At 47.4% G+C, this 276,509-nt stretch overlaps 31 protein-coding genes, 1 long non-coding RNA gene and 3 pseudogenes across 42 annotated transcripts in view; 16 read left to right on the forward strand and 19 right to left on the reverse strand.

The window, feature by feature from the left end:
* Window positions 1–4,513, reverse strand: part of LOC112893065 (ribokinase) — a 6,482-nt gene extending 1,969 nt beyond the window's left edge. The window contains exons 1-3 of the mRNA XM_025960221.1: window positions 3,967–4,513; window positions 2,915–3,567; window positions 128–313 (exon numbers count right to left, since the gene is read on the reverse strand). Coding sequence (XP_025816006.1) covers window positions 128–313; window positions 2,915–3,526 — 798 coding nt within the window. The 5' untranslated portion in view covers window positions 3,527–3,567; window positions 3,967–4,513. The remainder of the gene's footprint in view (window positions 1–127; window positions 314–2,914; window positions 3,568–3,966) is intronic.
* Window positions 4,514–16,202: 11,689 nt separating this feature from the next.
* Window positions 16,203–18,071, reverse strand: LOC112891733. Its single transcript, XR_003228604.1, has 3 exons — window positions 17,791–18,071; window positions 16,649–16,733; window positions 16,203–16,462 (listed from the first exon to the last, which is right to left on the reverse strand). It is a non-coding gene; the product is annotated as an uncharacterized LOC112891733 (long non-coding RNA).
* Window positions 18,072–19,194: 1,123 nt separating this feature from the next.
* LOC112893480 (CTD small phosphatase-like protein 2-B) lies at window positions 19,195–24,750 on the forward strand. 3 transcript variants are annotated; one of them, XM_025960842.1, is made up of 8 exons: window positions 19,230–19,350; window positions 20,343–20,434; window positions 20,820–21,023; window positions 21,273–21,373; window positions 22,052–22,157; window positions 23,229–23,684; window positions 23,773–24,110; window positions 24,334–24,618. In XM_025960842.1, exons 3-8 carry the CDS (start codon window positions 20,867–20,869, stop codon window positions 24,508–24,510), a joined length of 1,335 nt encoding a protein of 444 aa, XP_025816627.1. In that variant the 5' UTR covers window positions 19,230–19,350; window positions 20,343–20,434; window positions 20,820–20,866; the 3' UTR covers window positions 24,511–24,618. The 3 variants fall into 3 exon arrangements, with proteins under 3 accessions (XP_025816629.1, XP_025816627.1, XP_025816628.1); XM_025960843.1 differs by having other exon boundaries at window positions 19,332–19,350; window positions 20,346–20,434; XM_025960844.1 differs by lacking the exon at window positions 20,343–20,434 and having other exon boundaries at window positions 19,195–19,350; window positions 24,334–24,750.
* Window positions 24,751–25,963: 1,213 nt separating this feature from the next.
* On the reverse strand, window positions 25,964–31,830 carry LOC112892177 (mitogen-activated protein kinase 8). Its single transcript, XM_025959293.1, has 10 exons — window positions 31,406–31,830; window positions 29,604–30,012; window positions 29,030–29,157; window positions 28,889–28,948; window positions 28,226–28,375; window positions 27,992–28,147; window positions 27,654–27,865; window positions 27,436–27,540; window positions 27,089–27,159; window positions 25,964–26,999 (listed from the first exon to the last, which is right to left on the reverse strand). The coding sequence occupies exons 1-10, from the start codon at window positions 31,454–31,456 to the stop codon at window positions 26,566–26,568; spliced, it is 1,776 nt and encodes a 591-aa protein (XP_025815078.1). The 5' UTR covers window positions 31,457–31,830; the 3' UTR covers window positions 25,964–26,565.
* An 8,589-nt stretch (window positions 31,831–40,419) lies between these two features.
* On the reverse strand, window positions 40,420–42,532 carry LOC112893752 (eukaryotic translation initiation factor 3 subunit D-like). Its single transcript, XM_025961220.1, has one exon. It carries the CDS (start codon window positions 42,438–42,440, stop codon window positions 40,689–40,691), a length of 1,752 nt encoding a protein of 583 aa, XP_025817005.1. The 5' UTR covers window positions 42,441–42,532; the 3' UTR covers window positions 40,420–40,688.
* Window positions 42,533–45,318: 2,786 nt separating this feature from the next.
* LOC112893753 (cold-regulated 413 inner membrane protein 1, chloroplastic-like) lies at window positions 45,319–46,755 on the reverse strand. Its single transcript, XM_025961221.1, has 5 exons — window positions 46,606–46,755; window positions 46,423–46,518; window positions 46,298–46,362; window positions 46,073–46,142; window positions 45,319–45,836 (listed from the first exon to the last, which is right to left on the reverse strand). Exons 1-5 carry the CDS (start codon window positions 46,734–46,736, stop codon window positions 45,674–45,676), a joined length of 525 nt encoding a protein of 174 aa, XP_025817006.1. The 5' UTR covers window positions 46,737–46,755; the 3' UTR covers window positions 45,319–45,673.
* A 4,731-nt stretch (window positions 46,756–51,486) lies between these two features.
* Window positions 51,487–55,002, forward strand: LOC112895837 (probable receptor-like protein kinase At2g42960). The gene is made up of 8 exons (XM_025963833.1): window positions 51,487–51,820; window positions 52,219–52,973; window positions 53,046–53,150; window positions 53,456–53,575; window positions 53,677–53,847; window positions 53,950–54,079; window positions 54,160–54,369; window positions 54,496–55,002. The coding sequence occupies exons 2-8, from the start codon at window positions 52,324–52,326 to the stop codon at window positions 54,577–54,579; spliced, it is 1,470 nt and encodes a 489-aa protein (XP_025819618.1). The 5' UTR covers window positions 51,487–51,820; window positions 52,219–52,323; the 3' UTR covers window positions 54,580–55,002.
* A 1,138-nt stretch (window positions 55,003–56,140) lies between these two features.
* LOC112895836 lies at window positions 56,141–61,229 on the reverse strand. 2 transcript variants are annotated; one of them, XM_025963831.1, is made up of 8 exons: window positions 60,819–61,229; window positions 59,575–60,277; window positions 58,556–58,744; window positions 58,398–58,489; window positions 58,193–58,252; window positions 57,995–58,064; window positions 56,914–57,117; window positions 56,141–56,807 (listed from the first exon to the last, which is right to left on the reverse strand). In XM_025963831.1, the coding sequence occupies exons 2-8, from the start codon at window positions 60,253–60,255 to the stop codon at window positions 56,427–56,429; spliced, it is 1,677 nt and encodes a 558-aa protein (XP_025819616.1). In that variant the 5' UTR covers window positions 60,256–60,277; window positions 60,819–61,229; the 3' UTR covers window positions 56,141–56,426. The 2 variants fall into 2 exon arrangements, with proteins under 2 accessions (XP_025819616.1, XP_025819617.1); XM_025963832.1 differs by lacking the exon at window positions 60,819–61,229 and adding an exon at window positions 60,620–60,809 and having other exon boundaries at window positions 56,427–56,807.
* Window positions 61,230–61,381: 152 nt separating this feature from the next.
* LOC112895838 (carboxyl-terminal-processing peptidase 1, chloroplastic) lies at window positions 61,382–66,914 on the reverse strand. Of its 3 annotated transcripts, none has more exons than XM_025963835.1 (13): window positions 66,461–66,911; window positions 66,175–66,294; window positions 65,584–65,721; window positions 64,782–64,886; window positions 64,515–64,683; window positions 63,977–64,053; window positions 63,532–63,576; window positions 63,045–63,128; window positions 62,569–62,607; window positions 62,426–62,488; window positions 62,180–62,309; window positions 62,009–62,096; window positions 61,382–61,730 (listed from the first exon to the last, which is right to left on the reverse strand). In XM_025963835.1, exons 1-12 carry the CDS (start codon window positions 66,800–66,802, stop codon window positions 62,041–62,043), a joined length of 1,368 nt encoding a protein of 455 aa, XP_025819620.1. In that variant the 5' UTR covers window positions 66,803–66,911; the 3' UTR covers window positions 61,382–61,730; window positions 62,009–62,040. The 3 variants fall into 3 exon arrangements, with proteins under 3 accessions (XP_025819620.1, XP_025819621.1, XP_025819622.1); XM_025963836.1 differs by having other exon boundaries at window positions 61,392–61,730; window positions 66,175–66,291; window positions 66,461–66,914; XM_025963837.1 differs by lacking the exon at window positions 66,175–66,294 and having other exon boundaries at window positions 61,392–61,730; window positions 66,461–66,914.
* A 1,881-nt stretch (window positions 66,915–68,795) lies between these two features.
* On the forward strand, window positions 68,796–76,774 carry LOC112892136. Its single transcript, XM_025959225.1, has 10 exons — window positions 68,796–69,266; window positions 71,049–71,092; window positions 72,007–72,127; window positions 72,214–72,292; window positions 72,386–73,020; window positions 73,679–73,964; window positions 74,039–74,309; window positions 74,789–74,926; window positions 75,537–76,019; window positions 76,173–76,774. The coding sequence occupies exons 1-10, from the start codon at window positions 69,083–69,085 to the stop codon at window positions 76,446–76,448; spliced, it is 2,517 nt and encodes an 838-aa protein (XP_025815010.1). The 5' UTR covers window positions 68,796–69,082; the 3' UTR covers window positions 76,449–76,774.
* Window positions 76,775–77,005: 231 nt separating this feature from the next.
* Window positions 77,006–80,560, reverse strand: LOC112892137 (pterin-4-alpha-carbinolamine dehydratase 2, mitochondrial). The gene is made up of 7 exons (XM_025959226.1): window positions 80,383–80,560; window positions 80,227–80,288; window positions 79,470–79,555; window positions 78,972–79,057; window positions 78,762–78,885; window positions 78,217–78,285; window positions 77,006–77,478 (listed from the first exon to the last, which is right to left on the reverse strand). The coding sequence occupies exons 1-7, from the start codon at window positions 80,440–80,442 to the stop codon at window positions 77,384–77,386; spliced, it is 582 nt and encodes a 193-aa protein (XP_025815011.1). The 5' UTR covers window positions 80,443–80,560; the 3' UTR covers window positions 77,006–77,383.
* A 607-nt stretch (window positions 80,561–81,167) lies between these two features.
* On the forward strand, window positions 81,168–86,335 carry LOC112894517 (aspartic proteinase oryzasin-1-like). 3 transcript variants are annotated; one of them, XM_025962260.1, is made up of 15 exons: window positions 81,168–81,338; window positions 81,455–81,540; window positions 81,675–82,054; window positions 82,153–82,213; window positions 83,040–83,134; window positions 83,234–83,346; window positions 83,605–83,773; window positions 83,914–83,953; window positions 84,044–84,108; window positions 84,405–84,518; window positions 84,688–84,752; window positions 84,987–85,146; window positions 85,234–85,353; window positions 85,719–85,807; window positions 86,058–86,335. In XM_025962260.1, exons 3-15 carry the CDS (start codon window positions 81,689–81,691, stop codon window positions 86,140–86,142), a joined length of 1,542 nt encoding a protein of 513 aa, XP_025818045.1. In that variant the 5' UTR covers window positions 81,168–81,338; window positions 81,455–81,540; window positions 81,675–81,688; the 3' UTR covers window positions 86,143–86,335. The 3 variants fall into 3 exon arrangements, with proteins under 3 accessions (XP_025818045.1, XP_025818047.1, XP_025818048.1); XM_025962262.1 differs by lacking the exon at window positions 81,455–81,540 and adding an exon at window positions 81,541–81,617; XM_025962263.1 differs by lacking the exon at window positions 81,455–81,540.
* Window positions 86,336–86,703: 368 nt separating this feature from the next.
* LOC112894518 (mannan endo-1,4-beta-mannosidase 1-like) lies at window positions 86,704–89,578 on the reverse strand. Its single transcript, XM_025962264.1, has 3 exons — window positions 89,118–89,578; window positions 88,791–88,985; window positions 86,704–87,783 (listed from the first exon to the last, which is right to left on the reverse strand). The coding sequence occupies exons 1-3, from the start codon at window positions 89,439–89,441 to the stop codon at window positions 87,040–87,042; spliced, it is 1,263 nt and encodes a 420-aa protein (XP_025818049.1). The 5' UTR covers window positions 89,442–89,578; the 3' UTR covers window positions 86,704–87,039.
* Window positions 89,579–99,081: 9,503 nt separating this feature from the next.
* Window positions 99,082–99,461, forward strand: LOC112894938 (protein RADIALIS-like 3). The gene has a single exon (XM_025962788.1). The coding sequence runs from the start codon at window positions 99,195–99,197 to the stop codon at window positions 99,459–99,461; it is 267 nt and encodes an 88-aa protein (XP_025818573.1). The 5' UTR covers window positions 99,082–99,194.
* Window positions 99,462–108,062: 8,601 nt separating this feature from the next.
* On the reverse strand, window positions 108,063–109,175 carry LOC112892441 (GATA transcription factor 15-like). Its single transcript, XM_025959605.1, has 2 exons — window positions 108,780–109,175; window positions 108,063–108,668 (listed from the first exon to the last, which is right to left on the reverse strand). The coding sequence occupies exons 1-2, from the start codon at window positions 109,173–109,175 to the stop codon at window positions 108,372–108,374; spliced, it is 693 nt and encodes a 230-aa protein (XP_025815390.1). The 3' UTR covers window positions 108,063–108,371.
* A 3,392-nt stretch (window positions 109,176–112,567) lies between these two features.
* On the forward strand, window positions 112,568–115,309 carry LOC112891807 (1,4-dihydroxy-2-naphthoyl-CoA synthase, peroxisomal). The gene is made up of 9 exons (XM_025958773.1): window positions 112,568–112,929; window positions 113,111–113,233; window positions 113,316–113,417; window positions 113,812–113,850; window positions 113,931–114,029; window positions 114,261–114,308; window positions 114,517–114,612; window positions 114,698–114,820; window positions 114,961–115,309. Exons 1-9 carry the CDS (start codon window positions 112,663–112,665, stop codon window positions 115,075–115,077), a joined length of 1,014 nt encoding a protein of 337 aa, XP_025814558.1. The 5' UTR covers window positions 112,568–112,662; the 3' UTR covers window positions 115,078–115,309.
* Window positions 115,310–115,739: 430 nt separating this feature from the next.
* LOC112891808 (iron-sulfur cluster assembly protein 1-like) lies at window positions 115,740–119,024 on the forward strand. The gene is made up of 3 exons (XM_025958774.1): window positions 115,740–116,168; window positions 117,693–117,747; window positions 118,495–119,024. Exons 1-3 carry the CDS (start codon window positions 115,847–115,849, stop codon window positions 118,652–118,654), a joined length of 537 nt encoding a protein of 178 aa, XP_025814559.1. The 5' UTR covers window positions 115,740–115,846; the 3' UTR covers window positions 118,655–119,024.
* Window positions 119,025–119,242: 218 nt separating this feature from the next.
* LOC112891809 (50S ribosomal protein L12, chloroplastic-like) lies at window positions 119,243–121,729 on the reverse strand. Its single transcript, XM_025958775.1, has 2 exons — window positions 121,075–121,729; window positions 119,243–119,542 (listed from the first exon to the last, which is right to left on the reverse strand). Exon 1 carries the CDS (start codon window positions 121,630–121,632, stop codon window positions 121,081–121,083), a length of 552 nt encoding a protein of 183 aa, XP_025814560.1. The 5' UTR covers window positions 121,633–121,729; the 3' UTR covers window positions 119,243–119,542; window positions 121,075–121,080.
* Window positions 121,730–123,138: 1,409 nt separating this feature from the next.
* LOC112892442 lies at window positions 123,139–124,753 on the reverse strand (annotated as a pseudogene).
* A 15,170-nt stretch (window positions 124,754–139,923) lies between these two features.
* On the forward strand, window positions 139,924–141,627 carry LOC112895198. Its single transcript, XM_025963118.1, has one exon. The coding sequence runs from the start codon at window positions 140,337–140,339 to the stop codon at window positions 141,063–141,065; it is 729 nt and encodes a 242-aa protein (XP_025818903.1). The 5' UTR covers window positions 139,924–140,336; the 3' UTR covers window positions 141,066–141,627.
* A 2,686-nt stretch (window positions 141,628–144,313) lies between these two features.
* Window positions 144,314–145,567, forward strand: LOC112893917. Its single transcript, XM_025961445.1, has one exon. The coding sequence runs from the start codon at window positions 144,465–144,467 to the stop codon at window positions 145,269–145,271; it is 807 nt and encodes a 268-aa protein (XP_025817230.1). The 5' UTR covers window positions 144,314–144,464; the 3' UTR covers window positions 145,272–145,567.
* Window positions 145,568–147,974: 2,407 nt separating this feature from the next.
* On the reverse strand, window positions 147,975–152,526 carry LOC112893754 (AMSH-like ubiquitin thioesterase 2). 2 transcript variants are annotated; one of them, XM_025961222.1, is made up of 9 exons: window positions 152,220–152,526; window positions 151,702–151,743; window positions 151,340–151,619; window positions 151,137–151,226; window positions 150,990–151,052; window positions 150,806–150,880; window positions 149,854–149,916; window positions 148,784–148,836; window positions 147,975–148,628 (listed from the first exon to the last, which is right to left on the reverse strand). In XM_025961222.1, exons 2-9 carry the CDS (start codon window positions 151,713–151,715, stop codon window positions 148,445–148,447), a joined length of 822 nt encoding a protein of 273 aa, XP_025817007.1. In that variant the 5' UTR covers window positions 151,716–151,743; window positions 152,220–152,526; the 3' UTR covers window positions 147,975–148,444. The 2 variants fall into 2 exon arrangements, with proteins under 2 accessions (XP_025817007.1, XP_025817008.1); XM_025961223.1 differs by having other exon boundaries at window positions 151,340–151,616; window positions 152,220–152,525.
* Window positions 152,527–153,426: 900 nt separating this feature from the next.
* LOC112894097 (putative exosome complex component rrp40) lies at window positions 153,427–157,659 on the reverse strand. The gene is made up of 10 exons (XM_025961700.1): window positions 157,505–157,659; window positions 157,337–157,411; window positions 157,133–157,219; window positions 156,334–156,390; window positions 155,743–155,835; window positions 155,085–155,157; window positions 154,796–154,871; window positions 154,626–154,716; window positions 154,402–154,523; window positions 153,427–153,803 (listed from the first exon to the last, which is right to left on the reverse strand). Exons 1-9 carry the CDS (start codon window positions 157,550–157,552, stop codon window positions 154,404–154,406), a joined length of 720 nt encoding a protein of 239 aa, XP_025817485.1. The 5' UTR covers window positions 157,553–157,659; the 3' UTR covers window positions 153,427–153,803; window positions 154,402–154,403.
* A 2,633-nt stretch (window positions 157,660–160,292) lies between these two features.
* Window positions 160,293–162,828, reverse strand: LOC112891767 (CASP-like protein 4A3). The gene is made up of 3 exons (XM_025958718.1): window positions 161,867–162,828; window positions 161,649–161,784; window positions 160,293–160,819 (listed from the first exon to the last, which is right to left on the reverse strand). The coding sequence occupies exons 1-3, from the start codon at window positions 162,724–162,726 to the stop codon at window positions 160,628–160,630; spliced, it is 1,188 nt and encodes a 395-aa protein (XP_025814503.1). The 5' UTR covers window positions 162,727–162,828; the 3' UTR covers window positions 160,293–160,627.
* An 862-nt stretch (window positions 162,829–163,690) lies between these two features.
* LOC112895827 lies at window positions 163,691–165,628 on the reverse strand. Its single transcript, XM_025963821.1, has 4 exons — window positions 165,107–165,628; window positions 164,923–165,004; window positions 164,159–164,373; window positions 163,691–163,916 (listed from the first exon to the last, which is right to left on the reverse strand). Exons 1-4 carry the CDS (start codon window positions 165,571–165,573, stop codon window positions 163,796–163,798), a joined length of 885 nt encoding a protein of 294 aa, XP_025819606.1. The 5' UTR covers window positions 165,574–165,628; the 3' UTR covers window positions 163,691–163,795.
* A 1,676-nt stretch (window positions 165,629–167,304) lies between these two features.
* LOC112895828 (Werner Syndrome-like exonuclease) lies at window positions 167,305–168,389 on the forward strand. The gene has a single exon (XM_025963822.1). It carries the CDS (start codon window positions 167,509–167,511, stop codon window positions 168,109–168,111), a length of 603 nt encoding a protein of 200 aa, XP_025819607.1. The 5' UTR covers window positions 167,305–167,508; the 3' UTR covers window positions 168,112–168,389.
* Window positions 168,390–170,005: 1,616 nt separating this feature from the next.
* LOC112894383 (Werner Syndrome-like exonuclease) lies at window positions 170,006–171,124 on the forward strand. The gene has a single exon (XM_025962074.1). It carries the CDS (start codon window positions 170,095–170,097, stop codon window positions 170,785–170,787), a length of 693 nt encoding a protein of 230 aa, XP_025817859.1. The 5' UTR covers window positions 170,006–170,094; the 3' UTR covers window positions 170,788–171,124.
* A 716-nt stretch (window positions 171,125–171,840) lies between these two features.
* LOC112894200 lies at window positions 171,841–173,815 on the forward strand. Its single transcript, XM_025961831.1, has one exon. It carries the CDS (start codon window positions 172,471–172,473, stop codon window positions 173,641–173,643), a length of 1,173 nt encoding a protein of 390 aa, XP_025817616.1. The 5' UTR covers window positions 171,841–172,470; the 3' UTR covers window positions 173,644–173,815.
* A 743-nt stretch (window positions 173,816–174,558) lies between these two features.
* Window positions 174,559–175,521, forward strand: LOC112895568 (Werner Syndrome-like exonuclease). The gene has a single exon (XM_025963533.1). The coding sequence runs from the start codon at window positions 174,717–174,719 to the stop codon at window positions 175,344–175,346; it is 630 nt and encodes a 209-aa protein (XP_025819318.1). The 5' UTR covers window positions 174,559–174,716; the 3' UTR covers window positions 175,347–175,521.
* A 689-nt stretch (window positions 175,522–176,210) lies between these two features.
* On the forward strand, window positions 176,211–176,858 carry LOC112892443 (exonuclease 3'-5' domain-containing protein 2-like). Its single transcript, XM_025959606.1, has one exon. The coding sequence runs from the start codon at window positions 176,211–176,213 to the stop codon at window positions 176,856–176,858; it is 648 nt and encodes a 215-aa protein (XP_025815391.1).
* Window positions 176,859–178,625: 1,767 nt separating this feature from the next.
* Window positions 178,626–179,309, forward strand: LOC112892444 (annotated as a pseudogene).
* A 1,760-nt stretch (window positions 179,310–181,069) lies between these two features.
* Window positions 181,070–182,139, reverse strand: LOC112891763 (annotated as a pseudogene).
* A 31,918-nt stretch (window positions 182,140–214,057) lies between these two features.
* LOC112895124 (plastidial pyruvate kinase 2) lies at window positions 214,058–220,474 on the forward strand. Its single transcript, XM_025963004.1, has 12 exons — window positions 214,058–214,374; window positions 215,127–215,414; window positions 215,638–215,803; window positions 216,421–216,555; window positions 216,636–216,746; window positions 216,829–216,917; window positions 217,135–217,197; window positions 217,465–217,640; window positions 218,281–218,383; window positions 218,454–218,602; window positions 219,505–219,613; window positions 219,984–220,474. The coding sequence occupies exons 1-12, from the start codon at window positions 214,123–214,125 to the stop codon at window positions 220,089–220,091; spliced, it is 1,749 nt and encodes a 582-aa protein (XP_025818789.1). The 5' UTR covers window positions 214,058–214,122; the 3' UTR covers window positions 220,092–220,474.
* A 3,227-nt stretch (window positions 220,475–223,701) lies between these two features.
* Window positions 223,702–225,762, reverse strand: LOC112896037 (acidic endochitinase-like). Its single transcript, XM_025964071.1, has one exon. The coding sequence runs from the start codon at window positions 224,975–224,977 to the stop codon at window positions 224,006–224,008; it is 972 nt and encodes a 323-aa protein (XP_025819856.1). The 5' UTR covers window positions 224,978–225,762; the 3' UTR covers window positions 223,702–224,005.
* Window positions 225,763–236,931: 11,169 nt separating this feature from the next.
* Window positions 236,932–240,413, reverse strand: LOC112894477 (F-box/kelch-repeat protein At3g61590-like). Of its 3 annotated transcripts, none has more exons than XM_025962202.1 (3): window positions 240,250–240,413; window positions 238,176–239,348; window positions 236,932–237,406 (listed from the first exon to the last, which is right to left on the reverse strand). In XM_025962202.1, the coding sequence occupies exons 2-3, from the start codon at window positions 239,322–239,324 to the stop codon at window positions 237,329–237,331; spliced, it is 1,227 nt and encodes a 408-aa protein (XP_025817987.1). In that variant the 5' UTR covers window positions 239,325–239,348; window positions 240,250–240,413; the 3' UTR covers window positions 236,932–237,328. The 3 variants fall into 3 exon arrangements, with proteins under 3 accessions (XP_025817987.1, XP_025817988.1, XP_025817989.1); XM_025962203.1 differs by lacking the exon at window positions 240,250–240,413 and adding an exon at window positions 240,007–240,187; XM_025962204.1 differs by lacking the exon at window positions 236,932–237,406 and having other exon boundaries at window positions 238,013–239,348.
* Between the last annotated feature and the right edge of the window lie 36,096 nt (window positions 240,414–276,509).

The raw sequence follows: 276,509 nt of genomic DNA on the forward strand, positions 1-276,509 counted from the left end.
AATAATATCCAAATGCAGAGTCATTGTTAACCCAAAGCAACACAGAAGACGTTAAACTATAAGCTAAAGTAACACATGGAAGAAATACTGAGAAACATATAAAGGAAATCCAATTCAGACAACTCACCATTTTATGGCATTCTCCTGCAGCCTGGCTAATCTGCTCAAACGTCTCAGTAGGCATCCCAGTCAAACGTGCTAGCTCTGTTTCGTTTGGACTAAAAATATCCACTAGACTGAGTAGATCTTGAGGTACAGGAGCATCCATTCCACCAGCGTCCATGATAACAGGCACGCCTGCACTTTTTGCAGCCTGCGAAAAGTTTGATATATTAGTAATGGATTCCTCAACACTTAGAATGCATAAAAGCAGAAGGTCTATACATGTCAAAGTTAGGAAAGTGTTTGAATTTCTTACGTCAGACACATAAGCTTATAAATGTACAATAGGATGAAACTGATAAAATTTTGATTTATTCTGACAATTAGGAATGGAATTTTGTTTTCTCTTGGTCACCGATCTCATTTTATTGAACTGGTCTCCAGATTTCAAATCAAAGGAATGGTGGGATAGAAATGAACTAACTAATTGACCCAGAACTACCCATTGGCTACCCACTTCCATCACTAATTGTGAGTGTCTGAAATTACAGAGGGATGCCAAAACAACATTCATACAGCAGATGATGGATCCAAATGGAGTCTCCATAATACTAATCTTCCTGAAGTCAAAACTGATGTGCATGATGCAGTGTATGAGATTGGCCTGATTGTGCATATATATGCATGAAAGCATGCATTACATACTCCAAGAAACGAAAAATGAAGATACCCTCCCTTCCGAACCGTTGGGTCTCTATTCTTGCTGTTGGTCAGACAAAACACATCAATGGATCCATTGAGCACTTGAATAATTGGCATTGGTACATTCTAGTCACGGGAAGCCCATTAAACACTAATAACAGTAAAATACAAAGAAATTTGTTTCATGAAACAACCGACATACCTGGAGTCTGAAAGTTTGGAATTAGAGTTTGTTTAATGAAGGTGTTGTTGTTAGCGCAAGAGGCATTGTTTTCTTCTGATTTTCATGGGGGAGCAGACGTTGAACAACAACTCATTTGTTTTCAAGAACCAAAAGGAGACAAATCTCATTTATCACAATAATTAGAATTGCACTATAAAAAAAGTTAACTCTTTAGTTGCACAGGTAGCTCTCAGGCCTATTACTCCAGGCAGACTCTTCTCAAACACTACATTGATATAGCTATGTTGCCTCAGACTCTGTTTGACTCCCGTCTGAAGCAGGTAAAGTAGCTCTTTCCATTCTTGCCTAGAGACTTAGATTTTCACAGTTGCTGTGTCTAGGCTGCAAAGATTTTCTCATAAAACATTACTCACAAGGAATTACTGGATTGTATACAGCAATGTTTAGACATAGTTGAGCTAGATGCAACTGGGTTGTAGTTTTCAAATAGGAAGCGGAGGTCCACTTGGCTTGCTGAGGTTGGCAAGGTAACTACAAATTTCTGCTCTGGTGGTTAGCAAGGTGAGAAAAAAAGGTTGAGGCCGCCCATGACACCATACACTTCAAAGATCAGCCGATTTGACTTGGCGCAACTTATGTAACTAATCAAAGACCACACATGCTATCGATATTGTACCTGGGGAGTACCAAATGAACCCACAGGTTCACCCGAATACAGCTTGAATATGCCCCTATATTCCATACATTGAACTATATATAACCCTATATTTCACAGTACATATAGCTAAAGTGCTCTAAAACCATGTCTATCATTAGAACAATATGCTAATCGATATGAGGTCGTTCTGTCATTCCTTTCACTCAAAAAGTAAACATATGATTGTCGATCATTAAGTGCAAACTCAACCAACTGGATAACAGCACCGCGAGCACCTTATGAAATACTCCCTCCATTTTAAATATATGATGTTTAGGACAAGCTAATTAGTTGAAAAATGTGAAGTACTAAAGGAGATCACCTTAAAGTTACTATATCCTCAATCAAAGAGAGATGCAACAACATATTTGGCTGCACCAAATACATGCGCAAAAAGGAGTTTCTTTTATCCAATTATCCCAAAAATGTTGCCAAAATAGTAATTAACTAGATGGCCTTAGCAAATTTCCTTATATATTGACTAAAGAACATCTAATTATACTAAAAGAACCACTAAATTATCTCCCCAAATTTCCACAAAACTAAAGCCAAAAGCAATCAGTCTGATACGCAAAGCACTAGTGTGTGTTTGGTTCAGGCCTTCAGGAGATGAGGTGGATGGAAGGGGACACCAAGCTAAGTATGAACAAATGGTTCAAAACCATTACTGTTTCAATCAGGGGCAAAGCTAGAGAAAATATGAGGGGGGTGCACCACGTTGCTCTACGCTTGCTTGGGAATGCATGGCTTCTAATTTGGAGGGTGCATAAGTGGTGAAAATTTGATTGTATAAATAGTTTTAGTTTTTCCGTGGGTGCCTGGGCACCCAGTGCTCTCTACATAGATTCGCCCCTGGTTTCAATCTAAAGCAATGCAAACCATCAAAAATACAGTTTGTGCAATGCCCTGTACTAAATAGAGTTTTAAGATATAAAAAAGAGCCTTCTATCTCACTGCTGTTGCCCAAAGAATTACAAAGTAGATGCCATTACCAAATTTACTTCTCTTGACTAAACATCACTAGTTATACTACCCCTAAACAAAATCACCAGTTAAACTAGAAGAACCTACTCATCCAGTATATCTCCCCAAATTTCACTCAAGTATCAAAACATTCTTCACTCTCGAACATAATGCACCAAGCTAAAGTGTTCAGCATTACCAAAGCCCATCTAATGCAATGAAAATTCGTGTACCAAACAAATCTGAGAGATAACTAAAGCAATCACCCTGGCAGCCTGCGTGTTGACCCAATCGGGTATCTCCCTCTGCAGCAGCAGCACCCCGGCCTTTTGGATCAATTCCAGGTCCTCCGCGCCGATCCCAGTGGCCCAGCCCTGCATGTTGGCTCCGCCGACGATGATGATGGAGTTCTGGCCGTCGGGCATGAGCATGACGACGGCGTGCCCCGAGGGCGCGTCGGGGGCGCGCGCGACGCGGTCGGTGCGGACGCCGCCGGCGTCGGCCAGCGCGCCCTCGAGGAGCCGCCCGTTGGCGTCGTCCCCCACGCGCGCCACCAGGTAGGTGGGGCCCAGCGCGAGCCGCCCGCCGCAGGCCGCCTGGTTGGCGCCCTTCCCGCCCGCGAGGCTGCGCCCCGCGCGGGCCGCCACGGTCTCGCCGACGAGAGGGAGGCGGTCGACCTCGACGTAGATGTCGGCGTTGGCGGAGCCGACGACGACGATGGGGGCCGGCGGCGCATTGGCGGCAGCGGCGGCGTAGAGGGAGGCCGGGGCGCGCTTCGAGGAGAAGGGCAGGTGGGCGGGTCTGGGGTTGGAGCCCGAGAAGAAGGCGGTGGCCGGCGTTGGGCCGGCGGGAGGGAAGCGCACGCGTGCCTGAGCCATGGGGTGAGGTTGTGTGCGAGTACAGAAAACGATGGAGTCAACTGTCAAGTAAAGGTCAGCCGATAACGATGCTGACTAGGCAGACAACTTTGGGATCAGAGGGGAGGGTACAGGGTACCAGACTATCTCCAACAATACCCAACCATCTCTATCTATATTTCTATTTTTACTTTTAAAGCAAACAATAATTACTTGATCAGCCCGTCAATTGAAGTTCTAATAAGAACTAGAGTGACTGTTTATTGAGAAGGTGATCATATATTGAGTTAAGAGTTCAAAACTGTTTAAAATTAGCGGTTGTCGAGTAAAAAAGAATTATAAAGTATATGATTTATAATATATATATATTTATACGCTAATCAATATATTTATATAATTTTCTGTAACGACGCGCAGATATATATTAGTTAGTATATAAAAAACCAATTTTTGAAACAAACCTGAAGATTCGGACTCCAACAGTTACCTAACCTAGCTTCCAATTTGCCGCACGCCCAAAATCAGCAGCATCTGGAGCCAAATTTCCGCCGCAGCCGCGAGCTCCCAAGCCTTCCGTGTGCGCTGGTGGCCCGACGCCTTCACCGCTTCACCTAATATGTTTCCTCTAGCAGCCGCACCGCGCAATGCACACCGTCTTCCGGTGCGCCCCCCTGCACGGGCCCTGCTCCGCTGCGCGTGACGTCCCACTCCTGCGATGACGCGCGCTAGGCCGCGCTCGTGGCACACGTCTCCAGGCCGTCCCGGTTCCCGGCTCACTTCCATGAATGGAGAAGAACTTGCGCCACATCGAGGGAGGAAGAGCAGGGGATAAAGAACTCGCCGAGAAGAGGGAGCAGCAAGGAAGAGAGAGCTCGTGGCGTGGAGAGGGAGCACGGCAAAAGGAGCAGCCGGGAAGAGAGCTCGTGGAGAGAGAGCCTTGGATAGGGAGAGGAAGGGCCATCTGGTGAGGAGGGATGGAGGACGAATGGATGGGAACAAATGGATAAGAACAAGACTGGACCTTGTACCCATGGCGTTAGATAGTCAGTCTACCAACTGACGGGTAGGACCTATGTGGATTGATCCTCTGCTCACGGTGGCAACGGCAGCGGCCTTCACTTCATGGCTAGCGTAGTTGGAATGACCAGGCATATTTCAAATTTTTTGGGAACTAAATATAGGACCACTGTTGGAGGTAGTGATGTTTTTCGAGCCTAATTTTTTTTTGCAAAGCTTCCAATCCGGGATTATTTGTAATCGATATATTAGATACTTTTGGAGATGCTCTACCAGGCCGATTATAATCAAAATCCCAAGCTGTGTAATACTTTTATTTTAAAAATATATTTTTTTCAAAATTGAAAGTAGTGTTGACCAGTTGGTTCCATTTGAATACGGTGATTGAACCGAATCATTATGTATGTATATTAGCATGCTAACAAATATATCCGTGCGTTGCTAGAAAAAAATCATATTAATCTAATATTTCTGTATATCCCAATCTATTGTCAACCAATTTCTACATATTTATACAACTAATTTCATATGAGAAAATGAGAACTGATGCAATCTGAATAAGCAGATGGTTCAGGGAGAAAATCTTAAACTTAAAACGTGAAAATGAACTTGTCATTATTTACTAATGTAATCATTATTAACTTAAACTTAAAGATTTTCATTTACTTGAAGAACTTGCACGATAGAACCAAAAAGAACAAATTTACCACATATCACCTCCTCTAGTAAGGAAAAAGCATCGAGCACAATGAACTTGTCATTATATAGAAAACGCGTTGCTGACTGAATCTAACTCATAAATTATTGATATGCAAATAGTATGTATAGCTCACCTATAGGAAGCATGTTGCTTTCTGAAGAAACAATACAGGAACCCATGTTGCTGGCTACTTGTAGCAGTTGATCTCTCCTTCAAGTACAAGCAAGAAACACAAATGTTATTATATTTGATATCATGGATCTCATATTATTTCAATTAAAGTTAGATGTTGCTTCGTGTAAAAACTGAATGTTGTTGAATGCCCTCACCTCTCACATCTGAAAGCAGTTTTGGATTACGGCAAAATCAAGCAATAACCATTTAGCCCACATTTATCTATCTATCTATACTATAAAAATTAAAAACTTTTAAAAACACCTTCTACCCAGATTAGATTTATTGGACCCCTCGCGTTGGATCCACAGTGCAGAATTAAAAGGTGGGACATAGCTTCGGCAGACCGAAAAATTGATCGAAGCAAAATGATTCCGCCAATCGATGGTGTTTTCTTTCACCAGACGGATAGCTAGCCCCCGTATCGTACTCGCCTGGAATCACCTCCCCTCCCTCCGCGGCATCACTGCCAATCACGCTCATCTTATCTAGCGAAACTGCCTTCCGTCCCTATCCATTTTTCCGGCCGCCCGAGATCACACACGCCGCTTGCCCATCCACGCGCCCTTCGTGCCCTGCCTCCCAAGGTTCCTAAGAGTCCGTTTAGATCCTAGGTATTAAATTTTAATCCTCTCTTTTAACACCGATTAGATGGACTAAATAAGAACTAATTGTCAAGATGAATCTATTGGTACTAATTAGCTCATGGTTAGCACATATTTATCGTAGCATAATATTGCTAAATTATGATCTAATTAGACTTAATGGATTATCTTATAAATTAGTCTCCATTTATGCAATTAGTTTTATAATTAATATATATTTAAATATTCGATGCGACGGGACCGTCGATCCAAACATACCTTAATTCGCTCTAACCCCCAAATTCCTTCTCCATCCATCTCGCCGCCTCCGCATTGGTGGCAACCTAGGGAAGCAGACACAGTTGTGTGCGGCGGCGCATCACCTTGGTGCCTCCCTCCTCCATCTGCGTCACCCCCTCCATCTGATGGGAGAAGTATCAGATGCTAGTTTCTGTGTGTCTCTTGGTTGGTTATTGCATAAAAAAAATATCGAGAACCTGATTAACTTTATGTTAGTTTCTATTAGTACACCTATAAAGCTACTGATTGTAGCACCCTAAAAAAATCTATAAAAACTCTTTTGTTTCATCCGGCCCATCTCATCTCTCTCTCTTTTCCTCTCTCTCTCTCCCGGTCGGCCCAGCCCAACTCTCTTTCCTTCTCTCCCTCTCTCTCTTTTCCTCCCTTTCCCAGCTCGGCCGACACCACAGCTCAGCCCAGCTCGCTGGATCCGGCCCAATCCACCTCCCTCCTCTCTCAACGGCCACTGATAGGTGGGTCCCACCTGTTAGCCCCGTCTTCCACCTCCAGGCGGTTCCTCTCCCCACCGCAGCGCACGCCGCCGGTTGTTCCCCTCCCTCACGCCCGCTCGCCTCCCTCCCCTCCGCGCCGCCTTCAATGCCTTGAATGGCCGCCAGCACACCCTCTCCTTCCCTCCTCCCTCAGTCGCTAACACAAGCCGCCTTAATGGCCTTCTTTGATGGCCGCCGCCGAGCTCCGTCCCCTCCTCTGTCGCCTTTTCCTCTCTCTTCCTCAGCCTATATAAGGCACACCGAGCTCCGCCATCCACCCTGCCTCTCCTCCCAGCCCGTGCCTCGCTCTCCCTGCTCGCTCCCGCCGCCGCAGTCCTGAGCTCTCGAGCTCACGGTGGATCCGCCGCTCCGCCTCCTCTCCTCGACGTCCATGCGCCGCCGGAGCTTCGCGTCCTGGTGAGCCACCTTGCCACCCCTTTTCTCCCTCTCCTTCACCCTCTCGCGCCCAGAATTGCTCGCCGGAGCAAGCTCCTCCGCCCCGAGCTGCGCTCCGCTGTCGACCGCCCTCTCTGGCCGCCGCATTGACCCCTCCATCACGCTCCCCATCACCTCCCCTCCCTCCCAGGCCTAGCTGCACTCAAAACCGAGCACCAGAGCGCTGTTTCGACCAACTCCGGCGACCCGCCGCTGCTCGCCGCCAGACCCCTGTGTTTTAGGTTTAATTAGGTTCTAGCCCTTGGTTTCTTTCAGTCTAGCCCCTGGAAGTTCAAATCTCTTGCAAATAAGTCCCTCGAACCATGTTATAGTCATCTTCTTCGTTTCAACTCTGTTTTCATCGATACTTGCGCACATGCGATCATTGAAATATGCTCTATAGCTTCATCACCTTATCTTTTTCTGTTTGTACTGTTTGTTGTATTGTTTCTTATTTGTTGTATGTTTTGCTTCTGTGATCGTATAGACGATGCGCCGTACGAAAAAGTTCAAGAGCAACAGTTCGAGGAAGAGATAGCAGTTTGACAAGGAAGACAAGTGGCCTTCTCCCCCTGCATATTCTGTTTTTGTTCCAATAATAGCATGATAAATTCACTTTATTGTTGTATTGCATAAATTGATGTGACACCTACTAAGGACTTACCTAGTCTTTTATCCCCAAGTCTTTGAATCACCGGGTTTAATCTTTCTTGTTGGGTAGAATTGCTTAGTTGCTTAACTTTGGGAATGGTGTTGTCATAATCTTTTGAGAATGTTAATCATGGCTTTATTTTATTGTTATACCTGGATAATTTGTAAGATCACTTTATTTAAATGGAACATGGAGAACCATCCAAGAAAACAGTACAACCACAATTGTCACATGGCTCTGACCTTAGTTGATCAATTAAGCATGTGGTTAACTGATGGCCTTACTAAAAGGGCAAGGAGGGGGTCGGTGTTGGGGTATAGCTCGGTCCTCCCGGGATAGCAGCCTTTGCTAAGGTGCTGACCATTAAGGAGGATTATGGACCACACCAGTACTGAAACTCTAGCGGGCTATTAGTTTTTCTATGTGTCTTTGTAAAGGCTTCGAAGTGGATCCCTGTCACTTACCTCGGAAGTATTTAAGAGGCTAGCTACCTCGGGCATCAAGGGAGACATGATTTGCTGTGAAAGTGTACAACCTCTGCAGAGTAAAAACTGATATATCAGCCGTGCTCGCGGTTATGAGCGGTTTGGACCCTCACATGATAATTTAACTTAAAGAATAATTTAATCTGTGGTTCTTTGATTTTGTTATAATGTTGGTTCCTTTATGTTTAATTAGGTTGGTATAAACTTATACCTAGTTAATAGGTGCTTGCTAATAAAATATGATCAACTAAAAATGCTAACCTCATATGATTCTTGGTGGCCATGCATCTTTCCCCCACTTGTTGAGTACCAACCATAAGAGTACTCATCCTTGCCTCCTCTACTGTTGAGAAGAGAATGTGAAAGTGGAGCACTTCAGTGACTTCGTGGAGTTCTAGGCTTGCGTTCACCAATCAAGTACCTGTGGAAGAAGCCATTGTTGCCGAGTTTGTTTAGGCTATCGGTGGAACGTTTAAGTATCTTCGTGTCTATTTATCGGAGTGTAATAAAGTTATTTACTCTCTTGTTTATGTTTTGAACATTATCTTTTGATATATTCACTTATGACGTCTATCATATGTGTGTAACTTGATCCTGGCGCACATATGCTATGCATTCGGTTTTACTTTCAAAATCGGGTGTGACACTGATTTAGTATTCTAGAATGTCGATGGTTTCTATGAGGAGCAGCCTATGATGGTGGGACAAGATAATATGTTAAGCTAGATTGCCTGCCAACCTACTTGGACACCGGCTCCGATGTCAAGAAGTGAACCCAACTGATCAAAATGAAGTTTGTTAACCGGTAAGAACCATCATCTGCAATTGTATTAATTTTTGTTACTGCCTTTATATTCAGACTTAAATATGTTTTACTCTAGCTTTGCACTGGGTTGTCACTTGCTGAAATATATGTGTTATCGATTAGGGACGTAGGTTAATCTCAGGTTTGTCATTCATACAAGTAGAAGGTGCTAAGAATAGAGAGGATGTTCCTTACGTGGTTGGTTCAAGTAGTCAATCTATATGTCAATCAAAGTAGTTGATTTGATCAGTGATGCTTTTACCTGTGCAGTTCTGATAGAAAATTCTAGCTTTTGTCAAACATTTTGTAATAGTAAGGCTGATTCATAGTATTATTTTTGTTGTTAGATACCTGCAAGGCGATAGGCTAACTAAACCCGGTTATCGCCAGAGCTTAGTTATATGTCGACACTGCATTACCTATAAGGGTGTATTTTATACGTTGCTTTGCTTTTTGTAGTTTATTAATTAGTATTCTTCCCATTTTTCACACATCATCTATTTTCAGGGGACTTATTTTTTGACTGGGTTTATTTCTCTTGATCTTGGAAAGCTCACATATTTGACTATCTTGTAAGTATAATTATGTCCCATCATTTGTCATGTATGATATGATGCTTACTGGGATGCTAATTCAGATGTTGATTCATAGCCTATCCGTGAGGACATAAGTTCATATATAAATCTGATTTAATCGCAAGTTTCATTGTTCTCTTTTGTAGCAACAATCTTCAAGAGTCTGACTTATGTATGAGGAGTTTGCTGATTTCTATTTTTATCTGTCTTAATTCACATAGAGTTTTTAGTGTCTGTATTAACTCTTCTTTCTTTTCATGCTCCAGTGACCCTTCAATACTATCAAGTTTCCTGATTGGATATATCATTAGTGCTTTATTGTTTTCTTTAAATGAAGCCTGATGAAAGGCTCAGAGTTTTAACTGTTATTTCCGCTGACTGAAAAAAACTGTTGATGCTTAAGCATGCTACATGACACTCCTTCGCCTAGGCCCTAATGGTCCGGATATCACACATACATAGTATTGCTCATCACGTCGTTTCCTCTCCCTGATTTTGATTTTCCTCCGGATAATTAGGGCATGTGGTTCTAATTAGAGAAACATTTCATTTTTACTATTGGGATTTCTGTTTTAGGCTGCATTACTAGTCGTTGCTTGAGAGTCAAGGATGTATACACTCCCAAGTTGTTTGAGATTATGGGCCTCGACTGTTATGGTTAGACTTTGGTATTGTCTACTATTTCTTTTCTTACAATACTACTCTTTTGTTGCATTGCTTAGTTCCTACAACTCCAGTGTTGTTTTGGTGCATATGGTTAGACGCTGGTGCCTGTTTTGGTGCATATCCTGCTCGAAAAACTGAATGGCTTCAGAAGTCTAGGCAACAATGAAATGCCTACTTTGTACATCATCCTCGGAATGTCGATAGTTGCCATAGGTTTACGTAAGAACCTTTCGAAAGAGAACATTGCCAGCAGACATGCATCTCATGTAACTGAATTCAAAGGACGAAGAGAGGAATAAGGAGCGTGTCTCTCTCAAGCTTGTCGAGTTATACCTGGCACCATCATGGAGGCATAATTCAAGTTTCTGATATATGATCAGTCCTATGGAAAACACTAGGACAGTTCATGGTTATACTTGAGATAAACTTGTAACCTGTTTGTATGTTTTTTTAACCTCTGTGATTTGTACTTGTTACTCAAATGCTCTCTTGTTAGGTTGCTAGCTATAACTTACAATTTTTAATGCATGCTATTTTTCTATGGAAACATTTGTATTTTCATTTAGCATATCTTGAGTGTGTGCTCGTCTCATGTTTATTTGAATCTAAAGTTATTGATTTTTGTATATTTTAAGAGTACAAAAAGGATTGGTCCATTACATCAAAGTTTTAATCATTATCATATCAACATGTAGCACCACGCGGCATGTTACTAGTGGAGAAAAAAAATATATGATCAGTTCAAAGCTGCGTAGAGCACCGTAGAATAAAGAACCAGATGAAACACATGTGAAGTACATTCATGCCATTGTTAAATGATAACGTAGGGCACATATAACAAATACTGGTTATGCCACACGGATACAGCATATTGTTCAATTTGATTTCAAAGCTGCAGGTTAAATGGACAAAAATTAAAAGAAAAAAAATTCGATTTATACCTTCAAACTATCATAAAAATCTGATTTTTAACCTTTAACTATAAAACTGGATAACAAGGACCATCCAACTGTTAAAAAGGACAAGTTTGGCCCTTTAGATGGTTTCAAAGGTGGCTTTTACTTTTTAAAAAAATTTAAAAAAATTCTAGTTAGATCTAAAAAATTACAACTAATTTATTTTAAATCAGAAAAATATGAAACTAGTACCAAAATTTTTCTCAAAATATATAACTTATCTGTTGTTTCTCTATTTGAATCTTATTTATTTAAAAATAATAGACATAACTATAAGCAAATAAATATTAGGAATATGAAAAAATTGGAGCCGAATAATCGACAAGGAGAGTGCCGATAGACAGGTTGCACCTTTGAAACCATCTAAAGGACCAAATTTGTTCGGTTTTGACAGTTGGATGGCCTCCATTACCCAATTATATAGCTGAAGGTTGAAAATCGGACTTTTGTAATAGTTCAAGGTGTAAACTGAACTTTTTTTTTCTACTATTACAGATTCATATAGTTTTTTCTACTATTACAGATTCATATAGAATATACTCGAACTGCAAGATAAGGATTAGGCATATAAGACATTTAAGTTAATAAACTTCAGCTTCATCTAGCATCCTTAGGCCAAAAATAGCACTGATGTCATCAGGCTTCCAGTTAGCACGGTTACCTTGGCAAGCACAGTACCTCAATGTCTTCTTCACCCGTCTTGATAATCGCAAGAATCCTTATTTCGCACAAACCTGCACAAGGTTATTTGGTTAGCTCATCTGGCAGAGAGAAACAATCCAACACATGGTGCGCATCCTGTGCACGGGCATCTTATTAGAAAGAGAAGAAAAGGCAAGGAAGGAACAGACAATTAATCAAATCAACCCAATAGGCAGAGAATATGCTCATAAACAAAACAATTAGATGGATCATTATCAGAGCAGGAACTTGAGCTGTAGACCTTGTAGTGGAGGCGAGGCCGTTCCTATGCAGGCACTTGGTGATAGTGGATCGGCACAGGGCCCTCAAGGAGAGCGGCGGCATGGCGGCGTCCGCTTGCAGCACGGGAGCCACGAAGTCCCAGCGCTTTCTGAGACGGCATCAGGGGGCCGTGGCCCGTGGCGAGGCGGCTGCGTGGAGCAGCAGGCCGCCACTCCTGTCCCCCGTTCACAGTTCGCCGCTACTGTCTTCCGGGCCCTCTGCGCCTCCTTGGGCTCAGTACTTGCATGCATGCGCTCTCGCGCTCCGGTGCCTGCAAGTGTCTCCACGGACGCCTCCCGAGTCCCGACCACTCCGCGGCGGCGAGGCATCTCTCTTCCCCTGCCTCGGCGACGCTCCGTGATCTCGTGCCTCCGCATAGTGTATCTGCTGCGCTTTCCACTGCAGCCCGCCCAACCGATTGTCGACGGAGGTCGAGGCGGTACAGAGTTTGCATGGAACCAGGAGGGATAAAGAGGGGGGAGCTCGTGTTCGTGGCGGACTTTTCTTTTTTTCCTAAGACATCGTCGCGGAACGGACTCTTGCCGCTGCGCGCGGAACGGACTCTTGCCGCTGCGCGACGGAGCGGAGCGGGACACGGTTTGAAGCCCCCAGAAGCAGCCGGACTAAACAAAAATTAGGATGGAAATTTTAGATCATCCTCTGTGTCGTTGTTTTACCGTCAAATTCACCGAAAAATATACCTCCGAGGGACTAAGTTGTAGATAGAATATTGCCGAGATTAGAAACTCGAAGGTGCAAACAACATAAGATTTAGATACGTTCAGACCATGATATGTGCAATACCGTACGTCCTGCAATGTGCATAATACCGTACGTTCTCTACGGTGATTTGTATTGCTTTGGGTGTAGATTGATTTGCAGGTGGTTCCTATCTACCCTTATATAATCTCGGGGACAGTTACATAAAATTCTAGACTGATGCTAGCTTATAAATCCTAATCCTACCTAAGTACTACTCGGACAGTTTCCTTCTGTACCGACTAGTCTTACTCGTATTCAAGTACTTATAGACATATCTTATCTCTTATTCTAGAATATTATGTAGTATGTGCGAATACTGTGGTCTTAGATCTGACAACACGAGCGATGTAGATAGCTGAGGGAAGGAAATAAAATTTACTTTACATTCTCTGCTAAAGGAAGGCGGTGGGATCTATATGCTGAGTCAGATGGCGACATTGTCTGCCCTTGGAGGTGACCTTATATGCTTTAAAAAATAGATAAAGATAAAGATAAAATAAAAATTGATTGATACCACAAATCACAAAATGTACAACAACAAAACAGAATCGATACACGCTGCACATTGCAGCCCAACAAATCGGGATCACAAATACTCTGAATCTCGATCTTATTCAGAGAGCAATCTTCAGTTCTGCACTGCTGCAGTGCTTCTGAATCTGCTTGTGTTAACGAGCAGTGCGGAGTCCGGAAACCTCACGCGTCCAAGTATTCTGGAGATTGCAGCTGGACGGCTGGTGCTCGTGGCCTCCAAGCCCGTCCTCATGACCTGCTCTTTACCCGCAACCGCAACCAACAGGAGCTTTTGGAGAGCCAATGCCCCGCCCTCACCGACTGGTATTGTGGAAAAACAGATATCGGGTATTTCTCAAGGCACCCTGACTATTAGTCAGCATTTCACAGAAAAGGTGTGCAATTATTAACGGAATGTGTTAGATTAACTGTGGTGTCAAAGTAGTTTTTATGACAATTCAAGGTGTGGAATTATTAACGGAGTATGTAAATACCTTTCCGCATTCTCGTGTTAAGATTTGTCGTGGCTCCTCCGGAACGACACCCACAGGTGTGGTGCCGCCGCCACACCTCCCGCCGCCCGGTCTCTTCCTCCTCCATGCCGAGGTCATGCCACCAGTTTCGTTTAACTGCAGGATTTGATCGCTCGGACTCGAAACAAATTTTGCTTCGATCTTACTACAAGTCCAATGATTTTGTGATTGTAAAAGTTGATCGAAGAAATTTCCCTAACCTTTCTAGATCCAACTCCAGATTCCTTTCGTAACCAATTCATCTCTCCAAAGGAAGATCATCTGGGTGACCTCGAAAGCATGGATCTCGTGGAGGCGGGGGGGCAGAAGCGGCGAAGGACCGTCACCAGCTGCCACTGCAGATTGGTCGATACGGAGGAAAACATGGCAGATGCTGTTGAGGAGGGGGATCGATGCAAGGATGGAAATCTTGGCAAGCCTAAGGACGACCTGGAACCTATGGTGCCTGTGACCGACGACGCTGCTGACTATGATGACGAGGAGACAGAAGGCGAGTATGCTGTTTATTGTATCCGTGCGGCGTCTGTGACACGTGAACCTGGCTTGCAAGATGAGATCGACTGGGCAGTAACGCAATATAAACGCAGTAAGTCTCACTGTATCATGCTACATTGCCTTGCATTTGTGGGTCAGGCATCCTACATATTGATAGTAGCTATATCTGTAGTTCTTTCCGAACCTAACTAGCTAGTCCATCACTATCAAATCAGTGTAACAGGAGCGGAAATTTAAGGGGAGGACAGAAACGACTAATACTTTTTGTGTGACATAGCTTCCGGCCATGCTCATTAGCAGTCTCGCATTTTCGATCACAATGTTTGTAAGATAATCACTTGCTGACCCCCCATTTTTGCTGCTTTTCATCTAAATTCTATGGAACTACTTACCATCGAACTTAAGAACATTTCACATATTTTGAGGAGGGAGAAGGTCACATACGGGCATTCTTGTTCAGCTGGTTTCTGTGAAGATCATTGAAGGCGCTGGAAAATATCTGTTTGGTAATGTACTGGCTGTGAATTATCGGAAAGAATTTATATCTTTTTACAGCAGAGAGACTAACGATTGTGAGATTCTTGATGAAAAGGTAACTAGACTTTACCAGCTTTATCAACTTTGCCTATGGGTGTCTCAAGGCACAAGGAGTGGCATAGGCGCATAGCCAGCTTTTGGTCGGATCCGGGGCAAACTTGGCTAACTATTCTTCAACTAGTTGGTTATCTTAAACCACTTCTGATCGGTTTTGGAGTTGGGGATTACTTTCTGATGCTGCACGTTTGCTATATATGATTTTCTTCTTCTATTCTTCTTATAAGCTGCTAAGCTGCTCTTAGAAAATTGGAGTTCCTAGAAATAAAATATGAAATCAAAATTACGTGGCAAAAATAAAGAGGGAAAGTCCCTAAAGTTCATACGTGAGATGCACAAGTGTGCTAGTAAACCTACTGCTTTGCCGATGTTTTGAGTCTGCTGTGTCTCGTTGCCTGTGCTGTGGCCTAACCAGCCAGCCAGCCACGAGCTCCATTACCGGACCTGCTCTGCTGTTCCTGCTGGCTCACACGGCCTTATCGACACTATCTCGCGCAACACGCTGTTGTGCTAGTTTTAGCCACTTTGGCCATTGTGGCGCCGCACCTCTTTGTTGTCTGGTTAATTGGGTCAGACAGAGCTCCCAGCAGGCTGCGGGCCCTTGTTTAGCTAGGCAATTGGGCTTGAAAGAGGCTGGGGGAGACATGAAGCTTTTGTAGGGCTGTACCTGGGGCAGCTGCTCCAGCATGCCCGTGCGATGGCCCCGCTGTTGGGTGCGCGCTCAATGTGTGCAGCGGAGTAGAAAGATTGATCTAAATCCAATGCTACAAGATATTTTCTAAGTTCAACTGCACATTATTTGAATATTTGTTTTAGTTTGCTTGTGAATTAACCATTTCCCCCTTTATGCTGGCCTTCAGGCAATTCTTAGTTTGTCCAGCCCACACCGCGTCTTCCAGATCCTTGATGAACTAGACATATATTTAGATCTCAGCAGCAAAGATTCAGAAGACTCAGAAGAGAAAGAAATTGGCAGAGGTGTTATCTCCTGGCAGGGTTATGAACCAAGACCTGGTATATTCACTGATCTGGTTCATGGAAGAGATGGTGTAACTAAGGTTACAAATGCAGTATAATCAATAATGCTGTCGAGGCTGTAGTTGGAATTCGCATCACTGGTAGGTCAATTAAGAATCTTCGTGCAAAAATAGCTGCTATCAGTGAAATGTTTGAAAAGGTAGTCCTTTTTGATGGCACATTGGGTGGGTGATGCATTTCTTGAAGAGGAATCTCTTCCTTTGAGGAATCCTGTATTGGCTGTGTCGAAGGAAGAGGGTCAGAAGCTTGAGATTATGGTGTTACTGGGTGATGAAAAGACTGGCAAGATCATCCACAATGCTACATTCATTCCAAAGTTAAGGTCTTGTGATACGACAGGTGACATAGGAAGCAAGTACGGTACGTTGCGGATGAATGTTGAATGGTCAGCGGTGCCGTACTCACCCGAAGGATATCTGAAGAAACTGCAAGATGCCAAGCCACCATGCTTGGAGTAGGCACTGTGAAGTCGGGAAGCATGCTTTTTCATCTTTTTTAAGGGAGAGAATTATGTCATGAATTGTAGTGAGCATGCTTGTGTGGACTTGTAATATGAAGATATAAAAAAACTCTGAAATGTCATGTTCAGTTCAGCTGATGTGTAGGTTACGGACACAGGTCTGCACACGTTTGGCCACTTATTGACAGAAGTTCTTACGATTATAGTGGTATCAAAGTGAATCTACTGACATGTGACGGATCAGATGTAAATATCTTTCTGCATGCTCGTGTTTAAAGATCTCAAATATTATCAGGAAATTTTAAAACGGCTATTTTTCACCACATTTAAGAAGATCAGAAAATTTTAAAAAACTTGATTCAAAAGCTAGTATGTTTGGGTTAGCTAGAGATTTTAAAAGACATATCCACAATCTCTAGTTGATATAACCATGGCATAAATCTAGCGGTGGTGTGCTTACAGTTACAGGAGTAAGATGTGTGTACACAGTGGCCCAGCTAGGATTTTTATATGAGTATGCCAAAACAAAACATTCATATGCAAACCGGTAAAATTTATTTAGCAATTCGGTAAAGTTTCATAAAAATCCAACAATTAATAAGTCTTAAATTACAATCCAGATAATTTAAAACAACACACTAATAGTTTGGAATATAAACGACACAAGCTTAAATAATAAATAGGATTACAACACTATTCTTTAGGCCTCAGCTTTCTAGTGGCCATGGAAGTCTTGACTACATCATCTTCATCCATATTTTTCAAAATATAAACGTGACAAGGTAATCATCCAAGAGACAGTCACTCATCTTATTTCCCCGCTTCGTTTTGACAAAATCCACACTAGAAAATGCTCTCTCAACACTTACTGTCGCCACGGTAGAAGCAATACCATTTTGAGAAGCAAGTAAACCAAATCATAAACTTTATGCCTATTTATTTCCACTAGCTTAATTAAGAGGTCAACAAGGTTTTCTAGACCACTAACAACAACTAGCAGTGAAGAAAAGCTAGGGTTAGAGATTTGGGGAAAACTTGTTAAGACTAAGAGGAAGAGGAGAGAATGGAGGGGAAAATGAGCTCTCACCAAAAAATGCTGCAGCGCTGGCCGCTGGGGCGTCTGGGCGGAGCTAGGTTCGGTCCGGCCATGGGCCGTGGCTGGCTGGGCGCCTAGACAGTGCCTTGGTGGGAGGCGGCCAGGCGGGCAGGCCGGCTAGGGCCGGCCGCTGGGGATGGGGCGCGTCGGGGGAAAGGGGCAAAGGGAAGAGCGCCGCCGCCAGCCGTTGGGGACAAGCGCTCGCGCCTCGCGGGCAGGGGAGTGATGGAACTGCCAGGGGAGCGGACGGGAGAGGAAGTGAGTGTTTTTTACATAACAACTATAATGCTTGTTAGGCTAGGCCTAGGGTATGCCTGGCCATACCCGTGCAGCCTTCTAGTTTCGTCCACGTGTATACACGTACTCTGGGTGAGCTTGCATCTATCAATATAAATGTATACCGCAATAGTATATTTAAAAAGTAATATACGACTTCGATTCTAAGACTTTACTAATGACTTCTTGTGGATCCAATATTTTAGGACGTAAAAAATCTAGTCTAGTTGGTGAGTGCAATGTCATGAACAATTAATCGCCTATAGTTGGTGTATTGGTTACTGCATTATCTCACGCTTTTGAACGTTAGGGTGTGGTTAACCGTTAACACCTCATGTAGGTTGGGTTTTTGTGCGCGAGAATTTCGTAAGGTTGCCACGTGATGCTCCTCCATTTGTAAAAGATTTAACGTTACAGTGGTCGAAATCTGAACCAGGATGATTTGCAACGAATCTGTCTAACCGTTTCTAACCATACAACTGATAATTTACCGGACACTTCAAAACTCGCAAAGAAAACAGCATTCCAAACGGCGGCGCCCGTGCGAAGGCGAGCTCACGAGGCACACCGCCTGTTTCCTCGCCGGCCAGGCGCCGTGCGGAGCGAGACGACCCAACCGATGACTCAGACCCGGGTCACCTGAGCATCAACGGCTCGGAGGCCCGCCGCCCACCCGCGGCCCCCCGATCTGGCCCGTCCACGTACGCCCCAGCATTGACATGACCTCCCGTCACCAACCCCGACACGCAACCTTCCCTTCGCCCGTCCTCCCCAATGACATGTCGGCCCTGACAGCCCCTCCTCCTAGTCCTAGCGGCACGCGAGTCCCCTCACCGCCGTGATCCCTCGCGCACGCGGCTGGGCGCAGCCCGTGTCACTGACCGTCTGGCCTTACCCGCGGCGGGTCCCGTCACTCAGTCAGCGTAAACAAAAATCGCGAGGTGCACAGGACGGGTAGCGAAGTGTGGCACGTACGCAGGCCATCGACTCGCGGCGCTCGGCACGGCGCCGTGTTATGACAATGGCGTGTGGGTCCTCGACCCGCGTCAGGTCCAGCGGTCAGTGATGATTTAGGGGGCGGGTCGGGGAAACGAAATTTAGGAGGCTACCAAACTCGAGACCGGCCCCTCATAATACTCTTCCCCTCTCGCGATTTGGGTACTCCCCTCTCGCCTCCGCGCACAGGTTTCCTCCCCCTCTCCTCTCTCCTCCTCCTCCGCTCCAGGGAGAGAGAGAGAGAGAGAGATACCTGCTGCGACCTCGAGTATCATTTCGGTAAGCTTCGAGTCCCCCGTGCGTGGAATTTGATCCGTTGATTTGGTCCTGGTAGATGGGGGGAGCTGTAGCAACCGGTAGCTGTGTTCGATTCGTCGAATTTCGGTTTGGGGTTCAGCATGCCGCAGGGTAGTCTGGAGGCTTTAGGGTTTTGATCTACGATGGCGCGACGTCGTGGGGATTCGCTTCTCCTGATTCAGGGGTTTGGGTTTTCGTGAATTTGAAGTTGGGGGGGATGGCGGTTCAGTTGGGATATGCGGTTTTTGGTGCTTCGGTGGCTCGTTGGATTCAGAGGCTTGAGATCCTTGCTTGCTCTCATCCGTGGGTCTGATTTTGGGGTGGTTTTGTTTTCTTCGCTCGGAGAACTTGGGTTGCTTTGGTTTCTCTTGTTCCTTTGTTTTCGGTGGAACCATGCTTTGTTCGGCGAAGGAGCGGGCAATTTCGAGCTAATTCCCTCAGTTGACTCAAAAACTTGTGGGTTTCTAGGGCGCGGAGGCGATCTGGGTGTTTATGTGAGTAACTTTAGGGGGTTCTTTCTGAAATTTCATGATATTAGTTAAGGAGATGGTCTTTTGGGTAGTAAGTTGGGGGTGATTTGTTGGGAATGATTATCCTGGCATGAAATTACCAAATTTTATAGTCTCGTGTTGGTCTCACGTCATCTCACCTTGTTACCGAGTATTTCATGGAATTTGAGGGGTATTGTCTGCCTTTTGTTTTTATAGTGTTTTGCTACATATCTAGATAGTATCTATTGTCTGTCTAGTATGTAGCACATATGATCGTGTAAGTAGACCTAGCTGTCCCGTTGCTTACATGCAGTCTTTGATACCCTTCTATCTGTCACAACAAAAACACTAATAAACCTATGCCTAATGTTTCTAGGGTTGTGCAATATTTCCTGGGCTTTCGAAGAAATTTAGTGTACTAATTGAGCCGTTTTGCCGTTACCGCTTTTAGCTGGTAAAAGTTGACAGTTTTTGCGTATGCAGCAGGAGACTTGCAGAAATATGTGATAGAAGAGTAGAAACTGTGTGAAAAGGCTAGATGTTTGTTCAAAGGCAATGCCTTTCCGGCCTTCCGGGTAGGTTATTGTAAATTTCTCTTTTATGTTCTTTTACATGCTTGGCCCTGGTTAGAATTGGCACTGGCTGTGTCGGACAAGTTTTAGGGCATTAAAGTGTGGGTATATGTATGGTGTTGTAGAACTTTGATGTGGTATTTTGTTGTTACAACTTTAGATCTCATCGCCGCGTAAAGATGAGATTCGCGAGGTGGCGAGGGTTAGAATGTTGTGATACTGTACTCTTGTTTGCAACATAAATGTCATTGCCATTACTTTGTTTGTATGGGCTTTTGGCTAATAAATTTCTACTGGTATGACACATAATGTTAGCTTAAAAACTAAAAATTTGGCATAAGTGTCATTACTCAAGTATGCATCAACTGACCTCTCTCTAACTTTCTAGTGAACACACAAAGAGTGTTGATTTGCTGAACAAGTGCAGTGGTCAAGATGCCTGCACTGAGAATGAAGAGGATGCTTGAAGATACTGATTTTGCTAATGAGTTCAGCACCAAGGCCGTTAAATCCATGAAAATTTCGCATTTTCATGTCAGTGAGTTACAGCAGTCCGCTCTGCTGAACTCGGCAGATGAAGCTCCTCTAGATGGTAAGTGATCTCATGGACATTCTAGGAGTAAGATGGCTGCATGTGTATAGGCTAGATGTCTATATCTATTGGAGTTTGATCGATCGCTATTTCATATTCCATGAAGTTTTTATTTTTTATGTTCCTTTTGCTCACATATAAGTTGGAACAATATGCTTACACCATGCATTGTTAGAGAATGTAGGTTAGCAATATCATTGAGCATGTGTTTATGTGTATTTTATGGATTGACAGCATCTCCTTCTGCAGAGTCGGATCCAACTATTCAGCTTGGTGACCAGGATATTAGGATAATGGAAGCTTCTGGCTTGCATGATCTGCATGGAGGGAAATCCATTGGTGTGTTCAAGGTGCTCCAGCGTAATTCAATCTCATATTAAACACTCTGATAACTAACCATGCACTTGTCCTGGATTTGATTTCATAAATTTCCATTTTTATAAATTTTTTTAAAAACCATTTTTATTTATGTTGGTGGGCTCTTTAGTTTCAACAGTCTAAGGATCAAGTTCTTCATTAGCACTTGCAATGTTGCCAAATTGATGTGCTTTGGTTGCTCTCGGGTGCTTGGATGTTTCCTTGCACACACAGAGTATTATGCTTTTATTACCACCCAAATATATGTAACAAGTCATAATCTATCATCATTTTATATTCAGAAATGATTGCATGAATATTATATTCGTGCCTAGTCATTGCTAATAAGTTCCTCAACTCATATTATATTGGACCTGTGAAAAAGAATGGGAATGATGCACAATGTATGAAACAATTGCAACTGATTGAGACATAACATAACTAATGCAATTGCCTGCTGCTTGTTATCACATGGCCTTTTGCTTCAACTTGTTAGAAGTAAATGATACATGTTGTTGTTTGGCATTTTTGGAGTTTGATCTAAATAAGTGTTGAAGATTGGGTGCATTGCTTTATTATTTTCTGTAGACTCTGCTGTTTAATTTCCTTTTGGGGTCTCAAAACTTCATATCAGCTTGTCGTGCAACCTAAGATTGTCCTTTTGATTTCAGGATTTAACATCTGGGGTGGAAGTTTCACCAAATACCGAGGCTGATTCCTCTGCTAATTATTATGACAATGAGTCTCTGTTACATGTACTAAATTATGTAAACAAAGGTAAGGAGCAGTCCTTTCCCCTACAATGATATGTATGCTGGCATTAAATATCGGAATGGGGGCTGAGAACACACATCTATAAAAAAAGTTTAGTACTCCCTCCGTCCCAAAATATAGCTACTTTTAAGTTCCCAAGTGGGTTTTTTTGGTATGCTAGGTCTAAAATGCCCCTCCTTGCATGCAAATTAATTATGGCATGCAGATCTGCATGCAAGCTAAGTAGGAAAGCCATAATTATTCTCTTAATTAGTGCCATAGACTTTTACTCTCCATCCTTAATCTGTCTGAAAAACTTTAGAAGTAGCTATTATGGGACAGAGCGAGTAGCTTTTAATTTGATATGCACACTTCCATGAGTTCTGCTAGTTGTGTTGTAATCAATACAGCATATGTGATATGAGGTTATAGATTCTGCCATCCAGAAATTATCTGAAATTCAATGCTCAAAGTTTTTAAAAATTGGATAATTAATGCCCACTTTATTTAGGCTATCCAACTTACTTAGGACAAAGACTTTTCTTTGTTTTCGTAATGGATCATATTTTGTCTCAAATGTTTTGTCATTATGCGATAGCTGCAAATTGAGTTTTGTTGTATCATTTCGTTTGCTTGTAGATTTCGTTTCCATATCATCTAGTTATATTCATATGCATGAGGCCCATGAATCAAATTAATTTTTCCTTCACGGTCAATTTCTTTCGTGGCATGTTGTACCAGTTGCTTGAAAGCCTGTCACCAGCATCAAGCGGCTTCTTTATTGTTAAATTTATGCTGGTGCATGTTTTTGGAGATCATACTCTAAATTTGTAAGTTTAGTTAGTGAAGCAACCAAACATACCATACTTGTGGAAAAGGCCGCCTGATCAGGAGTTAAGATTAATCAACCCAGGGATCATTTTAAATAAAGAAAACAATGGCAGAGTCCAGCCCAGTGGTCACTAGCCTAGGGCATGGCTCATTTCCCCTGAATCACGAGTTCAATGTTTTACTTTACAATGCACAAATTATTATCAGCTAATATTTTCCATAATTTAATGTACATATGTATTCATTTATTATTTGCTATTACAGAGTTTGCAGATGAAGGTGTAGATTGTTCAGCCCAGAATTTCTGTGCTGTTGGTAATCATGAGGCAAGCTGGGGTCCGAATCAGTGTTGCAACCTGCTGGATATTTGCAGTTCAGATGATGATTTCCGTTTCTTGCTGGATAATCCAACCGATCTTCCTAGTTATACTGGATTTTGTGACGAAATTGTATCGATTGATGCATTGATGAAAGTGAGCAGCAGATGTGGTGTGTTTCCACTTATTGACAGCGCCTCAGAAGCCAGTGTTGATAATAAGCCATGCTCATCTGAGGTGGATTTGTGCTTTAGTAATTCTGAGGTGTTAGAGTGGCTTAATCCACACCTATCCGAAGAGGATTTACCAGATCTTGTTGATTTTGCTGAGTTGGCTTCAAATGATGTTCCTGCAATAAAAGAGCAAGGGACCAGGAAGGTCACACTTGTACTTGATTTGGATGGTATGTTGCTAAGCATGGCAGAAGTTAATCTTGGATGAGATCATTTCATGCCCTTGACAATAATATATTGTTTTTCCTTTTAATGCAGAAACCCTTGTTCATTCAACTATGGAGCAATGTGATGACGCTGATTTCACTTTTCCTGTGTTTTATGATATGAAAGAGCATGTGGTGTATGTGAAAAAGAGACCACACGTCCACATGTTCCTCCAAAAGATGGCTGAGATGTTTGAGGTAGTGATATTCACAGCCAGCCAAAGTGTGTACGCAAACCAGTTGCTTGACATGCTGGATCCAGAGAACAGACTTTTCTCCAAGCGATTTTTCCGGGAATCATGTCTATTCACAGACAGCGGCTACACAAAAGATCTGACTGTTGTTGGAGTTGACCTTGCGAAGGTTGCCATAATTGACAACACTCCACAGGTAAAGCTGCTGTGATTCATCGTTCTTGATCAAATTGAAGTTGTTTATAGCTGTGTTTCAAATCATGATAGATTCATCATCACTTTTTGTTCTCGATCGAGTTGAAGTTGTTTATACCTGTGTTTCACATCTAGTGTCTTATTTTCTGCAACATGTTCTATTTATTTGTTTATCAAGGTAATATGCGGGCTCACAGATGATCTAAATTGTCTGTGTTTATCAGGTTTTCCAGCTCCAAGTGAACAATGGTATACCAATAGAGAGTTGGTATAACAACCCTGCAGACGAGGCGTTACCTCAGTTGATCCCTTTCCTGGAGATCCTTGCTGTCGCGGATGACGTCCGGCCTATCATTGCCAAGAAGTTTGGCAACACTATAGATAGTTGCTTAAGTTTTTGAATAAGTTTAGAGTTAGTCTTGTTTGATCACATAGTGGAACAAGAACCTACATGACATGTTAACAGGACTAGTGGGACTTGATTTTCTCTTTACAGCAAGTTGGTTTCATAGGATGAAGAGTCTTGATGCGGGGCAATTTCTTAGAACTGTACATATCCTCAATTTTGTTTTTGTTTTTGTCTTTGTACATAGAATGCTACTGGAAATGAAAGACTGAAAGTGAATCTCCTTGCAAAGTTTCTTCTGTGTGTTCCTGCCATGTGTGGCTTAATGTTTGATATTATGATGCTTCTTGTTGTCTAGCTCGTTGATTGTATACGATGCGATGCATTATTTCATCATGTTTCTTTTTTGTCTTCCGTACAAATGCCATTGTAATTGAAAGACTGAAAGTTAATCTCCTTGCAAAGTTTCTTCTGTGTGTCTTGCCCTGCGTGGCTTAATGTTTGCTATTATGATGCTTGTAGTCATCGGGCTCGTTGATTGTCTGTGGATGCGTTGTGCTATTTCATCACGTGAAGAAAATCCGAGTAATGAGGTCGAGGGGACCAATATTGAGAAATTGCTCGTCAGTTCTCCTAGGAGGAAGATGGGCTACGAAAAGGCTGTGTTATCACATCATTGTTGTTTTTCCTTCTACGGATGGTACGCAGTGGCGTGATAACAATGTTCTGTATTTCATGTCACTGTGGAAGCAATGACAAAGGCCTATATTTGGTGCATTAGCAAAGTCAGCAATTATGACTTTTTCTGTAGTGATCTAAACTCGCATCAGTCCCCATCTATTATTACTCATATATCATATCTAGCAAAGATGTGTGTTACCTTCGAGCATAATATGGTATCCCATTTTAATGCACCTTGACAAGTGGATAACCTTGCTTTAGAATCCACGTTTTCATTTGGATCAAAATAACCAAAGAGAGCTTTTATTCATAACTCAAGCGCGCTACCACCTTTCCTTGCAAGAGATTCTCTCCTGTAACTCCGTTAAGATCTCCAAATTTTCAATAGAACCTCAACTCAAAAAACTGGATCTCATATTTAGTTGAAGGGAATATCATGACTTTAAACTAGAAAATTTCAAATTCCAATCATGAAACAAATCTCCAAATCTTGTTAAGTTGGAAGAATTACTTTTAACTAAGAAAAATACCAACATACTATTGCACTAGTCTTAAACAAGAAAATATGCTACTGCGGTTAAAACTTTCGACTACCAAGATCAAAGGTGTTAGGGCCAACTGCCATGCGTTGAAAGCCTGAGCTAATATCTGCTATTGCACCTTTATTGGAACAAAGGATAAGCTAAAATTTTATATACTTCAAGAAAAGCTACGTAAGCATTATTTTGTTTCACACTCAATATATCAACCCAGACTGATCCATAGCCTGACAAAATTGCAAACATCACGAGAAGGCAATAAACTGGATAAAGGGAAAGGGAGGAATATGCTTAATGTCTAAACTAAATTTGATTTCTAAAAATAATAATAATAACTTAAGAGGGAAAATTAAGCCGACTGCTGGTATCAATCTAAACTGCCCTATAGTCCTGGCAATTGGCTTTGCTAATATGATATTACAGAGCTAAACTTACACAGAATTCCACAGCGTTGAATTAAAGAAGCTGCTGTGACCAGCAGCAATACATAAATCAAGTCACTATATACAGAAGCTCACTATTTTTATTCCCACATGTTTCCTTTCTTGCAAAGTACATAGATTTCCCTGTAATCTTCTCGGCCCCCTCTTCTATTCTTACCAGCAGCAAATAAACGGTGGCACTGCTCTTTTCTTTTTTTTCCTTTTCGTGGGGTAATGGCATTCCATTTTCAACAAGCTGGATCAAATGGACAGGATGATGAATGTTGTTTTCCCGACATCTATTTTCAATGAGACATCGCACGTCCTCCTTGATCCTAGATCCATGGTCTCTATCTTCGGGTCATAGAGCCAGTAAGGCAGTTCTTTAGCACTGACATCTTTTCGCTCTTTGCCATGTTATTACTTCAACTCAGCTGAGGATCTTGGAGATGGCCAATGCACCTACAACTAATACATCCTAGAAACTCCATATTGAACTGCATTGACCTTATTATAGCCTCCTCCACCTCCTACAGCTGCAATGCCATTAAAAGGGGCAATTCCATGAATTATGCTGGACTGCAACGCAGCTCTTTCCACAACATCAGTTTTCGGGACACCTTTGGGTATGTAGTAGGAAGACCTCAGGTCAGGAGACATCTGAGGCACTACCTTGGCATCCATGAACCGCTGTGCTGGCTGGTACTGCATGCGATCTTTTTCAAGCTCCTGTTGGAGCTCTCTGTCTGAGTTGTCAGACTTGCGGTGGTAAGTGTATGCTGATAGATTAGAAGTGGCTGGAGGAAGTACTGGGTTCCTCACCACTCTTCGTTGGTTGTATGGATCAACGGCAGTCAGGTTCTCATATGGTATTACGGGGCCAACAACTCTCCCTGGTCTAGCTGGAATTTTTTTCCCGAAAGTAAAATTATATTAGATTGCTGGCGTCTGAAGAATGAACAGGAGATATTTATTTGGGAGAAATTATCACCTGTTGGAATCCTTTGAGGAACTTGGGAATTTCCATTTGGAGGGATCGGATTAGAATGAACTGTAGTAGTCCTGCAAATAGCAGATTAAAGGTCAACAGGCGATTCTGACAGCAATCAGTAATCAGTATTAGAAACAATTGAACAAATTGTCCTACAAGTAGAGAAGTTGCTGGCCTTTGATATCGCAATATCACAAGGTCATCAAACTATGTGGTATTCATTTTAATCCCAGGAGAAACAAGGAAACTATTGCACCCATTTATTTTATCACACAAAGTATTTTTTAACAAAAAGCAGAACTTAGCAGCGTCAGACATGGAAAGAGAACAGTGGAAAAGTTTGCCACCTTGGGAGGGAAACATGCTTCCTGTCTGATGACGGGGTTTGTGCCCCACTCTTTCCTCCATTTTCCTCCAAGTTAGCAAATTGCCTTCGGAAATTGTCAACAGCACTGTATCATAAAGATTAGGGAAAGTTAACCTCAGATATGTACATCCGAATGCAGCTGGTGTGAATGAACAGAAAAAAATGAATAAAATGGATAGTTCACATGCAAATAAATACCTAGGATATAGAAAGTTTGTTTTTTCAGTTCCATCCATGTAATCCTTGAGAATCTGAGGATGATACTCCAATATCTCCCGGAAAATAAGTTCCTTGACATCCTCTTTGGTCACCTTTTTTCGTTCAAACTCAAACTCCATTTTTGTTATTGGATGGCACGACGGTTCTCTCTCTACTTTTGCGAGGCCTTTAAAATATGGATCAGCCAACGCCTGATTATGTACATCAGCAACCAAGCAAACATTATTAGAGTATATTTTTAAGGCATAATGATGGCTAGTGCAGTAATAAAATAGAAACACAAAATATGATTTTAGATTCTACAGTTCAACACTTGCCTCTTCAGCAGTTGGCCTATCCTTAGGATCAAATGCTAAAAGCCTCTGCAAAAGTTTGAGTGCAGCTGGATCTGCTTTAGGGAACCTCTCAGAAAATGGTACTGGCTGTTTTTTCCTCATGCTAGTCAAGTACCTCCTTGCCTTCTCATTGCGAATCTGCAGTAGCCAAAGGATCATTGCTTGACAGTTGTGGACAATTTACTTTGAACAGTAGGAATGAAATGAAAGACATACCCTGGATACTGTATCAAGTGATGGAGTACCCAAGAGATCAGTCATCAGATCCAATTGGTGGACCACATTTTTTCCAGGAAACAAAGGCTTCCCTGTTAAGATCTCCGCAAAAATGCAACCAATACTCCATATGTCAATAGCTGGTGAATACTGCAGAGAACAACAAAATAAGTATCCTTGAATTCAACAACAAAAAACAAATTTAAAGAGAAGAAAAATCAGAAATTAATTAACATGTTACATAATTACAACTAACATTTGCCGCTCGTACTCAGCACTAGTCCCTAAAAATAAGTGCATGATACTGTGCTAATTCCCACACCTGACCAATATTTTTACAGCTTATCTATGATTTCCAATGAAGGTAATACCTACAAAAAAGGTAGCAGTGCGATCTAGAAAATTAATTTATGCAGAAGAATGCAGCTTCTAAACAAACAATTTGGAAGGAACGACCCTTGGTATGCCGGCTGGTAAAGAAATAAACAGAAATCAGATGAAGTGAGTGGTCGAGGAAAAATTGCATCCAGCTTTTGAACACTGGACATAAAAGGATGAGCTGCAGAACATAAGACAGTATGAAACAACGCATCTTGTTCGCCATCGGCATAAGAATGTTGGCACTGCTCAGTAACCCTATATCAGAATGCGCAGATTGGTTACCTTAGAAAAGAAAGATCCGCACAGTTCTGGAGCCCTATACCATCTTGTAGCAACATAATCCTGAAATTTTGTGAAACAGAGTTTGAATATAATCTGTTAAAAAAAGTGCTACATGAATCTAGTCTACCAGAATCTACATACCGTCCAGAATACTGTTGTAGGAGTGTCATTGAATGCCACTCTTGCCAATCCAAAATCACATATTTTAAGTTTACAGTTAGCATTAGCCAATATATTCTTTGGCTTCAAATCACGATGATAAACATTAGCTGCAATCACATAAACATGAATGTATCAGTTCTGGTGCTCCTGGAGGATCTAGCAACTGAGCATGAGGACTCAACTGTTTGATAACGGAGGGCAGGAAATAATTGTATAGCTTGAAAACTCAAAAGTATAGTTGGCAGATACAGAGAATGAACTACGAGATGAATGTTCGCTAATTCATATAATGGTGTAAACCAAAGAGGAAGAAGAGAAACAATCAACAATAAGAGCTCGGTTAACAGATCAGCACTAAAGTGATATTTATGCATGGAGACACTACTCTGATCCTCCACCTAACAGAGCATAACAAATACTAAAACCATAAATAGAACCTGTCCCACTATTTTTAAAGAGAAATGGTCCCTAGATGCGTAAGAATATTATGATTAACCATAGAAATAAGAGCTGTACTCTTAACTTAATCAACAATGTCTATATAGAAGCATACCAGTATGAATGTATTTGAGTGCACGGAGCATCTGATATAGAAAGAACTGATGATGCTCTTTGGTTAAGTCATCATTTGCCTTGATGACTTGGTGCAGGTCTGTATCCATCAGCTCAAACACAACATATATATCTTTGAAGTCCCTCCTTGATGGAGGCAACATTATATGCTTGATCTCAACTATATCAGGATGTCGCAATAGCCGAAGTAGTTTGATCTCACGGAGGATCCGGGCAGCATCGGATAAGTGCTCAAAGATATTATGTATTTTCTTGATTGCCACCTTGTCGCCTGTATGTTGGTCAACAGCTGAGCAAACAACACCATAACTTCCTTTGCCAATGACCTCTTGGATTTTGTATCTGTTAGCATCACCATATTCACTGAAGAAGTCCATCTCTGGTGAACCCTGAGGAAAGTTTAACATACTGAATTAACACGATTCAGCAAAAAAAAAAGAGTAATATGAAAATAAAGAACATGTAATGACTAAAAGAAAAGGCCCAATTCAACTGAGTAGAAACGCAGAATCTGCTACAGGAACTAAACTCAAAGTCAGATGTCCCAGCTTTCGCCCCAGTGGTCAGAAAGAATAGCATTAAAAAAGTTTGGATTGTTCCTTGGATGATCCTTGGGTGATCATACATGCTTACCCTCAGTAATTGTAAGAAACAACATCGATGAGAATACCGCAACCGAAATCCCAAGATTTGCAGATATATCACTAGAATACTCAATGAAACAGTTCACAAGAAAACGGTGTCAGACTGTGTGAAGCCTGACACTGAAGCTTTCTTCCTAGTTCCTACTGAAACGACTGCCAAAACAGCAGACTCGTACCTGTGTTCAACTAACAGAGATTATGGCTGAAATATCAACTGGAATCTGATAGTTTGTGTAATCAGACACATAAAAAAAAGGGTAGCTACACCTTCCCTCCAATGCAAGCCTCCTTTGTCTCTAGCAATGAGCAGAGCAGGGCTGATCAAGCGTTAAGACAAAATGATACAGGTAGAAGTTCGACTCTTTAAGGGAGTGTTCTTGGGGCATAAAAATCAGCATGCCTCCTGAGTGGGCATAGAATATATTGATAAGCTAATCCAGTGGAACAAATTAACATCCTTTTCTTCCAAGGAAAAGAAGGCAAGAGAGGCCAGAGAATGGATTAGGATAAACACAAACTACTCAGCGAATCTAATTCCTCATTTGTGATACCTCTAAGTCGTAACTGAATAAGCTTTTTGTGGCGTGCCATCACGGATTAGCAGGGTGGGGAAAAAGGCCTGGCCAGTCCTTTAAGGAGCAATTTGTATTCGACACAATTGGAAAAGTTGCAATGGATGCCATTTCCTTTCGAGGGCAGGAAAGGGGACGCCGCCCCAACACCGGAAGAGTTCAGATATTATGGAGAGAGCACCCACTTGCAAATCCAACAGAGAACCTTCTGCTAATTCGGAAAACTTCCGATCCAGAAAAAAACAACAGAGACGAAACAAAAATTCTCGTCTGCGGACGCACGAACCTGGACTGTGGCGACTCCACAGCTCAGGAACAATGGCACGCGCGGATCCTTACGGTTCCCGTGCGCCTCCGGGAAACCGAAATTTTCAGGAAAAGAAGGCTCTTTTTTTCAGAGGAGATATCGTCCCGCGAGGCCGAGGTCCAACCCGGCAGGCGAACCGATCTCCAGACGCCATCAACCCAGACGACCTCGCGTCCACCCGGGCCCCAGCCAGCCCCACACGAGGAAGAAACCAAACTCCCACCGACGGGAAGGCGAAACGAGAGCCGCTGCCACTCACCTTCCTCCGCTGCTGCTGCTGCTGGTGGTGCTGCTGCTCCGTCACCTGCATCGCTCCCCGGCCGCCGCGTCCTCAGCGCTCCTCCTCCGCCCGCGAGGCTACCCGCATTTGCCCCGCCGCGCCGCCGCATGCGAGGCCCTCCCGCCCCCCAGGAGGAAGAGCGCGAGCGACAGAGAGCGAGAGATAGGGGGCAGAGATCGATCTCCCCTCCCGTCCCGGATCGAAGCCCGCGCGACGCGACGCGACGCGACGCAACGCAGCCCCCCGCAGCCGGAACGCTCGCCCCGCTCTGTGGCCCGCGCCTCGCTTGCGACTGAGCAACTCGCGGCGAGGGTGGAGGGGTGAGAGAGAGAGAGAGAGAGAGAATTGTGGTGGCCTTGGCGTGGTGTCGCGTGGCGCGGCGTTGGATTTCTCCTCTCTCTCTCTCTCTTGTTGAATCCTGATGGCAAGGGATGATGGATGGTGCCGCACCGCAGCCGGTGGGGGAGGTTGCGTCGCGTCGCGAGGGAGGTGGCGTTAAAAACATACGCGAGCCCCTCCCCTCGTGCCGTGCGAGTTGCGACGCCAGCGACCTGGCCTCCGGTCGGTTTCGCCGAGCGCGACCCCGTGACCGCGCCGCGCCTGCGTCCCCCGCGACTAGCAGTAAAAAAAGGCAGCGGCGTTTTCTTTTCCTTCTCGAGTCTTGACACGGGACGGGTAGCCCCACCGCCGCGGGTTCCACCTGTCTGCCTGCCCCCACCTCGGCCGTCGCCGCCGTTGTTCCCGCACGGTGGTTCCGGGCCGCGTGTCCGGTGGGCGGGCGCGGGGCGCCAACCGCCTCCGCCGAGCCGAGTGGCGTCTGGCGGCGGGGTCGGCGGACAAGTTTCCTTGGGTTTCCGTGCGGGATCCTGTCCCGCCGGCGTCGGCGCTTGACGTTCGCGCAGGTCCTCTGTTATGGTCGGTGCGGCGACGAGACCCGGTAGCCCGGCAGAGCAGGTCAGAGGCAGGCGCGCTTTTCCAGAGCCGGCCTCACATGGGGATGTACGCGTGCGAGTATTCTATTCCCGGATCGGAGATCCGGATAAATACACACATGCTCCTAGAGAATCCGTTGTCTACGCTGTGATCTCAGCTGGGAACGCAAGGCGAAGGAACGAGGTGCGATGCTGTGCGGAGCAGGAAGCTTCCGGTGTGCCATGGCGGTGGGAGCGTGCCCGCCATGATAAGGCCACGCAATGATCGGTAGGTAGATCTGGACTGCGAGCTGGTAGCTTTCTACGGAATCATACGCCATGGATCGGTAGCCCGGGTAGGGTTTTGAGTGGGGACCTCCCCGTCCCCTGCGTGCATGGCATGTGCGGGTTAATCATGCGCGCGTAGCATCGTTGCTGCTTTGGTTTCCTTGCTCCTCCCGCATCTTTCCATGTAGATGTAGCTCTTCATCGGGGTCGTCGTCATTTGCATGATGGGATCACCAACACTGATAAAGCACACAAATAATGGACACACATAGTATTTCATTGGTCCAATCAACGTAGGCTCACAGATGGTGGTGGCTTGGAAAAACCAAGTGGTCAATCCCTTTGCATTAGATGGCTTCGTATTAATGAGGAAACTCAATAATGCTACCCCGGTCTTTTTCCCTCTAGAAAATTAGGTGTAAATAGCAACGCTCAATAATGTTACATCGTGAGGAGCCGATCGTTTAAGCAATCATTGCACCTGTTTGATTGCTGAAAGTTTCCCTCGGTGGCTTTAGTTTCCTGCAAGATTGGAAAGGAAAATGGCGATCCACATGCTTATCGTTCCAATCTCCAAAATTAATATGCAAGAAGTTGAATCCAAAGGAAATTGTTTCTCCGTTCTTGCTGGTGAGTACCAGCCACCTGCAATTCAGGTAGTAATATTTTTGTATAATTCATCGTACCTCAACGACCTCTGCGCAAGAGTCTCTGTGAAGCTGCAACTCTACAGTTCTCCCAAGTGCAGTAGCATGTAGCACACATCTGACACGAGCGTTGGGTGTTTAGATACGTACAAGTTGGTGGGACTTTCCTTGTTGCTCATAAACAAAATTCGCCGTCGCGCCCTGCTTTTTGAATTGCTGATTTTTTTTCTTTTTTTGCAACGACCGATGGATCTAAGATGTGGACTACGTTAGACCTCTCTTCAAAAGGCTTTTTGTTCCTATCGAACTGATGACAAAATGATCCAAACTATAGGAATTTACGTGTAAATCCCAAACTAGACAGAGTTTTCTACGGACCCGGTTGACCCCGACCTCTGCTCGACACATGCGCCTGCCTACGTGATCCATATGTCTCGTGGGTCATCCGAGAGCCGTGTTCCTCTGTTTAGTTATAAGCACGCAACATGATACGGCGTGGACCAATGACAGTTGAAACTTAAAATGCGCAGCAGCAACGTAGCGTCTTAATCTTTCTTTCAAAATAAAAGGAGTAGCTTCTTGCCGTGGCTTCCATGGCACCACCGTTCAACCACTTGGACGCCCGGCTAGCTAGCAAGAAGTGGGGTAGCAAAACTTGCGTTTTGGCTCTACCGGACCCCTGGTTCCTCCCGTGAGCGAATCACCACACGTTACCGCACCTATATTTTCGGAAACTTGGCACGTGACGCCCCGGCCGCCATCGCAACAGCTTTTCTTCTTCTTCTTCTTTTTCTTTTTTGCCCCCTAGCTACCCAGCTGCAGTCCAACGTCACATGGTAGCGCGGCGGCGTTACGGACGGGCAGGCTGCCGCAGGCCGGCGCGCGCGAGCCGTCGCTGTTGCTCGAAAAGCGGCGTCCACATCCCGGCGCCCAGACCCCACCCCATCCCGATCGAGCTCGCCGTTGGCTCGCGTCGGTTCCTGAGCCAGGGCAGCTACGCTACAGCCGGCAGCACGTCGGCCCTGTCGTTGGCGATCTTTTCTTCAGCATTATCGCCGTCGATGATCCGCGCGGGGCGACGTGACGCGATGCGATGCGATCCCAGGGCGACGTGCGCCACCCGCTCCAAGCCGCCCGCGTGCGGACACGCCGGCCGGGAGACCGTGATCCCGCAGAGAGAAAGCGGAAGTGGACGGGGCCGCGGCACGGGGGGATTCCGGCGGCAACCTGCGCGAGTTGCCGGAAGCGGACGGCCGAGATCGAGCAAGAAACCGACCGCGCGCGGCCGCGATCGGGCGGGCCGGGAAGCCGACGGCGCCGCGCTGCGGCAGCGCTGATTCTCCTCCGTCGATCTCGCTGCCGGTGATAAGCTGCTTTTGGCCGCTGGTTACGCATGCATGGCCTTGTTGGACGTCGCTGGAATGACTGCGATGATGACAACGACTACTAACGCATCAGAGTGCCGTCGGTTTTGTGCTGCTTGCAATGTGCATGCGAATCCGTGCTGATGTGACAGCCTCGGTCACGGCATCCAAGGGGAATTTCAGCTTGCTAATTTCCACACGCGTATGCAAAGAGGATGTTTGTAAGTTTCATGGCCGGTACGACAAGGAAAAAAAGGATGCGATGCTATGCAGTAGTAGGCTATAGCTGCCCAGCTCGCCTTTTGGTGGATATCAATCCAAAATCGCTGAACTGACTACATATGTAGGATCTCAAGACCTTGGCCAGCAATGAACTTGCAACATCAACAAAAACTTCCGTGCGTCCACGACCATTTTATTCCACCTTGGTCCTCAGTTAGCATTGTTGTACAAGAAGAAAAGATCGACATCTCACAACCAGCATTATATTAGGACAATAAGCGAGATGACATTATTTGCCCACCCGGGTTTAATTATATAGTTTCGTATTTCCTCCCAATGCAAGAGGGTTATTTAAGGGAGATATTTGTAAGTTTCATGCTAGGCACGATGTTATTAAGCATGGCCAAAACGCAGAGCACGGCAAGAAAAGTGCTACCATATACGTACTGTGCATGTATGTAAATTGTGCTGATGTGACATTCTTGGTTGCATAATGCGAGGGGAACCATACAGGGGGAAAAAGTGAGCTCCTTCATTTTCACACGCACGCCTAAGAGGATATTTGTAGGCTTTTGGTGCTGGTGAGATAGTTGTGAAGGGTGAGTATGACAAGAAAAAGGCTATAGCAACCTTAGCATGTAGATGGGTTGTAGCTAGCTACTAGCTCATCTAGTGGTTGATGTCAATCCAAAAATGAAATCTTTGAAATGATAGTTTCAAAGATTTCTTTTGGAAACACACTGTCATTCCAAAAATCATGAAATGACAGCAAATAGGATTTCTTTCAAAAAAACTACAGTAAGTTTGGTCAATAATTAATATATTCCGTCAACCAAAACTTTTGACAATGACCATTCTATTCCATCAGCGGCGGAGCCAAGGCCCCGTGCTGCCTGTGCTGCAGCCCGGGTCATGCGCATGCAACACAGTGACACATGAAACTTAGAAATTGATAAACTATGAAAGCTAGCAAGAAGCCAAGCGTTTATTAGCTTGTTCGGCCCAGGGCTTAGCTGGTTCCTGGCTCCACCCCTGTATTCCATAGTAATCTTTGGTTAGGTTTTGGGTTTATAGTACTAGAAAAATACGACGTCTCACCTTAACACATATAGTATGTACACGAGATAGCATTTTTTTTTTACTTCATTAGCTGTATGAAATAACATTGAAATTGGGCAACGCCCCGGGTACAAGTATAATATGACATATTTGAGCAACATACTTTTCTTGAAATATACTTGTTAACACCACTGCTCTAGCTACAAGAACAGGTAGACAGCATCAGGAAGCTAATTATTATTCTTAACTCCCTTGGGATCTGTATGATAACTTCTGCTTAATCCTATTAACTGAAGCTGGTAAAAAACCTGGTGTAATGCAATTATTAAAATATAGAATACAGACGTACGTGGCGCCTAGGAGAGCAGGTGGGCCCACATGCAGATTTTGGAACCTTGTTGAAATACGCATGCTTCAGCATCAAATTAATCGAAGCAATCAGGCCGGGCTCTGAGGTAACCTGAGCAAGGCCAACTGATCCCAACCCAATAATTGAGATTGGAATTAATTAATCTAAAAGCCGCCCCACGCATGCCTCTGTCGGTCAGGAGCATGATTGGCCGAGATTTTGCTGACAGAATAATGCGATCGAGAGCGCAAATAACTACTGCGGCTGTTCCTTTCGCAGCAATGCTGATAATTAAACTGTTCATGGTTTTGACATTTACGCAGGGGTGGGTATGCATCACCACTCGGTGAGGCGAATTTGGCGAAAAGGAGGCTGGAGCTCCGGCTTCCGGCACATGGAACTGCGGTAACTGAGCATTTTTACATCAGTGCGAAGACCCTAGATCAGCCGCGGCCAAGGTGGCAGGGTATTTTGTGGAATCCAGCACGTGGTCCGCACGCCCTTGGCAGCACGCCGGCCGGATGGTGGTCGACTTGTCGGGCTCCCATGGCGTTATCCGCTTGACAGCCTCAGGCGCGAGGCTCGTGTTGTTGTTCAGTGGGAATTCTTCCATACGCAGCTCGCGCCCACTGTTTACAGTTACAGGCCGACCTGTCAAGCCGCAAGCACCCACTGTTTCACAGCTGCAGCATTTGGCAGAGACGAGCCCTGCTTTGTTCTTTGCAGCTAGTGCATGCAGCTGTAGCAGACGCCGATCAGACGATGGGATAGGGGTCGAGGCCGATCGAGTGGCCCCTACGATGGACTCCATTTCTGGAAGACCCAATCATGCCGCCAGTGGACGATCGGAGACACAGACACGGTCCCTTTCCTCCCTTTAACCAGACGAACGGATGGCTGGATGCGTGCGTGGACCGACTGGCTCTGGCTCCCCCGGCAATTGTAACTGATCCCCATCGATCGCCACCTCATTCAAAGCTCAAAGCAACATGTCGAAAGGACAAAAAGCCAAGCCTAATTGTGGTTGCTGGAGGACAAGTTTTTTTTTAACCTCCTTTCCCAGTATGTGCTAGCTTTCGGTCACCCGGTGTGTGGTTCTGCTCCTGTAAAGCTCGTAAAGCAATCAACTGTGCGCTGAGCTTATCGGCTGCAGACCAGCGTGGCAGCTCGATCGTTTGCTTCTGGGCTAAGTAATTCTACTCTGCATGCAGCTAATTTAACTGATTTAAGTAACTAGACTAGATAGAGTCTACATACACAGGGGGCACTTGGTATTTTCCAGTTACAGGCTGCAGGTGCCCTGGCGGCAAATGCATTGCACTCGACAATTCGACAGGTAGAAGGATTACAGTTCAAGAACAGTGACCAGTGGCAGTGTTCTACGGTTAGCAGATGAGAGTGGCATACGCACACGGCGCCTATCTATGAGGCCAAATCGGCAGATCTCGGCCTCAGCCAGCTACCCGTTCATCTGGAACGGAGAAGCTAGCATCGTTACCACCATCAAAACCCCATCTCATCATTATCACCGCGCGCGCACGGACACGCACGGCAGCGGCGACAGCGACGGGGTCGGGCAGCGGCAGCGGCACGCGCGGCGCAGGGCGGCATGGCAATGGCATGGGATCCGCAGCCACATCGGCTGGTAGGCCGGCAAGCCTATCCACAAGCCGCTGCCTCTTGCCTGCCCGTATGGACAGGGCGCGCCCGGCTCTGGCAAGTGTGGCTGCGGAGTGCCCGAACCTGGCCGGCCATCCCCGGCGGCAGGCGGGGGCCGCCGCTTGCGGAACTGGGCTCGTAATTCTCCCGGAAAGGGAAGGGGACGTTAAGGGCGGCGGGCCACGGCTTGCCGGCCGGCCGGCCTGCCGGTTCGGTCCACTTCTTTAGTTTCCATGGCACCTTTGCCTTTTTTTTTTCGATTGATACTCGGCACCTTTGCCTTTACGAGCTGGTCTGCTAGCCGCCTCTAGATCCGCACTTGCATGCTATTTCTACTTGCAGTTGCAGGCTACTTGCTGTTTCTGTGCAATTCTTTCGCTCTCTTGCCCAGAAAGGCTTCGCCGGTGGATGCCGCACTCTAGCTTCAGGCCCCGGTAGCTTGTCCAGCAACGCCAACGCTTGCCGTTTCCTCTGCTGTCCCGGGACGGATCGTCCGGCCGGGCACGCGGCCACTTGCCCTGGACGTGCGATCCGGTGCCGATGAGGAACACCTAGGAACAGTGACGCTCGTCCAGGTGTTGGGCAGTTGGCCACCGCGCGATCGATCTCCATTGGATACGGCAGGCAAGGCAATTGCTTTCGCCCTTCTAGATTCGTGGCGGGGATGCTCGGTGGAGGGCATGCGTCGTCACCAGGCCTTTCTTTCTCCCCGTTGTTGGCTTGTTGCCCTGTGGGCCTGCTCTGCTTCTGGGGCTCCCCCATTTTCCGCAGGCAGGCCCGGGCATTTTGTCCTGCTCCTATCTGCAGATTCGTGCCAGGTTTCTAACAGAAACAGATTCTGCGCGGGGACAACTGTTTCTAGCCTTCCATACCCCAGGGATTCCCCTCGCATAAAGAAAATAACCCAGGAATTCGATGCCTTGTCAGAACTTGCTGGGGTGACGCAGCAGTCATGAAGTCATGATTTGTGTGATGGTAACCTGGAAGCTGCAAGAAATGAGGACGATGTGAAAGCCGGGTGGATGATGAACACAGGCAGGTGAATGATGAACACCAAATCGTAAGCAAGCTCGCCGTAGCGGCTGCCACCTGTCGTCGCTGCGATCTAGCTGACAGTAACTCGCTGGAAAAAACCGGCAGCCGCGGCGCGGGCAGGCCACACGCGTGATCCCTCACGCCATCGACACCAGCGGATGATGATGTGTCCACCCCTCTGCGGTGCGCCTCCCGCTCGCCCAAATCCGAACCCCAAAGGCGAGCGGGTTTCGAATTGGATATGCACGCCACGTTGGCGGGTTGTGTGCGTGGAGCGCGTGCGCATAACCGGCGAAAGCGATCGTGTGTGTGACCCTCGTCCGCCAACCGAGAAAGGCAAGGGCGCAGCGCACTCGCGAGCGTCTTTCACTCTCTTGGCTTCCTCTTGTGGCTAGCTTCCGAGGTGTGTTCCGCGACGCAACTCGGGTGGAACCACACGGCTCTTGTGGCTAGTTCGAGTCCAGAACGGACCACTTGTCGTCGTGAAGAAACGAACGGAAGAAGAGACGGCATCGTCGTCGTGGTAGCCACGGACTAACGCGAAGCGTAGACGTGTAAACAATGGGGACCTGATCAAGGAAACATCGAGAACACACCACACGCGCGGCATGATAGCCTTGCATTTGTGAGTAACGAGGAAAAGCTCGTACGGACTAGTAGCATAGCACCGAAGAGGGAAAGCAAAGGGGGGTGCGAACTGCGAAGAGGAAAATAACTGATTGGGCTGAGGTGCACGTACGGCCCATGAAGCCATATGTGCCTCTGCTCCCCAGCCCAAACGTGGTCTAACTTCTTTTTCATCCCAACCATACTGGCTCCGCCTGTTCAGCCCGCACTCGAGTGATCGACCACCATTACAGTAGTATTGAACACGATACAAACAACACAATAAAAACAACGAAAACCTCTGTCAACATGAGAGCAGCAACAAGCAGTCAAGCACAACCACGACCACAACAAAAGAAAACACCACTGAAACCTCACTACACTGGCATTTTTTAAGTGCCCATGGCATCATGTCTTGAGACCAAAGCCCCAGATAGAATGATCAAGTATCAAAGAGATCTGTTTCTTCCATTCCTGAACTTCGACTACAGCCCTTCCTCCCAAACCAATACTGAAACCATGCCTGCCTGCTCTAGGTTTCCAGTCTCAGTATTGACGTGGTAGCAATATTTGCCGTCTAATCAGCAATCAGGCAGCCAGGCCCTGGGTCAGGGTCGCTACAACCACAGGGCAGCGACAAAGCCCCAGTCTGGGGAAGTATGGACTCACTCGGAAGGGGATGGAAATATGCTATGCCACGAGAGGTAATACAAGTTCTCTAGGTTGCTTTTGGACAGATACGAAGCAATGGATCGCACATAGCACCATGAATTCATCTAACATTCAAGCTACAAGCAAACATAAATCAATATTTGAATATGGCCAACTAGATAAATCACCAAAACTCAAATCATAGGAAAACAATAATCTGACTACCGCAGGGTATGATATAAGTTTAAACGTGCAATATGTTATTGCAACAAAACGGCTCCAAACTTAAAAAGAAACTAGGACAGGTACATACGAAATAAACAATTCACTGGTTTGGTACACCATAACAACAATAGCATAACCTATGATAATAGAAACCTCAAACCTCTTTCAAGCAGCCCTTGATTGTAAATAGATAGCCATAGTTACCTTTATTCAAGGTCCAAAGAGACCTCTGTAGCCTTTCTGCCTTCACGCAGCAGCAGCTTCACCGCTCTTCTCAGCATCTCCATCTGCGCCCGCAGTTGTACCAGTAGCCTCCGCCTCTGCAGCAGCATCCATTTCCTGCGCTGTAGCATCAACATCCTCGGAAAACGGACGCACTTGCTCCTCCTCAGGAAGTGGTTCCTCAACATAGTCATTCTCAAAAGCGTCATTTGGCACTTCATAAAGCCGGACCTGAGGCTTCACTGGGTCCTTAACAAGCACATACTTGCCCTCTCCAAGCTTCATGCAGACATCTACAATCGACTTCACAATTCCCCACATGTTTGCGGTGTTGAGATTGATCTGTGCAGCAAAATCCCTTGGCTTGTACCCAATCACACTGAGTATGGAATGGTTGTAGTGATCGCGGGGATGCAGACGCGACACATAACCCAACTTCATCATATCTGCACCGGCGAGCAATGCCTGGGCAGTCCAGCGTGCAAGCTTGTTGGCATTGTTCTTGAGCTCAGTAGCAAGCACAGCTCCCCGCTGGGTCTCAAGCTTCTTCCTCCAGTCAACACCAGTAACCTTGGGATCAAACTCATTCAGAGCATTGAGTGTAAGGAACTGGCGCTCACCACGTGGATCAACATTCACGGCATGGACCTCACAGCGAGCAACTAAGCTGGTCTCATCATCAAGCTTCCAGCGGCGGTAGCGATAAGCAACAGAAGCAGCTTCCTCTCCTTCAGTGGCAAACGGGTTAGGCTCATCAAAAGTGACCTTTTCACCATTGCGGAGCAGCACCTGCTGCGAGAAGTTCTGGTTGACGTATGTGGCTTCAACTGCGAGCGAATGTGCAGAGTTGATGTCTTCCTTGGCCTCAGGGAGTGGCTCCTGGGCGGTTTCATTGACGGTGAGCAGATCAAGCTGAGAGCCATCACGCTTGTCAAAGAACAGCTTGTTGCCCACGCGCTGGATGACAATGTCCCAGGACTGGACACTGCGGGGCGCGCACATGAGTGCCGCCAGGATGGTGTCGGTGGCAAAGACCGTGGCCGTGTCATTCTCGGCAAGGCGGCGGATGACGGGGTCGTCCGTGGTGGTGACCTTGAAGAAGTTGCGCGACTTGAAGCGCTCCAAGCGGCGCTCCGCCCTCGGGGTGACGCGGTCAAAGGCGCGATCGTAGAACTCGACGGCGCCGCAGACCAGGAGATCCTCAGGCTGGTCGGCTACAGCGAAGGAGAGCTTGGAGAAGGACGAGAAGGGGATCTGCTCCTTCACCGACCACTCGGGCTGGATGTCGACGGACGGCTTGGCGGACGAGGAGGCCCCGCCGCGGTTGAACTGGTGGTGCGTGCGACGGTTCTGCTGCCAGTGGCGGTCGCGGCGGGCGCGCTCCTTCTCGGCCTCGCGGCGCCGGGCCTCGACCTCCTCGTCGCGGCGCTGCGGGAGCTGGGGACGCTGCTGGAAGCGCCAGCGGGGCCCGAACCGCGGGTGCCGCGGCGGCGGCTTTCCGTCGACGAGGCGGAAGGAGGCGTCGTCGGCGGACGCGAGCCCGACGGAATCCTCGAGCCCCGCGAAGTCGAAGACGGTGTCGCGAGCGGCGGCGAACGCTCCGGGGCCCGGGGGGTTGCGGGTCCAATCGGCGATGCGGCCCAGCTTGTCGGAGCGGGAGAAGGGGGCGAAGGGGACGGACGCGGAGCCCCCGCCCAGGGAGGACGGCGCGGCGGCGGCCTCAGGCGGGCCCCACCCATCGGGATTGTAGGGGACGAAGCCCACGTCGAAGCCCATCGCGGTTCGGCGGCGGCAGGGACGGCGGCGGATGGGAATGGCTCAGGCGTCCACAGGAATTGGTTAGATCGGGTTAGGGGTGTAGGAAGACGCTAGGCGGCGGCGCGAGGGTTCGGGAAGAATTAGGGTACATGGTGCGCCACTGTGCGAGCGATGCTGAAGTGCTGGGCCCACGCGTCAGTCTCCTAGTTCAGATGTTACCGAAATTTTCGTCAATACCACGATCGGAATATCGGATCTCAGAAAAATTCATGAGGAAATCGTCTAAAATGTTATCGCTGAAACGCTGAATTAAACTGCGGCCAATTCTTACGTAGGACAACCTGCAGAAATAAATTTGTAGGTGTCTCTAAAGATCATGAATTGAGTGCTGCGTGTTATTTATCGTAGAACCGGTTACACCTGTATTCTCACACTTACATTTAATTATTATTTTAGTGGTAAAATGACGTGCATTATTTCAATCATAAGGTTCATGTGATGAATTTATCACCTCAAGGTATGTGGGCCTAGTTTCGCAAATATATTTATAGAAATAGGTACTAAGGTGTATATTTATATGTTCATAAGAAATATGCTTATAAAAAAGGGACTAAGTCTTCGATGGCATTTCTAACATAAGAGAAGTTCATAGAAAGCTAGGATCACAATTTCTTAGCAGGAAAATTCATAGTAAGCTCAGCAAAGAGCTAGTCTGCACTGTATCTTAATTCTTGTCTCATGACTCTCAGCAAACTTCTAGCAAACCATTTCACACATCAAATAAAGCTCTCGTGTCATTAGATTAATCATAAGTGCACTGCGAAAGGAAAGCTGCAAATCAGTGATGATAGGATCTCATATGACATATTCAGTTGATGCCAGTTTCTTGCACTACAGTGTTCTCTCGATTTCTATCACGAAATAAAAAGGCTCTATTAATCTTGGCGCATCTCTGCAGACGGCAAGTATTGTGAGGCAGCTCCTGCACTTTTCCTACAAGAATGGCAATTGCAACGAGAACAAGAAGCAGGCTTTGACGACTTGAGCTGGATCAGAACACCAGCATCAGGGTGATAAGTGTCATGCAGATGGTGCACCAGGTGGCAACTATTGCTTCACGGCCAAAGGCCTTCCTCAAGCCTCCCGCGCCGGTGAAATGTTGAAACGCGTGGTAAGCCGCTATCACCAAGGACAGTATTGCACGGCCTTGAGACTCTCTGTCCAAATATTAAAAAAAATTAACTATTTTTAATTAAAAAAGTGCTGTTGAACATGCAGTGCAGCGTGCTGCCCAGATGGTAGTCGATGAAACAGATGGCGAAGTACTGAAAAACTCAGATTTAAGAGGCCATAGCTCTACACTCATATGTCTTCTTTCATAAAAAAAGATAGTATTATGAAACACCTTAGTTCTAAAATGATAGGCCGATTGAATCGTACCTCAAGTTGACAAATTGGAAAAGGGCAGTGGCGATCACAACAAGTAACATCGTTGATACAGCAAGGACCAATTCAGCTGTAATAGTAAGATGCAGGCTGTGACATTTTCGAATTTTGCATTTACTTCTTGCACAAAATATAGCTAAACTTTGTAAAGAGAAATCACATTGTGTTTTTTACTCTACCTGGAAAGAACCAGTGCAACAAGCGCATAAGTAAACTAATACCGGAAGCAATCAGCGCACCATGACCGCCCCTGTAAATATCAATGGTGATGTCAGAAATTGTGTAGACCTAGTCAGTGCCTCAATATTAATATATTAATGGCATCTGCTTTTTCCCAAAGCGGTAAAAAAAAGTAGAGGGCCTATTTGGAGGATCTAAAATTGAATGCTAAACTTTAGCATGTATTAGCACTCTACGTATGCTAAAGTTTTTAAGTCTTGGTTAGACTGTAGTTCACCCCATTAGCACTTCTGTTTGGATGAGCTGGTGCTAAAATTTAACATTTTCATCCATTAACACTTGGATTTAAGCCCTTACATCATCCAGGAGATGCCGCTAGAAGGTGCTTGCAGAGCAAAGAAAAGCACGAGCAGGTATTTGTCCACGGTTGTTCCCGTAGCAAGCATCAACCTCCTGCGCCGGAACAAACAATGACACAAATTCATCAGCATTTGGCAAACGAGCAAAATCCTTGGGACGACGAATTCATCCAGCACGTAAGTATCAGGACTCAACGAGAGGATGGAGAAACGGTACGGTCACCCACGCTGCGGCCGTGACGGAGAACCAGCGCAGGGCGTCGGTGCAGTGGTGCGCCGGCGCGCAGCACAGGGCCGCGCTCGCGCTCCCCAGGCCCAGGCGCCAGCACCGGAGGCTCCGGGCGGACGGCGGCCTCTGCGAGGGCGAGGCGCATGCTCCCCGCAGCACGAAGAACTTCACGCCCATCGATTGCAGAGAGCACAGGCTCCTGGAGTGGCCTCACAGCATCCAAGTAGTTCGCAGCAAATGAACACCTTGGCGGTACGCCGGTACCAACTATGAACCGGCCATCCGACAGGCGAGCTTCTCGCAGGAAATGTCGATTCGTCCCGTAGGTAGGGTCGCCGTCACCGCCGGCTTCCAAACGAGGGGGAAAAAACAAGGTGCACGGCCGGCAGCCAGGGATCGAGGGAGAGGCGCGCGAGGAAAGTGACCTTCTGAGCGCGACCGGGGTCGCGGTGGTGTTGATGGGTTCCTCCGGAGACGGTAGTGGGACTAGGCAGCTTCGGCAGCCGCAGCGCCCGCGCCCGCGCGGATGGCGGCACGGCTAGATTACCCAACGGATGCTGAACACAAGCTGACTCTGCATACTGAAATCAACCATCGGCACAACAGATCGCACAACGATACGATCTCACATGACACTTTGATGGGAGCAGGCTCTGCCACAAGTCCTGGCATCATGTTCGATTCCAAATATCAGAAGAAACAGGTTACAGATGAATACTGCAACGGCTAAGAGCATGAACCGGCAAATGGTTAACTAAAACTTTCTTCTCCGCAGACAAGCCAATGTATGAACACAAGTGATGTAGCATAACCAAGGACCAAGGCTGTACTGTATAATTTTCCTCAACTTTTACCACAGCATGTAACGCATCAAAAATGCCCATGCCAGTAGATTAATCACAATCTTGCATTACAAATGCTGATAGGATCTTGCATTGCACTGTACTCAGACTTGTTCCAGAGGAAAAGGGTTTCGGTACTTTTTGTATGCTCTCCGAAGACTACAACCAGCTTTTCAGGTTAGCTCCTGCACATGCCTAATAAGGGCATTGCAAGAAGAATATCAAGCAGATGATGCTAACGGTGGCGATTATTGATTCACGGCGAAAGGCCCTCCTCAAGCTTCCCACCCCGTTAAAATGTTGAAAAGTGAGATAAATCGCTATTGCCGCGGAGAGTATAGCACCACCTTGAGACTCTCTGTCCAAAGATAACACAAGCTATATTAAGAAAAGAATTACACGTACGTTAAAACGTTTAAAAAAATTACACGTTAAGGAAGCAGTCCTGCTGGATTACTCTGGTAAGTGTGAGCGCTATGGACCTATGGTTTATCCTTTACGTAGCCAGATGGTTAGCCAGTGAAGAAGAGACGGCATGAAACAGACATGTAGAGGCATAATACCAGAATGACTAACAGGCAGCTTGATTCGTACCTCGAGTCCATAAATTGGTAAGGAGCGGTCATAACAAGCAGAACTGTTGACAAAGGAAGCTCAAGTTCACCTGTAGGATGCAGGCACAAACACTTATGATTTCTTCATTTATCTGGCTCACAAAACTTAATGCAGACTAGTCGATTCTGAATAATGCAGAAAAGTTGAACAAAGCAAGTGGTGGTATTTGTGAAAGATAGCTTATAGAATTTTCTTCAGCTCTACCTGGAATGGAGTAAAACAAACGCAGGAGAATACCCACAAAGGCAATCCACCGGCCGTAATCACCCCTATTAGCAAATGGTGGTGTCAGAAATTCCTCAATATGCAACAGTATTGTGGCACCTTACTTGATCAATGAGACGGTGCTGGAAGGTGCTTGTAGAGCGAAGAGAGGCACAAGGAGAGATCTGCGTACGGTTGTTCCTGTAGCAAGCATCAATGTTCTGCAGAGAACAAACACAGCACATTTGAACCGAAGCTTTGTATTAGAACTGGAATAGTTAAGCTGTCATTGGCAAGCGCTCACTCACGCGGCGGCCGCGGCGGAGACCCACCGCGCCGCCTCGGCGCAGAGGTGCGCCTGCGCGCAGCACACGGCCGCGCCGCCCAGGCCGCCAGACGACGGCCTCAGCGAGGCGGCGGCGCATGGTCCCCTCGGCATGACCGACTTCCACGCCGATCGATCGGAGAAAGCGCGGGTGGGCCTGCAGTAGTCAGTAGCCACCCACGGATGCAACCGGAGGCGCCACTCCCTTGTGTTTTGAGGCGATACGAGCTATGCGCCGCTCGGCCGGCGAGCTGCACGCACGAGGCGAACGATCCGACACCGAGTCGCAGGGGAGTGCACGGCGCCAGCCGGCAGCCAGAGAGGAGAGAGCGACACGCGCGGCGCGTGGTGGCCTGGCCTGGCCTGGGCGGCTCGGCGCGAGCAGCTGGAACGGAGAGTGACAGGGAGCGCCGTGGGTGTTTGTGAAATTTCGTCCATCGCCCGCCGGGACTCGACTCGACTCGCCTTCGGTAGGCCCGGAGCGGGCGGCGCAGGTCGTGGCAGGCGCGGGACTTTTTGCCCCGGTCGCCCTGAATACCCGCAACGAGCACCGTGATGGGCTGGGGGTGCGTCGTGGGCTATGATGGGCTTTCTGTCGCGCTACTAGCGGGCTGACATTTGTGGTGGGCTTCATTAGAGCTCAAGACGAGGACAATCATGTCAAAATGGAGGTGTACCACTACCGACCTATGTGCTTCCTTCTTGCTCCCTCGCCAAAACACTGAAAAGAAGAAGAAGAAAAAAACCTTGTGCTCGTAGAAAAGCTGCTGATCAAGTCAATCTGTATGTGCTCAATGTAAAGTATAGCCCGACTAGGATGTAGCTACTAGAGCTAAGCTCCACCACTGAAGCTGCAGATCGTCAAGTGCCGCTTAAAGAAATCTGCTCTTAACCAACTAAAAAAGGTCGTATGGGAAAAGATGGATCTGATGCAGCGACATCCGCGGGGGGCGCTGCAAAATTCCCCCGGCACATGCAGAGATCTCATCATCTGCCCCTCACCTACTCGTACCGATCAAGCAAATCAAATAAAACCGCGCACCAGGCTAAGCACACACGGATAATTACCGGGTCCTGCCCAAACAGTACGCTTGTTATTACGTAGTAGAGCACAGTACTCATTTCGTCTTTCTGGAGACAATTAATTGAGCTGATGCTTATTAGCCGTTGCGACGTCGGCATCAGCTAACCTCTCCGAACAAACAAGCTGGTCTTTCCTTGCCGGAAACGAAGGGTGGTGGCTCCGGGCGACGTGGTTGCCTCGTTAGACCACCACCGTGTAAAACCACGGAGACCGCGTTGACGTCAACCGCGAGCAGTTAGCCAGTGACCGACACCGTCAGGGCTCAGGGCGGCGTTCGTGCATCCTCACCGTACGCTGCCTGGTGCGTCGGTGCCGCGAGCGCATCGAGGCCGTCCGCAGCCGCACGCAAGCAAGCAAATGGCGACCCCCGAGAACAGGAAGCATGGAACGAATCCTTTTTTTTTCCCGAGAATATGCAGGAGAACTGCATATCATTCTATTAAGAACATGGAACGAATCCTAGTTTCCAGGTGCGCGAGGCACGACGCGCACACCAGCGAGGTGTGCATCATGTCGCCCACATCGCGTACGCTTGTAGTTGCAGAGAGGAGTGTTTTTTCTCAGCTACTAGCTAGCCTACTACCGAAATAAAAATCCTTGGAATGCTTGCGCGTGTCGCATTGTGTCGGTCGTCCCGTGCAGGTGACCAAAAACGCCCCGCAACCCGCGGGCGCGCGCACATTTTCCACAACGGAGACGATGGAAGATCGAGCACAAAAAATACTCCATCAAGCTAGGACGACGCGTACAGTACAGACCAGGCCAGCAATCCATCAGCACGGAGGCCGTCAGCTAGCTGTCGTCCGAACAAAATGATGATTAGCCTAGTGATATTTTAAGCGAGGGTGGTGGTTTTGCCAATAATTAATGAACCGGTTGGAGGATTTCATTAGCTTCTTCCGCGGGATGATGATGATGATTAGCCGAGCTAGGAAAAGGCGGCGATGCCGCCATGATCTCCTGTCCGCGAACCACCGCGCTGCTGTTCTGTTCTCCCTTTATGCCCTCATCGCGCTTAAGAAGAGTGTTGCGCGGCGCTGTGCTGTAGTGCCTAGCTATGGCGACCATGATTAATTAGCTAGCAAGACAGGGTCATGATGGGGGCCGGGCGACACCAGCAACTGCCTGCCTGCTAATCAAGCACGCATTCTTGGGTCTAGCTACAACAACAAACCTAATTAGCTAGGACGGGGCAGGTAGTACACGCACTGTGCAGATTGATCGGGCCTGAGTACTGTGTCGTCAACCTAATAATAGCCTGCAAAATCGAACGAAGGAGACACCTGTCAATCCGGTGCTTCGTCCTCTTCCAGCGCCCCGTGCGTGCACCGGAGGGAGATCGAGTCGGGACAGAGAAAATCAGAAAAGGACTACGTGCTGCTGGAGCAGCACAGCTAGCGATGGCAGCGATAGATGGATGAGCCGCGCCCTGATGAGCGACGACCCCACCGGCCGTGTCTCCGCGGAGGCGATCGGGCCGGGGCGTTACACTGCCTGATGCGACAGCAGGCGGCCTGGGGCTCTTGATCGTCGCTATCATGAGCCCACAGTGCCCTACTCCAGCAGACGTCCGGGGCTAACGGAAACGCGACGATCGGTACGCATGCATTCAAATAAAGCGCGCATGACCTAATTAATTTGCCTTTTGAGAAATGGCCAGCAGCGGACTGATTCTTTTTTTACGTTTGTTAAACTGAAGCAGCTGTGTCGAAGTTCATGGTTTCAGTATACGTACCATGAATATGCTCGAAGACTATTAAACTTTAGGTTCATTATTAGGATACACACGGAGAATGGTTTTATTCTCCTCACGCCGCACTTGCTCCTTCAATAGAATGACCATTTCACATCTTCACCGAGTTATTTGCGTGCCTTTCTGTTTGAACAAACAATATTATTCTAAGGGCACATGCAGTACAGGGCTTTATATAATTTTCTTTCTCAGCTGATCGACAAAATCTGATGAGACTAGACAAATGCAGGTGAGTTGCTATTTTGTCGAGACCACCTGAGTGATGTGAGACATAAACCCTGCACAATCAATAGGATCCCACTACATCGATGATCGATGTTCCTTCACAAGCAACTGATTTCATTCTTGGCTAAAAAGTGAAAAAAAGAGATATAATGGTATATAGACACATACAAACACAGAGGTGAAAGCAAATGAGGTTTGTAATAATAATCAAGATTAAATTAACATATAGTATATAAACATAATCATACACCTACAAAATTATACCATACCAAATCATAGATTCACACTACAGACGACCAAAAGGGGGCATGCGCTCCACCCCCTACTAAATTTACATATTCATTTGGATTTATAGTATCTGGTTATTAGACTTAAAATAATTTTAAATTACCATAGCTGCACCTCGAATAATTTACCTAAACCTTCATTACTAATTAGATGAGTTAATGGACAAAAGGTAAAAATATGTATGGTGATTTATCCTAACAAACTTTTGAAGTGCTCGAAAAGAGTATAAAGGGTTGAAAAGGAGACAACAAAGACAAATATGATTTCTATTTTACTGAGTATCCATAATATATTATCATGCCCATACCCAAAGGAAGTACCTATAGACAAAAAATCTAGATGTAAATTTGAATTTGAAGTGTCAACTTACATTGTCTTGTATGTGCACATTTGATCTATCCGAAAATTCCCACGTCAGTACATCTATCCGCAACAAACTGAGAAGTCGCACGCCGAGCAATGCTACGTAGCTATATTGACAAGATGGACCATATAATGACATAGAGACTACATTGAGATATCACACCATCAAAACTTGTCAAATCTATGCACTTTACAAAGGACGGTCAGATCCTGCCCTTGCACCGAATGACCAAATTACATAGACTAGTTGATACATAAGGGTTTAGGGTTTAGGATCATAAACCAAGTTCATGCATTTTTTTTCTTAAAACTATAGGTTGTATGGAGCCATAGTTACAAAATAATGGTGTGACATCTATCTATAGACGTATGTTTTGTTAGCTAGCCAGGCGACATATAACTTTCATGTCAGTATAGCTCTTGGCAACAAACTGAAGAGGTCACACGCGAATCAATTCTACATGACATATTGACAGGAAGGACCACACGACGACACAGAGGCTACACCGAGATGCCGCTCACCAAAACTTGTCAAAACTATGTGATCTAAAAAACAATCAAATTTTTTTATTGCGCTAAACAACCAGATTGTACGATTCCTACATCACAATATCCCGTATCAACCGGTTGGAACCCTTAGTATGTTGCGCCCACCAAATGGACTACACGACCGCCTACGCTTACGTATTTGTCTAGTGATTATAACATATTAACAACCGAACAAATAGTGCACGACTGGTTTTTCTTAGGAATAGATAAGAAAGAAAACATAACCTATGTTGTTACTGGAGGAAATTCATCAATAAATTTCGACTAGGTATATTATTTTTCATCTAAACACTCGTAGTCTTATACCATGCCCGCCGGTGGCTAAATTAGTAATCCATAGCGTGGTTTTGGCAAGGCGGGTTGCATTTCTTTTCCATGGGGCAGCAGCCGCCGGTCGCCAGCGAAGCAGCGCAAAGGCCCCTGGACGTTTGAGTTTGACTTCCCCGGCTCACCCGCCACATGCAATGCAGCAGTCCATCCTCAATCATCCCCACCATTAATCCAATCCCTTCCTTTCCCCCCATTCTTATTTTCTTAATTAACTCCACCCTCCTCTTAATGGCCTCCTCCTTTTTCGTCGCCCCACCCCACCTTTAATTCCAAACACTGCAACCAATTCTCTTCTCCTTCCCCTCCTCCTCCTCCTCCTCCTCCTCCCTTTGCGTCCCCTTTACTCTCCCTCCCTCTCTCTAGTCCTCTCTCTTCATGTGTGCAGGTGCGCGCTGTGCTGGGCTTTGCGGCTTCCCTTCCTCTTTCGCGAAGGATCAAAGGCCGCCCGCCCTCCTCCAGGCTCCGCATTCCGGCGTCACCGCGCGCAAGCAAGAACAGTAGCGCCGCGGCGAGCGCCCCGCTTCTCCGGTCCCGACTGAGGGGGACGCGGCGGGAGCTCGTCGTGGAATTCTCGTTCAATGGGGTTTGATTCGAGGTGCTGCCAAAGTAAGTTCTTCCCCCCGTTCGTTTTCCTTGTCGTCGTCCATCTCTTCTCGTTTAGGTGTTGACTTGTCCTGTGCCCTCAGAATTATGCCGAGTCTTGGGACTTATGGGGTGTACTGATGTCGGCGGGACTCCAAATTCCTGCACATTGTCCTGAATCCCCCCCCCCCCCCCCCGGGCGAAATCCCTGTATGCTGGCATGTTGCGTTTGATATCTTGCTGTTTGATTAGTTTCCTTGTTTGCGTGCTTCCCCCACGCATGGAAGTGGAACAACTGTGCTCTCGAATGATGCGTAGCTTTCTTCTAGAGACAAAATTGCCCTTTTATTTTGCAGTTTTGCTCATGTGCTACTTTAGGTGTTTCTGAGTTGGCTAATGTACCTTTTTCCTTTCTTGCGCAGATAAAGCGGTTGGGATAAGTTTGTAAATTCCTTCGTCAAATCAGAACAAGATTCCGAATTAGGGGAGCATATCGCGTCGTCTGCTCATCAGACAGGCCGAAGAACATGTCGTCACCTAACAATTCTGTCAGCGCGGTGCTCTCAAGAACCACCACCGTGTTTCAGTTGAGAGTATGGGAATTGATTGCCATTGGTGTTGGGGTATTCATGGCAATTCTGTTGGTCGTCGCGCTGTGCCTTTCGCTCCGAAAGAAAAAGAAGACAGTGAAAGGGTTTGACAACACTTCGCTGGCTGAGATCCCTATCGTGTCAAAGGAAATCAATGTTGACAGAGTTGATGCGCAGAGTCTACATGAAGCGCCCTTCATGCCGGTGCATGATAAATATACGCAGATGAAGGGTGCAGGGCAGTTGGGAGAGAGTAGATCTGTCGATGTCGATACGTTCAGCCAGTGCAGCTCTGTGTACAACATAGAGAAGGCTGGGAGTTCGTACTCTGAAGATTACAGTTACAGCAGCTCTGGACCCGCTAGGAAAGGCAGTTCACCATATGCATATTCAGCATCGCCATTGGTTGGCTTGCCTGAGTTATCACATTTGGGCTGGGGACACTGGTTTACCTTGAGGGACCTGGAGTGCGCGACAAATCGGTTTGCAAAGAGTAATGTCCTTGGAGAAGGTGGCTATGGAGTTGTCTACAAGGGCCAGCTGGTGAATGGTACCGATATTGCTGTGAAGAAGATCCTTAATAATGTGTAAGTGTATGCCGTCTTGCTGAATTTACCTTGTATTAACTTAGAGCTAAGATTTGATATCTGGGTTTGCAGGGGGCAGGCAGAGAAGGAATTTAGAGTTGAAGTTGAAGCCATCGGTCATGTTCGGCATAAGAATCTTGTGCGGCTTCTGGGATACTGTGTGGAAGGAATACACAGGTTAGCATTTTGTCCTTTTGGATCCTCCTTTCTGCTCAGTTCACATTTACAGTTCATCATGATATCGGTACTAGACATTATGTTCTGAAGATTTGCCAGTGGAAAATAAAATAGCCGATACAATAAAAAAGGTTTTCCCTGTTGTACCTAATGCTACTTTGACCTTTCCCTTTCCCTTGTTTCATGTTTATCTGTTTTTTTCTTAAACTATAGTAGTCATACTTCTTTTTGCAGAAGCTTTTCATTGCATACAGGCTTGTTCTTTTTGAATGGTATACGGGCATGTTCTGAATATTTACCTGCAGGATGCTTGTCTATGAGTATGTCAACAATGGCAACCTAGAACAATGGCTTCATGGCGTGAATCAACGTGGTGTCCTTAGTTGGGAAAACCGCATGAAGATTCTCCTTGGCACTGCAAAAGCGTAAGTTTAGAGTTTTGACATGATTCGCGATTATTTCCTGAAATCTTGCTTAACACGGACTGTGACGGTTACATGCTAATGTTGTTGTTCATGATTTGCAGTCTCGCTTACCTTCATGAGGCCATAGACCCCAAAGTTGTACACCGAGATATTAAGTCAAGTAATATCTTAATCGACGATGAATTCAATAGCAAGGTCTCTGATTTTGGGTTGGCCAAACTTCTGAATTCTGACAAAAGCCATATCAATACAAGAGTGATGGGAACATATGGGTATATCTCCGTTTTTTATGTCCTTTCTTGATGTTATTGTTAGTTCTTCTATTCAACTGTAAAGTGGAAAATAGTTTCCTAATGTTCTGAATCTGACACCAGGTATGTAGCACCCGAATATGCAAACAGTGGGATGTTAAATGAAAAGAGCGATATTTACAGTTTTGGAGTGGTGTTGTTAGAATGTGTGACAGCTAGGGATCCAGTTGATTATGCTAAGCCTGCAGATGAGGTATGGGTTTTTCCTATTTCAGAAAAATTGTGTGATTGTGTTTCCAGTTAACAATTACAATTATTTATTGTTTGTTTCAGGTAAATCTGATAGAGTGGCTTAAAATGATGGTTACAAATAAGAGGGCAGAGGAGGTAGTGGATCCAAAGCTCGAGGTTAAGCCACCAAAACGTGCCCTTAAGCGGGCAATCTTGGTTGGCTTCAAGTGTGTCGATCCTGATGCTGACAAGAGGCCAAAGATGAGTCATGTTGTCCAAATGCTTGAAGCAGTTCAAAATGCATATCATCAAGTACGCATCTTATCCTAACATCTTTGTTTCCCAGTACTATTTTCTTTTCAATTAGCACAGATCTATATCCTTCTTGGAGCATCTTTTAACGTCAGTGTATTTTTTTTTTCCCTCTCATCAATGAAGGATCAGAGAAAGCTCAGCCAGGTGGGAAGCATGGATATTGAATCCCAGCAGTCAGAGGAGGCTTCAAACAGCGCTGATGCCTGAATCCCCAATTCTGAACCAGCACAGAGGAATAGGGCTCCTGAAATCATCTGATACCAACATTGATTTGATCGATGTCAGTACTTTGTTAGAGTGAGAGGATCAGATTTACAGTTTGCAGATACTGGAGGTGGTGGTGGTTAAAATGATTAGGAGCAAGCTGCTCATTTCCGTTTTTTCCTTTACCCCTTTTCCCGGGTGTGCTTCTATACTCCCCTGAAAGATTTGCCTTCGTCACTTTACTCTAGGATATGTGTAGTTTTCCTTTAGGGGAGCATAGAAGCATCTTCTTCACCTATATTTATCATTTCTCACCAAGAGGGACTAACCTCAAAGGCATGACTATAGTTACCGGATTCTGTTACCCTTGTATAGAGGCTTTATGGAAACTTAGTTTTACCCTATAAAAACATAAATTTCTTGCTGTGCGGTATGAGCATTGGAATCCTAATTTTCTCAATCGTTTACCCTGAAATCGAAGGCGATTGAGCAAGCAGATAGACCTTCCTCGGAAGCAAGATATAGCGCGTAGTTGATGTCAGTGGGACTGGAACCAATCATCTGCATGATTCAGTACTGCACTTTCTCTCTTCATTGCTGTGATTGGAAGGCAGATGCCTGGCCCTCACACCTGGGGATCCATATAGTTTTTGGTTCCTGCGCATGGATGATTGCAGGATGCCAATGATTGGTGCCTGCTTGGTTTATAAGTCTTGACAACTTCGATGATCCCTTTTCTAGGACTGCATCAATCATTGGCGGCTTTGCAGCTGGTTCTGTTACTGAACCTGCACTCCTTGCATTTTCTTATCTTTTTTCCTCAAACATAATCATTCCGTGAGGCTTGTACTGTAAGTTTGCAAGATCCTCGTTTGCTAGCTGATGGCTGCTAGCCTGCTAGTACTAGGCCCTGCTTGCATTGCGTGCGGGCGCTTCACCGAAAGCATCTGGCTCGTGCTGGGCTTTTCTGACGGAACCAGTTCTCTCCCCACGCAACCAATGTTGCCGTGTTTACCGTTTGGAACAGTGATCTGAAAGACGTGGCGGACGATGGCAACACAACCGCTCAAAGGTAGGCAGCACGACGGCGGTTGAAACAAAGACGACTCCCAGTCCCAGGGCTTTTGCAACCGATAATCACCGTCGAAGTCTTCAGAACTGATGTCTGATGGTCACCGGCGGCAAGGCGCTCAACACCACGCTCTGCGCTACCAGAGGAATGTACCGCGCTGGCGAAGTGGCGAGCGTACGACGAGGGTATTCCAAATTCATTGCGTTTTGACTTACACAAGCCTGATGGCTGAGACCTGCTCCATGCGTCCAGAGAAGAATGCAACTCTCGCTTCCCAAGAAGTTAGACAATTCTAAATTTGATCAAATTTATATAAAAATTTATTAACATTTACATCTCCAAATAGATTTATTATAAACATATATTATACGATAATCTAATGATACTTATTTTGTAACATAAATATTAATACTATTTTGTATTCAATTAAATTTTAAATTATTTGACTCCTTAGGAAACGAGAGTTGCGTTCTTTTGTGGATGGAGAGAGTATGTTCCGAGGTATTTACTGCAACAGGAAATTCGATAAGAAGTACATCATCTAATTCAAGCCAGAACTTTTGTCGTTCTATCCCTTCTAACAATAGATACTAGAAAGTAGCTACTCTAGCAACAGCATAGAACCAACCTAGTGTTAGAATTATATCCAACATTTTGATGTCGAATTCCTCGATTACAACTCTTAGAACACGGGCAAGTATACCATCACCATGTACTCCCCTTCTCTTCAGTTCCAGACTTTCAAACATGCTTTGCACGTTAACAAAAATCTCCAATCTCAAGAGATAAGAATGTACCCTTCATCCGAGGCCTCAGTCGAACTCGATGATGTACCATGCCGGCTAAGACCTTCCCTGACCTTGCCGTGCTGCTCTGCTTCATGCTGGAACATGGAGACCAGCTGCTGTAGCTCCAGCTTCCTCACCTTCACCTTCTCACTGTTAACTGGGTTCTGTAACCCAAGATACAGCATTCCCAAGCTGACTAGGACGATTCCAAGAAAGAAGAGAAGCCCCGTAAACAAACCAAAAGCATAGGGTGTATTCTGTGCTCCTGGTATGCCATCGACGTTGATCCCGAAGAGTCCCGTGATTATGGATAAAACCATGCCACCACCTCCGAAAATGGCCAAATTGTGGGTGACACGGAGGCTTCTATCCTGGAAAATGGTAAAATTTGGCAATCCCACTGACACGTTAACATTGTCACGGTAAATGTAAAAACGCTCTGCTTTTTGAACTGAAGTGTAGCAGAACCATTCGAACCTGTAACCATGCACGAACAGTGCTTTGCATAACATCCTGAATAGTGAACAAGCGTCCACGCACAGCTTCCTGCTCTTCCAACATGTTCCTTGTACACTTTCTGATACTCTCCAAGATAGCTCTTGTGGCGTTACCCCTCAAATGTCTGAGAAGCTCATGCACGATCTCTTCCCTTGCATGAAGTGACCATTTAACCCTGATTACCTACAGCGCGGGTGTTTTATATTCTTATATGTCCCGGCTCATTAAATATGATCAAATGAATAATAACATTCAAGAAAGCTGTGTGCAAAAACCTTAAGAGCTTCATTATGGATCACAAAAGTACATAGATGCTTAATCTGGTGACTATAAATTTAGTTTCCTCTAATAGTGACCAGGGGCGGAGCCAGGAACAACTCAAGCCCCAGGCTTAAAAGCTAATTCACACCTAATTTATTGCTTAGCTTTAGCTTTTACCTATTTTTTAGTCTGATTTACCACTGTACCCTAGACTCAGGACCCGGGCTGCAGCACAGGCAGCATGGGGCCTGGCTCCGCCCCTGATAGTGACGAAACATTGTCACAGAAAAAAATACTGGCAACAAAAAAGGCAACACATTTGAAACACAGGTTGGGTGGAAGGAAATGGTATTGTAATGCATAATATCAACAGAACAACCGGGATTTAGCCGTTGCTATTCAATATTAGGATCTCAGAACTGATGACAATGTGATGACTAGGGAATTAGGCTTCAATCAGGAAGATGCAACTAAGCCATACAATGATAAACTTGAGACCCTTTGAAGCCACTCTTCCGAACTATTGTAACTATAGACTGACTATTTTTATGGTCAATGAAATGATGACATATATCTGGTGATGCCAACAAAGAAGATAATACTACTTGACTAGACAACTAGTTCTACTGTGCGACTCCCTAGGAGAAGCTGTATATATCTGATCCAATTTTTATAATGTTGTTTAAAAATAGTACAGTCAAATCAATCACTCTAGTAAATGTGGCAATGAGAAAAATTTCAATATCAATTTGTTGGTAGAAACAAATACTGAAAAAGAAAATCAGCATAGCATGCTTACCTGTGTTGCTAACCTTCTGATTTCCTGATTCAGTATTATGCTGACAAGATTCAGATCTTCACGATTTCTCCTGTGAATTTGACATTTTAAACATGTAATGCATTCAACTGCTAAATTAATGAGATGAAATCGTCTCTGCAACACATTAATTCAAACAAAAATGTTCTGATGGTTGAGACATTCCCACAGTGTTCTTACCTATTCACAAATTTCAATTCAATTTCATCTGCCTCCCCAAAGACGTATTTTCGGAATAATCTGCAGTAACAATGCACAGCAACTATTAATATTTTTGTTGCAGGAGACAACAGTATTTAGATATAATAAGGAATAGAGTTCTACTGCCTAATGCTAAAACATCAATGACCAAATATGAAAAGGAAATGAATATAATGAATTTCACCTATCATCCCAGCGTGAAAGACGGCTGACCAATTGTGCAATTACTTCATGCACAGATCTAGGTGTTTGGCCTCCACCAGCAAGAAGCAATTCCTGGACAGATTTTCGTAAGCACATATTATGCTGAAAGCTTAGAAACTAAAAACTTCGAGTTGGTACCTGCACTTCAGTCACTCCTAACACATTTATATTGGATGAAGGACCTTTGACATGCATTGCTGTTACAAGAAAATTTTGTGCTTGCCAAGACCGAAGCACAATGGGTATATCTTCCTCCTCGTGATTTGGATCTCCAACCGACTGACCGAGAAGCTCAAATAACAGTCCTCCTGCAACTCTTACTGGGACCTGAAAAGCTAACGGAAAATTATATGATAAATATGATATGCGCAGCACATTTACACTGAGTAGGAATATTTTCTTCTATCACTGACATACGACAAAGTTGATAAAATGTACTGCAAAACAGTCTGCACCACCATGGTTCAATAAACTAATAATTTAGGGATCTGCAATTATAATATAAATATAAGGAATTTTTTAATAAAAGGTACATATCTGCCTCCATCTTCAGTCAATCAATCAATCTATATTAAGTATCAGACATAGAAATTAAACTTGAAGTCAAAACTATTTGATGATGATTTGGCAAGTATATACAACACAATTGATCCATTCATTTAATCTGGAGTAAAAAATCCAGCGACTTGTGATAAAAAGGTCACAGATGATTTAACCATTCAAGTAGGGTGTATAGGATAGATCGCCACATAATCCAGAGTGAAAGGTTGATGATAAATGACTATGCAATCAGGCACAAAACAATCACAGTTAGCATATAAAAGAATCTGATAGCCAGAATATTGACAAAGAGTAGAGTTTTCTTGGGCAAGAACAGCTGGCAATATGTACATTACGAATAGTTATTGCAATTGACAATATGAATGAAGAGTCTATTTCTCATTAGTTCAGGAAAAATAAGTGACTAGATTCACTAGAAACTAAAAGCAATGTGACATCAAAGTACCCATGTACATTTACATCAAGTAGAAATTGCAGGTAGAGACACCTATATGCGGTACACATTCAGGGTAATGAATTGAAAAACAGTAAAAAGCCACAGGTGGTTATAATATAGATATCTTAATCATTAAACAGTCGAGAATCAGAAAGGAAACCTCATAGAGAAGGTACTTCATCCGGTCGCTTATCAGTTTGCTCTCATCTCTCAGCGCAGTTCTGATGGCCGGATGCATCCAGTGAGCGCTATTCAACCATGCATCGATCGAGGGATGGCCCGCGGTGACATGGCACCACCAAGTAGGCCCCACAGGACGCTGCCAGTATGGAGCTGCAAGATCAGCCACGGTGTAATCATCCTCACTATCACTGAACTCCATCAGTTCATTCTCCCAGCTGGAGTCTGATTGAACCCTCTGGACCAGCTCAGCGATCCTACTCCATCCAATGGGCACCCATTTGTGATCCAAAATCTCCCCAGCATACACTGGCCTATCTTTGAGAACTGAAGGATTATTACAGAATTCAGTCTGATGGGGGTTCTCCAACACAATGCTCTCATCCACTTTTGGAGCTATGATCTGGTGCCCATTCCTTCTCGGGTGCTTCCTCGTGTGCATAGTGGATCCTTTCTCCTGCATTTGCTCAATCGTTGGCCATGATTTGTGATGAGCAGGCTTCCTGTGACCTTTGACCAACTCAAACGCGCAGATGAGCCCATCCGTCCAGAGCTCACTCCCTGGAACGGGCTCTTTCCCCAAACTGGGCTTGGTAACACCGTCTTGCACCTTGGACACGTCACTGACCTGAGGCGGCAGCTGCTCCTCAGCACCACTCATCTTCTCATCAACTTATATCTATCTGTGTGTGAAAACAAACTAAACTCATTAGGCAATTTAGTCTACACTGAATAATGAATATGAGTGATCTCTTCAAACACAAAGCAGTTTATTAGGAAATGGGATTCAGAGAGTTGAAACAACTGTTCATGGAATCCGGGATGAAGTAGCGAATGTTAATGGGAAAAGAGGGCTGTATTAACGTATACTGAACACTAAAACTACAATTATATCATCATCCTTATGGTGACAAAAAGGAAGCAGAATGCAATTTCTTAGTAGACCAGCATAAACACAAATTAGAAGAGGTTTATGAGCCGCAACGAGAAAAGCAAATCAGGGCCACAAGCCGACATGCAGCTACCGCGGGATACGGAACACAGCGCCGGGCCGGCCGCAACACCGGGCAACGCCGACCCCAACCGCCGCACGCTACGCTGCGAGCACGCACGAATACAGACTGTGCAGTGAGCTAGCTCCGCAGACGAGAACAGCGAGAAGGAGCTTTCGAGGCAGCGGGGGCGGAGGAGGAGGGGTCAGGGGTGGGGCGCGGAGGCGGTTACCGGAGGAAGAGACGACGGCGAGGGACCGGGTGGTGGCTGGTGAACGCTTCCAGAATCAGATGCGGGTCGCTGTCGTCCTCCACTCTCGTCGTCGTGTCTTCCCTCTTCTTTTGAGTAGGCCACTGGCCACCGCAGCCACGGGGCCTCTGCTCGCTTCGGATCTGATGCCGTTGCGAGCGGCGTCGGCCGTGGCGGCGATCGGGAGACCTCGCGAGCTCATCCGACGTCTCAGAACAAAAGAAGGCTCGCCTACTCGTGTCAACGTCTAGTCCACGGGACGGTCGAATCAATTGGACAGCTTCGGAGTCCTCAAAAAGAAAAAAAAAATTGAACGGCTTCGGCGGGGACCTCCTCGTCACGGCCAACAGCCCCGCCGCGGCGTGCCGCAGAACCCGCCGCGGCGCCTCCTCGTCGTGGGCAACCCCGGCGACGTGCTAGGCTCTCCGGCGTACCCGCGCGCCGTGCACGGGTGCTTCGCCACCGAACAAGTTCTCTAGGTCAACGGTCACGGGACTCGTTTACAGCATTCCGGTAACGAGGGCATCAGCTGGGAATCGACAGCGGGCACAAAGGTAGGGTTCTCAGTTTTTTTTTAACACGGTAGGGTCTCAAATTTGACCATCTGGGCAACTCGTCGTGTACAGACCATTAGCAATTCACAGGTGGTGTTGGTTCAACCCCGGCTCAATGGAAGACAAAGCAGCCCTCAATGCGGGTGCCTCGTTAGATGAGGCCTTTGCGTTCTTACTTGACTGCTTCTGTACGGCGATGCAGCACCAGCAAATTGAAGGGCGTGCCCACTATGCAAAGGCCTGTATTGACGCTTGAATAAATAGCTTATGGTATCAGCGCGCCATGGAGAGACCGGTGTACAGTCAGGTGGACCAGCATTTCTGTCCATCATACTGACACCTGCAAAAGAGAGGCATTCCAAAAGGAATTACGACAGTCATGCGGCAATTAGGATAATCCAAGCAACAAGCATGCGTAAGAAGACGCCAAGGTGCAGTCTGTGAGAAACCATATGATGCCACCATTTCTGCAAAGGCACCCTTGACAGTGTGAGCAGTTGCTCCATGAACAACCACTCTGTGCATCTTTTATTTTTTCTTTTTTGAGAGTTCATTGTCTAAACTTCTATGCACAACCCTAAGAACCAAGCATGCAGCAGCAAAATAAAGTTTTCTTACCTTTTGAGAACCTTCAGAATAAAATGCTTCACTCAGCTTAATTCTTTCAATCGGCAACGTGAAAGGTAATCTCTTGCTTCATTGAAATCTGCCACAAAAAGAAAATCAGCTACCGAGAACTAAATTGCATGCTTTAATTGTCAAAAGAAATCGGGTGATCTCAAATACTACCAGGAAGACGATTGTAATCCGGTTCTATTCCATTTCCATTGATGTCCTTGTGGTTTGGTGTAACATACTTGCCAATCGTGACGACAATACCAGAACCATCATGAAGTTCAAAAACAGATTGGATTAAGCCCTGCAACACCCCAGACATTGAGTTACCATACAAAAAAGGGGCATAGCATAATCCTGTTGATTCCAGAAAAAGCAGCATCATAGTATCACCCTCTCCCCCATTTGGGTGGTTCAAACCTTGCCAAAAGTCCTTTCGCCAACAAGAACAGCTTTGCAATTGTCATGAAGTGCTGAAGCAACCTAGAAAATAGTTTGGCACCTCAATGAGCTTTAACTGTTCGCCATTCAATTACTATCAGTGGAAGAAAATGTGTACTTACTATTTCACTGGCACTTGCTGTCCTATTATTCACCAGTAACTGCCACAAGATGTAGGTAAATATATGAGAAATACAATCGGGAGTCTAACGATAATCTGATTATATAGCAGCCAATTAACATATGGCATGGTTCAAAAAAAATTATATACTGTATTTTGTTTAACTCGAGGTTGCTAGAAAAGATAATCTGAATAGTATCATTTCTAGGACCAACCAATCAAAAAGTGTAGAATCAGAAAAACCATGGTCCATGGACATGAATAAGTGCTCTAAACCTTGACATTTCTCTCAATATCAAGATGAGTAAGTTAAATGTCCAAATTCCATCAATGGACTTAACAATTTTAACTTGTCTCTTCACACTTTTCCATTGAACAGTTTAACACAACAGTGTAAAACTAGCATTTCTTTTCTATTTCTTAGAATTATTGCTTCTTCAGGTCCGGAATAGTTGTATCAACCTATCATAAACATACCATAAGGGGAGTAGAAATCATAGGTCCACTTTCACCAACAATTGTGTTTTGGACTTGACGATCCCGGCCAGCAGTATAAATGACCTGAAGAACATAGGGACATGAATCGTTTGCCTCAAAAAATCTGTTCATAATATGCACGACAGATTAGCAATGTTTTAAGCAATCAAATCACTAAAGCACAAACTTGTTAATAAGCATCTTTGCACTGCTATTGCACTGAAATTCGGAGAAACTGACTGATTGTTCATGAAGCTTAGGTTTCACTTAGATGAACATTTGAAAATTCATGGAATTTAAAGAGTTGAGAAAAAAAATGTACTGTTACTTTGATGGGTTCTTTCTATAGGCATTGGAGAGTAGTTTTTCATGGAAAAATAAGTAAACTCACCATTTGGTATCATAATTGAAACAAAAGAAAAGGAAATGCACAAATTTTAACAACGGTTACAGAAAAACAACTGAAGTAGCACTACTGCATTCTTACCGTGTCTCCTTTATTGAGAAAGAGCTTTGCAGTCTCTATTCCAGCCTTCAAAACGTTAAAAAAAAAAGCTACGTAAACATCATGCCATAAGCTCATAGCCATATGCAAACAAATTAAGTCTTGCTAGTTTCTTTCATAATGCATATGCATAAAACATCAAAATACTTTGAGAAGCTTGTGATCCATGAACATATTGAGACAAAAAAGGCCGACGAACCTAGGAGGAACTAGGTGGCATTGTAAATAAGAAGAAATAGACACCCGAATTTGAGTCGAGGAGACTCAAATCTGGGTGGCAGAGGTGTACACCCATACCTTCGACTAGGCTAAGTTCTTTACCATAGAAGAAAAAAGAAATATTATCCCTCACACACATCATGCAAGTCTAGGAGATCAAAAACAGGAATAGCATGATGTATGCTTGGGAAGAAAAGGGATGGCATACCTGAACTAGACCACCGAGATTGTCCCTCAAATCCAGAACGAAATAGGTGGCACCTGAGTTCTGTAGACGTTTTAGTGCTGCAAGAGACAACATAAGTTAAATGGGCATAGCATGCGATGTCCCAATCGTCGTTGTAAAAAAAGAACATCTACAACGAGATTACTAATATTGCAATATAAAAACACATGAACTTCAAAGATGCATAACAAGGGAAATAACATCCTTGATGCACATGCGTTTATGAAAGGGGAAGCAATATTTGAAGTTTTCTGGATGCTCACAGAACTGAATCAGGATGAGAGGTATATGTTTAGACATACATGTATCAGTTTAGACATTTAAAAGATTGACCACAACAACAGATGTCCCCTTGGCTTTGTCTTAAGAGAGGGGAGCCAACGACATGCAAGCAGCTGGGTTCATAGTTTAGACATAAGAATTAGACTATATAACAATCAGACACAGATCAATGACAGAAACTATTGCGTCCAGAATATGCAGAAAAAATGACAGATGGGTTAACAAACCAGCAACACACCACTAACCAAATCTTTCTTGGCCACTGCATTGAACTCTTTAATGCGAATATATCCAACAGAATAATCATCGTTCTCTCTTTTCTCCAAACGATACAAAACTGGAGTTCGAGCAACCAGTTGTCTCTGCACCTTCATTGACTCAACAGGACCACAGTCACCATGCTTAACCTAGAGATGACATAAGAAAGACTACAATAGTGAGATAATGGGTACAAAGAGATCCGGACATAACCCAGATACAGATATATATTTAGATTGTCTATTACCTTAATAGTAACAAACGTTTCCTTTGGACCTTGCAGCATGGATGAAGCATCAAATGCAGATTTACCCCTTACATCAATGCCATTGACTGATAAAAGCTCATCACCCTGATATTAGATAAAAGAACTTAAACGGATTAGTTAATTTGTGAACCTTATCCAAACATAAGAAGTGTATTAGTTAACTGACACACGCAGTCACAATGATCGGAAAAGTAGACACATCAAAGGATTTGATACCCTACTACATTACAGGGCAGTCCAAACAAGACACAAATGTACCAAACAAGAGTGCCCTGTGATAATAAATATTATCAATAACAACCTACTAAAAAAGTGCAGGTTTAACTAAAAGCTGAGAACAATTGAAATAAAAATGTTCCCAAGCTTTTGAGTCGCAACATTTGCAATTTTAGCAACGAACAAAAACATCATTCAACTCCTTAGGCTACTATACAGACAGAGATTCCTCCTTTCTAGCTTCATCGCTAACCTTTTTTTTCATATAATGTAGAGGCAGGCATGTGTCACCTTGTTTTATCAGTTGGGCATCTCATTTTAGAGTGTAGTGGAATGTTGCTCATCCAATTATGTTAATAAACAGAATGTGCAGTTTTATTTATTAGTATATTATGAAGTTTGAGTGGTTCACTAAGTCAACATATTACATCAAGGCTCATTAGCACAATTGCAGAACAAACAAACTTTACTAGTTTTATATGCATAGTGGTGAAAGCAATTTTCTCATCAGCAAGTACAGGACAAACTTACTCTAGGTTAAGAGGTTTATACATATACTTGATACCTGTCTAACACCAGCAGAGTAAGCAGGCCCATCTAATAGCAGCCCTAATACCATCAACTTGATGGAGCCATTGTCATCAGGAATCTCCCTCAAGTTTAATCCAATCCCGGTCATGTCATATTTTGACATCTTTGAGAACTTCAGCAGATTGATTAAACATATGCAAAATAACATCAGAACTGCAATTACAATCAGAACATGTATTCACCACAAATATTCGAGATAAGTAGATTCAGTTAACAAAAGGCATCAAGATTTAACTTTGTCATATGACATCACTGTGAAAGCGAATAAATAAGGAATATGGCATAGCAGGATAGCTATATTGTTGAAAGAGAGATTAACAGTACTCCAGAGGGTTTAGTAACCACTTCCACACATATACTGCTACACATCACAATGCAACAGTTTTCCCAATCCAAAAAAAGCTCAACTATTTATATACCCAATGGCCAATTTTCCTTTCAGAAGATTATTTATGTTAGTTTCATCACCTATAATTGGTCTTGAGAAAGAAGGAAATGGAATCAGCTCAGTACGTTGAACAGGAAAAATGTCGTGCCCGGATAACCAACAGCACGCCAAACTTACTTCTGAGGGAGATAGAAACCTTGTATAAGGATCACCAAGGCTCGCTAGCATTTTCTGAATGATATCATGGGCTCTAGCACGGGATTTGATTGTGCCTTGGAGAATATCCTGCTTCCTTTGCTGCAGTGGGTCAGAATCAACTATCAAACTAAGGGGAAGACAGTGTGCTAAGTGTTAACTGCTAAAATGAGCATTCTGACTTCAATGTCCGTAGAGACTTGAAGCTACGCAGCTGAGCCACTTGATACACCACACTGGCGATCACATTGCCGCAAGACAAACTCACCATCCACATCTCCGGCGACCACGGGTGGCTCCCGGCGTCGGGGAGGAAGCTCTCGTTGACCACCTCCCACGCCTCCTCCACGAGCTGCTCGTTCGTCACCGCCTCGCCCCTCACCTCCTCCACCACCGCCGCGCCCCCGTCCTGGCACACCTCGACGGGCTGCGCCACAACCGCGCCCACGGCGTCGCCGGTGAGGAGCGAGAGGGAGACGGCGGCCGCCGCCGCCGCCGCGCGGAGGGCGTCGGGGAAGGGCAGCGCGCACGGCGGCGGCCTGGGCCCGCGGCCGGGGCCAGGGCTCGCTCGCGACTGCGGCGCCCGCGGCACGGAGGAGAGTGGCCGCATGGCGGTGCGGCTCTGGAGCTGCAGCCTGCAGGCGAGGGAGTAAAGCCTCCGGTTATTATTAGTGGTGGGGGTTTGCAGTGGATGATGATGGTCGGAGGGTTGGGGTTGGGGTTGGGCAAAAGCCTGAGCGGTGAGCACCAGTCGCCCAGAGAACCCATGGGCTATGGCTGAGGTAGTGGAAGGGGAATTTTGGACTGCTCTTTTGCCCTTTTCTTTTCCACAAGAATTATTTACGCTTTATTCTTCCCTTCCCACTTTTCAGTATGCAAACGGCCGATTCAACTTGTGAGCCATCGAGTTTGTGTGCATCTACATGACCGTATTCATTGTTTCGTTTTCTTTCTTTGCCGTACAATCATGGTTTCGACGAGAGGGACGGCTTCGCATTTGAGACCATTTTAATTTTATTTGTATCTTTTTCTAAAAAATATTTGTATCTTAATTTCTTGCATGAACAAACGAATTGTTCGGGATGATCTGTTGTATATAATGATTTTGCTAACAGTGTAAATTTTCTTGACAGAAAACTGTTGAGAAGATATTTAGCCTACAAATTGACGTGCCTTCATTTTCTTAAAAAAACTAGCATAAACTTAACACGCATCATACAAAAAGGTTTGAAATTATTACTCTAATTTACATGTTTTTATACACTCAAATTCTCTATTGTTTTTATTATGCAAATAGGCTCACGGTGTTGTTGAGAAGAGTAATTCCACCTTTTCATGTTCATACATTACTAGTAAATAGCCAAATATCACAACCCCAAATTCCTTCGTAAGAAATTAACCCTGCAGAGTATTGGAAACGATACGTAGTTGAAGCAAACAATCATCAAAACACTTACATTTAGTGTTCTAATTGCTCACTTATTTTTATTTGTTTAGAAAGTAGTTTCTTTTATGGAAAGATCAATTTTCTTAAAAACAATTTAAATGAGCCTTGTGTCCATATGACTATAACTTATCATAATATTCAGTTGCTACGGTACTAAATCACAGACTAGACAATACAAACCCAATCATTGGGGTGCATTATTGGAAAAGCGTTGAAATGATCTATGTTCTTGATTCACCTAATCATCTCGGTTGTTAGTACATTAGTAACACATAGCTTATTCTAATGATGCTACAAACAATGCTAGATAAAAGGATATTTATAAATTGTACAGTACCACTTTGGGTAGAAGTTCAACTACTAAGTTTATGAAAGGTAAAGTGATCGTTCCATGTTGGATGGATGAAAAATTAATAAAGACAAATTCAAAGTGAAGTGCTTGCCTTTTCACAAGAACATTAACATGACGAGATAAAAAACACCCAACATAAGCCGATGATCTCCTAGGAAAAAAAAAGAGGTCGAAACTCGAAAGAGCACAAACAGGCTTGAGAGAATCCTAACCAAATCAGGAAACACCAGCCGAACTTGCTACTACGGGGGCGTGCAGATCTACACTCGCTGCCGCCTAAAATCCTTTCCGGTGAAAACCCACGAAACCAAACGAAAAAGAGGCAAAGAATCCCACTGACTCCCAACGCGTCACACTGGCACGCACACACGGATAACGAAAGGCCCAACACATCTCATCCCTGACACTGACGAGGTGCCCCCCCACGTCGGCGCGCTCGAGGATAACCCATCCGCCACGCCGGTCACGCGAATGGATGACACGTGGGGCCAGGGGATAATAGCCCCACATGCTAGCCTCGGGGCGGAACTTTCCCGTCCCTGTTTGCGAGGGTTCACCACTCCGGGGCAGGGAATCCCGTGCATGTTACAGCTACGTGACACCGGCGACCCACTGAAGCATGGTGACCACGTATGGGTCCGAGGAAGGTGGGCCCATGGAGTCAGCGTGACGCGTCGACGTGCGACCTGAGGGGATCAACGGCCCCGCGACAAGTGTGCACGGGGTGGATAGAGAGGAGGGGAGGGGAGGGGGGGGGGGGTGAGGGAGGTTAAGGTTAAGCGCGGACAAAAGCTGGAAATTATTTTTTTAATCCTTTTCCTCCCCGGCCGCAGCGCATCGTGGTATATAAAGGTAGGCGAGGGCGAGGCAGGGAGGGTTTTGGAATTTGGCCGCCGTTTGCGTTTGCGTGGGTGGGAGCAGCAGGCGCAGAAGCGGACGCGGAAGCAGCCCAGGCCCGAGCCGAAGCGGGGAGGCGACGCCGCCGCTCTACCACTCGCCCTCCCGGGCCAGCGATTCGCCGCCTCGCGGGAGCCAGTTTGGCGGCGGCGGAGGCGGGCGGGAGTTCCCGGCGAGGGGTTCCGGCGGCGAGGATGAGCGGCGGCGGCGGAGGGGGAGGGGGAGCGAGGGGCTCGGCGGGGCCGGTGCCGGCGTCCGCCAGGAAGCTGGTGCAGGGCCTGAAGGAGATCGTGAACCGCCCCGACGCGGAGATCTACGCGGCGCTGCGGGAGTGCGGCATGGACCCCGACGAGGCGGTCAGCCGCCTCCTGTCCCAAGGTCCCATCTCTCACCGCTCCCCTTTTCCTCGATGTTTCGTGTGGCTTTGTTCAGTCTGTACTGCTTTACCGGAGGGTGTGTGCTTGCGTGATTGGATTGGATAACTGAGTTGGGGAGTGTTGGGTTATGACTTATTAGGAATCGTGCCTTTTTTTATTCCGCTTTGGGGATTTGCGGTGATTTGTTACTGCTCTGCTGGAGTTCGGCGGTGAATGTGCTGCAGGCTAGTGGCAGTCGGGCAGGACATGCTAGAGTTTTCGTTTGGCGTTGAATTGGTTTTGCTAGGATTTGTTATTCGGTTTTGTAATTTTTCTAATTCATGCCTTTGGATTTGGAGCTTCTGGATTTGTTTGCTGCGTGAAAGTTTGGTGCCGTTCCAAGTGCTTATTTTCTGATTTCTAAGTTCCAATTTTTGGGTCACGAGAACTGTTGGAAATAGAGTTATTCCTGTGTTAGCGTTAAGCTTTTGGCTTTGTAAGGTGTTTCTATGCACGAATTGGAACAAAGCGAAACAGTTCCATCCTGTTATTGCCCGGTTCCCTTTTAGTATGACTGAGGTGCAGTGGATATGGATCTGTCAGATGTTTGCTAAGGAAAATGGATGGGTTTCTTTTTTATCTCTGTATTTTGGTGCTAAAAATGGATTAGATTAACAGAAGAATGAATGACATGCGAACCTTTAGGGAATGCAAACAGGTGAGCTTAGTTGGTAAGAAGGCAAATAAAGGCATAGCTGTCCACTGAATGCACTGGAGGATGCAAGACCTCTTTTGTTTGGGTTTTAAGTTTTATCGGAACTAGATTTATAGGTCACTAACAATCTAAAGCTTTGTTTGGTTAGGACTTAGGGTTGGATACAGTTAGGATGACAAAAATCAGTTATCTTGAAACTTAGATTATGAAAGATAGGGGTGATTTTAATATTGGGTCTTTGATGTTTGAACTGTACAGTCTGATTTCTTTCATCTCCGGCAGAATTTAGATGAGCTGGTGCAGTGTAGACTCTGTTTACTTTGGAATGATGATGATTGCGGGTATTCTTGGGGTCTACTTGTGCTTCAACATGCCATAAGTATGGTATCACCGTATCAGATATCACCTTGCCTTTATACATGAGCGTAACCTTGTCAGGCAGAACCCTAATTATGAATATTTATGTAAGTGCCTTAGTTGCTTCAGAGGTTTGGTCTTTTATTATTGTGTTTGGTACTAAAAGGCTGAAGTGATGGTTATGGTTTGGCATTCATATGTCACATTCTTTTTGAGGCTGGTGAAACAAATAATCTGTATTAACATGTGTTGCCACGTTTGTTGTCAGATCCAACTTGATTCTATAATTTCTCGAGCTTATGAGAATGAACGAAAATATTGAGTGGAAGCTGGAATATTATCTTATTGAATGTTTGAGTAACTGCTTACTCGAACCTTTATATGTCGCTCCACCTTTTACTTTTGATTGATACACACATATTTTCATGCAACTGAGGGTCTGATTTATCTACTGGGGAAGGTGTGCCATTTTTATTGTAAAAGATTAGTAGCTACCATAATTTCTTAAACACTTATTCCTCCGATTGTGACCGATCCCAACATATGCGGTTAGTTGGAAAATGAATTCTAGAACCTGACCTTGTTCTTCTATTTAATGTAATGGACACTGGTCTTGTATTTTTAGATTATGCATCAGTTTTGTTGACACGGTTAAATTTTTTTGTGTTGTTATTCCATGTTTCCAGCTGTTCTCTTGTATATGGTTCTCACATATTGCTGATCTTTCTCCAGATACTTTTCAAGAGGTAAAGAGCAAGCGTGATAAGAAAAAGGAGGTCAGTTGAGTTTGAGCTTTATTTCTATCTGCCTGATGTTCTTGGTAATTTGAGCTCACCCTTGATAGCCAACTTTTATTTTGTACTTAAAAACTTGTACCTTTTTTTTTCTGTTAGAAGAATCAATAGGGTCGTCCCCGACTGTGCTCGTAAAAGCTTGTATATAATCTTCTCTTGCACATATTGTTCTGTTTCATTGGATATATAGAATCAATAACAACTTTTCGATATATGAGATATTTAGTTTCTTGACTCGTGATTGATCTTTCTGTGTTAAAAGCTTACATATGCAAACTCACTCTCTTGATATATTACGGCATCTCGCTTTAATATGGAAAAAGTCCATTTTACTCCCTTCAACAATTCACTTCGTCCGCTTAACCCCCCGAGAAAAATTTAGGCTCAATTTACTCCCCCGACAATTCCAATTAGTCCAATCTACCCTCTAATGATATTTCTCTTATTTGTTTCTCCGCGTACGAATTGAATTTTAAGTTCAAATTTTGTGAGTGGATAGAGAACATGATGTCATATGTTAAAAAATGCATTAAGAATTTTTCATGGTTATTTTCATAATTTGGAAACATTTAACATGAACTTTATCACAAAAATACAATTCTGCATGAAAAATATTCATGAAAAAAATCATAATGTATTTTTCTAGCATAGGGCATCATATTATAAGTTACATTGCAAAATTTAAAGTTCAAATTCCACTTGTAAGTGGAGAAATAAAAAAGAGAAATCTCATTAGGGGGTAGATTGGACCAATTGAAATAGTTTGTGGTAGTAGCTTGAGCCTAAATTTTGTTTAGGGTGTTAAGTGGACAAAGTGAATTGTTGAGGGGAGTAAAATGGACCTTTTCCCTTTAGTATTGATATCTTACATTAGCGTATATTGAATTTTCTCATAGGTTAAAGAAATGCCAGAACCAAGATCTCGAGGAGCAAGTAACTCAAACAGTCGAGGCACTAGAGGTGGTGCAGACCGTTCTGGACGAAGCAATTCAGTTCAGTCTGGATCCAGTGGCACTGGTAAGATTTTTTCGCCCAAAGTTTGTATTCATGAGCTTTTAAATTTGGTCACTCAGTTTCTTGTTTTTCATTTTCAACACAACCAGATTATATGGCTTCAAGATCATCGATATTGGGACCTGCTGTGGCAGCATCCAATTCAACTCAGAAGCAAACAGTTCCATGGTAACAAATATTCAGGAACTGGAGGTTTCAGGTAGATCTAGTTGTTTTCTATGTATTACAGATAGCTTATCTGTTTGATTTTCATTCTTGTAGTTTGTCTGCCAACAAAGATGTGGTTCCTAATGGATCAGTTGGAGCAGCACAATCATCATCTGGATTTCAGCCCGCTTGGTGTGGGGTGCCAGGTCAGATGTCAATGGCGGATATTGTGAAAATGGGTAGACCTCAAGTAAGGTCTTCTGGCAAGATGGCAACAGCAGACATATCATATGCTGGTCAAACCCCATCTTTGTCTAGCTCTGTAAACCAGAACTCAAAACATTCTGCAAGCACAGCCCTACCGTCAGCGTTTGACCAGGGATTTCCTGCTCTCCCAGATCCTATTCCTCCGAATGTGAATTCTAGTCATGCTTCTGCTGAAAACAACCAAATGCATCAGAATGATTGGTTTCCACAGGATGAGCCACCATCGGGAACTCAATCAAAAGGCATTGAGACATCCGGTGACACATCAGTATCTGTTACACCATTTGACTCATCGGTGGTTGTTGCTGATGCAGCTTACTCGCAAGAAAATTCTCACACAGAAGAGAACAGCTCAACTAAACCAGCAATATCTTCTGAGAGGCACTTGGAAATCCTTGAGGAGAACAATCAATTCAATGATGGATTATTACAGAACTCAACTACGTACCAGGCTCAAGTGCATTCATATGTTGATAATGAAGGTTTGTATCTGCCAAATCAACACACATCTCTTTCCTGAAATGGAATTTAGGAGCTCTTTATTTCTGTCTGTCCTAGCGCACGGCACATTTATACTAATATGATCTATAAGAGAGATAAAGGAATACCATCTACTGTTTTCGCAAGGCCCATCATTCAGGTGTTGAAAGGATTTACCTTTGCATAAGAAGCCCAAATTGGCACATCAAGTAATTTTGCATTTTTTTTTCCTTGTCCCTTATAGTACCTCGTAGTGCCAGTGTATGCTAGCAATGAGAACACAGCCTTTGAAGAGTCATTTTAATCTTAGCACATCAACAATGTCAGATGTAACGAGCACATTGTTTTTTTTTAATTTAGAAGCAGCATTCCTTCTCATGACTAAATAAATAGCAATGGTAATATAATATCATTAAACATACATGAATCATCACAATTCACATCAAGACCAAGATTGTTGCATTAGTATTGACGGTCTGAAAGGTGGGAAATTGAGATGTAGAACTTGTAGAAGGATTTGTGTTGAGCCTTAAATAGATATGTTTAATAAGATCACAGTTTTCAGCAATATAATTGTTTAGAAGGATGCACACAATTTTAGATAACTAGAACTGACCTCTGAATATGCTTCTTTTCTTCCTTTTTTTCTTTTTCTTGCAGCCGAGGTTTCCAATCTTGACGCGGAATCAGCTGCGGCAAACTTTCAGCATCTAAGCCTACAGGATGACGATTTAGTTGCAACTAAGTCTACTGAAGATAATCCTGCGGTCATACTACCTGATCATCTACAAGCTGCAAATGCAGACTGTGCTCACTTGAGCTTTGGTAGTTTTGAATCTGGTGCCTTTTCTGGCTTGCTTTCATCAAAGGTACCTAAAAGCAGTTTGGAGGAGGAGGAGGTGCCTATTCCAGATGAATCCCCATCAGTTAATCAAATAGATGTTAGGTGAAAACTTTCTCCTAAAACCTTTCAGTTGATTACATGAGGTGTCCCTCTTCTGATGAGTTTGTTATTTACAGGAATCAAGATTACTATGAAAATGGTGCTCTAAATCCTCCAGCAAATGAGGATGTTGAGACCAGAATTGGTAGTAACATGGAAACTATTGATGGACCATCAGTTTCAGAGCCTGATGTACTGAGGCAGGGTGCCCTAGATGTGCCTGGTCTTCAATATAACCTGCCATCGGTATCAAGTCATGCATATTCGAACACAACACAGCCAAGTGCAATGGATGATACACAAGGAAACACTCAATCACAACATCTTTCCCCCTTTTCAAGCTTACTGGTACATTTATCTTTTTATCACAGAGATAGGCTGACTGTCAGTTCTAATTCTGAAATAAAAGAGCTAGAAATTTAACTTTTCACACAAGTACTTGTCTAGGCTCATATCCTGTAGGGCAGTTAGGCATGAAGCTATTTGGCTGAGAACCTGTAGTGCACCCAGGAATGAAGCTGTTTAGCCTATATGAGATAAACCAGCATCCAGTTCTGAATTCTGTGTCGTCTTAATAATTGAAGGGTGTAACTAGTTTGATTTCAATTTTAATGCATTGAATAATATTAATATGGCAAAATGCATGGTTGCCTTCTCAAAGTTATATGATCACATGAACGTTGAATTAAAACTTTATCATATTTCATGTAGTGATGATTGTAATGGGATGCCATTTATTCTTTTATTGTCTTTCTTTGCCAATTTTCCTGCTGTTATCTTTTTCCTTTTGTAATCCTTATATTTGTTCTTCTAATATCATTTTGCAGCAACCCAATAACTTGTTGGGGTCAAATCTTGCCCCTCTTCGGGACTTTGACTTTTCACAGTTGCTTCAAACACAGTCAGCTACAAAATATAACCCACCTGTTGCACCTAGTAATTTGCCTGGAATCTCCATGCAAGAGGTAATTTAAAATTATGACATATTTCTGTATTCGTTATCCGTTTTGTTGCAAGTACAATAGAACATATTGTGTGTGCTTTTGACATGGTTCTGTAATTTTGATTTTTTTTTTATGTATGCTTCAAATGTCCAATTGATAAGAAGCGGTTAAGATCTGAACTCATTAAAAAGATCTGTTGTGAGTTTGTGACCCCACTTTTAAAACTAATTAAAAAGATATGTTGTGAGTTTGTGACTCCACTTTTAAAATGGAGTATCTATTCAAGTTCTGATAAAGATCTGTTGTGAGTTTGTGACCCCACTTTTACAATGGAGTACTATTCAAGTTCTGATGACTTGATTATTTTTACCAATTCATTCAATTGTGTCACCTATTCATACTTGCAGAGATGAATCACATGACAATAAAAAAGTAACTTAGGGCAATGCAAGTTTGTAGTGTGTATAGAATGAATCATACTTATGTAGAGTATCAGTTTTATTTTTGAGATAGCTTGATGGGCTAGTCTCATTTTATCACTGTGTGGTAATGTGGTATTGACGTTGATGTGCTGCCATTTCAATATTTTCTTTCTTGTTATCGCTTTTCACTTTTCTTGAACTTTCTCCAGACCTTGAAACAAGGAGGCTTCCCCAACACTCAGTCTACGCAACATGTTCCCAGTACGAGCATCCCGTCAGGGCTTCCTCTCCCGCAACAACTGCCTGTACATCCATACTCTCAGCCAACTCTACCCCTTGGGCCCTTCGCCAGTCTGGTTGGCTATCCGTATATGCCTCAGAACTACTTCCTACCATCAGCAGCCTTCCAGCAAGCGTACTCCAGTAATGGACCTTTCCATCAGTCTGCTGCTCCTGCTGTTCCTGGAGCTGGAATGAAGTATTCAATGCCACAATACAAGAGCAGCCCTCCTGCTTCGAGCCTACCACAGCCATCATCACTCTCTGGTTATGGAGGATTCGGAAATGCAAATAATATTCCTGGAAATTTCAGCCTAAATCAGGGTGCCCCCTCTGCGCCCACAACTTTGGGGTTTGATGAAGGTTTAGGCACACAATTCAAAGATCCAAATCATTATGCGGCGCTACAGCAGGTAATAAGATACTTCATGCAATTGATCTTCCGGTGTCCTTGATTGCATGTGTAGCCTTGTTTGACTGCGGGAACTTCTCGCACTTCACACTTCTGTTTCTATTCTTTGATTTGGGTGTTTCTTTCATTCTGAATGGTGCATTTTTCATTTCAGAGTGATAACCCGGCAATGTGGCTTCATGGAGCTGCTGGTTCTAGAGCAGCAGTTCCACCTGGCAACTTCTACGGTTTCCAGGGACAGAGCCAGCAGGGTGGCTTCCGCCAGGCACAGCAACCCTCTCAATATGGTGGTCTTGGGTACCCGAGCTTCTACCAGTCGCAGGCCGGTCTGCCACAGGAGCACCCCCAGAACCCCACTGAGGGAAGCCTGAACAATTCCCAGGCGGCACCGTCCCAACCATCGCACCAGCTCTGGCAGCACAGCTACTAGACACCTGTGCTCTCGTGGGAGAAGCCTCTCTACACTGCCAGGTTATCTGCAAGCCTTGGCATGCTGCGCCGTGAAGTGAGCAGACTATCAGAGCTGCCGTCTTGAGCGCTGCTGAGCAGAGGATGATCCATCCAACAGCGTCGAAGTGTGTTTTTTTCTTTTCTTTTTTGCCAGTTGTTGCGCGTGTCTTCGGGACTAATTTCAGCTTGTCGCGGTTTTTTACTTTGATAGCGAGTGATGTTGCAGAGGTGCTATCTTGTAACGGTAAAGTCCTAACTCATCTAACAGATCTGCTTCTCATACCTTGTGATGTGCCATCTTTTTCCCCTGATGTCCCCTCACCTGCTGCTAATCTTGAACGCAGTCAGGATCGGTGTGTAGTTGCTCTGTCGTTTGGCACAAAGCCCCAGCGGTGATTAGTGACTACACGGTGACTCAACAGGTAGTCAGGCTGTTCCATGGAAATTGACATGTATCATTGGAGTTTCGTCTAAATTCCAGGACTATTAAATTTACGACAAAAAAGTACTCGTTACAAATTTGGAATAGCCCGTCCTTTTCCATGTTATGGATTATGCTCATCGAACAATGCAGAAAGTGGGAATTGGCAATAGCTGGATGTCTGCCCCACACGCGGGCGGGGCATAGCAGAGAATTCGACCCTTTATTGCCTAGTTGCACGCCTGCTCCTACCGCAGCAGCTGAACTACGGACTGAAAGTAGCCTATCTCGAAGAAATTAGCAAATTAAAATGAGCTACTGAACATGTACTGCTATACTATTTTTCAGCAAGTCAAAACTCACAATCAGGAGACCTCGACATTTGACTTCACCAGGCGTATACGGCTTCCCCCTTCCCAAGAAAATACGAGTTACATGTAAACAGTTTGAGTGGAGCACGTAAAAACAGGTCTGATTTGGTCGACACGTTTGAGCTACTTCTGGACATTGGCTCTCTTGCTTAAAATGCCTTCTAAATTGAGATGATTGATCTTTGCAGCAAGGATGAAATCATTATCTGTTAAACCTCCTACAAACATAATAAAGGATTAACATTAGACTAGAGGCCGTGCTTTTAGCAGAAAGCAAAAATAAAGTTTGCTGAGGTTTCCAGCTTACAACTGAGAGCACATTTGGCCTACCATCGATGCCCAACTCGAGCTCTAACAAGACACCTAACTCTAACCCAGTAGCAGTAGGCAGTAGCTAACGAAAAGTAACGGTTTCATCCTAGAATCCTATAAAGTATCTCAATTGCTGCAAACTTCAACAGTACAATTTAATATAAACAAGTGATCTTATATTTTTGAAAGAAAATAAACAGGTGCTCTCATCATTCTTTTTAAGCTTTAGCATGCCTTTCCCTAGACAAATTTGTAATAAATTCAACACGCAAACTGCTGTTATGAGCTCATACTTCTCTCATGATTTCTTGACTAATTCCTTAAAAAACAATTCTAATATTTGATTTCCTCAAGATGTTGAAAACCCTATAAAATATAATGAAGCACAAAAGGAAAAGGCCATATGGATATGGTTATTTGGATTGGAAAAATTGCTAATCAAGTATCAAATATGAATAGCTGATGCAGTAAAACTAAATAACTACCAAAACGTCATCTGACCATCGGACTCACAGTGATCAAAGTCACGCAACAGTGCAACAATTTTGTAACGAATAGTTTGAAAAGAAGATAATACAAATGAGTTGCTTCAGTGACATATAAATCAAAATAAACTAGGAAAAGAAAGCTCTTGAATCACTTACTGACAGAGTGAGTCCAAACATCAATTTTCACGTTATTCCAACCAACAAGATGAAGATCTGGATGGTGACCTGGAGAAAGCATATCTGTTTAAACAAACTGTGCTCACATTGTTATCGAAAGAATTGCACCTATACAAATTTGTTGGATTCTGTGTGTACTCATGATCAGTTGAAGGAGTTTTTTCACAAAATATAATGAAACCCTCACAGCATGCTACACATAAATGTCACGTGTAAGGATCTAACTACAGTAAACACTATGCATTAGGTAACAGAAAGTAGCTTGGTTCTGACACCTTGCATCTATGAGGGGATAGTTATCTCCTGAAATGTTTCAGTTTCCATATTCATCATAGGAATACTGGAATAATTCCCCAGGTTTGACTGGAGCAGGATTCCTAGCTCTCGTGTCCATTATGTTGTTCACATAACAATTCAACAGGAGTTGATGCAGTTATTTAATTTTTATTAGAAAGCATAGATGAAAGATTGAACATTGGGTAAATAAACAAAAGACAGTAAGTAGAACAAAGAGAAGAAAGGACCTTCTTCCTCAGCAATAGCAGCAACAAGCTGAAAGAACTCAAGTCCTTTAAGAAAGTTCTTCACCTTCCATGCTCTATGCAATTTCAGAATACCACCTTCAGTTGTCAGTTCCCAACCATTCACCTGTTTTCAGGTATCAGCCAATGGAGTAGGAACATGAACAATCTTATCAAAGATTTTCACTACAAAAAACTAAAAAAGATGAATACCTGTTCAAGCAATTTTTTAGCAGAATCTTCTGACATGGGATGTAAATCCTTAGAGCTGCATGGAACACAACTTTTCTTTGCTAATTCTGAAATAATAGAAATGCACAGAATTATTTACAAGTGTCAGGTGTAGACATACCAGGAAGAATTTAAAAAGTTCAGGTCGGGTTAGAAGAATGTGATCCTAAGTTCCTAACATAATCCTTATCCAATTAAGAATATAATATAATGCCTATAGGAGCATAAAAGCTACAGGACCATATGTAATTAATGCATCATTGTTCGTTCACCAAGGCCATAAGAAGGTACCCTGAATATAACTCAGGGAGTGTAATCATATTTGCATGATTATGATGTACTTATTATTGTCGCAGTGATAGATGAAATGCTTGCACAGGGACAAACTATGTATAGAGTTGACCGACACATTAACTGTATGCCTCAATTGTGCAAGATGCATTTCAGTCTGTTGGAGGCAACTTTGAAGAGACCAATGACCTTGACTCTCAGGGGAAGTATGGCACCCTCTTGCAGTCAACACTTTATTTTCATCTTGCCCTCTTGTGTCCATCTGATGGAAAGGACTGCAAGATAGTGATGCCTCCAATCAGTGAACAAACTATAAAGGCACACATAGGACATGAAACAATGCCATTTGTCAGGGAGCTTGAAACATAAGAGCGGAAGAGCCCATAGACTTAAGTTCATCTGGTGAATAACCATGAGTTCAACAAACCATAAGTAGAGCTTCAGAAATTTGGTTAGCTAAGTCGAACGTTACATTCTTTTGATCTATAGCCATGTATCTAACAAGACTCTCACAGGGGCAAGGCACGAAGAAGGGGTTAAAGGGCTTATCTTCATGTTGATTGGACAAAATTGCACTGCTGTGCCTGTGCCTAACACCCCTTTGCATTTTTATTTTCAGTGTCATATGAAGCAGTGTACAGTACTTAAAGCCAACCGAGCATACTAACTCTACAGTTTTTTTTCTCCAAACCAAGCAGATTATTGCACGGCAAAAATACGAAACCTCAATTCCACATGAAACATCAATTCTTAATGGTTTTATCTGGCGGGTTCTTTCAAGTTAATAATCCGAATATGGAACCAGACAGTGTGATCCTCGTAAATGAGCCAACTAACACAAACTCCATGCATCGACATCAAGGCTAATAGCGACAACCACTTGTAGGGTACGCATTAGACATGCCACAATGATGCTCGGGAAGTTGCAGATAGAACGAGGCCATACCGCCCACACCCAAGAAGCGAAGGCTTCCCGGAGACGAGAGGCCAGCGGGACGCCGCCTTTGCCTGCACGGCCAACGGAAAGAGGCACATCAGCGGCGCGCGGGAGGTGTTCGATGATATGCTCCCACGCAGGCGGGTCGATCTTTCCCATGCTCACCTGGCTTGCGTAGGAGCATGGTAGGAGGAGTCGAGCCTGCACCGTTGCTGCCCGGATCATCGGGGGCTTCACCGGACCCGGAGAAGAAAGCGGAGTCGGCGCAGAGGGACGGCACGGCGGTCTGAGAGCCTGACAGACTGGTTGGGTATCAGGGGCCGGTGCGAGTGGTCGTGTTGAGTTCAGACTTGAAATGGGCCTCGACATTTTCGCGAGGAAGATGGGCCTCAATTTATGCTAAGAAGAGTGAGTGGGCCTCAAGTGTTTCTTAAGAAATACGGGCCTCTGGTTCGTTTTTGGAGGAAAGGAAGACGGGTCCCGAATTTCTTCTCCCCCGATGGAGGCTCGCTCAATTCTTCGTCAGTATGAAGAGGAATTGTTGGCAGAGGCGACGGGCGACGGCTAGCACCCAAAAAACATCCTGAATTCCTGATTGCTTTCTTGCAGCGCCCACAGTTATCCCAGAGGGAACACGGAAGACAACCAAACTTGCTGGTGGAGCTTTGCATTCTTTCAGCAATCGCCGTGACGAATTCCTCACGTGCCATGCTTTGGGTGTTTATGGACAGTGCGACACGCAACTCCTCTTGCGCTAGCGTTTTCGTTTCAGCCGGGAAGGTGAGAACAAAAGTAGTTGGGGTTTCCCATTCACTTTCCACGCATTGCTTGCTTACTAGTTTCAATCAATCTATCTGAAACAAAACTCTCCCTCTGGGTACAAAGTGGATGCCAGCACGTAGAAACTGGCGCTTCGTCTCGATCCCACGGCGCATCGAACACCGCCCAGAGATCAGACGGCTAGGACTGCCGACCAGCCACGTCACTATAAATTGACCCACGTAGGCGAGCGGGCTCCACTCTCCTTTCGCGATCCCCAGTTCCCCCACTCGCCAGTGCAGCACGGGGGCGGGCCGCGGTTGCTCACTTGCTCCTGCTCCCCCTCCCGCTCGAGCCATCAGGTGAGTGCAGATTTCTTCGCTTCGGAATTCGGGTTGCGATTTACGGAATCGCCGGGGGGATCGAACAAATTTGAGCACTCCTGCTCCTGCTGTTGATCTGGATCAGTATTGGTCAGTTTTTGCAGTGTGGGCGGATTGAATCAGACTGAGCCACAATTCCGCCATTTTTCCGTTGGTTCGTCTAATTCTTTTTGTTCGATAGGTTGGTACCCAAACTCCCCCAAATTGGTGATCAGTTCGAGCAGCCGTTGCGATTTTCCCTAAACCCTTCCAAAAGCGGACTTGATCAATCTCGCACTATCGCTTCACCTTCCTAATTTGGATTTCGATTCCCAGCTCGCCGTGCAGACATGGGAACCGGCCGCGTCCCGCTGCTCCTCATCCTCCTCGCCACCGCGCTGCTGCACGCCCTCCTCGCCCCGCCGGCAGAGGGCCTGGTCCGCATCCCGCTGAAGAAGCGGCCGGCCGACAAAAACGGCCGCCTCCACGCCGAGCGGCGCCGCGGCTTCCTCGGCAGCAGCAACGACGCCGCCGCCGCAGCCGCGTTGAACAAGGCCGAGGCCGAGGAGGAGGGCGACATCGTGGCGCTGAAGAACTACCTCAACGCGCAGTACTACGGTGAGATCGGCATCGGCACGCCGCCGCAGACGTTCACCGTCATCTTCGACACCGGCAGCTCCAACCTCTGGGTGCCCTCCTCCAAGTGCTACGCATCGGTGCGCACCGTGTTGGGTTCTGTGATTGAGACTGTTTTAAGTAGTATACTTGCGTGTGTGGCTCTAAAATAGAGTGATAATTTTGGTTCTTGCTGCAGATTGCTTGCTATTTCCACGAGAGGTACAAGGCCGGCCGATCGAACTCTTATAAGAAGAATGGTTTGTGACTTAGTCCTCCTAGTTCCTACGAGGCCCCTCTTACAAGCTTGATAGTGTATTGTGTTCTGGAGATCAGTGTGTATTTCTATATATATTTGATTGATCACTATTCTGTCGTCGATGACTAATGTAGTTTTCGTGCCTTTAGTGAGTAGTTAGGTAGGCATGCATGACCATTTCAGAATTTTAGCTTCATTTTCATTTTTAATAATTTTTAGCTAGATATTAATGATTGTAAAATTTATAATTCAATAATATGTCAGCTTAGATTTTTTTTCCTCTGGGAAGCAATCAAATCGTAATGTTGATACACAGTGAAGACTTAGTTGATGCTTTTAAGGTATAGTGAAAGCTGGAAAAAAAAGAAATATTAGAAATTATGTATGCTTATTTATTGGGTCGTTGAACTATGATAATTGCCTTTGGTAGAAATGTAGAATTCTTTACTCTGGTGAGGTCTCTCATCACCCATCTCTGACACCTGGGTTGGGGGACTTGGGGCAATGCTGACATGGTGCTGCTTGCAGTCCAAAGTACTCTTTCAAAAACCAACCACATTTTCCAGATAATGGGATTATTCAGCCAGCCATGTCTATTCTCTGAATCTGAGACTTAACATGAAAACTGTTTTATGGTAGGCATGAGCTTTACTAGTAAACAACTAGAATCTTCTGTCCACTATTGGAGACATGAGAACCCACAACGTCCATTCAGAAGATTAACATCCAACTCAAATTTATTGAACAATGCATGGCTTTATTCTTAAAGCTGCAGTAAGATTTTTTTGTTAAAGTCATTGTAATCCACAACTGCTCCCTCTTTGCAGGAAAACCTGCTTCTATACGCTATGGTACTGGTGCGATGTCTGGCTATTTTAGCCGGGACAGTGTGAAAATTGGTGATGTAGTTGTGAAAAATCAGGTTTATTCCAATCGTCACGTGTTCTGCACTTGTTCTATCTTATCTGTTCATGTACATCCTTTCCTACAATATGTGGGTTTTATTGGGTTGTTCTGTTAGGATTTCATTGAAGCTACAAGGGAGACAAGTGTTACTTTCATGGTTGCAAAATTCGATGGCATTCTTGGGCTTGGATTTAAGGAAATCTCAGTTGGAGCTGTTGTACCTGTCTGGTGAGCAAATCTGGCTGGCAAAGTGATCTAACGTGTGCCTGTTTGGTAATGTCAACTGTTGAATGAATATTCCCTTTGTGTGTACTATATGGTAAATTGGTAATTAGATCCAAACACTGTCACTCCTGATTTTCATTTATGGTCTAGTTTTGCTTATGTATTGTCCTGCAAAATGGTAACACTTATGAATTATGTCTTTTATATTTTGTAGTCCCCTCATAGTAAAAGATAATCATATTACCATAAACAAATTTACAGGTACAACATGGTTAAACAGGGTCTTGTTGGTGATCCTGTTTTCTCATTCTGGTTCAACCGACATGCTGATGAAGGGCAGGGAGGTGAAATTGTATTTGGAGGAATTGATCCTAATCACTATAAGGGAAATCATACATATGTCCCTGTCACTAGGAAGGGCTACTGGCAGGTAACATCTCATCACTTTTCAGTTAGTTGAGTATTGATTATTACATTTTCAAATGTATTCAGTGGTAGCTAGAAATATTTTTGTGCTGCGTCTTCTGACAAAATTCAAATCCATGAATTGACCTCATTTACTTCCTGCAGTTTGGTATGGGCGATGTCCTGATTGGAGGAAAGTCCACAGGTATCATTTTATCATTTTTCTATATCTAATGCGCATGTATCTAAGTGCAAAATGTTCTACTCACTTTTGTAAATGGCTCTGTGTTATTAGGATTCTGTGCTTCTGGCTGTGCAGCAATAGCAGATTCTGGAACTTCATTGCTGACTGGTCCCACAGTATGTTATGAATTTTGTTTTATTTTTTTTAATTTGCCCACCAGAAAGGAAAATGGGTGTGTTGAATCTAATTCTGGGGTTGTTATCATTGATTTATTTCCTGAGCCCTGGTACCTATGGAAATTATAAGATTTGCATTTCTGCTATAAATATATCTAGTAATCAAAGTGACAAAGTAACTTCCAAATCATTTGACCTCTATGCTTTCTGCTTAAGTTTTAATTTCTAACCGGACTAGTGTACTGCACTTTTAAATTAATATTTGTATGTCCTAATGAATCTATATGGATATGCAGGCCATAATTACTCAAATAAATGAAAATATTGGTGCTGCTGGGGTAGTCAGCCAAGAGTGCAAGGCAGTTGTTTCTCAGTATGGGCAACGGATCATAGATCAGCTGCTAGCAGAGGTTTGTGCGTTCCTGAAGCATGGACCCTCAAATTTGTCTCATTCTAGTTTGGTACTCATATATTAGACATGTGAGAAATTTGTTGTGTTGTAGTCTACCCCAACTTGCTTGGGACTAAGGTTGCTGTTGTATGAAAGAATGCTGAATTTTATCTGGGATCATGATGCAGACACATCCGGCAAAGATATGCTCTTCAGTTGGTGTATGTACTTTTGATGGAGCTCATGGTTTTAGGTATGGATTTAATATAAATGTATACCATTACACTTCACAATTCTGCAAGTAGTAATTACTTCAATGTTAGTGTTTGCTACCTGCTATACTAGTGCTGACCAAATAAGCTAGCTTAATATGAAATGGGTGAACGGCATGAAGTTAGTTTTCCATCTATTTATAAGCTTTCATATTGTTTGTCTAATATCTTGATAGTTGAGATTGTTACTTATGATGCCTCGTGTGCAATATTAGCGTTGCTGGTATTCGGAGTGTGGTAGATGATGGAGTTGGGGAATCAAATGGTCTCTTCAATGAAGCTATGTGCAATGCCTGTGAAACGGCTGTTGTATGGATACAGAACCAGCTTGCACAGAACCAAACTCAGGATGTAGTGTTGCAATACATTAATCAGGTAAGTTTCATAGCTTGTAAAACCAATGCAAGAATCTTACTTAAATACAAGTTTAAAAAATGTTGCAAAACTGGCTCCATTCTGCAGCTGTGTGAGAGGCTTCCTAGTCCTATGGGAGAATCATCTGTGGACTGCAGCAGAGTTGCATCCATGCCTGACATTGCCTTTACCATCGGGGGTAGAAAGTTCGCGCTCAAACCAGAACAAGTATTGCATCTTCTCTGTGGCTATTATCTTGTTTGTTTTTCATTGAAAACTTTATCCAGTTAAGTATATTCTTGTTCCTATTCTACTGATAAGCAAATAAGGATGCTAAATGTACTCTTTTCATGAACTGGAGGTCCTGTAAGTTCTTATACATCGGTTCTCATCAGGTGTTCTCATATAGGCATGCTAGATAATACTAATATAATAAATGTAAGGTTTCAATACTCTATTGGAATCTAACTGGTGAAGATACATATAAGGTTTAACCCTCTATTTTATCATGCTATTCAGGTACAATTTCACTGGTATATTCTGCCATTTTCCTTTTATATTCAGAAAACTGATTTATCATTTCTATTATTCAGTATATCCTGAAGGTTGGTGAAGGACATGCTGCTCAGTGCATCAGTGGTTTCACAGCTATGGACATTCCTCCTCCTCGTGGCCCTCTCTGGTAAATTACACGCCTTCAAAGTTCTTACAAAATTTTCTCACCGAAAAAAATACCCGAGTCATCATGGAACATGCTTGTTTTGAAATTATTCGGCATGTAACAAATGTAAAGTTGTGTTGATTCTTCCTTTGTGGGATCAGCTTCCAATTTTTGTTGTGCTAACTGAATAACATTTCTGATAAACTACTACTACTGTAAAAACAAAGCTTATATTCCTCGCTCTGATTATGAGAATTCGGTGACGACACAGGATCTTGGGTGATATATTCATGGGAGCCTACCACACCGTCTTTGACTACGGCAACCTGAAGGTTGGCTTCGCGGAGGCGGCATGATGCGGCCCTCCAAGGCGATCGGACGAACCCTACAGCATTTGCATTTCAGCTCGGGGTGATGTCCTGCAAGCATGTATGTATATGCTTTACATCCTCAATAATGCTTGTGTGATCTGAGATGATAGACCTGTCTGTTTCAGCTGGCTAATATATTTATCAAGGCAGGGTTTCAAGCTGATAAGTTGCTGTTGACCATGTTTGTGCTGTCCTCTAGTGTTGATTTTTTTTTTAACCCTTCAGCCTGCGCTATATGAATATGGGACAGGCGCATTCTTGCATAGTTGCAATGCACGATCTTCAGTTCAAGTTGTCCCAGCCGTCGTGCTGCAGAACTATGAATCAGGATGCAATCAGTAAGCAAGTGTTGACAAGATAACTGGTCCATCTCTTCTCGTCTGAAAAAGTTCCTTTCCATATAATGGACGTGCTAGTTGTTTCCCTGATGGTCATCAAGGAACCACCAGATGACAATTAACCAAAGATGAAAGCTGGTAGTGAGGAAATTGAGTGATCAGCAGCTCTCACGGAGTAACCAAGGTGGATGAGAACAGAAGGAACTACTTGGACAAAAGATCCCTTCATATAAATCATAACACAAGTGACAACCTTACTAAGTTACTACCACAGGCTGCTTCTTCCACAGCCTTGCACCATAACTTCGCTCCTCCCGTGATCAACAAGAACACTTAAAAGCATGCCCTCTAAGACACGGAGGAGGACGCCACTTCGCTCCCGGATGAATCTTCAAATCATCTCGAGGAGACGTCGACGCGCGCGCACCATTTAAACTCACCACACACACACACCCATAACCCAAACGCACAATAAAAAAAAAAGAGACGCGTTCCTGCTGCAAATCGCCCTGATCTTGACCTTATTAGCAGCAGTCCATCGCCTTCAGTTGCCGCCCTTGCCCGCCTGCCCCTGCTTGGGCTTGCGCGCGCGCGCGAACGCCCTGGCGAGCCCCTGCAGCCTCCGGCTCTGCGTCGCGATGACGCCGGCGGTGGACGACGCCTGGCCCAGCACGACCTCGTACCCGTCCCCGTACGAGTCCATCCCGTCCGCCAGCAGCTGCCAGAACAGCGCCCCCGCCGCGGGCCCGCCGGCGCGCGCCGACTCGTAGACCTTGCCGTACACCGCCCCGAACACCGCGTCCCGCTGGTCGCCGCTGTACCCGGGGTCCCGGCGCGACCTGCCGAACTCCGCCACCAGCAGCGGCTTCCGCAGCGCGTCCCGCGCGTCGGCGACGTGGGCGTCGAGCCAGGCGCCCAGGAACCGGAGCTGCGACGGCGCGTCCAGGCCGGGCAGCCACTGGTCTGGGTACGCGTGCACGGTGGCGAAGTCGATCCCGGGCGCCCGGTTGTTGGCGACGAAGTCGGTGCCCAGCTGGTACCCCGACGGGTTCACGGCGGCGGCGCGGGACGGCGTCGACGCGCCGTAGAAGCCCTCCATGCCGGCCTCCAGCAGGTGGGCGCCGTCGATGGACTTGACGTGCGCCGCCATCTCCGCGATCCACGACTGGAGGGTCCGCCCGGAGAGGTCCGACTGGCACCGGGGCTCGTTCATCAGCTCCCACGCCATGATCGTCGGGTCGTCCTTGTACGCCACGCCCGTGATCGTGTTCACCCGCGTCAGCACAGTCTTCGATCCACCGTGCAAAAAGACGAGCAAAGTTTTTGTCAGAAACGTGCTGTGTGGAACTAGCAACAAAAGATTCAGACAAGCGATGATAACAGTAGGAGCTCTAAAGCATACTAGTATGGTCCTAGTTCCAGAGCAAGGCATTGTTTGACTGATTGTCCAATGCAGACCAACAAGATCCACAGAATGTGTAACATTTTAGGCCTTTTTCCCTCCTTTTCTCCTGCCTGTTTTCGATGAACTTACTACAGTCCTACTGTACTAGTAGTTGCACAGTGCACAGTGTTCAGTACTAGTATTCTCCACCGACAGCGTCACGGTATTCAGGCCAAAGTAAGTTCACTGTAACTCGCAGTATTCAGACCAAAATAATTTTACTGCCTACCAACGTTGAACTCGCAGTATGCGCATTGGAGTGTGCGTAAAGAAAGATGCTGTAGATTTGGACCCTAAAATAGGATGATGCTGAAGGCGCATAGCTCCCTGACAGAAACAGAACCAGTCTATCCTTCATTGTGGCCTCGAACATACCACGTTGCACCTCTCAAGGTTGGATATTTTACCGCGGTGATTCCACAGATCAAAACAACGAGGAAAATGCTCTATCTCTTGTCTTAATGCCAAACATTTATGATTTTTTTATTTCCTTGGCCAAAACAAGAAAGAATCTCTCTTTGAAAACAAATGCGAAGGCAACGATTTCGATTCAATGGAAAGAATTAACAAGGAGTGTAATAATAGCCTATATCTGGAGCTGAATCTTCTAGCTTTATCGGCACTGTCAGTAGATAGCATTTACGAGGCTTAAAAGAAGCAACAACCAAATAAGCAGGGTGAAATTCCTACCCCGCCGAAAACACACACACACACACATGGTAAACAGATCATTGATCGCCCAAAAATTTGTCAAAGAACAGCCAATCTTTTCATTTCAACAAATAAGGGAAGACTCTCAGCAAACAAAAACTGTGCAAATTACTGTGATACCCTGCTTTTTTATTTTTTACCTTGATATGGTTCTTGTAGAAGCCCTTGACAACAGGGTTAGTGAAGAACTCGTCGTCAGATCCAATGCTCTGCCCCTGCTCTCTTGCCCACTGCACGTACTGCTTCCTCCCTCCAAAGCTGTCGTAGCTGTTCACAAGGCTCAGGATCATCTTAATCCCATGCTTCCTAGCCTCAGATAACACGAAATCCAACCCCTGGATGAACACCAGAGAAAAAGAGACGGGAATGCATCAGCTCACGAACAACGCAAAGAAAGCAAGAACAACTTAAGAAACAGAGCCGTTGGCACAGAGGGGAGCGAGTGACAGACAAGTGCGGCTAAGGACCTGGAAGGTGTTCTCGTTGTAGCGGCCGGGGGAGTACTGCAGGGCATTGCTGCCGCCGTCGCTGAACGCCCACGTCCTGGCCACGGAGAGGCCGGCGCCGGCGGCCTGGCTCAGCGCCGAGGTGACCCTGCCCCTCTGGGCGGGGTCGGCGCCGAAGGACATGAGCCAGTAGGCGTTGAACCCGTTGGCGAAGAACGGGTTGCCGTTCAGCACGAAGCGGGTGCCCTGGACCCTCACGAACCCGTCTCGCGCGGCATCTGCTCCTTGACGGCCGCCATGGATGCAGAGGAGCAGAAGCAGAGCAAGAGCTCCACGAAGCCTCATTCTTCTATGCACTCGAGCTGCGTGTGTGTTGCTGCCTCTGTCTATCTCTCCTCTTCCTCTCGGATGGCCAGCAATGGTGGTGAGATGAAGTTGGGAAGAAGAATGGAACTCTGAACTGTGGAAGGAGGAGACGCCAAGTTGTGGCCAACTGAGGTTTAAATAGACCACCAGGCATGGTGGTTTCAGTACGTTTCGTGGGGATAAACAGCATCACCGGCCAAATAATTTGTGACTGTGAGGTGGGCCCACCTGTCAGCGGGTCTCCGGGGCTCCCATCTTTCGAATGAGAAGAGGGCACTACTATAACTCTGTCGGTTCCGGCGCTTGAATGCAAAAGGCTTTTGTTTTTGGTTGCGGACACCCCACATGGGCGTTGGGAGCATGAACATGATGGGGTTTCGATGGTACGGCTGCATTGGTAGGGTTTACCGAATCCATCTCGACGCCCATGACGGAGTAGCAAACCGCAACTGAATTTAGGGCCTCCCGCTGGAGTACCGCGACCGAAGTTCAATGCATGATGCGGGGATCTTCTTCTGCCCTCCTTGTGCATTGGCCCATCGTGTACGGTTTCTGGATTCAGATTTACATGTTTCCTCTCTGTCTTTTTTTTTCCTGGACGGTTTTAGTTTCAAGTTGTCTAGTAGTACATTCATAAGTTGCTAAAATGCATTCTTTATGTTTTATTAGTAATCAAGCATCGTTATTGCCTTTCGCAAAAAAAAAAGCATCATTATTGCTCTGCCTGATGTGATGTAAATTCCTTTCGGTTTTCACTTAAGACGCAAGAGTAATTGTATTGAGAACCACTTGTCAGGTTTGGAAAATTCATATTACGGCTGCCATTATGCATAGCCTAGTTGCGGCTTTCACCGCGCGAATGTCTGGTTGGGTTGGCATTCAAGGTCATCGAAGAAAGTTAACAATGCCGCATTAGCTGCAAATTTGAGGCGCAAGCGGCAGTGTGCTTATCGAGCTCGTCTACCTAGGCTTAGACCTACAGGTCATCGTAGCCCTGGTTCTTGTAGTAGCACTTGTACTGTAGGTTAGGTCAGATGTTTATTATAATAAACTCTGTCATATCGAATATTTTGATATCAATTAAAAGGACTAAATATAAGTTTATTATAAAACTAGCTGCACAAGTTTAGAATTTATTCACGAGACGAATCTATCAAGCCATAGCATCACATGAACTAATTATGGGCTAATTAGGTTTAATATATTCGTCTTGCAAAAAAGTCTAAAAATTATGGAATTTATTCTATCATTAATTTATATTTAATACTTCTAATTCTAACTAGCATCCAAACATCCGATAAACATCTGATATGACGCGGTTTATCATAAATTCGGGGCCTAACTTCCCTTGTGCTCGGTTAAAAATATGCCCACCTCAGCCATCCAGATGTTGCCGTCAACTCTTGCTGGTAGGGTCGTGTTCCACGGAGACGGAGACGGCGAGGAGCCGCGGCCGGCGCACCCTGCGCGATAGATGCGCCTGCATCCATCCATTTCCATGCGTTGTGACCTCACCGGGCTCCCCTGATGTTTGGGCGGTTACTTGAATTTCAGGCGCGGCGGCCTCTGGTGCGCGAGAGGGCACAGCACAGGTGCTGTTCTTGCTTTGCCCCCCGAGTCACGCGAGATCGCAGGGTCATCAAGCTAGGATCGAAAGCCTGGGATGCCTTTTTGTCGATGTGGTAGTGTAGCGGCACGACGCTTGCCTCTTAATTGCAGTGCATAGCAGTGGTACCGCACAGGACGATGGTGCCTTGTTGGGTTTGAAGGCAAGGTGCGTCACTCGCACTCACGTTCGCCAACGCCAATAAGATGGGTACACACAGATCGTTAACTTCGCAGCTACGAGAGATGCGCATGGGTAGTGGTAGTCGTAGTACTACACCGTACCGGACCGGGCACCGAGATCCATCTCGACGTGGTACGTGTATTTGTACCGTGGTCTGCGTTGCCTGCCGCTGATGAATTGCAGCATGTGGAGGCACATGGGATCGGATCGGAATGGACGGGGACGCGTCGTCCTCTGGTCCTACGGGGAAATGATCCATCCGGAACGGCAATCGCCCTGACCGGTTGCCGGAAGTATGCCCGTCGGTTTCGGCTCCTTCCCCGCAGAGGCGAGCGAGATCCCGGTGCTAAAAATAACTCTGCTGAGAATGCGAGTGAGATCACGGCAGAGGCTGGGAGGCAGTGACGCCCGTTTCTGTCGAGTCGGGGCACACCAGATCACATGGCCTCTCTCCCTCACGTGGAGGGTCCTCCCGCCGAACTGTGTGTGCCTTGGCACTTGGCAGGGGGTGCCGCCGCTCCGCTCCCCCTGTGTCTGTGGCTGTGTGCCTGCGTCCACGGCTCCACGCGGCGCGGCGCGGCCTGAGCTGCTTCCACGGCAGAGAGGACGGCGGTGCCCCCACTCACTCACCGACGCCCCCTATTTCCCCGGTCACCCGCCGCTCCCAGTCTTTTCGGGGGGCCCGGGGCCCCATGTCGCCTGCTGCTGCTGGTCCCGACTTCTCGTGCCGTCGTGCGCGGCGCCCGCGTCGCGTCATCTGCCAGCTCGCGCTCTCGCCTCTCGGGCGTCGGCACCGGCCGCGGAGGATCTGTGGTCCTGTCCTGCCTGGGTTCATGGGTCTACAGGGGACTGTTGCCGTCTTGATCATGTTGCACAAGTGCACAGCGTGGCGTGGCGTGGCGCGTCGCGCGGAGGGGATGAGTCGATGAGAGGACGGGCCTCCTGTGTGTGAGGCAGCAGCAGGTTGCCTCGAAGCGCGACTGGCACGGGACGCAATGATGTGCCACGAACATATGGCCGGCCGGCTGGTGGTCCCTCAGCACAGAGGCCGGATTGGAGAATGGCTTCTGCGGAAAGCAAAGGCGTGCAGCGTCAGATGAGGCAACCGCTTTGCGTCTCCGGGCGCTCCGACCAACATCAGACATGGGTCAAAACAAAAGGGCGCGATGTTGGCATGTCGCTGCAGCCCCCAGACAACAGGAAACTCGAAACAGCTCCGTCGGAAGTGTGCTCAGCCCGACCTGCTTCTATCATCCGGCGAGAGAGTCGGTAGTGTGCGTCGGGGACTGGAACAGAACAGGCACGTTGCCGCCGCGTCTGCATCGTCGCACTGAATTCGCTGAACTCTTGCAACCAGAGACGGGCTAGTACTTGATTGATTGGCTGTGGCGACTGGCAACGAAGCAATGGCCCACGACGAGATGCCGTGGGAATCGGCAAGAAATCCGTCATCAGACTGCGCAAATTACCGCAGGATCCGGTCGACGGTACCAAAACCTTGGCAACAAAATACGGAGTACTTCTCTTTGTAGCCGTGGAGCCTCCATTGTTGTCCACCAACACAGCTTGAGAGAAGGCCTTTGGTTTACTATTTCTTGTCTCTTGTAGTTGCTAGTATTTGTTTCAGAACTTTTGATCTCCTCCGAAGCTGCGGGGAGAACTTCGGCATGGAACCTGCTGGCGCTCTGGTGGGTGGCAAAGGCGTCGACGCTGCGGGATGTTGGAGAGCAGATCATGGGATGGACTGCTTTTGGAGAGAGCGAATCACGCTCAGTCTATTGCAACTTCAGTTCTCTTTTCTGATGCCGCGGTTCCTCATGCTGAATCAACGGCAATTTTGCTGGTGATAGGAAGATGGTGAGCACCTGAGCCAGACTTGCAAAAAAAAATCCAAAATAGCGCAACATTTTGACCTGGGACTTTAAGTAATCGGACAAAGTCATCGAGCAGACAAGACAGACTGCATCAGAGAAAAAAATTTGCAGTGGATATGGATAACGGCATGACGCTGAGCGATCATTCGCTCGTGCACGCCGTGAACCAGCGCTGCTCCCCGGCGCGCCTGACGCAGCAGGCAGCACCGGCCGGACTCGGTGAACCACCCTTTGTTGCAGAGCCGGATCGCAGCTCGCCGATTCGCCATGGGCCCATGGCACCATCCCCTTCCACGCTGCTTGAGCGAGAAGAGGTCACCCCGTTTCGCATGAGCCCGACCAGGCTGCTCGGGTGGCGGACGGTTTCTCAGCCCACGGGCCAAACAACAGGCGGCCCGACCTTCCACGCCCTGGACTTCTTTCTTTTGCCTGAACGAACAGAATGGGCCAAGAAGCCTGCGGTCATGGGCCGTCGCGCTGAACGAGAGAGCGGCCGCCGCCGCCCACGGGAGGAGAGGCGGCGGCGGCCTCAGGGCCAGGGGCCAGGGGTTTACGCGCGCGCCCCCCAAACGCCGCTAGCTCGTCCGCCGCCGATTAACCGCTCCATTTTGCTTTCTATAAAAGCAGGTGATCTTTGTCAAAAAAAAAAAAATACTGTGGCCTGGTGCGCAGGCGGCGTCAGCTCTGGACTGCTGGCTGGAGGGTCACCCGCGCCGTGCCCGTACGCCTCGTCGTCCGGTGGCGCCCGTACGCCTCGTCCCTCGTCTAGAAAGGCCAAGACCAGCAAATTAACGTAGCTAGTGAGATGCATGCTTGGTGCTGATGGACCTACGCCGAAGAGATCGATCGAGCACAAAATTAAACGAAGCTGCTTCGACGCCCTGGGATTACACCGCAGGCGTGCACGTAACGAGTACGAGTTGTGACTTGTGAGCAGGTGTGAGTTGTGACGGAGGGTAGGGTCTTCTCTCCTGCACAGCCCTGCCGCAGTGGCTCCCAGCGAGCGCAAGGCGGACAGCATCTAGCGTAGCAGACCAACTGCGTGAGCTCTGGCTGGCCGCGTGCTGCTCAAGCTAGAAATCTTTTGCATTATGTGTGCTCGTTTTCAGGTGATCCAATCGTCCTCAAAGTCGAAGCTAGCCACCAGCGACATGTGGATTCCTTTTGCATGGACATCTGGGACACTGCTGCAAGCCTTCAACACACCTGCAGGTCACCAGCCTCCAGGACCAGGCTAACCCCTTCCGCAGCTTGCGGCGGGCGGCATCGGGTATCCAGCCTGCAGCCTCTAGGGGTCCTGCATTCCTTCCTGTTGCGATCCAAAAGCTGGCCTCGTCGCCACCATCCACGCCGCGCGACCACGAGACGACGACACGACTGCCGGCTGCGCACCCTCTTGCTACCCGCAAAGGCGTGAAAGCCCTCACGTTCCGATTATTCCACCCGACGTGATCACCAGACGGATGCTCCACGCGGCCTGCCCCTTGCATTGGAGATGCAGATGCAGTAGCGGCCGCACGGAATGCAGCCGACGAGGCACAAGACCGGCCATAGCCTTGATCACCCCCGCCGCGTGCTGGTTCACGTCCGGGCTGGCAGGATATCCACGCGTCAAGATGCGCCTCAGCTCTAAGAATGTAACTGGGTATCTAATAGTATTTTTTAAGTCAACTAATTAATTATAAATTATGATGGTATACCACTTTAGTTTATTTTCCCTCCCAAATTATTTACATAGAATGTCATTCTAGTTTATTTTATCAATTTTATTTCATTAATTTTTTGGAATGACCCAATAACCCAATATCTATATAACTTGCATCTCTGCTCAGCTCGATGCCCGCCTTCATCACTCATCATCAAGCGCAGCTTTCGGTTGCGATCCGGCCTCGGATCGGAATCTGGTGACTGCGGTCATGGTCCTCATGGAAGAATAATCTTCCATGAGACACTGTCAAGTCTTACACCGATTACCAGTCGGCTGCCTGGTGCCAATCACCTTATTTCGTACTGAGACACTGTCAAGCTGTCAGATAAGAAGAATGTGCGCCCTACTAGCTGCTTCCGTGCTTAGATGGGCTTTGGCTGGGTATATTTGATCCGCCGATGGAATCTGCATGCCCATCAGGTTCAGGATTGGCATGCCTTTCCTAGCGAGGGAAAGGGCGAGCTCAGGGCAAATGTGCTGAATCCCTGTGTAAATTGATGCAGAGACCACCTGCTGGATTCCAATCCTGCAACTTGGCGCCCGGAATCCGGCCGGGCTGCCGCCTTTGCAGATTTGGGATCCAGTTGATGCAGACCACAGACCAGCTAGTGGTCTGAAAATCCGAGAGATTACACTTACACAGCATGTAGCCGGACTGAAATTAATTCTGAGATGCAGGTTAACTAGCTGATTCATCGAGCACATGTGCTAAGCCATCGCTGAGATGTGCTCCGAGAATGCATTCCTTCAGATCGGATTCCGCTCGGAAAACAAAAGCTCAGAGGCCGGCCGGGTTCGAAATATCACGGGGATCGGAATCATGAATCTTTCTGAGCGCCGCCGCGCTTTGTGCAGATTATATTCCACGCAAGATCGATCGACCTCACCCCTAGAGGCTATGCAACTTGGTTTCTTTGGTCTGGTCCAACCCCCAGCGTCTTCGGATGGACTCCAGCGCCTCCACGTCGGCTCGTACAAAGATTCTGCAACTAGCAGCAGGAGCTCATCCTGTGGCTGCAGAAATCATCTCGGGGTCCGAAAATCCATGCGTAATTCCGTGGCCGACCTAGGAGCAAGATGATAAAGCATCAAAAGTCAAATTCCTTTTCCAAGGAAATTGGAGATAGGGAGATCCGTATACCCTTTGGCCCCACGGGTGTTTACACACTTTTACCCGCGGCATGGAATCGGTATCCTGCGTTCTTTTCAGAGAAAGATTTTGAGATGCTTCCATCATCAACAACTAATATTGCCATAACATATATCTAACAGTAAGATTAAATCAGAACATCATGTAGACACTGAACCATTTCTCCACTCGCCAAAACCGAATTAATCAAGATAGGAAAACACCAAATTAATCGCCAGCGGTTGGTATAGAGACCACAAAGTGGCGAACATTAGTACTGATCACGAATTAGATTCACAACCTTTGCCCCTTGGTCGAATTTATTAAGGGAGATAACGTGCTTTATTTGTGCCTTTTTGACATGTCATTTCCAATCAGAGTTTTGTTAAGCCTACAAAAGTAGTTTATTATCAGGCCCATATGTTGTGGTTTTCCTGTTCCTTAATTACCAAATGAGCTAGGTTTCCACTTTTCATTGTGTTCTTTTTTTTTGAGAAATAATGGTAGTGCACAGTCCAATCTGCATGCCTAACGTTCTAAACTTAACCTATATGTTCTAATAGTACTGGCTATATGAAAACTATATTAACATGTCCATCTTAAGAAACGGTTTCATAAACATAAAAATTTTAATATTATATATGATGCAAAGTTACAAAAGTAGCTGTCAAGGTAAGTTGAAAAAAGTAAAAGAATAATGTCAAACAAAAAAGAATTGAAGGGGCTTTTATTTGAAGAACGGATCAGTGAACATGTCATGCTCGTTTCAGACCTAAGTTGCTCATTGGTGCTCGCCATTCTTTATAAAATATGGGGAAAGTATGAACGAGTGTGCTCTCAAAGAGTGATGCAATGGGGTCGTAATTTTTTTCTTAGATTATTAACTAAGTCCATAAGCTTTCAAAGTAAGGATCTATGTCCTTAAACTTTTTAATGGTTCACTCCAAGCGACAATCCAAGTACATAATTAGATTTAGAGTGAACCTACATGAACCACTTAAAAAGTTGGAGTCAGATCCTTACTTTTGAGAGTCTATGGATCTAGGTGAGAATATGGTGTAATTCACTCTATACAAAATGTCTCTCAAAAGATTACAAGGTTCAAAGTTGAGTAAGTTTCTATTAACGGTGTATGGTAAGAACTAGAACTGAGGGGTTTATCTAATATCAAGTAAACGCCATATGAAACATGTAATCAGGACATTTGAGATACACATGTATATTTCTCCTACTCCCTACAGTCAAAAGTAAAATATTTTAAATGCGAGCAGTGAACCTATTTTATATTAACCGCCAAATTAATGGATGAAGCACACTTTTATTACATGTTAGATATCAAATATGTTAAACGAAAAATCAGCAGTCTGTCTGTGACGATGTCTAAACACATTGGATAAATACTTAATAAATGACTTACAGAACAAGCATTGAGTGGTCCACATAATTTGTTGAAAATTCAAAGGCCAACGATTAAAGACCAAAGAACAGATGCAATTCTCTCTTCCAAGGTCCTGGCAGCCGACAGGGAAATACCTATTCGTTGGTCCAGGTCCAGCCCGTGCTTTAGCACATATTCTGCTTCTGCCCATCTCATGTGTACTGTCCAGACCAAGAGAACTTCAGGAGTATAAAAGCTTTGATAGATTTTGGTTTTCTGAACGAACATAGATTTTGGGTTTTGATTCTTGAATCAGTATTGTTGTCGACCTTCCTCTGATCACCTGCCAAGAATAAGCTGCTATGTATGGATGTCATAATCAAGAATCAGATAGTTTGGAGTTTGGACATTGTTATAATCACACAAGTACTGCCTTGGAATCAGAGTTCCTTTTATTCAACCGAGTCCCTATGCCTGACCAAATAGCTTTATTTGCTCAGTAGTCTGTATTTACTTGGTGTACCTAGTTTACTAAGCTACCAGCGGCCAAACCTACATGCAGGGAGGGATGGTAACGGATCATGACCCTATAGGATCATACTCTCTTCGCAATCCAACTTAGCCCTTAATATTTTTAGCTTAAAATTGATAAGATTAGAGCCCGACTTTTAAATTATCTAGACTAAAAATTGAGTCCTTTGCCACCCCTACATGCAGGTCCACGGAATATATTTCATTCCTTTACGGGAGAGGCAAGCAAAATCCCATGGCCAACTAACCATGGGTTCAATCATTCTTCCCAGTGGTGCAAAGCCATCTGATTTTACCATCTCATCGCTAAGATCTGTTTGCTGTTCTTCAGGCATGCAGATGCCATAGCCACGGCCTCTCAGAATGCCGCACACGTCTTCAGTCTAGAGAACTGCTTGTCTTAGTACAGGATCGGCTACAGATATGGAAATTAAGAGCATGTGTCCAGCTATCACCCACTACTTCGAACCCAAGATAATGATCAGCACCATATGTACCTTGTGATTTGAAGAGATAAAAGGTTCTTGTATTTTGATAGTAGTTCTGATGTCTTATTCTGAGAATAATCTCAATTTTTAAGTGATTTCTTTGTAGTCTCCATGTTTCTTCCTTTTTGAGGAAAAAATGAAGTTAGAAGACTGATTAGAAAATGAAGTTAGTAGTTCTGATTAGAAGGAAAATGGGGTCATCAATTTACCTATAGACAAGAAGTCAGCCTAGTTCAACTGGTTGGGGTAGGGGGTATGGTTCTGCATCCCAACTATCCATGCATGTTGATTGTTGAAGCCCATTTGGGTACCTATTTTATTCCTAATGAAAAACCACAGTTCCTACTAGGTTCTATCTCTCTCATTTTTTAGTTTACCTATAGATGACGTGTGCCATGCATTTTGATCTTGACTCGTTTCGCTTGTTAGTGTCAGATCCGTTTGTCAGCGGGGCACATTGCGGCCCAAGAATCTTCATTCGAAAAGGAAGCTCTTTTATCTCCGTATTGGAAGATATTGGGATTCTCCTTTCCATCACACCCACGCTCACGCACTACTCTTCTTGTGGGTCCTGAGCTGAAAGCCTGAGAATCCTATTCACCTTTCATTCTTTCAAGCTTCCACCATATTGCAAGCATCGCAGCTTGACGGCAGTATGAGCAGCTCACGCTCGCCAAGCGTCTATAAATAGGAGCCACCCTAGCAACACAGAGATCAAAACATCAGAGCATTGAGAGAGCTAAAAGCTTCAGTCCAGCTATCCAACAAGAGTGTCTACACATAAGACATCAGCACTAGCTAGCTCGGTTTCCAAGAAAGAAAGTCCAATCCAAAGATGTCTGGGTCGAGAAGCTCTTCTTCCCGCAGCGCTAACGTGGACTCCACGTGGAGCAAAAAGGAGAACAAGCTGTTTGAAGAGGCCCTCGCCTACTACGGCGAGGACACGCCCGACCGCTGGCACAAGGTGTCCCGCGCCATTGGAGGCAGCAAGACGGCCGACGAGGTGCGCCGCCATTACGAGTTGCTCGATGATGACGTCAAGCTCATTTTGTCCGGCAATGTTCCGTTCCCCAAGTACAACACGCAGGGAGCTTGGAACTAATAAGGTAACAAAGTAAAAACCAACCTTATCGTCCTCCAATCTCAATCTGTGTTCTGTGATCAGTTGGTTTGTAGTTTGTACACAGCCCCGCGACATGGCTCTGTAGTTTGTTCTTACTGTTTGGCCCCTAGAGTCGCAGTGACACTTGATCACGCGGAATTCTAACCCTAAACTATAATCTCCCTACTCAAAAGAGAAGTTAAGATCTTGCAGTACTCTAACCCCTTCAGTTCCAGCAGGCTTGTAGCCGACATGCACTTCAGTATCTCCTTTTCAAGTAGTACTTATTGCAAAAGGGTTTTTGTTCCACTTCCAAAGCGGCACATGTCTTTTGCAAAAGGCAACCATGCAAAGGCTATTCTATGCTCTCTTGTAACACAGCAGGACCATTCGTACCCCTTGAGGAGGCAACTACTGTAAATATCCACGAATAGCAGACAATTGATGAGCCGGGCATTGTAACCAAACTAGCATCGATCCATGCATACAGGGCTAGTACAAAGAAAAAACGAGCACCTTTTTCTATCTCAATTAATTCTAGAGTTTCATGCAATCCAAATGCAACATAAATGATCACCTATTGTTAAAAGTAATTCGTTTCAAAAATAAATGATCAACTATCAAGAGTTCCAAAGTTTTGTTACTGTTCAGATATATAAACTTATATATGGGTGTGTCTTTTCCTTTACTTTTCAGGAGTGAAGCATGTGAAGAACCGACGACAGACACTACTACTGCTACACGAACTAGATATATTAGATATATACTCAAGGAAACATGCTGATATAATGTTGTTTTCTTATGAAGTTAATGATCGCTTGATCAAAAATAAAAGGAGCGAGTACCATATGTACGTGTGTTGTGTATATATACAACGATAGGTTGTACGCAAATCAGCAGTTATGCTACAGAAATTAGGGTACACTATCTGCCCATAGTGTGTAGTTATGGTCCCCTAGGACTACTTGTGAAGTAAACAGTGATGTAAAACTGCTGTACCGGTTTGCTAATTATAAATATAATTGTGCTTGGTTGAAGAAGTGGATCATGCTCCTCCATGTACCGTCGTAAGGTCATACACCTACATTTGCAATTTAAATGCATCCATTGTTGTTCCGTTACTATGAATTAAAAATGCATGTAACACAGATGTCCGACCAAACTCAAGCAGGTCAGCCCCCTAAATGCTGACAACAAGCCTTTGAGAACTTATAGCAACCGATAGTTTGTCGATAATAACCGAGTTTTACCGACTAACGTAGCTAATCTAGTGTTGTGGTATAGTGAAGTAAAGCCACGAGCAGGGTACAAAGACTGAGAACTGATTCCAAGAGTTCGCCAGCAACCAAGGAAATAGTCTAAGGCCTGATCCCCCCACTAATTCTTGATACGTACAGATGATTAAACCCAACACGCCCCCCCCCCCCCCCCCAACCCCGGTAGAATCAACAGCAACGAGAACATAAGCTGTGGAATTCGAATCTGTACGTACTATATAACAAGCACAAGCACAGGGTTTGTTATTCTAGGTAGCATTTCCTAGTTCGCTATGTATATCGGCCCATCGAGATTTTTACACCACCATCTACCAAGACAAGCTTAGAAGAATAGCATGCAGTAATACAAGCATCGCAAGTCTGGTTAATTGGCTTGCGTGGCGGAACCATGAATTTTGAATAAGGTGGCCGACCGGACACTTTATACTGTACGTGAAAAAATATATCAAAATATATATACGTATCACCAATATTTTAAATAGAGAAAATGCTTCACATATATTCTATTTGCACTTTATACAATTTCATAGAATACAAGCAGCCATCCACATTTGCAATATCTTTCTTATTTAAAATAATACAAATGTCTTCTTCTTTTAGTTTAGCCACGTTTACTGAAAACATTATAACATAAGTTTTAGTTTTTCCATTATACTATGTGTATTTAAAATAAGAAAAATAAACATGGGCATTTGAGAATAACTATCAGTTCTGAAAATAGCTATCAGCTGAACCTACTTGAAGTGTGTATCGCGCGTCGTGATTAGACGTGGCCTAGCACAAAATAATTCAAGATTTATACTGATTCACGAAAAATGCCCTACGTCCAGTCGAGGGTCAGTCGGTTGTATTGCTTGAGCCCAGATGCTCAAGAGAGTTTGGCGAGTAACAAGCTTTCGAGTGGAGGATGTGGTGAGTTATCTTTGGTTCAGATCTATCGAGAGATGGTCTCTTTCTCTAGTCGGATGACCCTCCCTTTTATAGTCCAAGGGAAGCTTCCTTTACAGGGAAACTAAAAGAAGAAAATTGAGGTAGAGAGAGAAGGGACTCCCGACCCCGCCGGTCCCATCCCGTCAGTTGGAGCTTCCGGTGACCACCGTCCAAATCCTGCGTCGTGGGGAAAGCGTCTTGTCTTATCCCTGCGCGTCATGCTCCATCGGACAGCGGTTGTAGGGGCGTCGATAGGTACGTTACGGTTATCACGCCCCATCCTTGGCATCTTTCCCGGCCACTCCGTCATAATGGAGGCGTTCCGGTTGTATCTTGATGACGCTTCATCCCATCCTTTCACTAGGACGGGCAGGTAGAATAGTGGCGCCCTGCTACCACAACAGAGGGGACTGTAATCCCCGTGGACGGTGTGGGTTGACCTCGAAGCTCATCCTTATCCCTCGTACCTACTCCTAGAATCTGCTGGTAAGCCGGGCCTAGCCTTCCAAACAGCCTGCCGGTCGGGAAGGAGGGCACGTGCAAGAGGGAGCCCGGTCGGAGTCCCCGGTCGGCGCCTTGGTACGAACCCGGCCTCCGACCGTTCTCACAGTCGAGGATATGGGCCTTGGTCATCCCGACTGAGTTGTCAATCGAGGTTGTGTGCCCAGACGGTCCAGATGGAGTTGTTACCCTATACGGATGGGTGCTTGTTCTAGGTGCGGCCTTGGACTGGTAGGCGAAAAGTGGGCCCGCTGGGGATCCCGGGTCGCTGGACCCATCAATAACAATCGCTTATTGTGCTTGATGGTCTATATATGCGTGAATCATATGGACATGCATTGCCTGCTTGCCAAGAACTAAATTGCATGACTGCATGCCATGCTGCCCTATGCTGGGTGTGCTAGCTAGCAGCATTTCCCACTGCAGATTGCAAGAAGCCAAAGCAGAAATTGTCATGCGCGCGAACGCCGAGCGACTTCCGATTATCGTGAGAGATTCAGACCTCAGTGGCCCGTATCAAAGTCTTTTAGTTGGATTTTAGTTAGATTTGACTAGTATTTAGCTAGCTGTCTGGCTAGATGAGTGTTACATGCATCGTTGAGTACGTGTTGTTGATATGTTAAGGATAATAGCTGAAGAATTAAGTACAAAGTATCGTTGTGTTGATAATCTGTGTGTTGAACTATATTCTAGGTAGGAGGTTAAAAATTTTCAGCGGTGCTAGGGGGGCCGTGGCCCCTGCTCGGGCCCTCGTTCCGTCGTTGCTTGCATACGCTACCAAAAAATAGCAAGCACTAACCTAGCTAGGTAGTGGCTTGGCCTCGTCGCTGAGGGCGGCGGCGCCGATCGCCGTCCCCACGCATTTGCAACGTACCGAGCGGCAAGGCCACGGGCCGGGGCCTCCTGCCAACGTCCGCAGTCGCCAGCGACCGGCCCCGGCGGCCTTCATTATCCCTAGCTATTGACCTCGCCGCCGGGCTGGCAGTCACACGAGGGACTCGGTGCGGGCGTCGACGGTTGGGCTTCGGATGCTGTGCTGGGCCGAACGCTCCGCGTTGGTTTGCTGAGCCCAGGCACGAGTCCAATCCACACATTGGGCAAGCTGTGCAAAGTACGGCCCAGGCGTGTGTGGGTTGGCGTTGGACTCGTGCCAGCCAAGGAATTACCACCGCACTAGTAGTTCGAATACAAACAACATGGCATGAAGCTAGTACTCTCAAGATCATCATGTACATGCACACGACCTGCAACCTCGCCGAATCAGGTCACCGCCTGTACCGGAAGGCGGGAACCTCGCTAGATCGTGCCAACGAGTGATGGATCCGATTCCGCTACGACATGCTGTATCTAGCATCACACCGCGCGATGCCGCGATCCAACTCTCCCCAAAGCCTGCGGCAGCACAGAACGAAGCGCTGACAGTCTGACACGATGCTCCGCGCGCCGTGGCCTCTGTAACATCCCAGCAGTTTTTTTCCTAGAATGTTAATTGTGCAAAAATCGTGATTTTTAAAAACGTTTTGTGTGCAAGTGCAAATAGCTAGAATAACCTAAGGTTGGCCTCTCATCCCTCTCAAATCCCTAGCAAATAAAATCAATTTAAACTAAGGATCGTTAAAATGGTAGTGTGTGCCATTTGGAATTTATTTGGTTTTTACTCATGTTTGTTTATTCGAATTTAATTTGGATTGAGTGAAATTTGGATGGAATTCAAAAACTAACAAACCCAGCCTGCTAAACCATCCACCGCCCTCTGTCTGCCAGCACACCCCACACCGGCCTGCCAACACCCGCGCAAACCGGCCCGTGAGTCGGCCTAGCTAGCATGCAGCCCAACCCAGCCATAGCAGCCCCCTTGGCCTCATCAATTTATCGCTGCCCGAGCCACTGACAGGTGGGTCCCACGTGTCAGCTTTTCCCTTCCTCGTGACGCGCCTGCGCTCCGCCTCACCGCCGCACCCGCATCGCCCCGCCCCCACTACGCAACAAAGTCGCCCAACGGCCGCGCCCGCGCCTCGCCTACGTCACCCTGCACCACGCCGCGCCTGCGCCGCGACCCAAAACCCTAGCGCCGAATTGCGCCAAGCCCCTGGATGCCGCCATGTAGCCCCCACATGCGTACCGAGCCCCGCCGGCCAAATCCTCGATGTTTGTGCCGCCTCAAGCCCTAGAGCGCCCCTATCAAGCCCCCCCCCCCCCCCCCCCCGCACGCACAATCAGCCGCCGTAAACCTTAGGGTTTCCCCCTTGTCCACCGCCACGACCCGAGGAGAGAGGAGCCGGGAGGGAGAAGAGGGGGAGGAGGAGCTCAAGAAGGAGGACCGGTCGCCGGTGGTTCGCTGCGCCTGCACCCCGTACAACGATGACGATGCTGCAGTTCGGCACGGCACGACACCAAGCCTCCTGCTTCGCCTCGCCACTGCTCAGAGCGTCCCTTCTTCAAGCCCGACGGGTGAGTGCTGCCACCACACACCGTCACCCTCCGGTTGCCGGCCGCCGTACCGATGAACCCTCCAATAGGAAGCCCTAGAACCTCATCCCTTTCTGCTCGGCCTTCGCGCCGCCATCTTCTTACAAGGACCGGAGCCGTCGCCCTCGTTCCCCTGTTGCAGCCCGACGATGCCGCGATCCGGTTCGCCGGAGTACTGCGAGCGTTGCGGCCACGCCACGGCCTCGGATGTGCCAAGTACCTGCGCACGTGTGCTCGCTAGTGACCCTTGTCGGCCGCAAGGCTAAGTCTTGGCCTTGTTGAACCTCGTCGCCATCGATGCCCATCTCGCCATTGCAGGCACGCCGCCGCGGGCTTGGAGCGCCAAGACCCCCCTCCCCCCTCCTTTGCGCGGCACTTCCCTACCATGGCCGAAAGACCTTGCTTTTTTCCTTACCGAGCCAAGTCCAAGCTTTGTGTGCCACGCCACGGACTTCCCGTGCGCGGTCACCACCCAAGCGCGGCCGCAACGTCGCATTCGCGTCGCGGCCAGGCCAGTGCGGCCTTCTGTCAAACACCCAGCGCGCGCGTACCCCCCCCCTCCCTCCACGCTCCTCTGCACACACACACACACACACACGCTCACAGGCCCAGCCGCACCCGCACGGATCGACCCGCCGCACCAGATCCACCCTTAAGCTGACACGGGGTCTCCGTCGACTAGAGAGAGGGAGGGACCGATGCATGGGCCAGCCTTGGCAGCAGCAGAAAAGGGAGAAGTAGGGAGAGAGACCGGACTGGGCCGAAGCAGAGTACCAGCCCACGATGCTACCGGGCCAGAAGATGGAGCAGTTCCACCTCGTCGAGCCAGCCCGATGAGCCGCGAACCTAAGCCGTGCCCTTTCCCTTTTTCCTTTTTTGCCCTAACTTGAACCGAGGGCCCCACCTATCAACCTCGGGGTGAGACTGACCAATGGGTCCCACTGACCTGCGGACCCGCTAACCCTGTTGACTATTGACCGGTCAGCGTTGATCGATCAACACTGACGTCAGCAGGGCCCACTGCTGACGTTAGCTAGGACTAACCCCCTGACATCAGCATGCCATGTGGCATATGCTCTGGTGCTGCCACATGTCTGACTGTGTATTTTTCTTTTCAGAAATCCTTTTATCCTTTTCAAAAATAGGTTTAAGCTTAGAAAATTCATAATAAATCAACAGGGCCTTCGAAAATTATGAAACCAGTTTCATAATCCTTCTAAAATCATGACCATACCTAATGGATTAGGGTTTGTTGTGATTTGGATTTTATTTGGATACTTTTATGCACTTTTGCACTTCGGCCCTCATCCTTATATATATTTATGAATAGGACCTATCGCGGAGGAGTTGATCGACGCTCAGGACTACCAAGACCACCAGGAAGACCATGAGGAGAATCCAGGTTCATGCCCATCTTCGATTTGAATACCTATTATGCATTACTTGCTAGACATGCTATCACCACTGATGTGTTACGATGAGATGAATCTGCATAGCCTATTTATTTATCTAAATTTCTTGCAATCCTATACATTTGATAAATAAGAGATGCCTTGCATGTGTTTGTGGGAATGGGTGAATAGTCTTGGCGTGAGTGGAGATGCACTTTAAGGAGTTGGTGAGTAGGGCTATTAGCAGGAACGAGCGAACTTAACTCATTTTGGGATCGAGGGCTTGGAGTGTATATCTTGGCACAGTCTACGGAGTACCTTTGGTGGGTACATCTTTTGTGGTTATCTTGTTGAGGAGATGGTGGCACCCGTAAAGGGGTAGTTGCGGACCATTGCGGTGGATACGCATATGATGAAAATGCTCGCTTTGGCAAGTAAGGACCGAGTTAGTGGACCTGGTGATGGAACTATGATAAGCGTGCGCACCACTTACCCATTATGCGGGCAGGTCCGGTGTGGGGCTAGCAAGTGCGGTACCAAGCTGGTAGGAGGATTGAGTATCGGTGCAGGGGGAGGAGGTACTAACCTCACATTCCTCGAGACGCAAGGGAGGCTTCACAATTCTAGAGCGACTTCTTGCGGGAGGATGCGCCCAAGATCCGAAAAAGCCGAATGGTGCCGTGGCTCCTAGTTTCCGTTCTCAGTAGACTGGTGTCTCGTCGCCCAGCTGGCTGATCCCCAGCTGGCTTCGATTCGAGTGGATTTAGGTGTACAACCCCTGCAAGATGAAAATTATGCGTATAGCCACGTCCTCGGTTATAGACATCTCTTGAACTGGCTTCGCTATCTTAGACTAGTGTTACTCATGCTTTCTACCTCCCTCTAGTGATGACTTTCTGCCTGGGGCAGCTGAGGTGCGAGGAGCGGGAGTTTTCGCACCGACTTGGTGGTTTTGGAAGGTGTGTGGTTGACCGGGAGTCCGGGATACCGAAATAGCCCAAGTTCGGAGTTTGAATGATGATATATCTTGATATTACTCATGCATAAGGAAACCCGAGCTTATCTTCTTGAATTTTATTATACTTTTAATATAGTCAAATTTAAAGCTTGCATACGGATGGTGATATGGATCTATCCCATTCCTTGGGGATAGTTTAGGTAGATGCAGGATCTGGCTCAAAGTTCGACACTAACGACGATGGCTGGTACGACTGAAACCCGTGCTACGCTCAAGTTTGCCTGTGGTGGAGATTCCAGAAGATGAGGGATGGGTCAGAAGTCTAGATACCGCTTTTCGCTTTCTGCTTGCTCGATTTAGCTTAAGAGGCTTGTAATGAGATCATACTACATTCCAGTTGGAATATATAATAATTAAACATATATTTAACCTTATGCGAAGTATAACTATAATATTATATATCTGAAATAAGTTCTGTATATAATCGTGCTCGATATAGAAACTATCGTAATAATACAGCGAGTTGGATTCTCCATTTGGAACCGGGTTCCGGGTTGTTTCAGCCTCGCTCGCTCGCCATGGCCTGCTCCAGCTGCTCCGCGCGCGGATGCGCGCTAGCTTTTTGCCTCCCATTGGCGCTAGAGATGTCTAGGACATCTGTATAAGTTTCAGTATCATACTTGTGTTTTCCATTTATTGGCTCGCATGCACTAGCTTGTATGTTTATCCAATGTGTAATATGATGGCCGGAAACTCTCCCTTTTCTTAAAAAATATATAATTCTCTTATCAAGTCGGATAAATGAACCCTTGGGTCTTTCTTTCATGTGGCTAACGTGAGAAGCGGGAGGGAGAAGTTCGAAAGGAGGGCCCGTACGTCTGTGGGTCCCGAAAGATATGCAGCTACCGATGATTGACCGTTGGCCCCAGCAAAAGGTGCAAATCTAGCAAGCTGTGCACGGTGCCCCCAATGAACCCAATCATGATCACCAAATCAGGACCAGCCCAATACTGCACATTTGAAACATGATAACCCCTTTTATTTCCCCTAGATACTGAACTGTACGCTTGCCAAATTTGCAGGTATCGATTTTCAAACGAATGAAGGCTACGCCAGACTAGTAGCTCATCATCAGATCATCGCCATGCAGCAAGATTCAAACATGGAGACAGAACCACCCATGTCAGAATCATACAAGAGCCAATCATGCATGGAAATTTGCTCGAGCAAAAGAGGAAAAAAGAAATGAGCAGGAGTGCCCCGACTTTTGATGCCGCTAGGTCGTTGGTCAAGTACAGCATCTTGTTGTTGCCAAAAGGAGCGAAAGAGAAAAGGAGACTTCGGACTTGCAGTCTACCGTTCCGCTAGCTGCTGGTGGTAGTACCTAGTAGTACTGGAACAGGCTCGGCACCTCCCGGACGGCCCCGAACGCCGGTGACGGCGACAGCATGACCCCGAGGCCCCACGGCAGGCACGGCCCGCCCACCTCGCCGGCCGCGTCGCCGACCATGCCGAAGGACGCCGGGCCGTAGCAGCCCCACTGCTGCTGCTGCCGCGCGTGCCCGTACGACGGCGCGTACTCCACGCCGCCGTCCGAGGCCATCGCCGCCGGTGCCGCCGCAGCGGCCGCCGCGCGCCGCTCCTCCTTCTTGTACCGGATCCCGCACGCGTTGCACAGCGACTGCACGCAGCAAACCAACCGATCAAGATTAGGACGGCGAGCATTTTCTTTTTTCAATAACGGAATGATGCATTGATCACGGCTGCACGACGTTGGCGGTTCACCACGTACCTTGGGTCCGCGCGGGCCGTTCCTCCAGAGCGGCGTGGAGGTCGTGCCGCAGTTGGCGCACCGGCGGGCGCCCGCGGCGTTAGCCTCCTGCTGGCTGCTGCCGTTGTTGCAGCTGGACACGGGCGCCGCATCCCAGTGGAGCGCCCCGGAAGGAGCCTGGGCGCGCGCCGCCCCCGCTTCGGCGCGTCGCGTGGACGACGTGCCGAGCGAGAGCGTGCAGTCCACCGAGCCCACGTAGGAGCCGGTGCCGAAGCCGGCCTCCCCGCCGCCGCCGCCGCAGCGCTCGTAGTAGTGGCTGCGGTGGTCCCCCGCCGACGCGGCGAACATCAGCGAGCAGCCGCCGCCGCAGGTGCCGTAGAGCAGCCCGCACGTGCAGGGCGCCGCCTCGTGCAGCATTCTTGACTGGCTAGTTGGTCGCAGGAACCAGATCGTCCAATCAACAGCCTGCCCGGCCCAACGATGATCGAGCTACAACTGGTGGTGGTGGCCTGGTGTCGGGATGATGAGAGGAGGGCACGGGAGAAGACGATATCGAGGAGGGGATGTCTCTCCTCGGAACTGCCCACCGGGCGCGCTATGGTTCGGTCGCGTGGGTTAGCTCGTGCTACGCGCGGTCGCTGTGCGGTGGCGAGGCGAGAGCGCTGTGGCGTGGGTGTGGGGTTGCAGGGCATGGGGGGCCTCGGGTTCTTATAGCGGCGACGTGGGTGGGGAAGCTGGCGTGGCGTGGGCCGGCATGTCTTGGCTGCCAGGTTTGGGATTCCAGCCGGGGCGCGACACGCGATGCAGTGCAGTGCTGCGAGCGCACCACAGCAGGGAGGGAGAGGACGCGAGGCGGATGTCTGCCTGCCTGCCAGCCTTGCTGCCCCTGCGCCTGTGTGGCGAAGTGTGGGCCGGGGGCGCGGTCAAAGAGCGGTGTGGCCGCGCGCCCGGTCAAAAGCGAGGCCACGTGAAGCCGGGAACAGTCTCCCACGCACGTATGGTGACGTGGAGCCGAGAGGCCGGGATGAGGCCATCGGACCGGAGCTCATCGATCAGCTGCGTTGTGCGCGGTTCGCGTCCTGGCCTGGACTTGCCGGCTGCGTACGGTTGGTCCGTTGGTGTTAGCCGATCACGAGGGGCACAGTTCGATCTGTCTGTGAGGCCGGCCTGTCAGCCCCTCTGCGGCGGCTGCCATCGTCGTCGTCCAGTCCCAGTCCCAGCTGAAGCTGAGCCGAGTGCTCTAGTAGCTAGCAACAACGAGATGGGCACGGTGTCAGTCGGGCATGCATGCATGCCATGCATGCGTCGTCCATCCGTTAGGTGAGGGAAAGCTGCACGCGGGGCGCAGGAAGAGCCTGGTGAGCCGGTCTTCGTTCCCTCCTCTCCGAGGGATGGAGGCGGACGTCATCCTGTAATGACACGATCGGTCGAAGCTGCTGCCACCGCCGTCGCTACGGGCTCTTCCCTGATCCCTCTCCAGCTGCGAGCCATGCATGTCTCCCACCGTGCGCACGCAGCAGCACGCTATCCTGCTATCCAGTCTGACTGCACCGGCTCGTGCATGGTACAGCACGGTCCATGCCCTGAACAGCCATGCTACGCACAGTACGATATGATTCGGTACTGCTCTCTTGCGCAGGATAGCCGATCGAAGATTGGTGATCTCATTCGAACGGGATCTCGACGGAACACAAAGGAATAAAGCTGCAAGTTCATGCAACTAACAGCACGTTTTGGCACATGATTGAATCTCAGGGAGCGAGCAGCAGCGCGGCGGGCGGCCGCGAGCTTCCAAACGCCAAAGGTAGAAGAGCAAAGGGGCCCGGCCGTATCGAGCGTAAAGAAGGCAGCGGGAGTGGCGATGGCCAAAGATGAGGAGCAGGAAGAGGGAGGTGCGTGAAACAACGGGGCAACTGCGCAAGCAAGCAACGACACAAATGAAAAGAAGCGAAAGAGCAAAGCGGGGCTCTCCGCTCTCCAGGAGGAGGAGGAGGGGACGGAGGGGGAGGAAACACGGGAAAAGACGGGCGGCGATATAATTGGGGGGGCGCCGCGGCCACCGCGCGCGGCACGCCATGATGGCTTCCGAGTTCGTCCATCAAAAGTGCGGCGTCGAATCGAATCCGATCATCGGTCCAAGGAACAGTCGCGGTCAGGCATAGAAGATCCCGCCTTTTGGCACCAATCCGAAGTCCCAACTCCGTGCACACAGACCTAGGCTGGCGCGCCGCGGGATCCCGTGCGGATCCCAAGGGTGTAGCCGGTGCCTACACCCTCCTCCTCCTGATCGTAGTCGTAGTGTCGGCGCTTCTTTCCTTTTCCCTTCGCTTCTTTTGTTCTGTTTGCTGTGTTCTCCTTTCCCCTCTATCGATGTCGATGATCCACCACTGCTGCTGCGAACTGCAACGACGCTGCTGGTAATTCCCCGCTGCCAGGTCAAAGGCGGCAGCGAGCGATGGCAGGGAAAGCGAAAGCCCGTGGACCCCTCGGCGTTCCGTATGCCGCACTGCACCCGCCCCTCCCCCCAACGGCCAAAGCGCCAGCACGACCGCCACCAAAGCATGCCGTTCTTGCTGCTGTTCCCGTTGCTGCGAGTCGAGGAGCGGAGCAGCTACAGTGATTCCGCAGCAGCCTAATGCTGGAATCTGACAAGTGCTTGTGCTCCGTCCGTTCGCTTCTCGCGTGGCCGCGGAGGGCAGAGAGAGGGAGGAGGGCTGGGGTGCGGGTGACGGGGGCAGGGGATCCGATCCGCCCGAGGAGATGGAGATCGCCGTTCAAAAAGTTGCCCCGACACGGCCAGAGTTAAGCCTAGAGATTGGTGTCCTTTGGTTGGGGGATGGAATATCTGACACGCAGCTCTCGAGAGCCTCTCGCCGGCGCTCTCCCCCGCTTTGCCTTTCGATTGGAGAGAGACCGGGACAGGATCAGGGTGCGGTGCTGTGGTGGCCCCGTGGCCCGGCGTCTTTTGGATAGCGCGCGTCCCCTGGAGCACCTCCCGTTTCTCTAGGTTCAAACCATCCGTCACCAGCTGCCTGTCGGGACGACGCTCGTATATACCGGAGCAGGACTACTCAAGGAGCACGCTCCTGCATGTGCGATAACCGTAGGATATTCTCGAAGATCTACGTTAAGAACTCGATCGTGTAAGCGTAGCATCGGTGTGATCCTGCGGACAACGGCCTTGGGCCCACGTAAAGAAGCTTCTTCTTCGCCCGAGCTCGCGTATCGGTAGGCGCACCGCCCTCCGCCGCCGTCGAGCGTAACACCTTCCGGCCGGCGCTTTACACCCGTCGTCGTCGTCGCCGTCGAGTGAGCGGGGGACCCGCGTGACGTGACCCGTCCGCGGTCCCCTGCCTCGCTGCCTGAAGCAAGCCCGGCCGCTGTCGGCAGCCGCGCCACCGAGACTGTTGACCGACCGGCGGGCCTAGCTGGCGCCGCGGAGAGAGTAACGACCACCCGGTACGGTCCACACAAGCTTCTGTTGTCGGTCTAATCAGATCATTTGCGCTGCCGTGCTGGGAGCTTTCCGTTTCATCGTGGCACCAAACTCCGGCGCTTCAGTGAAATTGAAATCCCAAGGCGCTACCTGGGCCAAAATGCGCGATGGTAAGGCCGGCCTTAGTATGGTGGTCCACGGACCACGATTGTATGGCCCAATTTCAAAATCCACTCTAACCGGCCGAATGTGTGTGACAGTGTGACGCTCCTAGACCGGCCCATCAACGTGCGCAGCTCTCTACGCGCTGGTACGGTATGGGTCTGGAGGGCCCTCCCCCCTTCCCATAACCTCATCCAGACAGAATCACGGAACCCAGCGAGCCCCCACCCATTTCCGAACCAAACCGACCACACCACGCTCCACGCACACCACACCCGAGCGACGCCTACGCTTTCTGCTCCCGCCATGGACGCGGCGGGGAGGAGGCTCGCCCGCGTCGCCGCCCACCTCGCGCCGTCTTCGTTCCCGGTCACGCACGCCGCCGCACCCCCTCTCGTGCCCGCTCCCACCGCAGCGTCCTCGTCTTCGTCGTCGCCCGCGGGGGACAGCTACCGGCGCGTGCACGGCGACGTGTCGGCGGAGCCCCCGGAGTGGCGCGCGGCGACGGACGAGTCCGGGAAGGAGTTCGTCGACATCATCTACGAGAAGTCCGTCAATGAGGGCATCGCCAAGGTGACGAGTTCTTCATTTCTTCCCCACATCCGTTGACGTTCATGTGAAGTTCTGGATTGCTAGCAAAAGCGCGGCTGCTGGCTTGCCTTGCCTGCATCTCGTTTGCAGTTTCCTCCCTACTGATTACACTTTCCCATGGTTCTTCCATTTCGTGGTTGTCCAACCCCAATTTCTGTCGCAGATCACCATAAACCGGCCGGATAGAAGGAACGCGTTCCGCCCATTGACCGTGAAGGAGCTCATGCGCGCGTTCAACGATGCCAGAGACGACAGTTCGATTGGAGTCATCATTCTAACAGGGAAGGTAAGCAGTTTCATCATTCTCTCGTCCTGGGGTCCGGGTTAGATGAGGAGATAAGCTTATTTTTGATGTTCTGGCTGACCAGGGAACTAAGGCCTTCTGTAGCGGTGGTGACCAGGCTTTAAGAGATTCTGATGGATATGTTGACTTCGATAGCTTTGGCCGCCTCAACGTTCTTGACCTCCAGGTCAGCGTTAGGCGCATTGCTCAAACAAATTTACTACGTGCAAACCTTTTTTCTCGTAACAGGATCTTCTTGTGCTGAATTTTAACAATTATATTTGAATCGTGCACATCTTCTATCAATGGTTTATTTACACATAAACGCACCATGCAGGTATGCTCTGCCCACTTTTAGGTGATTTTTTAGTGTGGTGTTGAACTGACCTAGTGACCTACATCGTTCAGCTCCAACTCAAAATATGATGATGACATAGTACTTTGACTAGAGTTCCTTATTATTGCAAGTATATGTTGCTGTGCCGCTTAGCAAATTTGCATCAGCAGATTTTGTTTGTCCTGTTGGCGCTTTCTAGTATTAGTATGTTAATCCTGTGAAAATCAATGAACCATTTCTTCAGGTGCAAATCCGCCGTCTTCCAAAGCCTGTTATTGCTATGGTATGGTCATCACTATCATTCCCCTTTTCCTAATTTGTTTTCATCATCCTATAGACTTATTTTCTGTCATTTACTACCAGGTTGCTGGTTATGCTGTTGGTGGTGGGCATGTTTTGCATATGGTGTGTGACATAACAATTGCAGCAGACAACGCGATCTTTGGGCAGACAGGACCCAAGGTGATTTTCTGCTCTAAAACTTGTATCTTCTTGCTATGGATGAGGACTGAAAAGCATAGCATCTGTATCCGTTCATTAAATGTGAAATACCTAAAATCTCAGTACAATCAGTTTCTCTGTTTCATTTAGAACATTTTTCCATTCTTCTATTGGAATTGTAAACAATGTTAGTTTTTTTTTGAAAGATGTGTTTGTTTATTTTAGCATCCCCTTTTGTAATCTATATCACAGGTTGGAAGCTTTGATGCCGGCTATGGTTCTTCAATAATGTCCCGATTGGTGAGTTATCTTACTGATCCACTATTGGTTTCTGCATACACCTTTTTTCATAATGTGCTAGGACACATTCAATACTCAGAAGAATTCATTCTGAACAACACCTTACCTTATCAAGTATGAGAGTGTATGTCATTTTCATATTACTAACATTCCTAAAAGACATTAAGTAGCGTGCTCTTCTCACTTCAACTCTTTCTCCTATGGACAGGTTGGACCGAAGAGAGCACGTGAGATGTGGTTTCTGTCACGGTTCTACACTGCTGATGAAGCTGACAAAATGGGACTTGTGAACACCGTAGTGCCGGTGAGTGCTGCAAATTTAACTGCTGAGACTCAACTAGTATGATGTCGCATTGTTGCTGATGACAATATATGCCTTGCACATTTAGCTTGCTGAACTGGAGCGAGAAACCGTGAAATGGTGCCGGCAAATCTTAAGGAACAGCCCCATGGCCATTCGAGTTCTGAAATCTGCACTCAACGCAGCCGACGACGGCCATGCAGGTCTTCAGGTATAATTTGCCAATCAATACCCTTTCCTGAATAACTGCTGGAGCTCAAAACGTAACCCAGCCCTGAAGTTAGCTGATTATATTCAGCTGGATGCTTTGTGTCTCCGTGTTTGTAATTACTGATCAAGCTTCTGCTGCAGGAGCTTGGCGGTAATGCCACGCTGATATTCTACGGCACGGAAGAGGCAAAGGAAGGGAAGAACGCGTACATGGAGAGGCGGCGCCCGGATTTCTCCAAGTTCCCACGGAAACCTTGAAGCTTCACTTTGATGCTGCCATGGTCTAGTAAATTGTTTTTGCTATAAGAAGAGGTACAGTCCTAAAGAATTGTCAGCCGTGCACATCACTATCGTTTAGTAAATACTACATGCAAGGAGGCGACGGATGATGCCCATTCTTTGTGAACCTATCTGCATACGTGAGAAAGAAATGTAATTCATCTGAAAATTCAGAATGATTAAATTAATTCTCTGTGCATGATTAAATTAATTCTCTGTGCATTTTTATTCAGCTAGCTTTGCCTTTGCCGGTTTCTTTTTCTTCTTTGTTAGGCAGAAAGCTGGCTCAACTTGAGTTTCGTTTGCTGATTTGAGAATTCCCATGGCCCATGGGAGAAGTGAAGAGCCAGCCCGTCGAAGAGGAAACCTGTGGGCCGTGACGCAACTGCTGACGAGTGACCAGGCCCAATTTAACAACCGAAGCCCACTTCTGACGCTTATCCCCTTCTCTCGTTCCGAATCTCGTTGCGTCCCCAATCGTCTCAGCCCTCAGCGGGACGGAACCCTGCACAATCCAGCACACGGTACAGCGATTCAATCCACAAATATCGCGCCACGCGCACATCTCTGGCATACCCTGCGCCAGCCTTGCCGCACCGGATCCCGGCCTCCTCCCCGCCGCACAACAAATAGCAACCACGGCCACAATCCTGAGCGAACGCACAGAGAGAGAGAAAAAAAAGAATTGCTCCAATCCAGAAGCCGGAAAGAGCAGAAGAATCCGGAGGCAGCTCCAGGATTGTGGGCGATGCTGCGCGCGGGAGGCAGGCGGCTCCTCGCCCCGGGGCTCCGGCGGCTCGGCTTTGGCGCCGCCGGCGAGGCGGGCCCGGCCGCGGCGGCGGCCGGGGTTAGGGCGTACCACGAGAGGGTGGTGGACCACTACAACAACCCGCGGAACGTCGGGTCGTTCGACAAGGACGACCCCAACGTCGGCACCGGGCTCGTCGGCGCGCCGGCCTGCGGCGACGTCATGAAGATGCAGATCCGCGTCGACGAGGACTCTGGCAAGATCGTCGACGCCTGCTTCAAGACCTTCGGCTGCGGCTCCGCCATAGCGTCGTCATCCGTTGGTGAGCCTCCCCAGCCCCAGCGCTACAATCCCGTGTTCGCTTTCCCTAGGTGATTCCGGTGTAGGCATAATACTCTGTCCTTGCCAGATTTTAGAGGGAGACTCCTTGGGGCCTGTAATTTTTGTGAATTGAATTGCAGCATCAATTTGTTGTCCGACTATTCCGATGCTTTTATTCTGATTGTGGTAGTCATTTGTAGAGGATGATGAATTTCAGCTAGAACTAGAAGTATTGGGTTAGACTTTTTTACAATTGAATTAGTTATGCCAGGACAATAGGTCATTTTGGAGGGATTATCTGAGGGAGAAAATGCGCTACAAGAGATTAATTTCATTTGATTTATAGAGATATAATAACTGAACTGCTAATTTTCGTTATTATTGCTGTAGGATCATTACGGCCCTCCTTCCATTTTGTCTGTTTTTGGTGCTATAGTTGAGTTATATTTCTTATATGTGATGCGACCACATTCTGGGTAGACATAAGCAGATAAGCTGTATGGCAAAGAATTTTTGTAGCGAGCTGCAGTTTCATACTCATCCTATGCTTAGTCCCAGATTTAGTGTATATCAATTTCGCTGGTTTAGGGCTAAACTCCTTATATGGAGTATTCCATTATGATACTCTGTTCTTCCTTGTTTTTATTGTATTGTTCAGCAAGGGCGCCTTTTTTTAAGGAGAACGATGCCGAAGGCTCAAAAATTTACACCTTAAGAAAAACGATGAGTTCTAACTAGAAAGTTTCTTATTTCTGTTGGTAGCAGTATCTCTATAGCTTCAGATAGTTGTGGTCTTAAAAATTTTGTTGCCTGCTGAAAACCAAGTTGGTTCTAGATGATCATGCCTTAGTTTTGATTGAACTTAATGAAGGAAGCACTTATGATAGTCTGCAACTGGAAAAACTGTAGTATGTACTCAGGCTGTTAAAAACTGGAAAGGTGCAAATAATGAAATAGTCACCAGATGGATCAGGCAGCGTTCAAGCATCCTTGTTCTGATGCATGCTATACTCTCCTGCATTGCATTACGCATGAAAATACCACGAATTGCAAGTGCTGACTCAGTTGTGCCAACAACCATGGGAACCAGTTTGCCAATTTAAACATGAGCTTTATCCTAAATGACTGGAATATAATCTACGTGCAGGATGTAAGGTGGTCTAAATTTGGTAGTTTAGATTTTTTTTGTTATTATATTAATAAGTGCCAGATATCACCTTGGGACGCATAGGTTGCTTGTATCTTAGAAGCTGAAACCATTCCTGAATCTTTACTCCCAAAGCTTTTTTTTTTGAGTTACTGGCCTTAATTAGACAAAATGCTCAAAGTACTATTATTTCAAGCGCATTGACTGTTTGCTCCTAGTTTTCTCAAAATTTCGGGACCTATCTTAACACCATCTTGCTGCCCAAAGTAATGTTATTTTGAGTGCTCGAGTGTTTGCTCGTAGTTTTCTAGTTCTATTTCCTTACAACATGCTTATCAGTATTGTTCACGACCGTTTATATTTTCTTTCTCCTTGTAGCTACTGAATGGGTGAAGGGAAAACCAATGGATGAAGTTTTGACTATCAAGAACACGTAAGTTATCCATCATCTTTTTCCAATATCTTCAGTGTGCTTATATTGTTCATGTTTTTATCATCCTAACATGTTTAAATTTCACTTTCTAATGCAATCGCTGCTTGTGTGTTCCTTTGCAAACATCATTCTGTTCTTTATAATGTGAATACCAGTGTGAGATTTCCTGGGGTTTGTATCAGAAAAGAGACAGTTCACTACTGATCGTCATGGGCTCATGGCTCCTTTTATTTTGACATTGGATTTTCAATTATTAGAAAAATACCCAGTCGATTGCATGATGAATGTATCCTTAATGATGTTACATTCTGGTTTGTGTGGGGTCTGTAAGCTGCTACAAATATGGCCTTTCTCCATTTGCCAGGGATAATCATTTTAGTTTTTCCCCTTGCCTTTTGGAGTGGCATATCTGTGATATGATGTGCTAGTTTATATTGTTATGAGCTTGCTTGAGTCGGTGAATCGAAAACCTGCCCATAACCAGAGACTTGACTTTCTCCTTGGTTTTTGTTTGACTTCTTGTGTTAGTAATTAAATATGTCTGCTGGGTACATTAGAGGAAAGATGCCACTTATGGTCTTGTTCGCTGCTTTCTTTAGAAATAAGATAGATCATTTTGTTTGTTTTCCACCTGCACTGCTGTTGCTGTTGTCTGTCGCAATGCAGTTGAGGTTGTGCTCGGCACTAACAGAGTCTTTGAAGCAAACTCCCCATTACTATAGTTGACTTTGCTGCTCTGCTTTTCAGTGAGATTGCAAAGCACTTGTCGCTTCCACCAGTAAAGCTCCACTGCAGCATGCTTGCGGAGGATGCGATTAAGGCTGCTGTGAAAGACTATGAAGCCAAGAAGGCAAAGATGGGGCAAAAGGGCGAAGACAGCCCTTCCGAGAAGGCTGCTGAAGCATGAACGTGAAGTTTCTGCCGTGAAGACACGGAACTGATATATTTCAATTCCCGAATCCCCTGTTGTGCATCTCCAAAGATAAATGCTACTGTCCGTAAGGTGGGGATTGCGTGCAATGTTCACAAACTCTGGTACTGCAGCATGTATCATAAGTCGAGGATGGAGACGAACAATTTCAAATAAAACTGCTGCCATCTTAGAAAAGAGTATGTTCATGTACAAGAGCTGTGTCTGGAAGTGTTGTTTGGCCGCACGTTACTTATGTACAAGTAGTCATGTTTTGGGGGTGCAGAATGCTACTACGTAATTGCGTAATGTTCTCTTTACTTCTGGGACAGCTACCGTTTGATCAATTCGAGTCTTTGTTCAACTATACGCGGCTCTGTTTCTCTTTTTCCGAAGAAATAACAGAGGCAGCTCACCTACTATATGTATTTATAATATAAAAAGGACATAATGTTATATGTAGTTCGAAACGATGCCTGCTCATCGGAAATTTGAATTTTGTGAGCAGCTCAAAGGTGTAATTTGCCGCCAGGCAAATCCGAAGTAAGCTTGGACTACTCGCTGCATACCCCTGACAAGATACCATGCCATAGATTTCGGCTGTAGCCATAGCTGCACGTTCAGGTAAACTAGTGGTTTCATGTAAATACAACTTGAGGACTAAAGATTATAGAAAATACAATGTTGTAAGGTATCCCGTAACCATCAACGGCTTCGACGAACGGAACTCTTGAAATAATCTAGGATTACAACACATAATTTCCACAACCAACTGCGGCGTTCAGCTCCCTAAGTAGATATATGCATCTGGAAAAGTACATTATTCTCCAACTGGTGGAACATACACGCCATGTCAAATGCAAAAAGGGGTTTACTCACATTGCTCTGCAAAAATAAGAAAAAATTAATGTGGTCAAACTAGTAATCATAAGGTTTAGTGTTGAAAGTTCAGCTACAATACACAGCTCTGCAAAAATAAGAAGAATTAACGTGGTCAAATTAGTAATGACAAGGTTCCGTGTTGAAAGTTCAGCTACAATACATGGCTCTGCAAATATATTGTATTATGTATAGTACTGCTCATCTTTCAACTGTACGCATTTTCACTTGGGGATTACAATATTTTACAATGCAGAAGCACTTTCAACTTGTGTACATGTCAACACAGAGTGATATTATAGATGCATGCTGCATACAGATACTACTGCCAGAAGGATAACATTATAATAAATCTCTAGGTTCCCAATGAAGCGAATTAAATGCATACATAAAGAATAAGATTAGAAAATATAGGAGCTGACAAATGACAACGCATTGGGCTAATTGGGTAAATGAAGTAATGGAATGCCGACAAGAAAATTGTGCCACACGTAATGACTCATGACATGAGAATGGAGAAATACTATTTGCCTAAGTAACAATGAGCAGACAATAAACCTCAAAATTCTTGAAGCTCCCCAAAAGAACCCTCAAAATGTAAACAAGAAAATCTGAGATCTAGCAAACCAACAAAAACAAAAGGTTAATTTATCAACTCTTCCATTGAACGAACAAGCTGAACGCTGCGCAGCTCATCACAAGATTAAAGATTTACTCTAAATAAAAGAACTATTAGGTGTGCAGTGTGCACTCTGAACTGACAGCAAAGATACCGCTTACATTCTAAATAGCTGGCATTATATGTCATGGTGAATATTAGGTACAATGAATTACTCAAAGGAAGTGATGGATAATTCATTCCACTGTGAAAATGGACAGGAAGAGGTACTTTTGACCAGATGTCAATATAGAATGGTAGCCTGGAGATTTTCAGAACATTACCGACTCAAGGATAACTGATCTGACAAATAGTTTCCCCTATTCAGTTTGCTCATATATGCTTAATGAACAGGTGAAATAACATCTAATTGGAATCAATTAGATATCTTACATAACAAGTAAAGTGAGAGCAATTCCACAATTTCACAAAATGTTATGAAACAAGAGTACAAAGCAATGAAGTGATATACATTGTTTCCAAGAGACCACTCAAGTTAAACGTTTGAACAAACATTCAGTAAATAGATTTCCACTATATATAAACCCCGTCCAATTCTTGATGACAGACATATTGCCCAATAGCAAACAAAATGCAAACCACTATAAAGATTGCTCCTGAACACTCTCTCATAAAAGGAAAGCGCAATGTCCACCATCATGAATTGGCAGTGTCATATCACAAATGTACATTACAAGTTCTGGGCATGCGGCATTCAGTGTCAACTCAAGGTAGAGACATCATGCAAATATGAGCTAGAGAATCCACGCATACACAAATCTCATATCAAACAGCAATTCCTTGTGAAGGACAATGGGGGTACAAAAGATTGGGATGCAAAGAAAAGAAAGTGGAGAAGAAAAAGGAAGACCTAGTATACCTAGTGTCACACGATGGACACCTTGGCGCCGACCTCCTCGAGCTGCTTCTTGGCGTCGTCGGCCTCGTCCTTGCTGACGCCCTCCTTGAGCTTCTTGGGGAGGCCCTCGATGAGGTCCTTGGCCTCCTTGAGCGCGAGGCTGGTGAGCGCGCGCACGACCTTGATGGTGGCGATACGCGCGCTGCTGGGCACCTCATCGATGACGACGTCGAACTCCGTCTTCTCGACGGGGGCCGCCTCCTCGGCCGCCCCCGCGCCGCCCGCCCCCGGCGCCGCGACGACGGCGGCCGGCGCGAAGGCTGCGGCGGTGACGCCGAGGCGCTCCTGCAGGTGGTCGACGAGGCTGCGGGCCTCCTCGAGCGTGAGCCCGGCGATGGCGTCCCCGAGCTCGAGGACCTTGGGGGACTCGGTGGCGGTGCACGCGGCGGCGACGGTGCGGCGGCCCCGGCGGCCGTGGGGCACGGCGACGGAGGACCTCGCGAGCGAGGCGGAGGGGCACGGGGAGGAGGAGGGGCGGGAGAGGAGGGTGAAGGCGGAGGAGAGGGTGGTGGACGCCATGGGGGGCTTGCCGCTGGGGAGCTCGGGCCTCGGGAGTGAGCAGCAGCGGCGGGAGGAGGCGGGGGATAAGAAGATGAGGTGATGGGTGCCGTTGCGATAAGATGGGGGAGAGTTTTATACGGACGGTGCGAGTGGCTAACACCTGCGCTTCTTCTACCTGCAAATTGCGATTGCATCTCCGGATCTGTAAAAGGCTAAAAGCAGATGAGGTAACTGTGAATTCCCTAGTTTTCAAAAAAAAACTGTGAATTCCATTTTCATTTCAGTAAACCATCATCCTCTTCGGTTTGAGAAATAAAAGACGATCAAATTCATGAATTTAACAGCACAAAAAAGTTCGGAAAAAAATGTTTGCCTTCAAAGTTTCAGGGCGCCTTGCAAAAATCGATCAGTGGCCCATGGATCAGAGATTCAGAGTTACAGGAATGTCAGGAACCTACGACTCCTAAACAACAGAATGCAGGCGCGACTGGAGGTACATGCTCGACGGCGCGTACATCTGCTGCGCCGTGCTCAGCGACTGGTCCGAGTCGGTGCTGCTCTGCAGCACATGTGCCCGTCGTCGTCGCCGGGGCGCCTCGCGCTTCCGGCATGCTGCGCCGGCTCCACGCCGCCGCCGCCGCATTCGTCGTCCCCGCGGCGGCGGCGGCGGCAGCGGCAGCCGAGGACCAAGCATAGCAGCACCACAAGCAGGACCGCCCCGACGAGCAGGAGCGTGATTACTGTGTCGTTGCCCATGCCGACTTGCCGAGCTTCTCGTGTATGGGTTCGCCGCCGTGCTCGTTTGGGTTCGTATATGTACGCGGCGGCATCACGAGCCTTTTCCAAATGCGAGGGCTTCGCGTATATGGAAGAAGAAGGGGATCGTCTCGTTTCTCGTGATCTGTGTTCTTCCAAACTTTCGCAATGCGTGTGTTGAAGAAAAAGGAAATCACGCGCTGATTGAACCGGAATCCGCTGGCCCTGCCAGGTTTGCCCGGGAAAAAGGCTGAGGCTCTCTAGCCCCCTGCTGCCCGGCCGGCCGGCCCAGTGCCGCGCTTGAAGATGATCTTTGGATTTGTGTAAAAAAAAGGTTAAAAAAAGTTTGGAAGAGAAACAAACAAAAAAAACATGTCTGTCAGAGCCTTCGCAATTGTGATTAGAGATGGTACTTCGCAATTGGTGATTAGAGATGGTAAAAAGTTTCAAATTTTAGTCTAGATAATATAAGGATGTTCTTGCGTCCTAGACTCTGTTCCGAGGAAGCTGCTAGCATGCGGCTGAAATTGTAATATTTAGTTTCTCCAGAATAATTCGTATTTTGTTATCGCAAACTTCAGACAATAACGACCACTATCGATAGCTCATGCACAGTTCATATAATCAACAATCGAGCAGAGACACAAAAGGAAACTCTACATTAATTAACGAAACAAGCCGAAGGCTAACCTAATCCATTCACTTTTGAATGAATCAAGAATCAACTAACCCAAGCACTTCACTAGATGGTAGGCTTCAATTTGACCTTCAGCTAAAACTAAAACCGAAAATGCTATCGCTGCCGTCGGTTCCCGCCGCCGACCCCCGCATCCTCCTCGACGATTGCACCATGCCCTGCATCGCGGGCGTCGCGAAACCAAAGCTGAAGCACGAGGGCGCCGCCCCGAACGCCGGTGACGCCGTTGAACCGAGCCCTGCTGTCTGCACTGGCCCGAACAAACTCGGGGAGGGCGCCGCCGCCGCCGAGATGAGGTGCACCATGGACGCGCGCTGTTGCGCGTGCGCGGTGATGCCGGCGAGCATGAACGCGGGCCCGGTCTGCTCGTACTCCCGCCGGTCCGCCACGCGCGCGCTCAGCTCGCGCTGCTCCGCCACCAGCGCCGCGCACCTCGAGTCGCCGGCCAGCCGCGGCAGCGGACGCCTCCTGCCGGCGGTCCAGGATCCGCGTCGCGCTCCGCCGCTGCCCGCGCCTCCGCGAGGTCCTCGGCCGCCTTCACGCGGAACAGCTCCCGCGCAACCTCCACGGACGGCGCCGCGTCCGCCACGACCGCCGGCCTCTGGACCACGGCGTCCTCGCCGGAAACGTCCGCCGACTGCCCGGTCGCCGCGTCTTGGTAAGTGCACTGTGCACCTCGCTCTGATCAGGTGTGTGACGCAGCCGTCTTCGGCGGCGACTGGCACGTCCAGGAACAGAAGGAAGCACCTCTCCTCGTCCGCGTACATCTCGCCGACGTCCACCGACGCGGCGCGTCCGTCCGAGCCGACGCTGCTCTCGTAGCGCCCGGACTTGACCGCCCGGACGCGCACGCCGGGGTGCAGGCACTCGAGGGCGACGCGCGCCTCCTGCACAGCGACGGAGAGGAGCCCGCCGATGCACTTCGCGAACGAGTCCTGCACGACCGCCTGGTTCTCGATGAAGGAGAATGTGCCGCCGGTCTCCTCCGCGATGGCCTGCATCGCCGCTGCGTCGTGGTCCCAGCCGAACCCGAACGCGTGGACAGGTGCGCACCGGTTACCGGCGCTACGCCTCAAGGAATGTGGCACGAGATCTCTGTGGATCTGGCGGCCATTAGGTCCGTAGCTGCACCCTGTCTGGTTGTCTTGGTCGTCCGAGAGAAAAATGATGCCGGCGACAGCGTTCCTGTGCCGGCGGCTGTCGAGCACATTGGCGGCAACACCAAGGCCGCCTCCAATGTTCGTCCAGCCGTCGGCGACCCAGGGATTCCATTGCACCCTTGGCCGTGGCCTTCCCACTGCCCGACATGCGTGTCAATCGGATGACACGACGAGCCTTGGTTGAGAAGGCCACGACGCTGAGCCGATCGCGGGGTCCGAGGTTGTCGATGACGAAGCCCATGGCCTGCTTCAGCAGCGCCAGTTTGGAGCCCTCCATGCAGCCGCTGACATCGAGTACCGCCACGAGGTCGAGGGGAGCGCGCGCCTGTTAGTTAATCTAGCTACTTACCGTTGCATAAACTGCATGTAGATTGAGTCATAGGTTGTTATCGGGTCATGGGTGGCCAGAGGCGTGCTTGTTCACGGCATGGCCCGAGTCATTCGCGTTCTCGTTTGAGCGCCATGGCGTGCAGGGCGGCACGTAGCGCACGCGCTGGAAAAACGGCGCGTCGCGCACCTTGCGCATCGTGGCGTGGAGTCCGGGCATCCAATGCCCATGTATGCATGTTCCCTTCCATATAAATGCATAACGAAAAACCGAGAAGGCTGCTAAGTTCTGCAGCTAGACCAAAACTACTCTCTCCACCTCGCATGTGTTCGTGTTCATCATGTGTTCATCTCGTCGCCGTGTAGTTCGTGATCCAGAGCTGCGATCAAGTGCGGCCCCAACAAGTGGCATCAGAGCCAGTTTGAGTATATGCACCGGTGACGATGTCCTCCAGCCGCAGCCCATCTCCTCCCAAGGCGCGAGTGCTGGACAGCGGGAAGAAGCCATCTTCAGGCGACAAGAAGGCTGGCGACGATCATGGTGCCGGCGGATCAAAACCCGTTGTCGTGGAGCGCGTGATCAAGGATGTCGGCATGGCGGCGGCGTACCCGGAGCTGACTCGTACCAACTACAACGAGTGGGCTCTTGTGATGCAGGTGAACTTCGAGGCACAAGGGCTATGGGAGGCCATCGTGGACGACGGCGTCGATCGGCGTGATGATCGGCAGGCGCTGGCCGCGCTGCTGCGTGCCGTGCCCGCTGGGATGCGGTCGACGCTCGCCGTCAAGAAGAGCGCCAAGGAGGCGTGGGAGGCGGTGCGAACGATGCGGCTCGGCGTTGATAGCGTTAAGGCGGCCAACGCCCAGAAGCTACTGGCGGAGTTCGAGGCCATCAAGTTCAAGCCACGCGAGACCGTCGACGAGTTCGCCATGCGGATCAACAGCCTCGCCAGCACCATCCGCACACTGGGAGAGTCCCTGGACGAGCCGCGCATCGTGAAGAAGTTTCTGCGCGTCGTGCCAAGCCGGTACTCGCAGATCGCCGTCTCAATCAAGACCTTGCTCGATCTAGACAAGCTCACGGTGGAGGAGCTGGTCGGCCGGTGCGCGCGTCGCAAGATCGCTTCGACGAGCCCAACGTGGGAAGCGGCGGCGACGAAGTACGTGACAAGTCCGGGCGGTTGATGATGGCGGAGGAAGATTGGTTCGCGAAGTGGAAGCACAAGCTGCAGCCCGATGCGACGTCGAGTAGCTCGGGTGGCCAACCACAAGGGAAGGCCAAAGGCGGTGCACGCACTGACGAGTGCGAAGGCACCGGCAAGCTGACGTCGGAGGGCACGCTGCGTCGCAACGGGCGGTGCCGCAACTGCGGCATCTATGGCCATTGGGCCAAGGAGTGCAGGAAGCCGAAGAAGGAGAAAGCCCGCAAGTATGAGGCGGCGCATCTAGCCAAGGCCGACGTCGAGCAGCCGGCGCTGCTGCTGGCCGCGGCGAGCACTGGAGGGCGAACGACGTCGCACGTCGTGCACCTTCATGAGCGCAACGTCGATCCCTCGGACTACGGCAACGATGACGTGTGGTACCTGGACATGGGGGCCAGCAACCATATGATCGGGCAGCGCACACTCGTGGCGCACCTGGACGAGTCCGTGGGCGGGATGGTGTGCTTTGGAGATGGATCCGTCGTGGAGATCCATGGCCTGGGCGCCGTGGTGATGAAAGGGCGTCAAGGGGAGCACAAGGTACTAACTTCGGTTTATTTCATCCCAAAATTGAAGAGTAATATTGTGAGTCTAGGCCAATTGGAGGAAGCTGGGTGCGGGATCGTTCTTGGGAACGGCAAGCTGTGTGTGTATGATCGAGATCACGCACTGCTTGTGAAGGCGTCGCGAACCACCAACCGGCTGTACACGGTCAAGCTGGACGTGGCAGCGCCGGTGTGTTTGCTCTCCAAGGCCGACGACATCACGTGGCTCTGGCACGCTCGCTATGGGCACCTGAATTTCAGGGCGCTCCGTGATCTTGGCGTGAAGGAGATGGTGGAGGGCATTCCGGTGATCAACCGGATCGAGCAGGTCTGCGACGGCTGCACCCTCGGCAAGCAGCATCGAGCGCCGTTCCTGCGCTCGTCGACATACCGAGCTGATCAAGGGCTCGACCTGCTCCACGCCGATCTGTACGGACATATCACGCCACCAACGCTGGGGGGAAGTTATTTCCTCCTGGTGGTTGATGACTACTCCAGGCACATGTGGGTGGAGTTCCTGGCATCCAAAGATCAGGCTCTCTACTTCATCAAGAAGATCAAGGCCAGTGCCGAGACGGAGCTTGGCAGGAAGCTTCGGGCACTAAGGACGGACCGCGGTGGCGAGTTCAACTCCAACTAGTTCACTGTGTTCAGCACCGAGTTTGGCATCAAGCATCACACCACCACGTCGTATTCACCTCAGCAGAATGGTGTGGTGGTCTGGTGGAACGGAGGAACCAAACTGTCGTGGAGATGGTGCGCTGTATGTTGAAGAGCAAGGGCGTGCCGGGCAGGTTCTGGGGAGAAGCAGTGGCGACAGTTGTGTACGTCCTGAACAGAGCGCCTACCAAGAGTCTCCAAGGCAAAACACCATATGAAGCGTGGTACAAGAAGAAGCCCAGTGTGCATCATCTGCGCATGTTTGGATGTGTGGTACATGTGAAGAACATAGGGCCTGGAGTGAGCAAGCTCTCTGACAGGTCTAAACCAATGGTGTTTCTTGGCTATGAGCCGGGAACGAAAGGTTACCGTGCATTCGATCCAACAACTATCAAGCTACATATCAGTCGGGATGTTGTGTTCGAGGAGCAGCGGGCGTGGGACTGGAGCAGCAGCAGTGCAGAGCGTTCGGGGATGGACGGAACCAGTGTGGAGTTCATCATCTCTGAAGAACCTACAATGTGAGGCAGTGCTGATGAAAATCCAATAGTGGAGGTAACTGAACCTGGATCGCCGGCAACATCATTTGGGCCGGCTGTATCGAGCCCGGTGTCACCGGCGACGCCAACTCCAAGCCACCCTGCACCAACCTCTCCATCGACACCGGCGACAACACCACGGGTGACACCACTCACCGCTGCAGCTGCTGACTCTGAAGATGTGCAGCCCCGTTTTCGTGCACTGACTGACATATACAATGCCAGTGAGGAGGTACTTGATTTCGAGTACAGTGGGTTGTGCCTGCTAGCTGCAGATGAGCCCACTAGTGTGGACCGTGCATTGGAGGAGCCCTGTTGGCGAGAAGCAATGGAGGCAGAGTTGGAATCAATCCGTGAGAACAAGACCTGGACACTAGCTGAACTACCAAGTGGGCAGCGAGCTATCGGGCTCAAATGGGTGTTTAAGGTGAAGAAGGATCCAGATGGCAATGTGGTCAAGTACAAGGCGCGTCTCGTTGCAAAAGGGTATGCCCAGCGCAAAGGGGTGGATTTTGATGAAGTTTTCGCACTAGTGGCCAGGATGGAGACAGTGCGGATGCTGCTAGCACTTGCCGCGCACGGTGGCTGAGAGGTACATCACATGGATGTTAAATCCTCATTTCTGAATGGTGATCTACGTGAGCAGGTATATGTCCATCAACCACCTGGGTTCGTCAACAGCGGAGAGGCAGGCAAGGTGCTCAAACTGAACAAGGCTCTGTATGGGCTTCGTCAGGCACCACGGGCGTGGAATGCACGCCTTGATCAGGAGCTGATGGAGCTGGGATTCAGGCGCAGTGTACTGGAGCATGCAGTGTACAGGCGAGGTGAGAAGGATTCTTTTCTGCTAGTAGGCGTGTATGTGGATGATCTTATTATCTATGGGCCAAATGCTGGTGAAATCAACAAGTTCAAGCAACAGATGATGAAGAGCTTCAAAATGAGTGATCTCGGTCTGCTCAGTTACTATCTCGGCATTGAGGTAAAGCAGAAGAAGGGGGAGATTACTATAAGCCAAAGTGCCTACACTGGGAGGATCCTCGAGATGGCTCGCATGACAGGCTGCAACCCCTGTACTATACCAATGGATCCACGTCTGCAGCTGACCAAGGAAACTGCAGGAGCACCTATTGATCCAGCCAGATACAGAAGCATAATTTGCAGTCTGAGGTATCTTGTAAACACTTGGCCTGATATTGCTTTTGCTGTGGGGATGGTGAGCCGATTCATGGAAGCACCGCGTGATGAGCACTGGCAGGCAGTGAAACAAATTCTCAGGTACCTAGCAGGGACGGCTGGTCATGGCTGTGTGTATGGAGCAGGTGCAAGACGGCTTCAGAGCCTGGTTGGTTTCAGTGACAGTGACCATGCTGGTGATAGGAATGATCGCAAGAGCACCACAAGACGGCTTCAGAGCCTGGTTGGTTTCAGTGACAGTGACCATGCTGGTGATAGGAATGATCGCAAGAGCACCACAGGGATAGTATTCTTCCTAGGAGGAAACCTGATCACTTGGGTTTCTCAAAAGCAAAAGGTGGTGGCATTGTAGCAGTAGCAGCAGCTTGTCAAGGTGTGTGGTTGAGCATACTCTTGGCTGAACTAGTGGGTGATGGCACTGCAGAAAAGTTCAAGCTATTCGTTGACAACCAATCTGCAATCGAGCTTAGTAAGAATCCGGTGCATCACGACCGCAGCAAACACATTGACACTCGCTTCCACTATGTTCGTGAGTGCGTTGAGGAAGATCGTCTGGAAATAGATCATGTTGGAACAAAAGGTCAACTGGCGGATATTCTGACAAAGGCTTTATGCAAGGTCAAGTTCGTCGAGCTGCGCCAGCGTCTGGGCATGGCTCAGGTAGTACTAGATTAGGGAGAGATATGTTAGTTAATCTAGCTACTTACCGTTGCATAAACTGCATGTAGATTGAGTCATAGGTTGTTATCGGGTCATGGGTGGCCAGAGGCGTGCTTGTTCACGGCGTGGTCCGAGTCATTCGCGTTCTCGTTTGAGCGCCACGGCGTGCAGGGCGGCACGTAGCGCACGCGCTGGAAAAACGGCGCGTCTTGCGCATCGTGGCATGGAGTCCGGGCATCCAATGCCTATGTATGCATGTTCCCTTCCATATAAATGCATAACGAAAAAACGAGAAGGCTGCTAAGTTCTGCGGCTGGACCAAAACTACTCTCTCCACCTCGCATGTGTTCGTGTTCATCGTGTGTTTATCTCGTCGCCGTGCAGTTCGTGATCCAGAGCTGCGATCAAGTGCGGCCCCAACAGCGCCGACGCCTCTGCGACCGCGACGGGGGCCTTGGCGTGCAACAGCACCGCGAAGTTTTCATGGGCCGCATCTCTCGCGACGGCCGAGTTCTCGCAGTGTATCTTGAGGAAGACCACCCCGTTGCGCGTCGCTTCCTGGACGGTGTCCCGGCCGTTGTGTGCCGGCGGCTCCACCGGCTCGTCGTCATCGAATAAGCTGGACGGGAACTCAAACACGATGGCCGTGGTGGCATGGAAAAGGTGTTGGACGGGGCGAAACTGAAGCCTGTAGGCCCTGAAAAGAAGGACGGCTGCGGCGGCGAGGAAGAGGTGCTGGGCGGCGCGAAAGTGAGGCCGTCAGAACGCGAGAACAAGGATGGCATTGGCGGCGAGGAGGAGAGGTGGGGCGTCGTGAATGTGGGCGTGGTAGAGGGATTGGACGGCGCGAAACTGAAGCCGGCAGGCCGCGACAACGAGGAGGGATGTGGCGGCGAGGAAGAGAGGTTGGGCGGCGCGAATGAGGGCGTGGAAGATGGGGTCCTGAAAGTGAGCGAGGAAGAGGGGTTGGTTGGGCTTGGGCAGCGCCAAGGTGAATGTTGGCGTCGAAAACAAGGGCGCGCGCGGTTGTGCCGGCGAGGAAGAGTTGTTGAGCGGCGAAGGCGGCGTCACGGTCGTGACCACGTCGCGCCACCGCGCGCCGCAGACCGGGCAGACGCTGCCGGAGAAGCAGCGGAGGTGGAACGTGTGGGCGCACTCGGACGTGACGGTGGCCTGGCCTCGGCCCATGGCGCCGCCGCAGACGGAGCACGGGGACGGCGGCGACGGCTGCGCAGCCGGCGGCGCGGGAGCGAGTCAGAAGGGGTAGGGCGGCGCCTGCTGCTGCCCGAACAGGCTTCTCCCGGAGGGCTGCGGCGACGGCGGCTGCGCTCCCGAGAGGTTGGAGAAGGTGCTCGCCGAACTTGCCGCCGCCTGCGGCCGCTGTCCAAACACGCCCGTCGTCTTCGTGAAGGAGAAGGGGGTGGCCGGCGGCGGGGCGGGAGCCACGGCCGGCGTGTGCCTCCACGCCTTGGCGCAGGCCGGGCTGGCGGCGCGCCCGGAGACGCAGCAGAGGTGGAACGTGTGGGCGCACTCCGACGTGAACGCGGCCTGCCAGAGGCCGACGTCGTCGAAGCAGGCTGCAGGCGTCGCACCGGCTGCTGCTGCTGCTGGTCTTCATCGCCATGATCTCGACGACCCTTGGGATCTCTCCTTTCTTCCGGTTTTGATCCGGCGATCCTTCCAATCGTGAGTATTTGCGTATCTTGCATAGTTTTTTTTTTCCTTTTAGAGGATCTTGCAGAGTTATTATTAGTCACTTAATTGTAGGCACGCGGGCTGGAGATTTCATTAGGCTTCGGAGGCCCAGCGCCTGCTAGACGGCAGCGGTTCGCGCGCCAAATACTCCAATTCCTCTCGGCCATCGATGAGGCCCAAATCCGGTGTGCCCACATGATGTTCTTCTTCTCGCCGGGTCAGAGAGGTTGAATGGTTCAGGCCCATCTCCGCTGGCTGCTGTGCAGTCTGCAGATTCGGCGACGCTGCCCGCAAGCCCAGTATATACCGTTGTGGCGGAAAACGGCAAAACAACTGTTTTACCGCGCGGACAATCCTTTTTTTTTTAATCTTTCCGCTCTCGTCAGGGTGGCTGGCTCCGACCGACGGTGTTTAGCCAACCCTTGCGGGTTTGGAGAGGAAGGGGCTCTCCGGTCAGATTGCTTAATCTTTGTTTCGAAACTGAATCCAGTGCAAGAGGAAGGGGGCGGTCTCAAGTGGGAGCCATTATCGCAGATATTAATTAACGTTTTATCAAAGAAGTTCATGTCAATCACTTTTGTTAGTCATAGTGCAAATGAGATCGCTCATATGTTGGCTGCATCGAGTAATTGTTATTGTTCTCCTGGTTACATCCAAGGTGTTGTATTTGCCGAATCACTCTTCTAAATATTGAGCGAATCTTTACCTATTTCTAAAGCACGTAATATTTACATCAAAAATTTTAGTTTGATCCAACACGTATTATCGACGGGTGGATCCGGAGCGTATATAACGAGAACTGAACAACGACATTATATTGTAACATAAACGGACTCGAACACAGTGAGAACATGAAAACATAATAAAATCCGTATATTTGCTACAATACTAATCCACACAAAGCCAATGGCATAATCTCCAGCAAAGTTAAGAAAGCGAAGGGGCGAAACGGCATCTCTGTTATTTTTTAGACCCCAAAACGGCTTTCTCGACTGGGGAACGGCCAGCAGGTCAATGCATTAGTAGTGATGGCGACGTTCTTCAGCTGGATGATGATTAGTCCGTTTGCTGCGACGTCGCTCTTATTCGTTCTCAGGTCTGTACGTTTCAGCTCTTGTTTACAAGGATCCGCCCCATCTCGATTACAAAACTGGGCTCCGTGACTCGGCTGTACTCACAACGGACGGCACGCTCCAGGTGGAGTCGGTGCTCACGTCCATGTTGTCGTTTAGGTATAACAGACACGGACTCCATCATCTGGATCACTTGCTTTTCGAATATTAATCAAAGCCTATGTGTTAAATTCGGTTGTATTAGTTTGCGACCTGCGGTTGCTGATCAGAAAGATGAACAGAACAGGGAGATTGGGAGAGGGCACTAACCTTTGATTCTCGAAATAGATGCTAGCACTTGCACTGGTCCTTTACTTCTTTATAAGTTTATATATGTTGATGATGTACGTCCACACTTGTAAGCTACGCCTAGTGCTATCATTGAATACTCATTAGGTGCCCTTTATCCAGTTCTCGTATTTCTGTCATCCAGGCATGTATCTGTGTCTGCTAGTGCTGAATAAATCGTATGGTTCTCTTTATCCTGTGTCTATTGATTTGTGTGGTTTTCTGTCATCGACGCTGATAGCTCATCTAACTGAATGATCGATAATGAACTATATTTTTAATTTTGAGCGAACAACAAGCAGCACTCACATTATTTTAGTCTTAACTAAACTTTGCGAGCCGAGTGATAGACTGTATTATATCAGGGAATGAATAATGAAGTACACTTAGATAATAAGATACTCATATTTAATCATGATCAGTTTTAAATACAGGAGAAGTTTCTTTTTGCATTCCTTTCGTCTTTTGCAGGCGTACTGAACTCAAACACGCAAGGAGAGATTAGTTGCGTGCCCATGGAAGATAGCAAGATTAGTAAAACTCTTTTTTTTGAGATATGTCATTAAACATAAAACTGTAATTAATTAAATCCAACCAAAAGGGGGAATGTCTTTTAGCCGTTAGTTTGCCTATCACTTTGCGTGAAGATTTCTGAATATAATTTGTGGATGGACTTTTGAAGCTCAGAAACTAGTACACATAGCAAAGAAATTTGTAAACGCATCTTTAAAATTCACACAGAATTATTAAATGGTGGAACAATATATTGAACACGGAGGTAGCTCATCGACAGCAGGGCTTATCTATCTCTTAGCTTCTACTCCTTCAATCGTGTGTAGTCAAACACACTAGCTACTTAGCTAGGGGGCTCATCTCATCACACTATCATATCTTTGCTCGTACTATAAAGCTGTATATAATATATATCGACGTGTATAAACGTAGTACGAAGAAGAAAGACGGAGAGGAAAATGACAGAACGGCACGTAGCATGCACCTAGCTAGCACAACTCAGCTCGAACCATCACGAGTCACTCGCAATAACACACCTCTCCTAGTCCTCCTAGTAGCCATAGCCGGCCAAACGGCTCACATGCATGGCTCTGGAGCAGCAGCAGCAGCAGCACCGACCGAACCTCAACACCTCTTGTAATAATGCAGGGCCGTGTGCAGTGTACGCAGGCCCCCGTGCACTGTAGTTTACCAGCAGGCCAGCCAGCCCGGACAGCATTTGACCAAAAGTTTAAACGGCGGGCCACGCACATGACCTGCAGTTCCCGTCGGCGTCGAGCGATCTGGCAGTGGCGCCACCGTCGTCACTCGTCACCTGGCTGATCCGGATCTGGTTTGCAGCTGATGGCTGCTGTGCTGTCCGGTTAACCCATGGATCATCTCACTGCTTCTTAGAAGGAAAAAAAAGATTAAAAAAATGCAAGCCCTTGGTGATTAGGTTAACCGCTGGTGCCCTCGTAGGCTCATGGCCCTAGGAGATATCGGCCTGAATGGGCGGTTGGTTACAGCGATTAGGTGAGGAGGTTCGGTTGGGAGAGCCGGAGAGGATGGGGAAAAATGAAACTGTCTCGTCCATCATCCTCGTCACCGGCTCAACACCACCGCGCTCCTGCTCCCCTTCCGGCCACCGATCTAGCTAAGCTAGACGCCTAGACGGCACACGCGCGCGCACCGCGCACATGCGCACGAACTCGTAGGGCATCATCGGCTGCTATAAAGAACTCGCTGAGGGAGGGCGTGGAGCCAAGCAGCTGCCATGGGGACGGGGAGGGCCGGCCAGCATGGATGTGATGTGATCTTTGATAGGATGCGTGCTGCGCAACCATCAGCCACGTATTGAAAGGGAGAGACGAGAGAAAGAGCGCGAGGTCCACTCTTGATTGATCGTTTTGTTTGTACCGACAGGAACTGACTGGACATGGCAAGTAAAAGAGGGGTACAGGCCTGGGGAGGAAAAATTCGAGGCAGCGTAGGACAAAATGGTTCATGCTTGCTGCCGTCTATAAATCTGCTAAAATAAACTACCGCCGCAGTAAACAAATGTAAAAAAATTGCTATAAGTTTGTTAGTAGTTAGTTGAAGATGAATCTGGATGGGATATGAGACCTAAGCAGCATCTATGCACAAAATATCAAATTCTCATGAACTTGTAGAACCGCCTGTTGCGTATAGTAACCTAATCTATCAAGTCCCCTTTCGCTTTATAAAAACTTGGTCCATTAAGATTTGATTTGATTGCCAATTTTATTGGACATTGGCAATAATTTATATTTATATAGACTCTCTAAATAGTTTGATTACTTGAGTACGAAGTTCTCATATGATACCTTTTTTCTTTTTTTTTGTGTGTGTTGTACTGTAAAAAAACATAGGTTGGTACACGGTGATGAACCATCTATTCATGCTTCCTAAAAAGAAAGTGTCTTTTTAGGTCCGTAGAGGGTGTGGAGAGGCGCCATGCGAGCCAATGTTAGTTTCAGTAAATTGTCATAGAAAGAGGTAGTATATTTTTTTTTTTACATCTGGGGACTAAAAAAAGATTATAATAACCATATCTCAACAAAAAAATCATCCAGCATATACATTGACGTTCAACGAGTGGTTTTTCAGAAAATCTAACCCGAAACTGTGAGCAGCTCCACTAGTAGTAATTTTCAGGGGAAAAAACAAAAGCAAACAGCGAAGAGTTTCCGGTTGTAATACGAGCGTGCAATCTGGACGAAGCAAAATCATAGCATTTGGCAAATTTGCGTTGGAAACGTTTGGCTGCTGATCTGGGCTTGCTTCCTCGCTCGCCGTCCACTCGGCATATCAGGGGTGCGATCCGGTGAATACGTGGCGCGCATCGTCTGAAACCGGCCAGATAAAATAATGTACAGAATTGAGTAGGAAAATGCCAAACTACTCCTGGGCACTGGCCGCCCCGAGAAGCGAGAGGTCAAACGAGATTCTCACGGTCCTCGGTAAACAGATGCCGCTTTTGCAGTTTGGCACCCCCTGCCTCTGTAATTTCGCAGCCTACTGCCCGGAGTAATTTTCAGCAGAGTCTATTTGCAAAAACTATTCATCTCGGGATGAATTGTATGAGCGGAGCCGAGCTGCTTCGTGCATCCTGCGCGTTGAATCGGCATTCGGCAACGCCTCGTTCATGCGCTTGCTTCCACGGCAAATTCGACGAGGAAACATTATCCCTAGTTTCAGCTTAACATTAGTATATCCCACCGCATAAAAAAAATTCCATGTCAACTATTCTTCCCTCGCGCCAGCAGTGCATCCGGGGGTCCCACCTGAATACCGGAACCGCAGAGGGGCTTTCCTGCAAAACCACCTCCTCTGCCCTCTGCCGTCTGTCCCCCCGCATTTCCGATGCAGGTTTTTGCGCGGGTCGCCGCGTATAAAGTCCCGAGGGAAAACAGAGCCAGCGCATCTGCCTGCAGGCTGCAGCTGCGGACGCTTCTGCCGCCGTTCCTCTCCTCGGCAGAACTAGCTAGCTAGTCGCCCGCCCGCACGCACGCCCGCCGGCCACCGGCCGCTGCTTGTAGCCGGCCGCTACGGTGTCCATGGGACCATGACTCGCGACGACGCGCTCCAAGCGGTGCCGCTCGCGTCGCGGAAGGCCGCCCCGGGAAGCCCCCGCCTCTGACCACTCCCGCGGCGCGGCGGCGGTGGCGCGCACCGGGGCCTCGGACATCCTCGGAGGCAGGGGAGGCGACGGAGCATAGCTGACGGCAGGACCTTCGCTCGCTGTGGGTAAGTTGCTGTTCTTGCTAACTCCTTGCTTGCTCCGTTAATTGCATCGCTGAAACTGCAGTTGCCTCGAGGCTTTGTTGCTTGCATCACGACCAGTCCATCTTCCTTCATCTACTAGTAGAGTAGGAGCAAAACTTCATAAGCACACGTTAATGGGTGACCACGGAATCAGGTTTGACGAGACCTGCTGGTACTTGCTACCCGACAAAATGTGGTATCGTAGCACTCGGTTAACACTTAGGCCATGTTTGGAATGGAGGCTTTTCATAGGAATTTCAAAGGAAAATGTTCCTCTGTTTTTGCTGACGTCATGAGCGTTTGGAATGGAGGAACACACAGATCAATTCCACAGGAAAGGATTGGTTTCTTTCGCAAAACGCAGGAAATAAAACATCCAGTCTGGGCTCTGGTTTCGCGGAAGCCCGAGGCAACTCGAGCGAGACAGAGAAGCATTTCATCGGTTTCAATCCAATTAAATGGAGACTAGAGAACCAGACGGATTAGGGGAAAAAAAAAGAAATCGCCTGGAGAACACGAGCTTTGTCTCAAACTTCACCGACGAGTGTCTGCTTGCTGCTCTTTTTCAAAAGAAAAAAATGTCTGCTTGCTTCCGCCCGTCCGGCAACCACTCCCAATCTCTTCCTGGCAATTCCTCGTTGCTATCCATAACAACTTGTATCTGTACCACGACCATTGCTGTGTCAACTGTGATCTGTGAAGGGTGTGATGAAGAGGAAGAAGAAACAACGGAGTGATTGGCTGCTGTTCTGCGGATGGTAGTCGATGGATAAGGACGACCTGCTGCCGGTATGTGTGCCAGCAGATGGAATGAGCTCATGGACCGGTTGCCCTACATGTCATAGTAACAGTTGTTTGTGATTTGCTTTTTGTTATTTGATCCACTAATATTATGAACCAGTATTATTTAATCGTTCACTGTGTGCTAAGCTTGTTAATATCCCAAGTCTTTGTACAAATTCCTGTAGCATGAATTCCTGCATTCCAAACACTCTCTCCAATCCCGTTCCTGTGTTTTCCATTCCTCTGTTTTGCCACTACACTCATATTCCTTTCCTGCGTTTTTTTCCTTTCCTATGTTTTCAATTCCTTCAATCCAAACAGGCCCTTAAACACCAGCAGAAAAAGAAAAGCGCAGCGTGCTGGCAGTACAGTGTACTGTCGTCCTGCTACATTTTTCAGGACTGTAGGAGTAAACTCGCGTCTGCAGTTTCAGAAATGAAGGCGCGCACATGGCGACCCTTAACTACGCACGCTGCGGTGCCAATAACTTCCTGCTCCGGCTCTGATGAACTGTGACTGGAAATAACCTTTGTCGTGGCCCATGCCGTTGTACCTCGGCAAGCGTGGTGTCCTAGGAGATCTAGCCGCTGCTCTGCAAGTCTGCAGCAATGGCAGGCGCAGCTGCGGCCTTCAGAGGATTCAGAACCCAGGCCGGTGGGAGGTGGCCGGTGGCGGCGGCTCTCCCGCTGACACCGAGCATGATACGCCCAGCTTTCTTCTCCTGCCGCCGGAATCATTTGGACGAGGCGCGCATGCATCCCTTCCTCGCCGGATCACTGGTTCGGCCTCGGCTCTAGGCCATGGTAGAGCGTCCTGGCCGCACCATGCCTGCGGTTTTCTAATTCCTGAGGTGGATGGAATCTTCCCCTTTTGTTTGCAGGCCTGAGTGATCATCCTGGTTCCTGGCTCTCGCCCCTTCGCCCAAACCTAAAGCCATGCCATGACCAGGTCTAGACGGCAACAGGCGGCCAACCTATACCTACGCCAAGCAGCGTCCATAGCTGCATTGCTGTCCAGAGTCAAGCGCATGAGACAGACAAGCTGCCCTGCGTGCTCCTTCCTTTTCTGTGACTGTACCGTGGTAGCTAGGCTTGTGTAGCAGTAACTCCAACGATCACATAGACAATTAGACATAGCTTATCAGCATTCATACCATCATCTTTGCTAGACTACGAAACCACATGACAAAAAGAATCCAGAGCCGTCTGCTAATCATGCCCTAATCTTTCGGTTAATGACGTCCAGTTCGTTCTAAAAAAACCGAGACATTTCGCCGCTTCTATCATCCATCCTGCACTGACGGCGTACTGGATCCTTTCATGAACACACGAGGCCGCTTTCCACATAGAAAGCTACTGGTTTCCCCCACTGATCATCAAAAAGAATTCACACAGTTCTCTGTTGGTGTGTGGCCCTGCGCTGACGGCAACTAAAATTGGGGGCCTGCTTTCCTTAACCACCGGGCGGGCGCACACTAAACATTGAGGAAGCGTGCGGCTTGGTCGCCGCAATGATCATCAATCATCATCGTGTCTTCCAGGTTAGGGTCGTCGTCTAACCTGCAATGATTTGGGGACAGGGACGACACGGCAGGTTGCCGCTCTGCCCCTGCGTGGTGGTACTCCTGCTATTCAAATGCTGCCCGTTGTGCAGCACGGTAGGATTGATGGCGACACAAATCCGATTGGTTATGCATCCTGTTAGGATTCGACCGTACTTGGACACGCATGCTTGTCCCCCCACTTTTTCTTCAAGATGATGTTATGAATAGTTTTTTTAAAAAAAGATAATGTTAGGAGTGGAAATTTAGTGCAAATTGTAAATGGCATTTGGAGCAGTAACAGTAACAAATTTAACTCAAGGCTGAGGTTAAATTCTTCAGTAGGAACTAGGAAGCAAAATTGAACTCGTGGATTTTCAGTTTATTTTAAGTAGAGTTCAACTTCAGTTTGGTCAAACTCTTGATTCGCTCTATCCAGCCTAGTCAAGCTTAGGCACTTGGTGATACAATGCACAGCGGCAGACAAAACCACAGCAGATCAGATGCTACCAGATCCCTCCTACTCCGACATGTCTCGCTCGTGTGTCCTCCTCCCTTCCCCTCCAGCTATCTCACCCTGCGGACACATGTTGTCAAGACTCAAGATCATCACCGTCCAATAGTAACACAGCAGAATGACCTTGAAGAACTGAAACGAGGCCTAGGGCATTATCTGTCCTTGGCATCATCTGATGCAGTACTTGCCACTAGAAAGCAGAAATCTTAAAGCCAACGTACCCAAAGCCCCGGCAATTCACTCCACGCCGGGCCCGCCCTGCGTCAGGCACTCACTCAGGCCGGCCGGCCGGGCCGGAGATCAGTTTCAGAGATCCACGCCGCGCCGCGCCATGCTACAGCGAGTGGCTTGGCTGGCTGCCGCCTCGCCAGACGCCAGCTATAGTCCGGCGCTGATGGGCGCTACAGTTCCCAGCTGTACCCGTCCGACGTGTCCGCACAGTGCCCAGGACCAGGACCAAAAGTTCGCTGGACCCCCGGCGCCGAGACGAGCAGAGCAGAGCAGAGCAGACTCAGCAGGGCGCGTACGTGCCGTGGCCTCCGAATGCAGAGGAGCGGGAGCAGAACAGAGCAGAGCAGAGCGGAGAGGAGGCTGAACTGGTAGCGGCTGGCTACCATTGCTTCTCCTGTTCTGCCGACCTGGCCGCCCGTAAACCGTTACCGGTTGCTCGTGAGCTGCCCTCCTGGTGTCCACACTTAATGGCCGAGTAAACCACTACAGTACTAGAGTATCTCTCTCCCGCGCTCTCCTGAATTCGTGATCTGTCACGGCCTCGGTTAACACATAATAGCAGCTAGCTGGGCAGGATTGATAGCGTCCTAAGCTTAAGCTCCTAGCTCCTAATGGCGTAGGAGTTGTTCCGTCTCGGCCTCGGCGGTCTGGTCCGGTACTCCCTCCGGTCTGGTCTACTCGAGGCCGAGCCACCACTTGACGCCTTCGCCATGCGCCAAAACCTTCCATTTATGGAGGGGTTTGCACATCGCTCCGCATGTGTCCATGTCCGGGCCTCGCTTCGCAACATGTGGCGGCGTTCCCGGCCCGCCACTGTGCTGGAAAACGACAGCTTTTCCCCTCCCTCCCGCGCAGTCCACCACCACCATCTCTACTTAATTACTGCCCTCCGTTTACTCGCCAGCCAGCCAGCCCGCTGCTGCCCTCGAGACCCGACGGCGAATTGCGCGGTGATGCGGTGACGCCATGGCCGTCTGGCCTGTGGTTTCACTTCAGTTGTTCTTGAGCTCACGGCTCGCTCCTACTCCCTGTCATGGACAGGCTGAAGCGGCGGAAGCATGAGGGATTGACCGCCGGGGGTCGTCGCGGCGGCGCTGGCGGTGGCGCGATGGCGGCGAGCCGGCGCGGGCGGTTCTACCACCACGACGGGCACGGCGGTGGCGGCGACGGGTGCGGGCCGGCAGCCGCGGGCGTCCCGGTGGTGGACCAGGCGGACTGCACGGCGCAGACGTGCCGGTCCTGCGTGGCGGTGACGCTGGCGGACGTCATCGCGCTCGGGTGCTGCCCGTGCGCCGTGGTCAGCCTTCTGGGGCTGGCCTTCGTCAAGGCCCCGCTCGCCGTGGCGCGCCGCTGCCTGCGGCGGCTGCGGCGGCGCCACGGCGAGCTGCGGCACAAGAAGCGGGTGCGCGACATGGACCCCGCCGCCAAGGCCAAATGCCGCGCCGCCGCGGCTGTCGGCCACTCCCACGGGGCGCTGGAGGTGCTGGACGCCGACGCCGCGGCGAAAGGAGCGCTTGGCTTGGAGGCGGACGCTCGCGGCGAGGCGGCCACGCGGGCGAGAGCGAGCAACTCGTCGTCAGGCAGGCTCGACGCGGAGAAGGTGTGGATGGAGATGTACCGGGTGGGGCACTGGGGATTCGGCCGCCTGTCAATCTCCGTGACCCCGCCCACGCCCGTGAGGCCCGGCGGCGTGGCCACGGCCCGCAGCGCCGACGGCGGCGACGGCGGGAGAAAGGACGCGGACCTGCGGTGCGAGTCGTGACCGGCGAAGCCGTCCTGCACTCCGCTGCGCCCGCGTTCGTTCGTTCGTCCTCCCTGAAAGGTTCGTCGCCGCACGAGCACGGCGGCAGCTACTGCTGGCGCACGCCGCGGCGGCAATGCCGGGAGCTTGGGGAGCAGATCCTCTGAGTCCGCACGGTAAACTCAAGAGTCCATGGTCCGTGACCGTGCCTCCGAGCGGAATCAATAGGCCGGCCGAGGATGCTCGGAAGAACCGCCATGACCGGAGCCGGGCATGGGGATCGCTGCTTGATTCGCGGCCTTGGCGGCAAGCCGTCGCGTCGCGAGTGCCGCGCAGCCCCGAGCAGAAACAATTCCAGAGCACAGCGGCAAACCCGGAGGGCCTGCCTTCTTCTGCAGCTCTGCTCGTCTCCAAGTGGCTCTCTGTTCCGTCCATTTCTTCTTACATAATTTCTGGGAGCTCCGGCTGTATTTTTCCAAGCTGTACATAATTTTATCGGCCGAGTTCTCCGGGTTGCTGGTTTTTGGCGGTCTCTGTACATACTTGTTTTTCCCCCAGAAATATTGTACATCCTTGGCTCGAATCTGATCGTCGGTGTCTGATCAGACGGATTGCAGAAGGCAGACGCATCCATGCGTATGATTCGCGCACGATCACTATCGCCCGACCAGGCGCGTGCAAATGTTTGTCGGTTGCAAATAAGTACCACGCTCAACTGACAATTTTCCTCTCTGACTAGACGGTCAGCTGAGCAATTATTTATTATCTTTGTATATATCCTACTTAACCGAGATGCTATTCTAATATTCTTACGAAATGTTTGCCTTCCTGCTAGTTATTACGTGGCGAAACCTGGTAGGCGTAGGCCACTTTGCCTTTTCCCGTTGGAGTGTTGACCAACCATGCGTATGACACGCGGCATGTTTCATTGTTTCGTCGTTCACGTCCCTGCGCCTTCGTCATCCTCGCTGCTCTCACTCTCCTCCTCGGTCAATGCCTCAATGGCCGACACCAATACACGAGCTCTTTGTGCGCGCGCCATGCCCCGGCAAGTCGTCTGAGAGGCCTCCGTCGCCAACGAAAGGACAAGCATCGGCGACAGCATCGCCAGTGCGTATCTTGAGTTTCTGACGGTAGGCGACGAAGACGATGAGGAACAAGGTTAATGCGATCGATGGTGACCGGCTCCAATTGCTTCAGCACCATGTCCATGTCCTTGATTAGCAAATCAGTCCTTTCAAGTTGAAGGCTCGATTTGGTTTGGGACTTCAAAAATCCGGTTTCCCGTGTAGCTGATTTGTTTTTTTTTGGGTTCTGCTTGGAGATGGTCTTAATCTAGCATTCGGTGATCCATTCATTTTTTAGTTGTGTTGATCCATAGTTTCCTAATGGAACTGAAAAACACCATGGCATCTGTTGAAGAGTAGAGATTAGTGAACAAGGATGGGTCCCATCTGCCAGTTCAGAGAATTAATGCACAGAGATGGAGCCGGAAAAAGCGGCCAAAAAAATAGCCACGCGGCACCTCTTCCACTGACAATGGGCCTCGTTTGCCATATCCTACATCCTCTCGCGTTCTCCTCTATTTAGGGTTGGAGTATGTCAGACGCCGTAAGTTTAGGTTTTGCCTCTGGTTGGGAACGAGAAGAGCTAGGCCCTCAAAACTTTAACGCTCCCGTTTAGAAGTTATTACTCAATCAGAGTTTAAAGGTAAATAAATGGTTTATTGAGTCACAGTTTGGAGCTGTCAAATTGTAGCAGAGACTTCCTTAAATCTGTTGAAAAGGGAAAATTCTGAAATAGTACATATCTCAGGGGCAATCGTTGGGACACGAGTTCCACTTCCACAAGACCAGCATTGCACTGTTTCTGAATCCGGCCCTGGACCACAGAGGAATGGCCATATCCTGCAGGCTGCAGCCCATTGGAGAGAGGGTTTGGGGTGTGTGTGACAAAGAAACTTTTTTTTCTAAGATAGCCTTGCGTGTGAGAGTACAAGTTGCAGTTGCAGTATCTGAACTTTCACATGGACAGACACACACACCCAACACCACACTCACACGTAGACAAAGGAACTTCAGCGCAGCTGCTGCGTGCTGCCAGCCAGCGAGGGAGGGAGTTTGCTGCAGGCTTTGAGAAACTGAAGTCTGCAGGCCGCGCCGTGATGGGCTGGACCATAGCTCGCACGGAAGTGGCTGAGCTCTCTCTTCCGAGCCTACCACAGCAACCTGGTCCAGTCCACGTCAAGGCAACCACGGACCCCGGGAAATTCGGTCCAGGAGGAATCACACACCTCTCCTCTCTCGTCGGGGACACATCTAGGCGGGCTAGTTTCGTCTAGGCGGGCCTCGTTTATTATCTAGCAGCCGCCCGCCGGAGCTGCAAGCTTTGGTCCCCTGCCATTTTGCGTGGCCACGCAACTAGCGTGTTCGCCGCTGCACTGCTCCCCCATCCTGCTAGCGTGTGACATCCTCCCCAGCCTAGAGAATCCGCCACCTACTAGGCTAACTACCACTACCGCTAGCTAGGAGCTCGGTCCTTTCCGCTGCTAGCATCAGTCGCCTTCCAGGAGCAGCACGAAGCCGACGGCCCGACGGCACGGCCCAACAACCCTGCGAACGACGGCCGATCTGTCGGCCCGGGCCGGCGCGTACGGATCCCCCGGGCCATCGGCAGCATGCCAGTTGCCAACCAAAGAATTCTCTAGGATTCTTCGTCGAGCAATCGGCCAGCAGGCGGAAGGAAGAGGCCGGGAACTCGGGAAGGGGGAGGCAAGTGCGGCCGTTTAACAGACAGACATCGATCGGACGGATTGGGTCAACCAGATCCGTAGCCTGTTCAGGCGATCTGACGAGCCCAGCTCCCCTGACCGGCTGACCCCTTCTCCCGCCGGATCCGAGTTCGGTGAGCCACTTCCACGTTCTGGGAACGACCAGAACAATCGCTCGCTCAAGTTCGGGGGCTCCAAGTTGGCCAGTTCTCAGCTCTGCTCTGTTCTGTTCGCTTGGGCGAACCCATCCAGGTCGCGTGCCGACACGTTCCGCTCGTTCCCGGCCTTCTAGAACTGCCACCGCCGCCGCCGTACGAATCCACCCCCTAGCCCTCTTCGCGTCGTATCCTCGGACCGGCACGTGTGACGTGTCCCGCGAACCCCGGCCCCACCGCCGCAACCATCCTCCGTTGCCACACACTGACTCGTGGTCCCGGAAGGGTGGTGTGACCCACCTGCCAGCAGCACGGAGAGCGCCCCTTATCTGCCGCCCCGCCCGCCCCGGCGCCCATCGCACAGCACCCGTCCTCTCTCTGTTCGCGCCGCCACAGCCTCACGCCGAGAAGAGGAAAAATCAGGGGAGCGCAGCCAATCAACCGAGGCCGCAAAAAGTCTCGGAAGCCGCGGGAGTAAGCGAGGAGAGATCGGTGATGGAGGAGGACACAGGCCAGGGTCCCGGCAAGAACCTTTCGGAGCCTCCTCTCGCCGCCGTAGAGGTCGAGGTGGAGGCCGAGGACGAGGAAGACGACGGGTTCAGCTTCCCGGCCCTGCCGCTCGCCGCCGACGCGTGCGTCGTGCCCGTGTACCCGATCTTCGGCCGGCCGCCGTCCCCGCCGCCGACGGGGGAGGCGGGGGAGGACGAGCCGGAGACGGCCACCTTGCGGGTGCCGCTGGGCCGGCTCCTGCTGGAGGAGCGGGAGTTCCGCGCGCGGCAGGAGGACGCGCGGTCGGCGAGCGCGCGGGCCTGGCAGGAGGAGGACGGCGAAGAGGCCTCCGCCGCCGCGGACGAGGAGCTGGAGGGCGTGCCGCCGGAGAGCTACTGCCTGTGGGCGCCCGGCGGCGGCCCGGCGCTGGAGTCGGCGCCGGCGTCCCCGCGGCGGTGCCGGAAGAGCGGCTCCACGGGGTCGGTCCTCCGCTGGCGCCGCATCAGCGAACGCCTCGTCGGCCGGAGCCACAGCGACGGCAAGGAGAAGTTCGTGTTCCTGACCGCCGCCGCCGCCGCCGGTCCGGAGCCGCCGCCGCCGCCTCCTCCTCGTCACAAGGAAGAGGAGGAAGGCGGCGGCAGCACCATCAAAGTCCGCGATGGCGTAGGCGCGGCCAATCAGTTGAGATATTACGGCAGAGGCGGCGGCGGCGGCAGCGGCAGCCGGAGGCGCTCGTACCTGCCGTACAAGCAAGAGCTCGTCGGGCTGTTCGCCAACATCAGCGGGCTGCGCCGGAGCTATCACCCGTTCTAACGCGCTTCCTCCAAGCTGTCCGTAGGATCCTTGCTTACTTGCTTTCTGTGCATACTCTGGCTACGAGTACTATACACTTGTTTTACAGTTAAATAATTATCGGCTTGGATCAATAGGATTAGTGTACAAATAGCTAGCACGGCCTCATCAACGTTGTTTGCATTGGTATGTCAAAAAGGGCAAAAAGAAGGTAATGGAGCACTAGAGCAGCGTGTACTGTGATACTCGCATGTTATTTTTGGTTTTGTTTGTTTATTCATTTTCATAATGCGACCCATGTTTCTCTGCCTCCTTCAGTACAGTGTCTCTGATAAAATTTGTGTGTGGCAGAGAATTCGGTTTAGATAAGCTTTTTTTTCAAAAAAAATAAAAATAAAAGTTTAGATAAGCTGGCATCCAGTTTCGACGCCTGAATTGGTACCTTCTTGTTTGCGTCAGCGGCAGCGACGGTTGATTTTAGTACCGTGTCGCGTAGTGCAATCCGGTTGGTGACGTACTGATGCTTGTATGTTTTAGACATGTTCAAGTTTCCTACATTAACAACTTCATGCTAATCCCCAGGAAGCAATCTGTTACTATGTCAGCACACGGATACCCTATGAGGCTATGATGGCAACGATCTCCACGAAATTGTTCTTCAGATAAACATTAGCAGAGCAGTCACCGTTCATGTGCGTGCTAAGCGACACGTCCTCTCGATCGTATCTGCTGCCAAGAATCTACGTACCAGTGCCAGAACGAGCCAAGAATCTGGTCGCTGTTGCTATCCGATCGCATCCCCCCACTTGGCCACTTTTTATCTCGCTCCGTGCTTGGTCGCTGAATGCTGGCTGGCTCCTTTTTCTTTTCAGTTCGTTGTAAATCGAAGCAACCGTGTTACAGTGCTACAAAAATATGCTCCGAAGTCTGAACTTATCCTGGCTGTGCGGTACCGTACCGAATCCCGTCCTGTTCTCGTCCAATGTTAGCTTGGTTACGAGAAACAAAAAAGATGATGTCATGAAGATACGACGCCCCGGCCGGTTATCTCCTCCGTCAGACGTCGAGACTCGAGAGGGACAGCGGCAGATGAGCCTCGGGCTATCATCAAACAATCCGCCCGTGGCAGGAGCTCCTTCACCAACTCCACCTACTCGAATTGCTCGTCCTGAGAAGAGGGCTTCTCGGCTTGGGCCCCGGCGTCGTCGTCTCCTTGTCACACCCGTTCATGATTCATCCATGGATCGTGGATGGGCCCCCGTCAGGTACACGGGGCGCGATCGCGACGAGCATCCGCCGGAGCGCGACGGCGCGGCGCAGGGCTGGCTACACACGTAACAGTGCCCCGCTCCTTTGTTTGTTTAAACAAACTTTAAAGCTCCCCACTTTGTTCTCTCGGTTCTGAGGAATCGTTTTTGCCGCGCTTCTTTCCTTTTCGTTCTCATCAGGCGGGGCTAGCTAGCAGTAGCTAGCACGGCGGAGCCGGAGGCCTCACCATCCAAATCCAACCAGCTTTTTCTTCCCTTTCCTTTTTCTTTTTCGCCGTTGTTGAGTAGTGAGCCATCTGGTGGCTACGCGGTGCTAGCGTTCGCATGGCCATCCTGCGAGCTAGCTAGAGCGCACAAGTGCCGCCACCACCGGTAGTAGCTAGCGCACGCGCCTAGTGCGGTGCACAAGTGTGCGGGAAGTGGGCTCCGCGCTGGCGGTGCCATGCCGTGCGGCCGCCGGCAACGCCAGCTCCCGGTCCCCGCCCGGCCGCCGGGCCAAGTGGGTTCGGGCTCTCCGCCGGATTTCGACGTCTGATAGGAGCGCTACCGGAGCAAAAGCAACCTTGCAACAAGTAGTCGAGGGCAGTCCTGCCTCCTGCGTGCGCCGTGCGAGCGAGACTGCCAATTTCGTCCGGTGCACGGCCAAATTTCTCATTCATTCGGAGAGGTGGAATCCGATAGCGTCCGGACGAGAGGAGCTTCGGTGTTGCTGTTCGTAGTGCTGCTACTACTAACTACCGGCCGTAGGCCGTAGCCATCGGGTGCCTCCAGCCCTCGACCTCATGCTCACACATACGGATGCATCGTGCAGCTGCTGCTTCACGCTCGCTCCTGTTTCCGTCGCGTTGCCAAATAGATGGATGGCACACGGTTCAACCATCAGGTGGTCCTCAGTGTAAAGCGACTCAATTCCTTGTGTCGTGCCTGCTCCGTGTTTTCTTCCCCCTCTTTCGGCCGGTTATCATTTAAGGTATCTACCGGGTTGTTTGTTCCTGTCGACACCCCTTTTTGCAGGACAGAATCATTCTCCTGCATCCTTGCCAGCAGCTAGTTCCTTGCTCTGCAATTCACCCTCTCCTTTTGCTTAAAACAAAACAAAAAAAAAATTATAAGAGATGCTGGTTCATCTGCCAGTCTTTCTTTGTAGCCGTAGGCTGCAGTAGGATTTGCTTGCCCGTCGCTCCTCCCGTTTCGTTTACCAAGCCCATTCATGCGGCCCATGTGGAAAAAGGGATTCAGGTACAGCAAACGTACTGGCTAATAGTAATAGGCATACCGAGATTTATATCGTCTGGCCATACTTTCACTGGGTAAAACACCAGACGCCCACGCCGTATGAAGGGTAAGGAAGTTTCAGTATCCTGTATGCAAGAACAAGCGTGGTGATGCCACAAAGGGAACTTTATATGAGTGTTGCTTGAATAGCAACTCTGTTCTCTTTGGACACACATCCAAGTTTAACAACCAAAACTTACCATTGTTACAGACTCTAAATCCCCAATACATACAATTTCACCTCTAACAGTTCTGATGTTAATTTAGGCAATGTCTGAAACTCCCAGAAGATTCTGTATCTGATGATTTGGCAGTGCTGCTGTTAAGCGTTATGCTCCAAGCACACATCAGCCCAACCCAAGATAATCACGTGTATGTTTTCCCAAGTTAAATACTTACAGACGCAACTCAAAGGCTGATTGAACAGCCAGATTCAGGATAACCGGTGCTAGTTTCTTAGTCACGCTCACGAATACCAGCAAAGATGCAAAAAGGCTTGGTGACATATCACAGATCAGTCATATGATTTGGGCATCCCAGTTCCAGCTCATTAACAGCTTGTTTATCTACCTAACAGGAATCACTTAAAAGCTATATGGTATATACTTCTGCCAAAGGAAGAACAAGCTGCTATAGCTTTGCTTTCATTGATCATGCACCAGAACGCAGATCAACAATCTCGAACCGCAAATTGGGATTGAAGCGCACTTTCGAACAGGTTTCATAGATTGGACTGCCGTCGGTTGTCTCTCGGTGAGTGTGGAACCCACTTTCATCGCAACCCCTAAGCACCTCCATACCTCCAGGATCAGTCAGCCTAAATATTCCGTAACTCCTGAAGGATTCGAGAAACAGGGTGACAGTTTCAGATTTCATAGTTATTTATATTAGCCAGAAGGAAGCACCAAAAGCAATTAATAACAAAAGAAGTGCAGATGTATGTGACACACTTTATGTACAAGTGTCTTATTATGAGCAGAAAACACTTGCCTGGTAGGATCCTTAGGTGCAACCACAATTGCAACAGCCTCTGGTAACATAACCTGCAGGAATCCATCATTTTCCATCAATCAAATTTAAAGGCATGCCAAAGCAGGTGAAATACTTTTTTACTTGAAAAACAAACAGGTGCAAGATTTGGTTGAAGTGGTCCCGAGTTCCACACCAAAGTGTCACAGATGGACCTAACCATTCTGAGCTACAGTACAAGTTATTATCAATGTTATTACAACCATAAAAATGCTAACTGGTCAAATAATGCTTTTTGCTAACTGTAGGAGCATGGTTGATCTTTCACGGTGTTAGTCAGTATACTACTGTTAGGTAAATGGTTTTTATCCCACGGAGATGAAATATGTAAATAGCTGAAGCACCATTGCTACTTGGGCAATATGATAATGATCACAACCAGAGACCACAAAAACTCAAAAGATACATGGTAACCTGTTGGCCTGCCTATTCTATATTGGACAGCTTGTGATTTAGTCAGAACAAAAAGGGTATGTTACGCCCGAATATCAGCTTGTAAGCCTAATGGATGCTCAGCAAAGGTTAGGGCATAGTGTTCAGATATCAGGGTAGAAATGAAGTCATTTTTTGTAGCTAATCACCGATACCATATTCTATAGTCATCTTTAATTGTGTGGCCATGTTATGGTTCTGCGTGGTTGATATTTTGGAAATTGGTGGTGCATGTAGCAGCTCATGGTACCTAAAGAGTTCACTGGTCAAATAACGACCATGTAGTACCATATAGTATCTAAGCAAGTGCATAAATGGAAGCTTCAGCAAGTGCAGCTTACATTCTACAAAACACAGACCATTTGTGAATAAGTTGTCACATAAAAAAGTTCAGCTTACATTTGACAAAACACAAACTCTCATGGCAAGATGATGTCAATAATTTGTGATGATTCACGCAGATAATTCGAGCCGAAGTTATCACATAAAAAGTGAATACTTTTAAAAATCCTACTCTTTATAATATAGAAAAAGAAAAACACTTTCTCCTTTCTTTTAGATCAACATACCACAGGCACAGCTTATCTGAAGAAAATTACCTGGTAAGAGTATTGAGTATGCAAATCAATTGATGACAGGAAGCATGTTTGCGAAGGATGAGTCTGGAAAAGGGGGAAAGTGTCAATTTCTCAGGAACTGTTAAAGAAAGAGACCATTCCATCCAAGCCTCCAACAGCGCTCGAATGGGATCTAAGAGCAAGAATGTTCACAAAGGTAAGAAAAGGCAAGTTGACATCCTGTAGTAATAATTAATAAAGCCAGTCAAATTGAATTTGAATTAGACAAGGGGTGGCTCTTTCTTCATCCTTTTGTATAATTTATTTGTTACTACTAAGGATGCCAGGGTCAGCAACTCAGCATATTGCTTTTCCCAGACAGAAAATCCAGTACATTATGTACTGCTCCTTCCTATGGCTAATGCAAGAGAGACATGTTATATGCAGTGTTTTCTTAGATAAATTTTCTATGTTAGATGCAATATAATTGCCAAAACAAGTTATGTGTAGTGTTTTCTGAGATAAATGTTCTATGTTAGTCAGTATGATTGCCAAAACATATATCAATGTAGCAACCAAACTGACTGTTCTAATTGTTTATCTTCAGAATAATTGTTACTTTTAGATGAACTAAACGTATTTCCTATAACCTTATTGAAAGAAGAATGACAATGCTAAATAGATTAACAATTCCCCCCCTTAAAATTAGCAGGAGAGTAGGAATTACACTGATTACAAGAAATAATTGCAACAAGCTGAAACAAAAGGAAGAAGGCTTGGCCCTCAACTGCAAAAAGAAAGAAAACTAAGGGTAAACGAATACAAGGTGATGGTTTCAGATCAGATGATAATTGATGAGTAATTATACATGCTGCAACCAGGTAGCAGTCTACTGCAGCTATCAGCTTTACTTATCTTTTCACATTTTTCACATTTCAATTGAACCAACAAGAAAGACAAAGTACATAAAGTATGGCAATGCTAGAATATATACATGAATCCATCCTGCAGGGTAAAGTGACTGTTCTGATAATACGGCATGAATCTCCTCCTCATTAACAGCCTGACACTGTATTTGGAAAAGGAGGAAGGTTCAGAGTGGGACAGACAGATATTTGTCAGAGCTAACAATTGATGATATTAAGTATATGTTTGAAACCATTCAACTACTGACATACTGAGTGAGCAGTTCCTTCTTGCTTTGGTATAATCAACATTGTCACAAAGTAAGTTCCATCCCTCTACATATAAACAGAAAGAAAAATGAAGATCCAATCTGAAAATTCGAAATTTTTGTCACAATGACAAGTGCCCACTGCACTTACAAAAGAAGCACCGAGGATTCCACAAGTCTCTAGATTATTGCTTATGTTCTCCTTTGCAAGCTCCATGAATTCTTCTGTCAACCTCACTGACTGCATAGCATGCATAAGGATGTTATTTCAGATCTTCAGATATTACTAGCCTCCTAGAAACAACAACATACTTTTTTTTTACAGAAATGGATGGGAAATGAAAGGGAACGTACTATTTGCATGTCATGCAAATTGCTTGATGTTGAAGACTGTCCCACTGAAGCCCTGGCTTGCTCATCCACATATTCAGAATCAGGGCTAAAAGAAACATTGCCAAAGCTCGAAAGATCTTCTATCCAAGATACGATTGGTGATGGGAAGTGATGCTTCACAGCGCAGGGGCCAACACCACGGTCTGTAGCTTGGCAGTGGACAACATGTTGAGCATCTAGATACATCGATTTACTTGGCGTTGAGTGAGTCCCACATCTCCACGCATTGATGTCATATCTACTATTTTTGCATTGAACATGCGATGATGTGGTATCAGAAACAGAATTGTCAACCGCTGAAGAAGATACAGAACATGGCATACCTCCTGCTACCCATGGCTGGAGCAGAGCACTAAAGTTTCAGCCTGCAAAAACAAAAACAAAAAAAAACCGCGAACAATTAGAAACTCACTAGACAAAAAGGAGTGCGCGGAGGCTTTGAGAAGAAATGACAGCAGCTCGAGGAGCTGCCTAACAACTCCGGAGCACGGTTACCACCGAGCATCATCTAGGCGAACTAAAAAAAACATCGACAAAATGACAAGCAATCGGAGACGGCAGGTTCAGGGTACGGCCTCCACCCAACGTACCCCTAATTGGCAGAGCAATCGGAGACTACGCGTTGCTTCAAACAACAGAAACACAACCACCGCTGATTAGAAGCGGTAGTCCAACGATAACTCTGAATTAAGAACGACCTTTCCATCACTAACCCACCCAGCAGCAGGTACACAAAGCCGTACCAATCCTTAGCTCCCCACTAGAAGTTAAATCTTGAAACCCAATCAGCTACCGCAGAGTACCTCACCGGACAGGCGGACAGGAGGCAGAGCTCACTCACCTCGAGAAAATCCGGAGCGGAGCCGAGCCGAGCCTAGCCGCGATGGGTGGGAAGGAAAGGATTGGCGAGAGGGGGGAGGGAGAGCGAGGCAGTTCCGCTTCAGCGAGGCGAGCGGCCGTCTGGCCGAGTCGGGGAGAAAGGAGAGGGGAAAGGCGAGCAGCGAAGCGAGGAGCACCGCGCGCTGCCGTTACTCTGACGCGAGCGCGAATCCACGCCACGCGGGGCTCCGTTCGGGAACCGGATGGGCGCACGCGCGGCACCACGTCGCTGTCGTGCATGCCCCGCGCATCACAAAGAGGGGCGGGGACGAGTTTAGGATAGGGACGAAAGGTCCGGCGGGCGCTGCGGCCTGCGGGCGGACGGATGGGGGAAGAAGGAGACGTAGATACGAAGGAAGCCGGCGAGGCGAGGCGAGCGAGCGACGTCGGCAGCAGGGGATGCTGCGGTGTCGGCGTCTTGGCGCGGGCGCGTGCGCGTGCTTGGGGCTGCCGAGCTGGCGCTCCTGGACGGCGATGCCGGCCGGGTGCGGTGCATCGGTTAATAATCTGGGGGAGAATCGAGGAGGGAGGCCGTCACGTTCGCTGCCCCCGGCCCCCGGCGCGCGAAAGAGACGCGCCGTCCGCCGGCTGCCGCGCCGCGCTCGAGAGTGGCTACGCCCGCGGACCGAGGCTCTCGGCGCCGGTGCCGCCGAGCTGCCTGCTCGTTGGCAACTTGCTTGGGGGGCATCTGCAAGGCTGCGTTCGTGATCGAGAGTTTGTGATGTGATGTGATCAGACACTGTTCATTGGTGTCGATCAAGTAAAGCATCGCGCGGAAGGGAGAGGCGTGGAGGAAATGAGGAAAGCGTAACCCTGAAACCCGTACGTCTCGCGTATGAAATGGCGCGCTGATTCCGGCGAGGCAGCAAAGAGTGGCGAACACGCAGCTCATGACGATACGGGAAGAAGTGAAAACACCACCTCATCAACTTGAGGATCTTACAAGAAAGCAAATGCTAACGTTATCGGGGATAATCTATGCTGTCATCCGGGATTGAAAAGCATTTTTGTTTGGCGGCGGATGTCGCTCTCTAATAAGCTCAAACCGGTTCTACACCTGTTGAACTTGTTGTCACGAGAATAGGCCGCAGCAGGAGTTGACTTTTCGTGGGACAGGACAAATACCCAATCCCCCCCCCCCAAAAAAAAAGTTGCACCGAAAGTCATACTGGGATCAGAAGAAGTCAATTTCTGAGTGCAAAGAATACAAAAAATGTTGAAATTGAGTCATCATGAGGCTTCTTTCAACAAGATCAGCATTTCCGAGTGCAGCGGATATGAAATGTTGGAATTGGGTCATCACGAGGCTTCTTTCAACAAGATCGGCAGGCAACCTAGTGCAGATATCTGATTATAGCGCATCCACATTGAAAAATTCATGATGTAGTATTAGCCAGAAAATTCATTCTAAACCAGCCATTCTATTAGTTGTCTACATTCTACAACACTGAAACAAACCAGCCTCTTTCGCCAATTCGCCGGAATCGGCTGCGGCTCTAACCAAGCCATTCTCCAAAATGCATCGACAGCGCGAAGAGTACATTGCCTGCACGTAAGGCAATAAATATCACACCATTCTGACTAAAGTTTAGCTGTGGAAACGATAATAATAACAATAAAAGGAATCAAATAGGCAAGTAAAGCTTTGAAAAATTCCTCTATATACAGAAGTCAAGAAGTATGTAGCAAATTGTGAAATTTGATGATGTTTAGTACAGAAACATGTCATCATTATTACCACTGATCCCACGAAAACCTATCTTGACAAGATAAAACTGAAAGCAATGAAGTTGAACTATTGTCCACCATATAGGGTCAGTACTGGGTGCAACATATACCAATATATGGGTAATCAAACAACATAGAAGTATGATTTCATCTTATGGAGATAGCAAGCGCACAGTGCTCATGATGAAAAATAGAAATACTTTTTTCTTGCAAAATACAATTTTTTTCCAAAGAGAGAAATGGGAACATGCATTTGTAAATACAACAAAAATAAAGGGTATTACTACACATAATACAATAATAATCTTCGATGTGGACAACCACCTTGATCTCAAACTTTTCTACTTTTACTTCAAACAGACACGATGGATTCAGATTACACCCATTTTACTTTGGATTAAAGCTTGCTGACTTACCATCATGACAATCTCTCCAGGAGATTTTCTACCATAGCTCTTTGTTTTATGCCACTCAAAGATTCTGACCTCATAATCGCATTTGATACAAGAATGACAGTACTTGGTGCAGGAGCATTCACCTACAGAATATAAACCAAGGTATCAAACACAAGAAACAGTACTAACAATTTAACAAAAATGACAGGATAAAAAAAATAAGAAAATAGCAGTAGCAAGCATACCCAGACTCGACCATTGAGTCCAACAGCAATTTCAAATGATAATTTTTTCCCAAGGGCCTCCAGAACTGGACATGTCGGCGAACTTAACAACCTATAAGCAACCAATGTCAAAATATAACAAAAAAAATGCTACTGATTTAGTGGAAGAGGATGATATGTATTATCCTCACATTCGTGACATGCCAGTTGATGTGTCAAACATAAAGCCACCTTTCAACTGACCAAATTCAGCAGCTTTCCCAGCAGCTTCAAGATAGGAACAATATTAGTACAGTAAAACTGTAAAAAGAATGATCAGCTAATGTCAAAGACAAGGGTTCAGACTGAGAGTGTCATTCACAAGTTGAAAGGTTCTCAAAACCAAGGCGGGCACATTGCTAAGTTGGAGAAACTTTGTACCATGTACTTGTGATGGACAATTAAACATAATAAATACTGAATTATAAGCTGAAAATTTACCATCCATGCATGAGAGCTCTGGATTCATGAAGCTATTTGCCTTCACTACTCGAGCATATATTAATGTACCAATCTGCAAGAGAATTACCGTGGTCAGATGAAGATAAAATCAGCAAACTGAACACTAGGCTCGAAACACTTTGGAAACAAATTATGGGACCACTTGCACCTGATTTACGCCCTCCATTCCTTTTTATTTGAGTTATAGGATTACGAGAAGAAAATTTAATTTACTTTCCCAAAATGTCCCAATCGAAGTGAAAAAAGGGTACAATCTAAAGACTATATACTTGTTCATTAGTAACTAACATTAAATGTAAGTAGCTTAGGAGAAACGATTTAATTTGTGAAGTGGAAAGAGAGCTTTAATAGGGGCATGTGGCCATTTTGTATGTTTTCTTAGTTCTAGTACAGAGAGTTAAAACATCAAACATAAACGGACAGTAGTATTTGGAGGGGGGGGGGGGGGACGGACAGCAATCCACATGTTACTGAGTACATGTTTATTTTTTTATAGAACTGTATATGTGGCTTACTGTATTTTTTTTTTTGAAAATAATGTGGCCTATTGTATACACATTTAAGGCTTTTCGTATAGAGGCTGACAAAAGTACGGAACTCAACAATGCTGGAAAGTACAAATTACCCAATGCTATACCTCGAATTTTGGTATGTTTCTCCTGGTACCACCTTCAAATGAAAGCACTGGTAGAAAGGCCACATTAGGACCCTTTATGTCCACCAAAAAGTTCTGTATAACCAAAGCTATGTGAGCAAAGAACACATATGGAAGGTAGGCCAAAATAGATTCATTTAATGTAAAACGAGAGGTTCACATCAAGCTTCTAGCGAAAGCTCATTTTAGTTTCTGTTTACATATTATAAATGTATAGAGGTAATCATCTGGTTATCTTGACGAAAATAGGGCTAGATATTTCTGAGTGATGTCATATATAAAAACTCCACCCTTGCAATATCTGACCATATTTGGGGGAAGAGCAGTTTCACAATGTTTCTCCATTGAGGAACTCATGCAATATTATACCTCTTTCCCCTGCTTTACAGCGGTAGCAAAAGTGATTGTGTAATTGTGTATGTCATTTAATAAGGATTTTCCATGGTCTAATACTACCAGCTATTTTGATTTGATCTGGTGCTTCTTTGGTCAGTACCATGGTAGCCTTGGACAAATATCTAGAAACGGAAGGAGTACTGATTCACATACTTCTGAATGTAGATATATACTTACGTCTGGTTTTGTGTCGACCACAACACCAAGAACTGTATCTTCTACAGAAGGTACATACTGCACAAAAAGAAAATAACAAGAGACATGAATGGGCGACTGCTAAACACAGCACAAGGAGGACAAATAAAGTAGCACCAACTGCAGTCTCCCACTTTAACGTCAACAAGATATAAGAGGAGGACAAGATTATAGCTTTTCAGGATTAATTGTACTTTGATAGATGAAGAGAAGTAATTAAAACTTGAAATATTCTTAAAAAAGGCCAGAGCAACATATATTCAATAGTTCAAAGTATATATGACGACGGTCAATGCATATCTGTGCACAAGTGCTTGAATTTTCGTAGCATCAAATCAACATAAGACAGGCACTTTAGGCTAACACATTAGTTTAGTAATTACTCAGGAAGGGCCATTGATATTCTGAATATCTAATCAATCAGCACCCTCCAACGGTGGTAATAAAATAATAAGATATGAAGTCTTTTCATAGGTTTCAGTTCAACCATGAAGTGTAACAAAAACTTGGCCAATTGGTTATAAAGAGCAATTCAGTACTTCAATCTGAAGGGGGCATGTGAAGCTTATGTTTCATTCAGAATGTAATTACAGTCTATAAACAGCAATACAGTACTTAAATTTGAAGGGGGCTTGTGAAACTATGATTCATTCATACTATCATAATAGTAGTAAACCATGTTCCACCAATCCATATTTTTCTTAACAAACATACTCTTAACACGGTGCTCTCAAGAGGAACCAGAATTTGAGCACCTATAAGTGCAAACCAGGGGACTCACCCTCTTCTGGGAACTCTCAACCCAATACTTGTTGGGCTTCGACAACCGCAGCATCCCAGCACTGGTCGCCTGGATGGTGTCACATTCCTGCAAGCCCCAGGTACCACCGATAAGCCTCATGACGCAGATAAACCCCCATTAAACCCTAACTCCTAAATCTCTCAAAGGATAGCAGTTCCCACTTTCCATCGTGAAAGGGTTTACCTGACGCAGGCCCATGCCGAGCTTTATGGTCTGGTTGGTCATCTCGGAGAGGTCCAGGACGACGTCGCCCGGTACCTGGGCAGCAACGGCGGGTGAGGGAGCAGGTCGAGAGCTGTAGAGATAGCGAAAGTGAGAGATCAAGGCGCAGAAAGGGGCTGAGAGGCTTACCACATAGCTGTCGACGAGGGGGGAGGGCGGCGGCTTCCTCGATTCCATTGCTCGAACTCGAAAGCGGTAAGGGGCGCCGGCGAGGAGGAGCTATACGCGGCGGCGGTCCTGCCTTCTACGCGTCAGTGCGTGTGGTTAGCAGCGGAGGAGATGGGCCTGGGCCTCAAACCGTTGTGCGTCAGCCTAAACGAATTTTTTTAAAAAGGGGTTAAAAAATTAAATTTGAAAAAGATGTCGATTTGAAAAATTTCTAAAAATAGGTACCTCCCGCCCATGTGGGGCCGATCACCTCCCGCCCATCCAACGGGCGGGAGGTACCAGGCCTCTCCAGAGGGCCTCTTCGCGAATAAGAAAAGTTTCTTATTCGCGAAGAGACCCCTCCCGCGGCGGAGGCATCCTGCCCGCCCAACGGGCGGGAGGTGCCCGAATTTATATCTTTCTTATTTTTTGTTCGAATTTATATTTTACAAACTATTTAAAATTTATACCTTTTTCAAATACAAGATTTATTCGTCATACTCTTTTGTATACATATAAAATTTTAGTTCAATTTTAGGAAGAAGATTACGGTATCTAAAACTCGTATAAAGATGGTTAAGCGATAACGTTTTGCAACATAGAATCCAAATATTACGATATCTGTCAATACTAGTTATACTACATATTAATACACAACGACCCTAAGTTTCAGCGATTCTCAGATTATATTTTTCAGAATATAAATTATACTAAAAATAATTAAAAATACTAAAAACTATTCAAAATATAACTACCCTAAGAAATATTTTCTAGATTATAGTTATTTTCAAGTAATTATACGACTAAAACGAGAATATACCTCCAAACCGATGTGTGAACAGGGCTTCGCTGCTTTCTCTTCTCTCTTCCTCTCCTCCCTTTCTTTTTTTCTTGGTTTTTGCTGAATAAAAAAGGAATTTAGGGGGCAGGTGGGGGCTTATACAAGGGGAGGGAAACCTCCCGCTCGCCCAACGGGCGGGATGCCCCTCCGCGCACTGTAGAGGCCCTGCACCTCCCGCTCGTTGGGCGGGCGGGATGCCCCCGCTGCCGCGTCAGGGATCTCTTCGCGAATAAGAAAAGTTTTTTATTTGCGAAGAGACTCTCGGGACGGGCCTAGAAAAAGATTTGGCACCTCCCGCCTGTTGGATGGGCGGGAGGTGTCCGTTTGAAATTTTTCAAATCGGCACCCTTTTTCGAATTTATTTTTTAATACTTTTTTTTAAAAAAATTCCAGCCTAAACTATATGATATATGATTCAGCCTGCCACCTTGGGACTGGGCCGGATTGTGACAGCGACAAGACTGGGCTACGAAGAATGGGCCGTCGTGGGTTGAAAAAATTCGGCATTAATTAAGGGTCTGTTTGGATGCTAATTAGTAACTAAACATGAGCTAACTATAAAAATAATTGTATAAATGGATACTAATTTACGAGATGAATCTATTAAATCTAATTAATTCATCATTAGAGCATATTTACTGTAGCCCAACATTTTCACATCATGGACTAATTAGGTTTAATGAATTCATCCCGCGAATTAGTCTCCATTTATACAATTGGTTTTGTAATTCGTCAATATTTAATACTTTTAATTAATTGGTATCCAAACATCCTATGTGATGGAAGAAACAAACGGCACCTAAGCACATCCAGCTTCGCCAAATGGCATTGCATATTCTTAAAGACATCGATTAGCGTGACTAAGAGTGCGTTCGTTTTTTAGGGTCTAAAGTTTAGAGGTGTCACATCAAAGAGAATCTTGTCACTTAGAAGTATTAAATAAAGTCTAATTATAAAACTAATTGCAAAATCCTAGGGCTAATTCGCGAGACGAATCTAATGAGGTATATTAGTCCATGATTAGCGGATGATTACCATAGCATCACTGTGGCAAATTATGGATTAATTAGGCTCATTAAATTTGTCTCGCGAATTAGCACCCATCTGTGCAAAAAGTTTTATAAACAGATTTTATTTAATAATTCTAAATAGCAAAATTCTCTTTGATATGACGGGTCTAAACTTTAGAAGGGAGGAAACGAACACACCCTAACTAACTATTGCATATTTACCGAGCACATCGACTAGAGTGACTAAAGCCCGTTCGGTTCCGTAAGGCTAAAATTTAGCCCTTTCATATTAATTTTTTTTACCATTTAGAGTATTAAATAAAATATATTTATAAAACTTTTTATATAGATGGGTGCTAATTCACGAGAGAAATTTAATAAGACTAATTAATCCATAATTTGCAAAAGTGATGCTACAATAACCATCCGCTAATTATGGATTAACATACCTCATTAGATTTATCTCTCAAATTACTGCAATTAATTTTGCAATTAGTTTTGTAATTAAAATTTATTTAATACTCTTAAATGATGATTAGATTTGCGACAATGCTAAAGTTTAGCCCTCCAATCCGCTAACTATTACATATTCCTAAAGCATATCGATTAGAGTGACTAACTGCTGATACACCCATGTACTTTATACGCCCATCTGAGCTGACAAGTCAGTAGGGGGGGACTGCAAAACGAAGCAAACATAGAAGCGGTTTCGTAGCATCTGTAGCAAATTCCTCATCCCTCTTCTTAATATCGAAAAATTATCATTTTAATAATAGAAGTTGCTATCGTGATTGCCAAAACACATCTCCCTCTCGCTCAAACGTAGGAGATTCCTCCCTCCACCCTATCCATTAAGTAATCTGCTATAACACTACCTTTCAAAAATACAAAAAATATTATTGGTAATGGAGTGAGAAAATATATAGGATATGAGTGATGAATAATCTCTTGAAGATGCTCTCACCATCGTGTATATACAGGGTCACACCATTAGTATGGCAATTATCACCCAGCAATTGAAGTGGTTTCAGTTGCATGTCTTTCAGATTCATGGGAAGACCAGCGTGAATCCTTGGTACACCCACTTAATTTATAAAAGCTAATCTTGAGTTCCATCTACTACTGCAGTAGTGCAGTATACCCAAGCTGTAGAGACCAAGGATGTCACAAGCCACAAACAGAAAAATTAAAGTTCAGCGGCCCGAGATACATCCAGGACATACTATTCACATCAGGTAATGCACATCAACGGGTCTACGATACCAAGCTGAAGACACGGTAAGCAGAGATGATTGAGCTAAGACCAAGAGCAATGAAAGCGAGGAATGCCATGGAGGCTGAAGCGTTGATCAGTTTCGTGAATTGGTCCCCTCCAAACCGAGACATCCAGACATCATTACGAGAAAGTGCTGCTGAAGATGCTGACAGTAGGAGGTAAGCTAGCATCTGCAATTCATATCAAAATGACACTTAGTCACAACTCAAGGAGTAACAATTGTTAAGGCAAAATTGCAACTCCAAACTTGAGCAGAACTTAAAAGGTGAATGTCAGAGCATTTTCAGAAACCAGGTATGGCTAAATTCAAAGGAAGAACAAAAGTATATAAACAAACCGATCTACTTGGAATTCACAAGGAGCATTTAAGTAACATGATTTTGAAGGCGAATCATGTGATTGCTAAGCACAAAAAGTTTAATACTATCAGTCCCAAATGTGTCCTCAGTTATTTGTGAAAAGTTCTCTTATCATGACAACTGATTGAAGTTGAAGGACTTGGAGAGCTATTATCATAAAAGAGAACGATAATCCTTTTGCAATGAATGTGTAATTTATCCGCTTTGAGTAGTTAAATATAGATCTGGAGTTTATATTCATTGGCCAACTCTGTGTCAACTTGTCACTACTTACACCTGAGGATGCACTGTTCTGTATCCGAACATAGTTTATACCAACTGATCTAGATAGTCTTATGTAAAAATAAATACAGCATGAACAATCACGAGCATAGTAGAAACTTATATTACCACCTAACGTTCATCAACAACCTAGGATCTCTTTAAGCTCCAAAAAGAAAAAGAATGCAATGGTTCATCCACTACACACAACTTTGGTAAAATTTGCAATAATTCAAGTGCCATAAACTCTAATCTAGTTTGCTGACATCAAACACTAAATAACTAGGGCTCGAGTTTGTAAAATTGTGCTACCATAAACTCATGGTTACCAATGGCAAAGACATTTGGAAATGCAGAGTTGCAGTTCATTGATGCTTGCCTGATCCATGGCGAGATTGAAATAGCTGCGCCATGGGGCTTGAATGATGCGCCTCCCTGTGACAAGGTAATGCACCTCGGCTACCAACTGGAACCCCGAGTAGGTAAAAGCCACGACGCTCGCAGTAAGTACATACCTACATTGCCACGACACTGAATAAGAAACAGTAGTTGTGACTAATACCTAATAAGGAAGGTTTGAGCTGAGCTCAGAGCAACCTGTACTCGTTGTAGCGGCGGAAGGAGTCGCCGGACCAGCCCGTCGTGGTATCGGCGGCCACAACAGAGAGCGCAACCAGGCAGAACACGGCTGCTGAAACCCTAAACCCTAGCTCGGCCCTCCTCAGCTCCGCGCGCCGCACCTTCTCCGGGACGCCGCCGCCTATGAGCCACCTCTTGGACCCCACGCCGCCTCCACCTCCACCAACGCCAGTGACGGCTGCCACCGCAGCGAGTGACCCGGTGTCGCCCGGAGGGGCGACCTTGTCCGCCGCGGGGTCCTCGCCGGAGAGGAGCTTCGCGATGGTGACGGCCGATTCCTTCTGCGGCGAACCGGCTGGCGACGCCTCGGCCGAGGAGGCCTTCGGCGGCGTCGGCGGCGTCGAGTCTTGGGTTAGCGCGAGGGCCAGCGTCATGCTCCCCGACTTGCTGGCCGATTCCACCGCCTCCTGCTCCGACTTGGCGTCCGAGGACGCCGGCGCTGGAGGAGGTGGCGGTGCTGGAGCCGGGGAGGCGTGGGGCGGAGAGCGCGGCGGCGATGTTTGGCCGTCACGCGGGAGGGGAGGAGAAGCATCGGCGCTGGGCGGAAGCGGAGGCGGCGGCGGCGGCGGCAGCGGGGGATGCGGAGGTGAGGATGGAGAGGAATCGCCGGGAGGGGGCGGAGTAGGGGTAGGACCAGCCGAGGGAGGAGGGGGAGGGGGAGGTGGTGGTGGTGGTGGTGGAGCTGGTGCTGATGCTGGGTTCTCCGGCGAGAGGGATCCGTCACGGAAGGATTGCTGTGAAGGGGGAGAAGGAGGGGCGACGGGATCGACCTCCGGCGGGGGCGGGGGCGGCGGCGGCGGCCGGATTGGTGAGGCCATCGAGTGGGGGCTGCTGTTGGCTGTGGCGTCGGGGAGTGGGGGGCCTTTCTGCGGCCGAGCTCTACTGAAGAGAATGACGCTGAAAAATGTCGAGGAGGCCGGTTGAATGGTTGATGCTGTGTGACAAGCGAGATCCGTCAGTGCCTTTCGGTTCAACTGTCACGATAACAATTCAATGGCAACGACGTCGAACTGCTAATTAGCTGCACAGCCTGATGCCCTGATTTAATGATAATTCAGCTGAATATTCAGATCTTTCCTCATTGAATCATGGCAAGGGATTAACAAATCAAAAGCCAACTTTCGTGATACCAAATGTTTTTATTTTTTTGAAACATAGATAGACACCAAATGTCCAACACGGGTTAACCTGGTGCCCCGTTACCTGATTACAATCGAAAGTCGCAACCAGCGTTGGAGGCGGCGACAAGTTCGTCACCGAACTGCCGAGGGCTTGATGCGGCAACAATAGTTTGTGGGATTGAATCGTCATCGCTAACTCGCTATTGGTAGCGCACATGACAATAGGCTTGGTTTTCTTGGCAAATCTCCGAATCATGCTTGTCCTCACATGATCGAACGCTTCACCCCACTTGTGAACGATTTCATCTGCACTTGTTAGCAGATTTCAAAAGCTGCACATTTCGTGGTGAAAATTGTCACTAACTTTGGTATTGCCGTAACGTCCACGAGGGGCGATGCTGTTTCACTTCATACAGCTACTGTTATTGCAAGAAGTACCTTGCAAATGTGTCGTTAAGAACTTTAGTCCCAGTGTACAAAAGTACTACGCGAATTCAAGTTTACTTGCTTACTCTGAAATGACAACAAAACATCTCTGAGCTTTCTTTCTTTTTTTACAACTGAGCTATACAACTTTTTTTTGGATAAAAAAGCTATACAACTTTGGTCCCACTGTACAAAAGTACTATGCGAATTCAAGCTGACTTGCTTACTCAGATGGGAAGCACAAAACGTACTCTGAGCTATATGCTATAATCAAGAAGAGGTTTCTCATGTGTATATTCATACATGTACAGAAATATGAACTGCAGTGACAGGAAGTGAACTATTTACAACTTGGCGGATTTGTACACTTAAAAACAGTAGAAGCAGGTTGCTTATATTCAGGTATGCTACTAGGATCAACTGGTCTGACCTCACCGGGCTTGAAAAATAAGCTGCTATGCCTGCAGAAGTGGCAACAAACTGTTAAGTTTCCCCTTCAAATAGCAACAATGCCTGAAGACCATTTATGTGCGTAACGACTAGAAATCAAAATGAAAACTGTCTGACCCAGGTTTTCCTGAGAATAAGAAAGCTTTCCTAACTGACCCCACAAAGGAGAGCACCGTATTTACCAATTACCAGTGACAACTCTTGCAAAGTAAAGATGAATTCGGAATACAAAAGAAAGTTTACTAGTTTTAACCTTCGTAGGTCTAGCCCAATCAATCCAGCTTGAAGAATCGATAGGTTGTCAGAATCTGGTGAAACGATGACAACAGTTTCCCCTGAATACTGTGTCTCTAGTATTGACATGAGCTGTGTCACCCGGACAAATACATCTGCTACACTCTCATTAGGAGTACCATCGCTGATAGGAGGAGGCTTCATGTCTGGTGAAATGTTATCCGACGCATACACCTAATGCAGCCATCATGCCAAGAAAAGCATAGTTCAATGAAAATAGGAGTAAATCTATTGCAAAAGCTATTACACACCTAATTTCATAATTTGTTAGATGAGTTCAATGAAGATAATAGAAAAGTATGAAATCTTTATTTTAGGATACTCATCATATAGTCATCTCAATAAAACTAGTATAAAATTATGAATCCATTATCCTAGGATACTCATTCCTCAAACGATGAAATATTAGTTCATTCGCTGTTCCTTAAGCCCAACAGTTTTATCTATTTAACGAAATCACTTATCACCATTTAATTACCAGCAGCTTCAAAAGAAAAAAAATGGCATCAACATTGATCTGGCAATAGTTTGGTTCATGATGAAGTAAGTAGTTCAACATCTTCACCTAACAATAAACCGTATGCCTGCCGTTTTATCATAAGAAACGTTGCTCCTTTCAAGCTAGCTCCTCGTGTAGTATAGTACTTAACTAAATCCTAGTAGTAATATGCAATTGTGGTGAAAGATTGTTCATGAATCATGATGGTGTTCAGAAATAAGTACCTCGGGCAGTGCGTCCAGGCTCTTCCCCTCAAACGCACCCAATCCGCGGGCATCCAAGAAGCTATACTCCGGCACAATGCGGCTGCAATCAAGCAACCAACCAAACAAGCTACATCAGTATATCCATATGAAATCGAAGAGCCAATTGAAGTAACAGAGAGCCGGCGTGGACCAGGCATCTCACCTGCGGTTGACGCCGTTAGCGGCCGCGATGATCTCGGCCGCCTGGTACGCGCGCTGCGTGATGGACGGCCATATCCAGCAGTCGTCCTCGCATGCGCCAAGGCGCTGGAGCTCGAGCGCGGCGCGCGCCGTCTGGCGGAGCCCCACGGGGGAGAGGCCGTTGTCGACGGAAGTCTTGGCGACCGGGTTGGTGCGGAGGAGGCCCTGCCCCTCGTAGACGGACTCCCCCGCGCGCACCAGGAAGTAGCGGTTCGCAAGCCGCTGCGGGGGCATGCGGAACAGCCCGCGGGCCGCGGCGGGCGCGGGCGCCGCGGCGGGAGGGGCGAGCGGGAGGGACAGCGCCGCGGGGAGGAGGAGGAGGTCGCGGCGGCGGAGGGCGGGTAAGGCGACGCGCGGCGGTGGCGGTGGCGCGGAGGAAGGGAGCGGCGAGGACGGAGCGGAAGCGGGGTAGCGCGCGGTGGTCTGCATTCCCGTCTGCGCGCCGGAGGTACGCTCGACGGAGCACCCGTGGCCGGAAACAAATGCGAGTGGAGCAAAATATCCAGCTAATTGAGCCGGCCCAATGCTCACTGCGGGCCTAAAAGAATCTCCGATTCCAATTAGTAAAACACCGGCCCATCTGCTAAAGTTTTACTAACCTTTCTTTCCTCATCTCTCAACAAGAAATGGGATTAGAAAAAAAAGGGCTAATAAAAATCAAGAAAGATAATGGCGTGGAGTGAGAGGTACGTGTTCTTGCGCTGTTCATACTCATACTTGTGGACTGTGGTGAATGGCGATGAGCTTGTAGTTGTACGCCGGGCAACGGGCATGGATGAAGATATAGGTCAAACCTGACAGCTTTGATTCTCTTGCCATCCCTCTCCTGCCAGTGAGCGACGAACAGATGTACGCGCGGAGCAGAGGCGCAGAGCAGTCGCACTGCTACATTGAGCGCAAAAGCAACAGCTTTTCGCAAAGCATGTTCTCTTTCACAAAAGCACTCCAACTTCCCCAAAATGACCCTGCAACACTTGCAGTTTTTTTTAAGAGTTTTAGGGCCACGCTCCAGTTTTTCGTTCAAAGCCATAGCACAAGGGTTAACATCATTTACCGCATGAGGATGGCCTGCTATCAACACCCAGCATGAAGTAGCAACTGCACGCCAAAGAAACAAAGCTAGACAGGGAAAACTAGCAGAAACCACTGTGGACCGAGCACACTTCGATAGAAACTCTAGAAACTCCTTCAGATGACAGCTCCAGGTCCTGGTTGTGCATCTCCTCTGGCGTAGTTCTCAGCATCTCCAACTTTTTCATGAGCAGAAACTCCAGTTTTCAGGAGTTTCTTCCGTCCAGTTCCCCAGGCTCCCCCGATCCATGCTCAGCTTCTTGAAGTTGTCAGACCTAGGATCTTCACAAAGTCTTCATCTGTCAGGTGCCAGGATCCTCACAAAGTCTTCATCTGCTTATAGTTTCTTCAAGCAATTCTCCTAGAACTGAGAGCTATGTGCTTTAAAGCTGAGGTAGTATTCACGAGATATTCTTTTTCCTTCTCCGGACATAGAATTTGCCAATTCTGCACCATCCTTACTATTCTCATAAGTAGGACCTTCATACTCTGCCATTCAGCATTATGAAATCAGATGTTATTTCTTAATTTCCACAAACTCCAAAGCGCAGCAGCACAGACCATATTAATAACAGTAAACTATTTGAACTAAGCCAGCAAGTACCAATAGATTCAAAATTACTCCCCACATATCTCCCCACTACATGCGAGACAACATCCCACATTTGTACTGCTACTACACACTCGAAGAATAAATGGCAACTAGTTTCAGTTTCAGAACAAAAGAGACAGGTAGGATCATCAACTTTCCTTCTAATACTCAAGTTATCCCTTGTCAACACTTTGTTTTTGAATAACAACCACAGGAAAAAAATGACTGATGTGTTTACTAATGAATCAATAGTAAAATAAAAGAAAATGTTATATTGCTGCATAAAATCCGTATGCTTTATTCAGTTGGCACTAACCATAATCAATGGTAAGACAAGAGGCTTGAGAAAGTGACTCCTTCAAAAATTGAGGTCTTTAGATTTTGAGTACCTTGCCTTAGCTAGATGCCTAGATTCTTGCTTGCTAAGTTGAGAGACAGCGGCTTCCAACCGAATTGCGTTAAAAAGAAACTGGAAAACTGAATTAGAGCAGGGGCAAATGTACCATTTCCTCCTCTTCATCGGCACGGGCTTGGACTCTTTGGTCCTGGGCTCCTGGCGTCCTTCTATAGGGATCCCCCTCCCCTGCTATATACTCCCGTCCCCCAGGTTCTCCAAGCAGTTGCCTTTCGGAGCTTGGCTGATTCGCCTTTCCCAGACCCTCTTGTTGTGCAAGACAGAAGCTGGGTAGAGAACGGATCCGATGGTCCAGACCAAGGTGTACAGGGTGATGTTCGACGGCGACGCGATCACCACCACCGTGACGTCCTCCGGCGCGTCCGTGAAGGGCTGGCTCGACGAGGTCTTCTCCGTCCACCATCGCCGCCTGCACAAGCTCGTCGTCGGGCTCGACGTGGAGTGGAGGCCCATCTTCGGCCGCGGGTACAGCCCCACCGCGCTCCTCCAGATCTGCGTCGGCCGCCGCTGCCTCGTCTTCCAGGTCCTCTACGCCGACTACATCCCCAACGCGCTGGTGGAGTTCCTCGGCGACTCCGACTACAGGTTTGTCGGCGTGGGCGTGGGGGCGGACGCGGTGCGGCTCAGCAACGACCTCGGCCTGGACGTGGCCAACACGGTGGACCTGGCCGAGCTCGCGGCGGAGGAGATGGGCCGCCGGGACCTCCGCAACGCGGGGCTGAAGGTCATCGCGAGCGCCGTCATGGGCGTCGACATCGAGAAGCCGGACGAGGTAAGGCTCGGCCCCTGGGACGACTACTACCTCACCGACCAGCAGATCAAGTACGCCTGCATCGACGCCTTCGTCTCCTTCGAGGTCGGCCGGATGCTGCTCACCGGCGACTACTGATCGAGCGTCCGGCGGCCGCCGCCGCGAGTCCCTGTCCCTGGAAATTGCAGTGCTTTTTTTGTTCCAGATTGTCCTAGACTCCTAGTTCCAGCACTTCCGAACGGGCTCCTCGGTGATTGCTGTTAGGGTTAATTGGTATGGTAAGGTTTTAGGGGTTTCCGGGATGGAAGAATAATCAGACAGCCGCAGTGGAGACGGGGATTAGTTTAGGATCATTGTGATGTGTTCGTTCATGGATTCTTATTTGCTTCAGAGCAGGCTAAACATTTGGTGATCAATCATGTATTCGCATCGATAAGCATGGCGTGTGATCTAAACGATGTTTGCAGTTTGCTAGCATCACCAAAGAATTCGTGTGATCGCAAAGATGTTTATTTGCTAGCATCACCAAAAGCATTCGTGTGATCCAGAGCTTTGTGCCGAACTGGACTCGATTTTCGGAAGCCTTCTGCTCGACTACCATGCTCACCGGAGCGGAAGGCGAGGCTCGGTGGTGGTGGTGTTGGGTGGCGGCGCGTTGGCGGCGAGGACACGCGAAGCGACGAAGCGTGGTAGGGAGTAGGGAACTAGGGACCACGGTCCAGGCCGGGAGCGGTGGTCTGCAATGCTGCATCCCCTCGCTTTGCTCGGTCAGACGGAGAGCAGCAGCGCAGCACATGGTGCGTGTGGAGCGCTAGCTAGTCGGGGCGACGCCGATCGATCTGGCTCACGGTTCGTGAGTCGCCGAGACCCATCACAATTGATTCGTTCGCCGTGGTCGTCTTCTGCCAGCGAGCAGGTACAGGCACACAGCACCACGAGCCCAAAAGCAAGATCAGAACTGTAAGGACAGCATGATTTCCCAAAGTGTCAAGTTGTGCAGCAGCTCCGCAGACCTTTTGCTTATGAACGATCTCAGCTCTGGTAGCTGTTTCAAATTTCAAAAGACTTGCGTTGGAAACTTGGAACCATGGGAGACTGGTGCTATTTTTTGTTTTTTTTTCATGATGATTCCTGAAAACGCTTGAGAAATCTTGGTATATTCAACTGCGCAATGCTACTAGGATACACCTGAAATGTTTACTGTAAGTCTATATGAAAACTTTATTCACGGTCATCATCTCACTTCTGCCTTTGCTCATTGTCGACCACCTCCACCAATAACTTAAGGTTTTGGGTTCAGTTAACCATTTACCTCATGTAAACTCCAATGTGCACTCTAACCAAACTAGATAAGAAGGACTGCATTCCCACGAGATTAAAAATATAACTCACTCGCCTTAATTATTTGTAATTTTTTTCCCGTACCACCTCTAATTGTCCCCAAAATGCCCCTTTATCTATGGCGTTTACTATGTTACCTAGCAACCTTTCGTTGGCACCCAAATTATTTGAAGAAGACTAGGAGCGCTTCTGCCGTCCTGGTTGGGAGAGCTGGAGCACTTTTGCACAATCCACGGGCGGAGCCACAAAACGTAGCTCCGCCTCCTCCGGCTCTAGCTCCGCCCTCGCGCGAGCGTGCCCCAACGGGGCCTACGGGGTGTTTGGCACGGTTCCTCCTGAGGAGCTTCTATGGAGGAGCCGGAGCTATTTTGTAGTTCTTCAAAATAGTTCCGGCTCTTCTATTTTTTACTAGAAAAATAGCTTCTGAAGCTGTTTGGAGCCGGAGCCGTTTGGTATAGTTTCTGAAAGAGTCGTGCCAAACATCCTCTAAACTTGAGAGAAAAAGAAGTAATTCATCCAGGTTATGGCAGAGACAGGAATTTCAACGGATTTTATTAGATTTCACATTCATCACTAAGATTCAATAGAATTAAAAAAAATCTTTCTCCTGCCCTTTGGCCTTTGTCGTCGTGTTTCCAAAAAATCCAATCCGTTCGATTGACCGTAGTGTCCAACCATCCCCCTGTTGCCCTTCGGCCTTTGTCGTTTGCGCGAGGCAGAACAGAAGGAGCGCCACAACAGCAGCCGTAACCGGAGGGACGAGGAGGAGGGGGGACCAGAATGGCCGAGACCGACGTGATCGAGGTGACCTTCGGGGACGCCGTGATCGCCACCACCGTCACGTCCTGCGGCGAGGCCGTGGAGGGCTGGCTCGCCGAGGCCCGCGCCGCGCCCGGCAGCCCCGTCGTCGGGCTCGACGTGGAGTGGCGCCCCAGCAGGCGCTCCGACCAGAACCCCGTGGCCACGCTGCAGCTCTGCGTCGGCCGCCGCTGCCTCATCTTCCAGCTCCTCCAGGCTGACCGCGTCCCGCGCGCGCTATCGGAGTTCCTGGGCGACCCCGGCGTCCGCTTCGTCGGCGTCGGCGTGGGGGCGGACGCCGAGCGGCTCAGCGACGACCACGGGCTGGAGGTGGCCAACGCGGTGGACCTGCGGGGCCTCGCGGCGGAGGGGCTGGGCCGCCCGGACCTCCACCAGGCGGGGCTGCGCGCCGTCGTCGCCGCCGTCATGGGCGTCGACCTCGTGAAGCCGCAGAGGGTCACCATGAGCCGCTGGGACGCGTCCTGCCTCAGCTACGAGCAGATCAGGTACGCCTGCATCGATGCCTTCGTCTCCTTCGAGGTCGGCCGCAAGCTGCTGGCCGGGGAGGCGACGACGGCTGCTGATCCAGCGGCTCCAGCCGGCGAGGCGGCGGCGGCGGCTGATCCAGCGGTTCCCGCCGTCGCAGGTGCGGTGGCCGCCGCGCGACTGCAGTAAACTCGCATTGCTAAATTCTAGCCTGCTTCCGCAAAATTTGTCCTGGTTCGTCTAGATTGGGTTCTTGACTGCATTTCAAATTGCCTATTTTTCGAATTCACCTTTAGAATTCAAGCCAAGGTCCTGCTTCTAGGTGTTTCTGTGACTGAACAATCGATCAGGCAGTCCTGGAGACTGGGACTGGAAGGGGGTTTAACTACTGTGATCTAGTCGTTGTGGCTGTTGCCTGAGCAGGCAGAAGATTGTGGGGATTAATCAGGTGCTACTATCCTTGGGCACGCGTATTGTTCAGGTCTTTTGCGTCCATGTGCCATTGAGAAAATGGAGAGTTTGTTCCTCCCTCCCCTCATCGGTTACCATAGCGTCTTCCTTTATTCGTCGCACGTCTCTCGCTCCTAGCAGCTCCCGCCTCGGATCAGGCGAGCAGCCCGTCGCTGGCCGCGTCACCCACCATCATCGACGGCTCAGCAGCTTCCGATGCAACGCGATTGGCGTCCCCCTGAAGATATGGCTCGAGTTTACAATTCCGAGGGTACAATCCTGAATATTATGAACAAGGACAGTCTTGCGACAGTAACTACAGCATACTTTGGATGCAGCATCGCTGAATGATCGGGTACAAAGAGAGGCTTATGGTGGTTGGTGGAGGAATAGGATAGGGAGGCAAAGCGTCTCCACAACATCGGGCAACCAACACTCCAACAATGCGAATACAGTCATGGCCACCAAGCGTAGGCCGACGCGTGCCATCTGATCCTGTCTCTTGACTTGTCGTGCACCGTCCGTTGCACATAGGGACCAAAAGGCGGCAAAGCGAGCGATGGTTTGACAGCGAGAACTGAGGGTAGCCAACATGCGACATGCCATGGCAACATCTTAGATGTTAAGTCCACGTCGCGTAGGATGTTTTATTAAATATAGATAATTATAAAATTAATTGTATAAATGGAGATTAATCCATTAAATCTAATAGTCCATAATTTGATAATATTGTGCTACAGTAAATATATGCTAATGATGGATTAGTTAAGTTTAGTAGATTCATCTTATGAATTAGTCTTCATTTATGCGATTAGTTTTATTTTTAGCTCATATTTAATTCTCCTAATTAGTATCAAACATTCAATTTGATGCGGACTAAAAATTAGTCGTGGATTCAAACAAGCCCTTTCACGAAGCAATCCAAAGTGCATCCTGCTGACATGGCTACTAGGCTAGCTAGCCCCGGCCGGTTCATCAACCATTGAACCAGGAAACCTTAGCTGCCAAACGTTTCTACAGCCTGAAGTTCAGACTTCGTAAGTTCATCACGAATTGATGATGCCAGCTGAATTGGAACGACTACAGCATCGGCCAACACAGAAAAACCACCAACTGCACCATCTGATGCCGACAGGCTGCACAAACCGGGGAAAAGGTCGGAGGATGAGGCAGCCGGACCGATGAGCGGACAGCCAAATTTTCGCCGTCTGACGCACGGAGAATCCAAGCCTGAAGCCCCGGCGCGAAAGCTTCCACGCATCCGCGCCCCATGAATCGGTGGCCACGGCAGAAAGTCGCGAGCAATCGACCAAGGAGAAAGGGTGCTCAAGCTGAGCACTGAGCATTCCTCTGAACTCTGCTTCTTGCACTGCAGAGTCTTTACGGTCTCGATCCTCCTCCGCCTTGCCACTCCGCGCGCCGATGGCGCCGTCGTGGTCGGAGCTGCCGCCGGAGCTCCTCGGCGTCGTCTTCCTCCACCTGCGCTGCCTCGCAGACCGCGCCTACTTCGCCGCCGCCTGCCGCTCCTGGCGCTCCGCCGCGGCCCGCGCCTCGGCCCCCACGCCGCCGCCGCCGCAGCTCCCGTGGCTCCTCCTCGTCCCGTCCGCCGGCGCGCCCTGCTTCGTCAGCCTCCTCGCGGGCTCCGCCCGCCGCCGCATCTCGCTGCCTCACGGCGCCCACGGCGCGCGCCTCTGCGGCGCCCACACCGGCGGCTGGCTCGGCGTCGCCGCCAACGGCTGGCGCGCGTACGCGCTGGTCAACGCCTTCTCCCGCGCGTGGGTGCCCCTGCCCGACAGGATGAGGGTGCCTGGGCACGGCATCACGACCTGCCTGGTCGTCCGCGCGGTCGCGCTGTCGGCGCCGCCCACCTCGCAGGGCTGCATCGCCGCCGCGCTTGTCTGCGGCGTGTCCAACCTCGCGTTCGTGCGGCCCGGGACGGACCGCCAGTGGCTGGCTTCCGGGTCGGGGCACGGGCTCCAGGACATTCTGTACCACGACGGCGAGGCCGTGCGGGGCTTCCACGCCGTCGCCAACGACGAGGCGGTCACGGTGTTCGTGCAGGAAGGCCTCCAGGGCGCGCCCGCCCTCAGGATGGCCTGGAGGTCCTACCGGATGCAGCGGCGGCGCAACGCGCCGGGGCCGAGGCAGTCTCCCTCCGCCGGCGTGAGCCGCTACCTGGTGGAGTCACGCGGGAAGCTGCTGATGGTTGTGCGCCGCTTCCCCTCCGTCCAACACGGCGGCGGCGCGGCCACGTCGCGCGGGTTCGAGGTCTTGGAGCTGGAGGTGCAGGCTCTGCCCAGTGGCGACCACGCGGCGTCCTGGGTGGAGCTCGACGGCGGCTTGGACGGGCGCGTGCTCTTCCTGGCGCGAGGCTGCTCCAGGGCGTTCGAGGCGTCCCAGTTCGGCGGGTTCCAGGAGGGCATCTACTTCTTGGACGACACAAGGTTCGACATCTCGTTGGCGCTGTCGTGCGGCGGTAATTTCCCGTGCAGCGACATCGGCTGGTACTCGGGCAGCGAGATCATGCCTGGGATCAAGGGCTTCCCCTCGGAGTTCCAGTCGACTTTCTCCTCACCGACCTGGTTTTACCCTTGACTTGGCCGCACTGATCGAGTTCAATCGATCACTCTGTTGTACCATGAGTTCGTGCCTAGTGGGACCACTTGCTCATCACCAATGCGCTGCTTTAGCAGTTGTCCTCTAGAACAAAATTAAAGGCGCCACTTAAAAAAATAAGGAGAAAGAAAAAAGGCACAGTTTTCCTTGAGTAATCTTTGCTACGTTTTGCTATCCTATAATCCTTAGTGGCCTCGTGGGCGCTTATAGCATGTTGACTAAAATTTCTTTCTACTTAATATATATTAAAGATATGTATTCGAGAAAAAAATTTGCCACATTTTCTTGTTACAACGATGCAAACCCTAATAGGTGGCCTCCACCCTTATGTTGAGAGGTGGTTTCTATTCTGCCACAAACTATGTTGAGAGTTCGGAATTGGAGATGGGTCAAAGTAATAGTTTTTAAACGAATCAACTAGAGAGCTGCATGTTATATTAAAAAATATGAAAACTTGATAGATCAAATATGACAGTACGAAGTAAGGAAATTGATCAAGCAATTGTTTCTTCAATCGACAACCGGTCAAAGCTATTGTCGGACACCTCTGATTATGCGTCATGTTGACCGGGCCAAATAGTATTGTGTATGCGTGGAAATTTAGTGCAAGCGGAGTCCTAATTAAATACATGCACAATAAAAAATATATAAATTCGAAAGAAATATTTCTTGAAGATATAAAATAGAAAGGACGGAAAAGATGTGCACGATGGCTCTATCTGTATAGGTATGCATGGAATTCTTTCCTATCTTCATGCGAATATAATAGAAAAGAAACTAGAAGTGCGTGGGAATTGCATGCAAGTTTCCTATTTCAGCTTGGGGGAGAAAATATTTCTATACTAAAACTTACATGGTATATGAAATTTTATATGGTAGTAGGAATTAGGAGTTCTAGGTTTCACCTTCACTTGGAAGATTTCCCATCAAAATTGACAAACCCTTGGTCCTCTGTTGACCCCGGTACCCCACGCACCTTCAATCCATCCACTATAAAAAAGGAGGAAAGGTGCGCCGCCGCCAGAACCCGCCGGACGACGGCAAGCGATCCAATGGCCGAGACAGGCGTTTTCAACGTGACCTTCGAGGACTACGTGATCACCACCACCGTCACGTCCTCCGGCAGGGCCGTGGAGCGCTGGATCGCGGAGGTCCTCTCGGTGCACCGCCCCGGCGGCGTCCGCAATAACCTCATCCCCGTCGGGCTCGACGTCGAGTGGCGCCCCAGCTACGGCGGCCCGCATAACAAGGCCGCCACCCTGCAGCTCTGCGTCGACCGCCGCTGCCTCATCTTCCAGCTCCTCCACGCCGACCACTTCCCCGCCGCGCTGGCCGGGTTCCTCGGCGACCGCGGCATCCTCTTCTACGGCGTCGGCGTGAGGCAGGACGCGGAGCGGCTCAGGGCCGACCACTGCCTGACGGTGGCCAACGCGGTGGACCTGCGCGGCGGCGTGGCGGATTGGCTGAACCGCCCGGACCTCCGCCAGGCTTCGCTGGTCGCCATCGTGGGCGCCGTCATGGGCGTCGAGCTCGTGAAACCGCACAGGGTGACAATGAGCCGGTGGGACGCGCGCCGCCTCAGCGACGAGCAGATCAGCTATGCCTGCATCGACGCCTTCGTCTCTTCCGAGGTCGCCCGCAGGATGCTCAGCTACGCGCAGAGGGTCATGTTTGTCTCGTGAAGCTGCTGCTCGAGGGCGACCACCGGCCGAGCCGCGAGGTGCCCTGGCCGTCGCGCGACCACCGCGAACTCGCGTTGCTTAGTTCCAGCTTGTTCTAGTAGTTATTCGCTTCCAGTTTGCATCAGGAAAAAAGTTTGTCATGGTGCATCGAGATTGTTCTTGCTGCATTTTAATTTCCTAAGCCAATGTTTTAGGGTTTCTGTGATTTTAATCAGACAGTTTCGGTGTGTGATTTAGCTGCTGCGATGTGTTCGTCCTGGTTTGCCGAAGCAAAAGATTGTGTGTTGAAACTAACGCTGCTAATGGTCACGAATTTTTGACACGGTTGTGGTGACTTGTGGTTGAATTTTTTTTGGGGGGGGGGGGGTAAGATTACAACGGTTGATCGTTGATGTTTGCAAGCGTGATATCCGCAGGATTGGGAGATGTGGAATCTTCTACAAATTCAGTGTCTATTCATTTATAGTATGCGATCGATTGGTTGATATTCATGTCGATCGTCGAAGAAAGAGGCAAACATCAGGCGGCTGTATAGGGCCTCGGCCGGAAGGATCGCCTGCCGCCGTCCGATTTGCTCGCCGGGGATTTGCCTCTGGTCGGCCACCAGACCGCGATTAGGGGAGGTTCTGATTCCGAACCCTGCTCGGACTCGGAGCTCTGGGTTGCTGCGGGTTTAAAGTCCGATCTCGACGACGGCGACCCTGCTCCGACTCGGAGTCCCCCACTCTCCCCTCCCCTTTATCTACGGAAGCAGCGCGCACGGGCAGAACCATCTTGAAATCGTCGTTCGAGCCGATCCATCCCGCCGATCGAGTTGCAGACACCTGCGGGACAAGCGCACGCCCCCGCCTCCCGGCTCCCGCGATGAAGAGGACATACACGTACGAGTACGATACCGACGTCGTCATGGACGATGGCGCCGTGATCCGCACCACCGTAACCAACTCCGGCGACGCCGTCAAGCGCTACCTCCGGGAGGTCCGCAAGCACGGCCAGCGCCTCACCGTCGGCCTGGACACCGAGTGGGTCGTCCACGGTAAGGGCGGGCGCGGCGCCCACAGGATGGCCGTGCTGCAGCTCTGCGTCGGCCGCCGCTGCCTCGTCTTCCAGATCGCCCGTGCCGACTACGTCCCCGCCGCCCTGCGAGCCTTCCTCGCCTGCCCGGACCACAGCTTCGCCGGCGTCGGCGTCGGCGGCGACGTCGAGCGGCTGTACGTCGACTGCGGGCTCGTGGTCGCCGGCGCGGTGGACCTGCGGCACGTCGCGGCGGAGGTGCTCGCCCGGCCGGAGCTCAGGAACGCGGGGCTCAAGACCCTGGCGCGCGAGGTCATGGGCGTCCACGTCGACAAGGAGAAGCGCGTGACGCTGAGCGGGTGGGACCAGCCCCTGTCGACGGAGCAGGTCCGGTACGCCTGCATCGACGCGTTCGTGTCCTACGAGGTCGGCCGGCTGCTGCTGCTGCGCGCGGGAGGTGCAGCGTTGTCACAGTTTGTGTCCTTTGAGTTGCCGTGAGCAAGCTTGCTAGAGATGGGTCTTTTCGCGCGTCGCCTGTTGTTTCGCTGCCTTAGACTCAGATGTTACAGCATTGCGATAGTGATTGTTTCACTGACAGTGTCTAAGGGGCTGTTTGCATGTGTACTTGCTTCATGATGTATAATCTCGCACGTTTATATTTATTCGAAGGAAAGTTGATATGATGATTTCGCTGTCAATTCATCCTTCAGTACAAGCTCAGCTTTTCCTGTCAGATTTACGTGACTTAGCAGTCTCTGCGATTATACTGCAGCCATCGGCACCGTTAGTAACTAAAGGTCTTCACGCAAATTTTCAAGAAATTTTTTTAAGCAAATATGGACGGCAAAGCTATATCCCATATAGATATTTCTCACCAGAATTTTTTTATATCTTTTCTTCTTCACCCTCCTCTCTAACTTTTTCAAAGCGCATCACATATACGCAACCACACTCACCAGCCTCTCTACCTTCATGGATATCCTACCAAATAAACCTCTGGAAAGATTGGGCTGCAATTTTTGACATTGAGAAAAGGCTATCACGTGGATTGTTGATTTTTTTTCGAATTTTGATTAAAAAAATAGTTGTCAATTAATTAGTTAAGTAGAGTAAAATGATTACCAACAAATTTATCATCAAAGTATGAATGGTGTAAAGTTAGTGATAACAAATATTCGTTTATCCGGACTCAACAGTGAAAGTTATGTATTTCATCAACTCGTTATAGCCGTGCACGTGGTGGAACAAAGCAAAGCTATAAGGATCCTTTATGCACGATCCATTGACAAGTCTCGGTGCGCCAATTTCATGCATATTGTCTGAGGCAGATCTCATACAATTCACATACCGGTAAACACAAACAGTTGAACAAGGAGACAATTATCTCCAAATTCTTCTTTCAGGACGAATCACGTAATCCTTGAAATCTGGTATGAGATAGAGATACTCCATCTGTTCCAAAAATATAAGAAATTTGATTTTTCTCTTAAATCAATTGTCTCTAATTTGATCAAGTGTATAAAAAAATTGTACGAACATATGTAACATAAAAAAAAAAATCCACTATAAAATATGTCGTCGTGGTACATTTCAGAATGGATAGAGCGGTTCACGCCACAAAATTGACTCTGAAATTAATTTTGAACATAGAAAAACTCTAATTACTCAGATATTATCATTCAAGAAAGAGAAGAGCCCATTTATAACCATCATTCCATCAACCATGGGTTAAGTCCATTAACCTTCAACTATGAAATCAACTTTCAATACTCAATTATTAAAATTATTCGTTTGGGTGACATGACATCAACTTATTAGCAACGCTTGTTTGGGTGACATGACATTGTCAAACCTGATTCAATTTAGAGTGGTTTTGGGTGACATGACATCAACTTAGCAACGGGGCGGGCGGGAGCCTGCTTGCCTCACCCCTATCACACGGATGACGGACCAATCCAGATCGCCATAGTCAAACGGGTAGCAAGAAGAGCGAGCCCTCCTGCAGGTCCCATACTCTAGTCGGACTTGCAGAGCTCACAGGCCTACAATCCGATCGCGGCGTCAATTCTGCTCGCTGCTCGGACGGACTCGTCGGTCCCTCGATCAGTCGATCGGATCGGATCCCGTTCGTTTTCCCTTTATATATCGAAGAAGCGCACGTACAGAGCCATTATCGTCTCATCGCACGTACAGCTCTCAAGGCGCATCCATCCGGCCGTGTTGCTGACTCTGCTGAGAGAGAACACCGAAAGGCCCCCTCCTGCGATGAAGGGCACGTACGACACCGACGTCGTCATGGACGACGGCACCGTGATCCGGACCACCGTCACGTCCTCCGGCGACGCCGTCTAGGCCTTCCTCCGAGAGGTCGTCGGCAGGCACGGCCAGCAGCTCCTGGTCGGCAGCGACACCGAGTGGCGCGTCGTCGTCCCGGAGGACGGCGGGCGCCCCAGGAACCGGATGGCCGTCCTGCAGCTCTGCGTGGGCCGCCGCGGCCTCGTCTTCCAGATCTTCCACGCCGACCGCGTCCCGGGCGCCCTCAGGGACTTCCTCGCCTGCCCGGACCACCGCTTCCTCGGCGTGGCGGTCGACGGCGACGTCAGGCGGCTAGCCGAGGACTGCGGCCTCGCGGTCGCCAACGCGGTGGAGCTGAGGCACGTCGCGGCGGAGGTGCTCGAGCGGCCCGAGCTCCGGGGCGCGGGGTTCAAGGCCCTCACGCGCGAGGTGACCGGCGCGCACATCGACAAGCCGAAGCGGCTGACGATGAGCAAGTGGGACGAGCGCCGCCTGTCCATGGAGCAGGTCCGGTACGCCTGCGTCGACGCGTTCGTGTCCTACGAGATCGGCCGGCTGCTGCTCACCGGCCAGTGCGCGGAAGGTGCCGCCGCGAGCGGCGCCAGGACGATCTCGTCATCACCGTTTGTTGCCTCGGCGGTTCCGGTGGCTTGAGATTCGGAGATGCGTTTTTCTCGCGTCGATCTGATCCCTGCCGTCTCGCTTTAGGTAGTTAGGTTCAGCCGTTATTGCTGGTTTACTATAGCGTTGTAACAGGAATTGTTTCATATACAATCTATGGCACGTGTAATGTATTTTATGCGTTTATTTGAAGAAGATTTCGATAATATGATTGTCCATGATCTATGGTGAATCGCTAATGGAAAAGGCACGTTTTTTTGGATGGGATAGAGTCATAGAGACCATACAAATCTTGAATGTTTAGAGATTACAAAAGTTGGACACTAAAAATTTAGAAATCGCTAATTTTGGATTCCTGAATTCTAAGAACCTGGGTAGTATTATAATGGCTCTGAATATTAAAATTGACTTCAATGGAGGAAAAAGGTTTTTTATTTTCAGTATGTGCACATGGTACCCAGCGAGATGCATGCTATCCGATTACATGGTGGATGTACTCCCTCCGTTCCAAAATATAGGTCGTTTTGGCAAATCTAGATATACAGATTTTGCAATGCATCTAGATATATATTATGTCTAGATCTACAACAAAATTTATTCATCTAAATTTGCTAAAACGAGATACAATTTGGAACAGAGAGAGTAGTTTGGATATCTCATCACATGAACTTCGTTATTGGAGCAAAAGGTCGTGATGATAATGCAGCAAAACCAAACAAGATTTGCTTGCACAATGTGTGTATTCAGACTTGAGGATATAAACACATGCCAATCTGATCAAATACAGAAGCTTGTGCTTCCACAGTGAGGCTTAATAATTATGGGCCTGATTGGTTGTCTTCCCGGCAGAGCCTGGCTCGCACCAGGGAGCCAGGCCGGCAAGGGCCAGGTTGAGTGCATGCAAGAGGGTCATGATTGGTTCCCTTCCCAGCTCAGCCAGGTTCTCGGGAGATGGTGTTTGATTGCATGGTTGTACACAGATTTAAAATGGGAGATACAATACTAGTTTGATTGGTTGCCTAGGTACAAGCTGTTGCAGCCACGTCTTGCATGCAGATGGTGAGGTTACCACCTGCTTATCTGTAAGGCCAAATAACAGCATACTTGAAGCAACTATTACATACATTTTCAAACTAAGAATAAATAATGATTATAGACTAAACTAATATTATTGCAGCCTCTAATAATATGATTGCATCTTTATAGTTTGGAGAAAACTCCAGTTTGGCGACCAGCTATTACGAAGGCATAGCTGAAAAAAGAAAAAAAAACATCATCACTGGATTATAGAAAATGATAAGAACAAATCGATAATGGCAAATATGCTTAGTACAGGTAAATTGACAGATAGCTTATTGGAGTGACAGATATGCTCATCAGCAAATTGTAAGCACAAGTAATGAGGACTAACAACATAAAACCATATTTTCAACATTGCAAATAAGTGAAGATAGCAACCAGACATAGCTGCATAAAGAGGAAACAACATAATTGACAACGGGCATATGCTTAGAATAGTTTAACACATCACAGCAATGGACACATGCTTAGATAATAATAACATGATCAAATCTACCATCATGATTGATCCATGGAAGTGTCTCATGCACACCCCGGTTACAATTCGAAGACTAGATAGTTGCAGCAATTTCACTATGTATAGTCAATTGCTAACTATAGGCAACAGCTAGCAAATGAGAGGCGCAAGTCAGCTGCACAAAAAGAGTGCAGGATGAGATCAACTGCACAAAGTGAAGGCAGGAGGAGATGTTATACACAAAAGGCACCACCAGTGAATCATCCTCACTGCACAACAAGGCTCACTGCACCAAAGAGCCACCTTCAGGTCAACAGGATCACTGGACAAAAGCTACCAGGAGCTCACTGCACAAAATAAGCCACCAGAAGCTCACTGTACAAAAGAACAGTAGCAGGCCTTCACCCTCTACATGTAGTAATGCATAGCCAAGTAAGTCCTCAGCCACAGCACACGGTAAGAATCAGTCATCTTCACAACTGCAGTGCCATGAGCCTTATTGTCCAGCAGGTGAGAATAGGCAGCCAACAATGCTTCCTCACTAAACCCAGGCATGAACATAACAACACCATACAGCTCAGGGTGGGAATTCTCAACCTTGGTCTCACGAATTGCAGCTGCAACCTCCTTCACTGCACCGGTCATGCCAGTCATGACAATGATGTCCTCCTCACTAAGCATGCACCTCCTTCTCTTGTTACCTCCTCCAGACCCATTGCCACCACCAGCAGCACCATCCTCGCTCATCCTTAGGTGCCTCCCTAAACAGCTTTGCCACATCATCAACTTTCATGCAATCAGAGTCAGGCTTAAGTGAGCTCTCACCAAAGTCTGATGGGGAGCCTAAAGGTTCGCTGGAGCCCATGGCAGACTTGCATGTTGCCTGTCCATTGCCAAATATGATCTGCATCTGCTTGTAGTTCTCTATTGGCTTGTTCAATAGCTCAGCATCTTTAGGGTGAACCTAAAAAGCATTAGTGCAAAGATTAGAATGGAACGGATATAATTTCATGAATCAAATAAGCTAGATTGGCAGCCCAACATACCTTGATATGCCTCTTGAAGTGCTCCTCTTCCAACAAGATCATGAAGTTTTCCTCATCCCATAATGCACCACTGAGTTCTCTAAGCTTTGTCACCCTAATCCACCTCTATCGCCACTTGCGGAGATAGTTGTAGACTTGGGTGCCTGTAAACTCATGCAAAGCCTTGCCAACTTGGTTCAAGTGCACCTCTTTGAACCCTTTATCGTCCTAACTCCAGTAGAGAGATGAGCTCACACATGTGGCGAAGCACAAAGCCGGACATGACACTGGTCCACCTCATTGCAGCCCTAGGGGGCAGCAGCAGCACCAGCAGGAACAGCAGCAGGCTGGGCAACAACTTGGGCAGCAGCCTGGGCAACAACATTCTCATGTGACAGCTCCTCAATAATGCCCATTGCCCCCACATGACCATTCCCTTGTTCCATGTCCTAATGCCACCCAACTTAGAGGTAAGGTATGGAATGCAATATGGTAGATTAATGTTTGAATCAAAAGGATAAGCAAAAGTGAAAAGAACAGGAGAAAGAAATAATTAATCATCATGGCATAATGCTCATTGCCTCAGTATAAGAATAGGAGAAATAAATAATTAATCATCATTGCATAATGCTCATTGCCTCAGTATAAGAATAGGAGAAATAAATAATTAATCATCATTGCATAATGCTCATTGCCTCAGTATAAGAATAGGATAAATAAATAACTAATCATCATTGCATAATGCCCATTGCCTTAGTGTGAGAACAGGAGAAATAAATAACTAATCATCATTGCAGCTTGTCGATTGTCTCAGCATACAAATTAAAGTGCATACAAACCAGTCCTACATAGAAATTAAAGTGCATACAAACAACTCCTGCATAGAAATTAAAGTGCAACATCCATGATACAAACTGCAGCATCATACTACATGGTTCTAGAGATGAGAGTGACCCCTATTAGCCCATATTTGATTAGCCCATTCATCCCTAAGTGAAGCCCATGCAGAATTGTCATCCATGGCAATACCATGCCCATGAGGAGCACTACTGTTGGGACCCAAGAGGACTCATGAGGAATAACCTCATCTGTACCATGTTCAAGTATCCAATTGTGTAAAATACGACATGCAAGTACCAATTTGACTTGTGTCTTGTATGGATGAAAATATTTGTTGTTAATAATACGGAATCGATTTTTTAAAGCCCCAAATTCCCTCTCAACAGTCACACGTAGACTTGAATGCCTTAAATTGAACAATTCACGTGGATTCGTTGGATAGTTTCTACCACCATACTCTTTGAGATGGTATCTAGTGCCTCTATATGGAGTAAGAAATTCAGAGCGACTTGCATATCCAGCATCTACTGGATAGAATTTTTCTAGAACAGATATAAATATGTATTAGTCCTATTTTTAATTAGTTTGTGAATTGAATTATACAACCAATTAAGTTCATTACCTTGTGCTACCCTTAGCCCATCCTCCCGCTCTAGTGCATCAGCAAGAATAGTGGCATCATGTGCAGATCCCTCCCAACCAGTCAAAATATATGTGAACTTCAAATCAAAGTCAACTGCACCAAGCTCATTTTGAGTTGGGTATTGCTTCCTGCCCCTAAAGGCTGCTTGCATCTTGGCTGGCACTCTAGCGTAGATATGAGTTCCATCTATTGATCCAACACAATCCTACATACGACCTAACATTTTTATTATATGATATGCACCCCAAGTATGCAAAATTATTTATGACACTACAATTTTTTCAGTACCTTAAAATAAGGATACCACCTTGAGTTGTTTCTAATCTTAAGTGGTGTCTCACTAGATGGAGGCTTAATCATCTCATGCCTAAGTTCTCCAGTAGCATACAGTATTTCTTTGAAGTACGTACTCACTGTCTCAACAGTCCTCCTCCAGCTTTGGTGTATAACTCTAAAACGTTGGTTATGGCCGACAACGTGAAGAAACGTTGCAACTTGCTCTTCTACACTGCTATGTATGCTATCTCTCAACAGATTCCTCTCCCTAAGCAAGTTGTATAGCCGGAAAAAAAGGGGCTCTTCGCAGGCGAAGCATGTTTACACACTCCACATCATTACAATTATAAATTTTATTCAAGTTCTTTTGTCGTTTCTCATCCATAGCACTCATTGGGGCATAATTAATCTGAGGCCGTGCATTCTAAACCATTCTAATCGTACTAAAAAGTAGTGCATACATAGCAGTGATAAGAGCAGTTGCATGAATAATAAGCATATATCTCCTATCATCTTTAGCCATCTATGTAAATGAAAATAAGTAACAGGCCTAAGAGTTCGCATAACAATGACCATGGACAAGTCTAAGATATATATAGCAATTACATCATTGGCATGGACAAGTTTGCTTAGACAGATAGCAATGGCATCACTGGCATGAACAAGTATGCTCAGATGTATAGCAAACACATCATTAGCATGGACAAATATGCTCAGATTAATAGATAAAATACATCATTGGCAGGAACTACTATGCTCAGATTCATAAAAAAATCATGACATCATCACAAATGCTCGGTGCTAACAATAATGACACCGCCATGAATACGTGCAACAATAGCATAGCATCCACAACACTGCGAAGAACTGAAGGGTCATTGAAAGGGGAAAGGGTGAAATCACTTGCCTAGTAGGGAGCAATCACTTCGCTTTGCCGCACGGATTCCTCAACACCAAGGAGCTACAGACCATGAAAGGCAAGAGGATCAGGACCTGCATGAATCAGCGAGATAATCTTGGGGAAATAGGAAGGGGAGAGGAAGAGGAGAGAGCACCTGCTGGGCGAAAATGGCGACTGAGCGAAGAAGAGGAGCGGCGGTGAGGATTTATAGACGGGGAATGGTGCGAAAAATAGGAGGTAAACCGAAAATCTTCCTGCCAGCACGCGCGCAGCCATTTTCGCCGCCCGTACGCTCGCCCGCGCCCGCGTTGTCACACCGCCAGCGCCTGGCTCCGAGAAAACGAGGGCTTTGAGCGTACCACGGGAGCCTGGCTCGGGGTGCCCCTTTGCATCCCGCGGGGCGGACCCGCTACCTGGGCCAGGTAACCAATCACGGAGGTCTTGCACCTCGGGAGCCTGGTTGGCCCATATGCGGCCAACCAATCAGACTGTAAAAACGATACAGAGGGCAGATGAGGAAGCGCTTGGCAAGATGATAGCCAGGGGCGCAGTACGTGTTGATTTATATCGCCAATAGCGCAGCACATGTACAAGGCAACAATCTCAGGTGATCACGGCATGAGAGTCCCTAGGATCCTATACAACAATTTCTATTTTTACAAACTCTATCTTTAGTAACAAACTTACAACCATGGACTCTCATGCCGTCTTGCCCAAGATTTACATTGACACATCAACACGACACAAACTATTTCTAACAGCCTCCCTCAATCACAACTTAGTTAAGTTGAGATTGATCTTGAAATTCTCTACTAGCCTCACAGGTAAAGCCTTGGTGAATCCATCAGCTACTTGATCCTTGGAGGAGACAAAGTCAATTTCCAAACGTTTCTGCTTGACTCGATCTCTCACAAAATGATAGTCCACCTCAATATGTTTTGTTCTAGCATGAAACACAGGATTGCTTGAAAGGTATGTAGCTCCTAGATTGTCACACCATAATTTGGCAGCATTAGGACTCTTCACACCTATCTCATGTAATAAAGTCTGTATCCACATCACCTCTGCCGTAGCATTAGCTATTGCTTTATACTCTGCTTCAGTACTGGATCTAGAGACAGTGGATTGTTTGCGAGCACTCCAAGACACTAAATTAGTTCCTAGAAAAACTGCAAACCCTCCTGTGGATTTCCTGTCATCCACACAGCCTGCCCAGTCAGCATCTGAGAAGGCACTTACTAGTGTGGAAGCTGACCTGTGAATCTTTAGCCCGAGTCCAGTGCACTGCTTTATATACCTTAATATTCTTTTCACAGCCTCCCAATGTACTGTAGTTGGAGCATGAAGAAACTGACAAACCTTATTCACCGCAAATGAAATATCAGGCCGTGTTAATATTAGGTATTGCAATGCTCCTACAATGCTCCTGTATCTTGTGGTGTCTTGAGCTCCTAGAGGAGTTCCTTCGTACAAAGATAGCTTCTCACTGGTGGATAACGGTGTATTGACTGGCTTACAATCTACCATGCCGACTCTCTTCAGTAGATCAGACGCATATTTTTCTTGTGTAAGCAGAATTCCACCGTTTGTTTTATGTACTTCAATACCAAGAAAATAGTGAAGCTCTCCCAAGTCCTTCAATGCAAACTGTTCTTTAAGATCTCGAAGTAATAAACTTGTTGCTTGCTCGGTGGAACTTGCCACAATTATGTCATCGACATACACAAGAACAAACATTGTGATGCCTCCCTTACTCAAGAAGAACAAGGATGTGTCAGCCTTGGATGCTTTAAACCCCAATTGAATCAACCGTTCACTTAATCTGGAGTACCATGCTCGAGGAGCTTGCTTCAACCCATATAACGCTTTATCAAGTTTGCACACATAGTTAGGCTGGTTTGGATCCTCAAAACCAGGAGGTTGATGCATGTATACATCTTCTTCTAAGAGTCCATGTAAAAATGCATTCTGCACATCAAGTTGGCGAAGGGACCATCCACAGGACACAGCTAAAGACAATATAACTCGAATAGTTGCAGCCTTAATTACTGGACTGAATGTATCTTCATAATCAATTCCATACCTTTGCTTGAAGCCCTTGGCAACAAGGCGAGCCTTGTAACGATCTAGACTCCCATCAGGTTTTCTCTTAATTTTATACACCCATTTACACCCTATAACATTGGTTCCCCTCTGTGGCGGAACTAGGTGCCATGTTTTGTTCCTCATCAATGCTTCATATTCAGAATTCATGGCCTGTTTCCAATTTTTATCCTGCAGTGCATTAGCTAGATCAGTCGGTTCACCAGTGCTAGCTAACATCCCGTACCTGACCGTGCCATCAGTATAAATTTTCTTCTTTTGAATGCCGCGCTGGAGCCTTGTTACCGGCCGCAGAGGAGCTGCGACCTCTTCTGGTGTATCGGCATCAGGTAACGTCGTTCCCGTGCCTGAAGCAGGCGCAGTCCGTGTCGGAGAGGCTTCAGCAACAGGTGAGAGTGGGTGCACAGTTGATTGGCCCCCATGCAACATCACCTCGGTGGAAACGGGCACGGTCGGCTGGCTGCCGGACCCGCTTGGCGAGGTGGGCGCGGAGTCTGACGGAGACCCAGGCGGCTGGACAGACGCTGATCCGGGCGCAGAAATTGGCTGAGGATCATCGCCGTGACTCGTGTCGCTGCTTCCAACGGTGATATCGTATGTAGCTGGCACCTGAAGTAAGATAGAATCTCCACAAGAATTGTTAAACCCATTAGGCAAGTTGACAGGCAAATTAATATGTTGATCATCCAAACTATTGTCCCCTTTGGTAACCACGTGATCAGGAGATAACAGAAGGATCTCTGAGCGTAGACGAGCACCCGCATTGGGATGCATCTCGGCAAAAGGAAAAATAGTTTCATCAAATGTGACGTCTCTAGAGATATAGACACGCCCGGATGCAATGTCCAGACATTTATACCCCTTGTGAAGATTACTATAGCCCAAAAAGACGCATCTCTTAGAGCGGAACTGGAGTTTATGGGCATTATATGGGCGAAGATTGGGCCAACAGGCACAACCAAACGTCCGTAGGGAGGAGTAATCTGGTTTTTTACCAAAGAGACGCTCCAGGGGCGTAGTAAAATTGATGACTGCACTAGGAAGGCGATTGATGAGATATGTGGCTGTGAGGAACGCTTCGTCCCAAAATTTTAGGGGCATACTGGCGCATGATAGAAGAGCTAGACCAACTTCAACAATGTGCCGATGTTTGCGCTCGGCGGCACCATTTTGTTGGTGTGCATGAGGACAAGAAACATGATGCGAGATGCCAATTTTAGTAAAAAAGGTGCTAAGCCTTTGATATTCACCACCCCAATCAGTTTGGACAGCTCATTATTGGACTCTGAAGCAAATGAAAGGCTATTATTACTGATGATGCGACGAACGATCGGGGAAGCTGGATGTCCTAGTCGTTCATGCCACCGAGACATGGACGGGCGAGACGCCGTGAGGACTTGTTTTGGTGATGAAGGAAGAGAATATAGCCCCCGATGACAATGACCTTTAAGCAGAGTTTTCTTGGTTGCCTGATCCTTAACCAAAAAATAGGTGGGGTGAAATTCCATGTAGGCAGAGTTATCAGAAGTAAATCGACGAACTGAAACAAGATTCTTGGAAGCCTTAGGGACATGCAGAATGTTTTTTAACTGGAGATTGCGGCTAGGGGTAACAATAGTAGATTGACCAACATGTTTAATTGCCATACCTGCACCACTTGCGGTGTGGATCTGATCACCACCGTTGTACTTCTCACGCATGGAGAGTTTCTCTAATTCGTTGGTGATGTGGTCAGTGGAGCCGCTGTCGATGTACCAGTTGGTGTCAATATTGTATGAACCGGTTGCCGCTGCTGCATGCTTTTCTTCAGGAACGAAGTCCTCATCGAAGCGGTACCAGCAACGAGCTGCAGTGTGCCCCTCCTTGAAGCACACCTGACAGATCAGTTTGTCCTGTTTCTTGTTGTTGGAGCCGCCACCTTGCTGGTTGCTCCTTTGACCGCGACCACGACCCCTACCATTTGGAGGGCCGCGGCCGCGTCCACGATAGGGACCACCACGACCATGATTATTACCGCGGCCTCCTCCACGGCCGGCCATGTTGGCCGAGCTCTGGTCGCCGCCTTGGACCAGATCCATCCTGGTCTCGAAGTTGAGGAGCTGTGAATACAGCTCGTCGACGGTCACTGATTCCACCCTCGTGACAAGAGAGGTAACCAGTGACTCATATTCCGCGGGCAAGCCGGTGAGTATGTACTCAACCAACTCGTCATCAGTGATGGGTCGTCCCGCGGCCGCCATCTCATCGCTGAAACCTTTCATCTTGGTGAAATAATCGGTAGCAGATGAGGTACCTTTCTTGGTATTGGCGAGGGAGATGCGCAGATTTACCGCGCGCGCACGAGTTTGTGAGGCAAACATGGCCTCAAGCTTAGCCCATGCATCAGCCGCCGTCTTCGTCTTGGCGATGTAGCTGAGGATGCCAGGAGAGACGGAAGTGAGAAGGAAGCTAAGGATCTGCTGATCCCGTGCCTCCCATTCTTCGAACGCCGGGTTGGAGATCTTCTTGCCATCTTTGTCCTCAATCTCTGTCACAGGCGGCGTAGAGGCACCAGTGAGATGGCCGTATAGGCGAGCACCACGCACGGCCGAGAGCACCTGGGCTTCCCAGATGGAGTGATTGCTCCTGGTAAGCTTCTCTGTCACAGCGCCGACTGAGAGAGGGTTGGAAAAGAGGGTCGAAGAAGACATGGTGGGCAGCGATTGGATCTATTGAGTGTTTGTGGCTCTGTTACCATGTAAAAACGATACAGAGGGCAGATGAGGAAGCGCTTGGCAAGATGATAGCCAGGGGCGCAGTACGTGTTGATTTATATCGCCAATAGCGCAGCACATGTACAAGGCAACAATCTCAGGTGATCACGGCATGAGAGTCCCTAGAATCCTATACAACAATTTCTATTTTTACAAACTCTATCTTTAGTAACAAACTTACAACCATGGACTCTCATGCCGTCTTGCCCAAGATTTACATTGACACATCAACATGACACAAACTATTTCTAACACAGACCCTATATGTCATCTCAGCTTGCCATCGCGCTCAGGCTTTGGCAGCGGCAGCTACGATAGAGGCGTGCACATTCGTAGGTACCATGAATAAGTAGTAGGGCACCCGCAACAGGCTGTTAGTGCTCTTTACAACAAAGCCACGTCACAGAAAAAGTAGGAGAGAGAAAGAATACACACACAGGAAGCGAGCAGTCGGGATAGTGCGCAGCGCGGCGCCACCGCGAGCGGCCGGAGCCGCCGAGCAGACGATCAGGAGAGAGCGCCTAGCCGGCCCCCACCGTGGGTGGAGCGGAGTGCCGAGTTCGGTGGCCACCGGCGGTGGTGCACCTCCACACCACTGGGAGCAGGCGGCGGAAGCGCTCGGCGGCCACCGCTGTCATGGGCGGAGTGGTGGCGCCGCGCCACTGCGAGTGGCCGGAGCTAGCGGGAGCGGCCGGGACCAGCGAGCAGAGCAGACATGCCAAGGCGTCGTGGAGTCCTGCAGCCAGTGAGGCCGGCGCTAGGGCGGGGAGGCAGGCCGCGGCGCGGCCCCCGTTGCCAGAGATCGCCGTGAGTGAGCCAGCGGGAGGCGGCGGCCACCACCTGCGAGACGTCGCGCAACGACCACGAGAAAGGCGGTGTGGCAAGGACTAGAGACAGCAGAGAGACGGAGAGAGGATGAAGATGACCTTGCTATTATTTTTTTATTTGTTGGGATTAGCTTAAAGTGCAGCTAATGGACAGGTTGTCTTTTACGTTATCTACAGCTGACATGGGACGCGTTATAGAGTAAACTGATTCATTAATTAGTGTCCTAACACTAGGGTGGTGTTTGGTTCGACAATTTTCGGGTGTTATCCAATCACAGCGCAAGCAAATCCTGTTAAATTTGTTTGGTTCAGTTAGGCTGTAATCAAATCCCTTGTAATCGGATCCGGTGCGTATACAAATTCAGCATTAAGCGATACCCCAAGTATACGGGTAAACGAATATCGTATCCTATAGGAGGTAGCTCGTCTTCCTCCACCTCGCACACGACTTCCTCGACAGGCAGATTGCGGATTCACTCACGAAGCTCACCAAGCTGCTTGATGAAGGTCTCGACGGCAACGAGCTCAGCAGCACCATCCCCGCCAGGTCGGCTCCGTGCGTGACTGTCAGGGATAGATCCCCTAGGCACCGCAAGGACGCTACCTGTGAGAAAAAATAAGTCTAATTTCTACTAGAATTCCACTGTAATTCTATTAGAACTCCTACCTTGTAATCCTATTAGGACTCCTACCTTATAATTCTACTATAAACCCCGTCCCCTGTGATATATAAAGGAGGGCAGGGATACCTAGATAGGCAGAGAGAACCAACAGAGAGCAGCCAACAGGCAACTCAACTCCCAAACGCAGGGCGCAATATACAATACGCCAAAATAGAACGTAGGGTATTACGCTACTCTAGCTGCCCGAACCTGTCTAAATTTGTGTCTTGTGTCCTTGCGTTCACCTTCAAGTTCCAGATCCGGCGATCCCTCACCAAATAATCCCTACCTTAGGGTATTCCTAGATAGGCCGACGGTAAAAATACCGATAGCTGGCGCCCACCGTGGGGCAGATCATCACGATCATTGGGCGAATTTGAAGGACCTCTTCATCAACATAATTCCACTCAAGGTGGTGGATTGCTACTTCGTACATATGCATCGGCGGATCGATTCATGAGTTCGAGATCGGATCCTTCAGCGAACGGCCACATCGACCTCGACTACTCGGCTCGACTTCACCTCGCGCTGCAACGTCGATGCACCGTGGCCGCCGACCTCGACGACCCGGTTCAACTTTGGCCTGTGCCGCAATGTTCACGCGCAGCAGCGACGAGTTCGACTACTTCGACTTCGTGAGAAGGCTCGGCAGCCCGCCGGCGATCACTTCGACTACTCGTCTCGACTAGAAACTAGTCGAGGGTGAGCCTCACAGCAATGACTACATCAAATGCTCATCTCGACTTGAAAACTAGTCGGAATCGACTTTGACTAGTCGAGCTTCATCAACAAACCGTCGCAGCTCCATCAACGAATTCCACGGCTTCGTCGACATTAGTCCACAAATTAAGTTAAGTGACTTATATCTTTTCCGACTTGTTCTTCACAAGATCAGCTATCTTTTTGGGTACGCCTCTCGACGGGCATGAAACCCTCGAAGGCTACACCGTGATCGACTATCTATTTGTGTACATCTTTCGACGGGCATTGAAACCCTCCAGAGCTACACTTCGCCGACTACTTATCCGTGTACATCTCTTGATGGGCATGAAACCCTCCAGAACTACACTTCGCTGACTACTTATCCATGTACAACTCTCGATGGACATTAAAATCCTCCAGAGCTACACTTCGTCGACTACTTTTGCGCACTACGCATCCTCTTTGTCGCATGACGACTACTTTTTGCTCGATGTCTTCTCTTAACGGTCACTAATCTACTCGAGTAGCAAATGCCTTAATCCGTGAAATCTCGAGTCTCCAGTCATGACCTAAGCGACCCGTCCTGTATGACCGTAGGCAAGAGACCTAAGCGACTCGTACATGCTATGGGCGAAGGCTAAACTGGAACCGGGTGAACGTAAAGGGTGGACTACTTGGAAGATTTAAATGGCCTAAAAAAGAGCTCGACACAGCAATTTTTACACCGAATAAATTTTGGTGTCTTCACATTATTACTGAGTACTACTCGGTATCTTCACATTATGCCACATAATGTATGCATTGTGTTTTTTCAAATCAAGCTTCGGCAGCAACCCTCCAGGCAGCACGGCGTGTCATCACAGTTCCGCTAGTACCCAGGCTCGGGGGCTGGGCGATGCACACTACTCGATATGGCTCCTTCGGCTCTCCTGACTCGTAAGCTCGGGGGCTGGACGCCTCAAAACTACTCGAAGACGACTCCTATGAAGACTGAGAGTGCAGAAGAAACCCTAAGTTACCGCGTGGTTAAATAAACAAGCGGGAGGCTCAATTTCACTATACAGAAGGTGAAGAGTTTTTCTCGGGATTTCAGAGTAACACCAATGCCACGATTCTTGGATCCTTTTTCCGAACCTAAGGGTTTTGTATTCAAGGCTCGGAGGCTGCAGGATACGTGTCATCGACTACTTATTTTTTGAATGTATTCGAAGAATAAGAAAATAAGATTCAAGACTAATATGACTCTCAGCTTGATTCTTCGATTCAATCTAAGGCTCGGGGCTACTCCATATGGAGTGCGATTTTCCATCGCACCCCATTCAAAAGAAGACTTAAAGCTATTCGGGGCATGAGCACCTCATAGCCTTGATGCAACCAAGGAAGTACTCGAAGAAGACCTTCAAGATGGAGTTTTAGAAGAAGCCGAAGACTACTTTAGAAGTACTCGAAATGCCTGCAGTACTCGGCTATGAAGAGCTCGGGGGCTTGTCAGGGATAGATCCCTAGGTACCGCAAGGAAGCTACCCATGAGGAAGAAGAAGTGTGATTCCTACTAGGATTCCATTGTAATCCTATTAGGACTTATACCTTGTAATCCTACTAGGACTCCTACCTTATAATTCTACTAGGAATCCCGTCCCCTGGGATATATAAAGGAGGGCAGGGATACCTAGATAGGCGGAGAACCAACAGAGAGCAGCCAACAGGCAACTCAATACCCAAGCGCAGGGCGCAATATACAACACCTCAAAATAGGACGTAGGGTATTACGCTACTCAAGCGGCCCGAACCTGTCTAAATTTGTGTCTTGTGTCCTTGCGTTCATATTCAAGTTCCAGATCCGATGATCCCTCACCAAATAATCACCTACCTTAGGGTATCCCTAGGGAGGCCGACGGTAAAACACCAACAGTGCCCCATTATGTCTACCTGCTACTCAAGATGCCAAGCAAAACAGGTGTAGTCACACTTCATGCACTGCCGGAGAAAGGCACATCAGTGCCGGTCACAGGGAGATTTAGTGCCGGTCCATGCGACCGGCACTAAATGGCCGGCACTAACGTGACAGTCGTTAGTGCCGGCTATATTGACTGGTACTAAATGGCGCGTGTTAGTGCCGGTCCGTAACACCAGCCGGCACTAACGTGCCCGACCCGGCCCGGCTCCTGACAGCAAGGTTAGTGCCGGCTGGTATTACTGGCCGGCACTAAATCTTTTTTCTTATTTACTTTTTGTTTTTCAATTTTATACGTATGGCTATGCGTATTTCTACCGTATGCGACTACATAATCGTACTTTTTGCATTGCACAGTAATATTAGGACAGTATATTACACTAATATTATATATATATATATATATATTCATCATGTATGGAACACTTAGGAGTTTAAAAGTACTTGAGATATTACAAATTATTAAGAACATCAACTATAGTAATTTATCAAATTCCCCGTCGTCGGATCTTTTTCGGCGACGCTTGTACGGACATCGCCATAAAATTCGCCCTTAGGATTTATGACTTCATCGAGCAGGAATCCGCATATAGCTTCTTGAATTACCCTGATCCGAGCCATTTCAATGAGTTCTTCTTTCATCCGCCAATGCTGTCACATTTTTCGAAAAAAACATGAGAAAAAAGATAATGAATTAAAATGATGAGCAGATGTGATTGTGCTCACATACATTGAATGCCTCCACTGTCATTTGCCCTTTTTCACTTGCAAAAGTGTTGATCCACTCGCATACGTAGTATCCACATAAGTTGTTTCCTTGTCCCTGTCTCCAACACTATGGACAAATGTGGGTTAAGATATAGAATTTTCTGATGTTTATTGCGAATGACATTAGTAGCGAGAGTATATTCATACCGGAAAATCAGTCACCCAAGAAAGAGGCTCGATTTCACCTATGGGCAGGCCTATGTGTTTGCGGAGGTAGCGACGCCATGCAGTATTTACCACCTCGATGAGATCTTGGTACTTTGATTTATCTTGCCTTAACGAGTCGTACACCAAGACCTTGTACTCCTCAATCCGAATACAAAGCAATATCCAATGAAAGCTGTGCATATACATACGCATAACCAATTAATGTTGATTAAAATAGTTATTAAATAGTATTATTAATACGAAGGGATTGAAAAAAAGAGGCTAACAAAGAACGACTCACTGATGGTTGTATGGTAAGAGAATGAAGGGACACATGCTATTCTTACGCAACCCCCTGTATATAATATTGACTATTTCTTCAGGGTTTTGCTCTACCGTTTTCTTGTGTATAATATCGGGGTCGAAGAACCCGACGTTATGGAAGTTCTTTTTCCGGCAAATTTGAATTTTTGACCTACGGGACACAAGAAAAACGGGGATCAGTCAACACACAAGGCTAAAAATAATGAAACGAGAGACAATACTCACATGCACCATACACTCAGGAGGGACTTGTCAAGGGCATCTTGATGGTATAAATCGTAAAGTGCTTCAAACTCGATATATACTTCACCTGCCCCCCGCCAGAAATGCTCATCTTTAATCCGGGCTGGGAACATCTCTAATTGATTAGCTTTAGATTGCACGGCATACCATTTGTGTAACTCGGCCATTCTCGTTGGTAGGAATGGTAGCAACTCTGGCCATATCAAAGGTTCACCAAGTACAAACTTTTTCCTGCCGCGGGCATCCTGTAGGGCCTCCCCAAGCAATTGAGCCCTTGTTAGATCAGTTTGCAATATCATCCCAGCCATGGTCAACGGATCTCTTGATTCATCAGGACATTCTTCACGCGGCACTATCAACAAAGGGATCGATTGTTTGGACTGCTCTCCGAGCTGGGGAACAGTCTTTGCATTGATCCGTCGATTCTTTGGGTTGTTGTAGCACTTTCTGATCTGCCGATCATAATCCGACTCCCTTTCTTTCTCCTTGGTGGGATCTTTAATGAAGTGTTTAATGAAGTGTGCCTTCGCAACCGGATCTATTTCTAGCTTCTTGTTCGCAGCCTCCCTCAGTAGCTTGCGCTTCAGCAAGAAGGTTTGAAACGATTCTTCTGCCTCTTTCTCTTCTGGAGCCTTCGCTTTCTTCTTTCTTTGCTGCTTATGAGATGGCTGGACCGAAGGTACCGTGTATGCCTTCTGTCGCTGACTCTGATTCTGTTGTGTGGCTGGTGATGATGCCGAAATTGGCTCGCTTTGTGCGGCTGGTGATGGCGGATCCATGCTGGGGTCCCGTGCAGGCGGTGGAGAAGGTGGGCCAACACTAGGATTCCTGTCATCAGCTGGCGTTGGTGATCTTTGCCTTGAGCACCGAGCGGAATCTGTGGCTGCTTGCACCAATCTTATGTCGCGCTTTGGCCACGCAATCCATGTGTGTACGGCATGTTGCAGTTCTGTTTCTTCAGGACCTATAGGGATCGGGAGGTCCAAGTCTTCCCAGCGTTCTTCAGTAATTCGGTCAACAAAGACTCTGGCGAATCCTTCAGAAATTGGCTGGCAATGTATTGTCCTGCCTTTTTCTTGGACTTCCACATAACCCTCAGCACAAACTTTGAGTTTTTTCCCATAAAGAACGAGAAGCTCACATTGGGTCCTAACGAGGATGTCGTCGATGGGGTCCCTCGTCCTGTCGGCACCCAAATTAGGGTGCTCTGTGGAAGCAACACTGCTATGACGCTGAGACGGGGTGCTGAACTCCACATTGGTAGCTGGTTGGTCCGAGCGTTGCCCAACTGCTGCCTCAAGTGACATTATCCGGTTTTCTAGGCTACAGATCTTCTCTGCCACTACTGCCTTGCTTCTGCATCGGCTTCGGTAGGTTTTGAGATCTCTGGAAAAGCCGTATTTCCATGGAACTACGCCCACGCCTCGGGTCCGTCCAGTGTGTTCCGCATTCCCAAGAGCGTAAGTCAGCTCGTCATTCTCTCTGTTGGGCTGGAAGGTTCCTTCTTCCGTACGCCTCATTGCGTCATCAAGTCTTTGGGCAGCCTCTCTTAGTACGTCGCTAGTCACAAACATTCCAGTGTCGGGGTTTAGTGTGCCTCCATGAGCATAGAAGTAATACCTTGCTCGTTTGGGCCAACTCAAGGTCTGCGGTACGATTCCTTTTGCAATTAAATTATTTTCCATCTTTTCCCATTTCGGAACAGCAACCTTATAACCTCCAGGCCCAAGTCTATGGAAGTTTGTCTTTTTGCTAGCATTCATTTTGCCTTGAATCGAGGCTGCCATGCTGTCAGCACTGCGCTTGTAATTCACGAATTCATTCCACCACTCTCGTTGCTTCTTCCAGACTTTATCAAAATCTGGTGTGAGGCCCTTGTTGACAAAGTTTGCCACCAATTTTTTCTTGAACGAGCCGAACTGAATTGCCATCTTCTTAAATGCCCATCCCTTTACTTTGTCAGCTTTGCCTGGGGGAAAGTTGAAGTGCAACGACACCTCTTTCCATAACAAATCTTTCTCTGAATCTGGCACGATATCTTCAGGTCGATCAGAGACTTTATTTCTCTTCCAAAGCTTGTACTTTATGGGGACGTTCTCCCTAACAAGATATCCCAATTGATTTACAAAGGTCGTCTTAATTTGACTAGGGGCTAGTGGCTCGCCGGTTGCTTCGTTGATCTCCGTGATGGTCGTACATCCTACCATCTTCCTCTTGGAGCCACGTTTCCGTTTAGGCTTCCTCGATCCTGATGCCTGAAAGAATCACAAATTTATCAAGCGGGTTGCTAGCAACTAGTGGACGTCGCGGCAGGTATTGACAAAACGTTTATCCTGATGCCTGAAAGAATCACTAAATTTCATACCTCGGCTTGCTCGACATTTTCTTCTTCCTCCCCACTAATATCTTGCTCCTCGTCGCCATGATAATGCAAGTTTAAAAATTGGCTGCCATCATTCTCGTCCTCATGAAACTCTGGAGCTATGTGCCCAGTACTACCACAAATGAGCTCATGCATTAACTCGTCTTGGTTATCCGTAGGATCCATTTCCACTACCCGAAACAAGAAAAAAACATTAAGTATTTTCTAGTACTAATAAAATGTATGTATTTATATATCTTTTACAACTGAGTAAACAAAGCAACCATAATCATAAAGGAAACAGTTAATATCTTTTACAACTGAACAAAACAAATTTCTGAATTTATATATACAGAAAAGAATTATTTAGTAACAATTAACAGACGCCTCTCCGCGCGAGGTTGACGGCCCGGCCTGCCCCGCCTGCATGCTCGGGCATCCCGTGTGCGAATCGAGGCCAATGCATTGCCGGAAGATCAACAACACTCACAAAGAACATAAAAAACTCAGGGCAAATCAGCATTGTAGATGCCATACTATGCTGACTGATCACTGGAACAGAAAAGCAAATCACAGACTATCATTGCAAGTTCTCAACTTATTGTTACAGGTTTGGGCATATTTTGTGCCCAAAAGTTTAGTCTTTGATTGCCCACATATTGCAAGATTCTTGGATGGAAAACATGTGAATTAGGATGCACACATGAACAAAAGTCATGCGCAAATTATTGAAATTGACCTACATATATGGAGCACATATGAACAAAAGTCATGCCCACATCTTTTATGATAGATCAAACCATACAGACTATATAGGAGCAAAGGCCCTGAAACATCAATCATCTTCCATGACTGGAACTAGTAACACAATTCTATTAGCACTACATATATGGAGCACATGCCTTGAATTGATGAGCGCTCGGGTTCCATCAGAATTCTGCTATTCACCACCTCGAGGCTTGGGGAGGCTGGTCAGAATATTCTTGAAGGTGTGCTCAGTTGCTGAAAGCGAAGTAAAGAAGCATGATTATAGTGCATTATTGAAGGTGCATTTCTCTAGACTGCATTTGTCTTAATGCACTTAAGAGTAAGAAACCTAAAGACACCATTCACTAACAGGTACATCTTGATTGAAATGAAATGGAGAATGCATAGGCAAACAAGGTACATAGCTGACAACTGATCTTGCAGTTCACAAGTAATGCAACAAAATGCAAAAGAGAACAGGGTCATCGATCATAATCCTTCTAGCTCCAACAGTATATGGACTTGGAAAGAATAAAGTATTTAAGTTATGAAAGTACAGCATGTGGAGTAGGAAACCTAGGTATCATTGTAATAGCAGCTAAAGTGTGCCTTCTACACAATGAGCCAACATACATCAGCAATATGATCTAGTTTTTTCGACATCTAACGATCTAAGCTAGAGAAGGAAGCTCAATTGGGTATCTTCTTGTACTAACTGTTTTCAAGTGCCAAGGGCATAATGATCGACCATAAACTGCATGAACAGAAGTTATCTAGCATGATTACATTTGAGGTAATGTAGTACCAATTTATTCTAAAGGGTAGACTCCGTAGATTGAAAATCATACTTTTACAAATCAGGAGAAAGAAATTATTATTCTCAAGAGAAGAAACTGCTTACTTGAGGAATTGCATCCAGTGATTCACGATGAACCTCTAGATTATTGTCTGCAAACATTTGAAACAACAGTAAGAGATCCACATGAAACATCGAGGTGCAGGTTAAATGGAACCCTTTTTGCACTAACTCATACGATCGTAACTTCATAGCTACATCAAAATTTATAACAGGGATACAAATGTGAGAGCTACTGAGAAGACCAAATATTGAACTAAAGCTAGAATTAGCAGTAGGCAAATATTGAACTAAAGCTAGAATTATCAGTGATAGTAACTGATAGGGACAGAAAGCACTATGACACCAAATATGCTGATGTTTTGTGCAACTTGCAAGTTACACAATGCACCATGCACTCGCGGCTTCTTCATGCAAGGATAATGCACAAGACGATCATATGTGAGCGCTACAACTCTTATATTAGAATGCAAGATCTGAAATATACTCTAATTTATACTCTAGCGGCTTCAAGGATAATGCACAAGACGATCATATGCCCCCTTGAGTGTACCCAACTATGTAGAGATAATATTTAGAAAACTGTATTTTGCATATTTAACTGCCCGTTTTTAGAGATCCTCATGAGACCTGATATTTGTAAAATTAGCTGAAATTCAGATATATTAGGAGCATCGTCAAGCCATGAAACACACCACTATTACATATGTTTCTAAACTACATTGATAAAAAATAACACAACTACCAAATTCCATAGAGAGGATGCCATGTATAGAGTTTGTATCTAGCAGCTATAATCATGCAGGATTATCTAAACCCTCCCATATTCATCATATTAGTATAGTGATATGAAAGTGGTTCTATCAAGATTAGAATGCAAGATCTGAAATGAAATTGCACACCCATTTTCATCTCTTTGTTGCACCATTATATGAACTAATTTAACCATCTATCTAATGTGGCACGTTCTATACCGTTACATGAAACTGAAAATATCACCACTCACTGAAAATAACCATCTATCTAATGTCATACTCATACATAGGTAGCCACAAACAAAGACTTATCCAATAATGACCATATATATATATCATTGTAATATGAAAAAGATGGCTGCTGTACCTTTCCTCACTACTGATGTCTGATGATGAACATTAGATGGTTTGACATTGATGTGATGCTCATAATTGAAAAGGAGTTTTGCAAGAGGACTTGCTGCCCCTGTAGAGGACAAGGTGCTCACCGCGAATCCGTTTTTGCGATCGGAGGGCGAGGAGGAGGTCCGGAGGGAGGGGTCGACGGTGGGGGCCGGAGCTTAGGGCGCCGCAGCAATGGCGGGAGAGGACGCCGAGCAGGGGCAGCCGGGCGGCCGGGCTTGCGCGGAACGGGCCGCGCGCGAGGACGACGAGGTGCGCCGCGGCCGGAGCTTCGGGCGGCGGCAGCAATGCCGCGAGGACGCGGAGCAGTGGCGCGAGGACCCCGAGGCGGGGGGGGGGCAGCCGGGCAGCCGGGCTGCGCGGAACGGGCCGCGCGTGAGGACGACGAGGTGCGCGGCGGCCGGAGCTTCGGGCGGAGGCTGCAATGGCGCGAGGACGACGAGGTGCGCGGCGGCCGGAGCTTCGGGCGGCGGCAGCAACGGAAGAGGACGTCGGGGCGGCGGTAAGTTGGGGGCGACGTCGATCTGAATGCGAAGGAGTTAATTTGTTGAGGGTATGGCTAGGTTAACTTGTCCACCTGACGTCAGATGGACAATTTAGTGCCGGCTAGTGTTACCAGCCGGCACTAACGTGCTAAAGTTAGTGCCGGCTGGTAATACCAGCCGGCACTAACGTGTACCATGCGCGCGGGAATTGGCGCGCGGGAACTGGCCACGCCAATTCCCATTTACACTAAATTTGTAGTATTCTTAAACAAGATCAACATAGGCTTAATAATTAGAATAATATAACAAAAATTTATATCTTGTTTTTAGCTACACAATAATTATAGTAATTATATGTACACAATAATAATAGTAATTGAAGTAAATTAACGAATATGCAACCATTATCAATTATGTGTAGCGTAAAGGGTTTATATGTGTATATGTTTCTGTTATTGATAATAAATCGAAAACATTTCATTTTGATCCATGCAAAATTTTTCAAAAAACTTTTCAATAGTACCCTATACAATGATGTAATCAATTCGCATATTACTTGATTATTTGTTTGTAATTTAATGTTTCAATGCTTCTAGTAATGCAAAATTAGTGAATGCAAATAATATTTATACCATGCAAAAATATAATATTATCTGAAGATGATATTATGTCATAATTGGAGAAATAGTATCAAGAATTGAGATAAATACGATGCGGTGCGTTACATTACATCACTGATTGAGAGAATTCAATACATAATTTATATAAAACTACTACTTATTATCATTATCTACTGGAACATTGATAATCTTCCTTTTGACGAAAGTGCCTTGAGCGTGATCACAGCGTAAGTAAGGTGTGTCCTCTTTGGATAAGAGGATGCTAGGGTCAACGTCAACTGAGAATGGAGGAAGGTCATCAATCTGGTCATAATCTTCCGAATTGTCCGAAATATCCTCAACTCCAACAACTTTTCTTTTTCCTGGCAGAACTATGTGCCGTTTCGGCTCATTTCCAGCCTTGTCTGCTTCAGACGTCTTATCTGACTTCTTCTTCGGTTTGCTCGACATGTCCTTCACATAGAACACTTGTGTCACATCCTTGGCTAGAACAAATGGTTCATCTTTATATCCAATCTTTTTAAAGTCAACTATGGTCATCCCATACCGGTCCTTCGTTACGCCTCCTCCAGCCACCCATTCGCAACGAAATAAAGGGACTACTATGGGTCCATATTCAAGTTCTCATATCTCCTCTATGACACCACAGTAGTTGTTCTTTTCTCCATTACTATTTACTATACACATACGGACACCACTGTTTTGGTTGGTGCTTTTTTTATCTTGAGCTCTCGTATAAAATGTATACCCATTGATTTCGTACCCTTGGTATTGCTGGACAGTGATTGATGGTCCCCTAGCCAGCCATTGAAGTTCTTGATCAACTGTGTTGTTGCCCAATAATTTTCGTCTGAACCAGCCGTCAAAAGTTTTTATATGTTGGCGTGTAATCCAAGAAAGATTCTTTTCTGGATTTTCAGACTGTATAATATTCATGTGCTCATCAATATATGGAGCCACCTTGGATGAATTCTGAAGAACCGTGAAGTTTGCTTGGCTGAATTCACTACAAGGGATGTGCACATTATATTTCTTTCCTAGTGTGCCTTTTCCCTTTAGTCGCCCCTCATGGTGTGACACGGGGAGCCCAATCGGATTGAGATCAGGAAGATAGTCAACGCAAAACTCAATGACCTCCTCAGTTCCATAGCCCTTAGCAATGCATCCTTCTGGGCGAGAATATTTACGCACGTACTTCTTCAATACTGCCATGAACCTCTCGAAAGAGAACATATTGTGTAGAAAAACAGGACCCAGAATAGTTATTTCTGTCACAATATGAACTAGAAGGTGTGTCATAATATTGAAGAAGGAAGGTGGGAAGACCATCTCAAAGCTGACGAGACATTCGACAATGTCTTTCTGCAGCTTTATTAGATTATTTGGATTAATTGCTTTCTGTGAAATTTCATTCATGAATGCACAAAGCTTTACAACTGCCAATCTCACATTTTCCGGTAGAACACCCCTCAGTATAACCGGAAGTAATTGTGTCATCAGAACGTGGCAGTCATGGGACTTCAAGTTTTGGATTTTCTTCTCTTTCACATTTATTATGCCCTGTATATTTGAAGAGTACCCAGACGGGACCTTGATACTGTTCAAGCAATCGAACATGCTTTCCTTCTCCTCTTTACTCAGATTATAGCTGGCAGGTTTTAAATAGTGGCGTCCTTTGTCTCTCTTCTCGGGTTGCAAGCCTTGTCGTCCAGCTAGCATCCACATGTCGCGCCTTGCTTCCAATGTGTCTTTTGACTTACCATACACTCCCAGAAAGCCTAGTAGGTTGACGCAAAGATTCTTTGACAGATGCATCACATCAATTGCGTTGCGAACCTGTAAGACTTGCCAATAAGGTAGGTTCCACAATATAGACTTCTTCTTCCACATTGGAACATGTCCCTGGTCATCCTTCGGAACAGGTTGGCTAGCGGGACCCTTTCCAAATACTACCTTCACATCCTTGATCATCGAGAACACACGCTTTCCATTACGGAACAGAGGCTTACGACGAGTTTCGGGCTCTCCTTTGAAATGCTTCCCTTCGATTCTTAGGGGGTGATCGGTAGGAAGGAATCGGCGATGGCCCATGTATACGCACTTCTTACAGTGTTTCAAATAAATGCTATCGATTTCATCATAACAGTGGGTGCAGGCCATGTATCCCATGTTCGACTGTCCCGAAAGTTTTGCAAGTGCAGGCCAATCATTGATGCATACAAAAAGCAAAGCTCGGAGGTTGAAAGACTCCTGTTTATACTCATCCCACACATGTACACCTTCATCTTTCCAGAGCAGTAAGAGATCATCCATCAAGGGTTGCAGGAACACATCAATATCGTTGCCAGGTTCTTTTGGCCCTTCTATAAGCACCGGCATCATGATGAACTTACGCTTCAGGCATAACCAAGGAGGAAGGTTGAACATACATAGGGTTACGGGCCATGTACTATGAGCGCTGCCAAACTCACCGTACGGATTCATTCCATCCGCACTTAGAGCAAATCTTATATTCCTTGGGTCGTTGTCAAATTGAGGATACTCTCGGTTAAGGTTTCTCCACTGGGACCCATCTGCTGGGTGTCTGATCATGTGATACTCCTTACGGTCTTCTTTGTGCCACCGTATCAACTTAGCGTTGTCCTTGTTTTTGAAAAAGCGCTTCAGACGTGGTATTATAGGGAAGTACCACACCAACTTTGCGGGAACTCTCTTCTTTACCGGCTCCCCATCAACATCACCTGGATCATCTCGCCTGATCTTATACCGCATTGCGCTACAAACAGGACAAGCTTCCAAGTTCTCGTATTCGCCGCAATACAGGATGCAGTCGTTAAGACATGCGTGAATCTTCTGCACGTCCAATCCAAGAGGGCAAAGCATCTTTTTAGCTTCGTATGTTGTTGACGGCAGTTCATTACCCTCAGGAAACATGTTCTTTACAATCTTTAATAGCTCACCAAATCCCTTATCGGTGACACCATTAGTTGCCTTCCATTTCAGCATCTCTAGCGTGGTACCCAACTTCTTCTGCTCCGGTTTGCAATTAGGGAACGACGGCCTTTTGTGATCCTCCAACATCTTCTCAAACTTTAATGCCTCCTTCACAGTGTCACTGTCTTTCTGTGCATCAAGCAACGCCTGACCTAGCTCGTCAGGTGGCTCCTCTTGTGCAACATTTGCTTCACTCTTGTCCATTGGTTCATCTTGAAAGCCACCTGCTTCATGAACCCATGCCCAATCTGGAAGATTGTTATCACCATCGTCATCTTCTTCATTATCTTCCATCATAACTCCAACTTCGCCGTGCTTAGTCCAAAGGCTATAGTTACTCATGAAACCATTCAAGGCCAGGTGATTCCATAGAGTTTCTCTTTTCCGAAATTCCTTTTTATTTTCGCAAACACTGCATGGGCAACACATTAAACCCTTTGGCGACCTATTGGCCATTACTGCCTTGAGAAAAGAATCTAAACCCTGAATCCACGCCGAGGTGCTTCGGCTTCCGTGCATCCATTGCCGGTCCATCTGTACAAATTAAAAAAAATCATGCTCATCTGTACTATGAATTTAGAAAAGTCTAAACGACTGATAATTTAAAACGGAACGGAGGGAGTAGCTTTGAGAGTGAAACTGTGAGAAACTCTCCAGAGGCATATCCAAGGTTTGGAAATTCTAAAAAAAATCAGACATATACAATAGGAGCTTGCAAAATTTTATGATCAAACTCAATCTCATTTTTGAGATATGAAAATCAGCAGATGGCTACATGAGTAGTGATGAAATAGATACATATTGCTATCTGTCAACTTCATATCCCATGAGGTTGAACTCAATTTTAAAATTTTGCAAGCTTATGTAAGATCACCTATTCTACATGTTTTTGGATGTCATTTTCGAAACCTCTAAATATGGTTTTGGGAAGGATTTTGATGATTCTTAAAAAATTTATACAGTGAATTGCCTCTGTAGTTTTACTCAAGATTTATTTGCAAAGTTTCGAATTATACATACATCAGGATATTTCTTCATACTTGATAAGAGATGGTATACATGGTTTTGTTTCTTTTTCATAACATTAGTGTTTAGTAGGAACAAGAACTGCAGTGTGATTAAAATTGAGAAATCACCATAGATAGTATAAACGTTTTGAAATAATAATTTTGATTTTACTGCATATGGCATTTGGAGGCAACATCTACACAAGAATGTTACTGTACAATATCATGCATGTGGTACCATGATTTGTACATATCTAAAACTTCCCCACAGCCAGGTTTTGGAAAGATTCATCTGGTCAGTCAGTTGTTTTGTTCCATTCTTATAATCTTAGTTAGTTCCCTGAGATAATGATTTATATGGGATATACCAATTAGCTTCCATAGACAACATTTGTTTCCTATTAGTCCACTCCAGTCCACGAGTTATATAAGAACGGGTATTTTGCCAGTATCAAATTCAGCAAGAATGAATTGTCACTTCCATCTTTAAGTCTTGTTCTAGCCTCTCTTATAAAGATCTAATGCCACAAATTATGGTTCACTGTACCAAATGAAGCATGCTTAGTTCAAGATAATATAAGTTGCTTATAGCTTATATCTTGCCAGCTTGTTAACAATTGCAGCCTATCTTGCATTGCAAACCTTAATATTTTTCATGCCGTGAATCATTCCCTTTTTAATATGTATTTATATCATGTTTGATGCTTACTTCATTGCTAGTAGGATGGCAGCTCCAAACGTTTTGGAGGAAAGATTTAATGATGCGGTCAGATCCATGACCAGTATGGGTTTTCCAAAGGAAACTGTTGTGCGAAAATTGAAGAAGCTACTAACAGTGTATGGTGACAATTGGGAGCATATAGAAGCTGATAACTATACTACTCTAGCTGGTGCTTTTATGTGATGGTGATGATCCAAATCCCAAAGTATGTTCTGTCCTTTTATTTCGAGTTTTCTTGAGTGGCTTTGTTCTGTTTCACTAGTTAGGTATATAGTGTTTCTTTAACAAAATCGTATTTTCGGTGTAATCAGATCCATTATATCAATAATTAGCTCATTACCTAAATAAGCCAAATTTATCACTATAGCAGGAAATTTATCAATAATTAGCTCATTGTCCCTCATCCTTAAAATCTCTAAAATTTTGCATAGTAACATATACACATGCCCCCGTGAAATAATTCAAATAAATTACTCTAAATGTGTCATAGTCAAACTATCTAGAAAACTTTCTCTAAAAAGTAACAAATCGATTCTATTTTGCTCAAATTAATGAACAAATCAGAAAATGATGCTCATTTTTCCTCAACCTTAAAATCACTATTTTCTTTATCTAGAAAGCATGAAACAAAGAATAAACACCGTGAAAGAAGAGTGGAAGAAGATACTAACCTTTGGTGCACTTGGATGGGTGAAATCCTCACAAATTTGGAGAAAAATGGGCAGCACCTCCCCTGTAACACGCCATGGGAGTGAGAAGAGCTCGGTTGAATGCTCGGGAAGAAGGAGTGCCAAATGAAATGGAGGGCTGGGGGTTTGGAGTGGCCGGTATATACGGGGCAAGTTAGTGCCGGCTAGTGGCTTTAGCCGGCACTAAATGTGTACGTTTAGTGCCGGCTAGAGCAGACAGCCGGCACTAACTTGTAATTGACCAGGTTAGTGCCGGCTAGAAATGCGGACCGGCACTAACGTGCGTTTTGACCGTTGTGGCAGCTGTCTGCCAGTTGGGGGGATGGCACGTTAGTGCCGGCTGGTAATTCTAGCCGGCACTAACGTGCCCGCCTTACACTGTTGAGGCACGTTAGTGCCGGCTCGTTCTTGACCGGCACTAACGTGCTGGTACCGATAGACCGTTTTCTAGTAGTGATGGTGACCTGAAGAAGTCGTATGACTGCGACTAGGAGGCGATCGAGTACTCGCGGCCGCGCTGAAACTGACCAACACCAAGATGGAGATCTCCAACCAACGGCCAAGCTAGTCGAGGGTTAAACCTAACCCAGCGATGTTGGCATCAGTATCATCCAGCTGCAAGAAGGCGACCCGTCCAAGACTGCTCCGATTGGAGGTGGCTTAGGTGACAAATAGGAAAGCACGCTCGTCAGCTTGCTTAGGGTGAACTGTGACATATTCGCGTGGAAACTAGTGGATATATCAAGGGTGCCCAAGGAATTGATTGAGCATTGCTTGAAAGTCAATCTTAAAGCCACTCCACAGAAGCAACGATTGCGACGTTTCGCCCCCGACAAGAGGGAGGCCATAAAGAAAGAATTAGCAAAACTATTCACGGCTGGTTTTATTAAAGAAGTATACCACCCCGAGTGGTTAGCTAACCCTATACTTGTACTCAAAAACAATGAATGCAGGATGTGTGTGGATTATACTGATCTCAATAAACACTGCCCGAAGGTCCCTTTCGCGCTCCCACGCATCGACCAAGTCATCGACTCCACAGCTGGTTGTGTTTTGCTCTCCTTCCTCGACTACTACTCAGGCTATCATCATATAGCTCTCAAGGAGGAAGACCAGATCAAAACGGCGTTCATCATCCCCTTTGGAACATATGCTTACACTATAATGTCTTTCGGGTTGAAGAATGCACGAGTCACCTATCAACGGGCCATCCAACTATGCCTCGCGGACCAACTACACCGCAACGTTGAAGCCTATGTGGATGATGTGGTCATCAAGACCAGATCCTATGACGAGTTCATCACTGATCTCGAGGAGACCTTCAACAGCTTGCAATGGTTTCGATGGAAGCTCAACCCGACAGTGTGCGTCTTTAGCATGCCTCAAGGCAAACTACTCGGGTTCATCGTCAGTCACCGTGGGATCAAAGAAAATCTAGAGAAGATTAATGCCACCACAGCCATGGATGCTCAAAAAATGATCAAGGACGTCGAGAAGCTCACTGGCTGCATGGCAGCTTTGAACCGCTTCATCTCCCAACTTGGAGAAAGGGGACTACCCTTCTTCAAGTTACTCAAGTGCCACGACAAGTTCAAGTAGACCGAGGAGGCAAACCAGGTGCTACAAGATCTCAAACATCACTTGCAGTCACCACCTATCCTGACGGCTCCCCAACCAGGTGAGAACCTGCTGCTCTACACCGCCGCGACTACTCACGTCGTCAGCACGGCAATCATGGTGGAACGACAAGAAGAAGGCCACAACTTTGGGGTGCAGCGACCAGTTTACTTCATCAGTCAAGTCCTCTCTGAATCCAAGGTTCGTTACCCAATGATTCAAAAAATTCTTTACGGTATACTCATCACTTCAAGGAAGCTTCACCACTACTTCGATGCATACAATATCCTGGTGGTTTCTAACTTTCCATTGGCAGATATCCTCCACAATCGGGATGCTACTAGGCGCATCTCCAAGTGGACGGTGGAGCTGGGAGCCTTTACACTCGACTTCAAGCCCCGGACAGCCATCAAGTCGCAAGTACTAGTTGATTTCATGGCGGAGTGGCGAGAAAACCAAGTGGAAGCCCCAACCAACCAGCTGGACCATTGGGTCATGTACTTTGACGGTTCACTCAAGTTCGGTGGTGGTGGTGCGGAAGTATTTTTCATCAGCCCGAGAGGAGAACAGATCAAGTATGTGTTTCAAATATTGTTTGAGGTCTCCAACAACGAGGCAAAGTACGAGGCATTGTTGCACGGGCTACGCTGGCAATCTCCCTGGCATCAAGCGACTACTCATCTATGTCGACTCCTCACTGGTGGTTCAACAAGTCAATAAGGAGTGGGACATCAACAAAGACACCATGGACGTCTACGTCATGAAAATACGCAAGCTCGAGAAAAAGTTCTCAGGGCTGGAACTTCATCATGACCGAGGTCGACTGGAGGGTGGCCTTCATCGACTACATCCAGGAGCACAAATTACCACCCGGCGTCGACCCAAAAAGTGCTGAAGCTACTTGCATTTTACGGCGCAGAAAAGGATATGTTCTATTTGGGGGCAATCTGTACAAGTGTGGATCAGCATAAGGCATACTCATGAAGTGTGTCAACACGGGGGAAGGCAAAGAAATACTTTAAGAGATTCAGGAAGGCGTGTGCGGGAACCACGCTGCTTCTCGCACACTAGTCGGCAAGGTGTTTCGATTTTATTTCTACTTGCCGACTACTTTGGCAGATGTCGAAACACTTGTTCGTCGGTGCACCAACTGCCAGTTTTTTGGTAAACAACCTCATGTTCCGGCCCATAAACTTATCACCATACCACCTTCATGGCCGTTTGCATGCTAGGGCTAGGACATGATTGGACCCTTCACAACTACGCCAAGAGGTTTCACACACGTGTTGGTGGCCATCAATAAATTTACAAATCAGATCGAGTACAAACCAATCGCAACACTCACTGCTGATCGAGTGGTTACTTTCATCTATGATATCTTATACCGCTTTGGCTTCTTCAACACCATCATCATGGATTTGGGATCCAACTTTTACTTGCATCAGTTCTGAGATTTCTGTGAACGCAACTCTATTGAAGTCAAATATGTTTCGGTGTCTCATCCACGGGCCAATGGTCAGGTTGAGCACGCCAATGGCTTGATTCTTGATGGACTGAAAAAAACTTTATGACGAGAGCAGCAAAAAGGGCGGCAAGTGGATCAATGAGATCTCATCGGTAGTCTGGGGGCTTCGCACACAACCAAGTAAAGCCACAGGCCAGTCACCTTTCTTTCTCGTATATGGGTCTGAAGCTATATTACCAGCTGACGTGATGTGGAAATCTCCATGACTGGAAATATTTTAAGAAGGCAAGGCTGATAGTGCAAGATATCTTGAACTTGATTCAACTGAGGAAATCCGATGCAATGCATTGATGTAGTCGGCCCGCTACCTATAAGGAGTTCGTCGTTACCACGACAGGAATATTTAACGACGTTCTTTCAATGTTGGAGATAAGATTCTTCGACGAATCCAGGATGATACCGGGCTTCACAAGCTTAACTCTCAATGAGAAAGATCTTTCATTGTGCACAAGGTTACAGGCCCTCGATCTTATTGCTTGCAGTACCTGGATGGCCAGGAGGTACCAAATTCATGGAATATTGAACATTTACGTTGGTTTCATCCTTGAAACGACTGGGGACATCTTCTATTGGTATCTAGAGGTTGATACTACCGATACTACTCTGTTTTATCGGTTTACAACTGGTACAACGCGTAAGTTTACTGAAGGGGCCTCGCTCCTATACTCCAAGTGCCTAATTACTAGAGTATGACTAGTCTTTTGGGTCTCTCAAGGGCCTTTTGTGCTAATACTTCCGGTACAATTCCGTCTTACTGGTTTACGACCAGTATCATATGCACGTTTAATGAAGGGGCCTTACTCCCTTATTTCTAGTAACATACTCCCTTATTTCTAGTAACATATTAGTTGTTTTCGACTTGCGCATTATGTTATTGCAGGGGCCTTGCTCCCATGACAAGAATTTTAATTGTTTACGACTGGTTCCACACCTGTTCGACTATTTGTCTTGACTACAATCCTAGTCGGGATTGATTCCGACTAGATGGCTTCATCAACTGCTCATCCACTAGCGGCTACTTGCTACGGTTGGGCTCGGAGGCTAGCGCCACCTTTCTGCTTTGATTACTTGATGCTCTTGGCTCGGGCGCTTGACGTGACAAGGCACTTAGCGTGCCTCAAGAGATAGCTTTCATGCTTACATGCTGGATGTTGTACATCTACTTGACAATACTCGATTCAAGAGATTTTTTTTAAGATCTTTCTTGGATAGACGATGGTTAACCATTATTTCTGGGATTTTATTCCGACATAAGGGGTTTTCAATTTATTACCCAGAGAACTTATTTAGTCATCGGCTCAGGGCACAAAGAGAGGTTTGCGAGGTAATTTTGGGTGTTGTTGGGAATGTTGTTTGTTTCACCATTTTTTCAGGAAACTCATTCTGAAAAAAGAGATTTTTAAATTTACTACACCAATTTGCTCATGTTCACCATCATATCTTTGTTGTCATATATTGCATGCTACGATTCTTTGGATGCTTAATTTCAAAATTTTTGGGATTTGGATTCAAGGCTCGGGGGCTGCGGGATACATGTCATCAGCGATTTATTTTTCAAATTTGCCGGAAGATAAGGATAGAAGACTCATGATTAAATTGACTCTCAACCCGATTCTACTAATCAACCTAAGGCTCGGGGGCTATTCCATATGGAGTGCGAATTTAATCGCACCCTATATAAAGAAGACTGGACAACTACTCGGGACATGAGCACCTCACAGCCTCGATGCAGATAGAAAAGTACTCACAGGACACCTTCATGATGGAGTTTGGGAGAACTCGAAGACGCTCTCATAAGTACTAGGATGCCTGCACTACTTGGTTACGAAGAGATCGGAGGCTTGTCAGATCCGGGCACACGGGACTGCCCACGTGGCAAAGTTCACCTAGGATACGGGATGGGACATGCCCCACGCCGCACATCTGTTGTCACTACTCGTAAAACTGTAGGATTACTTGTAAAGTGGTTAGACTAGTCAGACACGGTAGGAGACTACCTAAGAAGTACTCGGGAAGGACTCTTGGGCTTGTACCCGACTAGTAGTTCCATGCAAACCTATCCCCCCAGATTATATAAGGGCGGACAGGGACCCCCTTGGGGAGAATCATAATTAAAGGCAATCCAAACCACACAGTATTTCACTCTCAGCGGCTCGAACCTGTCTAAAACCTTGCGTTGTTTTGTACCTTCGAGTTCCTGATCTCGGCGACACCCTACAAACTCACCACCTCGGGGGTATCCCTCGGTGGGCATGGCAATAAAACACGGACAGGCAGTCCCGTGTGCCCGGGTCTGACATCCTTATGCTGATATTATACTCCATAATAATATGAGATAAATGCAAAAAGTTCCTTTTACCCTTGGTTTCTTTTTTCCTTCCTCAATTTCCATTGTTCGTGCCACTGTTCGCTCAACTTTCCACAATATTTTATATGGTGCTACTTAGCTATGCAATAAGTAGCTTTAGTTTTATTCTCCATGGCGTTCGTAATACAATACGATGTATGGGTAAATAAAATTCTATGTTCCAAATTAAACACTTGTGATGTTCAACTCTTAAATAAATTTAGAAGGGGAAGGAGCTAAGAGTAAAGAGAACTTTTTGCATAAATCTTATATTATTATGGAGTACAATATCAGCATGAGGATGAGTTTGAACAAAAATGAAAGTCGAGAGACTATATTAGCCAATCTAAAAGTTAAAGAGATGAAGTTGACTCTCGGCTTAAAGTTAAGAAAGCAAAACGCCTATTTTGCCTTTTATTCTTATTTCATTTTTAGTAAAAATAAATATCTATTTAAAAATTTTACAAATCTATACCGGCTGCCCGACTCTTGCCGGCACCGCTAGCAGTCGACCACTGCCCAGGGCGCACTTCAACCTCTACGCTTGCGCGCGTGCCGATAATTGTAGAATGGCAACGTGCCGAAAGCACTCGTGATAACCCATAATGCGACAAGATTGTAAAATTTCGAGCTCTCCATCGCACCCCATCGATTTTACATGACACACATCCGTCATGCGTGTAATACAGTTGTTGGTGGGTTTTTTTTTGAAGAGAACATTGTTGTTGTTGGTGTCGATGGACAACAACCTGCAGGTACATCATACATTGTTGTCGTGAGTAGTCGCGCCCGCCGAATTAGTACATTGCTGCACAGTGCTTGTAAGGAGTTTTTATCCCATGCCTGGATTAGGCACACTCCAGATATAGTGGCGCCTTTTATTGTTGATGATGGTATACTTTGCGTCGAGTTAATGAATTCCACCTCGATTGGTTAAAAAAAAAGCGCTAGTACATTGCAACGTAGCCAACCCTCACGATGATGCGAGGTGGTAACATAAAACTTTGAACGGGTAAAATTCCTCTTAGGTCGGTGATGCGGTTGAACGGCCAGTCTTCTTCAATCGGGCCACGTTTTTGTTTCTCTTCTCGCACGACGGAACGGAAGAAATACAATGGAGCCGGTACTGGTGCACACCACCGTACCTCGCTCCGGCGAAGAATCAAACCCGCCGCCGCCCATGGCTGCGTGTTCCATCTCCCACCGAGGACTTGCACGCACCACGATCGCCGTTGCACGACTACATCTGCGATCGTTCGTTGATTTATACTATCTACTTGCGGAAACGTGTTAGACACAGCGAGAGGCGGGGAGCCGGGGGAGAGAGCGAGGTCATGGCACATGTTTTGCCGAAGCGCGTACTAGCACACCACGTGGTCTCTGAAGCTGACTTCTCGCGCCGTGTCGACGTACAGCTACTGCACCAGCAGCCATATCGCCGTCGCCGTCGCCGCCGCCAGCAAAAATAAATCTTGATTTCCCTTTCGCTAACATCACCTTGAACCAATGATGGGGCGCGCTAGTTCTCAACTTCTCATTGCATTTACCTGTCGCACTGACCAGAGCGTAAATCCAAAACACACCCTGACATCGTTCGCCATGCCTCTCGTTCGTGCCAACCATCACCCGCCGCTGTTCGCAAGCTGCCGAGGCCCGGCGCTTCCGAATCCGAAGTCACGCCCCCGCCTCGTGACCGGACGGTGGACCCAACAGAACGGGGGGCGCCGCATATTCCGAATCCCGAGCCAAAAGCCACGGCGGAGACTCCAAGGTAGTAGCGCGCCCCGTTCGTGTGCGGCAGCGGAGCGCGGACGAGCGACGCCGCCAGCTCAGCCGCACCCTGCCCCACCCGCGTTCGATACAAACAAAGCCGCCGCATCAGCAGCAGTCATCCAGCCAGCCTCGTCCTTCCTTAAACCCACCACCCCCAGCAACCGCGGAGGCGCGCACCACCCCATCCGACCGCCCGCCTCCTCCCTGCTACCAATTCCAAATCTCTCGCCCAGACTCGAGTATGGCGGCGCAGGTGGTGGCAGCGTCGGGCGCCGCGGCGGCGGCCAGGCCTCCGTGCGGCGGATCTGGGGCGGACGGGCTGCGGCCGTCGCCGAGGCTGCAGCTCGGGGCGTGCGCGTCCAGGGAGAGGTGGGGCCGCGCCGCGGCCGCGAGGGCCCGCCGCGGGTTGCAGGCGGTGTCCGTGATAAGCCGCGCCCCGCGCACCGAGGCCGAGGTGCTGCCGGTGTCGCCCGACGACGACGCGGCCGTCAAGGTAGCGCGCACCTCCGCCTCCTCGTACTCATTGATTATTGGCCTGTGCAGTTGTGCCGCGCTGGTGGGGGGCTGGCCAGGGAGTCACGCTTATGTGGGTGGAATTGGGATGGGGATGGGATTTCGATGTTGCGAGTTACTGTCGAGCCGGTTGGGCGTGAAAATTGGCTTTCCCTGACTGTGAAATTGGATTCGAGGTCGCTTTCGTGCTTGCGACGGCGAAATTTGGAGGGCGGAATCGTCCGGGGGATGTCGTCATCACTTCATATCATTATATACAAGCGGATGAAAGGAATTAGGCTTTGGCGTGTATTTTCCTTTCGCCATTCCATGTTCCATGCATTCCTGCGGAACTGAGGTTGTTTTGTCCGTTTGTTTCGTTGAGTAACATGAACGCAGGATGGGTGGAGTGTAAATAATGGTGCGACCCTGCAAACTTGGCCATTTGCCTTTGTGATTTGTTGCAACCTATTACTCCCTCCGTTCCAAATTGTAGGTCGTTTTGACAAATCTAGTGTATCTAAATTTGCTAAAATGACCTGCAATTTGGAACGGAGGGAGTACTTGCTTGTAGTTTTTTATTTACTGTTTACCAAAATGGCATTGACACCCCTGTTAAATTAGTTGTGGAACCCTCTTCCACCAAGAAAGGAAGCGCATAGATTTGCGGTGATGTATCTTGGGAATGCCACCTTAATACCTTATGGTTTTAAATTTCAAACTTCAATACCAATAATATATTTATTTTGACAGGAAGAAGCAGACTTCCAGCACCTTAAGGCTATCCAGCAACTTGCAACTACAGCAAATGGTGTGTGGTCTAAACCAAATGTGAGGCGCAAGACAAAGATAGTGTGCACCATCGGTCCCTCAACAAACACCAGAGAGATGATATGGAAACTCGCTGAGACTGGCATGAATGTGGCCCGGCTTAATATGTCACATGGAGACCATGCATCACACCAGAAAGTTATTGATCTGGTGAAGGAATATAATGCATCACATGCAGACAATGTGATTGCTATTATGCTTGACACGAAGGTTGGTATTACCTCTTTCATGGCGTCGACACTAAATCACAAAAAAGAGAGATAGTTCCCCTCCTTAGAAACTGCTTTCCTTTGGTTTCAATAAAGGGAAAAAAGAAGAAGCTGCTGTTCTGCAGTATTCTTAGTTCTTACTATTAGTCTTTCATGCCCCTGAGAATTGAATCTTTCTTATTCTGCATTTAATTTCTCATATGTTGCCTTGATTTACAAATCAGGGTCCAGAAGTTCGAAGTGGAGATTTGCCTCAGCCGATATTTCTGGAAAGTGGCCAAGAATTCACGTTTACAATTAAAAGGGGTGTTGGGACTGATACATGTGTTAGCGTGAACTACGATGACTTTGTTAACGACGTTGAAGTGGGTGACATGCTCCTTGTAGATGGTATGCTGATATTATCTTCCTTATCTAGTATTCTATATTTTGTCTCTCTTTTCTTTTTTTCATTTGGCTGAGTGCCACATGATTGCACACATCATCTTTGATATCTGAATACCAAAAAAAAAACACCTTATCTAAATTAGTTCCAGCACTAAATTTTTTTATGGCTGGACTTGTCAACTTGTGTCAACAATAGCAGTAAACTTTCCTAGTTTTGTTCATCATAATGATATTCTTTTTACTTTCTCCACTTATACATGATGTGGTTCTTCCCTAGAGCATTTGGATCTTTACTTGCACAAACTCTTCATCAAATGTGTCTAAATGTTCTAATCCAGTGTTCAAGACATGCTTGACTGTAATCTGTACGTAAGAAATTGTCAGGGTATTGGTGTACTTCGCTAGTGTCAGTACTACAAATTTTCTGATATGAAATTCACGAACACTAACTTTCTTCTGGCTTAGTTCTGCATAATTGTCTAGCTCTTCAATCATGTTGGGTGTCAGATACCTGTCTAACATGGACATCCTGTTCAGTGTTAACTCTTGTCTAATGTATCTTTTGGTTTTTAGTGATTATTCTTCATGTTCTTATTGAATCATGTGTTTTAAATTTTCAGGAGGAATGATGTCATTTTTGGTCAAGTCAAAAACTGAAGATTCTGTGAAATGTGAAGTTATTGATGGAGGTGAACTTAAATCTAGGCGCCACCTGAATGTTCGTGGAAAGAGTGCAACCTTGCCATCAATAACTGGTAATATTTGACAATATTTTCTTTGTCTACTGCATCTAATGTATATATTCTTGTTTCACACACCTGTTTCAAACATGCAGACAAGGATTGGGATGATATTAAGTTTGGTGTGGACAACCAGGTTGATTACTATGCTGTTTCTTTTGTGAAAGATGCTCAAGTTGTCCATGAACTGAAGGATTATCTGAGAAGTAATTATCAATCCTACTTTACAAACAATCATATCATGCACTTGTTCCATAATTTATTGAGCTCATTTTATTCTATTTTCAGGCTGCAATGCCGACATACATGTAATTGTGAAAATCGAAAGTGCAGACTCCATTCCTAACCTACATTCAATTATCACAGCGTCTGATGGGGTAAGGAACTGATCATAATTATACTTGGGTTTAGTGAAATGCCATCAAAAGATTTATATCTTTGCATGGATGGTCTTGAGCTGTATGGGAAATCATGAATATTCCTCTTATCTATTCATCGTTCTGATTTTAGTTTTGAGGGCTTAACCTATTGATTCACCACTGAAAGTTCTCAATTGACATTTCGAGGGAACTAATTTAGTATTGAACACTGTAGGCTATGGTTGCCAGGGGTGACCTGGGAGCTGAACTGCCTATTGAGGAGGTGCCGCTGTTGCAGGTACGATGTCATTGATCATGTCTCTCATAAGCTATTGCACAGAAAACCTAAATGAACATGTATATGCCTGTCCAGCTGTTTGGATTACTTTGTATTACTTGTGTATACATGTGTATACATGGCAATGCAGCCTATATGTTACAGTCCCATTTGAAAGCCGCCGTGCCTAGTTCTTACTCATAAGTAATCAATAAAATTATCTCCTTTTTGTCCTAAAAAGGTGACTGACATTTATATCTTCCTCAAATGCCATGTTCCTTCATGCAGGAAGAAATTATTAGAATGTGCAGGAGCATGGGAAAGGCTGTTATTGTTGCTACTAATATGCTGGAAAGTATGATTGTTCATCCAACTCCCACCCGGGCAGAAGTTTCAGACATTGCTATAGCTGTTCGAGAGGGTGCTGATGCAGTTATGCTTTCTGGAGAAACAGCACATGGAAAGTACGTGTGTTTTGCTTTTTCTTAACAAGATATTTTCTATTGGTCTTATTAGCTAATTATATGACCAAACATGTCTCCATATTTTCCTAATGTTACTAGTGTTATAGTGTATCGTTATTTTATTTTGTGTGTGCCATGAACAATTAGCTGTTTTTCTAATACTTCCACGCTGCTATATCATGTTATCTGGCTATTGCATTCTTCAAAAGTTCTAGATGCTATCACAACTGACAGTGTGAATAAATACAAAAGATAAAAAAAAGATACTGTTACTGATGGAGTTGCTTTCTCCTTTTGTTTACTTCTACAGAATATGGGATATGGGAGTTGCTTGCCCCTTTTGTTTACTTCTACAAAATATGGGATATGCTGTTTAACTGTGTTCTCAGTATATCAAATCTGAACTCTTAATGTCATTCTATTATTCAAATAAATAACTTAGGTATTATATAGCTACTTGAACAATATTGTTGCAAGCATATAGATTCATATAGATAAAGGCTATCTCTAGTTTTGGCTTGAAAGCTGTGGCCTTTTCTTCTTGGTTTGTGTATATATATATTTGCAAGTCTTATTTCCATACCCTGATTTATCTTGAATATAAGAGTAGATATAAAACTAAGCTTATGGTTTTTGACAGATTTCCCTTGAAAGCTGTTAAGGTCATGCACACAGTTGCCCTGAGAACTGAAGCAACCCTTCCTGGTGGGGAAACACCTGCTGACCTTGGTCAGGTTTTCAAGGTCTGACACCATTCTTTCTCCGTCATGCTGATTAGCAGCTTCCATTTTCTAACCACGCCTCAATCTGTAGAACCACATGAGTGAAATGTTCGCATATCATGCAACAATGATGTCAAATACTCTTGGAACATCAATAGTGGTTTTCACCAGGACAGGATTTATGGCTATCCTGCTTAGTCACTACCGTCCCTCTGGCACTATTTTTGCCTTTACAGATGAGTAAGTTTTCTATTCTTTTGTTCATAAGGGTGCAGCCTACAATACAAATTGCTACTGTCCTATTTTTATATCCCGTGATCATGTCCCATGATCATGACTCGTCAGTAAAATGTCTCCAAGGGCATGTTTTATCTAATTGTACTGATGATGGCCTATTGAAGAGATTCTGTTAAATATTTGAGCAGAATTAATGTTGGTAATTATCTGTTTATTTCTTTTTTCTTGTAATATGTCATAATTGTGAAACATGAATCAATTAGGCTGCCTTGTCCGACCCAATTATTTGTTAATAACCTTTGGGACAACCTTTACAATTTAATGTGTGGCATGTGCTAGTTAGTGTTGTTTCAGTTATGACTGATGAAATCAAGTACCCATTTGAAATTATGTATGTAATTTGTGGTTCACATGCAAGATATGAATTATAGAAAACCAAAATAGTACACTGACATTTCAAGACTTTACGGACTCTTGGAGCCTATAGAAAATGAACACTAGATATTGGCCTTTGTGATTCATTATCGAGTGGGCTTGGAAAGCCTGGAACCCATCTATGTATAGCCCCTCTACAATTGGATGTATACTAAGTATGGAGAGTAGACACCCAAAACGCTTCATCGGGCCATGTTATGCTGATACATATTTAGGAAAGGAGACATTTGATGATGCTGGAAGTTGAGTTTCTTATGAAATTGTTGTGAGAAATCTGTAGTTTAACAGTGAACTATCCACTATTAGCATTTCGTAGGAAAAGAGTGATATACTGCTGTTGCACAGGGGCAGCTGTTCTGAAACAGGTCGCCTGAGATTAGTTCGTTTGGTTTATGTTTTCACCTTTAGTCAGTTTTTTCATTTACAATCCTTGCATATCTAGCAAATAATTGTTGCTGGTCTATTTATAGGGAGAGAGTGAGACAACGATTGGCTTTGTACCAAGGTGTATGTCCAGTTCTAATGGATTTTTCTGATGATGCTGAGAAGACATTTGGTGATGCTTTGTCTTATTTGCTGGTAATGACTTATATGACATATTGACATCTTTTGTAGTTCTTTTTGTCACCAGTTTAATTTTTTTTGTTATATGATTAAGGACAGGTTTAATCAGATATCCTCATGATACGCATTCATTATCATTATGTTAGCAACAGTTGCACATAACATATTGACATCTAGAACAGTCTCATAGGTGAACTTAGCATTGTTAAACTTTAAAGTAGGTTTACCTACAGCTGCAACATGGGCCAACAATGCATGGCATTGGCACCTTTGATATACAACATGGCCACATCTGAGGCATTACTTCACCTTTGATATTTTTACACCGTTTATTTAACCACAAGGATGGAAGATAGACCTCCTAATATGATGGCCTTGTTTACAGAAACATGGTATGGTTAAGGACGGCGAGGAGGTTGCACTGGTTCAAAGTGGCAAACAACCAATCTGGAGATCACAATCCACACACAACATTCAGGTCAGGAAGGTTTGATGCGGAAACGCATTGTTGTATTCCAATTGTCAGGGGCACCAACCAAGAAATTGTTGTCTTCTGGCAAAGTCGAAGGCCTGGTTATAATAATAATACCACGCAGGTAGTGCTAGTTTTCCATTAGCTTGGTTAGCTTGCGTCCAGGGTATGTAGTGAGAGCTGCTCCTGTGATTCTTGATTCTTTTGTCATTTGTTGTGCGCGACAGTTTTCCTTCCATGTAAAATGGCGGATGGCCCATCCTTTTGTCGTCCAGTTCTAACTGTAGCTTGGGAACACCGTAGGCTTCTTGTTGTAATACAATCTGCCCCGTATGTCTATGAGAAGGGTTTCCTTGGGGGCTATCTAATTTACGGTCGGAGCGTTGGATTTCCGACCGGAACCACCGTCCGTGTCTAGTTTTCATTCATGTATCCCTTTTCTTTTTCTGTTTTGATAAGAAACTCTATACACAAAAATTACATACAAACATTTATAAATACAAAGTTTGATCAAATCGCAAAGACAAAAATTGTAGATAGAGAAAAATTAAATAAAAGCTTAGAAACAAAAAAATTATAAAAAATTGAGAAAAAAAGTTTGGGAAAATTTTTCAAACAAACTTTCGGTGAAACTTCAAAAAAATATGGAACAAAATTTTAGGACAAAAAAATTTGGAAAATAAAATTTAAAAACAAATTTTGGGAGAAAAAATTTCAGGAACAAAAATTCAGAAACAAAAAATTTGAAAGTAAAAATTTAAGATCGAACTTGGTAGACAAAGTTCTTAAAAATAATTTTTGCAGAAAAAAATTAGAACAAAATATTTTGGAAGCAAACTTAATATCTAGCTTGGAAGAAAAAATTCAGGAACAAACTTAATCACTGGCTGGAGCTAGGCAAAGGAAAACTTAATCACCAGCTGGAGTTAGGCAAAGGAAAAGAAAAATGGAAAAGGAAGGAAATTACGTTAGGGGAGGGGCTCCTGTTATAGAATAACTCTTAGGAAGTTGGATCGACCATAAGTTAAAGATTCAACATCACGGTTCCTTGTTGACATGGACATTTTATATGATTATGAAAGATTGAAATGCTGTAGGCTAAGTGCATAACCTGAACATACAGCTCCCTATTTGCAAATTATTTTCTCTATTTTAAATATCTAGATGCATAGTAAATATTATTAATCTAAAAATTTAAAATGATCTACATTTTAGAACTAAAAGAATAGAATGCATTTTTTCTGTGGCATCTCCCACGCTTTGAATCCGACGGACTCAGTGCGGCCCAATCGGTCTACTACTCTGTACAAGTGTACATCTTGCTTGAACATGGAAGAGGTTACGGGCTTCTTTCATTCAGAAATCCTGGACGCACAGGCCCAGCGGGCAGCCGGCCAGCCGGGGGCAAACAGGCAGGCGAACCCGACGATCAGTTGATCACGGGGTCGCACAGGCCCCTGGGGCACAGGCCTCGGCGCCGACGAGATGGCGAGACAAGGCGGACGGCCGGACGCGGAGAATTGGCGGAAGATGGCACTGTGGTGAGGGGACCAAGTATGTGACGGGTGACGACGGCTTTGCACATAAAAACTGTTGAACGGCGTCTTGGCCGGGGCGGACTTGCGACGGCGAGCGTCGGTCATAGTCTTGAGCCTCGTCTTCGAGCGACCACTTGCCATCGATCTCCTAAACGAGGCCGATCCCGTCGCACCGCGCGCTGCATGCGCCGGCCAGGTCTGTCGAGCTCACCGCAGCAGCTGTCGTTGAGCGCGCGCGAACCAAGTGGGAGGTACGGGGCCACCCGCGTGGCTGTAGGCGAGGGCCATGGCAGTTATGAGCAATGGAACAAAAAAGTTCATGTCAATACCGAAATTTGGAAAGTCAAGCACCCTTTAAAGTCCTTTTTAGGCAAACGGAATCAGCTAATATGCAGCTAAATTCATTCTAACTAGATAAATAACAGCAAGCCAATGAGAGCTCAGTGGATCCAAAAGGACCTAATATCCCTCCTCAAACTACCTGCCGCACTTAGGGGATAACAGATCATATCCTAGTGCTATCTTCACAATTCAATTTTATTCTTATATATTTTTAGATCAAAATCATATAAGATTAGAGTCCGGTTCTTGGAAATTCGGCTTTTAGATTATTTAAACTAAAATTTAAGGTTCTTTACCACCCCTAGCCGCACTTGGTCGCTATTGAGCTTAAAAGGCACTATCATTCTTGTCGCTCACCACCGTGCTATCCATGAGGACTATTGTTGACTGCTGAGTCGCCTCGTCCCTAGTCGCCGTCTATCTTTCGCCACTCATGCCACGTTACAGACATGACTGGCACGACAACCAACCACCGAACCAGTCTTTCCCTATCTAAAGTTCAGGGTTTAGATGGAGCCAGCCACATTGGAGGTAGCCCGCACCCCAAACGATTGACCTTTGCTATCGGAGTCTCGCTGGAGAAACGTGTTGTGCTGATCGCTGAGCTGAAACCTAGAGGTTTTTAGATAAAGGACGAACCGGCCTCTATATACACAAGCTGGATATATATATACACATATAATATGTATATATACAACCAAGAGTTATAATATTTTTTAACTCTAAACCGAATATGAGGATTTTAAAAGTATTAAGAAAAAACTCTAAAATAAAGGAAGAAAACTAGAAGACTAAGTTTTAAACTTTTTGTTCATTGTTTCTTCCATGCAAGTTCTTGTTGCAGCAGCAAACCATCGCATCAATTATCTTCTTAGAAACTTGGGGGACAAATCGACTAATGCCGCTGAAATGACAAAGCAAAATAAAGGATCTCCAAGATAACGCTCGAAGAAAACAATGACATCTCGGCCTCATCCGGCACGTTAGAACGGGGTGGGAGACACCGTGACAACGCCTTCAAGGAGGAAAACGACGTCGGAGAGCGTCGCCGTCGTCGTGGCCGGCTAGCCGGCTTGGCTTTCGCCTGCATCTCCAGACCCCACGCTGACCCGGCTCTCTCGTCTTGCTCAGTCGCCGGGGCAATGACGAGCGCCCGGCCCCTGATGGCAGCTCTACAAGCGGCAGCCTGCGTGTATGAAGGCGAACAGCGACTCCGGCGGCTCCGCATGAGGGCGAGCGGCGGCCTCCGATGACCCGCATGAAGGCGAGCAGCTGCTACTGGCGGCCCGCGGTTACCAAGCCCGCCCCCCGTGATGGCGGGGTCCTCAGCGAGCGCCCGCACAGTGGCGCGCCCCCAGCTCCGACCAGGAGCCTGATCCGGCCACCGTCAGCCCAAGTGCGAAGGCCGCCGCCGGATTTTGCCGCCGCCACCACCATGAAGAGCTACTGAATCGAGAGGACAAAAGGAGAAAGACGAAGGGGGCGCCTCGCCGCCGCACGGGCTTCCGGCGGCCGGCTCTGGTGACGGCGTGGCGGGGGAGGAGGGGGGAGGAGAACCTGGGCGGCGGCGGCTAGGGTTTCCGCGGGCCGCCCGAGAGGGGCGGCGCGGGGGAGACGAAACGGTTCACTCTCTCCGCCGAGAGGGGCGGCGGCGGCGGCTATGTCAAGTTCGTTCACCTAGGATGTAGGCTTATGCATGGAGCTAGCTCGATCGTCCGAAACGAAGAGGGGGTGAAGAGTGAGAAATTTTGTAACATATATCGCCAATCAACTTTTATTCATCCGGTATATAAAAACAAACTCTACTACTAGAGCACTAGCTAAGTTCACAAGCGTGTGAACAGATAATCTGAGCGTACTCGATTATACGTACATGGTAGCTACTCGCTCTAGTACTATACTCTGTAGTGTGTAGCAGATGCATCTGTCACCTGATCGTCCGCTCTCTTATTGTATCTAGTCCGATAGCTAGCTCTCTTAACGAATAACCAGTGTGTACATATAAGTACACGTTCGTTCGCAGTAGCTCGGTGGAAGCTTGTTCGTATGCTCATCTCAGACGCTGCCCTTGACCTGGCCGCTGTAGTTGTTCAGCACGTCGTAGTAGCGGCTCCATAGCATGATGCCGCCGTAGCCGCCGCCGACGCCCTGGATTGCGGGGAGCACCGTCCCCGTCAGGTCGCCGGGCGCGATGTACCCGCTTCCGGCGGCTTCGGCGGAGGCCGGCAGGCCGAGGTAGAAGCTCCCGGCCCTGACGCCTCCGGTCCACGTGCGCCACGCGGCCACCAGGTTGGTGTCGTCCCCGCCGGCGTACGCGCACCCGAGATTGTTGTAGAACTGCACCCACACGGCGTCGAACAGCCCCGTCTGCAGCGCCGGCCCCAGCCACTCGTCCGGGTAGCGGCACTGCGGCGCCGCCGTCAGCAGCACGCCGCCGTCCTTCGCCTTCAGCGCGCTCGCCAGCTCGTCGTAATGCGCCGAGTTGCCATTTTCGATGTCGAGGTCGATGCCGTCCAGCGCAGCGGCGCCCAGCGGGCGGGACGACGAGCCCGTGCCGCCCAGGAAGTTGTCCCACAGGTAGTCGGCCAGGCTGTTGGCGTCGTCGGTGGAGGAGAGGCCGTAGTTGCCGCCGCCGCCGCCGAGGGAGAGGAGCACCCTGACGCCCTGCGACTTGCAGGACTGGATGTCGGAGGCGAGGCCGGCGCACTCGCCGGGGTTGCAGTGCCCGGCGAGGTTGAGCACCGGGGCCTGCCCGTTGCCGAAGGTGCTGAGGAACGAGATGATGACGTACGCGTAGTTCCCGGAGCTGCAGGCGTCGGCCAGGGTGCCCTCGTTGACGTTCTGGCCCCAGTACACGGCGATGTTGCCGGCACTGGCGACGCCAACCATGCCGGCGACGACGAGGAGGCCCAGAACAGAAGGCCACTTGAGATTGGTCGCCATTTTGCTGAGCTGCTGGTTAGGAGGAGGACTCCTAGCTGTGTGTAGTAGTATACGTGCTTTGGCTTGGTGGTGTAGTGGTAGCATGGAGCCCTTTATATAGGGGGTGGATGCTTGACGTTCCTAGGAAATCCAGAGACGAGAAGGATGTTACAGGTAGACGTGGCCCTTTCTGATCTGATTTGGGAAGTTTTTGGCATGCATGTCGTCATATGGCCCCTCTTGGAAGATTTGACAAATTCCCAGTTGACTTGATGTTAGACTTGTGGAAAATCATTATTGTTGGACATGCACAAATTTTGACGAGAAGTGACATCTAACGAACAGCAAGGTTTCAGATTTCTAATGTGCGTGCACATTGTACGCCAAGGTGCGTCTAGCTAGCATTTTGTTTTGGTTTATTTTTCAGTTACTTGATACTTCTTGGGACACCTTGGCATGGTTTTTTCGTACGTCTTTCTATTTTGCAGATTTGAGGTGATAAGAAACAAATGATTCTTGCTCTTTTAATTCTCATGAAAAAATCCATTTTTCAACATTTAACTATCATAATAGTCCGATTTTCAATCCGAAACTATAAAACCAAACATCTTGCACTAACGAACTAACAAAACCGTGCAAATTACCCCCGAACCAAAACCACCCCAGTTTTAGGCCACGTCACCCGTCCGACGTGGCCGAGACTCACCTTGCCGCACCAATCCTTCCAACTCCATCCCCCAAATCCAAACAAAGCTCACCGTCTCCATCGCACTGCGCTCTTATTGACCCCGAACCCCCGCTTCCCGTCGCCACCGGCCGCCGCCATGGACGACGATCACGACCAGGGCCCCGACCCGCCGTCGCCGACGCCGCCGAGAGGCGGTGCCCGTGCTGCTCCTCCTCCGCCTCGCCGGCCGTGACGTGGCGGTGGTCCATGAAACGGAACCTGGGCGCAAAGAAGGGGGAGGGCAAGGGCGGCGACGGGGAGTCCAAGGCGGCGTGGGTGGACGCGGTGGAGGAGTGCACGGCGCTGCAGGAGGCGGTGGCGGCCATGCAGTCCACGACATCGACGCTGCGGGCTGAGGTCGAGGAGGAGCGCCTCACCGCGGCCAGCGCCACCAGCGAGACCGTGGCCATGATGCTCCGCCTACACCACGAGAAGGCTTGAGGTCCAGATGGAACTCCGCCAGTTCCGCCGCTTCACCGACGAGAAGATGGCGCTCGACGCCGCCGAGATCGACCAGCTCTGCGTGCTCCTTGCCCGCTCGACGCCGCCGAGATCGACCAGCTCCGCGTGCTCCTTGCCCAACGCGCACATCGGCTGGTGAGGGCTGCGCACTAGGCTCCGCGAGTACTGCCTCCAGTTCCTCCACCTCAGCATCCCGCTCCTGGAGGGCGAGGAAGTCACCACCCAGAACGCTCAGGTGGAGGAAGAGGACCTCCTACTGCTCGAGGGCGAAGAAGGCTACGGGGGCTATTACCCCGAGCTCTGCTGCGACGACGAGGAGTACTACTACGGGGACAGAAAGGAGGAAGAGGATGTCGTTGCACTTGATCTGGAGCGCCGGATCTACCTCGCCATGTGGCCTTCTGTCCCATCGTGCGGCGGCGGCGGTGCATGCAGGCAAAGGAGGAGGCTGGGACACGCCGCGAGGAGGTGTGGCGAGCACAACACCGCCACTGCGGAGGAGGAGGCTAGGGACGACGACGCGAGGAGGTGTGGTGGGCGGCGCCGACGCGTGTAGGTGCGCGGTGGCAGGGAAGAGGAGCGGAAGCGTGAGGAAGAGAGGATAAGGGGGAGTGTCAAACTGCCAGCCACGTCAAAAAACAGCTGCCACATCGTAGCAAAACCGGGGTGGTTTCGGCTCGAGGGGTACGGTGGTAATTTGCACCGTTTCGTTAGTTCACTAGTACAGATGTCTGGTTTTATAGTTTCCAGTCGAAAATCGGACGATCGTGATAATTAAGAGTTGAGAAACGGACTTTCCCCTAATTCTTTTCTTCTGATATATATACCCTACTTTCTGAATGGATTGATAGGAGCCATCCTTTTGCTCTTACGCGCATGCGTGCCTCATCACTTAGAGCTGTCATTAGCTGAAGTTTCATTCTTGTCTTTAAAAAAAGTTAACCAGTATGCCATTTGTTTTTCCAGATTTACTTGACGTCAAGCGACTGATATTTTGCATATCCGCTAGCCAGTTTTGTGCATTTTTCGTTCCACCAGATGAATTTTCTGGTCCAAAAAGGTTATAGCGAAGACTAATCAGTAGCCTACTCCGCTAAGCAATCGACGTGAAATTTCCTGCAGCGTACTTCACGTTGTCGACACGCTCGATCAGTACACACTGCTGCACTTCTGGCGACCGATAACTCCTGCAGTGTTTACTAGTTGGCTTCTTGCAGTATACTCCTTTTATATTAAAATATATGTCATCGTTAAATTTTTCTTATAACTTTACCCATTTATTTTTTAAAAAAAATTATGTAAATACCATCTACTTTGTTTGTGATATGCTTTATTATTATAGATATTTTAAGCATAACTTAATTCTCTATACATTTGTAATAAAATTTTAAATAAGACCAATGATTAAAGTTATAAGAAAAAAGTAATGGTAATAAATATTTTGATATGAAGAGAGCAGTTGACACTGCTGACGCCTTCGACCCGTCGATCGGGCCAAAGGAGCGCCTCCGAAGCCAGTGCAGTGTGTACTGATCGAGCTGCGCGAAACGGTGGAAGTAGAAAAGGGTTGCAGGCTTTGTAATCTTTCCTCTTTTCGTTTTTAACCCTTTTCTCTTGTTCCTTCTACTTGCTTTCCCTATATTGTACTTGAACCCTTTTTATTTCAATAAATCACAGTAGGGGCGTGCCCCTCCTGTTCTCCTAAAAAAAAAAAGTCTGTTTCTGGTGAAATCTTGTTCGTTTGGTCAAATTGGCGTGTTCCAGACTTCCCAGGGGCCGTGCACACGCTGGCTTCATGTCTGCGATAATTTGGTAGTGCAAACTTATGCCAGAGAAGGTTATTTTTTCCCCCTATGTTTTAACGATCTGTTCAGATCGATGATATTTTAGCTGCTGATTTTATCGAGAAAGGGCTACCCTGCTTTTATAGAAAGCAAACAAGTTGATACAACTTCAAACAAGTTAACCACTAGGGTTACCAGCTTGCTATAAAAGCAGCTCACGACCAGAAACTAGAAACACACTCCAAACACTCCTCACCCAAGCTAGCAAAAGAAGTCTTCTCTCCCAGCAGCTTGACTCATCTTCTGGTAATCTTCCATCCAGCTTCGCACCTCCACCAACCACATGTCCAGCTTCACCTGGTCAGCAGCACGCAATCGCAACCGCCATTTCTGCAAAGAGGCGCAAATCCGATACATTATTTCAAAAGGCTCCCGAAGAAACACCCCCCTGGATCTGATATCTTAGCTGCTGACTGATGCAAACCTCTGAATTTTTGCTAATAAATACGCATCAGTGCATTTTGAAAAAGTGAGGACAAATAATTGAACATTTGCCAGGATGATTGTGATATGTGCCACCAGGAAATGCCAAAATATCATCGCGTTCGCAAAAAGAAAAGGATCGCAAGGAGAAAAACAGATGCCATGGTCGCTGCAGAATAAACGACGGCCTCCAATTTGGAGTATGGACCGGGCAGACACGCCTGCCGGCGTGATGTACGGTGCGTAGACCAAGTACGTGGCGATGCAAGTGTACAAACATTGCCTGAATGCCTGTGGCTCCACTAAAAAAAAAAGACATTTCCTGTGGCTGAACTGCAGGAGATTCCACGCATGGTTTGACACTCATGGACAGTGTAACGAACAGAAAATACACTAGTTAATTGCCAACTCTCTACTGGTAGTCGTATTTTAGAGCATAAGTGTCTAAAACAAATACTCCAAAAAACTGGTTTTAGGACCTTACTAAAGAAATATTAGGAGTTAAAAAACACACTGGACCAACAGTTCCCAAAATTTAGTCCAAAATGTTAACTTGATCTCGACCCGGATCGGTCCAACGACCGATCCGGAGTCCGTTACGCGCCCCGATCGGGGGCGCACAGCCAAGTCAATGGCGTGTGGGCCCCCGTCGCGCAGCGCCAAAATAAATAGGAGGTGGGGGCCGGGGCACGCGATACGAGGTTCGCCGCCGTGCCTGTAGCCCACCTAAAATCCTACCTGATCTGATCTAAGGGGGCGCTGAAGTGACGGGAAGCGCCGCCACCTCTGCTCGACTTCACCGCCGGCCCCACTCCACCCTCGTCTTCGTCTACGGCTCGGGTTCTTCATCGCCATGGCAAGCAATGGCGATGCCGGCACATCAAGCGGGGGTACGGCATCTCTTTCCCTCTCTCTCTCTCTGTTACCCTCTAAGTTAGACTCAAATGATATATTGTTTTTGGCTAATCACCGAGCTAACTCACGCTTAGTCGATCCCTAAACCTAACAATGGTATCAGTAAGCCTATAGGCTCGGGTACGAAAGAAACAACAGTTAGAAGGAGGGGATTTCAAATCAACCCGAGAGAAATTGCAAGGCAAGAAAGCAAAGATCGATTCAAACCCTTCGGGGTGAAAGAACCCACGCACCCCGAGCCAAACCCGCAAACCCTAACCCTAACCCTAACCCTAACCGGTCAAGCAAGAACGCTTACCTCGCCACCGGGAGCTCCCTGCTCCACGGGACAGCGCCGCCGAGGCCCAGGAGCTCTGGCGCACCACCGCCGTCGATGGGCCGAGCCATCCCGAGCGCGCCGTCGCTCGCGGATCCCCACCGTGCCTCGCGCGCGGGCTAGCTAGCCACCTCGAGCCCACTCGACGGCGGCGCGCTCACGCACAGGCGAGCGCGCTCGCCGGCGAGGAGGCCCCCGGCGGCGCCGTCGCCTCGGTCGCCGTCGCGAGGAGGAGGCCGGAGAGGTCGGAGGGGAACAGAGAAATGAGTGAGCTAGGGTTACGGGAGAGGCGCTTGCGGGCGGGTTTTGATCCGCCGGGATCGACGCGCGACCATCGATCGTGATCGGACGGTCGTGGTCAATCCGCGGGCGCACGGGCCGCTTTTGGCCCAGGCGGGGCGCGGCTTTCCCGGCCCAGGCCCAGGTTGCGGCCTGGTGCGCGGGTCAGCGCCCCGCGCGCGCGTTGACCGCGCTGGGCCGGGCTGCACTGGGCCGTTTTGGGCCACACACACATTGAATCTTCTTAAGTATTTTTCAGAACTTTTCTTTTGGACTTTTCCTTGTATGTTTTAATCTCTGTTTTAATTTTCACCAACGTGATAATTTCTATAGAGAGACAGTAAGTTAGAATGTTCTGAAAGTTAGCACAGTTTTTTTTCCGCTGCACATTTAATTAAGTTATATCCTTTAATTATTTTAGACCCAACGAGACATTATAATTAAAGGAGTCAGTTTTCAGTTTTTCTTCCGTTATAATATTGTTATTTTCTGACCAACGTTGATAATAGCAGTATTATAATTTTTTCAGTAAGTTTCCATGCATTTGTTCTAATTCTGCCCAACGGTGTTTTAGAAATAATGCAGCTAGATATTTGTATGTCTTAATATTGACCAACGTTGAATTAAGATATGCAATCCTTATTCTATAAAGCAGTTCTCACTTTTCTTGATTTAAATTTCAGGATCTAACGCAATGACCTTCATTAATGCTATACCGCCGTTGGATGGTTCCAACTACGGGATATGGGCTCAGAAGCTAGAAGTGGCTCTCACACTCTCAGATATTGACCTAGCTATCACCTCACCGTGTCCCGTCAGTCCTGGGGAACTAGTGAGGGAAGCGGATGACAGTTTTGCCGATTGACAAGCTCACCAAAGAGAACATGCAAATGTTCAAATGAAGTATGATCTTGAGAGAGCAAAATGGAACTCTTCCAACAGAAAGTGCTTGATGGTCATCAAGAGTTCCATTATAGACAGTATCAGGGGAGCAATCCCAGATTGCGCCACCGCAGTTGAGTACTTGAAGAAAGTTGAGAGTCAATTTGTTGGCTCTTCAAAAGCTTATGCACAAACTCTGATTCAGAGGTTAGTAAATGACAAGTACACTGGTGGTGGTGTGAGAGAGCACATACTGAAGATGAGCAACATGGCATCTAAGCTCAAACCTATGGACATGGAGCTTCCTCATGCTTTTGTGGTCCATTTGGTTCTGGCTTCCCTGCCAAAAGAGTTTGAGACTTTTGTTGTTAACTACAACATCAGCCCAGAGACATGGGATCTAGAGAAGCTCGTCGCGATGTGTGTGCAAGAAGAGGAAAGACTTAAAGCCTCGCATGGTGACACGCTCAACTATGTTAGGCACAACAAAAGAAACAACTCTTCTGACAAAAACACGAGGCCACAAGGGAAACCTCAGTTCAAACGAGGTTCCACTTCTTCTTCTTCTTCGACTCACCCAGGCAAGGGTGCAAAGAAAGATCAACCACACATTGAAAAGGATCAATGCATGTGGTGTCACAAGACGGGACACTACAAGAAAGATTGCCCAGATTTTCTAAGTCATTTAATTAAGAAAGGTGAGAATGTTATCACATTTATAGATGAGACCCTGTACGTCAGTTATTCTAAATCTACTTGGTGGATTGACTCAGGTGCAACTGTTCATGTTGCTAATTCCTTGCAGGGTATAAGTACAAGGACGATGCTGCAAAGAGGGGATAGATGGCTGAAAGTCGCCAATGGAGTTAGAGCCGACGTTGAAGCAGTTTGTCAACTTACGTTAGAATTAGAGAACGGCTTTAAACTCCAGTTACATAATGTTCTTTATGTACCCTCTTTGTCTAGAAATTTAATTTCAGTATCATGTTTGGCAGATGATGGTTATGATTGTCATTTTAGCAAAGAACAATATGAGATTATATTTAAAAGTCAGTGTGTTGGTCTTGCCATCCGACAAGACAAACTTTATATGTTGCCTATGCATGAGACTGTCAATTCTGTTAGCAATACTACGAGTATTGAACGCACGACTAACGACGCAAGTAATAAGCGCAAACGATGCGACAACGAAAATTCAGCGAAATTATGACACTATCGTTTAGGCCATATTTTGAAGGGGAGAATTGAGAAATTAATTAAAGAAAATATTCTCCATCCGTTAGATTTTTCAAATGAAGAATATTGCATCGATTGCGTTAAAGGAAAGTACGTTAAGAAAATAAAGAAAGGAGCCAAACGCAGTTCAGGGGTTTTCGAAATAGTGCACACAGATATCTGTGGTCCATTTCCCATAAAGTCTGTGGACGGTTATGATTCATTCATAACGTTTACAGATGATTATTCGCGTTATGGTTATATTTATCCAATTAAAGAAAGATCAGAAGCATTGGATAAATTCAAGATTTTTAAGGCTGAAGTAGAAAATCAGCAAAATCTTAAAATAAAAGTGGTAAAATCTGACCGTGGAGGTGAGTACTACGGTCGACACACCCTGTATGGTCAAATTCCTGGACCTTTTGCAAGGTTTCTACAGAAAAATGGAATAGTAGCTCAGTACTCTACACCGGGCGAGCCTCAGCAAAATGGAGTCGCTGAAAGATGTAACCGTACCTTAATGGATATGGTGAGAAGTATGCTAAGCTACTCTACGTTACCAATTAGTTTATAGATGGAGGCGTTAAAAACTGCTATTCATATTCTTAATCGCGTACCAAGTAAGTCGGTGCCTAAAACACCGTATGAGTTATGGACAGGGAGAAAACCCACACTAAATTATTTACATGGGTGGGGCTGTCCAGCTGAGGCGAAAATATTCAATCCAAATATCGGAAAGTTAGACCCTAAGACAGTAAGTTGCCATTTTATTGGCTATCCAGAAAAGTCGAAGGGTTATCGTTTCTACTATCCTAATGGATGCACAAAGTTCGTAGAAACGAGACACGCTGTCTTTTTGGAGGATCAGATGATGATGGGGAGCACGGTAGCTCGAAAGATTGACCTTGAGGAGAAGCGGGTTTCCGTACCTACTCCGATGATCCAAGATCCATTTTTCGTGTTGCCTGTTGCTGCTTCACCTATGGTGTCAGCACCTGTTCTTAATTCTTCACCAGTTGCTGCTTCACCTACAGTGCCAGCACCTGTTGTTAGTTCTCCAGCTGCGGCGACAAGTCAGAATCAGGAACCTGTCCTTCAGGATCCGACAGAACCGGTAGCCGCACATCAGGGGGAGCAACAGCAGCCCCAAGTAGAAGAAGTGCCGATAGCTGAGGCACCGAGAAGGTCTCAAAGAACAAGAAAACCCGCTATTTCGAGCGATTATCAAATCTATAATAGCGAGGAAATTCAAATGGAGGGTGACCCCACTTCATTTGAAGAAGTCATAAGAAGCGTTCATTCGTCTGAATGGTTGGAAGCCATGAAAGATGAAATGAAATCGATGAGTACCAACGATGTTTGGGATCTAGAAGAAATTACTAAAGGAGCCAAAATAGTAGGCTGTAAATGGGTCTACAAGATAAAATGTGACTCCAAAGGGAATATAGAAAGATATAAAGCACGACTTGTGGCGAAAGGTTTCACGCAAAGAGAAGGGATAGATTATAATGAGACATTTTCTCATGTTTCATGCAAGGACTCTTTCAGAATTATAATGGCGTTGGTGGCGCATTATAATTTAGAGTTACATCAGATGAATGTAAAGACGGCGTTCCTAAACGGGGACCTTTATGAGAATGTTTACATGGCACAGCCAAAAGATTTTGTCGTAGAAGGAAAAGAAAAGATGGGATGTCGTCTAAAGAAATCCATTTATGAATTAAAGCAAGCCTTCAGACAGTGGTATTTGAAATTCGATGAAACCGTAAGAAAGTTTGGTTTCAAAGAAAATGAGGAGGACAACTGCATTTACGCAAAATTTAAGAATAGGAAATTCATTTTCCTTATTCTGTATGTGGATGATATTCTGCTTACTAGCAGTGATATTGATCTGCTATTAGAGACAAAGAAATTCTTGTCCTCAAAATTCGATATGAAAGATTTAGGTGAAGCCTCATTCGTTTTAGGAATTGGGATTCACCGAGATAGAAACAAGAGGGTTTTAGGATTATCGCAGAAAGCATACCTAGAAAAGGTACTAAAGAAGTACGGTATGCACGCAAGCAAGCCAACACCTGCTCCTATAGTCAAGGGCGATAGTTATGGGAAATTTTAGTGTCCCAGAAATCAGTATGAAATCGATCAGATGAAAGCGGTACCATATGCTTCAACTGTCGGAAGCCTACAGTATGCTCAAGTATGTACGCGTCCTGACTTAGTTTTTGTCACCGGGATACTTGGCAGATTCCAGAGTAATCCAGGGATAGAACACTGGAAAATAGTTAAGAAAGCCTTGCGTTATGTGCAAGGAACGAAAGACCTCATGCTAACATACAGGAGATCTGAATCTCTAGTGATAGAGGGTTATTCAGACTCAGACTTTGCGGGAGATAAGGATGATAGAAAATCCACGTCAGGCTATGTGTTCACTCTCGCAGGTGGAGCTATATCGTGGAAATGCTCCAAACAGACAGTCACTGCATCGTTTACGATGTATGCAGAATTTATAGCTTGTTACGAGGCATCGGGGCAGGTTAAATGGCTAAAAAAATTCATACCCGGATTAAGAGTGGTTGACAGCATAGAAAAACCACTAACGATATACTGCGACAATGAGCCAGCAGTATTCTACGCTCACAACAACAAGTCAAGTGGAGCTGCCAAACACATTGACATAAAGTTTTATGTTGTTAAAGAGCAAATCCAGGATCATACAATCAGTCTTGAGTATTTGAGCATAAAGAAGATGTTAGCGGATCCGCTCATAAAAGGCTTACCGTCCAATGTGTTCAGAGAACACTTAGCCGGCATGGGTTTACGGGAAATCCTATGATTCCTGGACAGTAAGGACCCAAAAGTATGGTTCTGTTTCAAACAGAAAGGTATGTTGTGGCTATTAATCCAATAGTAATAACTGTTGAGACGAGGCATGCTCAATGTACTAATCTGAATGAAATTGGAGTAAGAAGTAAGTACGTTAGTAGAGATCAAAGGGGAGAATGTTAACTTGATCTCGACCCGGATCGGTCCAACGACCGATCCGGAGTTCGTTACGCGCCCCGATCGGGGGCGCACAGCCAAGTCAATGGCGTGTGGGCCCCCGTCGCGCAGCGCCAAAATAAATAGGAGGTGGGGGCCGGGGCACGCGATACGAGGTTCGCCGCCGTGCCTGTAGCCCACCTAAAACCCTACCCGATCCGATCTAAGGGGGCGCTGAAGTGACGGGAAGCGCCGCCGCCTCTGCACCAAGCGCCGCCGCCTCTGCTCGACTTCACCGCCGGCCCCACTCCACCCTCGTCTTCGTCTACGGCTCGGGTTCTTCATCGCCATGGCAAGCAATGGCGATGCCGGCACATCAACCGGGGGTACGGCATCTCTTTCCCTCTCTCTCTCTGTTACCCTCTAAGTTAGACTCAAATGATATATTGTTTTTGGCTAATCACCGAGCTAACTCACGCTTAGTCGATCCCTAAACCTAACACAAAAAAATACTTACCGCCACATTATCCCTCCGTTGGCCCATCCAGAATATCGTACCTGCTGGAGAAAACGACATGCTGGAAAAATGCGGAAACGTGACGTGCAGGGGAAAAAAAAGAAAATCTGCCACGGGATAAGTTTGCTGATTGGGAGTGCGGATCGATCGTGAAAATCTAGCTCAGGATAGCTCTGGTGTTGGGCGTACGAAAAAATTGGAAGCAATATTGGCCACCTGTTGGAGCGCCCTTTTTTTAAGATCTACTCCCAAACTAGTTATTGGAAGTATTTATTAGGTACTCTTGGAGATGCTCTTTATTTTGGAGAGGTGGCGTCTTGTGCTTACCATTTTCCAGTGGATGAGTGGACAATGATAGCGAGTCTGATGTGTCTCTTTATTTGTCTCTAGTCCCTATTTTCCATGGAGACTCGGCTAGCTCTTTAGACATGCCTACACCTATCTGTCTCTAGTCCCTATTTTCCATGGAAATTCGGCTAGCTCTTGAGACATGCTTACACCTAACTCTGATGCCTTTTCCCATGCTTTAGTTTCCATACATGTCCCTTTCTGTCATGGCATTTCTGGGCACCCAACCAAAAAGGACACACTTTAGTTTCTTTTTCTTCAACATCCTATGGTTATCCAGGTTTCTTCATCACCTTTTTGTTTTTGTGTTCTCTCTTAATATATCCCTGGTACCGCAAAGAGGATAATTTCAAAAAAATAAAAAGTACCGCAAAGAGGAAGAGCCTAAAACACAGCTAGAAATTTGGACAAATCTTGGAGTTGCATTTTTGTACTTAAACCACTTGTTTTAACTTACAAAACACAGCTAGAAATTTCAAATTGGATGTTTGTTTTTGTTTCTGAATCTGCTACGTTAATGGTGGATATGAACTTCTTCGTTGGTCTATAGACTCCTCGAGCTACTGCCTTGTTTTGCTTATCGGCACTGCACTGCACCCGACCCCGAGATGTTCTTCTTTCCTTTTTGGCTATGCGAGTCGTGAACTCGTGAAGACAATTTGTCCCCAGATATGGCTCGGCCCATTTTCTACTGGCCTGTTTACCAGTCTGCTAACGGCCCACTGGCCAGGTCGTATCTGGAGTTGGGACTATATATCCAGAGGCATGTGCAAAGTACTATCCACCCGTAACCTCTCCGGGAAACAAGGAAAGAGATAACCAACACTCCATGCCATGTCGCATCCTAATCCATTTTCTCTTTTTAGTTTTTTAGGTCTCCAAATAATCATCGATTCCAGTGGAGAAAAACGTGCCGTGTACTATCACTGAGAACAATCCTAAAACTATTCAGGCTGCAAGAGTTCCCTGTTTACAAACAATATCAGCACTGAACCTGCTGCTGCACGCACACTGTAGAGCCACGTTCTCCATGTCCTGCTCAGCCAGCACGCGCCACCACTAATCACTTGTCCATACTGACCAAACCAACATAATAAACAGATTAACAGCCGAGGACTACACCAAAATCACTGCAGGTGAGGGCCCCAGGCGGGCCTCATCCATGACAGCTGGAACCAACAGCAAACGACAGGGGTAGCCTCCATACAGTACACACACATGAAACCCTGTATGGATGCCATCTCAGATTCACAAGCTTCAGATGAGAGCGTCGACGGAAACCAGGCCCAGGTTGAGGTAAAACACAATCTGCAGAATAACCATTAACCAACACCACCATACGCACTGCATCAACTACACGACACCATACTGAGAAGTTCTCCAAAAAAAAAAAAGGAGAAGGAGAAGGAAAGACTCGGCAGAGAGAACCACAGATACGGCTAAGCCATCAATGCCTCAGCCTCGCACACAGCACACAGTAGCAGCAGCTGCAGCAAGCGTTGAAACCTCATCAATGGCGCCTCTGGCTCACTTGCACCGTGCTGCACAGTCATGGGGGCGTCATCACAGACAGTACAGGATGGGTCAGCCCCCACAAGAGGAAACCTGGATTTGGCCCATGATGATTCTACAGAAATGAGCAAGGCACTGGTCAGTGTCCAGAGAAACGACTTTCAAGCTCTGGGCGAGACCAGTGCCCCAAGCTGTTTGCAGCAGCAGCAGCCTCGGAAGATGTAGGGCTAGCGTGGATGAATAGTTACACAATAAACAAAACAAAATGTGAACAGTCGAAGGTGTCGATTTTAAGACCGAAAAAGGACAAATATCAGCTATCATATATGGGATAGGATGTGGGTTCAAAACATATTGGATAGCAAGAGCTCAAAAAAAAGTTACACAATCTACGGCTCTGCAAATTTTATCTGTTTGGTCATGCTGTAACCTGTGTAACATGTCACTCAATTATATGGAACAAGTTAAACAATACATGCTATGCAGGTGTTGTCAAAACAGTTCAAGGCAGAACTGGGAAATCTGATAAAGATAGTACATATATATATATGGTTTCTGCAAACAATGGTACATCTTCAAGGATATGCGGGTCAGCACATATAGCATTCTACAGATTTATAATCTGATGTCAGTTGAGACAAATAATTGCATCCAGCAGGACCAATGAGGGCCCATCAGGGTGAGAACTCAGAAAAGGGTAACAGCAAAATGGTTGAAAGAATGCGACAAAACTTGCATGGATTTTCATGAATAACAGTTAACATGGTAGCTGATCTGATTCCACTAAAAGGCAAAAAATGAATTGGTACATATTAAGTACTGATATCGAGCCGGGGCTCAAAGCAAAAGCCAGTGAAAAGCTGGAGAGGAAATCTTTTGCTCACAGGGCATTTCACGGACCACTTCCATTGCTTATGCATCATGTCAAAAACAAGCAAAGCAGTTGCGCCATAGCTTTGTATGTAGACAAGATCATCTGTGCCACTACAGGCAAAAACATCATCAAATTCACCGAATCCTTGGAAGAATTTGTGGGGCATCCGAGTTACCTCATGCCACTGTTTCTCATGGAGTTCCCATATTCCTATTCCTTTAATGATATCAGGTCTGTTGTGTTTTGCAATCCCACCCACCAAAACCAGCTTCTCCTTTAAGTTTACCAGACGGCCACATGTGAGAGAACAAGGAACTGGGATTGATGTTTGCATTAACGAAGTCCCAGAAGATTCGCCAACAAGGTCATACATGATAACGCCATGGCGGGGGTTGACATTGCCAAGAACACCAGTGGAGTGAATTAAGCAGTACAGGACTCCGTTGCATATGACACTATCATCACCTCCTCTCCAACCAATGAACACTTCACTTGCAGAAGTTACCCATGTACCACTCCAAGAGTCATACTTGTATACTGAAAAGTACCATCGGACAAAATCTTCAGGAACCTGCTTGGATTTTGCCACTGTAATGGAGTACTTATGAGACAGCCGATCTACTTTTATGGCAATGGTACTGTAGTCTGGCAATGTTTCACCGGGAGGCTCCAAAAGCCTCTTGGAGTTTTTTGTGATAGGGTTAGACACAGAAATGGTGTTCCTGTTGTCATTGTCCATGAAGCAAACTAGGCCACAAGAAGAAGAGACAAAACAGCTGCTCTTGTCAATATAAGGAAGCTCTAAATCATACCACTTGCGGAGGATGGGGTCAAAGGCATAGCCAGCAGCAGTTTCATTAGAGGTGAACATGAAGTACCACGGCCGTTGAGGCAACATGTGGGTCCAAAGAAATCTGCTTGAATAGATAATGCTGTACCATCTCTTGCATACTGCTGTTGCCCTCATCATGCTTGCTATAGGCAAGAATGTGAAAATCCTCTCCAGGATATCATCAGGAACGGCAGCATCCAACGAAACTGAGAATTCTTTGTTTCCATTACTTGCTTCAGAAACAACTCCAGAGTTGAATGCAGGAGTTCTAATGTGATCAACTGGAAGATAATCCCATGATGAATAGTCTTCCATGAGACCAATCATGAAACAAGCAGACACTGAGATGACCTGAAGACAAAATATGTGTGCTTCTAAGAATTAGCTGAAAACATTTCCACATTATGCATAGATATAGATATACTGGAAAAGAAAGTGAAAACCAATGTAAATGATAATGGCTTATTCTTGATCAATGAAATGGGGCTTAAACCTAGTTGATTAATACCTTAATCCAAGACCACCCCTAATAATATTATACTCGACTTATCCAAATGAGGTATGGGAGCTGTTAGTTACTGCTGCATGCTGAGTACCGTCTACATGCGCTCTATACCCAAACCTATATAAACCTCTCTATTTCTAAAGCATTAAAACCATACGCTGTTAATACTGCGTGGTATAACTCGTCTGCTATAAGAATCGTTATTAACAATCTACCGTAGCGCGCCAGCTCGTACATCTTTCACTTTTAGAACATATTCTACATAGCAGTGGCCAACACTGGACAAACACATAAACATTAGACAAGCTCTTCTCATGGAATAGCTAGAGCACTCTGTGTTCCTCTTCCCAAATACCAGAAAGGAAGCTGTCATATGACACAAACGAGAAGACCAACACCTCGAAAGGTCACCGTGTTCCTGCAATGCAGGACCATCTGTTTCGCGATAGGGACGGACCTCGCTGCGCCCCCCTAAAATCTTTGCAAAATAAGCTGCGCCCGCACCTTAATTAGATAGCCACGAACGCTACGATGTCTAGCAATGTCGGCCTTGCGCGATGAACAAGAAGAACCCAATCGAACCACGAAAGGGCGGATGGATGGAGTTCATAAGCAGGGCACCATGCAGCACGCGAATCAACAGCTACACGAATGGAGAGGGTGAAGAATCTCGGCTCGCTCGAGAACGAAAACCCAACTGCAAGAAGAAAGGAATCCACCCAAGCGAGGGAGGGAGGGATTACTCACCAGCGCGGAAAGGAATGAGCCCGGATGGATAAGGATCCCTCCAACGAGCGGCTAACGAAAGAGGAGGGTGCGGGTGGAGGATCCGGTGCCGGCGGGGAGGAGATGGAGGGTGGGGCGGCGACGGATGCGGTCTGGGCGTCTGGCGTTGCGAGTTAAAAGCGCAGGGGAGGGAGGGGTGAGCGAGTTGAAGGCCGATTGCAGCGGGAGGAAAATTATACAGGACCCGGGTTCTTTCTCAATCAGAAGGGCCCTCAATCCTGAGAGGGACACCTGGAGGAAACGAATCTCAAAGCAACGTCTTTGTCCCATTCTCCATCAGCTTTTCATCTCCTCTGGCTCTTTTTTTTCTGGGAGCGTTATTTGATACTTCAGGATCAAAGCGATCCTCGGATCAAGGACATATTTAGTTATTTCACCAGTATTTAAAAAGTCTAATTCTTCAAATGAGTATTGGCTGTGGCATTCTAAGCGTAGTGTGGTTTGTACCTGGAGTGAGCTATATATTTAAAGAATTGAACTTTGTTTCGAATGTGGCCAACTAAATGTAACTCGGTTAGATTCTTTATGCTGGAAACTATCCATTCAGGCTCAGGTTCTCGATTAACCACAAATATGTCTGTTTTGTGTTACGTTTCAAAATAAAAAAATTAGGCGACCGGGAAATTGAAATATATAGCACCAAAAAACTAGCATCTCTATTAGTTTAAATTTGTATAATGAAAAGTTACATTGCACTTGCAACTGGTTACTTCATTCCAAGAACGCCACTTAAATTACAGTCGATAATACATTTATGTAGTTCTGTACAAGTAAGTTTATAATAAGGGTTCAAAATAGTAGCTAATTTGCTATTGCCCATTAATCTTATAAGAAAGCGTTTTCATTTAAGCATACCATGAGAACATGTTCCTTTAGTACCTTTTTCATAGTTTGCCGAAAATGATAATTTCATTTTTGTTTCCACCATGTTTACTGTTTTCTAAGCAATCCACTTGTACTTTTTACTAATAATTTTTTGTACATCAAAATGTATTTGCCAATCTTATTTAGTTTTATCTTGTCTCCTTTTTCAATGACTAACTATTTATCATTAAGGCTGCGTTTAGCGGAGCTCTTAGAGCTGATTCTCTGCTGAATCTAGCAGAAGCTCTCCATCAAATAGTTTTTTAAAGTAAAATAATTCTCTGCTAATTCTATGAAGTGATTCTGTGAAATAAAAAGTAGTTTTTTCTGATTCTGTGACGTAATTCACCATCATAATTTTAAGAGTTTATGCTACAGAATCTCAGAAAATCACTTTTAGCCACATAATCATTTTTCTTGTAGAATCAAATGGAGCTCTACTAAATAGGTCCTCGCTATCCCTTCTAGTCTATGCTCGTATATACGCCCATATACATAGGTTCTATGTCATTCCAAATCCGCAAATCAAAACTCGAAAACATTGTTTCTTTATTCCTGGTATAGGCTTGCAAGCTTGATCTGCGCTGCGGAATCGGCACGCCACGTGTCAGTGCCACGGCAAGCCGGCATGGCCGCGGCCGCACCGATGCGGCGGAGCACGTCGTGCGCCGCCTGCTGCCGCTGCCGCCTAGGTGCATGGCACCAAACAATCGCCCGCACGGCTCCTCGGAACGCAACGCCATAAACAATCGCCGCCGCGCCGCGTGGAACCCAGCACCGCAGGGTCTGCAGCTAGCCGGTGCGTCAGGCAGCGCTGCCGGCGGCCCGCCCGACGACCCCTCGAGCGGCGCCAGCCGCCAGGCGCCGGCGCGGCGCTCGATCGCTTGCTGCTGCCTGCTGCCTGCTGCCTTGCTCGCTCGATCTCCCTCCCCACGCCACGCTGCCACGCACCCCAGGCCACGCCGCTGCATGCGGCGCGAGCGCGACCGGCGTACGCGCCGTGGCAGGCCAGGACCCCCCGGGCACGGCAGCTGAGGCATCCAGGTCTCGTACGTCCGTACTGGCTCCCTACCACCGAAGCGGCGGCGCAGGAACACGTGCCAGTGGTAGGACCGTAACAGTGCAGCTAGCGTACGCCTATCTACGCGAGCGCGCGGTGAGCCTCTCCCGCCGTGGGCCACTTGTGGGAGCGGTTTTTTTGCTGGCTGCGGCCGCCCGGCGCCCGGCAGCGTGCGGCAGGCGCGGCGCAGAGCGCCGGCCGCGAAAGCAACGTGCCATGGCCACGCCGCGCAGCGGCCGTAGCCGTAGTAGTACGCAGGCGCACCCCGCCCCCGCCGCACGATGGACCATCCTATCCTGGCTACGGGCTCCGCGCGCGCGCCGGGTCTCGCCTTTTCCCGCGCCGCGGCTGGGTGGGGGTGGCGGGCGCTACGATCCACCGTAGCCCGTAGGGGGGCCGTCCTCCTGTGTGCCTGCGCGCGCAGGCCCGTATGGGGTCGGGGGCTCGGGGCGGGGCCCTGCGGCACGCCGCGCGCGCCTCGCCGCTGTCGCCGGCGGCCGGTCGATCACGTGCCGCGGCGCGCCCGCTCACCTCTCGCTTTCGGGCCGGGTCGCGCCGAGGTCGCGGGGCACTGATGGCCTGCCACATGCGTGGAGCGTGGATGCGTGGCCGATCCGTCGCTTTAAGCCCCGGCCGGCCGGACCCGTACTGTTCCGCCATAACCCGACGCCCCGCTCCGCCCCGCCCCGCCCCTACACGGCTCCACCGGCCGACGACGCACCTGCAGGGAGCGAGCGATCCGTGCACGCCGCGTGATGGGTCGGCGTCGTGCGGTCGGTCGCGTGCCCCGCCCCGGCGGCCGGCCGGTTTGTTCAGGCCTCGCCCTCGCCGCAAGGCTCCAAACCTCCCAATGTGGGAGGTGGCTTGGCTTGGCTTGGCTTTCAGGACGGCACTGTGCGCGCTGCTGCCTCTACAGGCCTCTGATGCAGGACTGCCCCTTCCTGTGTGCGGAGAAAGAAATGGCAACCGAGCGCGGCCGGCAAGTGGCGCGCACCGCGCAGGTCTCGTCCGCGCCTCGACGAACACGCGAACAGTCTCAGCTTGAAGCCGAAGCAATCGTCGCAAGACTGCACTGCTGCAGCTATGATACGAACATGTGAGATGCTACACGCCTAGCTAGTAGTAGGTGCCTACCGACGCTCGGTCCTCTCCTCCAGCACGCGAGCAACAGAGCTCATGGCTCCAATGACTTTTCCTTTCTCCTCTTCTGCGTCGTCTTTCCGCTTTAATCACTATAGTGTATCCCAGGGAGTGTCTTTACTGGAGTAGGTCTTATAGTAGTAGATGCCTGAAAGCTGAAATGGACTAAACAAATTCGAAAAATCTTGTGTCATCCAGTCCTACTACTGAATCACCAATTCCAGCTTACAGCACGAACAGAGACCGTTGAGCCAGCACCTAGGGTCAGGCCACTCATAAAAACAGGCCTACGCATGAACATTGAAAAAAAAAGAGAGAGATGAAATTTCTCGATCATGACTGCAAGAGGTTTAACGCGGCTCCCTGCAACAGTACTCTCATCTGCATCGACTAGCTGCTAGCTGGATGACGGTGCCTGAAGCTAAGCTAGCTGTAACACAGCGATTCAGCAGTCCAGCAGCGAGCAGGCGTGGCCACAATCTGTGGCGGAGAAAATCGACGGGAGATCGAGGCCATGCATGCATGTTTCGTTTCCTGAGGGCACAGCTTTACGTACACGCCGCCAGGTCGGACTGCGGCCAAGACATGGACGGCCCCCCACAGACGCTGGCTGGCTAGGCGCGCAGCGAAGATCGATGCGATGCGAGCAGCAGGCCAGGCGCGGCCTTTCCGAGCTGAGCTGGGGCCTGGGGCGTCTGTCCGGCAGGACATGTGTGGCCAGATTTCTCGCGGGGCACGGCGAGCTCCCAGCTTTGGGCGTGTATGGAGCACAGCGAAAGCATGCTGCCATTAGCAGCAAAGGAGGCGATCGTCTCCTAAAGCAATTGGGGGCGACGCTTTCCGGAAATTCTGTCGGCAAGGCAAAGATACAGGTCGGGGGGTTAGAGAACAATCGATCTCTCAACTTTAAGTCCTGTACACATAATCAAAGGTTTAGTTGCTCAAAAAAAAAAGAGAAAGGTTCAGTCTCGACAGATCTAAGTTGCTCGACATGGGAACAAAAACAGCGCTCGAGTACATCTTTCTTGATGCGCGCAAGCACAAAACCTCAGAAAAAAGAGTTTACCTTGAAACATGGGAGGAGAAAGGTCCAAAGGACACTAGAGGCAGCGAGTGGCGAGCCCACTAGAGGCAGCTCCTCTTGCATGTGTTCCCTTGGCCATCTGCGACCGCACCAAGCGATGTCATTGCCATGCTTTGCCTGCTTCTTGCCACATTTGTGCTAGCCTTTCCACTTGTGGCATCGCAGCACACCGTCTGTCCTGAACATCTCACCTCAGAAAAGCCCCCTCTCCTGTCGTCCATGATGCCCAAAGCGACGAGGCATGTCCTATCCTATGTTCCATGGAATCTCCAGCATATATACCGTATATGCAGCAGCGTCGAAAGGATCGGAGCTGGACCGGCCTGGAGGCGACAAGTAGCCCTCCAATGTGATCTCTGCCATTTGGCATCTAAGGCAAAAAGCATTCAGGCAACAGCATGACAAGTGTGGGATCCAACAATGGAACAACTTGTGAGGTGCTTGATGCCCGCCGCCGCCCCCCAAAGCCTTCCACAAGCGCTGCACCCGGGAAAGTTAAAGGGTAGGTGATTCTTCGTCTGAAGGAGAAGAACGAACGAATGGTGTCCAAGTCACCCACGAACTGCGCGCAGAAAAGAATAGCGGAAACCTACAGGCCGTGTTGCACTGCCCGTCGATACGTTGGCGCAGGCAACTTGAACCGGGACTACGTGCACTAGTACGTGCGTGGGTTGCAATTGGAAGAGGGGATTGCCGAAGTACCGAAGAAGAAGAAGAAGTGTGGTGTGTCAGGTGCCATGGAGTGGCCGTTGATGCAAGGTCGCAATCGCCAAGTACTTCTTTTTGCTTTTTGTAGGATTATGCAGTGTCCAATAAGCGCATTAAGCAAAAGGAGCAGGGGGTTCCACGTAAACCTGACGGCCTCGAGTGGCCCTTTCAGTTCTGAACTGTCAAACAGTTTGCCCAACTCGAGAGGTCATTGCGGAAAGGGTTGCGAGATGGAACATGAGACATCAGAACATAGGATCCTACCACCGAAAGTGGACGGGGAAAATTGCGAGCATGACAAGTTGACAACCGATGGAAATGATGGCAACTTTAGAATGCTGATGGTAAAGAGGCCACCATTGTCAAAACAGTAGAGAGAGGATGCACAATGGCGGCAATTCATGCAGGATCACTGATGTAGCACAGTTCTTCACAGGACGATGGCAGCAGCCCAGTTGCAAACACTCTAAAACTCTATGTTTTCATGGTGCAAATTGCAGACAAGTGGGCTTGCTTCGGCCCTTCAGAAGAGCAGTACATTCAAGAAGGTAGAAGCTCAAGTACAAAACAGCTCTGAATCAAAACTTGCAAAATAATTAATAGCTGCCTGATCTGACATGTGTTGCCAAGAACAGGCACATGGTTTACACAATTAGGTGAGCCGCCAACAAGAAGACCAAGTACCTTGTACAAGACTACAACATCTACATTTAAAAATACAATGATTGGACATATGACAACTATTCTACCAGATTTCTGATGATTGTTATTGCCGTAGCGCATGCACATAGCTTCTCTAAAATGTTTACCCATGAGCTCCTAACTTCTCATGAACGAATTTATTTTACCCTTTAGTGTTGACAAGGTATATTTGCATTTGTAAGTGGTTCGGAGTTAAGGAACTTGAGAAACAATACAGACACGCACCTGAAAGGTTTAAAAGGCACAGCCTTCATGCAGTCACACTAGATGTTAGTAGAATCATATGCAGCAACGTTACACTCAAATGCTCAACAAGGCCCCAAGCTCAGTGATATAGAACGACAAGGCCCTGAAAGAAGCCTATGATAACAAGCACAATACCAAAGGAGCAACTCAAGGACAAAAATCCAGAACCAACACCAAAAGGAACAATTAAAATTTTGGGCCCTATTTGTGCGCTGCAGAAATTTTACAGTGTTATTGGGTTTGGGCCATGCGAGAACAGTTCTCCTTCTGGACTGAGCTGTAGCCATCGATCGTCGGGCCGACCCAACAATGAGGGAGAAATTTTACAAGGAAATGGCCTTGCTGCGGAGAACCTAATCCAGGGAGAATCCAATTTGCCATGTAGCCCAGACGGACAAAGATTGAGGCGGCCCACGGCCTGTCAAGAAATTTCCTCGGCACGACCTAGCTAGCTATTGTGAATCGCGGCCCGCGTGGGCGTGTAGGGCTGGATGAAGCGCTAGCTAGCGGGCTCGTAAGTGTGGATTGCGGGCCGTGTACTTCGGCGACCCGACTTGGGGGAGACTTCTTGGTCTCTTTGACAACACACAGACACAGCGAAACCCAACATTTTGTAATCCGCTTCGCGGAAAAAAAACATTTTGTAATCCGCGCCAAAGGTGCTTGCACCTTTTACATTAGCACACGGTGCGCTGCAAACTTGCGACTTCCGAACACCGTCTGCACACACGGTCACAGAGCAAACGGACCCAGCAAAAGATAGAATCCTTGTCACGTGTCCTGCAAAATTCTCTGCGAGCGATGTGGACGCGTCGACGCCCCGGCCGGACTGATTGATTCGCCAATGAAACGAGCGGGCGGGCAGCAGAGCCGCAGGGCTCGCCGTCCCATCCCCGGAGCGAGCGGCCGAGCCCACGGCGACGCACGCGACGACGCGACCCGACCGGATGGGACGTGTGCGCCCCGTCAAAAAACCCCACACCACGACGGGCGGACGGGGCGTGCAGGGGCGGCAGAAGGGTGCACGCGAACACTCCACTCCAGCGTCCCGTCGCCACCCTACCACCCACGGGAGCTAGACTAGACAACTCGTCGCCGGGCCCTCGCCGCGGTACGGATGCTCCGGCAACACGCGGCCATGCATGGCCCATGCGCGCGGGGCCGGGATTCCCTCGGCGCCGGGAAAGCGGGGCTCGCCGCAGGATGGGGTCGGTCGACGGCGCGCGCGCCGCTGCGGGCGGAGCTAGCAGTGCGGGCGCAGCGCGCAGCGTCGGCTCCCATCAGGTCGGGCCGTGGGAACGCGGAACGCGCCGTGCTCGAGCGGTGGCGCGCCCGGGCGAACGTACGGCCGGTGGTGGCGTGCAGGTTCTCTGCCGGGCGTGGCCTGTATTGTAGACGTGCCTGCTCCGCGTCCGACGTTGTCGCGGTGCACCGGCTAGCAGTAAGCAGTGGGCCTACTGGCCAGTTCAATGGCGCGCCGTACTGAACTTGTATTTACCAGCATGATCTGAAGATGAATACCGCACAATTTGAATGTGCTAAACAGAATACTAAGTTACTAAAATATGTGTTTGGCCTTTGCCCTAATAAACTACTTTTTATTAGTCAGGCCTTTTATTTAGGCCTCTTTTACAGGGCACAGTACTACCACTTGGTAATATATAGTATAAAAAAGATCCTACCATCGATAAGAAGGGTAAGATTGCCATTACTAACTTAATACAAATTAAGGATAATTTTTATAATTTTTTGCAATTTTATTTGTTGCAACCATTTTTGGCATATTGCAACACTTTTAGGCCGTCGCATCAGGGGTGAAACCTTGTAGTGAAATAATTTTTCTGACATTACCCTTGTACTACCTATACTATCTAGATATACTACCTCATACTACTAATAAAAAAATCTCGACCGTCCGATGTTTACGTACGAGTCCTTTTCAGATAGTAGTATATGGTCATACGTAAAAGTCCTCATTTATTTGCAAGTTGCAACCGTATACATACAGTTGCAAATAGCCTCGCTAATGCGCAAAGAACACCCTAGCCAAGCAAGCAAGAGATGCAAATAGGTACCCAACGATGTTTATGCATCAACTAAATAATTACGATGGCATGTCATTCTAGTTTATTTTTTCTTCTAAATTAATTACGCACAATGCTATCATAATTCATTTTATCAAATTTTTGAATCGATCCAATGACCCAAACAATGATCCAAAATTAATATAACTGCATCCCTGCGAGCAAGCAACTAGACCACTGCATATCTATCTTCTCTCTAACTTCTTTTTTTAAAGAAAAATAGCCTCTAGCTTTGCTAATATTCTCCACCAGAATTCTATAGTTGTTGATGCGTCAATTGGTTTGTAACCGGCTGCTATGCCTCCACTTCCTTATTACCACCACACCGACAAGCCGCCCAACTGCCCCACCCACCACTTGTCACCACTTCGACTTTATTCTACTTTAACCTCGATGCTACAAAGTCATCCCCCGACGACCTAGCCCACCGCCTCAAACTTCCGCTACACTGCCCTTGTTTCTTGTTACTAACTACTAATCCTTCATCCCAAATTCGATGTAAGATAAGGAGAGTATAATCCTAGAATATGAAGGCTCTCACAAAACCCTAGCAGAATGGCTTCTTCTATCTCCGATAACATACATGAGATTGACACATCATGCTGAACACACAATATCGCGTATATTAAAGTGGTCATCATTATTAATTGTCGCATTTCACATGTAGTCTCACGTTTGTATTAAATGAAGCAGACAGTTCTCCAACGTCCTATATTCATACTGCAATAGCATATTACTCCTACTATGTGTATGATGCAATCCGAATAATAAGAACTAAGTAATGTTTCAGTTACCAAAAATATTTACCACATCTGTTTCCATAAATTTTACAAGAACACATAGATTTCCACAGTAGTTGAATGAGATTGATACCACAAGTGTATGAATCAAAATAGAAAGGGTATTTGTATCAGCTTCACATCCTTAATTAACTAGTACCACATCTGCCTTGATACAGTTTCATTATTCAAATCTGCTACATATTGCATGCTAACAACAAACAAATTAAAGTCGTACGAGATGATCTTCCTATTACCTGAAGCTCGATCTCTAAAAACTCCATCTGCAACTTAAAGTACCGAAAGGTACAAAAGTAACAAGGAATATCGGGAGAGAATTGCATGCACGGGTCTCTCGAATTGTCAATGCTCAGCTCCAGTTAAAAAGGTCAGAGACAGATCTTCTCACAGGGGCCACCACCTCGACCACATTTCTATGCGAGCTAGTATCTCCGGCGAGTACCCATCCACGCACACACCAAAAGCTTATTACGCAGCACCATCTCCTCAGTCACAGGTGTAGCCTGCTTTTGCATGAGCTCCAATGGCGGGACCACCCGCCAGCCACGGACTGGTCCCGGTTGTCAGGCCCAGGTACTCTCGCAGCTGGGACTTCGAAGAAGCTGTCGGTGGCGAGGAGCACAGTAGCATCGTCTCCCTGCCGGTCTTTTAGGTTTTACCACTAGAGCAGAAAGAAGCAGTAGGCTATGGCTGGGGACAAAACCAGCTGGAGTTGAGAGGGTATACGGGAGCAGACCGCCACCCATGCAACGCACTTTGCCCGCAAGCGGACGGGCATGGGAACTTGCAGTGCTTCAGAGACCCCGGCCGGCCTGCTTGCAGATCGACGCGATGCGCTTCATCATCTACCAGGCGTAGGCCTGGGGTATTCAAATCCTTCAGGCTCCTACAAAGGCGAAGAATCCGTACGGGCTTGTATGATTTCCACCCAGCTTTTCTCTCTCGTTTGATCTGTTTCTTGCTGCGCCTGAGAAAATGGTTTGTGGTCCACGTCGCCCTTTTACTGTGAGTTCCTTAAAGAATAATGGCAGGGGACAAACTGATGCTAGTCAAGGCCAAGAGTCCTAGCGGCAAGGCGACGAGATGTCACGAGCGCTGATGATGATGTTGGCATTTGCATTGGTGTAGTGCGAGATACACTCATGGTATGCAAGCTCTACAGAGGCTGATACGCAGGAGCAGCTGAATTGTGAGATGGATCCTATAGTAATAGCCTAATAGGAAGTGACACTACTTATTAAACCAGTGTAAAACTCTAAGTCTGCACCATGCATGATGCCAATTGAGCACTATATATTATCAGGGGCTCGCAGAGGGAAATAAAACAATTTCTCACCACTCAAAGGGAGATGCAATTGCATGCTTGGCTGCAGAGATCCCATAACCTATATTGTACAGGAAAAAAGAGAGAGAGATCACATCACTCTCTGATTGATCGGACCATTTTCAGGCACATGGAATCTAATGTTTAATCAAAAGGATGGATCAAAATGACTGTAACTGAAAGAACATTACTATGATAACTGAGAGTAAGCAAGGATATCATGTATATCTGCTACACGAAGAGGAGATCTAACAACTCTCTTCCGATCCTGCTTTGTCTCTTCCTCCCGACAAAATCTCTTTTGCTCTTTGATACGTCGATTTGATTCCGTCTCTGCAGCTAGCTGTACGTTCCTTGTCACCGCACTCACCTAGTCAGCATTCAGCACCTCTGCAGAAATTCTGGTTCTTGATTTCAAACGAAGCACTGACTGCTCACTGAGCAAGTTAAAAAAAACGTCTTGCAGAGCCAATGAAAGTTTGTTTGAGAGGTCGAGGAGTTTGCTTAGAATTATGTGCTTTTGTTGGAACTTGCTAACGAATCTAGGATGGGAGATGACCTACCAACCAGGAAGATATGCATGTCCCTATATTCACCAAACCTAGGCCTAATACGCATAGAGGGTCCGGATGAACTACTCCAGCCATTTGAAGCTGTACTTAATTAGGCCCCAACTCTAGCTAATCCAAACGGCCCAGCTTATAGCCAGCTTACTACATTACAGGTTTCAAATATCCAGCCACGGAATCACCCAGCTTATAGAAAACTATGGGCGGGCGTCCCCAGCTATTACATCTTATAATAAACTGGGCGGATCCAAACGGAGTCTTAATACTCATCTAGAGAGAAAAAAAAGTTATATTAAAACGGCAATGAAACAATCGTTATACTCCAGCCGCAAGATGGTGGAGAATATAACTACTCCTGCAACCTTTCGAAGGAAAATATTCCAACAAATAGTAAAGTACCAAAAGGAAACTTTACTGGTAATTTAACAGCTTTGCCTGGAAAGGAGAGCAAAGAGGTTAAGATATTCATCTTGGAACTGTTGTGCTTCAGGAAAGGAGTTTAAAATCCGGTGAACTCAAAGCTGACAAAGGGGTGGACGACAAGGAATACTTTTTCTGAAGTTTTGCTTAAACACGAGGTCTTGTGCATGTCACCAGCTAGCTCTGAGACCCTGAGTAAAGGCTTGTTTCCAACCATGATGGTCCAGCGCACTGAACCATGTAGACTCCTTGAACGCCCGTGAAACTTCAATTGTGTTGGTTGATGTCTCTGCGCCGAAGAGAAATAATAATCACATTGCGGCGTTTATTCAAGATTCAAATCGCTACTCGTCGTTTGGAGAATACAACTATTTTTGTTGAAACTTTTGCAGTTTTTTTGGTTTAAATTGCAGCTTTTCAACGTCGTGATCATAGAAGACTGTTTTTAATGGGAAACAGCTAGGAAGGATGGTACTGTCATAAATACATTAACAAATACAGAGCTGTATAATAGTAACAAAAGAAATAAAACAGGTAACTTTTGGCGCCACACTAATGTATGCTAAATTTTGAGTATCCAAATTTTAGTATAAGTTTTTGCCACCCAAGATTCGCTGAATTATTTGCAGTATGACAGAGGAGTATTCTATCTCCAGCATTTCAACCCAAACCAGAACACGCAGAGCTGGCCAGCAGTACATACTGCCTGGATAGCTGCCTACAGGCTAGCTATACTGAGAGAAAAATGATGTCAGCCCCTCCTCCTCAACTATTTAAGACCTCTCTTCCTTGTCTTTTGGATCCATGAACCATTGCATAGCATTGCTCCTCCCAACTGCAAGCAAAGCTTAGCCCCAGAATACAATAAACACACAAGGGGATAGAATACTCCTATCTCATCTTCCCCTGTGGTAGCTTCTCATATCAGCCTTTCCCCTCCGCTGTTTGCTGTTCTCGTATTGATTTGTGTAAGATCTTGAGTTCTTTTTTTCAAAGACCTATAAGATTTTGAGTTACTGCCCTCTTAATCTTTTTGTTTGTGTTCACCTTGCAATGATCTGGATGTTCCTTATGTGTTCTCTAGATAGCTAGGGGGCGATACACTGGATCAGAATATGCACATGCTGCATGGCCTTATATTTGCTCTTGTTGTGCTTTGGTGCTGTTCATCATCTGATTTATTTGGGTTCTCGAGTTTATGGCTTCTCCGGAAGAGAGCTCTCTTCAGTCCACTCTGAAATGGCCGTAGGGTTTCATTAGCTGCCGACTCATCCATTCACCTACCAAGATCCATGGCCGAGGAATGTCTTCTTGGTAGCTGAGTGGATGGCGCGGGAGCTAAAATCAAGCTCTGCGCTGTTTGTGGTTGGACTGAAGGGTGCTCCCTTGCTCGTGCATGAAATCATCTACCTCGATGTTCATCTTGAGTTTCTTTAATCTCTCTTTACTTTTTAACTACTGCTTACTTAACTTTGATAAGTTCTTAGTCTCTGAACAAGATTCTTGAACTCACTTATGTTTGAGAGAACAGTCTTGCTTCGACTTCTCTTGCTGTTCGAACTCTCCATATTTTGTTTTTTTCCTAAAAGAAATTAATCCATATGTATGCTTTGAGGTTCATTTTCAATCTTTTTTATGCTGGACTTCTCCGGATCGGATAGCCAGGAGATGTTTCTCAATAACACATATCTGTTACATTTTTTTCCAGCTGCATATAATAATTCCCCTCACAGTTTGATTTTTTCCTGTCTGTTGTGTGTCAGCTATCTCCAAACTCTATGCTCATATTTTGAAGATGTATTAAAGTAGAAGCATGCCTATGTAAATTGTCAACATGAACAACATTTCAAATTAGTGCTTGGTGGATTTTTTTCTTCTGGCCCCCATGTTTGTGTTGAGCTACCAATAAGAACATCTCAGATTCGATTTATGAACATTCCCAGGCATCAAGTAATAAATGTTGCAGCTGAAAATTTTTGATGCGATTGTTGCCGTTTGCTTATTTCCTGCTAACTATATATTCTTTCTAAGGAGAAAAAGTTTAATCCTAGTGCATTTCTCTTTCTTTCTGCTAACTACGCTTGCTCAATGTAAATTCTTGTTATATATAAATACTAGTTGTAATTTTGGTCGATCTGTGTGTTACAGGCGTGTTGGTACCAGGCACAGTGTACTTTCTCGTTTGTCCAGAACAGTGCTGCGATCTTCGCATGGTTCAGAATAGCGGGGTAACTGGTTTAGCGACCGGACTCTAAAAATAGCTAATAGCGGGCTAAATGAGACTAATAGCAAGCTATAGCGGCTAAATTATACATGACTTCAAATAGCTGTACCGAACCTCAAACAGATATAGCGGAAGCTATATCGGGAGAGTTAGAACATTGGATCTTCGTCTTGTCCACTTGTCAAATGAGTGCATCGAGTCTGTCGCTTATCCACTTGTCGATAAAAATAGGCTCGCATTTTTTAGGGACTACTGACAGATATAGAGGCCATCTTTCTTGGAAAAAGCGGTTCAAAATCAGTGGTGCCTTTGGAACGGATGGGGGTAAAAAGGTTTTGAGACGATTAGATTTCTGGAGTGTAATTTCATAGTAGACTGTTCTCTGGCGTCCAACTCTCCTGGAACTAAAGTTTTCGTTGTTGTAACTCACGCTGTAGTGTTGATGTAACTAGAGCGATAGGCTTCTTCACAATGTTGGATAAAGCTGAAGCCAACTACTGACATTTTTGTGTTCTTTTTTTGTTTTTGCAAATTAATGAGCAATTTGTGGGTAAGGATCCAACAACTTGGAATGCAATTGCTACTGCAAAGTTGGAATATAATATGGATTGAATCAGTAATCTTCTCTTTAATTTATTTATTTACTTGCTTTCGTAACAGCATATCAAGTTTAAATGCCTCCTCGGGTTGAAAAATACCAATTGTCTTGGGGGTTTTGCTACTCAATTTTTTAAAACTTTGAACAACCTATAAAGAATTAGTTAGATCGATAGTGTAAGATTGATTATTACTAGATTTATCCTGAAAAAGTATCTTTTATGACTTATATAATTGTTGTTTTTTATTTCAAATATCATATATATGAAATTATTGGTTAAAGTTTGACTTTATATTCTAACTTGCTTATAGTTCAGATGAGAGGGATGATTTTGGATGATTATTTTATATATAAACACAAGCTACTAGTTTATTGTTTAAATTATATATAGTCCTTGAATGCTACCAACATTATCATTAACCATTCGACTTGATTTACTCAAGGATCATTCTTGTCGTTCATAAACTAACCAGAGTAAGAAAAGGATCGAGATTATTATCTCAGATGAATGTGTTCACTTGTGAAGTGTGCTTGCATTGTCACCCTATGTTTTCGTCGCTGATGTGTCGACATGACATAAAGGACATCAAACAGTCTTGCCATGTTGCTTTGCGTGCACCCATTGCTCAATAGTCCAAACAGTGCGTATTGGCTGCTTTCTTGTACCATTCCGCACACACAAGTGCTTTTTACATGTCTTGTTGCATTGGAGTACCACACAACTCCAGGAACTGAAGGTACATGTACAGTAGTACTTGCTTCAGAAGAGTCTGTACGGTCTGTCGAGCATGTTGCTTCATAGAATTAGCCCCTTGATTAGACATGAGCTCAGTCTCATGCTCAACACTAACAGCTCGCTTTTACGGTTACCAGTGTTTATTTTCATTCAGAGGTCGAGTAACATTGCGCGGGCAAATTAGTCCGTCAACATTTTTTCGTCGTTCTTGTCCTTTCCGAGCATAACGTCCTGTATGTAATTTTGTACTGGCAATGCTGCTGTAGGCTATCTGTGAGGTTTGTGTGGGCACTGTTCGATCTATCCTCGAAACTTAGTTAAGGTTCACCTCTGTACATGCATGAGCAATCAAATTTGCAACTAAAACAAGAGCTCCACCTCTAGGGTTGAGAGAGGTCATGCAAACATATATAGTGAAGATGTACACGACATAAATCGACCACGTGTAGAAATCAAATTTTTATGGTATAAAGTTTGTAATTTCACCTAGCTTAGGTTACATTTATTGTATCACTCTTAATAGTTCTGGAAAAGCTTTGAACAATATTGAAAGTACAGGATTTCACAATAAATAAAAGCCTATTACCAAAGCTAGTCCAATAAATTGGAAGACATATCAAGTTTGCTAATTGTCATCTATTTGAAACTATTACTTTTATGCATGCCTAAATGTATCAATTATGTGAAATGATTCTCAAAGGAGTGACTAGAATAGTAGAACTTTGTTCACTTGAAAAACTAAGGGTGCAGAGAATACACTGCCTCAAAAAACATTATTACTAAAATGTGCCGCTATAAGTAAAAAGTGAACTCGACAAAGTAAGGAGACAATCGTATTATGTGTGGAGATGCCATGCAAACGAAGTGAAAATATACATAAAGCAACCTTAGAATGCAGTTTGATTATATTTATCCTGTAGTAGATTTCTTCATCCTTGCACCATGTAAAAATGCTTTCAGGGTATCCATGGACTATAAAGAGTTTGATACTACTACGACATTGGGCATCAAGTTTTGAGAAAGGATGAAAGCCGTAATACGAATGTGAAACTATGAGAGCGTAATACAAATGTCAGCCTCGTCATATGCTAATGTAGCATAGATAGTAATGGTATGTAGAAGAGACCGTATATAAATGAGTACAACAATCCTTGCGTATAATTATCTTTTAAGAAGCCATGTCCATTGATAATGCACATATTTTCTAATAAGAAAGTCAATGTAGATGGGTTTGTTTCATTATCCACTGCTATAAACTTCTCAATTGCTTGAAATCACACTCCATTGTCACACTTTAGGCTGCACACATAGACTAAAGAGTTCAAGCGTACTACAACAACCGGACCAACTAATTTTGAGAAAGTATCATAGCACGATATTAATGTCAACTTCGTCGTATGTTGACGTGATACAGACGACAACACTACATGTAACTCAAAGGAAACCATACTGTAAAATATAGATCTAGTTTCGAGAGAGTATATCGCATAATACTGATGACAGATTCGTCATATGCTCACACAGTAGATGACAACACTACACGTAACTCACAGAAAATCATGCAGAAGAACATAGAACAGTGCAATGACCTGTGCGCAGCACAAACTTTTAAGAAATCATCATGTTCATAGCAAAGATTAGCACGTAGGATGCAGGTTCATTGCTATAGACTTCTCTAGACACAAAGGCACTTCTCTAGACACAAAGGCATGCCTGGAACTACTCCCTCCGTTCTAAATTGTAGTTTATTTTAGCAAATCTAGATATATATAATTTTTACTATATATATATATATAGACATAGTGTATATCTAAATGTGTAGCAAAATCTATATATCTAATTTTACCAAAACGATCTATAATTTGGAGTGGAGGGAGCACTTTATTAAAAAGAAAAACATAAATAAAGTTGACGGTAGAACTATTTTCCAAAATAATCACGAAAAATGGCATGGAGCCGGGCATAGCAGCCGCCCACAACCAGTTGCTTGGCGCTAGCTCTCCGGGCTGGAGGAAACCCTAACGAGAGGATCGGGGCTGCTGGTGAAAAGGACGAGATCCAGCACGCGGGAGTTGACAACTGCCGAGGATCGGCTGGTGCACGGCCGGTTTTGTAACACGTGCCGGCCGCGGCCGTTGCCGCGCCGATCCCGACGGCCGCCGCGCAGAGCGCCCAGAGGCCAGCGGCGGCCAGGACGGGATCGGGGGAGGAGAATCTGGCGCGGCCGGACGCGGCACAAAAAGCTGGAGCTTCAGCTGGGCTTCACGAGGGCGGCCGGGGGGTGGTCTTTTCCTATGCTGCCCCCTCCTTGTTTACTCCTCCCCATGCCTCCCTGTTCCTTCCTGCTCGTCGTCGACCGATGCCCCTTCAACCTCTCCCTCTCTCTCTCTCTCCTCTCGTCGGGAACCTCCACTCCTGCGCTAGCTCCATCTGCCCTCCCGAGGAGAACGAAGTTATGAGGTGGTTTACTGTGCTCTAACCCTAGATTAAACGTGTGGAGCGTATGCTAATGCGGCTGTCTTCCTCCTGTGATCTTGTCTCGCGGAGCCAACCGATGCGGAGCAGCTAGGGCTAGTAAAAGTTCATGCGGCTTAAAAAACTCTGGGCGGTGACATGGCTCGCTTGCAAGCACGAGAATGCATGGTGGCCAGCAGCCAGATTCGCTCGCCGCACTTGTTTTTGTGTTCTTCCAAGCTGTCCTGCATGGGCGGCAGGGGCAGCCCTGGGACATGCATCATCACATCCATTCGTCGCCCAGCCTCGCCAAGATGCGTCCACGTTAGCCGAATCTCTCTCTCTCTCTCTCTCTCTCTCTCTGTGTGTGTGTGTGTGTGTGTGTGTGTGTGTGTGTACACGATGGGCACCGTCACGTGCACCGCACAAAGCTTTGCTTTGCTTGCTAGCTGCTATGCCAGTATTAGTATGTGTACTTTGGCTGCGGTACTACTAGAGCCTGTGTTAGTACCGTCTTGAAGTGATCTGAAAGCTTAGTTTAAGGTGATGGCGGCGCTGAGGGCAGCTTTAGCTTTGGCTGTTGGCAGTGACTGCAGGCCCCATGCGCTTCAGTTCCAACCATTTGACCAACAGTTCGAGGTAGGTATGGACGTTGGGTATGGAAAAGAAAAGTGACCGTTGTTTATTCGTTTGGAAAAATAAGTAAAAAAAAAAAGCTTCTCCACTCCACCTCGGTCGAGCTGAGCCCGTCAAGTGACTCGCATGTGCACACACAGTCAGCCAGCGCAGCAAATCTCCAGCGGTATCTTTCATCTTCAGGCAGATGGTCAAGCGCAATCTGCATCAAACTGAGAGCTGTTTGGAGTTCAGAATAGTCGCCCACTTGAGCTTGCAGCGTGCAGAGGAAAAACTGTCGACTGAAAACGCACCCCGCGTGTTCGCTCGCTGCCTCCGAGTTCTGAAACCCGTCTCAGAAAATGCAGAAAAATACCAGCCGGGCATAGATCCTAGTAGCTTGAAAAGAAAAAAGAAGATTATCTGAACACAGGTCCTGGTAGCTGTGAGAACCGCCCAATTTAATATCATTTTAAGTGAAACCATCGGTCGTTATCGTGAAGATGAGAGCTAACACGCACTCGCACCAATGGCGCGTTACGGGTTAACCCACATCTAAACTAGTAAGGACCAACTTGACCTTTCGCCGAAAATAACATTAAACCCGGTAGTCCCGGTATGTGCTCCAACATATACCCGAGATCATGCACATGCACATACCGTCACAAGCTCTTACATCACCAATGATCCACAAAGAGCAAATTTTAATACAAGTTAAGCAACTAACCATTACAACATTAATTTAAGGAAAGGTTCCGAATTCTGAAATTTAAGGTTCAAATAACGAATACTAGCCTTGGGCTCACAATAACATAAAAGAGATAAAAACCATAGAGTCTAGTGTTTATCATGATATCCCAAGAACGATGCGCAGCGGAAAATATACGATAGATAATATTAATGGCGTCTTGCTCAAGGACACCATTGACCATATTGGCCTATTCCTCGCCCGCGCCGGGTTCGGCGGGGTAGAAATGGCCAAACACCACTTCCGGCTCACCTGCAACTTAGTATAATAAAGCAACATGAGTACAAAAGTACTCGCAAGACTTACGCGGATAAATAGATCAAGGAAAATGCATATGAAGGCTCGCAAAAAGGCTTTAGGGTTAAGTAATTTAATTAAGCATGAGCTCCCTAATTCCACCATCTAGCCTCCTAGCATTTTAATTAACTTGCCCAACCCACCTCAAGTTTTAGTTAATTAGGTACTCCAATTCTAAGCATCAACAAGAGGTAACGTGCAACCAACCATTCGACCAACACTTCTACGAAGATTTCGTAGGATAAAGAGCTTGCTCATAACCGAGAGCGCGGCAATTCGAATTGATTCATTAACCTTGCAAGGGTGTATAACTTTACCCACACGACGCAAGGACCATGCGACTCGCCCAACTGATCACGTTGGGTGAGGGGGTACTCGCATCAACCATTCCCGACGAGTTGTAACCGTTGAACATCACGCCTAACTTGCGCGGAGAGTTACCTAGGTCCACCGGGGACACCCCTAAGCCTCTCTACAAAGCCCCACGGCCACGCATCTAGGACCGTGCATCAACGATTAGAACTAGAGGGTATTCGGTTTCTCCACCCCATGAATGGATATGTGGTAGTACGATAAGTGCTCAATTTCCAAGGTCATCCACGGACGGTCCTTAATCGGTTCAAGCGGACTAAACCTCCGAGACTCCTTTTTCTAGGCCCTACCTTCCGCTCGAACCTCAAAACCACACTTCCAACTAGACCGATCCAAACCAACATTCCGACACCGGACAACATGTTTAAGATAACACAAAGTGGGTGAAACAAGTGATCCTATTCCAATTTTCCCTACAAGATATCTACCAACTCTAGACACGACTAAGCATTTAGTCAAATGAGTTACAAGTGGCTACGTGTGCCAAGGGCATGGATATACAAATCAAGAGAGGGCATTGCATGAAAATAGGACCAACGATGCAATAGATAAATATTTAACATAAGCATAGATATCCCAAGTGAATTAACTAAATTTAAGCAAGTTAAATAGGTCAAGGAATCATGCTTAGCTGCTTGCCTTGGTTCTCTTCTTGCTCAACAACACACTCGGCTCCCGGCTCGGTCTCAACGAACTCGGTGGGCTCAACGGGTGCGTCCTCCGGCGTCTCGGTCACTAGAATGCATGAATGAGATGTGTGCATTAGGATGATGCTAATGATATGAAAAGAGATGGCATGATATGGAATGGAAATGAAGTAACACTCAACACAAGGAGGCATGCAAGCAACGTACATGAAGCTCGATCAATCAAATAAATTCTAAGCCCGAAGGCGAACGTGCTCATGCAACAAAATAGCAAGAATAAAACATGATTTAACTTCTGCACCCAGGGGATCTCAAAATAAACTCATGAGAGTTGAGTTTGCATCATAAACATATTTGTGAAATTACTTATGATATTTATAAATTTCAGCCACTAAACTCAAGTTAAATCTTAAAAGCCATGCAAAACATTTTCAAAAATTCTAATAAAATTACCAGGAGTACAAGACATGATAAAAAAGATAATAGAAGTGGTTTTATCATTTCATCAATTTTCTAACAAAAGTTATTCATTTTATAAGCTTGCAGGCAGCAAAACCAAAAACGCATTAAAAACCTATCAAACAGTACAGGAACAAATACATAAGCTGGACCATGAGATAGAGCATTTCACAAGGAACACAAAAAAATTTAGTTTGACATTTTTAGAGCTCCACAAAATAAGATTAACAATTAACTTGGTTTAGCAAGGATAAACTATAACTCAAGGTACAGGATTCTAACATGCATAACATTAATTTATCTAAGTAGATCTATTACAGAGGATTCAAACGAAACAAATTTCATAATTTTTGGAGATCTACAACAACTTCTACGCAATTTACAAGTTCACACATGAGATGATAAAAACAAACGAGGCGGCCAGCGCTAGATCCACCCGGATCTAGCGCCCCTGGGCGCCGACAGGTGGGCCCAGGCGGCCAGCGCGCGGCCCAGGCGAAGTCAAGGCCAGCCGTGGCCTTGACTCGCCACGGGCGCGGCCAGCGCGCGCCCACGGCGCGACCCGCGCGCGAACGCGCGCGCGGCGCGACGCGGCGGCGGCCGGCAAGCGGAGGAGCGGCAGGGGGGCGAACGGGGCGGGGCGCACGCGCACCAGCCGCGCGGCACGGCAAGGGTGCCCGGCCGCGGCACGGGTGAGCGGGGCAAGGCGGGGAGCGGCGGCGCGACGGAGCTCGGCGGCGGCGGAGGAAAGGGCGTGGCGGGAAGGGGCTACCGGCGGAGGGGGAAGGCCGGGAAAGGCTCGAATCGGGCGAGGGGATGGAGGAGATGCTTCACGCGTGGGGAATCGGGCGGAGGCTCATCGGCGGCGATGGATTGCGGCGGCGGCGGCTCGGACCGGGAGAGGAAGAGGCGGAGGCGTGCGCGGCTAGGGTTGGACGGGAGAAGGAGAACGGCGCGATTTGAAGTGGGGAGGGGAAGAGAAAGCGGCGAGCACGGGAGACGAGGAGGCGGCGGCCACGCTGGACGGGCCAGCGGCCGCCGGCGTGCGCCCAACGGGCGGGCGCGGAGGGCCGGGGGAGGCGGAGGGAGGCGCTGACGTGCGGGCCCGGGCGCGCGGAGGAGAGAGGGAGGAGGCAGACAGGTGGGGCCGGGAGAAGGGAAAAAATAAGAAAGGCAACGGTTCAACTTACAAAATCAAAAACATGCATTTTCCGAGCTCCAAAAATCACCAAATTTTTACTGAAGCAATATTAAACCATCAAGAACACAATGCAACCACTAGAGCTCAAAAATCTATTATGGATTGATCACAAAAATTCAAACAACAATGCAGTTTTCAAACTTTCCAGGAATTTTATGGCTCGGCCGAGACACCCAAAAATTGAGGAAAAATATCTACAAATCACCATTTGAAATCTAATATTGGAATAAAATATTTGGGGGCACAGCTACATAGCAGAATTTGAACTTTCTTCACAACTTGCACATAAATCATACAAGAAAAATAGATGCTCATGATGTAATTTAGTGCATATGATGCTCCTTGGTGCTTGGATGATGCTCATGATGATGTTTTAAATTTTTATCTAGTGCTTTTACATTTTGGGTCGTGACAATTCTCCCCCCCTTAAGAAAATCTCGTCCCGAGATTTGGTAGATAGAGAGTGATAAGGCTCCGAGTGTAGGAAGGCCATATTCACCTAGACAAGATAAACATCGAAGAAAGGATGTACAAGGCATGGGTGGTGTGGTGTGGTAGGACATCCCTAATTTCTCTTTGATGGTGATTGTGTACACATATAAGATATCTAGAAGGATGAACTTCTTAAAGAAAGTTGGGTGCGGTGGGAGAAGCTTGAGGACTCACTCATTGGAAGAAGAAGTCGGGGTAGTCTTGACGCAAACGATCCTCGCGTTCCCATGTGGCTTCGTCTTCGGAGTGGTTGCTCCATTGAACTTTCACAAACTTCAACATACTTCGTTTTACTTTCCTTTCAACATGATCTAGGATGGCAATAGGATGCTCTTCGTAGGTGAGACCCGCTTGAAGTTTGAGTGATTCAAGGTCGATGGCGTCGGTAGGAACACGGAGGCATTTCTTCAATTGCGAGATATGAAACACATTGTGAACGGTGGAAAGTGATTGGGGAAGATCCAATTGATAAGCCACCATTCCAATCCTTTTAGTGATTAGGAAAGGTCCAACGAAACGAGGTGCCAATTTACCCTTAACCCGGAAGCGACGAGTACCCTTGAAAGGAGAGACCTTAAGATAAACATAATCACCGACCTTGAAATGGAGTTCACGGCGGCGACGATCGGCATAAAGCTTTTGACGGGATTGAGCAATGCGAAGATTTTCGCGAATGATCTTAACTTGGTCTTCAGCATCTTTCACCAAATCTGGGCCAAAGAAAGGCCTTTCCCCGGATTCGGACCAATTGATAGGCGTTCTACAACGCCGTCCATAAAGAGCTTCAAAGGGATACATCTTGATACTTGCTTGATAGCTATTATTATAAGAAAATTCCGCAAATGGCAAACAAGTGGCCCACTTCTTCTCATATACTAGAACACAAGCCCATAACATATCTTCAAGGATTTGATTCACTCTCTCGGTTTGGCCATCGGTTTGAGGGTGGTAAGCGGTACTATAGGTGAGGTCGGTTCCCACGGCTTCATGAAGACTTCTCCAAAAGTGGGCAACAAATTGAGGACCACGATCGGAGACAATTGTTTTAGGAACCCCATGAAGACATACAATGCGAGTAAGATACAACTCCGCATATTGCTTGGCTCGATAGGTAGTCTTGACCGGAAGGAAATGAGCCGATTTGGTTAAACGGTCAACAATTACCCAAATGGAATCATACCCATGAATAGTCTTCAGCAACCCGGTGATAAAGTCCATTCCAATATTTTCCCACTTCCATGATGGAATAGGCAAAGGTTGAAGGGTACCGGCCGGTTGGAGATGCACTGCTTTAACCCTTTGGCAAACATCGCACTCGGTGACATATCGAGCGATTTCCCGCTTCATGCGAGTCCACCAAAATCTTTGCTTAAGATCTTGAAACATTTTAGTGCTACCCGGATGAATAGAGAATTGAGAATTATGAGCTTCATCAAGAATTAAGCGCCTCAAGTTGTGATCCTTCGGCACGACAATACGTTTCCCAAAGAATAGGACTCCTTGATCATCACAAGAAAAACATTGAGCTTTACCCTCCTTCATTAGTGTACGAATGCGGGCCATACCTTTGTTATTTCTTTGAGCTTCCTTAATTTGATCATAGAGATTGGACTTGATTATAAGAGCACAAAGATGACCTTCCATGACCATTCCCATTTCAAGTTTCCGGAATTCATCACAAAGAGTATGAAGAGGAGGTCCCATGGTCAAACAATTGCATTGAGCCTTGCGGCTTAGTGCATCGGCAACGAAATTCGCCTTGCCGGGATGATAGTGGACTTCAAGATCATAATCTTTGATTAATTCAAGCCATCGACGTTGCCTCATGTTGAGATCGGATTGGGTGAAAATATATTTAAGGCTCTTGTGATCGGTGTAGATATTGCAATGATTTCCAAGAAGATAGTGACGCCAAATCTTTAGAGCATGGACCACGGCCGCAAGCTCCAAATCATGGGTCGGATAATTTTCTTCATGTCGCTTGAGTTGACGAGAGGCATAGGCCACCACTTGGCCTTCTTGCATAAGAACACAACCAAGACCGACGCGAGAGGCGTCACAATAGACATCGAAGTTCTTGTGAATATTTGGTTGAGCTAGAACGGGAGCGGTAGTAAGACGATCTTTAAAAGTTTGAAAGGCTTCTTCACAAGCTTGGGACCATTCGAACTTGACCCCATTTTTCAACAATTCGGTCATCGGCTTGGCAATTTTTGAGAAATTTTCTATGAACCGGCGATAATATCCCGCAAGCCCAAGAAAACTCCGAATATCAGTGATGCTTCGAGGTTGCTTCCAATCGAGAACATCTTGCACCTTGCTAGGATCGACGGCGATGCCATCCTTGGAGAGAATGTGACCAAGGAAGGATACTTTCTCGAGCCAAAACTCGCACTTGTTAAACTTGGCATAAAGACGATGCTTCCGAAGTTTTTGTAACACAATATGGATATGGTGAGCATGATCATCCCGAGTCTTCGAATAGATAAGAATGTCATCAATAAAGATAACCACCAAGATATCGAGTTCCTCCATGAAGATACTATTCATCAAGTACATGAAATACGCCGGGGCGTTGGTGAGGCCAAAGGACATGACGGTGTATTCATAGAGGCCATATCTAGTCGAGAAAGCTGTTTTTGGAATATCTTCTTGACGAATTTTAATTTGATGATAACCCAATCTTAGATCAATCTTGGAGAAATAGCAAGCTCCCGATAATTGGTCAAACAAGATATCGATTCGAGGAAGGGGATACTTATTTTTGACGGTGACCTCATTCAACGGACGGTAGTCGACGCACATCCGTAGACTATCATCCTTCTTCTTCACAAAGAGAGCCGGGCATCCCCAGGGAGAGGAGCTCGGACGAATAAAACCCTTATCCAAGATAACCTTGAGTTGCTCTTTCAATTCTCTTAACTCATTAGGAGGCATACGGTAGGGACGCTTGGAAATGGGGGCCGTCCCGGGCATTAATTCAATAACGAACTCCACCTCACGATCGGGAGGCATGCCCGGTAATTCTTCCGGAAAGACATCCGGATACTCGCAAACCACGGGAATATCTTCCAACGCCGTGGTTTCGGTACCCGCCAAGGAATAGAGACAAGCTTTCTGTGACGCCCTGAAAATTTCAAATTTAAACTACGCGTTAAGGTGTCCTGACCGAAAATTTATTCGTCGTAAAACCCTGACTCCCTCCGTTTCACCGCCACACTGACGGCCGACGCGAGCCTGACCGCCGTCCCATCCCGCACTGCTCACGCGCGACCGTTTTCCGCAATCGGCGCCGGCGCAATGCTTTCTTCTCGCGCAGCGTGCGGACGACGCACGCGCAAGGCCAACCGACCGCGGTCGCCGCCGCGATCGGCGCCGACGCGCCCCTCCCTTTTCTCCCTCCCCCTTTCTCTTTTCTCCTTTTCTCTCTCCCTCCTATTTCTTTTCTTTTTCCCTTTTTCCCTCTCTTTCTTTTCTTTCTTCCTTCCTTTCTTTCCCTCCTTCCTTCTCCTCCCTTCTCCTCTCCCCTGCTCCCGAACGCTGCTCAGCCCGCGCCGCCCCCCCCTCTCCTGCTTGGCCCCCGAGCCACGGCCCCTCGCGCGCGCACCTGTGCCCGCCCGCCTATGCCCACGCGCACGCCCGCGCGTGCACCACGTGCCGCGCCGCCCGCCGCGACGTCCGTCGCTCGCCGGCCGGCCGTGCGCGCCGCGCCACCAAGCCGCCGTGACACCCGCCGCTAACACTGCTCTCGCCACGCGCGTCCCCGCCCTCGCGCACACGCCGCCGTACGCGCGCGCACCGCCGGACCGTGCACGCACGCGATCCACGCGCACGCGCACGCGCGCACGCAACCGCACGGCCTCGCCGCGCCGCACGCCACCGCCGCCCCGGCCTCGCTGCCCGCGCCGCCCCTGTACCGCACAGCGCCAGCCCCTCCTCCCCACGTGCTCGACGCCGCCCTCGGCGCCTGCGCCCGCCGCACGCCGCGTCGCAACTCCGGGCGCCATTAATGGCCGCCCCGGGGCCGCTCCGCCGACCACCACCCACCCGCCCGTTCGGCCGCCTATAAATAGGCCCCGTGCGGCCGCCACCTCCCCCGCAACTCCCACCGCCGCCCTTGCCCTCTCTTCTAGCCCACAGCACCGCCGCCGCTCACCGCCCTGCCGCCGCCCACTGCTCGCCATCGCCAGGCCTCCACGAGCCACCCCAGCCCGAGGTGAGACCGGGGATGGGACCCCCGCGCCTCCCTCTCCCTTTTCCCCCTCAGCCCCGAGCCGCCCCGGGCCCCGGCCGCCGGGATTTGGCCGGCGCCGAGCTCCCCCTCCCCCTCCTCTGTTCCTGCTGGCGAGGGGAGGAAGAAAGGGGGCGTTTTTGCCCATAGCCCCCCCCTTTTCTATTTTTCCCCAAAAGGAACCCCCCCTCACTTAATTACTTCTTTTGGCTAAATAGACCTTACTCTTTTTAATATTTCAAACCAAGCCCTTTATTACGTAAACCCAATTATACTCGACACCCTTTAGCGTACCCTGAATATTTATAGGGTTTGCAAATAGGCCCCTACCCTCTTTAGATAATTATGAATAGGCCCCTAGACCCCCGTTTAAGCCCTGAAACCACCTTTAGCGCGTCATTTTATGTGCGAAACGACCTCCGATCGACCCGAAACTTTACCACGCCCTTTCTAGTATAGTTTTAGTCATGCCATTAAGAAACCACCCGAAAATATAACCCCTAACTCCGTAACTAAATTATTTCCGATTCAAGCCCAACGATAAAAGCTTTTAGTTCTCTCGCTTGATTGCATGCCTGTTTGTTTGCGTTGTAGGACACGGAGTGAACGAGAAAGTTCCCAACTGCAACCAAGCAACCGAGGACCAGTTCTGCGACCCCGAACCCGAAGGACAGTACTTCGATCAGGACCTCCCGCAAGGACTTGACGATGGCAAGTTCAACTCCACCCTTTGATGCATGTTTCTGTCCTAGTTTTTATAAACACAATCCGGAGGCCTGTTTTATAAAATTGCATGGTTTTGTGTGCCGAAAATATGGTAGGATAGCCACCCCTACTTGTGATAACCATACCTTGACCACCTGGTTTTGCAGAGAAAGTGTGTGTGCGTGTGGGAAGGGTTAAAATGTGTTTTTTAAAAGTGAGTTAGACGGGATGGATGGCATTTCTGTGTGAATTGCCGTTGGTGTGCTCGTACCTGTGTGGTTGAGCGTGGAAGGGAGATATCCATCTTGTCACCCCTAAGGACCGAGTTGATGTGTCGTCTCACCTAGCTTCCTGTCGTGCAAACCACTTGACCGTTGTATGGGTAACGGCTTGGCCTAACCCCACTAGTTAGTCTGATAGCCATCAGGAGAGCTGGGAGCAATGGGTGATCAAGGAGACGGGATAAGCTCTGTGTGACTTATGCCCCGGTTAAACCTCGGTGATAGGTCAAATGACCCCTTGATAGATCCCGTGGTGGCTAGTCAGGTCTAGCTAAGGTGGGTAAGGGCTTTGATGGGATCTGCACCGGCACTAAGGTGTTCGTGCTGTGGTACCCCACCTGTGGGTAAAGTTGCACACCTCTGCAGAGTTGAAAATCTATTCGAATAGCCGTGCCCACGGTACTGGGCAAGTTACGGTGTGGTCACATAACTAGTATTTCTCTCTGGGAATGATTGGGCTGGTGTGAGTTGTTTGGAAAGTGTCCGGCAGTTGCGCTGTGTGCTACGGCGGACGGGGAGTCCGGTAGCGGTTAAAACTCGGATCCGTGTGGATCAACACTGTGTGCTCGTTGACACTAGCAAACTTGTTTTGAAAAATGCTTTTAAAACAAACCCCTGCATGTAACCGAGTTTTCCGCAAAAGAACCATAACCTTATCCTTGAATTACCCTGTGCATTAAATTCTGTTATAACCCCTCCGTGGGTGTGATTGGACTTGCTGAGTACGTTTGTACTCACCCCGTTCTTACTTTACAGTGGAAGATCCCGACTACATCCTGAAGCGTCCTCCCATCAGGGAAGACTTAAAAGTGTTAATTTATCAGTCCCAGGAGGCTGATAACACTTTTATTACAACAGATGGTACATCACCGTTCAACTCTTCGCGGTAGTGGGCAGTGAAGCGCCACTATCGCGAGGATTACAACTAAAACCCACACCACTACACTAGTTACGAAAAGGGAATCATCAGAGTCTTGCGCCATGCGGAATCCAACGGTGGCCTCAACCACAGGCAAGACTGGGTGCAGGACGAAACCCTACTCGTTGTCTTCGGGGACGTAGTCTGGGTCTTCCACTGTAAAAGTAAGAATGGGGTGAGTACAAACGTACTCAGCAAGTCCAATCACACCCACGGAGGGGGGTATAACAGAAATTAATGCAAAGGACAATCCAAGGGTACGGTTAGGGTTTGTTTACGGAAAACTCGGTTATATGCAAAGGTTCGTTTATCCGGCCGGCCAGGGCACGGCGGCGGTCCGGGGGTGGGGGAAAAGGGAGAGGGGCGCGTGGGGATCCCATCCCCGGCCTCACCTCGGGCTGAGGTGGAGCGTGGAGGCCGGCCGACGGAAGAGGGCGGCGGCGGTCGCAGGGCACGGCGAGGCGGCGCCGGAGGTGGGGGAGGCGAGCGGTTAGGCGGCGTGGTGGGTTGTGAGGGTGCCGGGGGTGCCGGGGGCCTATTTATAGGCGCCCAAAGGCGGCGGGTGGTAGAGGCCGGTGGAGGGGCCGGCGAGCGGCGTGGGGCGCCTTAATGGCGGCCGCGTCGTGGCGTCCGTGTCGTCGAGCGGCGGCGCGGGCAGCGAGGCCGGCGCGTCGCGACGGTGCGGGCACGTGGGGCGGCGCTGTGCGGCACAGGGCGAGAAGCGACGGCGCGCGCGCGGGCGGGACGCGGCAGCGGCGAGCGGCGCGGCACGCGCGGGGACAGGGCGCGCGCGTGCGCGCGCGGCGCGGCGTGTCGCGGGTCCGGGGCGAGGGTGCGCACGTGGGAGCAGTGGCTGGGCCGGGCGCCAGCGGCGGAGAGGCGACGGCGCGCGCGGCGGGGCGACGGGTGGCGCGGCGAGCGGCGCGGCCACGCTCGGGGAGGCGCGGGCCAGAGGCGGGTCGCGAGCGGCAGGTGGCACGGCGCGGCGTGCGGGGCACGCGGGACACGCGGGGCGGGCGCGCGTGCGCAGCACGGCCGCGGTAGCGCGGGCGCGCGGCCGGCCGTCGTTCGGGCATGCGGCAGGGGAAACAGGAAAGGAAAGAGAGAGGGAAGGAGAGGGAAAAGAAGGAAGGAAAAAGAAGAAAGGGAAAGAGAAAAGAAAAAGAGAGAAAAGAAAAGAAATGGAAGAGGGAAAAGAAAAAGGAGAGAAGGAGAGAGAGGGGGAGGGGCGCGTCGGCGCCGGTCGCGGCGGCGACCGCGGCCGGTCGGCCACGCGCGCGCGGGATTCGCGCGCTGCACGAGGAGCGCCGGCGCTAATTGCGGCGGGCGGTCGCGCGTGAGCGACAAGCCATCGAGCGATGCGGAACGGAACAGCGATCCGGTTAGGGTTAGGGTTTTGAAATTGAGCCGTTTTTACGAATTACTCTAGCGCGTGAGCGGTGCGGGATGAAACGGCGGTCAGGCTCGCGTCGGCCGTCAGTGTGACGGTGAAACGGAGAGAGTCAGGGTTTTACGACGAATACATTTTCGGTCAGGACACCTTAACGCGTAGTTTAAATTTGAAATTTTCAGGGCGTCACAAACCTACCCCACTTAAATGAATCTCGTCCTCGAGATTCGGCTGGTTCCTAAATAGATGGGGAAATTCCTTCTTTAGGGCCTCTTCGCGTTCCCATGTCGCTTCTTCTACTCCATGTCTGCTCCATTGAACCCTGCATATCCGTACTTCGGTGTTTCTTGTCCTTCTAGTGACAGTGTCTAGAATTTTGACCGGTACCTCCTGGTATCGCAGATCCGGCTACAGGTCTATTGTTTCCACTGGCACATGTTCTCCCTCGGGTACTCTCAAACACCTTCTTAATTGCGAGACATGAAATACTGGGTGTATATCCGACATTTCTTCTGGTAACTCCAATTGGTACGCTACTGCTCCGACTCTCTTCAGAACTCGATACGGTCCAATGTATCGAGGGGCCAATTTTCCTTGCACTTGAAACCTTCGCGTTCCTCAAATGGGTGAGACCTTGAGATATACAAAATCGCCTGGGTTGAAACTTATTTCTCGCCTTCTCTTATCTGCGTAGTTCTTTTGTCGAGATTGAGCCGCCTTCAACTTCTCGCGGATCTCCGCTACTTTTTCTTCTGCTTCCTTTATTAGTGCGGGCCCTACTAGTGCACGTTCTCCAACTTCCGACCACATCAAGGGAGTTTTGCACTTTCTTCCATAGAGGGCTTCGAATGGCGACATGCCCAAGCTGGCTTGGTAGCTATTGTTGTACGAGAATTCTGCATAAGGTAGGCTCTGCTCCCAATCATTTCCATAGGTCAGGACGCATGCTCTCAGCATATCTTCTATGACCTGATTTATTCTTTCGGTCTGACCATCCGTCTGTGGGTGGTATGCGGAGCTAAAATCCAACTTAGTGCCCATGGCTTTATGCAGGCTTTTCCAAAATCTAGAGGTGAATTGGGTTCCTCTATCCGAGACAATTCTGCTAGGCACTCCATGTAACTTTACTATGTTCTCCACGTAAAGCTTTGCCAGCTTTTCTCCGCCATAAGTGGTTCGTACGGGTATGAAATGAGCCGATTTAGTGAGTCGGTCCACTATTACCCATATGGAATCGTGTCCCCTCTGTGTTCTGGGTAGGCCTACTACGAAGTCCATTCCTATTTCATCCCATTTCCAGACCGGGATAGGCAAGGGTTGCAATAATCCTGCCGGCTTTTGATGTTCGGCCTTGATCCTTTGGCAGGTATCACAATGAGCCACGAATCGTGCAATATCCGCCTTCATTCCATTCAACCAATATTTTTGCTTTATGTCTGAAGCGTCCCCCCCATCAGGGAAGACTTAAAAGTGTTGATTTATCAGTCCCAGGAGGCTGATAACACTTTTATTACATCAGATGGTACATCACCGTTCAACTCTACGCGGTAATGGGCAGTGAAGCGCCACTATCGCGAGGATTACAACCAGAACCCACACAACTACACTAGCTACGAACAAAGGGTCATCAGAGTCTTGCGCCATGCGGAATCCAACGGTGGCCTCAACCACAGGCAAGACTGGGTGCAGGACGAAACCCTACTCGTTGTCTTCGGGGATGTAGTCTGGGTCTTCCACTGTAAAAGTAAGAGAGGGGTGAGTACAAACGTACTCAGCAAGTCCAATTACACCCACGGAGGGGGGGTTATATCAGAAGTAAATGCACCGGATAATCCAAGGATAAAGTTACGGTTCTTTGCGGAAACACAATTATATGCAGGGGTTTGTTTTAAAAGTACTTTTCAAATCAAGTTTTCCAATACCAAGGGGCACGTAGTGTTGATCCACACAGGATCCAAGTTTTAAACTGCTACCGGACTCCCCGTCCGCCGTAGCACACGGCACAACTGCCGGACACTTTCCAAACAACTCACACCAGCCCATCCATTCCCAGAGAAACACTAGTTATGTGACCACACCATAACTTGCCCAATACCGTGGGCACGGCTATTCGAATAGATTTTCAACTCTGCAGAGGTGTGCAACTTTACCCACAGGTGGGGTACCACAGCACGAACACCTTAGTGCCGGTGCAGATCCCAACAAAGCCATTACCCACCTTAGCTAGACCTGACTAGCCACCACGGGATCCATCAAGGGGTCATTCGACCTATCACCGAGGTTTAACCGGGGCATAAGTCACACAGAGCTTATCCCGTCTCCTTGATCACCCGTTGCTCTCAGCTCTCCTGATGGCTATCAGGCTAACTAGTGGGATTTATGCTAAGCCGTTGCCCATACAACGGTCAAGTGGTTCGCACGACAAGAAGCTAGGTGAGATGTCACATCAACTCGGTCCTTAGGGGTGACAGGATGGATATCTCCCTTCCTCGCTCAACCACACAGGTACGAGCACACCATCGGCAATTCACACAGAAATGCCATCCATCCCGTCTAACTCGTCTTTCAAAACCACATTGTATCCCTTCCCACACACACACATTTTCTTTATAAAATCAGGTGGTTAAGGTAGGGTTATCTCAAACAAGGGTGGCTATCCTACCATGTTTTCAGCACGCAAAACCATGCAATTTTATAAAACAGGCCACTGGGTTGTGTTTATAAAAACTAGGACAGAAACATGCATCAAAGGGCGGAATTGAACTTGCCATCGTCAAACTCTTGCGAGAAGTCCTGGTCGAAGCACTGTCCCTCGGGTTCGGGGTCGCGGTACTGATCCTCGTTTGCTTGGTCACGCTCGGGTCCTTCCTCGTTCACTCCGTGTCCTACGACGCAATCAAACAGGCACACAATCAAGCACAAGAAGTAAAAGCTTTTATCGTCGAGCTTGAATCGGAAATAATTTAGTTACGGAGGTCGGGGCAATATCTCTGGGTGGTTTCTTAATGGCATGGCTAGAACTATACTAGAAAGGGCGTGGTAAAGTTTCGGGTCGATCGGAGGTCGTTTCGCACATAAAATGACGCGTTAAAGGGGTTTCGGGTGGTCACACAGGGCTCTAGGGTTTATTCGTAAGTATCTGGAAATAGCAGGGACCTTTTTGTAAATCCCAGAATTTCTCGGGGCGTGCTAAAAAGTGTCAAATGTATCTAGGTTCAAGTATTGGAGGGTTTGTTTTGAATAAATAAAAAAAAGTGAGGTCTTATTAGCAAAAGAAGTAGTTAAAGGAGAGAGGGGGGGTCCTTTGGGTAAAACAAGAAAGGGGAGGGGGCTTTGGGTGAAACCTGCCCCTTTCTTCCTCCTCTTGCCAGTAGAGAACAGAGGAGGGAAGGGGGGGTACGGCGCCGGCCAACCCTCGGTGGCCGAGGCCCGGGCGGCTCGGGGTGGAGGGGGAAAAGGGAGAGGGGAAGGAGGGGGTTCGATTCCGGGTCGTACTTCGGGCGGAGGTGGTGCGAGGTGGCCGGCCGACGGGAGGGGGGCGGCGGCGGCGCGGGAGCACGGCGGAGGCGGTGCTAGGGCGGTGGGGGCGAGGGGCTAGGCGGCGTGGCAGGTTGTGGGAGGTGCCGGGGTACCCTCGGCCCCTTTTATAGGTGGTCGGGGCATCAGGGCGGCGAGCTCGGCCGGCGGCGGTCGCGGGCGGCCATTAATGGAGTTTGGCTGCCCGCGGCCGTCGTGACGCGGCGTGGCGGCGGGGCGCAGGCGCCGAGGCACGTGGGGGGGGGTTGCTGTGCCGGCACAGTGGCGCGCGCGCGCGGCGGAGCGGGGCGTTAGCGGCGGGCGGCGCGGCACGCGCGGGACCGAGCGCGCGCGTGCGCGCACGGCGCGGCGGGCGGCGCGGCCACGCGATGCACGCGCTGGGAGCGCGCGCGAGCGAGGGTGGCCGAGCACAGGGCGGCGGTGTGCGACGGAGGCAGGGGCGCGCGTACGAAGGCCGAGCAGGGGGCGGCGCGGGCTGGGCGGTGCTCAGGAGCAGAGGAGAGGAGGAGGAAGGAGGGAAGAAAGGGAGAGAAGAAAGAGAGGGAAAAAGAAAAGGAATAGGAGGGAGGGAGAAAAAGAGAAAAGAGGGAAAAAGGGGGGGGGGGGCGTCGGCGCCGATCGCGGCGGCGACCGCGGTCGGTCGGCCGCGCGCGTGCGTCGTTCGCGTGCGGCGGGATTCGCGTGCGCGATGCGCGCACGCTGCGCGAGGAGATCAGAGAGGGAAAAGGAAAATGCGTCGGCGCTACTCGCGGCGGCGGCCGCGACCAGTCGGCCACGCGTGCGTGGCGTTTGCGCGTTGCGCGGGGAAAAGAATCGCGCCGGCGCTAATCGAGGAAAACGGTCGCGCGCGTCGACAAGCTACCGAACGGTGCGGGACGGGACAGCGATCCGATTAGGGCTAGGATTTTGACGACGAGTGATTTCTAAACGAAGTACTCTAGCGCGTGTTTTAATTTGGTGGATTTTCAGGGTGTTACAAACCTACCCCACTTAAATGAATCTCGTCCTCGAGATTCGGCTGGCTTCTAAACAGATGGGGAAATTCCTTCTTTAAGGCCTCCTCGCGTTCCCAGGTCGCTTCCTCTACTCCGTGTCTGCTCCATTGGACCCTGCAAATCCGTACTTCGGAGTTTCTTGTCCTCCTAGTGACAGTGTCCAGAATTTTGACCGGCACTTCCTGATATTGCAAATCCGGCTGCAGGTCTATTGTTTCCACCGGCACATGTTCTCCCTCGGGTACTCTCAGACACCTTCTCAATTGCGAAACATGGAATACGGGGTGTATATCTGACATTTCTCCTGGTAGCTCTAGTCGGTATGCCACTGCTCCGACTTTCTTCAGAACTCGATACGGTCCAATGTATCGGGGGGCTAATTTTCCTTGTACCTGAAATCTTCGTGTCCCTCGAATGGGTGAGACTTTGAGGTAGACGAATTCTCCCGGGTTGAAACTTATTTCCCGCCTCTTCTTGTCCGCATAACTCTTCTGTCGGGACTGAGCCGCTTTCAATTTCTCGCGGATCTCCGCTACTCTTTCTTCCGCTTCTTTTATGAGTGCGGGTCCTACTAGTGCACGCTCCCCAACTTCCGACCACATCAGGGGAGTTTTGCACTTTCTTCCATAGAGAGCCTCGAATGGTGACATGCCCAAGCTGGCTTGGTAACTATTGTTGTACGAAAATTCCGCATAAGGTAGGCTCTGTTCCCAATCACTTCCATAGGTCAGGACGCATGCTCTTAGCATATCTTCCATGATCTGGTTCACCCTTTCGGTCTGACCATCCGTCTGTGGGTGGTATGCGGAGCTGAAATCCAACTTAGTGCCCATGGCTTTATGCAGGCTTTTCCAAAACCTAGAGGTGAATTGAGTCCCTCTATCTGAGACAATTCTGCTAGGCACTCCATGTAACTTTACTATATTTTCCATATAAAGCTTTGCTAACTTTTCCCCGCCGTAAGTGGTTCGTACGGGTATGAAATGTGCCGATTTAGTGAGTCGATCCACTATTACCCATATGGAATCGTGTCCTTTCTGTGTTCTGGGCAGTCCCACTACGAAGTCCATGCCTATCTCATCCCATTTCCAAACTGGAATGGGTAGGGGTTGCAATAATCCTGCCGGCTTTTGATGTTCAGCCTTGATCCTTTGGCAAGTATCACACTGCGCCACACATCGCGCAATATCCGCTTTCATTCCATTCCACCAATATTTTTGTCTTATGTCCATATACATCTTAGTGGATCCTGGGTGGATGGAGTAGGCCGAGTTATGGGCTTCGTCCATGATTATCTGCCGGAAGTCTCCTTCCTGGGGCACACAAATCCTATTCTCGTACCACAACGTTCCCTTATCATCTACTCTGAAGCCCGGCGCTTTGTTTTCTCCAGTTTGTTTGCAGATCTTCATTAACTCTTGATCCGAGCTTTGAGCCTCTCTAATTCTATCCTCTAGGGTTGATTGAACGCTCAGCACATGGCTCGAACCTCGAGGAACAATGTGCACATTTAATCGTGCCATTTCCTCGCGCAGGTTATCATCCTTGGGTCCATAAGTCTTCCGGCTCAGGGCATCGGCCACCACATTCGCTTTTCCGGGGTGGTAATGGATTTCCAAATTATAGTCCTTGACTAGCTCTAACCACCTTCTTTGTCTTAGGTTCAAATCTGACTGGGTGAAAATATACTTCAGACTCTTATGGTCAGTGTAAATCTCACACTTATTCCCAATCAAGTAATGCCTCCAAATTTTGAGGGCATGCACTACGGCTGCTAATTCCAAGTCATGGGTCGGATAATTCTGCTCGTGAGTCCTGAGTTGGCGGGAGGCATAAGCAACGACTTTCCAGTCTTGCATCAGCACACATCCTAATCCTTGTCGGGACGCGTCACAGTAAATGACAAAATCCCGATGAATGTCCGGTAGGGTCAGCACTGGGGCGGTTGTCAACCTTTGTTTCAATTCTTGAAAACTTTTTTCACAACCTTCCGTCCAGGCGAACTTCTTCTCCTTCTTAAGAAGTTCCGTCATGGGTCGGGCTATCTTGGAAAATCCCTCGATAAATCTCCGATAGTACCCGGCTAACCCAAGGAAGCTCCTGATTTCACTAACGTTAGTTGGTCGCTGCCAGTTGGAGACTGCCTCGACCTTCTCTGGGTCCACGGCTACGCCTTCCGCGGTTAGGATGTGCCCAAGGAAAGCTACTCTCTCCAGCCAGAATTCGCACTTGCTGAACTTGGCATATAGTCTATGTGTCCTTAGCTTTTCCAATACTACCCGCAGATGTTGCTCATGTTCCTGAATACTCTTGGAGTAG

The sequence above is a fragment of the Panicum hallii genome, chromosome 5 (genome assembly GCF_002211085.1).
Source record: "Panicum hallii strain FIL2 chromosome 5, PHallii_v3.1, whole genome shotgun sequence".
Taxonomy (NCBI): domain Eukaryota; kingdom Viridiplantae; phylum Streptophyta; class Magnoliopsida; order Poales; family Poaceae; genus Panicum; species Panicum hallii.

What these genes read in the sequence shown, in the direction of transcription:
- LOC112893480 (XM_025960844.1), top strand. Translation starts at nt 20,867, where the DNA reads ATGCCTGCACTGAGAATGAAGAGGATGCTTGAAGATACTGATTTTGCT. An exon ending in AGATGAAGCTCCTCTAGATG is followed by an intron (nt 21,024 to 21,272) that starts GTAAGTGATCTC and finishes CTCCTTCTGCAG; the next exon opens with AGTCGGATCCAACTATTCAG. An exon ending in ACTAAATTATGTAAACAAAG is followed by an intron (nt 22,158 to 23,228) that starts GTAAGGAGCAGT and finishes TTGCTATTACAG; the next exon opens with AGTTTGCAGATGAAGGTGTA.
- LOC112892177 (XM_025959293.1), bottom strand. Translation starts at nt 31,456, where the DNA reads ATGCAGGTGACGGAGCAGCAGCACCACCAGCAGCAGCAGCAGCGGAGG. An exon ending in CTACAACAGTATTCTGGACG is followed by an intron (nt 28,949 to 29,029) that starts GTATGTAGATTC and finishes ACAAAATTTCAG; the next exon opens with GATTATGTTGCTACAAGATG. An exon ending in TCCTCAAAGGATTCCAACAG is followed by an intron (nt 27,000 to 27,088) that starts GTGATAATTTCT and finishes AAAAAATTCCAG; the next exon opens with CTAGACCAGGGAGAGTTGTT.
- LOC112893752 (XM_025961220.1), bottom strand. Translation starts at nt 42,440, where the DNA reads ATGGGCTTCGACGTGGGCTTCGTCCCCTACAATCCCGATGGGTGGGGC.
- LOC112893753 (XM_025961221.1), bottom strand. Translation starts at nt 46,736, where the DNA reads ATGCCGAGGGGACCATGCGCCGCCGCCTCGCTGAGGCCGTCGTCTGGC. An exon ending in GTCTCCGCCGCGGCCGCCGC is followed by an intron (nt 46,519 to 46,605) that starts GTGAGTGAGCGC and finishes TGTTCTCTGCAG; the next exon opens with AACATTGATGCTTGCTACAG. An exon ending in AGCACCGTCTCATTGATCAA is followed by an intron (nt 46,363 to 46,422) that starts GTAAGGTGCCAC and finishes ATTTGCTAATAG; the next exon opens with GGGTGATTACGGCCGGTGGA.
- LOC112895837 (XM_025963833.1), top strand. Translation starts at nt 52,324, where the DNA reads ATGTCGTCACCTAACAATTCTGTCAGCGCGGTGCTCTCAAGAACCACC. An exon ending in AAGAAGATCCTTAATAATGT is followed by an intron (nt 52,974 to 53,045) that starts GTAAGTGTATGC and finishes CTGGGTTTGCAG; the next exon opens with GGGGCAGGCAGAGAAGGAAT. An exon ending in TTCAAAATGCATATCATCAA is followed by an intron (nt 54,370 to 54,495) that starts GTACGCATCTTA and finishes TCATCAATGAAG; the next exon opens with GATCAGAGAAAGCTCAGCCA.
- LOC112895836 (XM_025963831.1), bottom strand. Translation starts at nt 60,255, where the DNA reads ATGAGTGGTGCTGAGGAGCAGCTGCCGCCTCAGGTCAGTGACGTGTCC. An exon ending in TGAAGTACCTTCTCTATGAG is followed by an intron (nt 58,745 to 59,574) that starts GTTTCCTTTCTG and finishes TTAGCTTTTCAG; the next exon opens with GTCCCAGTAAGAGTTGCAGG. An exon ending in CTTTCACGCTGGGATGATAG is followed by an intron (nt 58,253 to 58,397) that starts GTGAAATTCATT and finishes TTGTTACTGCAG; the next exon opens with ATTATTCCGAAAATACGTCT.
- LOC112895838 (XM_025963835.1), bottom strand. Translation starts at nt 66,802, where the DNA reads ATGCGGCCACTCTCCTCCGTGCCGCGGGCGCCGCAGTCGCGAGCGAGC. An exon ending in AAACGTTTGTTACTATTAAG is followed by an intron (nt 64,684 to 64,781) that starts GTAATAGACAAT and finishes TGTCATCTCTAG; the next exon opens with GTTAAGCATGGTGACTGTGG. An exon ending in TGATTTCTACTCCCCTTATG is followed by an intron (nt 62,608 to 63,044) that starts GTATGTTTATGA and finishes ATCTTGTGGCAG; the next exon opens with TTACTGGTGAATAATAGGAC.
- LOC112892136 (XM_025959225.1), top strand. Translation starts at nt 69,083, where the DNA reads ATGAGCGGCGGCGGCGGAGGGGGAGGGGGAGCGAGGGGCTCGGCGGGG. An exon ending in AGCGTGATAAGAAAAAGGAG is followed by an intron (nt 71,093 to 72,006) that starts GTCAGTTGAGTT and finishes ATTTTCTCATAG; the next exon opens with GTTAAAGAAATGCCAGAACC. An exon ending in ATTATGCGGCGCTACAGCAG is followed by an intron (nt 76,020 to 76,172) that starts GTAATAAGATAC and finishes TTTTCATTTCAG; the next exon opens with AGTGATAACCCGGCAATGTG.
- LOC112892137 (XM_025959226.1), bottom strand. Translation starts at nt 80,442, where the DNA reads ATGATCCGGGCAGCAACGGTGCAGGCTCGACTCCTCCTACCATGCTCC. An exon ending in CATGCTCCTACGCAAGCCAG is followed by an intron (nt 80,289 to 80,382) that starts GTGAGCATGGGA and finishes TTGGCCGTGCAG; the next exon opens with GCAAAGGCGGCGTCCCGCTG. An exon ending in TCGCTTCTTGGGTGTGGGCG is followed by an intron (nt 79,556 to 80,226) that starts GTATGGCCTCGT and finishes ACTATCTTGCAG; the next exon opens with TCCTTTCCATCAGATGGACA.
- LOC112894517 (XM_025962260.1), top strand. Translation starts at nt 81,689, where the DNA reads ATGGGAACCGGCCGCGTCCCGCTGCTCCTCATCCTCCTCGCCACCGCG. An exon ending in GAACTCTTATAAGAAGAATG is followed by an intron (nt 82,214 to 83,039) that starts GTTTGTGACTTA and finishes CCCTCTTTGCAG; the next exon opens with GAAAACCTGCTTCTATACGC. An exon ending in TGTTGCAATACATTAATCAG is followed by an intron (nt 85,147 to 85,233) that starts GTAAGTTTCATA and finishes TCCATTCTGCAG; the next exon opens with CTGTGTGAGAGGCTTCCTAG.
- LOC112894518 (XM_025962264.1), bottom strand. Translation starts at nt 89,441, where the DNA reads ATGAGGCTTCGTGGAGCTCTTGCTCTGCTTCTGCTCCTCTGCATCCAT. An exon ending in ACAACGAGAACACCTTCCAG is followed by an intron (nt 88,986 to 89,117) that starts GTCCTTAGCCGC and finishes GTGTTCATCCAG; the next exon opens with GGGTTGGATTTCGTGTTATC. An exon ending in TCTACAAGAACCATATCAAG is followed by an intron (nt 87,784 to 88,790) that starts GTAAAAAATAAA and finishes GGTGGATCGAAG; the next exon opens with ACTGTGCTGACGCGGGTGAA.
- LOC112894938 (XM_025962788.1), top strand. Translation starts at nt 99,195, where the DNA reads ATGTCTGGGTCGAGAAGCTCTTCTTCCCGCAGCGCTAACGTGGACTCC.
- LOC112892441 (XM_025959605.1), bottom strand. Translation starts at nt 109,175, where the DNA reads ATGCTGCACGAGGCGGCGCCCTGCACGTGCGGGCTGCTCTACGGCACC. An exon ending in ACGGCCCGCGCGGACCCAAG is followed by an intron (nt 108,669 to 108,779) that starts GTACGTGGTGAA and finishes TGCTGCGTGCAG; the next exon opens with TCGCTGTGCAACGCGTGCGG.
- LOC112891807 (XM_025958773.1), top strand. Translation starts at nt 112,663, where the DNA reads ATGGACGCGGCGGGGAGGAGGCTCGCCCGCGTCGCCGCCCACCTCGCG. An exon ending in TCAATGAGGGCATCGCCAAG is followed by an intron (nt 112,930 to 113,110) that starts GTGACGAGTTCT and finishes TTTCTGTCGCAG; the next exon opens with ATCACCATAAACCGGCCGGA. An exon ending in ACGGCCATGCAGGTCTTCAG is followed by an intron (nt 114,821 to 114,960) that starts GTATAATTTGCC and finishes CTTCTGCTGCAG; the next exon opens with GAGCTTGGCGGTAATGCCAC.
- LOC112891808 (XM_025958774.1), top strand. Translation starts at nt 115,847, where the DNA reads ATGCTGCGCGCGGGAGGCAGGCGGCTCCTCGCCCCGGGGCTCCGGCGG. An exon ending in CATAGCGTCGTCATCCGTTG is followed by an intron (nt 116,169 to 117,692) that starts GTGAGCCTCCCC and finishes TTCTCCTTGTAG; the next exon opens with CTACTGAATGGGTGAAGGGA. An exon ending in GTTTTGACTATCAAGAACAC is followed by an intron (nt 117,748 to 118,494) that starts GTAAGTTATCCA and finishes TCTGCTTTTCAG; the next exon opens with TGAGATTGCAAAGCACTTGT.
- LOC112891809 (XM_025958775.1), bottom strand. Translation starts at nt 121,632, where the DNA reads ATGGCGTCCACCACCCTCTCCTCCGCCTTCACCCTCCTCTCCCGCCCC.
- LOC112895198 (XM_025963118.1), top strand. Translation starts at nt 140,337, where the DNA reads ATGGACAGGCTGAAGCGGCGGAAGCATGAGGGATTGACCGCCGGGGGT.
- LOC112893917 (XM_025961445.1), top strand. Translation starts at nt 144,465, where the DNA reads ATGGAGGAGGACACAGGCCAGGGTCCCGGCAAGAACCTTTCGGAGCCT.
- LOC112893754 (XM_025961222.1), bottom strand. An exon ending in GAATCCTCGGTGCTTCTTTT is followed by an intron (nt 151,053 to 151,136) that starts GTAAGTGCAGTG and finishes GTTTATATGTAG; the next exon opens with AGGGATGGAACTTACTTTGT. An exon ending in ATACTCAATACTCTTACCAG is followed by an intron (nt 148,837 to 149,853) that starts GTAATTTTCTTC and finishes GGATTCCTGCAG; the next exon opens with GTTATGTTACCAGAGGCTGT.
- LOC112894097 (XM_025961700.1), bottom strand. Translation starts at nt 157,552, where the DNA reads ATGGAATCGAGGAAGCCGCCGCCCTCCCCCCTCGTCGACAGCTATGTG. An exon ending in GAAACATACCAAAATTCGAG is followed by an intron (nt 155,158 to 155,742) that starts GTATAGCATTGG and finishes ATTCTCTTGCAG; the next exon opens with ATTGGTACATTAATATATGC. An exon ending in GACTCAATGGTCGAGTCTGG is followed by an intron (nt 154,524 to 154,625) that starts GTATGCTTGCTA and finishes TATATTCTGTAG; the next exon opens with GTGAATGCTCCTGCACCAAG.
- LOC112891767 (XM_025958718.1), bottom strand. Translation starts at nt 162,726, where the DNA reads ATGGCCTCACCAATCCGGCCGCCGCCGCCGCCCCCGCCCCCGCCGGAG. An exon ending in CGCCGCTACAACGAGTACAG is followed by an intron (nt 161,785 to 161,866) that starts GTTGCTCTGAGC and finishes GTGGCAATGTAG; the next exon opens with GTATGTACTTACTGCGAGCG. An exon ending in TCAATCTCGCCATGGATCAG is followed by an intron (nt 160,820 to 161,648) that starts GCAAGCATCAAT and finishes TATGAATTGCAG; the next exon opens with ATGCTAGCTTACCTCCTACT.
- LOC112895827 (XM_025963821.1), bottom strand. Translation starts at nt 165,573, where the DNA reads ATGCAGACCACCGCGCGCTACCCCGCTTCCGCTCCGTCCTCGCCGCTC. An exon ending in GCTAACGGCGTCAACCGCAG is followed by an intron (nt 165,005 to 165,106) that starts GTGAGATGCCTG and finishes GCTTGATTGCAG; the next exon opens with CCGCATTGTGCCGGAGTATA. An exon ending in ATTGGGCTAGACCTACGAAG is followed by an intron (nt 163,917 to 164,158) that starts GTTAAAACTAGT and finishes CCACTTCTGCAG; the next exon opens with GCATAGCAGCTTATTTTTCA.
- LOC112895828 (XM_025963822.1), top strand. Translation starts at nt 167,509, where the DNA reads ATGGTCCAGACCAAGGTGTACAGGGTGATGTTCGACGGCGACGCGATC.
- LOC112894383 (XM_025962074.1), top strand. Translation starts at nt 170,095, where the DNA reads ATGGCCGAGACCGACGTGATCGAGGTGACCTTCGGGGACGCCGTGATC.
- LOC112894200 (XM_025961831.1), top strand. Translation starts at nt 172,471, where the DNA reads ATGGCGCCGTCGTGGTCGGAGCTGCCGCCGGAGCTCCTCGGCGTCGTC.
- LOC112895568 (XM_025963533.1), top strand. Translation starts at nt 174,717, where the DNA reads ATGGCCGAGACAGGCGTTTTCAACGTGACCTTCGAGGACTACGTGATC.
- LOC112892443 (XM_025959606.1), top strand. Translation starts at nt 176,211, where the DNA reads ATGAAGAGGACATACACGTACGAGTACGATACCGACGTCGTCATGGAC.
- LOC112895124 (XM_025963004.1), top strand. Translation starts at nt 214,123, where the DNA reads ATGGCGGCGCAGGTGGTGGCAGCGTCGGGCGCCGCGGCGGCGGCCAGG. An exon ending in ACTGAAGGATTATCTGAGAA is followed by an intron (nt 216,747 to 216,828) that starts GTAATTATCAAT and finishes TTCTATTTTCAG; the next exon opens with GCTGCAATGCCGACATACAT. An exon ending in ATGCTTTGTCTTATTTGCTG is followed by an intron (nt 219,614 to 219,983) that starts GTAATGACTTAT and finishes CCTTGTTTACAG; the next exon opens with AAACATGGTATGGTTAAGGA.
- LOC112896037 (XM_025964071.1), bottom strand. Translation starts at nt 224,977, where the DNA reads ATGCTACCACTACACCACCAAGCCAAAGCACGTATACTACTACACACA.
- LOC112894477 (XM_025962202.1), bottom strand. Translation starts at nt 239,324, where the DNA reads ATGATTGGTCTCATGGAAGACTATTCATCATGGGATTATCTTCCAGTT. An exon ending in AGTGGTCCGTGAAATGCCCT is followed by an intron (nt 237,407 to 238,175) that starts GTGAGCAAAAGA and finishes TCATTTCTGTAG; the next exon opens with AATCATCATGGGCCAAATCC.